A 288,358-nucleotide genomic window follows, 5' to 3' on the forward strand; every position below is an offset into this window, starting at 1 on the left:
AAACTGACTGGTCACCTTTAAGTCACGATTGCTATTAAGCAGTGTACCTCTTCAAGTTTTAAAGGTAGAACTAACGATGACTTAACGTATTTTATGCTTTGTACACTGTATTAAGCTTGCTAAAGAGCTCAGGTAAAATGTCAAATTAAGTAGTGTAAACTCTGTGACATCCAGATTCCACCCAATAGAAGGCAGCACTATGCCACTGCCCAAACACCTTCTCCTCCTGCTTCTCCACTCACAACAGATCACTATGCTATATTCGATCGTTTGTTATTTTCTTTTCTAAACAGAAAAGGTTGATAGCCAAATGAACAATGACTCATGTTCAGAAGAAAATATTCATCAAACAATCGTAAATAACATTCCTCATCCCAGAATGCTGGGCAACTACCAAAGAGGAACCCAATCAAAACCTGAAATCTTCTTGAAATCATTAAAAATTTCATATTCCCAAAGGCTTGACCGTCACTATGGCTAGGATATTTTTATTGCAATTTCCCCCTCCCTGTCACAGTGTACTATTTTCATGGAGAAGTCTGTAGGGAACTGATGTTATAAATAAGTATTACAAAAACTTACATAGTACTCCAGCGCTGCAAAGTTGAAGGGTCTTTACCTGTATTGTATATTATGTGTCTTCCAGTTGGTGTTCCTGAAAGCAGATGGCATTCAGCACCTGTTAGAACTGCAGCCACCAGTGATGGGTTGGGATGTTGTTCACAGACCCAGCCAGCCCTCAAAGGGATCCAAGTCTTCTGGTCTTCTTCCCAAATGAACTTCTGGAAGCAGATGTGAGAAACATGCATGAGCAGGCGCCCTCTGTCTCAGAGTACAGAGAGATTTAGCAGCATGAGCTGTGCTTATTTTCTCTCTGATGTCTTCTGGGTGTTTTACGTACACAGATGTTTGTACTTTGACCTCGCTGCTGGTTGTTATTCTGGTGAAATTCAGGAACTGGCTTCAGTGAAAATAAACCTGAAGAACTTGATGCCTAGTTTTTGGTTTTGTTTTGTGTTTTGTTTTTTGTTTTTGTTTTTTTTTTTTTTTTCAGTTGTGTGTGTGGGGTTTTGGGTTTGGTGCACCCCTGTTGCTGTTGACATGCATTAGTTTAAAAACTTTCACAGAACCCTAAAGGGAACGTAGCTGTAACAGTATGAAAGGGGGTTATTCCAGCATAGCTTATTCTTATGTTTAGAAGAAGGAAAAAAGCACACTGTATGCATGTGAGCCCAAGACTCGTTCCTTCTTCCTGTGAACTGTGAAATTTTTTCCAAGTTGTATGGCAGAGCCACTGGATCAAGGAATCTAAGTTATTTCAAAGAGCATATTGTAAAAGACACTTCTTTAGTCATATTCTTCCTGAAGAGCAAGAATTTGTGTGTTTCCCCTAGCAGTTCTCCTCATTGCCAATTCCCTAGTTCAGAGTATTTGGTTGGATAGCTTTGAGGAAGACAGGGGAATGGAAACATTCAATTTTGGCTCTGGATGTGTGTTTGTCTCAGCTATATGCTGTACTCTCGCCTCCCAGTGGAGCCTCATAAGGAGAAGAGGGCTGATGCACCCTGCTTTTTTGTTTATATTGAAATAGAAATTATAAGAACAACTTGTGAGGAAGCACATAAAATATTCCTTGCTATTCTAGACAATATTGTAGAATATTAAAACTTAGGTACTTGCAGACTGTTAATCTCAGGTATCCAGATTTTACGGGTTTGCATCCCTAGCTGTAACCAAGACCCAAGCCGCAAAAAAGTCTAGTCGCAAAGGTTAAAGAATAGCGAGAGGCTCGTCTGATAAACAGGGGCTGAGGGTACATTTGGTCAATAAGTTGCGCTTTGGTGTTGCTTGCCCATAATCATTCAGTCCCCAGAAAAACTGAACTGAACAGATGCTGAGTCCTTGACTTAAATTAATTCTGCTCAGCTGAATGTACTGTACTCTACTTAAATATGTGTCATTAAGCACCTTTGACAGCTTTTTAGCAGGTGTTTAGCACGAAAAATAGATCAGTTGAGAGAAAGGGACAGATAAAGAGTAAATCCACTGTGGTGTGTTTAATGTCTATCCAGTATTACTGTGTTCAAGCCCAAAATGGCTTCATTTAGGAGTGCTGCAGATCTCTGCGACACTCCAGCGTGCTTCCAAATGCTCTGATTCACAACCTCCCTTACATCAAAGATAACAAAGGTATATAATGATATCCTATTAGTCTTACCGGCGTCAACCACAAAACTCACACTGACTTTAACAGAAGCAAGATGCGAACCTAAGTCTTCCCTAAAACTGCCAAACAGAACGGGGTACAAAACTGAATCCTAGAGCTGTAGGCTTTTTCGCCCTTCGGATGTGAACTGCAAAATAAATTGGTAGCTGTAACAAAATCTCTAGATGGGCAAGTTTTCTTTTGTGGGTTTGTTTGGTTTTTTTTGTTTGTTTGTTTGTTTTTAAATCTCATTAGAAAATACGATCTTTACTCATTACTGAGGTTATTTTCAAAAACTGAGAGTTATGCCTGTGGAGTGAAAGAAATGCATTTCTTGCACATCTACTCTTTAGTAGCAGATTAATAATAAACCCTACTTTACCATCCCTCCCTCTTTCTCCCCATCAAACCTGTAGTATTATTTCCATTTGCAACAGAATGGGTTTCGTTAAAGCAAATCCAGCCAGAACAAGAAGACAGGTATATGCAGATCTGATTTATTTTGTACAAAAAAAGACCTTAATTCAATTGTATGATTTAGGGAAAAGGAAATTATGTATGGTGTCAAAGTAGTGCCATATGGTAAGCTATAGCATCTGTTTATATATTAGTATGATACTTATTGAAAAACCATTACCAAATATCTCTCTTTCACTGCCCGGTCAAATAATAACTTGTTGCCAGCCATAAGCACCATTTTTCTCTTCACATTGATTTAGTGGCATTTTTACAACTTTAAGGTTTAGCTTGAACATCTACATCTGCAGACTACTGATAATTCAGCAATTAACTTTAAGCTATTGTTTAAATCAAATTTTATGAAAATTGTGACATATTTAGCTAAGAGTCTCTTGAGAGATCTGACTCAGAGAGTCAATAAAAAAGCCAATGCTATTTCTGATGCCAAGAGAAGATGATTTTCTCTCATAAGAGGGTTGGGATTTTTTTCAGGTTTATAAAGAGGTTGATATGGAAGCATCTATTGCAGATTGCACCTAGCTTCTGTTTCAGTAAAGGCAGCTAAAATTTTCTATTGCTTATGATAATAAACATTGAATTTCATATTCCTGTAAATGAAGTAAAAAAAAAAAAATTCACGCTGTCTGTTACAAAATGGAATTTATCTAAAGTTTTTATAAATATAATCATGAGTATTGACATGGAAAAGTTTTTCTTTGATAATTAATTGACAGCAATATGAGTTCTGTTTCTGCTACAAAATCATTAATGAGGTTTTGCGAGCTATGCTGTGTCTTTGCGCTACTGTTAAAAAAAAAAAAAAAAAAAAATGCCTGTACTTTTAGCTGCCTGCGAGCCAGTCCGATCGATGTGCAGCTGTATTAGCAGGCATGTTTGTTCCCAGTAGATGAAAGTGACTTTGTACAGACTACGTATTATTTTTGAGATGCGGGACAAGTCCGTGAACTACGAAAGTTATCTGTGGCGGCAAATTACTCTCAGTATAAGCAGGAGTTTAGGCTGATAAGAAATGGTCATTTGTAGGATCCTTTGGGTTTTTTTTAACTCTTTGCGTGGGTTACGTGCATGCAACCTGCTTATTTGTTGTAGCAAAGTTTTACTACCAAGGGAGCCACGTTCCCTTGGTGTAAACTCATAAACTTGAACTGCTGAATTTTTCCTGTGCTTCCAGATCACCCATGCTAAATAGAAACTCTGGGCTCAGCCACTTTGATTTAGACAGGTCCTGTAAGTATGGCCCAAGGATGGGAAAGTCTAAATGCCTTTTTACTTTCTGTTTCATTGGCATGAGAGTGAGTCTCCGTGAAAGCTCTACAAGGAGCTGAGCACCTTTTACTAAGGTTCAAGCAACGCTCTTCTCCAATGCTTTTGTTGATTTCAATATGATGTTTCTACCTGGAAGATCTCAAAGTATTCCATTCTTAAACACACTTCTATCAATATAGACCTCTGAACTTTAATTAGTTTAATCCTTAAGCAGGTAATTTACGAAGACTTGTCTTAGGTACCGGTGTCTTTTGTGAGCAAGTTTGTGGGGGTGGTTTGGTGTTGTGGTTTTTTTTTTTTTGTTAAATTCAGGCTTCTATTTCCTGGAGATGATGCTGGGCTGGAACCTTTGAAATTAAGTTCTCTGGACACAAACCAGGAGGTTGCACGACAGCTGCAAGGGAGGTTCCCTTATTCTGCCGCTTTCTGGAGTGATAAGCTTGTCAGAGCTTTTTGAAACTTTCATCTTGGCTCTGCAATAGTGGGAAAAGAGCACTGATGGTGAGGAGTTTTCGTATCTGATGCAAGAATCCTTGAGGATTTGTCCTAAAACCTCTGAACTAATGTGAACAGCCAGAGTTCTGCCATTGGCTGAATGAAACATTTGGTCTCTGAAAAGCTATAGGGAGTTAAAAACTAAAATTCAGGAATAAAATTCTCTGATAGCGCATTCCCATCCCCTTTGTCCAACCAATTCCACACATGGGAAAGAAGCCTTAAATTGCCTATGAAGAAAAAATGAAACATTTTATTATTCCTAATGGGGAAAAAAGGTATTTTGTTGTTGCATTTTTTTAAAATACAGTAAGAAAATTGTATAGCTCCAGTCAGCTTGATGGGTATTTAATATACACGATTTAGATGCATCTGATGATGACAAAGTGAAAAAGCCAATAAAGAGGGTGTGGCCTGGACCAGTCAATAGGTGCCGTATTGGTAATACCATAAAAGGTCCTCGGGCCGCCCTGCTCTCGGTGCCTCATCTCCAACTCCTCCAGTACTGCTGATCTACATCACTGTGGGGGCAGCGGGTGAGCCTGGACCAGGGAACTGGCCTATGTTTTGAAATGATCATTTGCCCTCTATTCTTTTCTTCTTGGCTATTTTTTTGGAGGAGTATGAGCAGGAAGGATGAGCTGCTTAGGATGGCACAACAAAAGAAGTTGTGAAATTAAGTTCTCAGGTAATCTGTGTCTCTAAGAGGAATAATCTATTTTGCAACTTTGATTTAAGTTGCCATAGAAATATTTTCTTTCGAAAAACACAAGGAATCTCAATCTGCAGCTGAATACAGTTCATTTACCAGGTTAAGACAAAACTCTTACCTGATTTTTTTTTCTCAACAATGTTGTGGTTGAAACAACAGTTTTCCATTATATTTAACCCAGAACAATGAAGATGTTTACATAACTTTAATTTTTCCCATTCCGTGCACTGAGATAGCACAAAAAATAAACTGTATCCAGGCTTTTGTATACATTACACCAAAGCAAAATGTAGTGCCAGTCCTGCAACTTGGTACCCGACCACAGCTAGTTGTGCCTGCTACCTCCCTCAGCTTGCAGCAGTGACTTTAAACTATGCAAATACAGCAACGTGACACTGTACAATATCAGGCTGTGCTGTCTGTGCCTATACAAACCATGTCAGTGTGGATAATAAGGCCCAGTGATTCAGTACTAAGGTATATGAACATCATTCTTTATGCATCTGAACTGTGATGCATGCCTTAGTCGGGCAATTAAATAAAGGGTGGGATTTTTTTCACCATTTTCAGGCTGTCAACCTAAAAGGGCAGGCTGGGACCATGGGCTTTCCTGGGCTGCTCTCTTTCGTGTTTTTGAGAGGCAAATTCGCTATCTTCAGGAGCTGTGTTCCTTTTCCATAGGCCATGCCTTCCGATGAGGGAAGCGAGGGTCTGTTTCTATCCAAATCCTCTCCTTGCTGGATGAGGGTACATTGTAAGCTGCAAAGTGTGGGAAATGCCTCTAATGTCGCAGTGCAGACTTACGCTGAGGAAAAGACCTTGGAGGCATTTTGTTTAATTGATAATGACTGCGACAAGCCAACTATTTGAATTAACTGTTCTCTTGCCTTGAAAGTTTCATTTACCAAGCAGTAAACCACAAGGGTAAAAATAACACACCATTTAACTTCTAGCTATTTGAATTTAGGTCTCTGCTAAGATGGTGCTATTGTGCCTCTAGAAATAACCAGCTGGAGAGAGCTGCTACTTCCCAAGGAGTATCTGCAGACTTTCCTTTCAGCTCCCACAGATGTTCTTGTCGGGAGACAAAATAAGAGGAAGATTTCTTATTTTTTCCTTTCTTTGCATGAATGTGTTGCTCTTTATTAAAGGCAACTAAATCACTGAGACTATCATATGCCAGCTTCACATATTTCAGGAATTTGGTACTCAGTTGCCTGTCTGATACAGTCACTTTGGAAATTAAAAGCGCCCTAAAAGTGGAAGAAATCTTAACTCTTAGAGTCACTGAAAGGGGGAAAGGGAAGAGGGCATAGGACCATTTGAAACACCAGGGAAGCTCATCCTCCTTCTTTCTAATCAACATGTTTCCTGCAGCTCAGGATGAAGTGAAATGTTAGTTTGGTAGCCCTCGAGCTACATGCATGAAAATCCAGGACATGAAACAAGTAATACATCATCATCATCATCTTCCTTGCAAGAAAATGATAAAAAGCATTTCTCTCCCAAGGAGGCATTCCGCAGCAGGATCAATTTGTTTGTAAAGTGTGTAGATTGTTTGCGATGCTGTGAACTTTGTATAAACAGGGGGAAACGGCTTCGTGTTACATCAATAATGATGTTTTGGAAGCGTCCCTCTCACCAGCCGACTTGTAAGCATCTTCTGCGACGCTTCCTGGCTCCCAGACGAGCTGCTGGGTGCATCCTTATCCTGTGGTAGTTGCTTGCCGCTGCCCGTTGCCAGCAAGGGGGCTTCTCCGGGGGGCGGGCGGCTCGGAGACCCTCCGGCCTGGAACCCCCCCCCCCCACCACCCCGTTGCCGGAGGCGGGCTGGGCTCCCCCTCCCCGGCTGCGTCCCGCTCCGAGGGCCCGCCAAGGAGCCGCTAAAGCGATCGGTCGCCAACAGGTGCAGACGTGCGAGGAAACTTTCTCTGGGTTATTACTAGGAGTTTCGGGGGGGGGGGAGAAGAGAGAGCCCTCGGCTGCAGGGCACAAAGCGACGCCGGGGTGTAGAGAGGACAACCCCCCGAAAAAAACCCCAAACCCCAGAGGGGAGATGGAAGAAGCAGCCGCCCGCTTACTTCCAGGCAGCGCCGGGCTCCCGAGTTTTGGGACAAAGCGGCGGGGGCCCGCAGAACGTGGCGGGCGTTGGGGCAGGGCGGGCGGCCCTCGCTCTGCGCCCGCCGGGCCGGAGGGGGAGGGGGGGGGGGGGGCCGCGCACCCGCCCCCCCGGCAAACGCCCGGCCCCACCTGCGGCCGGGCCCCCTGCCTCCGATCCGCCCCGGGGCCGGTGCGCGGGGGGAGAAGGAGGGGGGGAGGGAGGGAAGCGGTGGGGGCGGTTTTTTAACCCTTTGCCCGCCGGGCGGCTCCGGAAACGGCCGAGGCGGTGGCGGCGGCGACCCCGTGAGGCGCGGCGCTGTGTCCTGTGCCCGGGCGGGGAGGGGTGGCGCAGGGTGGGGGCGAGCGTGGGGCGGGGGGGCCGCGGGGGCCGCTCCCTCCTTGCCCAGCCCGGCCCGGCGGAGGCGGCGGCGGGAGGAGGAGGAGGGCGCAGAGCGCAGACATGGCGGCCAACATGTACCGAGTGGGAGGTATGTGGGGATGGGGCAGCGCCCGCCCGGCTCTGGGGGCCATGCGCCCGGCAGCAGGGACGGGGCCGGGCCTGGCCGGCGGGGAGAAGGAGGGGGGACGCCGAGCCGCGGGCTGCGCGCACCGCGCCGGGGTGAAGAGAGGTGCACCGGCCGCCTTCGCCTGCTGCGGCCAGCGCCATGTCTCCGAGCGGGGCGGCCGGGCCGGGGTGGACGGCGGGAGGCTGCAGCAGACCCCGGCAAAGAGGCCGCCGGGCCCTCCGCGGGGCGGAGGACGCAGGTTCCTCCCCCGCCGGCCCTGTGCGCCGGGTGGGAGGCCGGCCCCCACCGCCGAGGAGGAGAAGGGCAGCGCCGCCCTCCGCGGGGAAGGAGGCGGGGGGGGGAAGGGGGGGGGTAGCAGCAGCAGCGGCGGCGGCGGCGCCGCCGGCTGCCTGTCCCCTCACCGCGGCGCGGCCTCCCCTCGCGCCTCATCTCCTCGCCCGGTGAGCGGTGAAGGGGCCGCCCGGCGGTACCCTCCCCTCACCGGGCCGCGCCATGCAGTGGGCTAGCCCGCCTGTGAGGCGAGCGAGGGGCGGCCTACCGGGGCCGTGCGCCCCCGGGCCGGGGGCCTGCCTCGGCACAACGCAGCCGCCGCTGCGGCCTGGCGGGCCCGGTCGACGGCGGCGGCGGCGCGGGCAGCCGGCGCCCGCTCGCCCGCCCCGAGGGGCGGCCGGCGGCGCTTGCCTCCGCGCCGTTCCCCTGCCCCCGCTCCCTCCTTTTAACGGCGGAGTTTCTCCGTGCCGTTCTTCATCTCCCGGGGATAAATCATAAATCCGGCTGTGTAACCGGGGGGGGATTTCTGTCAGCTTTCCTGCTTACCGACGTGACCCCTGATGAGTGCACCGAGACGTGACTGCTTGGCACTGGGCGAAGGGCGGCCGGGGGGGGGCACTTAAGCGGTGAAAAACACGGCAAGCGTTTCTCTCGCCGCCCCCAGCCTGTCCAAATAGACACGGGTGACTTTCCGCCGCCCTCCCTGACGGAGGAGGCTGTGTTCCTGGCGCTGTGGCTCAGGTGCACCGCTCAAGTTCGGTTTTTCAGTACTTGGTGCTCAAAAACGGCTTGTCTCCCCCTCCTCCTCCTCTCTCCTCAGCAGCCTGAGGTGAGAGGGAAGATGGAAGTAAATGAGGAATCATATTAGCTGGTTTCAGCCTCTTTCTGCCTCTTTTGAGGTACGCTGATGCATCCACAAATCGTCCATCTGCATCCTCCTTCATTAGGGCATTTAGATTGTAATCCCATCAGCCTTTACTCATGAAAGTAATCCTTCTCTGAGCAGCGCTGTTGAAATCTGGGCAGGGTTTGCTTCTTAAGTCATCAGTTCTGATTTTTTTCGTTGAAATCTTAATAAGCAGTTGTGAACAATATCCAGAGATCACATTCTTTCTTTAGAGCTAGATGAACTACCTGAGGTTCTATTTCACTGTAATCTAGTGTGAAAGCATTGCAGAAGAGTTTTATACGTCATTATGGTCCCCCCACCCAAGTTTTTTAAAGAAAGTTTGCAAGTTGCGTAGTGCAGAAGTCAAATCTCAAATGCAAAGTGTGGTTAGCATTTGATGGGTACATTTTCATTTGATGCAAACAAGTTTTGAGAAAACTATTGAAGGAAATGAGCTGCATGTCAATTCTTTGTAAGTTGCATGGGAGCAGCTTTGAGGATATGAGTAAACTTCCATATAGTCTATGAAAATATTTTTGTATTAATAATGCTATAAGAAACCTTTCCCTGGAAGAACCTCACTAACCTCATGACTATTACTGCTTGATATGGTTTGCATGTTACTGAACAGAGATGACAACAAAAGCAAGTATCGTAAAATCTACATTACTGTACATGTGGCTGTACTGTTACAGCACCTGATAATAAATGGGAGGTAGAATATTTTACAGAAATATTTATCTCCATAATATAGAAACTCACTTAAAGCACTGTATTCTTAAATCTTTGCTAATCGATTGTGAGAAACAGACGCTTTTATATCAAGATTTATGAAGTGTGTGGATTAGTGAATTACAACGCAAGCTCCAACACAAGGCATTTAACTTTATTTCAGCATGATTTTTAAAGCATGTGTAGTGCAGTTATAACCAGAATTTATGAACAAATGATGTTAAATCTCAGTATAGAAATACTTCACTGCCTTAACATTTGCTGAGAAATCTCAGCTTTTTAACAGCTTCTAGGTTTAGAAGAAAATTTTTGCACTAATAATGATATGCTTTTAAGTATTATTTTTTGGTACTTCAGTATCTTTCATTTTTTTCATTGCAGATTATGTTTATTTTGAAAATTCTTCCAGCAATCCGTATCTCATTAGGAGAATTGAAGAACTTAACAAGGTACACAAGTATCTAAGATTCTTGCTTAAACTCTGCAAAAGTCAGTGCACTTTTGAAAAAAATAAGAATTATTTCCATCCCATAAGTTTTCTATTGTGGTAGAATTTTCTTGTTGTTTTTGTTTGTGGTTTGGTTTTTTTTTTTGTTACTTTCTTGAGATTTGCTATGTATTTTATGTATGTTTCAGTTACTGAAATCATGTTGTGTGATATCCTGTAATTCTTCCCTGTTACCTAAGGAAACACCCAGTTGATCATTCCTGGTGAACAGGAGTATTCTGCTTTAAAAATTTCCACGAGTCCTTTGAATGCTTGAGGAAATGAATGAATTTAGTTCTCTGTATGGTGATGACACTGTGAATCCATCTGGAATGCTAGCAATCATGCTTTTGGATATACGTGTAAAGAGCTAGTAGCTATCAGTGAGACTTTGCAGTGATCAAATAACATAATATGTGACTTCTGTCGCTGTTTATTGCTCTGCTTATTGGCAGCTGTGAATGAAGGACGGGCTTTTGAATAGAAATAGATGGGCTTTTGAATAGAAATAGAGACTGTATTCTCTGTCTTCATCCTGAGTGTATTTTTATAAAGAGTGGAGGCTTTTCAGAGTGTCATTTTGGGGAAAGCATGATTGTTTTTCTTTGTTCTTTTACTACTAAGCATACTTTTACCATTCCATCAAGCAGTATTAAACCTGATTATGTCAAAAGTTAATGATCAAAATGCCGATCGTGATCATGATGTAAATAATGATGAAAATATTTTTTTTTCCTGTGGTTAGAAAGTAAATTAAAAAATTGATGACCTGCAAACATTTTTTTTCTTGTTAGTGGAACATAACACTACTCCATAGCAAGCATCAACCATATTACCTGTTAGTGCTGTCCAGCACAACATCCACTCAACTTGTGCATGGCAAATCCTTTTGGACACTTATTGGAGAAGAATATTTTTTATTTACAGTAATTTAAGTGATTCCAATCATGTTCTGGATGTAATGTTTATTATCTTTAAACTGTATTGCTGTAATTTAATCTCAGTCATGGATGGTAGAGCAGACTCATGTATTGATTTTTATTTATTTATTTATTTTAATTTTCATTTTTTAAAGAGAGTTTCAAGGATATAGTCCAGATATCTTAATTGTGAATTATGTGCTTTCATGTGTTAAAGGCATTGAGCAAACATGGAGATGTTATGGAAATATGTAATGAAATGCTTTGGTTATCATTTTACTGGAGATAAGATGCTTTTTTTTTCTTTTTGGTAAGAAACTTAATTAAAATATGATACTTTTCAGTGCCACATCTTGAGTTTTAAATAAGTAACTCAAGGTAATGAACTAATGTACTTTTCATAACAGGAAAAAGAGTACAATTCTTCGAATATTAGTAGATTCCTTACATTGTCAGGCTAAAGAGCATGATCCCTGTAGTGAGTCATGAAAACAACTGTGAACTAAATGGCTCTTTTATCTTGCATGCTGCAGTGAATTTTCAAATTAACTGTGTTATATTAAATATATCCATAAATACTAAACTAAATATCCAGGGAAAAAAAAAACAGAGAATAAAAAAAAATAATAAAAAATAATTAAAAATAAATTAAAAAAAAAAAACAGAGAATACACATTTCTGTCTAAAGCTGGGTTGCAAAGAAGTGTTCAGAAGCTTCTAATACCTTTTAAGGATTCTTCTGTTTACATGGAACTGGCATTACATCTCTAAACAGCTGCATAATATATAAATTCTTAGCACTAAATATTTATAATCAGTACTGTTACCTGAAATGAAGTTGATACTGGCCTGCATCACAAAGTTTTTACTTACTTGAGTAATTCTGTTAGTCTGCCTGACTGATCATGTGAGAACTACTAATAGGAGGGAAAATTGCAGGCAGGGGGCATGTAATTTGTATTACTCAGCTGAGGAAAGATACATTCTGACTTGATTTATCTTTCTTTTGTAGACTGCTAATGGAAACGTGGAAGCAAAAGTGGTGTGTTTTTACAGGCGAAGAGATATTTCCAACAGCCTTATAATGCTTGCAGATAAGCATGCTAGTAAGTAGATTGTATAGGACGTTTTTTCTTTCTATCACAGCCTGTTCAGTTTCTGCAGCTACTTAAAACTGCATTTCTTTGGCATGTGAATATATATTTATATTAGGCATTAATTAATTTCCAGTTAGATGCTTAGCATTATCTGATACTGGCCCTGTTCCTCATAGTTGCTCTGGGATTAAAGTTAAGCTGTATTAAAGTGATTGAAAGTCTCTGCTTGAAAAAAAAAAAAAACAACCAACAACAAAAAAATTTTTTCATCTGGAAGATACAGCTTTTTTTTTTTATGTCAAAAGTAAATATCGGGTGTAAGTCGACTTAAGCTTAAGAGCGTTTGTGAGAATGTGATTTGACTTTTTTGAGTTAGACATTAACGTGTATTGCTTAATGTAAAGACTGAAATGTGTCACTGGAGGCTGAAAATCACTGGAGATTGTAAAGTAGCTGTTACGTGCATTTATGCTAAATGTAGATATTAATCAGTAAAATAGTAGTAGGCATCATCTCATTGTGTTTCAGAAAAGCAACTATTTGAATAGGGAAAAAAGTCCCATTTTCATCACAAACTACTTTTTTTTGATAGCTGCTATTTGGTCTACAACTGAAATACAGTATTTTTCCATAAATTTATAATTAAAAATATAATCCTGAAGACAAAACCAGAACCTAAAACCTGAGATGTTTGAGAAAGTATTTATTTGCAAAATACTGTGCTTGTGTTTGTAAATAACTGAAGTGTAAAATATGCCAACATTTGGTAAACTTCTTGCCATATACTGTTAAATAACATTTTGATTATAAATGACACTTGAGTTTTCAAACTTAATATGTAACTAAGTGATGTAGGGTTTATAAATCTATAATTTCTCTAATTTATCAGGATGAATCTCTTTAAAGACATTACCAAATGCCGTATTTTCTGTGCAGATATATGATGGAGTAATTAGACGCTTAAAAATACCTTAGAATTTGTTTAAGGTCAAATTCTGATAATTTTACTCATACAAGTACCATCAGTGAAGAGAAACATCCAGCTTTTGGCTTTTGTTTTATTCTTTCATTGGTCCTAGAAAAGTGGAGGTGACGAGTACATAGTGTGAAGTACTAGCTTGTTTTTTAAAGAAAGAAGATACATCTTGCTTATGTTCTAAGGGAATGATTTCTTTAAATGTTTTTCTAGTAGAGTTGGGTACACATTATAATTATTGGTGACCTAATTTATGGCAGTCTGCCCCCACAATCATTATAGTCTTTTGAGTTCTTCCATATGAAATGTATAGAAACATTTTTTGTTTTTCTTTTGTGATGGAAGAGGCAGGTAAGGGTGAAAAGAATAACAATTTTAGTGGAAATATTTTTTTTTAATTTGATTTTTAACACATGAATGTTGTAAATTTTTTTTTTTTTGTTGGCTTATTTTTTAGGAAAGAGTGTGTTAGTTCTGTGGGCATCATTCGATCTGGGAAAGTGAATAAGATTTTTCTATTTCCTTTGTGAGTTTTAGATTGCCATTTTGTCAGCACTTTGATATAAAGGACTTGTTGATGTTCTGTTGCTTTTCCACTATAGCATGCTAGGGGGTTTACTGTTGTCAGTAGAAGTACCATGGAATCTTCCATCCCATTTTCTCTGTTGGGATTCCCTTGTTGTTTTCTACAAAGAAAATAGAAATGTAATTTCTAGCTGATTCAACAAGCACCTTTAGAATGCCTCTGTCTCACAGGTCGTAAGTCTTCTAACCCTTCTTATAGATTAGGTTTCTCTGTGGACATTTTCTCTGTACGTAATGTTTTCTTTCTGACTAATCTGTGGAATCTGTACAGCTAAGCTATTTTAGGAGATACGTGTTACAGTTACAGGGGACAGCACATAGTGAAGGATTGCTCGCCTGGATCTTCATGCAGCTAATACAGCAGATGTAGTTAAATGTCAAATCAATTTAAATGTTTTGATTCTGGAATACCACAGTGTTCTGTTTAAAAATATGATGTATGTAAACAAAATATTTGTATATTTATGAATTGAATGTTTTGGGAATGTTTTACATAGCTAAACATGTTGATGCTTCAACACTTCTACCTGCTTTGTTATTAAATAAATGCTAAAAGATATGAGTTTCTTACGGAATGGAAATTCCAGTTCAGTCAATGGTTACTCCAGTATATGCGTCTAGAGAAGTCCTTTTAAGATCTGCTTGATCTTTTCTAATGACATTTCATATTGCTAGCAATTTCTTTTTTCTTTCTGATAGAGAAAACTGTCTTGAGTAATGCACTTCAGAAGATTTTGGCAGGTGGGGATTGGGTTTCCTTGGGTCACACTTCAATTTCTGAAGGTTGCATTTTGTGGTGTAGGTATGGTCCCATTTAAAAAGAAAAGAAAATAGTTTTGTAAGAGAATATTTTAGAACTTTAAGAACAAATTTTCAATAACTTGAAAAAGTGTCAAAACAATTTAAAGAATGTTTGGGGAAAAAGAGAATGTAGATCTGTGACACGATCACTGGTAAAGAGTCAATATACTGGGTTTTTGATTTTTTTTTTTTTGTTTGTGTTTTAAGTCTACGAAAAAGTTTCTTTTCTTCTTCTGATGGAAGTTAATTAACAAGCATTTTCATTGGTCAACCAGCATCATGTATGATGCCAGTCTAGATCTGGGATTAGTTCTATGACTGTAGCCACTGAAATCCAGGGGTTTGGAATGTTTTATGGCCACGTTTTTCCCCCTTTGATTTCTGTTACTATGAAATAGAGTCTATGATAAGACCAACTTGAAAGCCAAACCAAAATACTAGCCAAGGTCAGCTTGTTGATCCTACGTAGCCTCCTTAACGGAGTAGGGAAGTTCTGTTGGAGTGTGTCACCCACCAGCTCTTATGTTGTAGCCACTACCATAGGGTCACTGTGAGGGGGGTCATTCCTTTCTTCATGCAGTAGAGTAAAGCTTACTTTATGGGGAAAAGAAGGAAAAGAGGTGAATAAAGACAGCAGGCAGTCCAAGAGCTATTTTGCAACAGATGACTGAAGTACATAAGCAAATGAACTTGGAGAGGAGGGACAAAAACACTCAGCTCGTTAAAATGGGTGAAGCAAACATAAAGGGGCAGCATAGAGATGTTTTGTAGCCAAGTGGTGGGATTGAAAGAGAAACTGTGAACTGTAGCTGGATCTATAAAATTTAGATGATTCTTTATGTAGAGTGTGATTGATGTAAATATTTTAGGGCAAGGTTTTAATAGCTGGTGATGGGGGACTGTACTCGCTTTGTACCAGCACTGGGTTTAGGTTACAGTGAAGGGCTCAACATCTGTATTTCTTTCTTTTGTAATAGATTTATGCACTATTACTTTCTTGAAGCTGAGAAGGGTAGCCTCAGTGCATGATGCCATTTTTTACAGTTCTTTACATTTTACATCATGTGCTATCATGTAATACTATGTCTGAAGTCATTCTCTTACTGCAATTCCTCAAACAGCTTTTGCCTAGTAAATCACCTGGGGACGATATGAAAAAAAAAATAATTCCTGTTGTCAGAGGCCTTTGTCTTCTGATTTACTAAGAGAGTTTGCTTTGACTTTGGTGTGTGTGGTGCTCCTGACTAAATGCCCAGAATTTTTCTGGGCCTATGATAAAGCCCATCCACTGTGTATTTTTTCTCATTAACAAAATTGTGAATAAGACAGGAGTCAATTTAAAAAAATAAATCTGAGGTGTATTGGTTTCGGTGACTGAGAGATCAAAGGTAAAATGGAGATTTTTCTCAGTTACAGAGTCTGTAGTCAAAATCTCCTTTTTTCAATCTCAATTGCTCTGTAGAGATCACTTACTGGCTTTACTTCTCATAGTTGCACTTTTTTTAGGACTTTTAGCCTTCAGCTCTTGAACAGTCATGTTTCATATTGTATTGCTTTGCAAAATAGTGTTTGTGCTACGTAATTTTTATACACAATAGATTTCTAGGAAGAAAGAGTTGTGTTAGCAATCTAGTGATTTCTGTTGAACAGTTGGAGTCTGTACTCACCTCTGACCTTGGTATGACACTGGTGTATTGTAATCAGAAACAAATCAAGTATTCTCTCTGTACTTTACTTTATCTGTAAAGTAATGCTTTTACGGGCAGTTCTTATTAAGGTTGATGAAAAATATTTAATATTCCAATACATCTTTATAGGTCCCACTAAAAGATCTCAAAGCTCCTTACAAATAATTAGCCTAAAAAATAAGACTTTATTTTGTATGTTAATATCAAGAATGTTCCAACAGTCCTGGAAATTGTTTGATCTTACACAGCAGTTTTGCTGTTGTCGAGCTTACTTTTATCTGAAGATGCTTTGTATTTGAGGAAAAAAAACCCCACAATTATTTTGTATATTGTCTGTCTATGTTAGCATCTGAATAATTGCCAAACATTCCAGATGCATTCAAGAGAATAAAGCTGTTAATATTCCATCTGATTTTGGGGAAGCATTTTATTTCAGTAGAGCAGCAGGCTAGAAGGTGGCATAGAAGATGGCAAGAAAATGAGCTTAACTTGAGAAATGCTGTTTCATATATTTAATAGTAATGCAGATTACTCGTTAATATTCCCAAAGATACACAAAACTGAAATGTGAATTGCTCTCATGTGTCATCAGTTTGTTTTAATATATGGTTGCTGTTACACAGTGGTATTCTTAATTCCGGGAAAAACACATGAGAGTTTTTTCTGCCCTCTTCAAAAACCAAAGAAATACAACTTAGAAAGTTTCATTTTCCAGTACTTTTCTCAAGTGTACATAGAACTCAAACAGGAATAGGGCAATTCAAGCATTCAGTATATAAGAAAAAAAATGTGTTTGTGTGTAGACCCTGGTGGTTCAGTAAAGGGCTCCAAAGTAAAATGCCTAAAATGCGTTGTGTTGTTCAGTGTTCTCTTCTCTGAGTTACATACTTGACTTGGTATAATTCAGAACATTTATAATCTAGTATTACTGGGTTATTTTTGTCCAATCAGATGATAAAAACGACTGAAAACTTGGAGGTTTTTTTTTGTTGTTGTGGATCTTTTTTTATCATAGTAGTTCTTGTGCATCAAACTAGAAGCTGTTATTAAGAAAGAGTATAACATTTCCTTAATCACTGTCCCTTTTCTGAAAAATCATTTTAAAATGAGACACTTCATGTTACTTAATTCAAATCATATGTCTTAGAATAAAACGCATCTTTTGACTGCAGATTTTATTTGAAACCTTAAATTGACTTTTTTTGGGTCCCATTAGTTCCCTTGAATACCTGTTGTCTCCACAGCCTATGTTTCGTTAGAAGCAGCTCTGGTCAAGTGAGCGTGAGAGACAAATGTTAATTCTTCCATTGCATATGATCCATTTTCTCCACCTTCATAATTTTAAATGTTCAAATAATTTGTAGGGTTTTTTTTGTTTTGTTTTTGACATGGTGAAGGCTTATATTGTTGTATCCTCCATGGAACTCCCAGTGAATGAATTAAGACAGTTTATTCGCTTTACTGGTAGTGCTAGTAGAGATTGACATCCATCCTACAGGAGAGGATGCTCAGAGGCATAGAGAGTTCTTAGTTACTCTTTCAAGAGAATTGAAGTTTAAAGAGCTGCCTGTTTAGCAGGTGGTCCTTTGGATGAAAAGATCATTGTATTGCATTGGTCTTAATACAGATAAAACAAACAAAACCTTTTGGGTCTCGTTTATGGTCATATGGGTGCAAAAAAAAAAAGTGTTTAGAGCTTGAATTCAATTTATTTGTCTCTTTTACAGTAGCATATAAGTGGCTCTTCCATGGAATTTAGTCTGTTGTGGTTTAATCCCAGCCGGCAGCTAGAATCACACAACTGCTCATTCACTTCCCCCAGCTTGGATTGGGGAGAGAATCGGGAGAGTAAAAGGGGGGGGAGGAAAACCCTCATGGGTTGAGATAAAGACAGTTTAATAGGTAAAGCAAAAGCCGTGTGCACAAGCAAAGCAAAACAAGGAATTCATTCCCTGCTTCCCATGGGCAGGCAGGTGTTCAGCCATCTCCAGGAAAGCAGGGCTCCATTGCACGTGATGGTGACTTGGTAAGACAAGCGCCATCACTCTAAATGTCCCCCCCTTCCTCCTCCTTCCCTAAGCTTTATATACTGAGCATGACATCATATGGCATGGAATATCCCTTTGGTCAGTTGGGGTCAGCTGTCCTGGCTGTTTCCCCCTCCAGCTTCTTGTGCCCCCTGAGCCTGCTCACTGGCAGGGCAGTGTGAGGAGCAGAAAAGGCCTTGAGAGCTTAGCAACAACTAAAAACACTGATGCGCTGTCAAAAGTATTTCTTATCCCAAATCCAAAACACAGCAGTGTACCAGCTGCTAATAAAAAAGTTAACTCTATCCCAGCTGAGACCGTGACACTTTCGGAAGGTTTTCTGTTAGGTTACAGTTTGTGTTTTAATTGCACTTGGTGAGAAGGCCTCTTTCCTGCTTGCTGTTAAGAAAACGGCTCTGTTGATACTACCCTGTGATGAAGGACACAATTTTTCTGGATGTTAGATAGGAGGGGAAGGAACTAAGGAGTAGAAAGGCAGAGTTGGGAATCAAAGATAGGAGAATCTCTTGGAGCATTTATAAGGAAGAAGGAGGCTTGGCTGCTAGATATGCCTGAGGAGTAGGTGAGCAGACTTGTGTAACTGGTTCAGTGAGATACATTACCACCTCAATCTCAAGGCTTTTGTAAATACAAACTGGTGTTTGTTTGCAGCTTAGTGTCCCTGGCCTTGTCATCTCTGTCCACCCACATCTCCCACACCCCTCCCTCCAGTGAGTACTGAAGAATTAATGGAAAATTATTTTTGACCTCACATATCTGCCATCTTTTCAGAAGACTCTAGGGTTTGCTTTGAAGATGGGGTGGTGAACAGAGACAAAAACAAATACAGTAAACCAGGAAAGTTTAGGAGAATGAGTTCCAATAGCTTTTTTGCTCAAGACTGGAATTTTACATGTTATACTTATTTACAGTCAACTAATAGAGACATGTAAACTAAGCACTAGCAAATTCAAGTATGTTATGTTGCTCCTGGGGATCCTGAAGTCTGTGATGTGGGTGAGACGCACCCTAGGAGGACCATTTAAGGATGATACAGATAACAGATTCTTTAATCAGTCACAGAGTAGCTTTTATGCTAAGGTATTTTTATATTACTGTAACTATCACTTTCACTGAAAATGAGCTTGAGGAATAGGGTTGGTTTTTTTGTGAGGAAGACATGACCTTTTTTATCTCCTGAGACAAGGGAACATGAATTTTCCTTCACTTACCCAAGAGAATGTCTTCAGTTGTAATTTATTTGGGGGGGGGGGGGGGAAATTCAGAAATTGCTGAAATAAAGCAAGCCTTGTCCAAAATTACATCCTTGTCGCCAAGGAGAAACTTGTCTCAAGGCTCCCAATTATCCTTTTCAAGGGTGCTTTGAGTAGTCTCATAAATTATTTGTTTTGTTCATTTGATTTTTGTGCAAGAACTGCATACTTGTAAATTGTTTTCCCTCAACGGTAAAAGCTATAAAGAAGCAGTAATGAGGAACTTTTTGCTTCTGACCATATCTGAGTGTTCTTTCTGTGAATGACATTTTAGAATTGGGAGTTAACTGAAGTGTATATTGTCTCATTAACAAGTTTATTGTCAGCTTTAAGTATCTTGTGGAATTATTAACTGCTGTGGCCATTCAGACTCTTTCTTTGGTGCAGAATGTCTTGTTAGATTGTGAATGTTAATGATCTTCTTTCAAATGAGTGAATAGATTTCCACCTAAGTTTTTTTAGGAGTTCTTAGCTCTGATGGAAAACTTGCACAAATACACTTTTTTCACCTAAGTACATGTGATCTGGTTTGGGTATGTAGGATTTTGCACGTACATTGTCCACTATGCAGTTAGTTTGTATAACTGCATCTGAATTTTTACATGAACCAGCATACTAGCTAGTAACTACTAGCTTCATCTTTTGACCTCTTAAGAATAGATTTATAATTCTGGGCAGCCATATGTAGATATTTTTTTTTAATTCAAAAATCTTATTTTCTGAACACATAATTTAAAGGGCTTGAATACATTGCTGCCAATCTCTGAATGTGAAAACAAACTAAAACCAGAATCTGGATTAAATCCATGAGTTTGCTGTGGAGAGTGGAAATCTGTAAAATACCAGTTCGTATTTATGCTTAAAACTGTTTAATAGATACCTGAAATTCAGCTTTTCATTTTTATTGCTTAATTACTGAAATTATTTATTTAGTATGTTTCCTTAGGTAGTCAGTGGGTACAAAAGGTGGCCCTTTTTCGAGCTGTACTCACCAAATAAATTCTTCACACTTTGAGCTGTTGGAAGGAGACAGCATTCACAGAAAACTGCCAAAACATTGTGTGTTTTGTTTCCCTGTGTTCCTTAGGGTTTATTTCTCCGTGATGAAGTTTAAATACATGCATCAATATTACAGTACTTCTTGGTTTGGGTTTGTTTTGATTTGTGGAAAACATGTAACTGTCATCTCTCAGCTGCTAACTTTCTTGCCTCATTAATGTTTGTTAATTGTGCAGGCCAATGATCCTGCGTTGTTTTCTTGATGACCTCCAAAATATTAGTAACATTATCATTGGTACTATTGATCATAATTTTTTGTGTTGTGAAGATAAATAGGATGTTTCACACCTCCTAGATTTCCATAATCTCAGATGGTTCTACTTTTCTTTTTTTCTTGTCTCGTAATTTTAAGTGAATCTTCCCACTTTCTCCCCAGTGCACCCACACTGTACCAAAGCACCTGAGGCATAAATTTTAGACTACAAAAACATTGCTAGGTTATCTCTATCTGTAAAGCTCCAATTAGGGATGCATTTTACATCTTCAAAGAGTTCTCTGATAGTCTAATTGAATCAGTGGTTTGTATCACTTACAAATCTGGATGATGTGAACTCACTATTAATATAAAAAGATTTTTTTCCCATCATGCAGTGGCAGTTAAATGTATGAATCGGGGATCAGGCCTGATTGTTTAAAGGCTTACTAGCAATAATTCTTGAAGGTCTGTATCATGCAGTGGAATGAAACCTGCAATAGTTGTCCTCAGTGATACTCATGCATGCCTGTAGCTTGACATATGATGACAGAGATGGAGCTTATGAGCTTGGGCAAAGCTCTATGGGAGAATGAATGTAGTGCTTCCTACCCAAGCTGATTAATGCAGTGCTGAGTATATATGGCGTGAGGTATTATGGAAAAGGTAGAAGTACCAGGTAAGATTCATAACTAAACTACTTCTGTGGTTTGTCTGTAAACTCTTTTTCTGTTAAATGTAGCCTACACAAATAACAGGATATGGGCTCAAAGTTACCATGTATATTGAGTTTGACATGCCCCAAACCACGAGGAGTGTCAGGGTGGGTGGCTGGAATGGCTGTGCTATTTGGTGATGTGATTTGTCTGTTTGACCAATACTTTGTTTTTCACCTCAGCTACTGTTCGTAACCCTGTCTGAGCAAGGGAAGGTTCGTAGTATGAATTTGATGTGCTACACAAGTGCTTCTGCAAGGATCCTTGCAGATAGATGTTTTGTACTAACGTAGAATACGTCACTCCCATAAGCAAAACAAGTTTGAGTGGTAAAAAGTGCAGGTTTTTTTTTTTTTTCAGTAAAAGCCTGTTCTACATTATCAACTTCCTAAAAGACTTTGGGGAGCTAAGTAGTTCGTTTTGCCTGTCACCCACTGTCTGAGTCCAAAACTTGTTTGCAGATTTATCACAGTACGTAAGATCTCTTTTCTGTGCAGATTGTGTAGTTGCTGGGCTGTGCATAGAGCACTATATATGCATACCTCCAGAGGTTATGTAAGTATGTGTGCGTTTTCTACTTGTACAACAGGTTAAGCATCTATCAAAAAGCATCACAACTAAATTAGCAATCTTCCCATTTTTGATATGCTGACTGATAGACTTAAATTTTCATTTGTCTGTTCTTGTTTCTGTGAAGGATTGTAAGCGTGATACCCAATGCTGAAGAGAGTCATGTTTCATTTTTCTGTATTAAAAGTGCAGCCTTGTTTCGGCTTAAACCAGTGCAGAAATTGTTAGTGTTGGCAGGGTCAGTGACCTGTAACCTAGTCCTACAGGGTACTGTGGCCCTTTACTGTGTGACAGTTCCTTTAGGCCAGATCCTTTGACTGATGCTGCTGTCAGGAGTGAAATCCTGATGCTGTCTTTCTCAGTATGGCCTCAATGGGCCAAGGACTCAGTTGCCAAGTATCGTACAAGAAAAAGAGCTTTGATATATGGACAGCTTTTATATTTATTTTTGCCTTCAAAGGGTGACTAGCTTCATATACCTTCATAATACTCTTCCCTCTTTTTCCCTGTTTTTAGTTTTTTTCTTGGTAAGAGGGAAAAAAAGCCAGGATCAGAATACTGAACATTCAACATGTATGAAGTGAACAAATGGTGATTTTTGATATTTTACTTCATACTATAACAAACATGGTGTTTGAATATGTTGTCTACAAAAGAAAGTACTGAGAGTTCTTGGTTTACTTGACTTTTATTTCCATTTATTTGAAGAAAAATGACAAAAATGGCATACATATTAAAGATTTCACTAGCTAATACAATGCAATGTTTATTCTTACGCTCTCATTTGTTTGTTTTTTTCCCACCAGCATCAGAATTAATAAATTAAAATGTTTTAATAATTTAAAGTGACGCATATATTCCTATCTCTTTATACTTTCTCAGTTCATATGTATAGTTCCCGTTAATTAGAATCTTAAGATCTCTCTACATGCATCAAAGAGATGATATACCCTGGAAGATAAATCTAGCATAGCTGAAGATGGAAAAAAAAAAGAACTTTTAAGTCTTACACAGACCATCAGAGTGAATGAACTCCTCTTCCTGCTTGTCTCGTCAGGTCTATAAACAGAAAAGCTTTCTTATCTTACACGTATTGAGCAGACGTTATCTTGGATAAAATTCTTCTCATTTTAAAATCCTGCACATGGAGTTTTAATGTCTCTTGGTTAAGTTTATTCAAGAACAGGATATACAAATACTTTTCTTTCTCTTTTTTTCTACTACTTCTTTCCTCCCTGCAAAAAATCAAGCAAAATTCAGCCCTTCTGGGAGGAGATACTGTAGAAGATAAATAATTTGTATTTTAAAAGCAGAATCATATGACATTCTGAGTAGGGCTAGGAAAGTACTTGTACAATCTGTGCCTTTTTGTCTCTGCCAACACATTTTTAAAAGCTGTTCCACTATTGAGGATGTGAATTGTATGTTAGAAAAGCAGTTTAGATCTCTGAAGCTCTGTGGTTATCATTGTTACACAGTGAAAGAAAATGCCAGTGTAGATCTTAAATGTGAACTCTGAGTTCTTACAGAAAACTTAAAAAGATTTTTGGTGTTCTTACTTGTCTACATTTTTTTTTTTTTTTTTTAATATTTATACTGTACTTTATTAAGGAGAGGCAACTATACAACTTGTTAACTAACTAGATCAAGCACACCTGTTACCTCTTCTAAAGGAAAGACCATCTTGTTCTAACAAGATACTACGAGTAGGAGGTCTGTATGGAAATAGTAAAAATCTGAATGATGGGAAAAGTTAAGAGCATCAGGCTCATGAAAATGGAAGATACAGATCTCCCTTTTCTCAAAATTAGGTCTAATAATTATTCATGCAGGTTACATGGCATTGGTGCAGGTAGCCTTTGTATTTCTTGAGCTAGACGATAGATCTAAAAGATTTATTTTTTTTGAGCAGTGTCAGATTCCCCAGGTGTACTTTTGCTCTGTAGGATGGTCTGCTAGCTGGGATTTGAGGGTTTTCCCCTCAAAGTAAGTTTCCGCTTTCTTTCCCACCACAGCTCTAAATGCATTTACACTTTGGAAAAGTTACTAATTGGCTTCTGATCCAGCTGATGAGCTGTATGCCAGTAGTTGGACATTGCATCATATTGCAAATAGCTGTGTTGGTGGCACAATTTTGAGTCTGATGCTTGCTGCTACTAATGAGCTGCTTAAAGAAACACTGGGCAGGACTGTTGCTCCACACACGCTGCAACAGATTGGTACAGTTTATACAGGTGTACACATGACCAAACATATTTTGAGCTATTTAACAGGATATTTTCTCATTGGAAGAGTTTGCATTTAAATAGGTGAGACAGAAACCAGGTAAGAGGGAGAGAGGGGAACAATCTAGTTTAGATTTATGATACAGAGTTGCCAGCTCTTTCATCATTGCTTGCACGTCATTGTTATCATGCTTGTATGGGACTTTTCTGTTCTAGAGTGTTGTCATAAATTAGTTTGCAGTGCTGAATGATAGGGTTGAAAAACTAGTGTGCTTACTGTTGTATTTATTCGTGTCGCATTTAATTTATTAGGATATATTTATTAATGTAGCACATCATAATTCACACTACTTATGAAGGTACTCCTTCTCTGCCTTCCACCCATGAGTTCCTTGCTCTCAAAAATCTTCAAAACCAGTTAGCCAAAAACCCCACCCATCAAGTTTTGGAAGGTAGAGTTTTCTGGTAATGAAAACTGGGATAGTTTCCATTAAATATTTTTGCTACAGGCCTGTGATAAACATGATAGTTACCCAGTTGCCTATAACTGATTGTTGTCCTGGGAATTGTTAGTATTGTAACATGCTACTTGGAATTACTCAAAGAAGCCCTTTTGCATTGTTTTAGAAATAATTTTTATTATTGGAGAGTAGGTGTGGCATATTGGTTGTACAGGATAATTATTTTTGGTTTGTGACCTCTTTTAGAAGAATAATGATGAGGTAGCGTGGGAGGGAGGATCACCTGGAAAATTGTGTAATAAAACTGGATAACTCCTTAGAGGCTGTGTGTATATCTGTGCTATCCAATAAGAATTAAAAGTACACCTGTTCCCTGTAAACACAAGCCATCAGTCTTTTTTTTCCTACCTGCAGAATTGCTCAGGTTCACATTTTAGATAGTAATATGCTAGCTAAATGACTCATAATCCATTCAAATTGTGTTTTAGATTTCTAATCCTGTCTGACAGTAACAGCAAATATCAAATTGATGTTAAATATTCTAACAGCCATCTGAACATTGTACTAACAGATGTGGTGTAAGTAAAGCTAATTAATTCAGCTTTGGTAAACACTTTTGCAGTCGAAATAACAGTATAACCGTGCATAGTCTAGCTCACAAAGTTGATCAGACTGCTTTAGTACAGCACTAGGGGCTTAAATAACACAACTAAGTCAGTACAAGGCAACATGTGGCGAGAAGCCTCAGGCAGATGAGCAAATTGGCCAACTGCTCACCTAAGAGAGCTCTTCGTTCACAGTCTGAATAGAGTTGTTCAGATGGTTAGGCCTAATGTTTACCTTTTGTACTCATTTTGGCACTAAATAGATTTACTCCCTCTCCCTCAAGAACCTGTATTTGCAATTCTTACTGCTGTAGCATTGAACAAATGCACGCTTGATGCTTTCACCACAACCAGCTAAGCTTAAAAGAGACTTAGCACAGCCATCTTTCCTTTGATGTTTGGTAAACTTGCTGCTGTTCAGCATTCTCAGCTTTTTATCTGTAGGTTTTAAAATATGTTGGCGATACCTATGATGTATACAGTTTTTGGACTGAGTATAGAAGAAAAATGTATACAGGAAAGGAAAAAAGTTTAGAAACTACTCTGACAGTAAGGCTTAGTGGCATTCTTTGAACTTAAATTTACAGTCATCTAATAGACTTTTAAAGGTATTTTAACAAACTTAGTGATATTGCTGTAACTCCACAAATTGTGGTAGTGATTTAAATCTCTCCATCTATGTTTGCATAAGCCGGATGCAGCTAAACTGAGATTGGTTTCAAAATTGGAAGCAATTAAGTTTAAGAGGTAGGAAGTGAATGCACCTCAGTTTTTGGTTACACTGCTGATTTAATTCAGCATCTGTCTGTGCTGCTGTTGAAAGGTCTTGGTTTTTCCCATCATGTCTTCCCAGTTTAAATCTCGTATTCCCGCTTTTTTCTTTTGTGCTGGCACTACCATTTTTGTTAGGCACACCAGAGCAAGGAATTTGAATTGATCTGGATTAAGGGACAACAATAAAAAAACCTAATTGCATGGTCTGAGTCAGAGGCTGATGTTTAAGGGTTCATACTGTGTGTGGAGTCCCACAGGAAACTCGACGGGGACCTGTCTTTATCAGTGACCCAGAGCAGGCGATGTGGTGCACTGTCGTCGTGTTTGCAGGTGACAAGATACTGGGGGGATGACCAGGTGATACGCTTGAGGGAAGGGCTGGTAGTCAGGGATTACTAGAAAGCAGGAGAAACGAGGTGTCAAGAACCTGAAGATCTTCAGCAGGGACAAATGCCAAGTCTTGCACCTGGGAAGGAAGAGCCCCTGGCAGGGTTGCAGGCTGAGAACAAGAGGGGCTTGGCAGAGCAGCTCTGCAGGAAAGGCCCTGGGGATGCTGGCAGACAGTGGAGCCCTGGCAACAAAGTTGGCCAGCATCATTCTGGACTGTATCACTGGGCGCATAGCCAGTAGATTAAGGCAAGTAATTACCCCCCTGATGAGTCAGTACTCATTGCATCACATCTAGGTACTGCGTCCAGTTTTAGCCCCCTGATACAGGAAGGTTGCTGCTAAATTGGAGCAAGTTCAGCAGAGGCCACAATGTGGACACTTGTCCTGCTAGGAGAGGCTGTGGGAATTGAGCCTGTTCAGCTTGGAGAAGAGGTGGACTCCCAGTGCCTATGGGAAGGTTATAGAGAGATGGTGTTGGGCTCTTTGCAGTGACTAAATTGAAACAGGAGTGATTCAGATTAAAGAAAAGCTTTTTCACCGTGATTGGGTTGCAGGAGAGGTTATGTGGTCTCTCCTCAGAGGTTTTCAGGACCCGGCTGAATAAAATGCTGAGTGACCTGGGCTGACCTCACAGCTGAGTCTACTTTGAGGAGGAGTTAGTATTAGAGACCTCCTGAGAGCCCCTCTTCCAGCCTGAACTACTCTGTGGTTCTGTGGATCTGTGTTCCAGCCAACCTCTATCTGAAAATAACAGTCAGCAGTTTGGTGGCAGTAGAGGGAGAACTTTCTTCTTCCTTTTAAAACTGAAGATTTACTCCCTCTCCATGAAGATAGCCTTTAGTGTTTAAAGTAATCTCTCTCACTTTCTGTTGCAGTTGATGAGACGAGTGCACGGTGGGTTATTTTGACTTAGTTAAGGAAGAGCGATGTGTTAGAGTAAGTTGTTTGCTAGCTGATGTTCAACCATAAAGTGGTTTGAGTCGCATTTAAACCCTTGAGTGCCTTTCAGGATTTATTTTAACTATTTTTAAACCACTTTATATTAAATGGGTGTATTGTGTTCCTAGAGACTTGCCCTCAGTTTATTTTGATTTTAGTTGTAAAAACAAGCAGTTCTTGCTAGTGGCAAGCTTGAGTCATCACATTACTTAACTATAAACAAAGCCACTGTATATGAAGTTTAGGTGGCATGGACAGTTGTCTCTTATTCTCACGCTCACTAAGAACAACACTGTTTTCTACCAGTGAATCCCACAAATTAAATCGAAGTAGAAAAAAATGAGTTTATCACATTTTTAAAAGTAGTAATGCGTATGTAAAATGAGCGAGGATTACAGTTTTTTCCCAGTATCCATTGCTTGCTTGTCAGTTAAGTCTTATTTACATCAGAGGGAATAAGGGAAAGGGTAAGTCTGCAGCGCTACCACTGAAAGTATCACCAAATCACTCTGGTTTTCACGATCAAAGTAAGTATTTACAATTGCTGATTAGAAAGCCCATGTATAATAAATAGACTTAAAGCTCTAAAAGCTCACTGGAGATGCCTGCTTTTGCTCTCCAGGATTTTTCCTTTAAATAATGAAATATTTCTTGTAAGCCAGGAAAAGTACTAGAAATCAGCATTATCTTAAACTTCGCCTAAAGGGAATTGCGTCATTTTCAAAACCTGATTGTATTCATCTTTGTAGTCATACCTAAGACTTTCAACTTATTTTTTAACCTGAAAAATTTTCAATTTAATTATGTTTTCTCTCTAATCTTGGAGGGATAAGGCCTTTGCATGTCATCACCATATTGCTCCATTAAAATACTTGCTCGCTCTGAGCCATTGCTTCATTTCTCTTTCTGAGTGTTGAAAATGTGCTTAGCTTAGTGCTACTTTATGATTTCCTGTAGGTACCTTCGATTTTACTCCTTTTGACAGGAATAACCTCTCCTTGGATGGCAAATTAAATTTCACATACGTTGCTAATCTGAGTCAAAGAGGTGAAGAGACCTCTAAAAGTACTGTAAGTTCTCCACCACTTTTCTTCTAATAGGTGTTAAGGCCTGATCTGTGCAAAAACCTGGTGCGAAGAACCCATGTAAAAGTTTGTTGAGATGCAGAATTCTTTGTATTGCCATCAAACGAACTGGTTTTCTGTTTGCATTTGCCATCAAGCAAGTTTAGTTTTCTCACTTCTTTATGTTATCCAGTGTTTCCATCCTAGGTACAGGTTTGTGTTACTGCTGGGGCAAGCTGTTACTTGTATTTATAAATGCTAATACTACTGTTAGCATTGTTTTTATATTATAACTCTGAAGAAGAAAATTATAAAATTATCCTGGTGATAAATTATATTGTGCTAAGAGTGCAACTGTTCTGTGTCTGGCCATGATTTGTTCCACTTGCTGAGCTTGTGGGATCATCATGAGCAAAACATGTATATTTCATTTCTAAAAATACCACAGAAAAAGCTACATTGCTTCATGTCTAGGTTTGGAGTGTTTTAGGAGATGTGTGTAAGAGTTAATTTTGACTTCAGGCTCTTGGATCAGCACTTTCTTGGCTTATGTAAGATTAGTACAATAAATATATGAGTAAAATTTTGGTAGTTTTAAAATTTTTTTTTTAATTTAAATTCTTACTCTGAAGGAGCTATTAAGACACTTGAGCACAGGTGCCTAAAGCCATATCATCTCTGGTGCTCCCTGCAACCTCTTTAAAATGGCACATACTCTCCTGTGTTTTGTACCATATCGGCAGTCAGATGATTTGGATATGTCAATCTAAAATGGCCCCAGACACCTGTATTTGAATGCCTGAATTGCTTTCTAATGGATTACTTTTTGTTAGCTGTTTTCAGATGGTTATAACACAAGATTACCTTGCTTCAGGAAAGAGAGAGGAAATAAATAGCCAAGTGAGAGCCCTGGACCTGTAGAATAGTAAAAGCAGTACATTTATTTAAAAACAAATAAACAAAACCAAAGCACCCAGAACCAAAAGAAAACACCCCCCCAAAAACCAAAACTAATAAAGCAACCACTGGCATGTCTTGGTATTTTAAGAAGAAATATTAATGCTTGAACTTTGAAATACAAATGTAGCTTGTAATGGTCACTTACTGTAATAAACAGTTGTAGCTATTAATTGCTTGAAACACAAACCTTTTAACATTAATTTATATTTTTTCTTTAATTACGTGGTTAATTAAAAAAGTGCTTTGCCTTTGCACATTTTTTTTTTTAAGCTTTATTTATTGTTAGTATTAAAGATTCCAGAATAATTCTGAACTGAGTTGTGGTCTGACTTGAACTTGTACATGTGTCAGGTGAGACTGAGGGGAGTCTTGTTTTCATTTTTGTTTTTCTTATTCTGCCTCCCCACAAAACATGCCAAAACAAGGAAGGTGACTGGGGGGGTCTACAGCAAGATATATTTAAAGTGGATGGAATTGGGTTTGAAGAAGTTGGTTATATCAGAGCGTATTGTTTTATCACTTCTGTGGAAAGAACTATTAGAAGTGGAATGAGCTACACACAGGCATGATTAAAAAAAAAAATCAAACAATAAAGTGTTGCATTTGGAGAGGACTGGTTGCCACGAGGATGCAGGCAAGCTTCATTTTGAGATAGTGTCCGTAGGTTGTTTGTAAAAAGGGTTATTGTTGGAATAGATGAGATGATCCATTGTAGGTAGTTACGTGAAGTACTACCTAATGCTGAGGTTTTGTCATTTAATTTCTGAGACATTTTATAAAGTAGACTTGGTTTTGCAGCTGGTGGATAATTTAGCAGGTAGAAAATTGACAAATCTTAGAGAATTTATTGAAGTGTTTATATTTTTACATACAATATTCATGAAGACTTTTTGTCCTTTCTGGGAAGCTAGAGGAAATATGGATTCAAGTTCCGCATGTCCCAGGAATCCACTAGGAAGTCAGATTTCAACCATGGAGATCCCAGGATAGCCATTTTGGAGAGCTGGTCATTGTATGACAAGTTAGCAAACACTGTGAACATTGCTCTTTAACTCTGTATGTGATGCTTTTCTACTATCGGCTTTTATTTCTTCCTTTATGTTTCCAGTTTAAAGTTGGTTTAAATTTTTTAAAGGGTATGATTTCATTGGTTTTATCATATACGAGGTAATATTAGAGAATTTCAGGTTATACGAACTATAAAAGATAGCTTTCAGCTGAAAATATCTAAAATATCCTTCAACAAGAACTATGGAATTTATGATTTGCTGTTACAGATGCTGTCTTCTAGATTAAGTAGTGCTTTCTTGCTTAAAATATAAGTAATTTTAAATGTTATTTAAATATAAAAATAAACTATTTGTTGGCAGTATCTAATAAGGAAGTATCTAATGGAAGGCAGTAGGCTTTTTCAGTTTTCTTAGACTGCAGTTTGGCAATTGTGTTTAGTAAATTTCTGTTCATAGAAAGTATGCTTTTACCCAGGACTTCTGTAAAAGTTTTAGTAATACCAATACTAGCAACATAATTCTAAACCAGAACTGGTCAGCAAGCAAGAGGCACCCCCAGAGGAAAAAAAAAAAAAGATGAAAGAAGTTGAAAAAAGAATGAGTAATGTTGTGAGGATTGTTCTTACAGCTGTGAAAGACATCAATGTGTAGTACAATATGAGAAGAGGATAATTTTTTTAAGAGTTTAAGTAGAAGGTATAGAATTCAAAATACTTAATATTCTGTCAAGTTACATAAACTGTAGTCTTTTTAAACTCATGTTTTCTTTTAAATACTCAGGGAGGTTGCTAAGGGGTGGGGGGGTATGTCAAGTGAAATGGCTGCTGCAATGGTGTTATGCAACAGAGTTAATTTCGACCTACGCTCTGCTCCTCTGCAGAAGAAGTTGAAGAAGAGTCTGAAACTACAATTGAGGTTGATTTGACTGATAAACAGAAACATCAGCTGAAGCACAGAGAGCTCTTCCTTTCTCGCCAGTATGAGTCCCTTCCGGCAACACATATCAGGTAAGAAAAAGCAAATATAATTTATCTGTGTGTTCTGTTGAGGTGGATTGCCTGCCACTAGCCCACCTGCTTGAACACTTCAGCCTTTATCTTGCAAAAGGATGGGATTGATCACAGCTGAGTTGTGCCAGGTTGTCCCATGAACTGCTTTGGAAATGACTTTGGTCTTTCTGTTACTTCATGTTTGAGCAAGGGACAAGAGTCTCAGAGCTTTGCCTCGACAATTAGACCATCAGTTCATAATGTGATATAAAGTCAGTCTGTCCCTACTTTGCAAGAGGGTTTTTTTTAATTGTTCTTTTACTGGCCGGAGGATATTCGGCTGTTCTGTCTGCCCAGGGAAACCGCAGATGGGTTTAGAAAGGAGACAGTGACTCAGTGGTCAGATCTGCAGTTTAGGGCTGCACGCATTTAAAAATAAAATTACCCCAGCTTACTTAAGTAAATGTGAAGAATTCATGATTGAGTTGGGCTAAATGTTGCAAAAACATTTCAAGAATTGTTTTAAATTGCCGTAATGCTAATGTAGGAAGAGGCTTGCTAAAGCTCAAAAAAAGGTTTGTTGATTTCTTTCTGTAAATAATGTAAGTGCTCGTGTCATCTCCTACTTAGCAGTCAAGCAAATTCTTTTTGTGTTGGGTGGGGTGGGGAATGATGTACCTAGAAATGGAAAAGAAAAAACACAGTGACAAGGGGGAGTGTAGCGAGTGTAAAACAAGGGCTCTTGTGTTGCATTCTGAAGGAATTTTCGTTCTCTCTTTACATCTAGCTCCCCTCAGCCATTTCAGACCATAAATGACAAGAAGCTACCAAAAAAAGTGTATATGCTCCAACAGGAGAAACACTTTGTATGTGCATATATGTTTTCTTCCTCATTGGCCCATGTGTGGCTTATCTTTCTCACTGCCAGCACAAACCTGGAAGTTGGAATTTTTTGTATTAATTTCCTGTGCTTGATTCAGCTATTTGTTCTCTGACTTTGAGAAAGTCATTTACCTGTCAAATCTCTTGATTCTCCAACTACAGCATAGAGATAATAACCCTGCACAGTTTCTCTTACTTACTTTGACATTTAGATACCGAAATAAGGTATTCTCTTTGTCGAGAGAAGATTACATAGAAGTACTGTAAATGTCTTCTCACCTCACAACTCAGGGAGCAAATACAATAGAGGTTCTCCAGTATGTACTTCACAAAGAAGCCAGAAAAACACGTGAATTCGTAGTACATGCAGCACTGCAGAGCAGGCAAAGGCAGAGTGATGACTTGCATCTGCTTTTCAGAACAGATGAATGCTGTAGGGCTGTGCTGTCATGTGTTACTAAGACCTTTACCGGACAAATTCTGGACCGAGCTTTATGTAGTCTAATGACATTTTAACAATCTTGACTATTTTTAAAAAGAAACGAGAAGGAAAATACACTGCAAAATATTCCTTATTTAGCTTTTTAACTTACTAGTATTCAGATTCTGTGATTCTGAGTAGTTTTCATAACTTTTATTAATTAGCTTGTCCTGTAAAAGAGGATAGAAATGTTGCGAATGTGTTACTCCTCGAACTTCTTCCCATCAGTGCTCCAGAATATCCAAGGATGGAGATTCCACAGCCTCTCTGGGTGTCTGTTTCAGCGTTTGACCACTGTCACTATGAAATTGTTTTTCCTGTTGTCTAATTGGGATTTCTCTTGTTGAAACTTCCTGTCCACTGCCTTTTGTCCCATCAGTCTGAAAGGAACCTGCCTCTGTCTTATTTGTATATCTTTTCATTAGGTAACTGAAGACAGCAGTAGGATTTTCTCCCTTTAGTTGTCATACCTTAAGAGTGAACGCATCCAATTAGTATCATCTGCAGACTTGCTGAAAGTGTATTCAGTTAACTTGTTCAGATTGTTAATAAAGATGTTAAACTGTTGGCCCCAGTATCAGCACTTGGGGGATGCCTGCAGTAACCAGCTGCCAGCTGGACTTTGTACCACTCACTACAACCTTTTCAGCTTGGAAGTCTGGCTAGGCTTTTTTCCAACCTTATTGTCTACTTACCTAGCTCCATATGTTACCAATGTGGTTAAAGGACACTATAGAACACACTGCAGGCCCTGCTAAAGTTGGCATAGAAGACATTCACTGCTGTCACTGGTCTACCAAGCCAGTCATCTTCATATGGAAAGCTAGCAGATACTCATGCAATAAAAGTCTGAGTAGCTCCCTTCTTTGGGCCTCTGCTCTTACCACCTGCAGTTTTAGCCCCTAGGTAGGAACAATTGGATTTACAGGAGAAAATAAACGGTACAGTGGAATAGAGGGGAGAATGGAGATCAGTTCTATCAAGAGCAAGAATACAAAAGCTCAGTCACTTTGGAAGGAAGAGGAGAAAGCTAAAAGTGATTTTGAGAGAATATGGGAGGCTGAACCATTTATAGTTGCTATTGGCAGCTACAGATCTTGAACTCTTACTGACATCTTCACCCAAGAAAAGAAACTTTTCGTTGCCTTTCTGCTTGTAATTTAAGGGAATAAAATAATTTTACCCAGTGTGGTATGTTTCTGTTTAGTTTTTACTAATATACTTTTACTGCTTTTGTTTTGTCCGTTGTCTTAATGTTTACTTTTTGCATTTTTTTAAACTGAATGGCAGAGAAAATTATACCCCTGCCCCCCAACCCTGTGACTGAGATTACTTTAATTCGCAATTACAAATACAGTATTCTCTCATTTATACACCTGGTACCACTATTTTATTGTCGAGATGCTTTGCAGTTATTCTGAAGCTCTTTGGTCTGTAATGTTAAGATTCAAATAATTCTCATGTAGTTGGTTTGCTTTTGAATTACTGAAATACAGTTTCATTCCTTATTCTCATACGTTTTATGTTGTTATATACATTATATATAACTCTTGAGATCCAATTTGTTTTGTTATAAGTATTGGTATTTTTTAGACTTCCTCTGGCTTCCCCTTTGCATTAGGTGTCACTATGCCATTTTAGTAGCTTTAGGAAGTGGTATAAGTTTTGGCACCAAAGAAAAAAAAAGTCAGATTTAGAAAAGAATTAGAAGCGGGTGGTATAGTGGTAATTAAACATGACAGTGCTGCCTTGTGGACACAATGTTCTTGCAGTGGAATGTATTTAAGAAGATATAATTGCCTAGCTCAGTGCAGCACCATTCTGGAGCAATGGCATGTGGTATGGTACAAGCTGATGTACTAGTTTGGGTCTCAAAAACAAGGCTTGTTACCTTACTGCCTACTTGTCAAGTTACAAGTGAAACTATTCCCTTCCCTGTCTGCTCAAATGTGTAAGGGTGGTAGCACCCCTCCAGTGAAGTTTCTCCTTCCTTCCTAATCCCTGCATGTTACAGATGCAGTTTTACCAGGCACTGTAATCCCCAGATGTCCTTGTAACAAAGTGAGTGCTCTCTTTTGTTAACATCACACAGTAAATGCACCCAGAATTCATGCAAACAGCTCCTGTAAGGAATGCCAGTCCAAGGGGGGTTGAGTTGAGCTGAGCTGAAGTGTTATGTACTTTAAGTTGGGTTTTCAGAGGTTTGAGCGTTACCAAATACAGTGTTTTGGAAAGGCATGAGAAGGCATGGAGGGGGGGAAATGTTGAAAGTTGTCATAAAGGTGAAATTGTTTGCCAGTGTTGTAAAATTCACCATCTGCAAATGGTTATCTTGTTGGGGAGATGCACTGGTTTATCTGACTTGGGATTTAAATTTATTTTTCGTTCTTAAGGTCTCAAAAGTTAATAGGTGATAAACACATTTAGATTGCTGTAAAAGATTGCACTAGCTTCTAGGATCACTTGTAATTGCTTTTACATTTAATACTCCGTATGAGTTGTGTAGAAGAATTTATTCATCAGGGTTCATCTTGCCATCGCATTATCTTTGCTTGGTTCACGTTTGCTAATGACTGTGTTTCAGTCCTGGGGTTGTAGGTTTTTGTGTATTATTATTTTGTTTTAAGTGTTTGGAAAGCATACATAAGCCAAGCATTCTCAGGTGTCATAATAAGTGAATAAATGTGAATCTTTTGGGCTCCTCTATACTGTAATAACACCCCCCCACCCTGTAGAAAACAAACAAAAAACCAAACCACAACTCATTTATGCAAAGTAAAAAGAGGCTGGTATGCAGACTTTCACTAAAGTCAAAGCAGTTTGAGAATGGAGAAGAGTTGCAAAGAGTGGTGGCCATTTGTGAAGGGGAAGGAGGATTTCAAATACATAATTATATCTGGTTGCTATCATGTCGGTGATTTAATTGGTTGATACAGTTGTGTGGGTTTTTGTTAGGGTGAAAGAATAAACTACTTTGTCAAAATTCTTTCTTAGTTACAGCAGGGTGAAAAATACTCATCTTGAGTAAATAAAAATGAAATTTGCTAAGTTACTTCTGTTCAACAAACCTTCTAGTAAGTTAAAGTTTGAATACAAGTTTGAGAGTTCTTCCCTGGGACCAAAGAGCGGTATGGGATTCTCATAACCTCTTCAGTTGCTCTTTTACCTGATTCAGGCCACACAGTTTTCTGCAGTGACTGTTGATGTGATCCCAACTGTTTGTGCTTGAATTGAATTGTATATTTCAGTGAGACATCCATGCTTGGTTGAGAAATTTCCAAGTGATGGATAATTTACCATCTTCTTTATAGTTTTGTCAGTTGCTAATGATGTGTGTTTGTACCACTCTACTTTTTTTATAAGTGCCGGGATTCTGATCACATAGGGCTTTTTTTTCTTTGTTTGTTTGGTTTTGTTTGTCTTCTGGACACTGTGTTTTCACTGAGTACTTTTTGCTTTTCTCGGGCACAATTTCAAGATGCTGCAATTCTTGCTGAGTTTGATTTCTGGACTTAACATGGCTGTGTATGATACCTGTGCATTATGTGCATGTTTGTCATTATGGAAATTATTCAAAGAGCTGTAATAAATCTAGACCCTAATCTTTAATGAGGAGTATTTAATCTATCAGTGGATGAACTACGTGTTTCTTGTATTTTTTTAGAGGATTATATTTGTTGCCTCGCATAAGCAGCAAATTCAAGCTTTGTATATATACCTATGGGCTTAATTCAGAAAAACTTTCCAAAACCTGATTCTGAAATCTTCAGTTCTAACCTATGAGTCCTTCTCATACATACCCTTTATTTAAAAAACAAACCAACCAACCCCAAACTATTTTAAGATGCTCTTGGTTTGGTTTATTACTTCCGTTCCCACACAGAAAGGACTTCATGAGCCTTTAAGATTGTGATCAGCTTTTCATAAAATGATCTTATGCAACCAATATGCTTGGGGAGAAGGTGAACGATTTTGCAGAATGCCTGTTCATGTGTGACATTAAAGAACTTCCAAATAGCCTGATCATGAGAAGAATTCTTTAATTTTTTTTAAGAAATTTGGACCCTCTGCATTTTTTTTTACATGTAAGCATACAAAAAAGTGTACTTAAACTTCTAAAGTATCAAGCTATAACAATCTTGGTTTCCCTCAGTTCTGAAATTGTTCCCTGTAGTAGTTTAATACATTTTTACTGTTCTTTTTCCTGTATCTTTTGACATCATTCTGATCAATAATGCAGTCCAGAACACATTGTCTTATTTTTTTTAGTTTGGTGGTTTTTTGTTTTCTTTGTTTGGTGGTTATCTTTTATTTTTGGGGTGTTTTTTTTTTGTTGTTGTTAAATTATCCCCTAGCTGCTGGGCAGATAAAAGTAACTGGTAGCACTTTGTAGACATATTAGAAAAAGTAACATAAGTATGTACAGTTCATAAAAACATGTAGTGCTTACAAACTGCCTGTAAGAGTGTGATGCTTTTTAGATGCATAATAAACGACTCAGTTTTATTACACAGATTCCTTTGTGCTGTGCTTTCTTCTTCATGATCTTGTCAGGACTCACTAATATTGCTACTTCAGACAACTAAGGTGTAGAGAAATGCTTTTTTCTGAATGTGGGATTCCTTCATTTAAAATAGACCAAATGGCCTGAAGCTCAAGACAGATAGGGCAGGTAATTTTATAGAAGAAATGTTGTGACTTTTTAAGGCATGGCATCTTAGGATTTTGTGATATTACCTCAGGATTTGTAGTTTTGGCATTCTTAGCAAACTAGAAGTATCTGGCACATGGGAAGGGTGTGTGTATTCATTTATATACCTCGTATATGTGTGTGTGGGGGGGATACAAATTTTACCTAGTTTTTGAAAGCTTACTTTGAACCTTATAAGCCTGATTTATTTTCTGGCATAAATCAGACTGGGTAAGGAGTGAATCTGCTTTGCATAGGCATGTGCTTACCTGACGATTTGGATTGTTAAGAAAGGAATTCTTCCTTTCTGGATTGAGTTTATTTACAACAAAGGGACTTTAGAAGCATGTCTGATTTTTTTTTTTTTTTTCTTTCTTCTTTTCCAATAGAATTTGGAGAATTCTTACATGAATTAAGACGAAAATTCAATCTAGGCCAGCATCTTGTTTTCACATGTGGTCGATAGCCAGCACTGGTAACACTATATGAAAAAGCGTGTTTATCAGTGGAAGGTTGTCACTTAAATACCTGAAAAACAGTACATATTTCCCTGTAGTGACATAATTACAAAGGAGGAGTCTTTCATATGGTGCAAAACTTTAAGTTCAGTTGCATGAAGTGATGTGCATTGCTTCTGAGCTGGGTGACCTTGTAATGTCATGCTGAAAAATCATTCCTAACCAGCCTCCTGTGTTTATATTCAATATATGTGCATTGCTGCTGCTGTGCTAAAAGGTAACAATTTTTTTACTTTTCAGCATGAATTAATCCCTAGAGGAAAACCAGCAGTGACTTGAGTTTCCTATAGTAGTTTATAGAAAGTATATATACGGTTATGCTTATTTTGAGATACCAAAACATGTAGTTTTACTGTGCCCAGACCAAGAAAAGTTTTACTCTCTCCGTGGCACTTGGTGAATTGTTCTTTCTACTCAGTGTTTTATTGCAGACCCTTCTCAGCTACACAATACAAGATTCGGTCAGTAATGTAGACTGGAACAATATAAGTGCAAATCCAGTTTTAAGTGATAATGTGTTAAAGCTTGTTTCAAATGTGTGTACGTTCATAGATCCATACGTTTACCTCTTAACATTTTCTACAACTATTAAGGTAAGATCTTCTGGCAAAGTTGGGTGCTTTGGCTCTTCAGCTAACAACATGGTAGTTTAAACATCTAAACTGTGTAAGTTGTTACTGAGTGTAAAGTCTCATATAATTTTGTCTTTTGTAAATTTGTTTCACATTGGGAGTGCTTTTTCCTGTTTAGATTGTGACTAGATAACAGTAGTGAGAACTATATAAAAGTTGGAACCTTAAGAATGTGCCAAAAAACTTTGAACGTTATCTACAAAGTGCTTTTAAATCCATGTCAGTTATGCATGATTGCTCCAAGAGACTGCATTTAAATCTTACTAAATTAGAGTGCTCAAAATCAGCATTCTAGCTCTAATTAAGATTAAAATTCTGAATTTTTTGACTAAAAGCCACACGCAGCATAAAAAGCCTGGGCCATCCATATGATCTGTGCATATGTTTAGATGCCAGACATTTACTGGTTCATTTAGATGTACATAAATCAATTTGCTGTGCATTCTGTTTTTAATTTTATTTGATCAAGAGTGCATTAATAAGGTAATACCAAGTTTATTGATTTGACCACAGATACACCATCTTGTACTGTTTGGGAGATTAGTATTTTGTTCAGGACACAGATCCCAGTAGTATTCACCTATCAAAGGTGTTTTATTGATTTTTTTGTTTGTTGGTTTTCTTGGGTTTGGGACAGCTCTGTAAATGAGCAGAGCCAAACTCAGGCCAATTAAATATGAATCAATACAATGCAGATCTTTCTTCTGTCAATTCTAGATATTGATTGGATATTTTAAAAGTCAAACTCCAGTTAGAGGTCTGTTGCAGATTTAAATCACTATGATGATGCTTTTGTCTTCTTGTTTTTAGTGTTGTGTGATAGCTTGCTCTCAAGCTGTAAATATCTTTGCAATCTCAAGAACTTGAAATTTGCTGTAAAGACTTTGGTACACGTCTGTCGGCATCATTTTGTGCCCCTTAAACCACACTTAAAAGTAAAATACACAAGTACTGTATTGCCTTCCTGTAACTGGGGAATCAATTTCATATAATTAGCAGAAGCTCTTTGGACTCCACAGTTCCTAGTCTGTGGTTTGGTCATAATCATTGCAATTTAGACTGCTTGTAAGGGATCAAGACTTGGCTCAAAGTGGTTGTTTGATTGGAAATCTTCAAAACACTTTCCCCTTTAAGACAGTTCAGGAAAAAACTTGTTATTTAAGGTAGCCCTCTCCTCCTCAACTCAATATCTGTACCCTTTTTTCCCCTTCTTTCCCTTTATGCCAAATATGGAAAGATTACTCCCGAGTTCTACTCATGCACAGAACCCTTCTACCTCTCTTCATTATGCACCTTCTTTTTAGTTTAATCTCTGCTTGTCATTGAAGTAACAGCATATGATAAAATGAAATCAGAAGCATAATATTTCCTAATATTCTTTCCTGTTATTTTATTGTCAGACTGTCTAGTTAGTGACTCACACTTCTGTGATCCAAATCTCTACTGAGAGACCAACATTTCTTGATGAAGATCAGCAAAAGACAATTGGTAGATCTGTACAGAATTGCCCCACATCATTCTGTCATATTCAGGAGGGCAGTTAATAATCCTTAATAGCAGAATTTCAGTCTGTGTAGTCATGCCTGCATACATTTTTTTTTTCTCTTGAACTTGTATCTGAATGACCAGTGCACATCAAGTTTCATTGACTTGGTAGGAACCCAAAGCAATATGTTGTGAGAGTTCTTAGACTGCATCAATCTCGCCCAAACTGCATCTACTTTACAACAGGAAACTTAGTCCATGAGATTGCCTTTTCCACTCCTGTGGTTTGTTCTGGTTAACAGGCACAAAGTGTTCTGTTTCTTTTGTCATTTCTTTCTGTAATTTTTTTTTTCATACTTCCTGTCCCAAGAAATCCTTAGTAAAATAAGACTTGTATCTCATGTGCTGTATTATTCATCTGGTGAAAACATGAAGAAATAGTCTGCAAGAATAGCAGAACAGGAATTGCAGAGCTTTCCACTGGTTTAAAAGGAGAGGCTGTGCTGAAACAAACAAGATTTTAAAACATCAAAACAGTTGCTGTTGATTTTGATTTGTTTTGGTAGTTTTAAAAGATAGTGTTTGCATCAGTTCTTTAAATTTTGGTAAAGATCTGAAACTATCCTCTTGATTACTTTAAGAAAAAAAACTAATTAAAGCACAATTAGCCAGGCTGTGCAAACAAGAAGTCTGATTATTTTTTTCCGTGATATGCATATCCATATTCTTCTGGAGAATTTGGTGTTTTGGTCTAGGTTGTTTAATCAGGTTATATTGAAATCTTTTCATAACATTGTCTTCTATAATAGCCTTGGTCTGACTTTTTTTGTACAGCTTAAATTCTTGAGCTGGTTATTGTCTTGTTGTCTTCATTGGAACAGGTTAGTAAGGGCAGTCTTACTGTACTTCTCTGTTTTAAATATTGATTGTTGTCATGGTCTTGTGTGAACCCTGTTCCCACATGTTTTTCGTTCCTCCATTGGGTCTCACTCAAACATGGTGGGTTTTGTCTTTACTTTTCAAGGCCTACTATGTCCTGTCTCTGGTTACCATCTTTGAAATCTCTGATTCAGGACTCGAATACTAACTGACATCTCATGTAGAGTGTTAATTTTCATTAGCTCCTTATTGAATTGTCCAAGACAGTCTTATCTGTGAATATCTCACAAAGCTGCCATTTATTTTCTGGTTCTTTCTTTTTAGTCTCCTTTTCTTTGTTCCACATTTAAAAAAAAAAAAAAAAGTGACTCAACCCACCCCCTGCCCTCTGAAAAATATCTCCCCAAAACAGGGAGGGGAAAAAGAAATCCTGCTGTTCACTGCACTGAGAATTCTACCTACCATGATGATTAGTATTGCTTGCCGTTTCCTTATAACCTTCATTAGTGTTTCTGTGCTTTACTCTTTCAGTTGTAGATGGCTAGGGTTTTGGCTGTGGGACTATATGGTCCTGGATTTCTGCTAGGGCTGTTAAAGAAATCCTTTTCTACAAAATCATTAAGGTGTTTTTTTCCGAAGTAGTATTTTAGTCTGGAAAAACGACGGTTGAGGGGGGACCTGATCAATGCTTATAAATACTTAAAGGGTGGATTCCAGGAGGATGGGGCCAGGCTCTTTTCGGTGGTGCCCAGTGACAGGACAAGAGGTAACGGGCACAAACTTGAGTATAGGAAGTTCCACCTAAACATGAGGAGGAACTTCTTTACCTTGAGGGTGGCAGAGCACTGGAACAGGCTGCCCAGGGAGGTGGTGGAGTCTCCATCTCTGGAGACATTCAAAACCCACCTGGACGCGTTCCTGTGCAACCTGCTCTAAGGTGTCCCTGCTCTGGCAGGGGGGGTTGGACTAGATGATCTCCAGAGGTCCCTTCCAACCCTATGATTCTATGATTTTAGACTATTTTTCTGGAAAGCGTCTGAGTCTAATTTCTATATTGTAACAGAAGGACTTCACTGACGGATGGAAGTTGGCTGTTGGTATGGAGAAATAGGTTGTTAGGGATCCCTTATCTGATGGGTGTAAACGGTCAGGAATTATCAACTTACTGGTGGAGCCAACCTGAAAGATATAAAAAAAATTACAAGCAGAAAAGAGCTTCTAATGAATGGGAGCGAAGGAAGGTGCAACATGTGAAAACAGCTTTTACATGGTTAATGCTTTAAAGAAAGAAAAAAGGTAGGAGTAGTAGCTGTGGTTCCTAGGACAGAGGAAGCAATTGAATCCTGAGCGGTTTATATGATAGAGGCTGGTAATACCAAGAGGACAATTTAGTCTCATCAGAATTAAATTGTAAGTGAAGACGTAAAATTTTTGGGTTGGTTTATTTGTTTGTTTTTGGGGGGGAAAGTTGTTTGTTTGTTTTGCTTGCTTGCAGTTATTGCAGTTAGTCGTATATTGCTGAGGTATCTGAAACTTTCCCTCGACATTCATACAAGATAAATTTTGCCTAATTCTGTAGGAAGTGAAAATAATTTTTCTCTATATTTTTAATTAGAGAAAAAGATCAAGACCAGATATGTAATCTTAACATCACTGAGCCCTTCTAAGGTGCACAAGTCCATGGGACCAGATGAGATACATCCACGGGTCCTGAGGGAACTGGCAGATGAAGTTGCTAAGCCACTAGCCATCATATTTGAGAAGTTGTGGCGGTCTGGTGAGGTTCCTGCCGACTGGAAAAGGGGAAACATAACCCCTATTTTCAAAAAGGGAAATAAGGAAGACCCGGGAAACTACAGGCCAGTCAGTCTCACCTCTGTGCCTGACAAGATCATGGAGGAGATCCTCCTGGAAACTCTGCTGAGGCACACAGAAAACAAGGAGGTGATTGGTGACAGCCAGCATGGCTTCTTCACCAAGGGCAAGTCATGCCTGACAAATTTGGTGGCCTTCTACGAAGGGGTTACAGCAGCAGTGGACAAGGGAAGAGCAACTGATATAATCTACCTGGACTTGTGCAAAGTGTTTGACACCATCCCACGTGATATCCTGGTCCCTAAATTGGAGAGACATGGATTTGACAAAAGGACCACTCGGTTGATAAAGAAGTGGCTGGATGGTCGCACTCAAAAAGTTGCGGTCAACAGCTTGATGTCCAAGTGGAGACCAGTGACGAGTAGTGTTCCTCAGGGGTCGGTACTGGCGACCTGTACTGTTCAACGTATTTGTTGGCGACATGGACAATGGGGTTGAGTGCACCCTCAGCAAGTTTGCCGATGATACCAAACTGTTTAGTGAGGTAGACATGCTGGAGGAGAGGGATGCCATCCAGAGGGACCTGGGCCCAAGCCAACCTCATGCAGTTCAACAAGGCCAAGTGCAAGGTCTTACATCTGGGTCGGGGCAATCCCAAGCACAAATAGAGGCTCGGCAGTGAATGGCTGGAGAATAGCCCGGAGGAGAAGGACCTGGGGATGCTGATTGACGAGAAGCTCGACATGAGCCAGCAATATGGGATCGCAGCCCAGAAGGCCAACTGTATCCTGGGCTGCATCAGAAGTAGTGTGGCCAGCAGGTCAAAGGAGGTGATTTTGCCCCTCTACTCCACTCTCATGAGACCCCACCTGGAGTACTGCATCCAGCTCTGGAGTCCCCAACATAAGAAGGACATGGACCTGCTGGAGCGTGTCCAGAGGAGAGCCACAAGGATGATCCGAGGGGTGGAGCGTCTCTCCTATGAGGAGAGGCTGAAAGAGTTGGGGCTATTCAGCCTGGAGAAGAGAAGGCTCCAGGGAGATCTTATTGTGGCCTTCCAGTACCTAAAGGGGGCCTACAGGAGAGCTGGGGAAGGGCTTTTTACTAGGGCACGTAGTGATAAGATGAGGGGGAATGGCTTTAAACTGGAAGAGGGCAGGTTTAGATTAAACATTAGGAAGAAATTTTTCACTTTGAGGGTGGTAAGGCACTGGAACAGGTTGCCCAGAGAGGTTGTTGAGGCCCCATCCCTGGAGGTGTTCAAGGCCAGTCTGGACGTGGTCTAATAGGAAGTGTCCCTGCCTATGGCAGGGGGGTTGGAACTCGATGATCTTCAAGGTCCTTTACAACCTAAACCATTCTATGATTCTGTGATGCTATTTACTAGTAATTCACACTGTTGATACCAGTTAAGTCAAGAATGCTAGTTGGTGGAGGAATATAGCTTGAATCAGAGTTGGATAAGAGGAAGAAGGTTTCATATCTGAATAAATATTAGGCAACTCTTCATTTTTTAATTTTTTTTTCAAGAAAGTTGGGTAATTCTTTGTAATTTTTACCTTAGTTCTGTTAGTTTTTGTAACACATTTCAGGCAGGAGACTCCACCAATAAAACAGTGAAACTATGGTATTATACTGTAGCAGTCTAAATAATACTCAAAACTCAGAAATCCTAGTGTCTTTGCAAAGAGAGCATAATTTTATTTTGGTGTGTAACTGATCTTAGAATCTGGTAAATGCAGTATGTATTCTTTTTCACTTTACTTGTCTCTGTAGGTAGCTAGCTGCCCCTTTTTTTTTCCTCTGTCCAGGTTAGAATACTCAGATTTTACCCTGTTATATCGATTCTTTATTTGATATAGATCCATCCATCCCAGTTATCTGAAATAGTTTAAAAACTTTAATGAATAAGTTCCAGAATACTGGGAGGAGGAGAATATTATATTAAAATCTGGAGAAGCTCTGGGTTTTTAGATACATGCTTCAACAAAAGACCTCCGGGTCTTGTAATGTGGTTTAAATGGCATTTATTTTCTCTCCTGGGCTTTTTGATTATTAGTATTCGAAGAAAGGGTGCAGAGAGCAATGGTGGGTGGAGAAAATTTAGGGACGTATCACTGCAAATCTGTGTTCACTTAAGTTATTTCCTAGGCATATGTGATTGAGAGATGCTAGAGAGAATATAATGAGCTAGATGCTTGACTAAACCCAGTAGACCATTTACAATAGGCTGAGAGGGATTTCCTCTGATGGGGGGGGAAAAAAGAAACAGTAGACTTTCGTGTGTTTGGTAAAGATTTTAAATCATTTGTAATAAGAATTTCAGGTTTCTAGATTATAGAATCTGGTAACTGTAATACAGATTTTTTTTTTCTAATTTTGACTCAGTGTAGTTTACCAATTTTCAAATGCTTTTTTCATTTTAGTGTTGTATCTACTACTGTATGTCTAGTATTGTCATTTTTGGGGACTCTAGTCCGTACATGTGAGCTATCACATATGTATATGAAGCGTTACCTGTGTGTGTGACACCATCCATTAGATGGTTAAAATGCTGTACAATGAAATGTAACATCAAATAGAAATTCTGTCACTTAGAAAACATACCTCTTAATGAAATAAAATGAAATTTTTCAATTTACCTGCAATAAGGTACAAGGTCAGTCAATAAAATACTCTTGCAGTCGCAGTGACAGTGAGGGAATGCCTCTGCAATAATTGGAGGTAAACAGGAGTAGGCTGTAGTGGAGAAAGAAGAGCGTGATAGAGGTATATGGAATAGAAGCAAACTGGAAAGGTAAACTCCTGTTTAGCCCTTAACACACACACACACACACAAAAATCCGTTAAAATATTGACAAACTGACTTCATGGTACAACATATAATTAATTTCTAGAAATGAATGGTCTGGAATTACCAAGGCCAGAAGCTTCAAAAGCCATTCAAAGATATGGTTGAGTACAGAGGTGGTTTCCTACTTCTCTACTGCAGGAGTCTTTTTCTCTCTTTCTTCTTTTCTGTTGCGTATCGTGCTCAGATTTTTCACACTCATCTTCCCACCATTTCTCTTTGGTGCGGTTCTCCTGACAAATACTGAGATGAAGAAAAATTCAGGAGGTTGTATATACTGTAGACTTAATGCGTGGTTTAACCCCATTTCCTATGATGTGCAATGGTAGTGAGTAGGACATTAGCTGAGTATGGTCGCTTAATGATCAGCTGTTAACAATTGGCACCTAATACTTATGGTTGAGCTTAACAGCCAACATTCACTGAAATGAATGATGCTTTTTACAGTAACTTCTTTGGTGTTATCTTAAAATCAAGGAGGTCTCTGAAAACAATTACGTTTCCTATATTTGTGTGCTGATCTATTCCAAGGGAGAAGGGTGTTCTGGGCAGGGGTCCTATAGCCATATATATTAAGGCCACTGGAACCTCCTGGTAAATACCGACTAAACCCATAGAAATTGAATTAAATTTAGCTGTATGAAAAACAAGGTGATGTATTTAAGGGGTGATAAATATACATTGTTATAAAGTGGTAGTTCAGTTGAAAATGATAGCAGAAAAATGCCAGTTGCTAGCAAGATGATTCAGCACACTTAACATTTTTCATCCATATCTATGTGCGTTTCTTTAAAATACCATTTGTTAAAAATAATTCTACAGAGTATTTGCAGAGCAGTCAGAAGGGGAGGAATTTGAGGCCAAAGGAATGTTGGGGGAGAAGGAGCCGAGAGTGAGGGGAGAGAGAAGGGGTGTGGGGTAGTGGGGTTGAACTTCATTGCATTATCTACATGTGTTATATACCTGGGCAGATCTGTACCACTAACGAATAATGGGAAGCTTTCTACTGGCAGCCTGCACAAAAATGTGGTGGTTAGCATTTTAATGTGGCCATAGAAGAAATGAATAGAATCCAGTGATTCGTTATTAGGAATCATTCCATACTTTACATTTACAGCCCGTTGGTAAAACCTGGTGTTGTTTCTAGTTTGGGTTATTTGTTTTCAAGTTAGGCACTGAACTTACTGGAGGTGAGTCACTTGGACATGGTGTTTCATTCATCCAGGCCTTTTTATTAATTGTATGTATATTTATTGTTTGCCATAGTACCTCTTGTTCCTTCATTGCTTCTCTGTTTCTGAAACTGTTTCCCAGTTCTGCAGAATTCTTAGGCGTTTGAGCGCTTGGGTCAGTACAGCCACTCATTTTATTGTGTTGATATTAATTTTAATGTCTTAAAAGTATGGCAAAGTGCATTTTACTGTATTTTTAATGTAGAAGTTTATAAAGTATGTCTAGATAGTTTTCTTGAAAATAACTTTTTGACTTACTTTGTAAAAGTTCAAATTTTTATTAACAATTCTCCCTTATGTTTGTGTAGGGGAAAATGCAGTGTTGCACTTCTGAATGAGACAGAGTCTGTCCTGTCATATCTGGAGAAAGAGGTAATATGTGACTTCTATTTGGGTGAATATTGGCATGGGTTTATGGTTTTTTATGGCTGTATTTTTAATAAATGGGCAAGTAATACTTTCAAAATCTTTAATGATGTTAGAAAAATTATGTTGTTGAAAACACTGATTTTAAAAGTGTTACTGGTTAAATACTTAATTGACATTCCTAAATGATGGTTTTATTATGCATTTAGAATTTAGAAACAAATTAATTTGAAGTAATTAATATGGTATCTTGCACAAGAGAAATATACAGACTCTTTCCTGTAGTGGATACTTAAGAGGGAATTCACATGGTGCTTTTTTTAATCTTTTTTTCCTTTTTTTTTTTTTTTTGTTTTCTAGAGGTGTTCTAGAAAGAAGAATTTTCTGTACTCAATGGACAGAGAGAGCAAGAGAGGCTCCTCTAGAGGGCCACTCAGCATAGGAGTTTAATTTTAAGGGCCCTGAATTATTGTATGGAAAGTGTCTCCTCACCTTTCATTTTCTGTGGAAGGAACTTAGGGTGCTTAGCCTTACCAAAGGGGAAGAAAATTCCCTGAGATAATTGTATTGCAAAATACCTTTCAAAATAACCATGTTTTTATTTGCAGTGTCTTAATATAACATCAGGCAGACAGTGTTTTTTAGCTGAAATTAACATGTCTTTATTTTTAAATTTCTACACTAAACCCACTGATAATCGGTAAAAATGTTTCTGCCAACAGTACTTGCCCTGTACTTCAGCTGGCTGCACCAGATATGCCAATACAATTTTTGTGTAAGCCCTTTGCAGACACTGACAGTGTTTTATGCTTTTTGAGACTAATTTGTAATGCAAAGTCAGTGTGGTAGAAATATTTAGGAGAGGAAACATGTTAAATTCCAAAAGCAGTTAAAATTAATTCTTTTCAAATCCACTGATATATTTTTGTGTATGTTCTGTTCTGAAATAACTCCTAGCAATGAGAGAAGCTTCAATTAGCCATTTGAAAGTACTCATGAAACACCTGCATTATTTAAAATAAGGATTAATGTACCAAACCTGTGCTCTGTAAAAGTGTGCGAGGGGGTTTACTTTAATAATTTCCAAACGGAAGATGATACAGATTTACAAATGTAATTTAAAAAATTATTATGCTGTTACAAATGTGTGTTCTTTTTTAGGATACTTTTTTTTATTCATTGGTATATGATCCATCACTGAAAACGCTTTTAGCAGACAAGGGAGAAATCAGAGTGGGGCCTAGATATCAAGCAGATGTGCCAGACATGCTTGCAGAAGGTAAATACGTGATCTTTGATTAGTAAAAAAAAAAAAAAATAAATTCTCATCTTTCATTACTATTTATTCTGACTTCGTGAACTAAACTAATCAGCATAGAGGCAGAGAAAGTAAAATAATAAGTCTTAGAAAATTGATGAATACCAGTAGATACTCTGAAGAAAGAAAGAAAGGATACTTGAATAGCTGCTGAAAAGACAATGTTTGTTTCCAGTTTGTGCATAACACAATTTAGGCATTCAATGTTTGTTTATTTAATTGCACAGTCCAGTTAGTTCTTTGATATAGGTCTCATGGAAAGAAGATGTTGAGGACCAACCCATTTTGTAGATTAATAACAACAAAACAGTGGAAAATGTATTTGTTCTCTCCCTTTTAAAACAGGCTCTGCATAAAGAATGTGTGTCTTTGTGTCGTCTTATTTTAAAATACTGGCTTCCATCAAAGCATCTTGTCTGTTTTGTAGCAGGAATGAAACAAATGTTTAAAGCCTTGGCGTATCTTGAAAATTACTAGTATTTTTAAAATTTTATTTTCTTTACTTATAATCTAACACAACTACCCGTGCCTTAGTCTTTTGCTACGTAGCTTTTGCTACATAGGAACTTTATTCGTTTAACCAAAATTTTAAGTACAATAATTATTTAGTGTTTGGATGTTATTTAAGAAGCATAAGCAGCTGTGTTCTGTTATGTTTGCAGTTACAATGTGCATTCTACAGTGAGTGCTAACAAAAAAGTTTCCTGAGAAGTATCTAGGCATAGATACTATTTTCAAGAATCTTGGTATTTATTGCTTAGGAAGAAAAGATTACGTTACAGAAATATCACTAGCAGTAAGTTAAAGGATTTCTAAATGCCCCAAATATGTTTATTTGTAACCTTAGTTGGTGTGTTTCCAATTCATCTTGGGCTGTTTTTTTTTTTCTGCTATACTTTTTCTTTCATGCAAAACAAGCATTATTTTTACAAAGCTTATTTAATAAACTGTATAAAGCAAGAATGATTTCATTTCTTTTCAAGTTGCAGGTTATTTTACAATGGCTGCCATTTAGTAGATCACCTGCATTATTATTCTGACTTTTCTTTTAATAACCAGAAAAAACAATAGGAATCCTAGTCTTTTCCAGATTTGTTTATAAAACGTGCAGACTTGTGTCAGAATAAGTTTATGACTAGAATATGATACACTGCCATTCTTGCTGTAAAATGTTCCTGTCAGAGGGAAACAAATAACTAGGTAAACATTCCTATGCTCAAGAGGAAAGCTTCCCAGAGGACTAAGCGAAAATGACTGTCTCAAAGTGTGTATCAAGTAGCCAGGAAGCATTAATGTGCTTCCGAAGTAGCTGGTTTGAGTTGTTGAGTTTTCAGGATGAGCTGAGGTTGTTTGCCAGGCAGGAAGTCTTTTCTTACTGAATTCTGCTACTTAGATTACTAAAGACAGGGCCTAAATATGGAACGGTGAATACTACATAAAAAGTAAATGTTTTTCCGGAAATTTTACTTTTTTTTTTTTTTTTTCTAAAATTAAATTCCGTATTTATTAAAAGTTGTTACTAAGTATTTCTGGAGCTTAACTTTGTGAGGTAAATCCTTGATTCATTAAACGAATAGCAGATCTTTCTAGTGCATCATGAAGACAGGATTTCTCTGTGTGTTACTGTCCTGTTTTCTCATACCCCATTAATCCCCAGAGTGCAATAAGTGATGCGGTCTTCTTGCTGCCTTTAGTAGGCAATAATAGTCCATCAGTTATTTAAGTTCAAAAACCCTAAGTTGCCCACAAGCCAAAAATCTGGTAGTACGCAGAGCACTTCTTTGGCAGTTCAGTTGGGTTAATCTGCACTTACTTCCAGTGGCTGGTGGAAAAAAGAGCTTAGTTTTAGGAAGATAAAAATAGCTGAATTATTGTAATTTTGACTGATTGTTATCTCAGTGTTTCTGTAGCCTTCTGACCTCCGAGGAAAAGGAAAAGATGATTCAGCTGTTACTGTGTGTTTATGTAAGCTGCCAGCGTGAAAGTTAATCCATTTACTATCAAGCCTTTTCATTCATGGAAAAAAAAATCTAAACAATGTTTAAAATTACTAGAATAAAATAGATATGTTTGGAAAATACGGGATTCTGTGAAGATTTCTAAATCTCAAAATAAATTTTTCAGCCTGTATTTTTAAAAGTGGCAAATGATCTCTATGTCCAAATTATACATTAAGGCCTAATGACTCTTTAAAAGTAAAAGCCTAGAGCAGTCACATTAAATTAAAAGAAAGAATTTAGACAACTTTAAGTCAGTTATGGATCACTTGAGAAAAATTAGGGTTTATGTCATCTAATAGTAGTATTATATAATAAAATAGAAAGCTTTGCTAACTTTATTCACACATAAAATTTGTCATGCCAATTTTAATGTAAAGGAAGTATCCCTTTTTGAAGGTTGTTGGTAGGTGTATTTTGTTATGTGAAAATCCCCAAAGCCATTTTTTTAAAAAGACACAGAAAAATCAAAGATTCACACCCCATCAATTATTTTATTTTAAAAGTTACTGGTGTGTAAACCCAATTCAAATGACTGAAGGCATGCCAGTTCAGATTAGCTTTCGGAAGACCAGTCACAAAGTGGCTGAAAAATGAAGAAACTTCTTTGAACTGTGAAAGCCCTTCCATGTCTTCTATAAACATTACATTATTTTCATGTAAACGCACTGATGTATTCTAGTAGATTAAAAATTAAAATATCTTGCATTTTCTCTATGCTGTAATAATTTATATTCTGTCTGAGTGGACTACTACCATTTTTTCTTGTTAGCATTTATTGGAGAACTATATGCATTTTTTTTTTTTGTGGGACTAGATTTATTTTTTTCTTTCTTGCATTGGTGTTACCATTTTTCTGTCCTTGAATAAAACATACTCCAAAACCTGGTGTTTAGGCTGAACTTTGGATAATGCAGCATACTTCCCCAGCCCCCGCCCTGTCCCATGGGTGAATTGGTAACTTCATATTTCTCTTTAATTTTTTAAATGAAAAGAGTGTTTATTTTTTAAAAGACTGAAAGGTTTATTAATATCAAGATATATAATAAAGCATTACCGATCCAACTGTTTTTCCACTATGAGATACATTGAATGGTAAATCCTTTACATAGTTACAGTAAACAAATATAAACAAAGTTTAAATTTGGTTGAAAATGCCTAAGCCTTGTTTTTCTATACTGCTTTTGTTTAGCGTGGTTTATCTAAATCGCTTGGATTATATGTTTAGTGAAGACTACAACTTTGGACAAAGACAAGACCAGATTTCTTTCAGCAGTCTCTTATGATTTCTGTTAAGAGCATCTTTGGGAGAAAAACTATGATCAGTTGTTGGATTCAAATGGTATTATGGTTGTGTGAAACCCTTTGTTCTCTCCCCAGTCTTTCTAGACTTGAGGATTTTGAGGGTCTTTTCAGTTGCTCGTATGACACAGAGAGAGAACAGGAGACTATATTCTACAGCATTGACTTAACTTCTGGCTAGTGTGATAGTAAAGGTGGTCTTTTCTCTGCTTTTAACAATGCATTCTCCAGTGACTTAATCTGTGAATCTAGCAGGTTTTTATTTTCAAATCTGTTTCCAGTGTTGGGTAACAGTCTGCTCTTCGTACAAAGCAATAATAAAAAGGTTTATCTCAGAGAACCAAAGCACACATCTAGCTAAGGAGTATCTTGTTTCAAGCATCCCTACTCTATAGTCCAGGAACAAGGTACCTGGTTCTCTGTGTGTGGTGGCCAGAAGCTGCTGTCTGGTGCATCCACCTGCTGTATTTGATCAGCAGCTTACAAAATACGTGACTAGTAAATTCAAAAAACAAAACCAAAAACCCTAAACAAAACCAAAAACCCTAAACAAACAACAAAAAACCCTGTACGGTTTTGCTTAGAGCAAGTCATTATCATTCTTATTTGGTTAAAAGGCATACTTTTATAAATTGTTCTGTATATGACCAAATTGCTCTCACCTTTAAATAACAGATTTTATTTATTCCAGTTTTGTGTACAGGGAATTACAAGTATGAGGAAGGTCATGGAAATCGCTCCAAGGCAAATCAGTTTAGATACTTGGTGGACTTTTATGGAACAGTGATCCTTCCCTGTCTCACAACTTGATCTATTTAAAACCAGATGTTTCTAAATTCTGACTTTTCACCCAGTGTTTCTCAGCAGTGGAGCAACTGATGCAGTGATAAGTTGTGTTACGTGGTTGACTAGAAAGCAGAGAATGGGAGAGAGAGAGAACTACTAGTATAGCAAGAGGGATATAGTTCATGAAGTAGGATAATGCTTAAGAATGGGAGTTACTGGGGAAAAGAAGATTATTTTGCTCCACAGGATTTCTTTTAATGCATTAAAAAAAATTGTTTTTCTCATATGCCTGCACTAGCCTTTCTGCCTCATGCATACTATCGTACGTCTAATTGTACTTGTCACACAGTAAAATGCATGACAGCTTAGCTAAACAAATTCAGTCAAAGTGTTATTATAGATGATAGGGAAGCCAAGTGTTTAAAATAACCTCATTGGTCAAATCAGTAATTTCTTAAGTAATGGCTTACTTTTATTTATTCATAGGGTTGTGAGTTGGGTAGAAAGACTGGGACAACACCAGCAAAGGTCAATAATTGTTCCCCTGTCTGTCAAAACTTGATTAAAACTTCTGAAGCAAAGGATATTTTCTAAATAAATCTAACAAAGAACTTCATCGTGAATGTATTCTGGTCGTGATATGTAAGTCTAGTGAAACTAATAGGACTAATTCTCTGACTAAAAAAAAGCTCCAACCAAATAAAAAATACTAAATTGTATTTTCAATAAAACAAATAAAACTTGAAATAATTATCTCCTATGATTTTAAAGAAAATTAAAGAATAAGTGTAATTTGTTGAAATAAGTTTTCTGGTGTTGAATGAACCTTTTGTGTACCAGGATTTGGTAGAACATTGCTTTGTTAGGCAACGTAAAATGTTTAAACGTTGAAATCGGCATCTTCAGGAAAACTTAGCTAACCATTGTAAGAACAACCATGCTGAATCAGAACATCAGCTGTTTATCCATGCAGACAATCACATCTCTTGTGGCTTCGTAGTTTTCTTAGAACTTGTTTAAACCCTATTAGGAATCCAGGAGGCTGTCACCTTGAGCTTCCTTACGTATTTCTATGATCTCTTTGCAGAACTTCAGTAAGTATGTGAGGTGTGATACTTTTTTTTTTTTTTCTTTATAAAAGGCATGCTGACCTATCTCCAGTATATCTTTGTTACAGTTTCTACTAATTTGGCTAGTATAGCTGTGAGTCTTGATGGTGCTTAGTTGCCCACATTCTTGCTTTAGCCCATGCAACCTCCTTCACACCCTAGGTAACACAAATGGATTTGAGTTCACATGTCACTTTTAGTGGCTATTGTATCCTGGAGTTCCTGTAGAAATCTTGAAGGTGCTTGTTCAAACTCAATAACTTGTTAATGTTCATATTCTATAATTGTTCTGTAACCTCGCCTTTAGATGCTTCATTTTGAGTTAGTTCTTACTTTAGGTCTCTCATGAAGCATATGAACCTCTTGAGTTTTGTCCAGTCATCACAGATGCAGAGAATAAATTTGATTTCTCTGCTAACAGTTAACTTGAATTTCTCTTGTTTGCTTGCTTTTTAAACATCACGTTGCCAAGGTCTTAGACCCTTAGGTAGTTTAGAGACCTTTTGACTCTATTGATTATCTGAGAAAACTTTAGTCATTTGAATGCCCTCTGAAATTTGGACAATGTTGTACCAATTAGGAGGATGAAAGAAGAGTGACAAGACTAAAAAAATAATAATTAACCTTATATCTGGTAGTGTCTCAATCACAAAGTTTTCTTCCTTTGTGGCTTGGTGTTTGACTTTAATTTCGTTCTAGCTGAAGGGAGAATTACAGCATATGAAGGTACTCTTATTCATATATTTCATAAATGTATGAGATTTATTGGGGGATGAAGGGACTGGGGGGAGCAGCTCTGTGGGAAAGGCCCTGGGGTGCTGGCAGACAGCAAGAGGATGTAAGCCAGCAGTGTGCCCTGGCAGTGAAGGAGGCCAACAGCATTCTGTCTGGGCTGTGTCACCTGGCACATTGCCGGTAAATCGAGGAAAGTGATCATCCCCCTTTACTGAGCACTCATCAGATCACATTTAGGTACTGCATCCAGGTTTGGGTCCCCCAGTGTGGGAAAGTTGTTAATTAAACTGAAGTAAGTTTGGTGGAGACCATCGTGCTTTTGGGGGCTAGAACCCTTGCCCTGCAAGGACAGGCTGTGAGGGAAATGAGCTTGTTCTACCTGGAGAAGAGGTGGCTTCCAGGGGGTGACTGACAGCAGCCCCTCAGTAACTGAGGGGAGGTTGTATAGAAGACAGACAGGTTCTTGACAGTGGTGTGTAGTGGGAGGATGAGCTAAAACAGACATAACTTGAAATGAGAGGTTTGGAACAGCTGTGAACAGATTAGCTTTTTTTTCCCCACGAGGATGGTCAGGTGGTGTAGCAAGTACCTAGGGAGGTTGTGTCATCTCTGTTCTTAGAGGTTTTCAAGACCCAGGTGGATAGAGCTCTAGTGTGACCTCACAGCTGAACCTTCTTTGAAGAGGAGGTTGGGCTAGAGACCTCCCTTCCAATTTGAACCGATGCTACTATGGTACTCCAGTGTAACAACCTGCTGACAACATTCAGCCCACAGTCTACTGCTATTTATCATGTGAATGTTCAGTTGTTTAATTATTCAATACGCCTTTGCTTCAAAGATGATCTTGGGCCAGATCTTCTGTGCTTACCTACAGTCATTTGTCATTAAAAGAAACTGCAAGAGAGCTGCTTAGTCACCTTCCCTCCAGCGATGATGCTGGGTAGTAGGTAACTTTTTTGTATGTGTTCAGTCATTGCTATTAGGATGCTCAGTTTCAGCTGACTTTTCCATAAAGGCTTGAGACAATATGTTGAGCTTTTAGCAAATCTCAGTCTAAAAATAAAAAGAACACCCAAAGATTAGGAAGTGCAAACTTAAGTGTTAAGCCAACAGCATTAATACCTACCAAAAAGTCTTCAGTTTAATTAGATTATAATACTGCAATGTAAGAAAAAGTATAACACGCGCATAATATGATTCTGTTAACAGAACAACTACTGACCTTTAAAAATTGTGTTTCTCCCTTGTAAAAAACATGGGGTAATCTCTGAAATTTAGCACAAAACCACCAGCTAGAAAGTAGACTGTAGAGGGAGTTAAACTCCGAGCTTTCTCAACCTGCCTTAAGTTGTTCGGGTATCTTTGGGCACTCAAAGATTCCCAACCTGTGTTATCCTGGGCAGCACCACAGTGGTAGCTGTTTGCAGCTATCAGTGTGCACGTGCTTATCTGAACAGCGGAAAGCATCTGGTAACAATGATCTACAGCTAATTAATTGCGTGTGTATAGCAGCAGCTTGTGTCAGCTCATCCGGCTCTGCTCATAGTGCCTGCTGTACGGATGCTGAGTGCTGAGCAAGTCATGTGGAGCTAGAGATCAGTGGGCAAAACAGGGGCATGTCAGAGTGGGAAACATGATGATGGATGCATGAAGGGTTAGGGCTGATTCGCAGTTGGTGGGAAATGAGATTTTAGTCTTCATGCAGAGATATACGGAAGGAGACAGGTTGACAGGTGTGGTGGGGAATGATTGGGTTTAAAGGTTTAGCTAGAGAACTGGCTGCTAGTATTGAGTACTGCTAGTCCTAATTGAGCGCTGCCACCAGTAGTGGCAAACTGCTTGCAAATCCCTGTTTTAATTAGCCCGGAGGGTTGATCTTAGACTCACTGTCACAGGGATGTCTGTGTACTGCTGCACGGAATTTTTCTCATGCAAATGTCCCTTCCCAGCTGCAGTCCTGCTCCTAGCCCAGTGCTGCTTCTCTGTTGTGTATATGTTTAAAAGGAGACCACTGTGTTCTGGGAATTTCTTTATGGAGCAGGAATCTGACATAATTAGGTACTCTCTGGCCATTTAAAGCAGTACAGAGTTTGGAGTTGTCAGGGAAGAGGACTACTCCCTTACTAAGATGTAGAGGGGAAGAAGAATTGGAGTCTCTGAAATGGAAGAAGAATTAGCCTGTAAGAAAGACATTCTGTTCAAAACTTCTTTTTTTTTTCTTTTTAATAAATAAAATTATAAGATATATTCAAGGTACCTTTATAAAACCCCAGAGTCCCTATTGCATATCTGAAAATATCCAGAGAAATAGCACCTGCTGTGCAGTCGATTCCATTTCTTGAAGCCAAGGCATTTTAGAATTAATGGAGTTCAAATAGCTGAGTGCTTAATAGGAAGAAGGGGAGCAGTTGGACAAATTTAAGCTGTAATTTTTGGGTGATGTTCAGAGAAATTGTATCCAAGACCTCTAAAACTTTTCTCTGTTTTGAAAAAGAACAAAATAATTCCTTTAGAAGTATTTCGTAATGCCTTCTCTGTTTTGTTTGTTTGTTTTTTTTAACTTCTTACTGCAACTTGGATGGAAGAGCATGTTGTTTTTAATAGACCAGACATTTTGGATAGGAACTGTTAAACTCAGAGTTTAAGCCTATTAATGTTTGGGAATACTGGGATTCCAGGATTTTAAGTTCAAAAATTGTTGCAACTAAAGAGACAAGTAAGAAACTCATCTACATACTGTTCGGATTCTTACCATTATGAAATAACAGGATGCTTGGACTCAGTGTATTGTATTTTCTGGTTCTTTAATTGCTTCCCATATACACTAAAATTTTATTTTCATGTAATAAATTAAAAATATGTTTTAGGATAGTGGAACTTGTCTGTAATCTCATGAGGAGGGATGTGTTCTGTTACTTCATGGTACATAATACTCACATTTATTGGAAGAGCCACCGCTGAATTTGAAAATCACTCATACTAGCCAGAGACCTGCAGGAGTTGTTTGAATGGTGCAACTGATTCTCTTGTCAAAAGTCTGTCTGCTGGATTATATCTAGTAGTGTTGATGTAGTTGCAATGATTTCATTCTGTTGTGAGAAAATAAAAATCAGGCAATATGAATTATTTTTAGAATATTCTGTATTCTAATATTTAAGTATGAAAAATTGGAGAGTCATGCAATTGTTAGCTTTCACATTAGCTGTCTTCAGAGGCTATGAGAAATGTCTGACAGGGTAAACAAATATCGTGTCTGCGTCCCATCAGTTTTCAGAAAATACGGTCTGTAATTTGTGCTAAATGATCAGTCTTATGACAACTGCTGTATATGAGAACTGGACACATTAATACAATAGGCAGTTCTTAGAAAATAAAATTCAGAAAATATTGCCTCTTTTTTCCTGAGTTTAGTATTTCACAAATGGTGTATGTCTAGCCTTCTGTTTTTAACTGGCTTTAAGAAATTGTGAGGGCTGATTATTTTGAGGCCATGTGGTCCTGAAGTCGTTAATATTTCCTTTGTGAATGAACAGAGTTTCAATTACAAGAATAAATCAGTGGATTTAGTTTAAAACCAGTTGCTTAGGTCCAGTCATCAAAGAAAGAATCGCTTTTCCTGTGCACCCAGAAGGTGACAACAGCAGCAGCTTTAGGCTCTTCTCTAAGCAGTATGTTGGCATGCGAGGAAAAGATTTTCATGGAAAAAACTGTCAACTATAAAGTACTTCTGTGGATGGGGTGGAGGAACTCATTTGTGTAGTAGCTTGATCACCTCTCTTGTTTCACATACAGCAATTTGTGTGTCCATAGTCACGGAATCACGGAATTTTCAGAGTTGGAAGGGACCTCTAGAGATCATCTAGTCCAACTCCCCTGCTAAAGCAGCATTGCCTAGAGCACATTACTCAGGACTGCATCCAGACGGGTCTTGAAAATCTCCAGGGAAGGGGACTCCACAACCTCCCTGGGCAGCCTGTGCCAGTGCTCTGTCACCCTCACCGTAAAGAAGTGTTTCCGTGTATTTGAACGGAACTTCTGTGTTCTAACTTGTGCCCATTGCCCCTCGTCCTGTCACTGGGAACCATTGAAAAGAGCCTGGGTTTAAAAGAGCCTGGGTTGAACCATTTAAAAGACCCTGGGTGGAAAAGAGCCTGGTTTTAAACAACAGCCTAGTCTGTTGTTTAAAACCGTATTTCCTGTCAGTTCAAGATGACCTTACTGGGATCTAAACAGCAGAAAGCAAAGCTCAAATTCTGGTACCAGAACTATCTTCAGGAGCAAGTATAAAAGAAAACTTTTATGCCTAACTAGCATTTGCTACAAGAAGATGCCTAGGAACCTTGTAGAAGTCTATTCCACCAAGTTCAGTGTGAAATACATTGAACCTTCAAATTTGTCAGAAAATGTAATAAGTTAGCAGCAAAATAAATGATCATTTCAAAATATCAGTCAGAATATGCCAGAAGCAGAGATATCTTTGAGGGTGATTGGTTCAACTAAAAGATGATGGCTTTTTATTTTAATGGTGTTTTCAGAAGGAATGTGTGGAACAAAAGATACGACAAGCAGATTCAGGAATTCCTACTTGTTGAAATTGGAATAGAATGTGAGACAGAAAAGATGTGATTGTGCTAACCCAGTAAGACTTACCTTTATGGTCAGAGCAGAAGAATGTTGCCTAGACTTGATTTCTCTCACCTGAAGATGGATATCTAAAATAGATCAGAGGATGTTTAAGGTTAGATGAGATGAATCTCAACAAAGGTAATACAACATAATAAAACTCCTGTTTACGTGTACGCAAATATATTTGTTCTCAAAAGGAGTTTCTGTTTGTTGCACTTTTTGACTTTGAGTTAACATGAAAAGTTTTACTATAATACTTCTAAAAGAAGGAACTGTTTCTTGAGAGTTAGCAAATTTAAATATGGTAGTCACTTGTCCGATTTGCAGATTTTTTTTTCTTGTTAATAAGCTCAGTGGAGTAAATTTTTTATAATTAACTGTCAAATGCATGATCATCACAAATAGTAAAATACTCTTTACAATCTTGTTCATGTCAAGTTTTAGTACGATTATAATTGCTTTTACATCATTCTTGCCAATTTCTCTACTAGGGAGCTGAGTTTGTGATTTATGTGCTGGGCAATTAAATGCATGTTTATAGACTGTTACCAGTTTTACTGTCAATTAAACAAACAAAGCACATGTAAATGGCCTCTGTGCCTGTTTTCGGTAAACACTTCGTTTACTTCTGCTTAACCCTGCAAATGCAAGGGAAATCTGTAGTTTAGGGTTGTAGCCACATATACTGCAGAAACTCAACTAGGCATTTGGAAGCTTTGCATAGTGTTTCATGAAGTCTTTAATGTTATTTAAAAATATTTTGTTGCCTTTTCAGTACTATTCGTTGAGGTTGTAAGTGCATGTATAATTTTGATCAAACAAGCATTACATGGATTAAGGTGGTTCTTGTCTTGTAAATGTATAATACAGTATTCTTATATAATGTGGTAATGGAAATTCCTGAGCTTCAGTTCTCAGATCATTCACATCTATATTAACAGTCAAATAATAAATTAGAAGAGTTTACAATTGTGCTGTTTAGCAATTACATCTTATAAAAACTGTTCAACAGTTGAGGTGAGTTATTCGTGTTGTTCTGCTTGGGGATTGCTGGAGTGTTTTGGTTTGGGTCCGTCCCGTCCCCGTCCCATCCGTCCGTCCTCCCCCCCGCCCTGAATTCTACAAGCAGGTCTATTTTACTTTAGTTTGCTTTATACTTGAACAGAAGTCAGTTGGAGTTTCAGTCTTCATAACAAGAGAGCCAAGATCTCCTGCTGTCTTTAACTTCTTGACGAGACTTAGGCATGGTCTGTGCTGCGTTGTTGCAGTAGAATGTTGCACATGATTGCTGTCGGAAAGATTTCTTTATTAATAATAGCTGTAGAGCCTTGGCTGAGGTTGTTCAAGTACTAAATGAGTTCTGTTGCGTAGACAGCCTTATGAAGGGTACAGTTATTTATTGTGTGGTGTGTATGTGCTTATTATCCCAAATAATGTATCGCAGCGAGCGCTCAAATTGCCTTTCAGGCAGAAACATCTTGGGGTTTAATTGACTCTGCTGGTTTTTTACTACCTCAGGAACTTTGCCTAAATGGACTTATTGTAAGTTCACATTTTGGTTTCCTTTGCTGTGTTTTACTGTAAGTCTGATTTTCTTTTTAAGTTTATTCTGTAGAAGATGAAAAACAAATACCAAATGCAGACGAAATGTGTTTTTTACACTTGAATAAGTCAAAATACATTTCATCTAAAAGAAGAAGTTCTTCTCTAAATTGTTTTGTTTAAATTTATGCAAATGAATAGCCCTATTTATCTTTAGAATACTATAGGCAAAGGGAACTTGCACGTTCATAACATTAAGTTTATGTAAAAAAAAAAATAATTGCAGGACTAGAGATTTCATTTTAATGTAGTGTTTTTTTTTTTTTTTTTTTAAGAACTCAATGTCTGTGCATTGTGGTATCCCTCTTTCCAAAACAAGAATTATCAATATTGTTAATATTCCTATGTAGTATGGTACTGTTATTATTTATACACAGAATAATTTTCACTGTGCTTTCCTGAAAACTCTATTAGCTCATGTGTTGTTATTTCAGGAATTCAGAAAAATTGTTGCAGTCTTTCTGTATTGAGATTGAAATAAATGCTAGACCACTGCACGGTGTCTACCAACCAAAAAAATACTGTAAAATGGGGGTGAGGGGTGGGGAATCTTGGTGCAAGTCAAGGTTTATTCACAGATAACCAAAGGAGTACAAGAAGCCAATTCCAAAATAAAGGTTAATTTTGGGTATCTTTTCATTAGTTGAGTACTTGTCCTTGCCTTTGAACTGAAGGTGACCTTGTAGTTTTATGCAATATATTAATTTAGGTCATTGCCTTTAGAATTGCCATAAAAAGCTAAAATGGAAGGACTTCTTATTATTTTATTTCTGTAGCAGCGGGGATTGTACCTAAATGTGATTTAATATAAAGACTATAAAGTGAGTAATGGTATAAGTTTAGGACATTACAATTCCATGTTCTCCGGTCTGTGGAAGATCCTTTTTGCATACTGTTCTGCAGGGTTTTGGGAAAGAAGCAGCCTCATTTGTTCCTTTCTTCCAGTACTGGACATTCGCATAAGCCAGTCATTCTTGGTGCAGCATTATAGAAAAGTTGTCATTACTGCGTAGTTACAGTTTAGTTTATTCTGAGCCCATTTGTAATTCTTTCTGTTTATTTCTAGGAATTTAGAACACGATGAATTAAAGCTCTTTTGAGTGCTTTGTGAGGTCTTGTCTTTTGATCATCAGTGGTTGGTTTCTAAGCACTGCAAGGTTGAGCACTGAGAGAGCTCTAAGGTCATTGGAGTTGGAGGCAGTTTTCATTCAAAAAGGATTTTTCGAGTGAAGAATGACTGAATTTTTCTAATAGACTAGAGCTTTGGAGGGTAGGAGGCGATTGAACTATGCATATTTTATTGGCTAGGAAAATGCTCAGTAACAGTTTAAATTGCTGTAGACAAATAATAGGCTCGTATCACCCAACATCTTTCATTTGTAGTCTCTCTATATGTAGTCATTATGTAGTCTATGTTTTTAATTTCTTGTCTTTATAAAGCATTAGGTTCGTAAATGAAGTTTTACTGTAAGATTTGTGTAAATATACAACGCGTTATCTGAATGACTAATTGAAATCTTGACTATACATGTCAGGCAAGCTAAGGGGGAGGAATTGTTCTGCCAGTGAAAGGTAAACAGATAATTTTCCTCTTGCCTCACTTTTAAAATAATCTAAGCTTTCTTGTGTTACTTTAATAAGGAGTTATTTGCACATAATTCAGTTTTATTTTTTGCAGAGTTGAGTGTAAGTTTTTGAACTGTTTTGTCTGGTTGATTTTTGATAGTACTGGTGAGAATCACAAATCATTAAAAAAAAGAATTCTATGTCTGCAGCGCTTTTATAGTGAGAAGGTTTGTGATATCTGTTAGTTAAGACCAACAGTCAGCTAGGTGTTCACCGTGAATTCAGTTTATGCAGAGCTGAACTCATTAAGCGTCAGTAGATAGAGTTGGTACATCCATCTGAAAGATGTCTTTCCTCCTATACTTCGTGTAAAACTGCTTTTCCCAGTGGCAGTTAGTTTGACATTTTGTAACTTGCTTTCTCAGTTAAACTGTGCATGCCCCCCATCAGTTGTTTGCTAAAGGCTGTGTGATGTGTTGTGATAATTAACCTCTGTGTATGAATGTATAATTCATTTTATACAGAATGAGTATGCTGAGTGTTTTAGAGGGGAGCTAATGAACTTTTCATTTAAGGACAAGGCTCACATTTTACTTTAGACAGACAGTCTTAATGTCTGGAACTTTTTTCATAGCTAGACAGTATGAGGAAATCCAATGTGATGCTATTTTTCTCATCTATAAATGAGAGAAGACCTTCGCAGGTAAGCAGTCTAAATAGCAGCATGAGAAGGTGGTTCATGAATTGAAGCCTCATTTTTCAGTGGTTAGTTCCCTATTTTTACAACGTTCTATAGCACGTGAAGCAGTGTTCAAAAAGTCATTAAGGATTACCTTAGTAATTAGTTAGTATGCAGCCCAACAGTTCTGACAAAAATCCGATCCCGTATTTCAATAGCAAGTTTCATTGTGTTGCACGCTGAACTGGACTAAGGGAGGCCAAGAACTGACAAGTATCTCTCTTCTGCATCCTTGCAATGTACCTAAGCAATTCCGGTTTCACAGGTATAAAGCTGAAGCACAAAGACGGCGATGGTGAATTTACTTCTTACACCTGTGCTAAGCTATAAGAATATAAGCATCTACAAATGCCTTCATGTTTATGTGCTTAAGTATCTAGTGAGTCTGGGTGATTAATGCATGAGTCAAAACTCCTGGCTGATTTCAAGGGATTGTATCAAGCCCTGAATGAATTTCCATAATAGAAGGAACTCTGTGGCACAAACTACTGGCCTGGTGTCCAACTGCTGTCTGTGGATATATGTCTGCCTTCTTACTATGACCAAAAAATTGCAACTACACGTTTTCTGTCCCATGTGATTAAGATGACATAGTATCTCTGTGTTGCATATCATGAAAGATGGATTCACTCAAAGCTGAGTACTGCAGGTGTTTAGTTTGTATGTTTGGTTTGAAGTGACTGCTAAATTACTTTTTGAAAAGGAGAATTAAAAGGTATTTTGAAAAATAATGCAAATTATGCAAAATATAAAAATAAGACATTGTACCTGAAAAGTGGTGTCTCTAAAAACTGTCCTCCTGGCTATTTTTCAGTCAGATGCCTCATCAACTGTTTATCAGTGAAAGTGGAATTGGCATTGTTTCCCTGAAAGCCATTTTTAAAAAATCCAACTTTTATAGATTTTGTATTTCAGTTTCTTAAAAGGATATAGTATTGCAGCATTGTTATGTATCTGTAAAATTAAGAGAATTGCACTCAAAGAAATTTTCATATTGCAGTTTATTTTCTTGTAGTTGGATGTGTTATGAGAACAAGATAGAATCATGCTTAAGCTAATGTACTAATTACCTTGGGGCTATTTATTTGCGGAAAATGAAGTCTAAAAGAAAAGTAGATCTTTAATTTCTTGTAGTTCATCTTTATTGCATTCAGTTAAAAGTTGCATTTGGTTTACTTTTGTTTTGTAAAATTTTTCTTACAGTTGTTTTCTGAGGGGCTGATCGTGCTTTCCTTTGTTTAAAATGATTAACTGAAATGCAGGACCTTTTTTTTAAGGAAAAAAAAATAGCATTTTGCTTTTTATTAAAAGAGAACTATGAGAAGTAAAGCATTGAATGATTGATAAGGAGAAAACCAGGCATATTTCTGGGCATCTACTAATGTTTTTCAGTAAAATTAATGTTCAGGGTTAGATTGGCTATAATAAAATTACAAGCAGCACTCCAAATAAATTGGATACATTGGTATGTCATACATTGGATACATTGGTATGTCATCCAAAAAAATAGCCTAGCATTTCTCAGAAGCTGTAATTGGTATGTTGGTGGTGGTGAGGGAAAGTAACACTTGTAAAGCAGAACCTGAGAACCTTCTCAGATGCAACACTGAAAGTGTTAAAAGTTAAACGCCCCCATTCTGTTTGTGTCCTGGAATTTGCTGTATAAGGAATGAATATTATGGCTACTTTGATACCTGTTCAGTTTGAATGTCTTACATATCTGTCTCGAATTTAACACTGTAAAACATTAATGTAGAGGTGTTAACAGAAATTGTGTTGTAGTTTTAAAGGTGTCTGCAATGTTAAAAATCCTATAGTATAAGGTACAGGCATGAATAACTGAGGACAGACAGCTCAAGGAAAACAGGGGGTTTTTTTGTAATTACTAGTTTGAAAGAAGACCTCTGGAAAGAAGATCTGTTTATTTTATGTGGTCCTCCTATACCGATTTGCTCAGCACATTCAAAGGAAGTAAACAAAATTTTTATTCCTGAAATCAACTTTTCAAAGATTTCTACAGCACTGCTTGACTGCCTTCATGATTTGATCTGTTTAGGTTACTTTTCTTCCTGTTTAAGTGATAGTATCCTGCACTTACATGGAAAAAGAGGAATGAAGCATTTTTTGTAAGTGCAGTTTGGCAGAGATCACTTATCTTCTGGAAACCTCTCGATCTGCTATTGTTGCAGTAATATTTAATATTGCAAATATTACATTGTATGCGCTTGGAATCTTTTGGTATATATATTACTGTGATCGTATCCTATCTATGTATACTGCCATTACAAAATACTGCTTGGCAATATTTCAGATTTACCTTTATCAACAGTTATGACAACATTTTGTAGTTGTCATTGTTTGTTTACCTTTAATTCATGTAAGAGGTGTAGTATTGCAATTTTTTTAATCTTTTTGCAAACTTGATTGAGGACAGTGACATGTTTCGGTTGAATACTTGTTCTGTGCTTGTTTGTAAGAAGTATGCCCTGCCCGAGTATTGGGTTTTGCCATACTCTACAATTCTAATCTCCAGGATGTGATGTCCTGAAACAGTTAACTAACATTAAAGATATTTAAAAACTATATATTAACAGATTGAAGTGCTCAGAGATTATTTATAAAATGTAGAACCTCACCCACAATGTGTCTGTCACAGATGGAAAAAATGAATGTATTGACAAGTGTGTAGTCCATTGAATAATTTTATAGACCTAAAAATCCTAACCAAGATTGCCAGAAATTAACAGTTTGTTTCCAGTACTGGATGTGGATTATCTTAAACAGAAGCATAAGTCCCATTAGGTAGACAATTCTTTTTTGCCTGTGTATCAGGAGAAAGTAATTTACTTTGTTTTTCTGAGAATGTGAGTGTGAAATTTGTTCCTGAAACATTAGGCAGACAACATGGGGCAGTTTTAACTTGTGTATTTGGTAGGGATAAATATATACCACATTCTCATTTCCTTCTAGAATGAATATGCCAGAAAAACTTGCCATATATGATCAGATTTCAGAAAAGCCAGTGCTTGGCTTGCAGTCTGCTTCCAGACTCTTAAGTCTACAGGTTATTTCATGTCTTGATGGTACTATGCATGTTTAGACTGGCTGTTTTCATTAAGTCATAAGAAATAACACAGACTAAAGTGATCCGTGCGCTCAGAAAGGTACCTATGCGGCCTAGATTTTCAAAGGAAAAGGAACAGCTGTATTTGAGAACAGGTTTTTATTCTTGTAGTAGCTCATGAAAGTACTGGCATCTGACTAAACATTGGAGTTTTTCTCATGTTCACTGAAGGAAGAATGTACTCTTACTCTAAAATGCCAAGGAAGAATCATGATTGTAACTTTGCCGTCATCATATAGAATCATAGAATCATAGAATCAGTGAGGTTGGAAGGGACCTTTAAGATCATCAAGTCCAACCATTAACCTACCCTGATAAAAACACCACCACTCCTAAACCATGTCCCTAAGCACCTCATCTACCCTTTTCTTAAACACCTCCAGGGATGGTGAATCCACCACCTCTCTGGGCAGCTTATTCCAATGTTTAATAACCCTTTCAGTGAAAATATGTTGTGTCCCCAAATGTGTTGGCCACATCCCATGTTAAATCTTCTTATGCTGGTAGAATACGTGTTGCCTGCCTAACCAGCCTCTCTAGTTTCTTATTTTGATGTAGAATTTATTGGTGTAGTAGTCAAGCCAAGGTTTAGGCTTCCCTGTGAACGTGAATCATTGTAGTGTCTTCACATTTTATTGTTCTTCCAAGCGTACAAACGCCATACTCTTTTGGTAATGAATACAGGGCAAATTATACAGGGAATTACCAAAATACAGGGTATTATCAAAAGAACCCACCGCCATTTTTTCAACCATGTGCGTGTACACAAAGTGCTCTGTTCACACAAATGGAGTTGGGAAATCATGATGTAGTATACAGTAACTTTCTTGTGCTGTAGCCTTATACGTTATTTTATAAGAGGATATAACTAGTCAACATACACAGCAATTTTAGTACTATGATTCGTGTTAACAATGCAGATAATGTAGTGGCTGAGAGTAAGAGGTGAAAAAAATGATTAAATGTAGTAGACAGCACTTTTTCATAATGATTTTTGTTTTGGGGGCATAGAATACAAATTGGATAGAATTTAATTGCTGAATCTGGTTAAGTGTAAAATTAATTTTAATATGGCTTACGTGAAACAGTAACTTTGATATAGTTGAGAAGCAATTTAAAGAAACCACTGGTTACTTAGGTTATGGTTTCAGGTTTATAATCACATTTTCTTAAAGTTCTTTGATATTGCACCTCCTAAGAATGCCTCCTTAAATTGAAATGCTGATGTTAAGGGAAGATATTTATTTTAATGATGCTGCATTATGGAATTTAAGTGGATAACTGCTGATTGTTAAGTACTGTGTGTGTGTTTAAAAATGTACAATGTCTCTTTTAAACATAGTACAAGAAATACACAGAGAAAAACATTGTGAGTAATAAGTGTTTTGTCCCATCTACCTTTTGACAGGAGAATTAGATGACAGAGAACAGGCAAAGCTGGAAGTAAAAGTATGGGATCCAGATAGCCCCCTTACTGACCGTCAGATTGACCAGTTTTTAGTTGTAGCACGGTAAGATTAAAATCCTCTAATAAAAAAAATTCCTTTTCCTTTTCCTACTGACTATTTATTCCCCTATATCGTGTTACTCAACTTGTTTGCCATTTTGTGAGCCCTTCTCTTTCCCACAGTTAGCTAAAAGAGAAAATCAGACCATAGTCTTCTGCATATTTATTGAAGCTACCAATACAGAAGAGAGCAAAAGAGAGCAAGTTTTGGAATAATGCTACGCTGCCTGTATTTCAGGTTATAGTAGAATTTGATACTTTAAATGTAGACATCAGTCTGTTTTCCCCGCAGAGTAAATGAAACAAGATTTCAGTGTTAATATTTCAGTCTTGTATTATAGTACTTGGAATTTTTGTAGTGTAATATAAAGTTAAGAGTAGAAATAAAGAAAATGTTAACAAATGAAATGGATGCAGAACTTGCCCAATTTCCATATAAGCTGAAAAATATGCAGTGCAATTATTTTGTATGAAGGTTGAAGTAAAAGTTTTGAAGTGATGCATTTCATTAGCGAAAAAAATCTGGTTAGTTCATTTTAGAAATTAACATATGATTATGCAGATGTATGAGAGGAACATCAAAGCCCTTGGAATTCAGAAATACCTTTAAAAATAATTTCTCTTAAAAAAAAAACAACCAACTTTCAAAACTATAGACTTCTTACTGAAGGACGTCTCTACACTCATAAGATACAGCATGTTTTGCCTGCCCTGTAACTCATACTTAAAAATATAGTACAAAGGTACTGTTCTAATGATGACAGAGAACTTTTAATCACAGATAATGTAGAGATTTAATCCTGAATTGCCCCATCTCCTGTATTTTCTGTAACCTGGTTGCAGAGAACTTCTTAGGCAAATAATCCTTTTACGTTGTTTCCAGTTTCTGTTCTTTATTCTTTCTTCCTTTTGAACAAAACATTTCAGGAAGGAAATAAAGAGAAGTTGCTTTATATTTTCCAGCTTCTGTGTATAGTGAAATGGGTTGCCAATTTATTGTTTTACAGTTCAGTGCTGATCCACCTGGGTTTCTTCTTTCTACCCCACTTTGTAGCACTGTATCCTTTCTAGAGTAGTAAAAATTGCCTGCCCCTGTAGAATTTCCAAGCAAGCCAGAGGGATATAGGTGTGAACGTGCATCTGTTCAGAAGATCACAATGCCTTGTGGATGCTCCACAGGTAGAACAGAACTATTTCTGTCACCAGCAATATAATACCTTGCGTATGTACGGGCACGCTGTTGTGGGGACCCTTAAAAATACCATGTGTGTGAAGATTACATTGAAGAGTTCATTCATTGCTTTCACATCCCTCTACTGCCCATTTTGCAGCCACTCTGGGGAGCTGAAGTAGTATACCGTGAAGCTGAAAACAGTCCCAGAGGAGCGTAAGCAGTCTACTGGGAAGTGACAGAGAATAAATGTCAGAGAATAAATGAAATTTTTAGAGAAAATTTTCTTTGCCCCCGTATTTAGAATGTAATGCTGTGCCCTGGCCAAGATTGCGTTTGCTTACAAGTTGATAAATTTCTGTTAAAAAGGTTTCTGTTACAGAGGGAGTAGGTCTTGGTCATAGCTGACTAATTGTAGCTATCCAAGGTCTTGTGGTAGGCAATCGTTAAGAGCCATCTGTAATCAGGTGTTAGTCAGGTACCGCTTATTGATGTTCTTCCACAAAACTCCATTCATCTTTGTAAGCTGCTTTTGAACTGACACAGACTGTTTCCAAGTTCGTATATACCCGTATTCACAGGCTGCAAGATCACATTTCTGTTGCATTAAGTGCTGCTGAGACAGATTTTCACCAATTTCTGGAGAAGCAGTTCTCCTGTGATGATTGTGGCAGCTTTAAATTCAATATGTTGCGTGCTTGCACGTAAAGACTTTCATTATACTGGACTGTTAAAAGCTGCTTGAGTAACAGTGGAGTTGGTACTATGTTCTGTTAAACCGTGCTTACAGACTCGGAAAATACTTCTGCTGTGGCCGAACTGCAGTTCACTGTGCTTTGGCTGTGCCTGCTGGGTTTCCAGTGAGAAGGATATTTCTCTGGTTTCTGGAAGTTATGTTTAGTTTTGCAAATTTGAGATTCTGACAATAAGAATTTTTCCCTAAATGTTTTCCTATATGTGATTTTTGGTTACATGTGTGTATGCTGTCTGTATTTGAAATTTGAAAAGCATTCTCACGTGATCCTTTTTACATGGTGCATCAAAGGCATCGAGTATTTCTTCTCATTTTTTTCAGTCTGCTCTGGCTGAAGGGAGAGTTGCTTTTTGTCCTTGTAGGCTTCAGCTTTTTCAGTCACACAGGCGTGCTTTGTTGGTTCTTTAGAAGGTGTTTAAATACTCTCTTTTTTCTATTTGTATTGCCCATATGCAAGAACCTTTATATGGGACGTAGGACACGTAGCTTTTCCAGTCTTAGAAGGTTTGTTTACTGTCTCGGGAACGAGAGGCCTTTTTTCTAGGTTTTTATACTTGGTCAGTCTGGGCCTGTCACTAAGCCCTAATATGCAATAATCTGCTGGATGTCAAAGTAGTAGAATATGCCTATGCTGTCCACAAGTCAGAGGTAGCTGTGTCAGAAAAATCTATGGAGATTTTGAAAAAAGCGTAAGAGTGCTTAAGAGTGGAAAGATCCTTAACCTTGAGCTCCCAAAGTAGTCTTGCTTGACTGTGGATTTACAAATCTTGAAAGTACCTTATTGCTACCACTGAAGCATCACTTGGGCAAGGGCCTCTTGCTTGAACTAGCAAAAGCATCTGTTAGGAGAAGCTTGAGGCATCAGAGTAACATATTCTGGTTTTGAGTTATTTTTTGGGTCATTTGTAATCTGGCAATGAGAATTGCAACACCATTTTCCTCTCCACTCAAAATAAGATACAGCTTCATTAAACTTTTTTTTTTCTGTCATATATATTATTAGCAACAGTTCTACTGTGTCTACTAGCTTCACCTAACTCTTGAGAAGCTGCAACAGCAGTTTATATCTGTTCACGTTGGCAAATAGTACCATACAGTAGTAGTGGATTTGTAGAATGGAAATGCTTGGTGCCGAGGAGCTACTAGCATCCACACTGTATGCTTTTTGAGCAGTTTTATTTTTAGGCTAACTCTAATCTGGTCCTGTGGACTAAATATTTACGAGTATGTGGAACTACTGTTTAACTTAACAGAAATCCAGTTTGTATGCTACAAGATACCTTTTAATGTTGGTTGAAGTGCAGTGGATAAAGACGCCGAGGACAGTCGCTTTGAAACTTGATTCCTAATTTGAACTAAAACACCGATATAGACACAGACTGTTTTCTCCAGTCATCAGTCTCTGTCGTTCCTGATATACAAGGAATACTCAATTTCCTTGTGAGATCTCATGTTCTCTTTCTAACTCTATTCCAAGTTGCATGGTATTAGCAAATAGAAACTTTCCTATTGTGTGTATAACATAATCGTCCTGTTTGGTTTTTTAATTTGTCGAGTCAAAAACGGTCCTGACCAGACTCAAATGTGGTTGGAGTTGGGGGCTCCAGTCTGGACGGATGCTGAGAGTCGTAGACCTGACCCGTTATTTTTCATTTTCTTTCTGTCTGCTAATTTGGTCTATAATTCATTACATGATAAATTTTCGGTACATTCTAGTTCCAAGTATGTACTTTAAGATGCAGTGAAGCAGTTAACTTAGTTCATTTATTCTTCTTCATCTAACTAGATTATCAACATGGTCTTCTGGAGGGAATATATCTCTAAATCAAGCTATTTTCCAGACATTTGTGGTTACAGCTTATTTCCAACTGAAACAGAGTTTAGAAGACTAATTAAAATAACCTTAAAGCATTGCATCTCTACCTTAAAATTTTGTTTTTTAATTGCTTTGAAATTAAAATGGCATTGCATACCTCTGGCTAACATAACATATTTCTATTTATTTGAATGCCTGCTTATTTTTTTGATGTAAAATCACAGAAGAATGAAAAATTACATGTCAGTCATTTTGAATTAGAGCTTGATCCTTTCTGTGTTGTTTCCACTTTTCTGTTTTCTCTAAGACCGTGATTATATTCATTTTCTGTTGGTTACTATTGATTTCATTATAAATGCTCATGGTACGTGGAGGTTTTTTTGTTACAGGAATTTATCTTACAGTGAGGAAGGGAACACAATGCAACTTCAACCAGTAATGTGTCTTTGATCATACTGAGGAAAAGAATACACTCGTCAACTGAGAACAATAAGTAAAAACATTTAAAAGTGTGCTCAAATAGTAATACTCTGTTCTTGCAAGATAATTCGGTGTAGTCACTGGCAGTAGATAAGACTCCCAAAGCTCATCAATGAAAATAAATACATAAAGTCACTGGTTTGGAAGCTTCAATATTAGTGCACCGCTGAATTCTCTTTAGGTGGTGAGAAGTAAGAGGAATTGGAGTTCATTAAAGAGGTAATGAAATTTAATGGCAGAATAACAACATAAAATTATGCGGTAAAGGTGGTGAAAATCTTTATGCCAGTGCTGCACTCTCAGAGCTAGATGTTTGCTAGCAAGGTGAATTACGGCATCTAATTGTAGGCAGATGGTTTGGCAATAGAAAGGAAAAATATGTTCACGTCAAGTTTACTAGGAGTATCAAAAATACTGTTTCTGCCTCTCTGTCATGCTTGGACAATACATGTTTATTCCTTTGTACATTTTGTGTTACTATATTTCTTCTTGACCAAATTAATTTGAAAACAACTAATTCAGACTTGGAGCTGAATTTCTTTTTGCATCTTTTTTTACGAATTTTGATCTATTGTACTATAAAAAAAATTCTGCAGCAGCGTTTTCCTGGACCTGCTTTTTGGGGGCTGTAAAACTCCTCCTCTGTGACTGAAATTGCAGGACGAAGTACAGATGATCACTTAAATCGTATCCTGTGAATTAAACTACTTGTATGTGTCAGGTTCTATTTCTGTTGGATAATAACATTTTCAGATATGTTCCATTTCTATTAGTTTAGTAGTGAAACTGAAGGCCCGTAGTGGTGTGTGGGGACATTCTATGTAATGCCAACCCCTACCCTAACTTGGAGAGTCTTTCAGAGAAAGAACAGTGGCAGGTGACTTTCATGTTTATCATGTCATCTCCCTTTGCACTTTAAATATCTGAAGTGATAATAATGAAGCATAGCACTGTACAGACAGTTGCTTAGAAATGCAAGGAAAATGTGTCTTCAGGAACAGCATCATATTACTACGAATATGTTCATGTCCTATTGTGCATTATCTAGTAAAAATCTCGGGTATTTTTCAGCTTTAATTAATACTGTGCCGATGACGACATATGTCCACTGAAGAAGTGTGTTTTTTCTTCTTTCCAATATTTTAAGTATCACAAGACTCTTAAGGAGCAGTCAGATAGTAATTGGCTGTTTGTAAAATGCTCTTATTGATAGCAGTCTAAGAGGTCATATTTTAGGACCATTTCCAACTCTCATAGTGAAGGGAAACATCGATGTAATAATAAGGAAAACAAAAAGCTTTCCTAATATGTAGGAAACCACCAAAGATCCACTTAATTACTTTCCTCAAAAACGTTAACTCTTGAGGTGAGGCGTAGGTCGCATTCATTAGTCTGCAAATACGTGAGGAAAATTGTGAATTTGCAGATTCGTGTATGCACAGAGGCGGTTTGCTTTGAACAGATTTGTTCAGAGTGTACCTACTACTCATCTGGTATCACTGAAACAGAGAAACAATGTATAAAAGTGAACAATTTTAAAATAAACATCCTCAGATTAAAAAGGATCTCTCAGCTGGGTTTTCAAGAATACAAGGTACAAGAAAATAGAGAGTTACTGGCCTGGATCCAGGACTTTCTGGATCTGATTTGATGCCAGACTGCTGTTGTGATTGCGGAGACTCGTGACTATTTTTATTTCGATGTATAATCACAGTGGTTCCAGATTTTCTTTGGTAAGTAACGTCCCTTGTCAGAACTAGTTACTGATGAGCAATTGAATCTTTAGAAATGTGTTATGACAGCCTCTTGCATTTGCTGCTTCATAATTTCATTGGCCACCACTAATACTAATCTTATGCAAAAATTTGAACAATTACTTTCTTTAATGCCTTAGACTTGAGTTACAAGAAATTCGGAGCAATGTATTTTCTGTGTTCAATACCTAAATTGAATTTTTGCCTGAATATAGGGCACACAGGCACAACAAAATGACGATGAGCTACTTGATCCCTAGAGAGTTCAGTGTCAGGTTTTTTTGGACGTAGATATTGTTGAGTTTTGCTGAATTTGTGGATTTATTCCATAGCCTTAGATCCTGGCACCGGAGTATCTTGATTTGGTTTATGTTTGTATGGTTATCAGCTGCAATCTCTGTTATAAGTCCTTGAGAGAACATTTGTGGTTCTGGCCTTTAAGGTAATTAAAACAAGGAAAACCTAATCAAGGAAACACAGGATCATTTGGTCTAGCCCTTGAAGCTCTTATACCTGCTTACTGATACAGCCTGTGCGAAGAGTGATCTCTCTGCTGATAGCACCAGTTGTTTATCGTTCTTGTCCATCTCTCTGCCACCTGTGTAATGCACTGTCTCTATGCCTTTTGGCCTTAGCTTATTTTGGGAGGTGTTGGGAGTGTTGGTTTCTGTTTGAAGTCACAGTACTTTAATTAATCGTTGAATAACTATTTGACTAGCTTGCTGAGCACATTTTTTTGGTTACATGAGTTTATTATTGTTATTAATGACTTAAGTATACTTTCAATTAAGTGTTTACAGTTGTTCTTTGGATTTTACCAACTTAATGGAACATTTACATTCAAAAGTCTGATTAAAAGAAAAAATTAGTAGTTAGGTTCTGACTGTTCAGCCTGCATTGGCTTAATACTGAGTTTTATTTTGGTAGCAGGTAGGTGAAGACATTAGCGTGTCTTCTGGAAGTAGGCATTGGTTAGTTGGGGTATTGTTTTTCCTTTTATCATTTTAAAAATAATTCTTTGGTGGTATTACTAGGAAAAAAAATCATGCAAGGAAAAATGACAAAGGAACTGTTTGACCTTTGTATGAGTGTGTTCCTCATGTCTGTATTTTAAATGGAAAAACATAAAAAATAATGTATTTTACTGATTTCTAAAATTAATATTGGGTTTGGATTGCATGGCTAGATTATACAGAGCACTGTATATCACTGTGAAGTTTTGAGACTAGTTACTATTTCACAGCCAAATGCTCTAGAATTCCTACACTTATTCAGATTGTCTGAAAAACTGTCTTTCAGAAGTTTCCAGGAAGAGGTGAAGTGGAAGTTAAGTTGATTTCAACATATAGCCACAGACACACACACCCGTCTCGTCTCCCCCCCCCCCCAGTGGTGGTTCCGTGTTCTATGGTGGTTCTTACTTGCTTTGCACTCACTTACCCTACACTCCCCCACAGCATTCCTCTGACGGTTTCGATCCTCTCCTACTCCGTACAGCACTGGAAACAATGTCAACTAGTGCATCAATTCTTATCTCTTTGTCACTTATTCAAAATAAATCTGGCTTTATATTGTGTCTTAATTTTGACTTTGCATACTGGGCAACATAATTCACATATGCTTGGGCTCTGAAGTCAGCCTAAAAAGTTTGATACAGTAGAGAGTGACTTGTGAGGACATACTCTTTGTAATTTTCATAGCATACTCTGATTTTATTTTAGAAATATGGTCAAAAGAAAATAGTGTTAATTATGCAAAAGAAAGATAAGAAGCTAGTAGGTAGCAGCAGAAGGGAAATACAGTCATGCCGCATGCTGCTTTAGTGGTTTGAACAGTAGCGACAGAAGGATCACAGGAAAGACTGTTTAGCTACAACCCTTATCAATGCCAACATGTTTAAAGGGGTTGACTGACTATCAGGAAATGTGTTCACAATAGAGCCTTATTCTTGGGACTGATTTGTGGACAAATAGTGTTTTATGTACTGCCAAACTTTTTAAAAAAGAAAATAGAATGTGTGTGTGTTCTTGTCACATATTTGCCATCGCTGCAAAGAGGGAGCAAAGGTTGTTGAACAACTTCTGAATATAACTTATTTATTCCACAGCCTTTAGAAATTTAAGCAGTTAATATCTGGAGTGTGTGAATCACTGCTGTTGAATCTTAACTAGTTGTGTTTTATAAGTTTTTGGCAGCAAGTACTGAAACACGTATTCAGTATTAAATGTTTTCAGATTCAAGATAAAATTACAATCACACGTTATTACCAGTTTCTCTACAATCAATAATACACCTTAATGATTTAAAATCTTGGTGCACATTACATTATTTTATTGTTGAATATTGGGTTTATAGTACACAGCAATGGGACACTTGTAGTGTGTTGATCTCTGTCAATGACATTCCTCATTAATATAATTCTACGCTTACAACTTGTGTGAAATGTAACTGCTGAATAAGGCTCCAGTCCTTTAGTCCAGAGGCTTACAGTGTATTAAAAATGTTTGGTGATTAATTGGATCTTTGCATTTAGAAGGACTTATGTCATAACTGCAACAAATCATTTTTTCTAGTATCATAGTGACACAGTGCTCCTCAAGAGTCATTATGCAACTCGGGGTGCTGGAGCAGCTTCTGTTCTATTAATTAATGATCTTTCTCAGGTGTTGTTGCATCTTTGCTCATTTCCTCTATGGTATGCTGAGCCCAGTCAAATTCTCTTGCGCATCTTTCCCTTCACCATGTACGCTATATCATAGATGTGCTTCCAAGAAAAGTTTACCATTTAGAACAGTCACTGTCATGCTAATTCTCCATCTCTATTCCTTATCTTTTGTTGCTCTGGTAAGTCTATTAAACGCCATGTACAATGCATCAACAAAGGTGCAACAAAAAGGTAAAAGTTTCAAGAAAAATGCGTCCAGTTTAATATGCTGAAATGGTTTTAATAAGTAGGCTGAGAGGTCCGTGTATTTCATTATTGCATAAAACCTGTGACAAAAATATGTTTTTGGAGGTACCTAATATTATGCTAATATGCTTTTTTACCTTACTAATGGAAAGAGTGCACATGTATTAGCGAAGTGAATAAAATGTTATTACTTTCCTCGGGGACACAGGGAAACCCCTTTTTTAATTGCATTGTAATTTTTTAAAGTGTTTTGGCTTTTTAATTTTAAAAAATAATAGTCATGGTTGTAAAGCCTAAACTGAGTAAAGTCTCTGACTTCATAATTAATAAAAAAATTGGTACCTTAGAATTCTCTTGAGTATCTTTTGTTTCTGTGCTGTTCTTATTTGTGGGTTGTTACTTTGGGGAGAAAAGGTCAGGATTTTCACTGCAGTGCTTGGAAATTTGTCTTTGTCAAATTGTCCTTTGTTGTTAGCAAAAGTCTGAAATCGTAAGAGTAACAGTATGTGACTTTTCTTTTTAAAAGAATGCTTTTATAGATATGACAGAGTCTAATAAAAAAGGAAGTTAAGTCTTTCTGTGCATTTACTGTCTACTGTTTCTCTATTGTAGTGCGGTTGGCACATTTGCTCGAGCACTGGACTGCAGTAGTTCTGTCCGGCAGCCTAGTTTACACATGAGTGCAGCTGCTGCTTCCCGAGACATCACGCTGGTAGGTTGCTTGTTAAAAACCCTACAACTTTTTTCACATCTGTGAATTCAACAATATTACTCCAGAGTCCCTGTCCTCTGGTTATCTGTTTTCCTTTAGATACCCGCATGCCAGGTGCCTGTGTGTATTGTAGATAATCCTGTGTGTTTTCTGTAAGCGTGTTGGTGCTGCCCTTGTAATCGTACTGTAAATCACGTGACTTGAGCTGAAATCTAAATATAATATATGTGATAATTTCCACAGCAGGGTCAATAATACACATTGTATAGGGATTCACGTGGTACAATTGATCAATAGTGTGATTTAAAGCATGCAGTAATAAAGATGGTTGAAAATGGTTTAGATAATATTTTATACTTACTATACCTGTGTGTTAGTAAATTTTCTAAAGTATAAGCAATCAGACTGTGTAAGCAACTTTTTGAAGAACATTTTACTTAGAATATCCTTAGAATGTTTCCTTAGTTTGTTAAAGTATTCGCTGTAATATAAGCCACTGGCATCTTTTAGAGGAAGTTAAAAATATATCAAATACAGACCAAAGTTTTGTCTCTGTATATTCACATTAGCTGAGATGACAAGATGTGCTACGGTAATAAAACCCTACCAGGAAGACTGTGCGAGAGAAAAAAAAGCTTACTGCTTCATAGAATCAAGTTTGACTTAGATTTCCAAAGACATCAGTGGCAGTTGTTTGTTATTCTAAGTATTTCTGTATAGAATCATGAAGATGATGGTTAAGGCTAAAGTAGATTTCTTATTCGTCAGATACTCGAGTCTTTGAACTAGAGGGCACTTAATGAAACTAACAGATCAGTTTGAAGTAGTTAAGGTACTGCCTTATATAGTGGCTAGAGAGCCCCTGGAATTTAGTGCCACAAATTTTTGTAGGAACAGACAATATCAGCAGGTTAAAAAAGGGGTTAGAAAATTTATGGACCATGGGTCCATAAATGGGTACTGAGGGAGAATAATTCCAAAGGTTTGTAGATGCTGGTGAATGAAATGGGAATTGACCTCAGACTGTGATTAAACTTACTTATTTTCTCTTAAGTAACATCCCTTGGTACTGCTGTCAGAGACAGAATGTTTGGCTAGATAGATGACTGGTCTGATTCAGTAAGGCAGTTCTTATATTCCAGATAAACCGTGTTTATTAGTATGAGGAGAAAAATATTTAATTTCTTATATTTTTCAGTGTACTCACAGGCTATTAAACATGAAACTGATTTAGTCTGCACTACAGACTAGTGTAGTAAAGGCAGTGGCAAAATGTAATGTTTCAGTAATGCTCAAAATGAGTTTTCTGTTTCACACTTGCTGATATGACCTCACCAGCATTAATTCTGTTCACATTAAATGCTTTATTTTTTCCATCAAAATAGTTTTTTAGTTTAACTTTTTTCATTTTATTGAGATTGCATTGGATGAAGAATTTCTGATAAACCCCACTCATTGTGCAGCCTTCTTACTGTATTCAATGATTAATAGGATAGGTTCATCCTTGTAGCACTTTCTTTTTCTTTGAAACTACATGTGCGGTGTTGCTAATAAAGGGATACATTTAGTGTTTGAGTGCCATATAAATGTTTCTGCATTGCAAATGATCCATTAAGTTCCATTACACTTAATGAAAGGCATATCTTATAATGAGGCACCAGAGGAGTCACCCCAGGTTTAATTATTGTGTCTGTCTGTTCTCATTTTCCTACCCCCTCAGCTTTTAAAAACCCTCCTCTTTTGCTCTTTGGCAATGTACTTCCTTCTAAGTTAAGAAAAGACATATTTGTCATTATAGTAGTTATTCTTTCAGACATTCCCATGTTAATTGGGAGCATATTTTGAGCAGGAGTTAAAGTTAGTACAGACGTTTGCAGAACTCGTGGTGTATCTTATGCTTTGAAAGGGATGTAGGTGCATAACCCTGAGAAAATTATACTGTCTGTATTCTTCATGCAAAGCAGGTAGCTCTTGCACCTGAAGTGCTATTAATGGGATTTCTGTTCACCACACCTCTGGCTTCCCAGTATTCCTAACTAGTTGTTTCAATTAGAGATGACTGTAAACAGACTGCTTAATAAAAATGTAATAAACGTATAGGTTATAAACATGAGTAAATTCAGGGTGGATGTACACATTAGGGGGGTTGCAGCTTAACAGCAAGTGAGATGCTACTTTCAGGCTTCCTTATTTTGAAAACACGGGGAAGGTGATGAGACAGAGGAGGAAACAACCAATGCTTTTAGAAAACCCTACTGAAAGACATGAAATTATGTCTGTTTACCTTCTTAGATGATAGTAAATGTTCTTTTCTTGCAGTGATAAAGACTTGTGAGGCAAACAACTTGCATTTCTGGCCTTCTCAGAGGCAGTGTTTTATTTTATAATCAAAATTGATCTCTGAGAAGGAAACTGGGAAGACTTCCTGTTCCAGATTCCTAAACATTGCGTAGTGTATATACCGACTGATGAGAGCTGTTAAAGAAAAGCAGGTTGATGGGATCACTTGCTCCTTGTGGTGGGCTTGTTTGGAAGAGCCCGTGCCACTTTACTGTGAGGAAGTAAATCTGGTTTGGGGCGTCTCTTCAAAATGAAAAGCATGAACAGTTTTTTCCTGTGCATTTTGAACAATAACTTTTTAATTAATTTTATTAGACTTCCATATATGTGGCTCCTAAGATGAACAGATAAAAATTTTATTGAATTATGGAATGATTCCAGTTTGAGTGCTTTGTTGGAGGCAGTTCAGTCTAGTTGATTTAACTGACTACTGACATTGCAGCTGTTTTGGGAAGTGTGTTGCAGCGTGTTTGCAGCATGCCCTCTCATTCCTTTTCTTCCCAGCTCCATGCTGCCCTTCCTTGGCTTTTGGTGGATAGTTTCTACCTTCAGCTGCTTAAAGTTGGACTCTAGTTAGTTCTGTCTATCTAGTCTAGATAGTTCCCTCTATCTGTGTAGCTAATACCTTTCCTGTGGTGGGACTCCTTGTCTGTGGTGGACGCTATGCTCTGGATAAGAGTTCTTAGAAAAGGGTGGTTCTTCGTCTGTTCTTCAAGCTCCTATTTGGGAGAGGCAACGCCAAATCTTCCCAGCCTCCTGCTCCCTAAGTATCGAGTACCCAGTAGTTATTTCTTGCAGTCCTGTCATCCTTCGGTAAAGGGGATAAAAAGGAGATATTGCAGGACTTTTTGTCTTGGGCTCTAGTAGTGTCTTCTGCTCTTGCTAGCACAGTTTACTTGCTGCCATGTGGGAATTTGATTGCAGGTGAGGGCTGACAAACCTGCAGAAGGCAGAGTGTGTTATCCTGGGAACTTCTCAGGGGTCTTCTGCCACAGAACAGCTCAGTGAAGACAGTACTTTCCCACAGAGTTCATTATGAATCCTTTCTTCTAGTAATATCAAAAAAAGCTTTATGGAGTCAGATGTTTGTTATAGATGGAAAAGTGAACATAAGGCAAGAGCAAGATCCTGATTTATTCACTTCTATTGTCATTTTTAAGGAAGTTGGTATCAGTGAATAGATCCGGATTTAGCAGCTGCTTGGAAAATGCCCGGTATGTACTGCTTTTCCACAAGGGCTGCAACCAAAACAAGATTTAAACGTTGGTAATGCATATACTGTAAGCGTTCAGTCTTAAAGCCTGGTTTACTCATTGCCTGAATAATAGCCAATAAACCAGTAGTTTTATTTTAGTCTCTAGTCTGAAGATGATGGATTTTAGACATTCTAATATGGAAATATGTAACATAATACTTAATTTTAACAATGCCTTTTTTTCAAGGCTGGTGAATTCGACTTGAACCATAAGTAAAATGACATGTTGTAGGATAATAGTGACATTAATTCTTGCAGACGAAACAGTTCAAGAATCTCGTGCTTGATAGCTTTCAAAGAGGTATATTGAAAGCTGGAGAAAGACTCTAGGCACTCACAGGAGATGGCAAAAGATAAGAAGAATCATTATTTGCAGTACATTTGTATGCGGAAGCTCAACTGGAATTGCTCTATAAGAGCTGTACTGACACATAATGCAAGAGTGTTCCTTCTTTGAAAGGCTTTGGGTGCCCCCTCTCATAAGATGAGTTTACAGCTCTGTGAGATCACACGCTACAGTTACAGCTCATCGCTGTGGTGGGACAAATAGGTGGGAGACTGTTAGAGTCACATGTTATTGCACTTTATACCTCCTTCAGCACAACAATTTAAGACTGGGGTGATGGGATCTTTTGGGACTCTGAGTCAGAAAGGCTTCTTGTGCGTTGCTTGTTTTCCCTGCGGGTGGATTTGTGATGTAGTTGCTTACGTTTCATATACTCCATCATTGGTTCGTGATGTGAGCATTCAGTGTAACTTGTTCATTTCCTATTTTCCTCTTTTATAAAGGAAAGTGAAGTAAGCAAAGAAACTTCATTTACCTGTCTGTGACACCAAAGTTCAGCAAGGGACAAAAATTTTGCTTGTTTTTCCTTATGATGATAATGAAAACAATAAATGACTTCCTTCCCCAGCAATGAGAATATTGAGTACATAGATGTCTCAACATCTATTTAGCTACTATTTAGAACTTCTGTTAATTGAAAATGGCCCCTCAGTCAATATATGGTACTGTCTCTATTGGGTTACTTGGAACCAATTTCTACCAACTAAAGATTCTCTAGAAATGTTTGCTAGTAATTTGCAGGAACTAATAAACTAATGTCATTTTTAGTAAATGTTTTCTTAAGGCATTTCCTTTCCCAAATTAAGTAATAAACAATTTATTTACCTTATGTTCCACAGCAGAAAACCTACGATATCAAGATAGATTCTAAACTTTGCAGTAGTTGAGGCTTCTTGCACGGCTTATAGAAAATAATACATTGAATTTGCATTAACTGAAATGAACTGCTGTCTATTAAAATCAGGTTTTTATTTCCTTTTCCTTGCTAGTTTCATGCAATGGATACACTGCATAAACACAACTATGATTTGAGCAGTGCCATCAGTGTTCTAGTGCCGCTTGGAGGACCTGTCTTGTGTAGAGATGAAATGGAAGAGTGGTCAGCATCAGAAGCTAGTTTATTTGAGGAGGCATTGGAAAAGTATGGCAAGGACTTCAATGACATTCGACAAGACTTTGTAAGTACGAAAGTAGTATGCTTTTCTGTTACTGTCTTTTCACATAGGTGAGCATAGCTGCTTTCTGTAGGATTGGAAGATTAGCTAGAGGAGAAATCTACGTAGCTGATACGTAATTAACATGCATATACATTTTATTGGGATGCAAGTCAATATGCTATCTTATTTGGTGCTGTTCTTCAGAAGGATGTTGACAGAAGATAATCTGTTTAATGGTTTAATATCAGGTAGGATGTCTCATGCTGATGTGTTTTGATAAAGATTTTTACAAGGATTTTATAAGCATCTGAAAAAGTCATAGCAGCTTTTCAGAGCTTTTCCACAATTTCCAATGAAATTCATTAGCAGCTACATGTCTGATTCCCCTGGGTGTTTTTCTGGGGTTTCCCTCTATGGTTAGCAGAGAGAAATTCATACTCGGGTAGCTTTTAAAGTGCACTACAGGGAGTTATTTTGACATATTAGGTATTTTGGCACTTGTGAAAAGTAAAGGAAATATTTTCCAATATAGTCTAACTACACTGGGTTTGGTACTGAAGTATCAGAGTGTAGGGCAGCAAAGCTTTAATTTGCTGAATTCTAATGCAGAGTAATTAAAAGAAATTGGTTCTGACACAGATTGCTGGAATTGCTAGTAATCTGTCTGCAATTTTTTTTTTACATGTTTCTTGGAGAGCCTCTTTTTTTCAAGGAAAAAGATTTCCTCTCTACTAAGTTCAAGTTGGGCTGTGTGAAAAAGTTAGGATTTGATCCAAAGGAATTCCATTATTTAAGATGAAGTCATAGAATCATAGAATGTTTTAGGTTGGAAAGGACCTTGAAGATCATCAAGTTCCAACCCCCCTGCCATAGGTAGGGACATCCCACTAGACCAGGTTGCCCAAGGCCACGTCCGGCCTGGCCTTGAACACCTCCAGGGATGGGGCCTCAACAACCTCTATGGACAACCTGTGCCAGTGCCTTACCACCCTCACAGTGAAAAACTTCTTCCTAATGTTTAATCTGAACCTGCCCTCTTCCAGTTTAAAGCCATTCCCCCTCATCCTATCACTACGTGCCCTAGTAAAAAGTCCTTCCCCAGCTCTCCTGTAGGCCCCCTTTAGGTACTGGAAGGCCACAATAAGTTGATTAAAACAGTTTAACAACTCATTCTGCTTGACTCTGAGATCTTGGAGTTTTTTATCTTTGCAGATATTATTAATAAGGGCGGGGCGAGGGGGGAACAGTACTGTATGGTAAATGTAGAAGTCCTTCCAAGATAGAGCGTGAGACAGCGGGAGGAGGCTGGGCACTGAGCAAAGCTGTCTTTTCATCACTTCCACAGTTCTGAAATGAAACAGATAATTGAATAAAGGTGGGAAGGGAAGGCTATTGTTTTTCTGAAGAACTGATATTTTAACAGGTGTATTATATCTGCATGCTTAATTTTGAGATTCCTAAGGAAGAAAATGTTCACTGCATTCATCACATAAGGTTGAAAATTGGATCATGGATGAAATAGGTCTCTTAAGTTCAAGAAAATATGAGTGAAAAAGAATATTTCATAGAGTTTTAGAACTGAAATCATAATGTAAACTACAATTCCTTAATATTTCTCATACAGACAAATGGTCCTCAGCTGTAGTTGAACAAAAGTTCAGTAGCTATGTCTTCTAACTAAATATTTCCTGCTATATAGTGTTTGGCTTTTCAGAATGCCTAAAGTGTATATTATAGATTTTGTTGGCTGTTTACAAGTTGAGTCCCAACACAGTTTGTGACTAAGTATATCTAAGCCTTATCTCTGGTATTTATGTAGTATTTTTATTTTCTGTATCATTTCTGTGTTATATGTAATTTTGTTGATATACATACATTAAAGTGATACAGTAGAGTAACGCGTTGCAGGAGTCATGTATGCGTTTGTAATGTTCAAATGCTAGATATTTGAGTGAGTCTACTAGAAGTTCTTTAAAGTGTTCCATTTTTATCTCGGGTAGACTCCTGATACCCTCCCTCTTTCACTGAACCTTCCTTCCCAAAACGCAGATACTTTATCTTACTCTTCTCCCAAAGTGAGACACATGCACAGATCTACAGACAGGGTTGCGTAGCCTCCTGAGGGCATATTAATGATGAGCCAAAGTGCAGCAGAAATAGATATGGGGGCACTAATTAATTATAGTCTCATTTAGTTAGAGCAGGGATGTTGTCTATCCTTAAATCAGTTGGTTTTAACCTTTGGAAAAGTGGCATGTCATCTTTAAAACATGATTAGAAGAACATGTATTTTACATACCAATTTATATGGTATTGATAACAGTACACACAATTTTGATCTAATATATGTAATTTTGAAGCTTTCAGTTACATTAATCATTGTGTAATCTTGGGATATCCTAATTTCTCTAGAGTAAAATTTACGTGCTGTCACTTGCAAGGTAGCATTCTAAAGGTATAGGGATTTAAAACCCCAAAATTTGGTTTTAAGTAGTCATCTAAAATAATCCTTCGAGATTTAGGTCATGGATATATGAAAAGTTCCTGCAGGGTGTGGTAGGTGTAAATTTGTAGCACTTAAGCAGTGGTTATGCATAAGAATACCTTCATCTATTGTCATCCCTCTCTTCAGTGGCTAGTCTTCGAAAATTAAGTACTCTTAGATGTGGTGTAAAAGCATGGACAAAGAAGCTAATGCACTGGTATGTGCTGACCTGTTTTGAGTGTCCACATAAGATCTAATGATAAAATTACATCCTAGGGTGCCTAAGATTAAACTTGAACCTAAGCCGTCATGCAGTGGTGCCACGGCACAGTCAAGACTGTCGTGTCACATGGCAGAAAGTGGTTGGTAGCAGTTTCCCAAAGCAGAAGGGTCATGTAGTACCTGCTTGAGTTGCCACGTGCCAAAGGAGGTGCCTTTTCTGAATTGTCCTGAATTTGCAAAGCACAGCAGCTGCAATTGCAGCCCTTATGTGATAGTTCTCTAAAGGGCAGGCTCATTTACTTTTCTAGCAATTAGCAAGAACTGGCACTATTTGATATTCGGTGTGCAGCTCAAGCATTAAGCTATAAACATTAAATATTAGGACGCAAGACAATTATTTTAAATTAAATGGTGTAAAGGAGTTTACCTTTTTTTAATAGACAGAAGCTCATTTGTTATCAAATTACCAGTGTAGCCTTTGAATAATCATTTTCATCAGCTGTTGACTCATCAACTGTTATAGGAGCTCATTTGTTAAGGTTCTGCTGTCTTTAAGAACCGATGTGAATCCTAATCAACCTAAAGTTTTTAAGTTAATTGAATTTATTTGATTTACTTGAATTACTTCACATCCCAGGGCATAGAATGGGAGAAGACTGAATATTTAATGTTCTCCAAATATAACTGTTTTCATAATGGTAAGAGACAGCTGTTACACTTGTTAATTCTTAGTTTTTCATAATCACCGATTTTCACAAATTTATAACTGTTATGTCTCAAATATGGCAGGAAAAGCCTTGGGAATCAGACGTGAACCGTTTATAGAAAACAAGAGCAACTGTTTTCCAACTTCAGAAAATGGTGGAGACATGCCTTAAAGTTAACGTGTTCATCTTAAGATACTTTATAAGCATACGTTTTTCACGCTGGTCTGATTTGAGTGGTCCATTTTTACTCTGCAAAAACTATAAAGAAACTGAAAATTCCCTTTCCCTGTTTTTGTACTGCTGACACCTCTTTGCTAATTTTCTCTTACAAAAACGTCACACGGATGGTCATTTTGCTTCTTTCAATTAGTGTTTAGTAAAATTCGGTCATGAGAGTATGTTATTCTATGGCTGCTCACAGCTTCTCTGGCAGTTGAGAGCAACCTCTGGAAAATCCACGTGCGCCTGCAGTGCTTTGTCCTTTGGGCGCATAGGTAAACAGAATACAGGATAGTCATACTCAGTCTGTCAAACAGGTTTTCTGAGTTGTGAATCAAAGCGTAGAAGGATTATGGTTATCCAGTCCAAGCACCTTAATTATCTTTAATTGTAGATGCCTGCTGAGTGCATGAAGATACGTGTGTCACAACCATAGTTAAAACAGGTTAAAGTATTTTCTAGGCAAATGTCAAACATAATCTGTAGCGCGAATGTGTTAATAAGTGTTCAGGAAGGAAAATAAATATGGAGACGCTAAAATGTACTCTTTGACAATGGCAGGTAGTTGAGGTGACAGTGTTTCATCTTGATGCCAGGGAGAATATGGACCTGGAGTCTGAGGAGCAGCTTAACCTGTCACCTCACAACAAACATGTTCCTGTCACTGGCCTTTTCGTGGGCAGATTTCTCTTAAGGCATAATTTGCCTGAGAAAGTAAAAGGATTTTAGTAAACTGAATTATGTTGCTACTTACTGGAACATCAGCTAATGCATTTGTTACGCTGCTACTTTTTAATTAAATGCAAATGGACAGGGATTTACACACTGTGGTACACTGCCTGAGGAATAACTCACAGCTGAGACCTGAATCCCAGCTCCTGAAAGGCAGAGGTGGGAGCCGGACTCAGTTCCTCTAAGCCTCTGCAAGCAAGCAGCATGAAAAACTGGCTGTGAGCTCCAGCGTGCAGGGAGAGGCAGCTTGATAGGGTGTTCCTCTGTTAATTAAAGGTTCAGGAACCTATTCTTTGGCTTAAGATATGCAGAAAGCCCCAAAGTGGAGCGAGTAAGGTTGGAAAGATAAGTTTCCACACCTGTATTTTCTGGGACTTGCTAAAAATGGTCCTCATTTCTGGGAAGCAGAGAATATTAGCGTTAATGCATGCTTCTAGAAAATACCAAGCACAAAATAGTAGCGTGTTTCCAGGTTATGAAGAAAAAGTGCATGAATTTCTTAAAAGAATTATTAAATCACAGAGAGATTTATGGAGCTAAATGGATTATTTGGTAGTAATTAAAAATGGCTGCTGTATGCTTAATTTTCTCCCCTAAACTTAGGCTAATATGTTTTCGTACCGATGAACATGTGCACCCAAAGTAATCATCATCATTATCAATTGCCCTGAGTTTGCACGGAGATTTTTATGAAGTATTGTCAGGATCACTCTTGTTGCTCAAGGTCGCGTTTGTCCCAAGCATCCTTTTGTTTCTTGTTTAATGGCTGAGACTATGTGGAGCTTTATGCAAAACTAGTGGTATCGTATGAGCAGCTGAGTTGTTATGGGGCTTGAAAAACCTGTGAATTATGTACAGAAACCAAGTAAAATTCTCATGAGACTCGAACGCAGTCTTGTCAAGATGATTTATTTTAGTCCTGATACACTTTATAGTAGAGATATTACCGTCTGTGTTTCCTGATGGAAATCTGGATTCTGTTTTGATCATTTTGTTTAACCGTATGGCTTAAACAGAACAAATTACACTTGGATTTGGATGTATAATATCGTTGTCATTCTGCATCCTTGTTAAACGTATTATTAATAGTAATATGTATTCATTTGCATATGGATTTTAATGTAGTTATTTAATACATTCACATTTTAGAATTTATGTATCAACTGTACTTGCTTTTAACGTGTTTTAGTAAGATGTGGATATTGCAGTTTCCCGGAACTGCTTTAATTTGTAACAAATGTTTTTCAGCTCCCTTGGAAGTCGCTGACTAGCATCATTGAGTACTATTACATGTGGAAAACCACTGACAGATATGTGCAGCAGGTAATTTAATGACTATTTCAGCATGAACCAATCTGCCACATTTTTAAAAAATCTGAACTTGTTAAAGGATAAAAATCTGTTTATGTTCTTAAAAAGAAATACAGTGGGAGGCCTATGGTAATATTTTCGGCTATAGGTCAGTGGTTTTGTGCTGTTCACGGGGTGCATTGTCAAATCCTCTGATGCCTGCTGTACATCACATAGCTGTGAAGAGCTTTTTAAGCCGTTTGTATTGTATGGTGGTTCGTAGCAATGTGATTCCTGGTTCTTACTGCAGTATGTGATAAGGAGGAGATGGATTGCAGAGCAAATGCTTTAGGCTGTGAAGCTGTGCATGGGACTGAAGGAAAAGGAAAACTACACTGTGTTAAAGCGGCTGCTAATGTTCCGAACCTTTTATCGGTACTCCACTATAAAACATTATTTTGGCGTTAGCAGGATTTAAAAACAAAGTGGAGAACATTCCACACACAGTGGATGTGTTCATCTTTCTGATTGAATGTTCAATTGTTTGGGCTGCTCTGGAGCAGAAATATGATAAGATTAGATTGGTACCAACACTGGGATACTTTAAGCAGTTTTAGGCAAAATTTCAGTGTTGGTGGTTTTTATATATTGCACTCTTTATATGTTTACTCCTTGGTTTAGATACACAAAATATTTTAAAATACTCCATTTTAATTCATGATTTAACATTTAAGTTTGTACCTTCTTTGCTTGCTGCATAATTACTGGCGTTATTATGTACAGCACATTGAAAGTAAGTTTTATGTTGCAATAATTGCAGCTGTATTGTTAGATGGATCTTTGGAATTGTTCCAGATTTGGTTACAGTGTGTCAGAAGGATGATTGCTTCAGGTTTATTTGAAAGCGTTTCTACATGGTCTTTTTAGGGTATAGAAAGTAAGAGAAATGTCTTCTACCATATACTATTACTAGGACCTTTTAGTTCTATGGATAATACAAATAGAAAATAATACGCTGTGTATAAAGGCGTGTTTTTCTGAGTTTGTCATCAGTCATTTAACTTCTAACACTGTTCTTGCACTGTTAAGCTTTATCCTAGAAGGGTATTGCCGGTAGAGACTTGCTGTGCTGTTTGTCAGCTCTTAAGGATGGGGCAACGGATGACCTCGAAGAATCAGATAAAAAGATTTTATTGATACTGAAAGCCATGGAGTAAGGATAAATTGAAGTGCAAATTGACTCTTGTCAACACTCTTGGGTTGCTTGGAGACTGAGCTTGTTTCCTGTGAAATTTTTCTGAAATACTTGCTCTGGAGTGGTTGGTGAACGACTGAGACTCCCCTCTCTGAAGTTCCCTAGGGCTTCACTGTGATTCTGTTGCTACAGTGATCAAGGTGTGTGGTGGTGTGTTGAGTTTGTGTATGCTTTTGCAGGATTAGGTTTTAACCTCATGTGCAAGAAAAACACATAGGCTTTATGGTTATCTACAACTTGAATACTCTTATAAATGCCTGTGTTTTACTTGTAACTAAGTAAACTTAGAACATCCTAACTCCGAACATAGCAATACACCACAGGATTTAACGCTGTAGACGTTCTTTCAGGGTCATGTGTGATCATGAATAACAAAACCAGTGTAGGCCAAATAGTTAATTTCTATCCTGGTTAACATTTCTGTCATCCTTCCTAACGAGAGATCAGAACTTCATCCTGCCCTTGTTTAGTTTGTTCTGGAATGGCACAAATAATACAGTTCAGTAAAAACGATATGTGTAGGGTTTTTTTTCCCCACCAGAACAAGCTGTGATAATTGAATGCATTTCAGGGAGGAAATCTGTTCGGTGAGAAAGTGGCAATTTCAGAGTCATTCTTCTCTAAATATCATGCTTGAGGGTTAGGGCAGCTTGGGGGAATGCGAAAACAAAAAAGGTCGATGTACATTCTTGAATCTTATGCATAAAGTACGGTCTCTGAGTTCCAGATCAGCGTGATTTAATATGAAAATTTGCTCTTTAATTATCTTTATTTCTTTGTGTAAATTGGCTACATTGTGTCAGGCGTAAGAAAGGTTTCCTTCTCATAATTGCTACTAAATGTTATTCTTGCTTGGTAGCTAAAGGTGGTGATTTAATGGCAGTGGAGATACTGCTGCCACTTTGCCTTCAGGGCATGTTCCCTTCAAATCAAGGTGAAGGGAAATAGATATGTTAAAGTTCTCAGTCTGTGCTCAGCCCGTCTAGCAAAACTAATTCAAGCCTTGGGTAATCATTTTTGGTGATATGGCACTTTTCATGATCACTACATTATATAGTGTTTTGAGGAAGGCCAGACGGCTGTTCCACTGAATGAAACATGTTCTTGTTATTGGTGGTGTTCCCCTTAAAACTCTGATTCAGTGCAAAAAGACTTTTACTGAGACGTTCCAACAGAAAAAGGGAGAATATATGTAAGGATAACTAAATTACTGTACTACAACGATATATTAGATTTCTTCTCATTTATTTGTTTCCACTATAGAAAACAGCACTGACAGAGGAAAATGGCCATTTCTTGGGATGTTTGTCAGTTGATGTTTGTAACAAAAGTTCTTAAAAAGAAATAATGTTCCGTTTCAAGGGTGGTTGATTAGAAGTAGTAGAGCCCAGGAGAAAAGCTGGGTTAGCGTAGCTTGACCTCCCCTACAGGGCAGTCTGTAAGACTTGTTTGAAATAGTTACTGTTTAAGATCAGATATAATTTTTTTTTTTTTTTTTTCAGGAAAAAGCATCAGCTCCCATTGTTATATTGCTCCAGTGATTTATTATCCCTATTGTTACAAACCGGTGCTTTGTTTCTTGTCTAAATTTTTTTCAATTTCAGCTTCCAACCTTTACAGTTTACCAGTTTTCATCCTCTAAATTTCAACAGGCAGAGGTTTCATCTCAGTATTTGCAACTGTTTGTTGATAGTTTTGTTTCTGCATCCTTTCTTCTCTCTTGGTACTTAAAAGTTGATAGGTCAGTGTGAATGCAAGCTGTGACATTTTCTGTTGCTTTTACAGAGCAATGGTAACCATAGTTTTAGTGCATAAAAATATAGCTTATTCTGAAATGGCATTGTGTCATCATTTTGTAGAAGGCAGTGTATCATTCACTTTAGTAAATAAAGGGGAAAGCAACTGCTAAAATTGCATTCCTTACAACCCCCCTGCCAGTACTAAAAGTATGCTAAGATTTTATTAATGTGTATAGTCAGTTCTCACTGACACTGCCATCAAGGCTGCTTAATACAGCTTCCTACAAATCCCTTTACATTTTGACAGTGCTTCGAGGCTACTTTCCTTGTTTCTTTCCCTTTATTTTGTTTTCCTCTTTTGCTTTGATGATCTTGCTAGGTGTGCAGTGAGATTTATTCATTCTTTTTGTAGAATGGGACCAGTTTGTTATAAACCCATGTGAAACGCACATTACCTGCTGACCTGCAGTCTCGCATGCTTTTTCAGTTTGAAAACAAATTCTGTATTGTTGGGTATAATACGAAAGGGAAAAAGAGACAGCTGTGGAAAGCCTGTGGCCTGAAGCTGTTAAGCGGAAAGAGTTCACCGTGGAGAGCTCTTCTGCTGGGGCTGCGAAATGTTCTCAGATTAAAAACTATCAGTTTGTGAGACTTGGAGTGTGCTGCTGCTGTTCGTTCTTTTTGCTTGTGTAAAAACTGACTTTAGGAGGCAGGGCATACTGTGCTTGCATTTCTGCTGGGAGCCTGTTGAAGGTGGTGCGGTGTTGCCAAGCCTGGTGCTGGGGAAAGTCAGCAACTGCGCCAGATGTGTTAATGGCAGTCACTTCTGTAGCTTTGAACACAGCTAGGCACCTGTGAACAGCAGAAAAGTGTTGTATTGTTTTGGGTGGTTTTTTTTTTTAAAAAAATCTTGGAAATAAATGGAAAAGGGCTCTCATATTCCATGGGAATTAATTTGTGGTGGCATGGACTGCTTAGAACTCTATTGGTCATAGATTGCTCCTCAAAAATGCGGTTTTTATAGATGAGAGTTATGGCGACGGATGGTACAGAGGCAACTTTCTGAAATGGAAAAGAGCAGTGGCTTAGGTGAGGAGGCTTACTCAGGCTGCTCCACCAATGCCCTGCTTTGAGGTACCACGACAACCAGTAAAGCTGATTAACCCTGTAACTCGCCTCATGGCACAGGCAAGAGACTCTCAGGGCAGAGGCTTTTGATGATACTTTTCTAAAGGTGGGAAATATCTTCCTGGTTTGTGAACCTTGCAAAGACTGGGTATCAGAAAATAGGAGTATAGCAGAGAAGAGAATTGGCTGTTGTAGGAGAAATGGATGACTGAGTTTTAAACACCTGATAAAGAAAGGGGGAATCTTGAGAGGCAGGGAGGTAGTGTTGGTCTATTATTGCTGGATATCAATGTCCCCCCTTTTTTTTTCCTCCTCTGCGATAAAATTGACCTTGTTTCCACTCCTTTTCTCCTTTTTTTTTTTTTTTTTTTTTTAAAGTGAACAGAGGTAATGTCTTGAGTACAGGAAGAACAGGGAAATAATCTTTTTACCTTCATCTTTTGCATACAGACAAACGTTTCAGATAACAATCGACATCTAAACTCTGTATTTCTTGTGCCATTGCTGAAAAAATTGTCTTAGTTACTTGTATAATATATGGCAATAACTAAAACTTCTCAGCATTTTAGAAGTTAGTATTACTACCTTGAGTGCAACACGTTTTGAGTTTGTTGCAAGTATGAAGAAATAATTTCGTAAATTCACAGACTATCTGATAGTAGCGTAGCTGTGTGCTACTGCTGTGTTCCTGAACTACAGTTTAAACAGCACTTAACGGAAGTAGATGTTTAGTTACTTCCAACAGTCAGTGGACTTTACGGTTCCCCTTCCTTATACTGCATATAAAATACAAACCTCAGGCTTGACAGAGCGCACGAGAAGTATTGGGTGACATGACTGATGAGGAACTCATCACGTGCAATTTCATTCAGTAATTTTCTACATACTCTGCAAAGAGGGTTAGCCACAATGTCGTACATGTTTATATAGGTGCAATTTATGTAAATTGTAATTGTTGTTTTTACAGTTTTGTTGTCGTATGTGAGGCCTGTGAGTTTTACTGGGGAGGACAGTATACTATCATTTCAAACTAATAATACAAATAGAGAACTCATTTTTCCTGGTTTTCATCTTGTAGATTTCTGCACTTGTTTTGGAGGCTCTTGTGAAATCACAAAATAGAAATAATTTAAAGATGGATTGTGTGCAGTTTTATGAAATCTCATACTTGAATATAATAAAATATTTTAATGTGTTAATTTTTCAACTAGAAACGTCTGAAAGCGGCTGAAGCAGAAAGTAAATTGAAACAAGTATACATCCCCACCTAGTGAGTATAACAATAAAGTCATTTTTTTGAATAATGTGCAGGTAAAATTGAAACAGTAACATGCAGTTACATGCGGTAATGTGCGTGTTATTTTCTTAGTTATCTTTTGACTAGTTACTTTCTAAATATTTGTTATATACAAACAGAATATACAGAGTTGTAATCAGAAAATGCCACACACTCTTGTCATAAGTGAAACCTTTGTACTTAACTGAGCCCTTTGTCTTTGAGCTGCAAACTGCCTGTTCTGGAGCGGTGAGAGGTTTTACAAAAAGTAATCAAGTGCTATGTGGACTGCTCATACGCAAGAAGGGCCTTGTCATTTAAAAAGCAGTTATTCCAGAATAATTCATTCTGAATCCCTGTAGCACAACACTTCATATTTGTGTAAATGGAATATTTCAAAATAGAATCAGTTGTTAATGTAGTTACATAAAATAAAGTCAGATACTTTCCCATTACAGTTTTATCTTGCTGATACAGTCTGTTCTTCAGCTAGAGACAAGAGATGTTCTGCCTGTAAATTAAAGGTAGCACACAGCCCAAAATCTGAACAAGTCTTATTAATGAAATCCATTTTCTTCTGAGGAGTTCTTAATCTGTTTTTTTTAGATTTAAACTCCATGCTATATATGCTTTTGTTAACATGTGGTTTAGAGAAACAAGATATAATCTCTCTGATTTATACTCATCATTTCCTAAAGATTATGAGAAGAGAAAGGATTACAGATGACATTCTTTTAAGCTTTCTGTGAGTGTATTCAGTTTACATATATGTGAATTTCCCATTGTTATGAGTGTTTGTATAACAGAAGATTAGAATACCAAACGAAATACTTTGAAAATCCACTGTTGTCTTTTTGATGACTTGCATAAATTGCATACAATAGAGCTTCATTTCCATATTTCATACAGACTTTTCTCTCTTAAACAGGTTTAATAATACAAACAGCAGACTGTTAAATTCAGTCTTTTAATCTTATCTCTTAAGAAATGTTGTGGGTTTTGAAGGTCAAGTCTCTAATCATAGAATGGTTAGAGTTGGAAGGGACCTTAAAGATCATCTAGTTCCATCCCCCCTGCCATGGGCAGGGACATCTCCCACTAGACCAGGCTGCTCAAAGCCCCATCCAGCCTGGCCTTGAACACCTCCAGGGATGGGGCATCCACAACTTCCCTGGGCAACCTGTTCCAGCGCCTCACCACCCTCACAGTAAAGAATTTCTTCCTAATATCTAATCTAAATCTACCCTCTTTCAGTTTAAAACAGTAACCCCTTGTCCTATCACTTCATACCCTGATAAAGAGTCCCTCCCCGTCTTTGCTGTACGCCCCCTTTAGGTACTGGAAAGCTGCTATAAGGTCTCCCCGGAGCCTTCTCTTCTCCAGGCTGAACAGCCCCAACTCCTTCAGCTGGTCTTCATAGGAGAGGTGCCCCAGCCCTCTGATCATCTTCGTGGCCCTCCTCTGGAGTCACTCCAACAGGTCCACATCCTTCTTATGTTGGTGGCTCCAGACTTGGGTGCAGTACTCCAGGTGGGGTCTCACTGGAGAGGAGCAGAGGGGCAGAATCACCTCCCTTGACCTGCTGGGCATGCTTCTTTTGACGCAGCCAAGGATGCGGTTGGCTTTCTGAAATGAGGGTGCACATTGCCAGATCATATTCAGCTTAATGAGGTAATAAGCTAATTAATGAGCTAATAAATGATATCGTTTAAAAAAGCTGAAAACTCTAGTATGAGTGTTCCCTAACCCTCTCAGGGAAGTGCCTGCTTTAGGAAAACTCTAGGATGCTCAGTCTTTACATAATGCTTTTAAAATTTAATTTCCTTGGTCCATATGGACAATTCAGGACTTTAGCCAATACATTCACAGTAAGGACTAGTTGTATTGGATCACAAAACCTGGTTTGAAATGTAGGATTTTTGTGTTTTTTGTCTTTCTTACTGTCTGTCTTTTGCCTCCATGTCAAGACAAACTCCATGGTACTGGGGTGGTGGGACCTCTCAAGTCTCATGGGCAAACAGATTGCTAACGCTCTGTTTCAAGACTGATATATTGTATTTGAAATCTGAGTAGAATTGATTCTAAGAACTGAATACCTTTTTGAACTTGATCATAAGGTATTTCCTGTAAAAGGCAAGGTTCTGCCCTCAATACCAGAGTCCCCTTCAATGCATGGCTTCTCTGGAAGGTAACTAAGCAACAGATCATAACGTGGGAGACGTAATCATCCCTTGATCCCTTCTCTTGTACCTTGAGCCTTTGAGCCCAAGGTACTTGATAAAGAGTATCTGGAAATTATAAAAGTGTCTCCCACTGGATATAGTGAAAAAGAGAAGGCAGGAGACAGACTCGCTGGCATTTGGAGTAGAGACTTGACACAGCAAAGGTTTCTTCAATTAGTAATTTTAACTGATCTTGGATGTATTTTTACGCTACCTAAAGTAATGAATAATCATCTTAGGAATGAGTGTATCCAGCCTTGCATTGTATTGAGAGTATCTAATCAAAGGGGTAATTAACACCCACAGAGTTGGAGCTTTGGAGATACTGTACTTAACGTAGTGAGGAGAATATTAATTCTCTCTGAATTAACTGACCTTAAAGTCCCTCTTCACTGAAGTATTAGTAGGTAAAGTAATCATCATAATAATATAATAATAATAAAAAAAAAAGTTCTTTATCCTTCTTGGAGTGAAAGGAGTTTAGGACACAACCCAGGCAGAACAGCCTCATAGATGGGTGAGCTTTGCCAGGGTTATAGGACATTTACTGCAGTTGCTGGGAAGGTATGTGCTTCTGCTTGAGATACAAGACAGCAGCCCCTCTTCTAGGGTAGACAGCCTTGTAGTATTATAGTCAATGTTACTACTGTTATTTGTTATACTTCACCCAAAGGCCAGCTTCACCTTGTGAAGCTTCATCTGTTGACTGGAATCCCTCTCTTAAATTCTGTGCTGTGTCAGGCTTATGTTAATGCTTGACCCTGAGACTTGGTCTTTTGCTAGCTTGCCAAGTAGCTTAGACCACGTGAGAGCTTTTTACAAAGATCTGTAAATTTGAGTATCAAAGCAGCTCTTCATATAGCAGGTATCTTACAGTGCTGAAAATACTAGAGGAGTATAAAAATTAGTCGTCTTCTTTACAGCACTTTTTACAGATGTTGTCACCACACATCAGAATTCCAGAATTAGATGGTTTGTTTTCTTATTGACTAACTGGTTAGTAAAAGTTGGTTTGTGTTTTGTTTTTTTTGTTTTTTTTTTTATTTAAAGCAATAAACCAAATCCCAATCAAATATCCAGCAGCAATGGGAAACCTGCTGCAGTCAACGGAGCGATGGGAGCCTCATATCAGGCACAGGCTTCAATAGTAGGTCGGGCTTGTGAAAGTTGCTATAGTAAGTAAATTTTAAAAAATAAATATTATTATTTTTAATGTTTATATGCATTTTTTAAAAACAAATGTATGTACTTTCGTTTGCATGCTCTAAGTAGAGGATAATTTTCGATTAATTGTGTGGCAGAAATAAGTTAGAGCTGGCTTCAACATGTTGATTGAATGTCAGTATTCAAATCCACTTTATGATTTTTTTTTAACAATTCAGAAAGTACAGAAAGATAAAGTAGTATGATATGATGGCACTGATACGCTTTTCCTTTACCTTCAGAATAATAGATTCAAATTTACTTTTGATTCTCCTGTAAGGTTGCAGGGGTTTTTGAGGTCACCCTGCCGTTGTTGGGGATGGGGTGGCATCTTTTTCTTTTTTTCCTTGTATTTTGTGTGTTTCTGATGGTCTCTGGTGAACTTCTTGAAATAGCAGCTTTTGACATAGGTTGTATGAGAGATGTTATAAAATCCAGAACTGGAAAGAATTGAAAAGGGCTATCATATGAGAATTTGTTACTTATCATTGCTATAGCTCCCTGTGTCTTAAACACCAATTGAATTAAAATCATATTTTGTATATAGAAAGTTGCAGTTATATAGTTTGTTGGTTTTCAAATCATATTTTTTAAAGAACAGTTTTCTTGTGAAAGGTTAAAAAAAAAAAAAAAAAAGGTTAAACTAGTGTTCCCTGCTGAGTTCCCACATGCACAAAATAAAGGTACACACACATCTCCAAGGTCAGTAGGAGAAGCGCTTGTCCTTTTCTTATATGGATCATAACTTGCACATACTCACTTTGCATGACTTGGGAAAAAAATCCCAGACCTTTAGCAATTCTAGTAAGTAGCAAGTTACTTAATAAGCCTGTCTTCCAGGATAAGATTAGAAATAGTGGAGGGCTTATAGGGTTTGGGGTTGGTTTGGGTTGTTTTTTTCTGTTTGGAGGTTTTTTTGGTTGGTTGATTGTTTTGGGGTGTTTTTTTATTAGAGTCCCCTGGAAGAAAGACTCTTCTTGGCAAGACTAAGTCACTCATTTGAAATTAAGTAGGGGAGTAGTTTGAAATTTCCATTTGGAGTTGTCTTTTGGGGTGTGGTGGTTTGTTGTTTTTTTTTGTTTTGTTTTTTAAAAAAAAAAACACTAAAAATTCAAGTCCTTGTTTTCTCCATATGAAATGTATTAAATACTTATCCATATAGTGCTCTTAGGGAATGCCATCTATTGCAGCATTTGGCTGTACTTGCTGTTTTTTCTTCCTTAGCTCCACAGTCTCACCAGTGGTATTCTTGGGGTCCACCTAATATGCAATGTAGATTGTGTGCATCTTGCTGGATTTATTGGAAGAAATACGGTGGCCTGAAAATGCCCACACAGACAGATGAAGATAAACTGTCTTCCAGCCAACCTACAGAGGTAGGATTGCATAGATAAAATTTCCTAAAATGAAATGTGGTGCTTTCACAAGACTGCTGGGATTTGATTATTTAATGGAATGTTTTTGTGTGTTTGTGTGTGTGTGTGCGCGCGCGTGTGTGTGTGTGTTCAAACTTCAGTGTTGCAAAGCATAATTTATTAATCCTTTTCCCATCTTAAGTAGAACCGAACAGTGTGCAGGTCCTGCCATGGCTTTATATGACCAAGTCGTAGATAAACATCCACTTCGTGCATTTTTTTGTGGACAAATGTCATCTTGTCGATCAAATGGTGTGTTATCTATAAAATGTTAATATGACTATACTGTATCTCATACAGAATGGCATTATATATCCACTCACAGTAGAGCTTCCTACTGCGTTACACAGCTTCTTGCCTAAGCCCCATTTTTTTAATATGGATAATGCTTATCCATATTACTTGATTAACCTTGTGGATTTACCCAAATTGTGGATTTTTTTAATGCTGTAATTTACATGTATGTGTTATGATTTGGTTTTGTTTTGTTTTATTTTTGTAGGAGTCCCATGTTAGAACTCATATGTCCCGGCAGGCCACACAGGGAACTCCAGTTCGTAACACTGGAAGTCCAAAGTCGGCAGTGAAAACACGTCAAGCTTTCTTTCTTCACACAACGTGTTGGACAAAACTGGCCCGTCAGGTCTGCAAAAATACCCTCCGGCTGCGGCAGGCAGCAAGACGTCCCTTTGTCCCTATTAACTGTGCTGCCATTAAGGCAGAATGTAAGATGTTTTTTTAATTCTTAGTTCTGTGTGCTGTGCTTCCCACCCATTTTTGTCTTTTAATTTTATTTTCTTTTTCAATAAACATTTCTTGTCTATACGCTTTTGCTTTTCATTTTTTCATTTGTCCAGCATATCACCAACACATTGGATAAAGTCTGGCTGCCTTGAACAGATTTCAGGCTGGGGGAACATTTCAGTGAATTAAAAGGGAAGAGCTATTACCTCATTCACTTTAAAAAAAAAAAAAAATTGGGGGCAGGGAGGGGAAATCAATGCTGTGACATAAAAAACATGCTTCCTGCTAGGCAGTATGAAAGAAGTTTGCTTTTATATTGTTCATTTATTCTTTTGCTGAGCAGAAAGTATAGATCTGTGCATGTTTTACTTTTTCTCAGTGGGGTTGGTCAAGGAATAAGGAGCTGAGGATGCATAAGAATTATAAATCTGGCCTGTAACACAGCCCTTTATTACTGTGGTGATCAGATGGTGGTGATAGCCATGTTTATTACTTCATCATAGTTGCATCATTTTTTTTTTTTGTCTGTTCCAATTTTAAATTTTAGTTTTAAATAAAATTCTGTGTTATGCTTGTTCTTTCTATAGCCAAAATATAAAGAACTGATAAATTCACCGGTAGTATGACAAAAGGCTATGAGTTGTTGTAGACAGCAACAGTAAGACTTTTTGTGTGCATGTGCGCGTAAGTTCTGCTGCAAAGTCACAGGACAGTTCAGCAGGTTTTGCATCTGCGCTGAGTGCACTATCCTGCTCATGCTGTTCGGTTATGTTTCCCAGTCTTCCACAGAGGCAGTTCTCGGAGCAGACACTTGGTGTTCCAAAATGTGCCGTGGCTGTCAGTTGTGTTAGAATTGAAGACACCTCTTTAGAATATTAGATGTTAGGTTTATAACCATGTTTACTACATTAACGCTGAGTGTTTTCCCGGCATTTTAACTGGGATGCTGATGAGGTCAGTGTTATTTCTAAGAAAGTTACTCCACAGAGGCTTAAAATCTGGTTTAGAGTAATTCTTTTCCCCTTACGTACTTTAATGCCAGCTATTCTTCACATACAAACTCTTCACCTACTTCTACAGTCATCCAAAACTTGGTAAATATTTCTGTTCGTTGTCCTTGTCTTATTTATTTAGTTGTCCTGTTGGCCATTTTCTTTCTTCTTTCAAAGCTATGCAGGTCAGGAGCAACTTTCATATTTAAGGAAACCGTATGTCCACTGTGTGAATAAAATGAATTAGACTTTCATGGAAGAAGGGTGTCTGAGGCTGGACTAGGATTATATTTTTAATCTTTAATACAAAATAACAGTTATTTTCTGAGAGGAAAGCATTGTACCTTTTAATTTATGTAATTGGCACTGGTATTTGCTGAATCATGGAGGAAAATTAATTTTAGAAATTCATTTGAATCTTTTTATCCATATCCCTATTTCTTCTCACTCACTGCAGTAACTCAATTCGAAAGAAGATGAAGCTTTTGTTTAAGGAAGAAAATAAAAATAGAAGGAAAAAAAAGTTTAATCCAACTGTTAATCATCATACTAGCAAAGTGTTATATACGCAGTTCAACTTCAAAACAAAAGAGTGAAAAGCTGAGCTTTTCAGCTGGAAATAGTAATTCTTGTATCAGACTGGCAGTGCTATGAGTGCTTCCTCTTTGTTCCTTTGAATGAAAAAGCGCCACATCAGATTAACATCAAGAGCAGAAAGATCTTTTTTACCCCCCCTGTAGTCTCTGTCTTTCATTATTCTTTTTACTTAAAGCAAAATTTGGACCTTGCAATTTCATCTTTTTGAATGCACGTGCTTCCTGATTAGACCTCACATAGATTGGGGGGAAAAAAAGAAGTCAGAGTTGTCAGTGCTTTTTGAACACAACATTCAAATTATTTTATAATAGTGGAAACCAGATTATACCTCACTTAATTTACCTATATGCGCACACGCACACATACTCTGTTTCTGGCAATCTCTCTCTCTCTGGAATCATACAAACCTGCGTTGTCATTGTCATATTCTTACTCTAGTAAAGCCTAGTAAGCAAGTAAGTAAATAAAGAAATTGTTTTCTAATTTTGTTCCTGTACTTATATCTGGTGACCTGTGTTCACTGCACTCTGTTGATTTTAGTGTTATAACTATATAGGCTCTCTCTTCCTGAATGCCTTGAATCCTTTTCTAAGGATAGCTTGGTGCAAGTAATTCTTAAATTATTTTAGTTTTTAAATGAGATACTTCATTAACAGTAATGTTTTGATATGTTGAATACCACTGAGTAATTACAAGATTAAATGAATGTCTGTGTTGCTGTTAACAAAAGTTACAGTCGTGCTTAGGTAATAACCTGGCCACAGTAGCAGGTTGCCCATGATGTGATACGGCATGAGGTGATGAGGACATCCAAGAACTGTTTTGGAATTTGTTCTCCGTGTTGGTGTGCTTGAAGCGTTGAATCTAATGACTGCTTAGACGCTTTGTCAGACTCACCTGAGTCTTTCTGCGTGCCAAACCGCTGCTTGAAAACATAACTGTATTTCACAACTATATTGCAGTAAGCACCACACCAACACTCAGAAACCATAAAATCTAAAGACAGAAGGCTGGTAGGGCACTTACTCCAGCAGCGTACCAGGTTTTATGCTGTCTTAGTTTTATGCAGTTTGTTGAAGTGCCAGGTTGTAAAGGAAAGTAATTCCCAGTTCTGAGAAAGTAAGTCTGAACAAGGCAGGCAGAGCTTGCTCATAAAGTAAATTGATTTCTGCATTCCACCTGAACTCATCTGCAGATAGTTCTTTTGTCTTGGAGGGGCATGGAAGAAGCCTCTGAGAACGCTAATCTCAGGCCCAGCACTCTTCTAGGTGGAAGCAGATCTCAGGCGGAGCGTTTCTTATTATTGTAATTCCACCCACATAATCTCCCTCGGCCCATTACAGCCACTGGCAGAAAATGAAGTCCTATTCTGTGTTCTTTATTCCTTCAGTTAGTGCAGAGAATTCGATTTTTCTCATTACTGAACCATATAGCACGACCCCTGCTCAGAAGCCAGCAGGAGGTAGTGGAGATGATGCGTTTACGTCCCAGTTTAGGCTAGGGATGGTCACCAGGAGTCTGAGGAGGCATGGCATCTCCTGCTAGGAGCACGACCCGTCATGGAAATCTCAAACTTTGTTCTGCCTGAAGATAATAGACTCACTGTAGTTGTTGACAATAAACTCGTCTGATGGATTTTCAGGAATAATTAGAATTGGTGAACTGTTTCAGTAAGAGGAAATTCCCATGCTCTGAATTAGGCAAAATAACCTTTTTAGTTTGAATGTACTGCATGTTTTTTAGAAAGTCAAGCAAAACTGTCCCATCTATGGAAGGTCTCTTAATTAAAGGAAACCAAAGTGGGTATTCTGCTCCAGACAGTCACTGAGGAGATTGGATGTGTTTCCAGCGTGCAAGCCTGTTGATGTATGCATGGCAGTGAGCCATGCGTCTCTGAACCTTATTACTTCAGCACAGGGAGATTTTTGCAGGGATTTTATTTTTTTCCTGTGCGGGTATAGTTTTATCAATATAACTAAACTTATTAATTACAGTAATTTAAATTTGTGTAGCTACACTCCGTCTATGTAGACATGATTGTCAAAATGTTTTCAGTGGATGGTAATACATTATCTGTATAATATATATAGTTATCTGGAAATGGGTATACCGTTCATGATCAAAACTTAACATACCTTCAAATCTGCAGATTTAATAACAAGTTTGCTACACAGTACTTGCTTGTTATGTTCTGTTTTGATAAAAGACAAGCGAAAACGAAGTAGAATATGCAAAATGTTACAGATGTGCCTTTGTAAGCATGCAGTCTATGTTGAACTGATATAAAACTACCCATTCATCTGAAGTTGAGTAATATTTATGGGTATTGGTTGACAAACAATGTTTTACGTCCTTGATTTTGATAGCTACAGAAGGTATTTTGGCTGCATTTAGGATGAAGATATTTTCTCTACTGTTATCTTTGAATACAATTTGTGCCAAATATTAGTAGCCAGTAAAATAATTGAAAGAACACACAATCTTTTTCCCAAAGCTTCTAAGAAGAATACAATTCAGGGAATACATAGAGCACAGTACATTTATTAGATAATCTGAATTTTGATAGAGATATGATGGGATGTCAAAGAGAAATAACTCCCCAATGAGGGTCTCTCTGAGCTTGAGACCTACAAATCTAGTTTGAAAAAAGGAAATAATTAAAAAAAAAAGCTTTCGAATCTAAAAGAAGCAGCCTCATTCGCTATCGTCTTCTCCGTAACATTCCTGATTTTGTTGACTTCTGTAATACAACAGTCATCGCTTTTCTGGGTTAAGAACTTGGTCTGTTTAAAACCTTGTAAAGAATCCATTTCACACTGTGGTTCGTAATGTTGTTCCCTGGAGTTTTCCTAATTGTGCTGTATCCTCTTTAGGGTTATGGTGCCCTAAATTACATGCACTTCAAGAAACAAGTTTCCCATCATTTTAGAGTGTGTCACGTGTTTTCTATATTCCTAATAATATTTCTAATATTCTGATTTTAATTTTTTTCTAAGTGACTGCTCTTCAGTATTGTCTAGATATTTTTAGAAAGCTGTTGCACTGACTTCATGGATTCTGTTCTGCATGGCAGTGGTGTAGAACCCGTACAACTATAAATTTGTATGTTACAGTCATTTTGCCCCTTAAGAATTAATCTTAGATTTATTGCTTGATGCTGCTAATATCATTTACAATCAGTTTTAGCTTTGATTATGCTCAGTAATTTCTTATTGTGAAACTTTGACTCTCTAATCACCTCTTTTTTTTCTGATCTTTTATGTGTTGAACAGCACAGATCCTTTGGGGATTGCATAGACAATTTTAACCAGGTGCTGATCCCTGAAAAAAAAAAAAAAAAAAAACTCTTTTACTCTGTAACAGCTGGACAGACAACAGTCTTTGGTGACACAGTTTGTTCAAAGCTATTTGAAATGCCATGTTGGATGCCAGATCTGCTGCGTGTGTACATGTCATGATTCTTTCAGAGGACCCCGGCAGACCTGTGGCACTTGCAATGACTGATGTACAGCATATGTAGGTAGGAGGGGACCTCTGGATGTCTCTAATCCCACCCCTGCACAAAGCTCAAGTGCTCGGGGCCTTTTGTCCAGATGAGATTTGTGTATCTCCAAGGATGGAGACTCCATGGCTTCTGTGGGCACTTGTTCCAGTGTTTGATCAACCTCGCAGTAAATAATCTTTTCTGGACGTCTGACGAGAATTTCCTGTCTCCTGGCTTCTGTCTGTTGCCGTAGACAGCAATAGTATGTTGTCCTATCCCCGTGTACCTCCAAGAAGGGTCTGGCTTGGTCTTCTCTATGTTCTGCCACTAGGTAGTTACAGGTGGCAATCAGATCTCCCCTTGGCCTTCTCATCTCAAGGCTGACCAGACCCAGTTCCCTCAGAGTCTCCATGTACATCCTATACCCCAACCCCAAACCAGGCTCTCCAATAGCTGGACTTTCTACAGTACGTCCATATCTTACTTACCGTGGGGATGCCACAAGTTGCCACAGGGTCTGGACATGGTTTCACAAGGGCCGAGTAGAGGGAAGGGTTACCTCCCTCACCCTGCTGGCTGCAGTCAGGCTAGCAGGGCCCAGTGGGCGGCCGTCTTTCTTGCAAGGACATGCCACTGAACAATGTGACCACATTAAACGTGTTTTCCATTTACAAGGTTTTTGCTGGCTCCTTTGGTGTTTCTCTGTTTAACTGTATGCCTCTATTCATAGTTCAACCCCTTTGCCAGTCTGCAGAGCTACTTACTGAAGAATGTTATCACGTTGGCCATGGTTTTGTTCTCTTGAGCCAAGACCAGTCTAGGCATTAGCTAAACACCAGTAGTGTACGTGCTCAGCGGTTTCTGTTTGCATGAGTTCCACCTGGTCCTGGTAACTTTTTTTTATTCATTAACCAGTTTGTTTTGAAGTATTTCCTATGGACTCTGTGATGTGACTTAGTTATCACACTTTCCTCGTAAAAGCGTTTTAGAAGTGAGCTTGTTTAAGTTCTGCATTGAACGTGGCTGCAAAGAATTCATTCCGCTTTTCTGCCATGCCTTTATCTTTCTTCTATATTTTCCTCACACCTTGATCATCTCCTATTGCTAGAGGCGCTGCCACACTTTCTGCTTTTGATATGTTCGAAAAAAATATACTATCAAATGTAATACTCCGGTTCTTTCTTGTTTGTTTTTTTTTTTAATAGATTTTTATTTCTCATACCTTCCACTATTTCACTGATCTTTCTAAGATTTTTAGTGTTCATGCGGAAGCCCATATTTGATTTTAGAACTTTTTTTAAAACTCTGTGGTTGACAGCTCCTACCTAAATTTTATTCTATGGTTTTACACTTGCAAGTGATGCACAATCTAACTTTGTGTTTTTCTGTATGTAGTGCATAAAGATCATAAACTTTATTATATTTTTCATGGGAGTATCATATTGTGGATTAAAGTTTGCTGCTGTTAAACATATTTAACTGTTTTAAAAGATTGGCGTGCTTTGGAATACCCACCCGGTACCTTTGGTGAACACGCTTTGCCTCGAGCATGGAGTTCGTGCTTTCTTTGCAGTCTGTATTCTCAGTCAGCATATTAATATCTCCCCATGATTCAACGCCTTTTTTTACAGTGAAGACACGTAGATGGAAAATTTTCTTGCTAATTACTTCTTAGGCGATGCTTTGCTGTTCCCAAAGCAACTATAAAATACTCACTGTATAGTCTGTGCTTATTTTACTAAGGGAGACGGTGGAGACACATCGTTCTGCTCTGTCACTTAAAATATTTCAAGTGTTGTGGAATACTAAAAGTATTCCAGGCACGGGGTTCAGTGCATTTTTTTCACTAAGAACAGGATATTTTGTTATTAAGGTAAAATAATAAAGTACTTTGTGTACTCAGCGTTAGAGCTCTGGAACCTTTGGGCTTCCCAGATACCAGCTACCGTTTACGCTTGGCACGTGTAAGAATTTCAAGTAGTTTCCTCAATAATATGCAACTAAGTTGTGCATTGTCTGCTGCATTGAAAAAACATCTGTGAACATACTGAAATATTTCAGTCATTGCTGTGGTTTCATGACCTACGAGTTTTTTGCACGTAGCTAGATAGAATGCATAAAGAGGGTGTAAATTTGGGTTTTTTTCCCAAGTGTGAATTGTTCTATGTAGCATCTTATCCTCTTCATGTGCCTGTGTACTCCATATCTTGCGCCGGAATGAAACGAACAGGAACATTTTGGTAAAAGAAGGTGGGGACAAGGTGGAATTACAGTTATAATAATCTCTTTATAGCATCTAGCTCTTGTCAAGCTTGTTAGAAAATGCAGATCTGCATGTGCACATATGAAACCTATACGAAGAAAGGTGTGCACGTAGGTATGTGTATGTGGGAAGTAATTCCCTGTGAGGGAATTCGAGATCTACACAATCAACAGAGAAGCACAGTTTTGTACACAACAGAATACCTGTGTTCTAGGGATGCTGGATGCCCTATATGGGCATTACTTACGTGCTTTTGGAAGACATAATGCAATCATTCTGAGTAGTTTAAAAAAAAAAAAGATAGTATAGTTCAGTAGTCTTGGAACTATTTACAGAAACCTGATGTCTTGTGGATTTTTGCCTTAGGTTGATTGAGTCCGCTGTTTGAGCGTGAACCTCTTCATAGTAACACTTCTGTGTTCGGGGCATTTAGACGGATTCTCTGCTTGTGTATTCGCAGTGCCTTTTAAGTTGTGAGTTCATAGTTTTAGCATCAAATTCAGGTAGCTGCTGAATTGCTTATTTTCATTAACTTTGCAGGAAGTTCCTATCTTTGAAACCTTTGAGCTCTGTCATCTGTGGTTACAATTGACTACTTTGTTCAGAAGTTTACAGTAAAGGGTTTTGGGGAGTTTGGTGTTTTGGATTTTTTAAGCTTCATCTCGCTGTGATCGCCCCTGTGTCCTGTTCTACTTATTAAGAATGATACGAATCACTGTACCACTTGAGCAGTGCATGGCCAAAATCAGTAGTCCCAACTTTAATTCCTTCTTGCCTCTGTCTGACCCCGTTTAGGGCCAGACAAGCTTGTAGAAAACAACGAAGAATTCCATGTAAATTCTTTTTAATAGCCAGAGCTGCTTTTATTTTACTACTCGTGTTTTCATCTGTTTCATTTGCCTAGCTGACACTCTCCAAAAAGACTTTGTAGGCAAAAAGTGCAGAGTTGTGTTAGAACTTATATTAACTTAAAAAAAAAATAATCATAACACTGCCTGCAGGAACAAGGGCATGGCCTGCATTTACATATCTAATTTTTAGCATTGATGGAAAAGCAGAATACATGCTAAAAAGAAATTTGTGGTAAAAATGTAAGTCAGAAACTGGTTGGTGCATCCTAATTAGATTTGTAATGGTGGAATATTTAAACTGAGTTTCCTTCTTTAAAATTCTCAGATGCAGATCGACATTGTGAAGTTGCTGGAAGTCCTCTGAAGATCAAAAGCACCAGAAAACCACTGTCATGTATCATTGGGTATTTAGGTGGGTATCTGCCTCCAGAGGAAAAAATGCATCAAATGAACATTCAGTATTTACTGATACTTAAAAATCCTGTATGCATTAAATGAGAGATTTATGCTTGTAGTAAAAAGAAAATGATCGAGGTAATAAATTAATAAAAATTCTGGTTTGCAATCAGTTGCAAAACTGGATGACTGAACTTGCAGGATGTAGGCAGAAAGCCTTCTGGTACTGGTTCAAAATGGCAGAGTGAAACCTGATGTAATTTAGAATGTGAAAAATATTCTGGTAGTCCAAATAAATAAGCACTGAAAGGGGAGATGAGATACTCAGTATGCTCAGTGCTGCTCTACTGTGTCCCTTGAATTCACTTGTAATGCTCCCAAGTACTTGAAAGGAGCAGACTTCAGCCGCGATGAGACACTGATCTCTTAATTTGATGACATAACTTTAAAAGATGCAATGAAATCTGTCCTGAGATCATCGCCAGGAGGTCAAGGTAATCACATAAGATAATAGGGAGAGGGGAAATTTTAGTAATTGTGATTCCTTATTTAAAAAATGAAATTAGTCCTCTTTGCAAGGAACCACAACTGACTGTTAAATATTTACGTAATCATATGAGTGATGGGGTACCCCAGAGGCTTTGTATTAATCCTCAAATGAATATAGAAATCAATCCATTGGTCAGAGAAGCAGTGAATAATTCTGCAGTGTGTTAATCCCATTTTAAAGAAGCAAAGCTGAGAGTAGAACTCAGTCTAAATGTTTTTCTCAAAATTTCGATCAACGGGAGGCTTTTTGTACTAGGATAAAGTAAACAGTAACAGTCCTTTGACTTGAAATAGAAACCAACTATTAATGTAGTTATAACTGTTCCTCCGGAACATCGAATTTAACAAAATCCGACCTTCAGAAAACCAAGTTACTGAAGAATTAATGCCCACTCTCACTGAATTTTGATTCCTCCTGCCCTGGAGTTTAAGAAAAAAGCCAGTGATAGTTTTCTACAGACATCCCAGCTGTGCGCGTTACCGATGGTGTCCTTGGACTGAATGAGGAAAGGACTGATTGGATGGACTTGGTGGAGCTGTGGCTGTGAGAGGGGGGAATGCGGCTGGAGATGGATGGGTCCTCCAGCAGGAGATGGATGGTTCCTCCAGCTGACTGCATTTGGGTTGTCAACAGAAGAAACGGTAGTGTGGGTAACCTTAGAAGGTGCTGCATGTTTTTACTGCCGCGTTACTTAGTTGGTGAGGGGTTGTCTTGATACCTCTGTGAGCACAAGTCTGTAGGTTTAATGGGAGTGAATGAATGAACGATGTCAGACAGCGTCATGCATACTTAGGTGGAGGTTTTGTAGATCAACAGTGCTAAAATATACCAGGTATCTGTAGAATCGGCTTAGTATTTGACTATGGGAAGTGAAGGTATCTCACAACAGCTGAAGGTAAATAGTATGTGTTGCAGGGATGTGAGGTGTACCCAGTTATGGACATGCACCTGAATTAGCTGTGTACGGATGACTAGAAAATGGGTTTTTGTTTGCCAGTTAGCTTGGGTTTTGTTGTGTGGTGGTTTTTTTTTTTTTTTTTTTTACTTTGGTTTGTGATTTTTTTTTGTTTGTTTGTTTGGGATGTTTGTTTGCACATTCCAGTGAATAAGTAAGGCTTGCATCATTTTCCTCATAGAATTTAGCATTAACTATCATACCATAGCTTATACGTGAGGTATTTTATTTTCTTTTTAAAATTCCTTCTATGCCATTCCCACAGACGTTTATTGGAATACAGTTAACTGTGTCTCTCAGGGCACTACTGTTTTGAGCCCTCCTCGTAAGGCAGAGAGGATTTTGGTGCCCTGCTCACCCAGGGTCATGTCTTCCCTTTATCCCTGTTCTGCTTCTTGGCTGCCAGTGCCTCAGGTGAGGTAGGTTAAGCATTAAAAGTAGGCCCCGTCCTCTAGAGAGCTGGGGCTAATCCCCTCTAATCTCTTCAGTCATCACTGTGCTTACTAAACAAACCCCCCAAGGGGAGCCCTTGGCTAATTAAATGTCCTCTCTTACCTCCTAGTTATGAGGAAACCAGACTAACGTTTCCAGCTGGGATGCGTGTGGAGGAGATGAGATGATGAGAGAGGTGCAGCTGCTTAAGCGCCTCCGGAATCCAGGATCCTTATTTAAGTAATTCCGTAGGAGACTGACTTTTCTTTGTTTGCTTTGGAATTTGTAGGTTTTTTTCACCCTAATGACATTAGTGGAAATAGACGTTTTTAGAGTCGTCATTGCTAATTACTTGTTTGAGGCTGCAGCCTGGTCTCACAATAACGGTTCCTAATAGATTGTTCAAGTATTGTTTCTTATTCCTGTTCTATTTTTATTTCAGAAATGATCACATAATCTGAATCTGGCCAACTGATCATTTGTTGTGTGGCAAAAGGGATAATTTGGATTATTTGGAAGTTACAGTTAGTTCTCTGAGTTAGCAGAAGGTGCAGGTGGGTAGAGGGTTCTCAGTGAAGTACTAGGCAATAGAACAGGGGTAATAGCACCGGGAATGAAAAGATCCCTAATTACGATGATTCCATAGTGCAACAATATGATGGGATAATATAATTCAGGCAAAACCCACGAAATGCCTCATTACCTCTCTCAGGGGTGATGAACCGGCTGGTTAGAAAGTGCTGATCTAAAGCATGCAAATACTTGAAGCATGTGTAAAGGATGAGCGAGTGTACGGGGTAAAGACCCCACAGGAAGCGCTCAATCCATTGGGAAGCGGTCCTGGCTGTTTAATGAAGTTCCTTTCTAGAAATTAAGAGGAGAGCTTGGTCTTGCTGCCTTCCTCTACTGCAGAAAGAGAAAGGACAGCCTTTGTGGTAACCTAACAGAGGGTTAGTGACTGAAGAGAAGTCGAAGGAAGGAGAAGCGTCCTTCTTCAACTCTTTGCTCATCCTGAAGATACAAAATTCTATCTCCTATACGCTGTAGACAGAAGCAGGTTACAAGTTCTCATATGTTGATCCAGCTGCTGGGACTATTGTGGATGCTGCTGGAGCTCATAGGCAAATAAGGTCATATTTTTAGTGGCGTTAGGCCTGAAAATGAATAATGTCCTTCAGAAAATTGGAAGATATTGCCAAATGAGTATTTTGGAATCCTGATTCCAGTCATCTTCAGCAAACAGTGCAAACCTTTCTCTTTCAGTTGAAAGTTTTGCTTTAGCAATCAGTAGTGTTCACAACATTAAGCACACCTCTGTGCCCGTTTTGGTAAAATAAGCAAAATAGGTGCTCGTTCTCTACAGCATGAACAATGGGCCGTGCCATGAAATCTGCTGGGAGCTTGGTGTTCCTAAACTCTCGTCTTCCTAAACTCTCTTCCTAAACTGGTGTTGCTGAACTGCAGCCCGCACAGGCTGGCCATGGCAGCGTGAGGCCGGGCAGGCCAGCGCTTGGATATCGGATTTCCTTGGCATTTGTGAAAGAGGGAAAAACCTGCTATCATAGTGGACTTTGATCTGGTGCAACGGTTTCTGTTTCTCCTGCGTGATAGCTGGGAATAGCAGGGGCTGGAGGGCCGCCTCCTTGGATACCTGGCCTCACTTTAGAATTTGCGTATTCCAAGCTTCTACACTTTATTTTATTAAAAAACAAAAAAACTCAAAACCCACAAACAAAGAAACAAACAAGCAAAAAAACCCCAACAACAACAACAAAAAAAAACAAACCAGAAAGGAGCATTTTCACTTCAGGGGGTGCAAGATGAATTTTTTTTCATCTTTTCTTACTCCCCTTGGCTAGCTGACTCCCGATCCATCTCCCAGCCCCTCTGCCCTCACATTCTCAGCCCAGAGGTCTCTCCTGCTCCGTGGGGCAGTCGGGTGCCCAGCCGTAATCGGGCTGCAAGCACCTCGCCACCCGTGCGGTGCCGGCAGCTGGTGCCAGAGGGTTGGGGACAGGGTCCTGCCCTTGGGCGGTATGACTTCTCTCACAAATTTGGGTCTGCCCGAGGACATACGCAGTGGTGGGTTTTTGAACTCAAATGTGTGATGAGAATAAGGTTAATGGGTTCAGCCAATTCCTGGGTGAAGGACAAGTGGACTCTACTGAGGCTTCCTTTTGCCACTTCTCTCTGGCAGATAACTGAGAAATTTCTTAGAATTGTAGCATGGTTTAGGTTGGAAAGGACCTTAAATATCCTCTAGAGCCAACACCCTGCCTTGGGCGGGGGCACCTCCCATTAGACTTGGTTGCTCAAAGTCCCATCCAACCTGGCCTTGAACGCTTCCAGGGAACATTTCCATACAACTGTATCAGCTTTTGGCAAACCCGGCAGCTGCCACCCTGAAGTGTGCTGGCCAGATGGGTGTCACTGCCTCCTACCCACCTTTCCTCCTCGACCTAATCCTGTTCCGTGAGCCGCATTATATACTCTGAGATGTTTTAAGATCCCCAGTGATGACTCTGCGTAGGAATCCGGCGGTACCTGGGGAACACAATGCAGTCTTAATGATTTTTGTGTTCCTGCCGCAGTTTTGGGGTAGTTTTAGCTTCAGAGCCCTGCTGTGGCTGACTCCCTGACTTCTCACACCTGGTGACTTTGTGTTTGGGAAGATTCCTCAAAACTTGTTCATGTTACAGAAAATACTGAGTAGCTTGAGGTATTGAGGTGACTTCAATGAAGTAAAATGCTTTCATTTGCTTGCTTAAAAACCTGTAGGTGTGTAGCTCCGATACAAACCTCAAAATGGTAGGAAAATGTAACCGCAGACCTGTTTCAGATTGATTTGTATTATCTCTTCAATCTCTGAAATCGTTACACAGCTGCACCATAGTATCGAACTCTGGCAACCTAAAGTGAAATAGATTTTTCTTACTTGGAAGAACTGTAGGTATGAAGATTCGTGTTTGAATTGTTATTCAAGGTCTTGCAAACACACTCATGCTGAAGAAGGTTCCTTTCCTTTGTTGAGAAATGTAAATGTAAATTTATGTTGAACAGGCTATTTTTATTCGGTTATTTTTGAAACCAAGTATGTATGATCTCTCTCTCTCTCTCTCTCTCTCTCTCATCTCAAACAGAGATTCATCCTGCAGTGAAACCCAATGTCATCAGGTCAACACCAAGCCTTCAAAGTCCGAGTGCAAAACGGCTGCTTGCACCTTCCACTCACTCTTCACTAAGTATTTTGGGAAAAAGAAACTACAGCCACCATAATGGTCTTGATGGTATGTGAAGGAATAGAAAAGAAATATTCTTTAAGTCTCTGAATTGCAAAACTTTCAGTGGACCTGAGATGACATTAAAAAAGTGGGGGTACAGACTGAGAGAAATGTAAGATATGGATAGCGTATTTATGGCATTGATTCTTAATGCAGTGAATGGTGGTGCTTATTCATTGAACATGGATGTATTAATGCCATCTCTTCCAAAAACTACTTTTACCATTTTTCTTACTGATCTTGATATAAAAGGACAAGAAAAGAATAAAACAAATTTGGTGAAGGCAGAGATGCAGCAAATGCTTTATTTCAGTTTATGCCATTGCCTTTTTATTTGAAGAAATATTTTGCAGTGATGCGCAAGGCCTTTTGAATTGCTCTGTGTCAAATTACTTGACAGGTAGCTAAACTGCTAAATCCCGGACCTGCTAGTTTACAGCCAATCGCTTCGCTGGTAGGTGAATTCTAAACGCAGCTTAGCCTGGATTCTCAACACCGTGATGGGTAACAGAGGGGAAATACCATTTGGCATCTTGCATCCCAAGACCGGTGTCACAGAGTCAGTTAAAACAAGAAGTAGTCCTGGCAGCAAGGACTGGTGGAAGGCAGGAGCTCCTTAGAAAGAGGCTGTCCCTGCATTTATACCACTTGCAGGGGAGGAAGCAAAAGGAGGGTCACAGTTGTACAGGAGAGGCTTTTCCTGTACACTGTGCAGGGCCCGAGGTCATCTTTTAAGCCTGGTGTATCCAAACGCTTCATTACAGCGCGGTGCAAATGGAGAGCAGCTATGAAGCTGATAAAAAAAAAATATGGAAATTTGTGGGTAAGGCTAACTTTTCTCAAATAATCTTTTTTTTTTTTTTATTCCGAAAAGTGATTGTTTATTACTCTCTTTTTAATTAGTATTACCAAAAAGAAAGAGTTTTCAGCTGGAACTGTGAACAGTTTCACCTCATGTCCCAAGAAGAGGAGAATCCAGCAGGGTATTTGTTTGCACTGAGAAGAAATGCATGCATTCCCTGAACTCTCTCGTTGTGAGATGTAACTTCTGTAAGCCATTATCTTATTTGTTCTGTAGTTGAATATGGTTGTTGAGATCAGAAATCTGAACGAGGTTAGGCTTTGAAATAGACCGTTTGGGACATGATCCGCACAAAAGAGGTGACAGTCTGTTTTTGTGCTTTACAGAACAGGTCGAGGTAGAAATGAGAGGGGCTCTTTTTACACAAGCTAATAGGAATAATATTCCAAATACAGGAAGGAAAACTTGATCTATTATCCATCATCTTCCCATAATGATCATGCTTTTCTGTCATTGCCAGTGCTCTTTGTATCTTGCGGTGAAGATATCTACTGGACGTTTAACAATACCTAGATGGAAATCACTACGTACTTTGACAAAAAGTGGTTATTTAGTGTATAGAGAAGAGAGGATCACTTGGAGGTCTGCTCAGTGTGCAAACAGCCATTACACAGTAGGCAGATGACGTGTGGCAACACAAGCTATTTGGTGGACCAAGATGGCAACCATGTGACTTGTACTTGGATCAAAAGACGATGCCATCAATAGGCATAGCCATAAATGCTGAATTTTCGCTGCGAACTTTGAGTGTGAAGTTCTGCAGTGATGCTCTGGTAGCTCCTGCACGGAACGCGAAAGCTGCTGTCCCCATCCCCTGATGCTGGCCATTATGCTGGGCTCGCCATATGAGCTTTAAGCAGGGAATGCCATTCACCTGGAAATAAAGATGATGTTATATTTCTGCTGCAGAGAAGGCTGTAGTAATAAATCCGAAGTAAACTTTATTTTGATGATGTCCCTATAAGGAGGTGTGCTTGGAAGTCTTTAAATTTTTTTCTTCTGCTTAGTACGGATGTTCTCTTCAAAGTAAAGAGGTTATAAAACCACTCATTAGCCACACTGATTAGTTTGTATCAAACAGGCAGCTAACTGTGTTAAGGCAATTAGCACAAAATAACATCTAATTTGAAAAATTGGTATTGAGAACTGTTTTGCTGTATTGCAACTATAGTGCTTTAGGAGATAATTATTTCTGCTTATCTATTTTCTGTGAAAACATAACTTACTGGAAAGCATATATCATAAATAACTGAAATCTCTATTTTGTTAGTGTAAAAATGGCTATTTTAGTATTTTAAAATGATGATTTCTGTTCTTATCCTGGCCCCTCTCTTTAATTAAAAGCCTGCAAAGCGTAAATGACATGCGAAGGAAAACCAAACTCTCTAGAACAGTCAAACCAGTAGTAATGATTCTCAACAGCACAGATCACAGAATCGCAGAATGGTCAGGGTTGGGAGGGACCTCTGGAGGTCATCTAGTCCAACCCCCCCGCCAGAGCAGGGTCACCTACAGCAGGTTGCACAGGACGGCGTCCAGGTGGGTTTTGAATGTCTCCAGAGTGGGAGACTCCACCACCTCTCTGGGCAGCCTGTGCCAGGTCCTCTGTTCCTTTTCACTTAAAAGCCCTTACCTTTCATTTTTGCCATTTAACCCCTTCTCTGGTTATTGGTAAATAACAAATATGTTTCGGGGGCTGCAATGTATCCAGCTTCTCTTCAGTACACGGCAAAAACTCAGTGACCAGATCAACTTGGAAACGGTGGTTTCTGTGTAATCGCACTGACGACGGTGTACTCTCTGTGTGATGAAAGGTTTTGCCAACCTCCAGAGTTTTTGCATTACTATAAATATACTAAAAAGCTTTTGTGGTTCCAAAATACTATGAATTGTTATTGGGTTTATTGCATCGCATCAATTAACAGTATCCAGAAAGCCAACTGTGGAGACAACGATATGTTCTGTCTTTCAGTGCCCGCTTTGATGAAACGAGCAAACAAAAATGAGCGCAGTGGGCTTATATTAAGTCTTATCTCTTGCTGTTTTCATAATCTTAACCTTATTGATGTAGAAATGTCTGCATGGTTAGGTTTGCTTTTTTTTAACAGTATTAGAAATTTGTTGTAAAGCAGCCATATAAATATGTTTACTTAAGATATACAATAATTTACAGCATTCAAGGAAATGTCACTTACACTTGTGTAAATATGTATTTAGATTGGCATATTTAAAGTCAGCCTTACCGCCTAGATTGAGTTGAGTGCCGTATTGGGACAGAATTTGTTATTAACAAAATAATAATTATTGGCTCAGAAATAAAGCAGTGTAATATGGAAATGGCACTTCTTTATGCCTGTATTGGGGGAGATGATGAGAAACACCATTAGTGTTGGGTTACATGCTTTTAAGAGTAATAAATAAGCACGATTAGCATTTCTTAGCGAAGTCTCATATTGATTTGAGTCTTGGTTGTGGCCAATGCAGCACATTTCCGTTTAATTTTTCCACAGCTGCACCTCCAGCAAGAGTCCGGTGCCACTGATAGGGATGAGGGAGTCTGTAATTTCTGACTACTATTGCTCAGTCTTTGTCAAGAATGCTGAGGGAGCACATTTATCTCTTCATAAGTGGTGGGGTTTGTGCCCTGATATCTTGCTATGAAGTGCTCTGGGTGTCAGTCAGTGTAGTTGTATGCAGGAACCCATGTATAAGGCGTAGACCTAAATAAAACTGGACTGCTTAAGCATTGCCTTTTGTAACTAGATAGAAGGAAATTTGTTTGCGTCCATTCTTGTAGAAGAAAGACTCTTTCTGGACGGTCTTAGAAAAGGGTTTTTCCTTTTATTTTCAAACAACAGTAAACCTCGCGTTCTGTAAGATGGAACGAAAAATGCCAGAAAGCTTTTTTCCATCCTGGAAAAAAGCACGGTACTTTGGGGAGTTTTCGTGCAATATGCGTGCTGGTGCTTTCTACTATGCCGAGATGCAGAATTTCCACTGCTGCTAAAAATAGTCAACGCAAGGTATTTAAATGCTTCTCAGCAGTGAGGACAGTGTTCAGAAGATGTTGCAGAACATTTACGTGTATCCAGTTTTATGACCGGAGTTGACGATGGGAAGATTTAGGTGTGACTGTAAAGTGCTTTGTAGGTATTTTGAATCTGATCTTTAAATTACAGTGTCTGAAATGATTTCAAGCAATTACTTTCACCCACAAGCTGCTTAACTGCGAGCGGCAGTAGTCGTTTCACGTCAGGCTATTGTTTTGGCAGGGTGAGTAATGGTAATTTTCCATATAATATTTGGAAAGATCAGGCGAAGGTATTTTACATAAGTATAATCTCTGTCAACTGGCAGGCACTTCCTTACTTTTATATGCATCAGAACCAGAACATCCACAGGATGCCCAAGATGTGAACGTCACTAATGAGGTACAGAAATCAGTCTGTGCCTGTTGATACCGTTTTCATGGGCAGAAATAGGAGAAGCGGTTGTTCGTAGCTGGAGAGACTTTAATCAACAGCCCTGATCCTCCCTCTCTCTTTCCCTTCCCAAACTTTTAATGCTGTATTTCAGGCTGAGTTGTCCCGATGCCGTCAAGAGGATTCTTTCAACAGTCGAGTTTCCGTTCCTGAATATACCCAAGCATGCAGCTGTGTCTAAGAATGAGACGGCAATTTTGGGGTCCGTTTTCCTAGGAACCCGCGCGTCTCTGGCACAGCAAGATGAGAAAGTGACATGAGCAATCGGCAAAGGGAGAAAGACCTCACAAAAACGTACCTTCTCTCTCAGATGCTGTTTTGGTCAATCCTTCTCTCTCTGCTTGCGACTGATAGTATTGGCGATGGAGGAGATGAGCAAGGAAGAAAGGCTTAGATTTCACTCCCGGTTTTCTGCGGGGAATTTGAGACTCTCCTTTGAGAAACACATGAAAATATGAGCCGCCTAACTGACAGGCAGGGAGTTTGCAGGTCTCCTGAAAGAGAGAAAACGATTCTAGTATGTGCTTCATCGTAATTAATTTACATAACCCTATGTGAAAGTATGTTAAAAGCAAGGAGTTTTCACTGTAGGATGGGATTTCTCAGCAGAGGCTCGTTTTTTTGTTGGGTTGTTTTGTTTTTTTTTTTCTCTTCTCACAGGTGTCTGATAGTGTTACACTGCTTTTTGGTGGAGATAGAGATGTTCTGCTGCGGTGGCAGCCTGTCGGCATGGAACGCATACCAAAAAACAGCTGGCGATCCACTACTTCAAAAAATAAAACTTTAAATTTCCTCTTGCATGTTAATAAATTATGTACCTACCTGCACTGTTACAAATGTCATTTTACATACCAGTGTTTTCCAACTGAAGGAGAAGAAATAGGACGTGATAAACAAGCCACTATGTGAATCCACTTTTGCCATTTATTCCGTGCTGAAACACAAAGGGGGATTAAAGTTGAGTTGCGTATACGCGCTTTTCCCAAAAGTGAGAAACGAAAGTTACGTATTGTTCCAAGGCCGGTTTTTCCTCTGATATTTGCTTTGGGCCTGTGCAGTCTAGCTTTAGTCCTCGGCGTAGCCAGCAAATGTTTTGAAATATTTGGCTACAGATGTCTTACTGAAACGCATGCACTCATATTAATGGAAATGTGAGCATGGAAAGTGGATCTCTCTGGAAAACTGGATGTTGTGTTTATGTCATTTACTGGAGAAGCACAGGACTATGAAAAGGGTGTTTATGAATCTTTATTATTTACCAACATATATTACTCAGAGCATCTATTTATGTCACGATATGGAATGCTTTATGGCAAGAACCTTGTCATGCGTAGTTCTATACAAAGTCATTAAAACCATCTCTGACCCTCAAGAGATTAACCCGACAGCCTTTTTACCTTTGGTTTTTGCAACTTGCACAAGAGCCGCTTTCGGTCTATTTTCACTGTCCAATTGAAAGCAATCATTTTAAATTTTTAGTAGAAAACTGAAATGCTCTACAGCTTGCATTTCTGTGGTCAGTATTATTCACTTGGTTTTGCAAAAGTGCAAATGATGATAACTGGAGATGATGAACTAATGACAACTTCTGGAGCCCAAATGATGTACCTGGAAATTGATGCAGACCTTAATTACCCCAGGGTGTTACTGCTGACATTGTCGATCATTTGTGGAAATAAGCTACTGCATCTCATGTTTGCACATCTCAAACCTTTTTTTTTTTTTCCTATTTAAATTTTTGAATTATAAAACAATGTTTTTCCTTCAATTTATTTACAATGAGTTGATGATTCCCCCTTCCCCACTTGGTCTTCATTCCTTCAACCCCAGTGATGCAAATGACATTGTGATTTAACATAAAAAATCATCAGCAAGGAGGAAAGTATTTAAATCTGTGTCATTTTTTGTCCAAAAAAAGAAAAAGAGAAATACCATTTTTTCCCCTGAATTTCTTAAAGTTGAGAAAATTATTTATTATCTTGCAGTGATAAATGTGCGGTCATCATTTGCCTACATTCAATTCACATTACAGTTATCTCCTGAGTATTTCAGGTTCTCTGATTACAGGTAAAAGAACAGTCTTCCATTCTGTGTCCAAAGACTGTTCAAACTGCGGAGTATTTTTCAGTGGGTGAAAGTAAACAGTGTGACTTTTCTAAGATGAATTTGGTTACCGGAGGACTTGGGAGGAGCCAAACCATTTCTGCAAACCCATGTTTCCTTGAATTTCTTCTGAGAAGGAACTGTTCCTAAGTATTAGCATAGCATAGCACTGTGTTACGGGTTTTTTAAATATAGACAGCGATTGCTTTTGTTTTGCAAAATCAAAATGCAATATCCATTCAACTGTAGTTCTCAGGCCTATTGTATCTTCTGAAATGTGAGTTATTTCCAAGGGTGAAAGTACACTAGAAATTGAATAGGGGATTTGTAGTGTTTTTTGTTTGTTTTTCTGTTTTTTTTTCTTTTATTTCCTTTCCTTCAAAAATGTATCTTTGGACTTACAAGGTTGCTTTGCATACTTTTGGTTCAGAAAAAAAAAAAACTAGAAGCGCAGTCATGTTTTGCTGTACCACTTTGAGTGTGCCAGACATCACTTTCATTTTGTTGTACTACGGAAACGAATACTTCTGAAAAGATTGTAGCATTTTATCTCTGTGTCCACCAGTGTAATACGTGCCTCAAACCAGGGTGCTCTAATAACAGCAGGGGTTAGAAAGAGCAAGGTACGTGGGATTGCAGATGAAGGAAAGGGTGCTTCATGGTGAACTGCCCCATTTTTGCTGTTGAATCGGTGTTTCTTTTTCTTTTTTATACACAGGTAATGGGTAGCCATGAAATTGCAGTAACACTGCCGTTTCTAATTAGCAGAATAAATCAGCTCTTAAACCAGCCAGCAGCAAGAACAACTCTATAATGAAGTTAGCATTCAAAACACAATGCGGATAACCAGAACCCCATTCCTGGAATCGCTACTTTCCACTAGTATTACTTTAAAGAATTAAAGTTGCAGAAGGAGAGTGCTGGCTGTTGGGTAACAGGATTAGCAGCGTATTACCTCGCGAATTACGTGTTCTGGATGCGAGATCTGGAGTTCATACTTAAAGTGCTTCTGTATATGATTACTGTCAAGTAGGTGGATTATTTTTTTGTAAGCTGTGATTGCAGAACAATAGCTCTTAACAATTTTATTACATAATGCAATAGGGAAGGCACCTTCAGAAAGTGCTTAGGCAGTGTAAGTGGAAAGATCCTGTGTCTGGGGAAAATGCTTTGTGATAATTTTGTCCAGTTTTGTGCTTTTGCTTTTCGTGTCTGTATATTGTTTCTCCGGTGTTTCATATTTATTCTCTTGCGAGACTAAGGGTCTTCCTCAAATTAAGTCAAATTCATTCTTCGTATGATTATAAGATATATATGTATATTACTATTTTTTTATTGAAGAAACACTTTTTAGAACTGAATAATTTCTATTTGAATTCAAATAAATGTGTTGTAGAAAGAGCATACGAGTATCTCGGGCAATTTCTGCTGTTGGTGCATCAGTTTCTCCACAAAAATAAACTTCTAAACATCTTGTCAATACCGACATTGCATTTACTGTAATTTACTTGCATCACATCACCAAAGCCCCTTGTTAGTGATGTTGTCGGACCATTTATGTTTAAAGTAGAGTAATCCCCTTCACTAGCACTTCATCAGCCATACGGAGGGAATCGTTCTGTATCTTGGAGTTTTCTGGTACTGAAGACATGCGCGTACAGATTATTGCCTTGCACAAAGTCATTTGCTATAACTCATTTATAAGCCAAGTGTTGACTGCAATTCCGAGCCCGGTTATTTAAATTCCCTAAGGCCTTCAAAAACTTGGCAGGTAAAACCCAAAATCCAAACTTTTGTCTTCCGTTCTGTTGAACGGCGAGATATTTGTGGTTTTTAAATAAGCTCTGTTGCCCTCAAGCTGCACTGGAGGTTGCACGGGTGCGCAGAGCTTTTGTAAACCGCACCTTTTGGAGTGCTGCACGACTGCCTTTTGAGTTGGAAGCAAAGGCTTTCTGCCTTAGTTGCCTTCCTGAAAAGCAGAGTTTTCCACAGAATTGGCTGGTGTGTGTTCGTGCGTAAACGTTGGTCAAAATCCTGCCAAATCAGGGCGTAATTATTTTCTGGAAGAAATCAGTGTGTCCTCAGTTCTAAAATCTGAATATTTGGGTATTGGAGTATGCAAGAGTTTAAATTGTGTGACAACGGCACCTCAATTGGTAGTCTTTGCTAAATCCTAGAATCTTTTGGCTACGTCTATCATTAAATAGTCCTTTCCATAGCTTTTTATTTATTCATATACTCAGGTCTTTCTAAAAGACGTTTGGCAAACTAGATGATATTTCACTAACTGCAGCAATTAAAGCTAAGAATAAGATATGCAAAAAAAAGAGAGAATGTTTATAATGTATAATGTAACACAGAGATTACTTTACAAATATAACAGATCTTTTTACACTTCCTCGCTTGGTTTTATTAATAGGTAATCAATATGGTAATATCCTGCAGTTAACAGCTGTTGGCATGGTATTAAGAGTGTCTGTGAAGTATTTTTCAAAAATACACTGTTTAACAGCCTCCAGGTACATTCAGCTGTTCCTCAGTTCCCTTTAGGGAGACATTCTCTCTTTCCCTCAGTTGTCTGGGGAACCGAGAGGGTGACCGAGTATTTTGGGACAATCATGGCTAAGCATAGTTTTTATAGATTGGGCATATAAAGCGATGCCAAAAGCATAACACCTCTGAGTAAGAGGGAAAGTTGTATTGCTGTCGTATCTGAGTATAAAAAGTGGGGATTTTTGTTTGTCCGCTTTGATCTTTTTGGGGGTGACGGGAAGTGCTGTCTCATGTATCTTCTCCATATTTCAAGAGAGAAGCAGCCCCATCCTTTTTGTTTACCCTGATAATTCTGCTTAAGTTGAGGATTCCTCAGGAAATGCAGTTGTCCTCTTGGAGATAGGTTGGTTGGTTTTTTGTCTGGGTAGTTGGGCTTATAAACGGAATGAGTCCTTCTCTCAAGAGTTATTCAGGTGGTTATACCCCCGTGAATGCGGTCGCTGGGTTTTCTCAGGAGCATTCAGGTCCTGAAATGTTATTTCACTTCAATCTCAAAAATATAAATAAACTTGTAGTAATCAAAATAAGTTTACTGTGAAGATAAAAATGGAACAGATTATAGAGTTCGTCACTCTACTGTGATCTTCTCTTACTTTATAACAGTGCCAAATATATTCAGGTATCAGGAAACGGTAGGCTGTCACAGTAATTAATTTTTATACTAATAGTTTAAAACTTACCTGGAGGACTGGTGACCGAAATGTATTTTTATATATGATAATTTTTATGAGGAAAAGGGGGCTGGGAGAGGAGGTCACAACTAAAATATCGGTTGCTTGAGGTAGGTTTTCACATTGCGGAACCTTTAGCAATGGGAAGTTATTGATACGTGTATTGATTTTATTGATTTATTTTAACAAGATTTGATTAAGGATGAAGACTTGTGAAAGCCTAAATGTAAACTAGGTACAGGAATTACTGCTGAATATCGGACTGAAGTTTCTAAATAGTTTGAGATGTTTAAAATGGCTTGTCTTTGTTTCTATCAGTGGTTGAACTATACCTTCAGACTGGTTAAGGTGACTCCTAAAATTGAAAGAGAAATACCAATTGGAGAGTGTAGTTACCATTTTTTCAGAAAGAGTATGCAGCTGTTCTTTCTCATGTCCTTTTAATCTCTTTAATGCTATTTTTAATGGTAACAAAACCCCTGGAGAATTCTTTGTGTAAGTGATGCCAGTTGGGACCCCATAGGAATCACAATTTGGAACTGGGGCAAGAATAACTAACCCATCGTAATTATCGTACGTTTATCTCACTTGCAGAATTGAGACTCTGCTGATCGAATTCATGCAGAATTGTGTACATTTTAGCCGGAACTGCGTGTAGTGTTGCTACATGTCTCTTCCTTGAGAACTCTGTGTACTATAGCTGATATGATGTCTTACCCAAATTTTTGAGCAAGCCTATAAGATTGCTAGTGGCATCACCTTGCATCTTACAGATCAGCAGCAAATTTTCTTGCAGTTTTTCTAACTGGTTTGGAGGATGTTTAGTTACTTAAGTTATACTGCTTCAAAAAAGAACATGGCTGTAATATGACAACTGTAGCATTTTAAAGCCAAAGAGGATGAGATTTCTGTCCTTGGGGTAAAAAGAAAAAGCAACCGTAATTTAATTTAAACAGCAGGATGAGGTCTGTGTTAGCTGTTGGCTGGTTGTGATTCCTCAGCGGTTTTATATAAATATAACAGTGAGTTCAGTTGACTGACTCTTGATTTAACATATAGGAGAGAATAATCAAGATTTCTGGGTGTTATACTTCTCAATATAGTTTGTCGATTTCAAACTGAGAACCCATGTTAAAATTCTCAGAAAATGTATCGTCTGGTTTTACGAAGCTTTTTTCAACTAGGAATAGTAATGGAATGATGCTGATACTATTTGTATTTTTTTCTGCAGAACTAATCATCCATGTTAAATGCCATATGTTAAAAGCAAAATGAAAAAAAAAAAAAACCAAACCCACTTCTTGAAACATGAATTATGAATTAGTTCCATTTTTATATTTTCTTGCAGAAGAGGATAATTAAGCAAAGAGAATGAGTGCGGTTAACAACATACTATAGTCTGTCCTATATTTTCAGGACCAGTGATGATTCTTATGCTCGTTTCATGAGAAATCTCTCCAGTCTCTGCATTTCTGATATGTTTGCCATTGTAGCTGAACAGTAGCATCTTAGCCTTCAGGGTGAGCATCAGAAAATGGGGCTTTTATGGATAAGGACAATACTGTTAATATGCTGTGGTTCTTTTGTTTTCCAGAATCATCCAGCCATACAACAAGAACAATAATGGTAAGTATAGAGAAGATTAAAGGTATCGATCTGTCTATAGATATGATTTTTTTCCTTTGAAAACAAAGTGGATACAGTAGTATCCTAAGCCATTGGCATGCTTTCTTCAAAAGTCCGGTAACACTGTAGAGATAAAACGAGTCAGACTGCCACTGCATTTCATGGGAAATCTTGGGGAACAGCTTAAGAAGTACGAGTGCTGTCAGTTTGAATACGTGAAAAATCCAGTTGCAGTTCTGTGTGTTATGTGTTTAAGGTTTGGGATTTTTTTTTTTTTGTTATGTCAAATTAATGTTTATAAAATCTCTTTGCATTCCGTGTGTATGACGTGTGTCCGAGCGCATTTAAAGTTTAAAACAATAGCTATTTCTTGCATCACGTTCCTGTGAGGCCGGTTTCTGACTTTACCTTGAGTTTGATAGTTTGGGTGCAGAAACAGAGAACTGTTCAAATGCACACATACATCTTCAAAAAAGAGATTAAAAACTTTTATGCATAAAAATGTCATGGATTTAGTTTCTGTCTTGGGTTTTATAGGGTGAGAAGTTTTAATAGTCTCTTTCTGTTTCAAGCTCTGAATAAAAGTCAGATAAAGACTGAACAAAAATTCACGGAAAGAAAACCTTTCTCTGTCTGGGAATGATTATGTCTATCCTATAGAAATGCCGAGGGAAGGCTATCCACTTTTGGAAAAAGACCAATTTTTGAGGCGAGTTTTGAAATTTTAGAATGAAACCCAACAAAAACCAATGTGAGCTTGTTTGTTTTCATTCCTACAGTTTTCAGGGTGTCACCAAGTTTATTACCTCTTCTGTATGTACAGCATTTGTGGGACATGTAAATTCCCACACAGAAACTTCATTCAACAGGGGACAAAGGGTAAATTGAGTTCATTGCCTTTGTCATCAATAGTCATTAATAATCCAGTGCAAATGGATAATAAATAGGTAAGGACTACAGATCACAAAATTTCAAAATAGTAGAGAGATGTCTGGAAGAAGCAATGTTTTCTACCAGATGTGTTATAATCCTTGTTTGTCGTGAATTCGGTTTAAATAGACACATTTCAAAATAAGATGCTCAGTTATTTAACTGTATTCCTCTGCTGTAAAATTTTGGAAGGGATTGAAAATTCTCTCAGTATTTCTTTCCAATTCTGCATTGGTGTCTGGAAAAGAGCTAAAGGTTAATGCTGAAGATGATGAAAACGTCACTCTTCATTTCCCTTTATTTTTTTTCTTAGTAATTTGGCGCTGAAGAGAACATATTTTGTCAGTCTCTTTTTCATTAATGTATCAATACAGCTCTAAAATCTGACCCAAAGAAATAGGGGGGGGGGGGGGGGGGGTTGCCTGTATAAATGTGAGCACACCAAAACATGCCCAAACTTTAAAGAGATGAGAGAAAGGTTTTTAAATAACTTGTGTTCTCGAGGTTCCTGTGTTGTGAACCTCTCCAGACCTCTCTGCTGACAACTCAGACCGCTCAGCCTAATGTTCTGCAGTCAGTGTGCAGTAATTGTCCATTGCACTTAAATAAATAAAAGTACAATTAGAAATAAGTATTCTGTTTAGTGTGAAAAGGTTATAACAATATGTCCACTCTTCTCTGCAATTAAAGCGTAACTGAATGTGTAATGGAAAATATCTTACTCTCCAATGAGTAGGTAGAATATGTCAGTAAAACCAGAAAATGTGCTATTCCTTGCATTAGAGGCAAGGTGAGATTATCTATTCAATAACAGACATAGTAAAGCAGTGCTACTGAGATCTGTTTTTTAGTGACTACTGCAATAAATAATTGCTCTGAAATAAAGTCCCCTTTTTCTGACTGATTATGGTTAATATTGTAACAGATAAGAAGTTAAAGCGTGATTTCTAGTCAATCAGAATGTGAGAGGTATAGCAGCAAATCTGTGTACTGCCTCAGATGGTTTGACGTAAAAAAGCTTTTGTCTTACCAAGGCGAAGTATTCGAACTCCTTTTAAATGGCATTTATAGGTAATGGAATAATGTAAGTAAGGCATTAAATCTGATCTTGTCTCTGAAAATTCAGATTTCTGTTAAAATCAAAGCCAATGAGAAATAGAGTGTACTTTGATAAAGAAAAAGTGCAGGTTTTCGGAGAACATTACAAGAATTCTGTATTTAAATACAGTGATGGCTCCCTATTTTTTGTTTCAGATTCGTTTGTAAAAATAAAAAACTAGAAAAAACTTTAACAGTCTGGGGAGGGAGGAGGGTATCTTCTGTGTTTAACTGTTTTCCTCTTATTCTGTGGATAGACACCTAGGTTAGTCTTTCATGACCAATTTACTGATTTCGATAAATAAATGTTTAATTAAAAATGATGCTTTCAAATACATGTTTTATTTAGCTTTTATGTAACTTCCATGAAATACAGAGGCTATAAACATTGTAGTATTTTATTTCCAAAGCATATGCTTTGGAAAGTCAACTGCTTTTGTTATTATTTTTTTTTATCCCCTCCCCCCCGACCCCCGCACAGAAAAGTCATTGTCTTGGATTTTCTGCATTACATCTATTTTAGGTGTTTTGTGAAAAGTCTGGTAGAAAATCAGGAGGTTCAAAAGTAATACTTCTGTTGACTATTTGCTAATTTCTTGTATATGATCTGTTGTTTGGAAATCTTTTTTTTTTTTTTTTTAATAGCCTTTGGGCTTCTTAAATGAAATTCTGCACCCAAAATGAATGTGTGCCTGCATGCTAGTATCAGTGTTTGCGACTCCACGCTGTGTGGAGACTGTGTTTTGTAATTTTTGCATTCATCTCAAATCTCTATGAATAAGTAAACTAAACTAGCACCAAAGCTTGATGCTTATTAGAAGAATAAAGTTAATGCTTTTGCAAGTGAGAACACTTCAGTTGTGGCAAAACAGAATGAATACCCGATTTAAACTAATTTAACATAACTCATTAAACATAATTCTACACTTGTTTTACACTATATCCTGTATAATTAGGTCAATGCAAAAGATACTGAACTAATTAATATGGATTATTATCATTCATCTGAGCATGCGTGATTTCTTCTAGTGATTTCTTTTCTCTGTATAGTGAGCTGCTTTTGCTATGTTTTATTTGATTTGATTTTTTGTTTAAAGATGCGACAAAAATTTTAAAAATTCTGATTTAAGGCAATGGGAATTTTTTTCCTTTTTGAAAGGATGGGGAAGAACATGAGAGATCATAAATTCAAGTCCGCTTAAACATTCTTTCAGCCACAGCATAAACATTCACCATTAGTTTTTACACTTACAATGTCTGTTGGTGCTATGTATTTATTTCACAACGGGATGGCTTTTCAGACGCTTTAGTGGTTCTCAATGAATAAATGCTCGGCCATTAATATCCCAGTACAAGTTGAGGAGCTTATAGACAGGAACCTTGACTGCAGTTTGGGATCTGAGTCCCGTTTCTGAATCTGTACAGGATTCCTCCCTTGACTGTCCAACGTGCATCTTAATACCCTTCTGCTTGAAATTCCTGTGGGAGCTAGTGAGGACAGGAGATTTACTCTCCATAATAAAGATGCTGTCTTAACTTGCCACCTTAATATAAGGTGTCTGTGGAGCCTTAGGAATAGTATCCAAACTTTGTTGGACTGGTAGGTGCCCCTACAGCACGCATCACGTGTATAGTGATGCCGTACAGCTAATTCCTGTTCCTCAGGCACAGCAAAGCCTTATGCCTGGTGCACCTGGTATTGAAAGATCTGTATTTACAGTTAAGCAACTGATTGGGTTAGTAACTGACTGAACGAGTGCTGCTGCTGCCAGAAGATTAAGCAGAGAGAAACACATTCTTATGTAGCTCCGTCATGAAAGGGACTGTTGCGTTCGTTGATCGTTGGAGGTGTCTCACTTGCTCACTGGGAAGTGAACATTTGTGTGTGCAAATGGGAAATTCACACCCCTGCAGCTCTCAAAAATTGAACCTGCGAGTGAAATACCTGAGAATGGTCCCCACAGAGAAATCTTTTAGCAGGGAACAGGTGAGGCTGTGAAGACGTTGTAGCAAGTGGTCTTCTCATAAACTCCTCCTTGTTGAAGACCTTGAAAAGTTTGGCTTTGGTCTCGGAGATCTCTGAGGACGAGTTCAGTCTGCAGCACGTAGGCCTCCTGTTTGGTGGGTGAAATTCTTCCCAGGTAGCTTTGTGATGCAAGAGATCTCAATGAACATAGCCAGATCGAGATGAGGAAAAGCTTGGGAGAAAGGTGTCACTCGGGAGGGAGGAGGATTTGTCCAAGATGAGGTTAGCAAACGTTGGGTAAAGCTCCTGCTGGTCAGGTGCTGCTGTGTGATCTGCCGCTGGTATGCGGACTCTTAATACCAGTGGCTCGGTTGCAAAATCACAGCACAGCTCATTAGTGATGTGCACAGCCAGAATCAAAATGCCAGATGCTAATTGCACACGGCAGTGTTATGATGAAATTACTGGAGCTCTCTGCATGCAGGGGCTTTGAAAGAACAGGGCTTCTGTGGTAGGACAGGTAGTGTTCTTGAGGCTTTCATAACCTTTCTAGCATAACTGTGTGCCAGAGGGGGAACATTTAAAATAATCATAGTTTTTTAAAAAAGCATTTAACAATTACTGTGTGTGAAAGTTCATTTTGCTCTTGGCGTTGATATGACAGTGACATTGAATGCTCATTTTTATACACAGTGATAAATATATTTTTTGAGAGGAACTAATGAACTGATTTTCTACTCAAGAACTTCAATTGTTTTGTTTAACTAGAAATTAAAGATAATATAGTACCTAGCACATACTCGAGCACAATGATCTTCTTTTCTCTTGTCCTTAAGTGAAATGTGATTAATTTTTTCAAATAGCTTGAAAGGACTGGGGGAGAAGGGAAATAAAAAAGAAAATTCTAACCAGTATGGTGCAGCAGAAATTAGATTATATTGTAACCCTTGTGCCATTTTCTCTAATGTTATCTCTTGCCTGGAATAAGAGTTAGGGTCTAATAAAAGCAGAAGTTCAGAATTAGTTACGACATCTGTCTCTGCCAGGGGAAAAAGTATTATGAAAAAGCACATACTTTTTCCATCACGCTTAACTGTTCTTCAGAGTTTATGCCATAGGAAACGCACTTTTTGTACCTTCTACATTTCCTGGATGTTTATTGCCTGCGTGTGTTTGTCTTGAGTAAAGGAAACATTCGGTGGTGTGTTAGAAAGGAGCCTGGGAAAGGATATAAACCGTTATATTTGATAACTTAAACCCATTTCTGACTGGGGAAGCACAGCAAAAAATTGCTGTTTGAGCCCTTGAATGTTCCTCTGGAACATATGGCACTGCCCATTGCCAGATAAAAATAATTAGTCTGAAATCTGATGTATGGCAGTGTTTTCCATGCATGAATTCTTATTCACTTTTTGAGCACTATCCACTTTGTACACTAAGAGATCAGCAGTTAAATACCTTCATGAATTTCTAATCTCATCCAAACTATGTATTGTATTCTGAATTTACTGTAAATAACAGCTGAATTACTTCTAGTAGCGTGTCCTTTAGTTCTTCCTCCCCACCAAAGCCAATACAAAATATGTGAAAACCAAACCACAGTCTAGACACTGAATTGAAAAGTAGAAAAAGATTAGGCAAATATTTAGAGGAACTACAAAGATAGAGTTACAGCCCTATGTGCAGCAACGACTAAATTCACCATAAACCTGGTTTGTCTCTAATACAAAGGCAAATAGTTCAGCTCGAAGAAAGAGTTACATGTGACTCACTCAGATTTGATGTCTTGTTGCTCTTCTTGTTGTTTGGGTTTTTTTTTACATCAGATCTAAGGAATCATAGAGGAGTTTGTTCAGGTATTTGCACTAAAATAACGAACACTGCAATTTTTAATCGAATGCATGAAATTTGTCCTACTGAAGGGAACAAATGGTGTGGATTGGGGTGTGTTGAAAGTTGTGGCATAATGTGACTCTAACGCATTGAATACGAGTGTAAGGATTGTGCAGAAGCAATGAGGTCCTTGTTTATTATTTTTGGCTGTTACGTTTTTATGACATGATGTAAGAGATCAGTTTTGCGTTCTGTTCTGCTAGTCTTTGTGGATGCTGACAGCCCCTTCCGTGCTCAGTGCCTGGGAAATTGGTCCCCTAATTAGAGGCCACCCCCACGAATGTGCAGCACTGTGCACATTTTAGCAATATTACAAAAATGCTATCAGTCAGCAATGTGGAATACTGGTATTATTTCACCATGAAAACAGTACTTCTTCCTAGGAAAACACGATATTGAATCCATGTGAGAGAAATTAAGCAAACTTTCATCTTTGTGTAATGTCTTCTAGCATATCTTTTTTAATCAAATAGTATTTTTAGTTAGTCCTGCTGATAATCAATGTGGGAAACAAGATTCAAGTTTCCAAAATTAATATATTTGTGGGATATTCTTCCAAAATGTTACCTATGGATGATATACTGAACATTATTTTCAGTCTCTGCTTTTCATATATCAGAAGGCAGCTTCTCTCAATACATCTGAGTACTTGCTCTTTTGTTGCACAATTATTCCAGGTAAAGATTTAGTGGAAAATTAACGCATTGTTTTATGTTTAGTGTTATCTATATTAAAAGGAATGCAGACGTATTGCAGTCAGCTTTATATTTAATGACTGTTGAGTAAACCTAAGAATCCCAGCACCAGCAAGGCGATATAAACCTTTGTTAGCCTGCTTCTGTTTAGGTTAGCAGAAGGACCAAACCACTTGTCTTATTCAGTGACTTTTATTTAAAAGGAAAGACAAACAGAGTGAGGACCTGTGAAGTGCAAAGCATGGATCTTTAAAAATCAGGTTAATGCCATAATTGCACGAAAAAAAAAAGTCTCTCATCTCATTGGTTGGGATGCTGGGTTTTTGCTTAGAAAATGTGAATTCTCTCCTAAAATCAATGGGTTTCTATTGCAGAACTGCTTACTTCATGGCATTGATTCATGCCGTAATTTCTCTCTGTATAAAATGGCATTGGCAATAGTTAATTTAGTTTTTAAAGAGCTTCAAGACCTGTGGATGAAACGCATCAATGCTCACAGGGTGTTATCTGACCCCCAGGTACCGGTGGAGGAAGACCAGCTGGTTTTTGAGGAGGGTGCTGTGTGTAGGCTGCCCTTTACAGCAGAATTAGTTAACAGAATTATGCTTATTCTCAGGCAAATACCTTTCCCTTTTATTATGATTTCAGCATGCTGCTCCTCATGTTCATATGACTAATGGTAAGGCCTTGCAAGCCAGTGCAAGTGCCATTAAGACAAGCACCATTCCAGTGATCAAGAGGCAGAGGCAAAATTGGCTCGATGCTTCAGATGATGGTTTCTTTATAGCTACAGAAGAGACCAGGTAAGAGAAATGAAATCTAAGCAGGGACCAAGGCTTCACTGCATACGTGTTACTTATCTATTATTGGAATAACAGTTTTTGACATTATTATTTGAGGTTGCATTACGGTGAAGAGCAATGTTACATCAAAACATGCACCCACCTTAGCATCTCGTGGATACTAATATTATCAGCATTTCACTAATAAGACTTATTCAGTAAGGGCTACTTCTCTGTGACAAAGGTTAGAACTTTTTAATTGTTACTAACTGTAATCCATATACAATGAAGTTTAAGGCACCTCTGATCATTCAGCAAAATGTAAATGCATCCCCAATGTAGGTTATACTTCAAAATTTTCGGAACTTGAAACATACGTAGAAACACACGTTGAGAATGTTGTTGAAACACAATAGAGAAATGTACAGCAGGTAGCATCTTTTCCAGGCTAGAAATTGATTTCCTTTAAAAGCAGCTAAGGCGATCAACTTTTTCAGCCTTTCGTTTACAGATTAATTGATAAAACTTAATGACCTTTTGCTTTTCCCAGTAGAGCTTGGTATCGCAGAAGAGTCACTAGTTTTCTGGAGGCGGCTCTGTTCTTTTCTTCCCCTGTTAAGATCTGGCCATTCCCTGATTTAATTCAGACTAAGACAAGAAGTTACACTCTGTTTGTATAAGCTGTGGTTGCTGGGCCTGTTATTTAAAAAACTTTCAAATCTTGCTTAAGCAAGGGGATTATTACGGCAAGTAACATCAGACTGCTCCTTACTCCTGTGATTATTTCACAAGCCTAGAAAAGCTGGTAGTTGAACAAAAACGTAAATAATAAAATGAGGGATGAGGAAGTACATGCGTAAATACAGTACTAACCAAGGAAATGGGCGTATTTAGTCCTGTTTGTGATTGATTCAGCCAGGGAATTCAAAATACTAGTACGTGACAATTTTGTGGTTATTTCAAGATCAATTAAATATGGCACTTCATTTTTCTTTTCTATGAGGAACGCAACAATTCAGAGAGAGCGGTAGGAGGATGATGAGCTCTTAGGCTTTTGATACCTAGCCGAGATTGATAACAGTCACTATTTTGAGAGTTGTTTGATGCAAAGAGCTTAGTAGTATCGGTCTAATCCCTAGTGATTATACCTTCAAAGTGAGACTGGTAACCTTTTGAAGTTTTGGAACTTTCAATATTTTTTTCAATTATTATAGAGAAGTGCCTGTCAAAGAATGAAGTAAGTCTTACACTGACAGTGTTTGTCTCTCCCCACTGGTCTCAGAGGTAGACTAGATGTTTAAATTCTAGGTGATCAAAGCAGGGTGAGATGAGTCCTGCCTTTGCAAATCACTCATCCGTGATAGCCCTGCCTGTTCCCATCCTAGGAAGTCCCCCTCCCCACTCCCATGGCTGCAGACACCATACCCAGGCCAGGCAGCAAGGCAGAACTTGCACTGTCTCCCCCTCTGCACCCACGGTGGTGGATGAACAAGGGGCTTAGGCCTCAGGACTCTGCATCTGCTACTCTTCTCCAAACCATTAAAAGTTTAAAGAGTAACATTTGAAATCCCCTTGTATGGGGAGCATAGGGCAATTAGACCTCATTGATACTCCCCCAAACAAGGAGGTGCCTGAAAACGTGGCGCTGCATCACACTGGCCAGTGCTGAAGAAGCACAACAGGGAATGCTCGAGGACTGGTGTGGGTCGAGTCCCCAGTACAGCTAATCCCAGTCTGACCAGAGCTAACGCCGTGGGTCCAGTGCCAGTACATACACGTGCACCTTCCTTCTGTGCTAGCAGCACACAAGGAGTAATAGTGCCTCGCTCACGTTAATCTTCGAAACTAAAACGAATGGAAGACAGCAACTTTTTATCCTTTGAAGCTCTATTTCACATGAGATCTGTTCCTTCTCTCTCATGGGGCTTTTTTTTTTTTTTTTTCCCCTGTACCCATCCCATCCCCATTGATTCCCTCCCTACCTCAGGCATTCTTTCTCTTTTCTAACATTTTCCTTTGATCCTTTGATTCCCTCCACTTTTACTCTGAGATTATTTAGAAGAGACTGTGTAGCTTGTTCTCCTCTCAGCTCTCACTTGCCTCCAGCCTTTGCAGCTCGAAGTGGAAAGCACTGCCTGGTTCTGCTGCTAGGAATGTGCTGGTGGCCAAGACAACAATTAAATTCTCTGCTTTTTGGGGAAGGAAGGGGAAGAGGGAATGGACACCAGTCCCAGCCAGCCAGCCTGTCCTGTGATACGAGTTCATGTGGCTGAGCATGGCTGTGACTCAGTTGGATGCAATATAATTGCAGTGGGAAGAGATATCTAGGGAGGAGACATTTGTGAAAAAGCAGCAATTGAATATTTATCTAGTCCTGCCATAGAATGAGAAAAAAATAAACCAGTTGCCAGTTTGCAGCCATTAGGTGTTTAAATATGTTCTGAACACTCAGCTCAGAAATAATCATCCCATTTGAGTCAAGGTAACAACTTATTCTTTAGAGCACTTTGTGCTGCATCAGGTTCCGGTCTGTTTTGTCATGTGCGTTTGTTCGTTAAAAATAAATGTAGGACAGACACATAGAATCATAGAATAGTTTGGGTTGGAAGGGCCCTTTAAAGGTCATCTAGTCCAGTCCCCCTGCAGTGAGCAGGGACATCAACTAGATCAGGTTGCTCAGAGACCCTGTCCAACCTGGCCTTGAATGTTTCCAGGGACTGAGGCATCCACAGCTTCTCTGGGCAACCTGTGCCAGTGTTTCACGACCCTCAGAGTAAAGAATTTCTTCCTTATATCTGTCTAAATCTACCCTCTTTCAGTTTAAAACCACGACCCCTTGTCATATCACAACAGGCCCTGCTAAAAATTTGTCCCCATCTTTCTTATAAGTCCCCTTTAAGTACTGAAAGGCCTCATTAAGGCCTCCCCTTCTCTTCTTCAGGCTGAGCAACCTCAACTCTCTCAGCCTGTGTTCACAGGAGAGGTGCTTCAGCCCTCTGATCATCTTTGTGTCCCTCCTCTGGACTTGCTCCAACAGGTCCATGTCTTTCTTGTGCTGAGGACTCCAGAGCTGGACGCACTCCTCCAGGTGGGGTCTCATGAGAGTGGAGTAGGGGGGCAGAATCACCTCCTTCGACGTGCTGGCCACACTTCTTTTGATGCAGCCCAGGATGCGGTTGGCCTTCTGGGCTGTGAGCGCACATTGCGGGGTCATGTGCAGCTTTTCATCCACCAGTACCCCCAGGTCCTTTCAGCGGGGCTGCTCTCAATCCCTTCATCCCCCAGCCTGTGTTGATACCAGGGTTTGCCCCGACACATGCTAATTACAGCAAAAGGAAAAATATTTTTCAGCATAATGTTTCATTTGCAACAGTCCATAAAAATTTTCATTTCTCCATCCTAAACCATTTTTGTTTGTGCAATTAATTAAGGTTCAAGGGGCATATTCCTATCAAAATATCAAGTAGGGAGTCTAAAGGGTAAATTTGCTTAGACGTTTAGCTAAAAAAATTACACTAAAATAGTTGGTTGAGGAAAATAAAAATGTAATATTGCTGCTAAACTAAATAAGGTGCCAGTGTATTTCATGCTAACCAAGCCAAAGATGCAAAACATGAGCCTTCAAAATTTTATTATCTATCGATAGATAAGATGAATATATGTATTTATGGCTATAGCCCCATTTTAGAATATATTTTAAAAGATATTATTATCATCCTTACCCCTCTGAATTTAAATGCAAATCATATTTCTGTAAAGCTAATTATTGTATATCTAATTGCTCACAGATTCCAGATATTTGTAGTGATGAATGAGTAGGGAGCTAAATATTCAGAGCAGTGAAAATAACTGTAGAAATTCTATACCATCTAAGCTTTCCAAATTACCCTAGAATTTTAGGGCAGTGCCCCTCACTCTTCACTCAGACCACAGTTCAACAGGGTGTGCAGGTACGCTTAAAATTTAGTCTGAGCATATGTATAATTGAACAAAAAGACTGGAGTTTACATCTGAATTTCAACATATTATAGGTGCTGATCTGCTCTTCAGAGTAGAACAGGAATGTACTTTGTATCAGCTGTAATGTGCATCCTCATACGTTTCAGCTTTTTTTTTTTTTAAAGTTTAAGGAAGCTATTTGAGTGCAGTTTCCTCCCCTCTTGTGTATCAGTGTCTGCACACCTGGGGAAAAATGCCAGTGTAATTCCCATTTGTATTCCCCTCTCTCCAAGCCCCGAGGCCTCTGCAAAGCTGGGTGGCATATTAGCGCGGTGCTGAGCCCCAGTCGCTACGGCCCCTGGCCAGTTTGGGGAAGGGACAGAGTGAATTTGCATCTGCCTACATAGTAGTGCCATGAATGAATCACCCGTATGAATTTCTTGATTGATCTATATCTATATCTACATAGATCCCCTTCCTGAATACCTGTCAGCATGCTCGGTGAATTTCGCCAATAAATACGGAGGTCCCCAGTTTGGCTATTTCACCTGTAGTGACGAGCTGCTCTCTCCATTCAGAACCCTTCCTCATGCCCGTGGGAGTCCGGCTCACTTGGGATTTCCACCCCTCTGTTCAGTCACAGGCTCACAGCAGGGATTAATCCAGGCAGTTAATTAATCCAGGATTAATCCAGGTGGCAGTTCAAGAACACTTACCTTGACATTACATCATAATTCTATGTTGATCTTGCTGGATTTTTTTTTTTTTGTATTTTTCTTTATTCTTACTCTTTTTGAATGAAAAAGGAATTCTCATTCCCTACTGTGAAATAACTTGCTCAAGATTTTATTTTGAAGTGGAAATTCATTGAAAAATCACTCTTTAAAGAGCCTTACATTTAGCAGTGTTCACCAAGGGAGTCTCCTTATTTCTTTTTAATACATTTAGATATTAGCCGCTAGGATTCTCCTAGCGCTATGTGCATGCTTTCGGATCAAGCAAAAGTCTCATAACTATAAAAGAATTTTATTCAGGACGTTGTACTAGATCACCTTCACCATAAGGAAGCTTTTTGGCTTTTATTCCCCTTTTGTTGACTAGCTGTGATGTGGGTTCTATTGTACGCCCCGTTACAGGTTAATGCAGAAAATGACTACATTGTGTGAAATTGAATTCTTTATACTGAATCACAATTCTGGGAACGAAAGAATAATTGAAAAAACGGGACAGTTCATATTACGGTCTCCAGAAGTTTAATAAAAATGTAATGTATCAGCTTAATATCTGTTGAGTTATGTGAGACTTAATGATAATCTGTGAATAAAATTAGCAATATAGTTGTTGGATGACAAGGGAAATGTATCTGTTGATTAAAACTTTTCTTACCAGTGCTAGGTATGCAGTGTGCATACAGTTCCTATACACATGCTCTGTCCGTAACAGAATGCACGTGCATGCTAATGATCATACTTGTATAGGGACAGAGACAACACTGTGTGGAGAATGGAAAATTTTTTTCAGCATTTGCATTATAAGAAATGTGTGGAAATGTTTGGCTGTATGGGTTAAAGCAGCAGATTCCATATGCTTTCCCTTCGTGGGCCAAAAAGCATATTTGCATATAGAACTGCAGTTGAATGACTCGATGCTTGTTTCCTTTCAGTGCTGAAGCAGTTAGAAACCTTCTCACGGTAAGTGCAACTCCATTGGGAATGAGTTAACTGCAAGTGCTAAAATTAGAACGTGATCTTTAGCTGTTCCCAGCAGACGTTGCTTCCTTTTTGCTGATAAAATGATTTGAGGGGCATCCCTGTGGCAGCATTATATAGGCAATTTTCATAGTCTTCACTTTACGTTCTTTCTCCAAAAGGAAAAGCTTCCCTTGATTTGAGGTACTACTTTGGGATTATCACCGTTGCTGTGATAATTACCTGATACCGCTCATTTTTATTTATGCATGTCTCATAGCACACACACAAAGAGCTTGAAATCAAAGTTGCATGTTGAGACGGAGGAGAATGTGAGGCTGACGAGCAGCTTCAGCGAAATGCTGAGTCTTGCCATGCCGTCAGTGGTCTGGTTCTCTTGCAGAAGTGGGGGAGAGTAACACTGGCGCTCACAACCCTTCCAGCTCCCGCGTACGCCGCTACTGCTCTCTGCATTGTCAGCGTTAATCAGCGTAAACCCTAACCTGTGCTTTCAAAAGTGAACTTGAAAACTCGGGCGAACCAAACCCTTCACCAATATTAAGAGTTGTGAATGACCTGCCCTTGGCCCTTCTCCCTCCCACGGGCGTTTTCATCAAGGCTTAGACAAGGTCAGGCACAGCGTTTGAGTTACCATTGTAGCACGTTGCTGGGAGAAAAGGGAGAAGTGGAGGAGTAAGTCCCCGGTGCCCGGGGTGTGATTTACAGCGCATAGGTGCTGGGCTAGATCAAAGTCAGAGTTCCAGTGCTAACTGCTCTGCCCCTTCTTCCTCTTCACACGTGCAATTCATATCACAGAACTGTTCATAGGTATGTTTATTCTTTTTTTTTTTTTTTCCAGTTGTCCCCAACTGTACAAAAAAAAAAATTTGTGCACCAAAAAAAGTATTTTTAATATGCGCCCAGGGGTGACCTCTGCTTTTAATAGAGACACGGCAGTTGGATTTGGAGTGGGATCCTGGTTTTGAACTTCACCATCCTGGGATCCCCAGTGTAGTGCATTTTCATTTCTTACCTGCATGGCACTGCGGCCATCAGACCCCGACCCTGCAACTGGCTGCACGAAGACGCCTGGCTGCACCCGTGGAGCATCAGCCGCAAGCCTGAGAACGTGATGCACCAGCCACTACCCTCTAACCAAAAAATCAGCCCCTAAGGATGTAATTTTCTGGTTCCTTTACTTCTTCCGTGTTACGTAGTTCTCATACATCTTGAAAAGCAGAGATTACAGATTATATCCCTTAGAATTGTGTCTCATCCTCGTCGATAGGATTGCAAATATCTTATTGATTGAGTATAGGTGAGCTGACAACAGTTTCCAGTCACTGTGATAGTACTGCACGTGGGGAATTTGGGAACTGTCCTTGCTACAATTCAGGAGCAATTCTACTTGGTTGGCTGCTGCTGTAAGTTGTTATATACTCATGAGAGTGAAAATCAAGGGTCTAGTAGTTTCTGTGAGCTGTCATTTTGACATCAGTTAATGTGGACTGTTGATGAATGCTACATGTTGTTCACACCTTATAAATCACACTTCCTTGAGCTGTAGCTAAGGTACTGCGATACAGAATCTCAACCAGCGGGATTTAAACTAGATCATAATCTCTTGCTATTTGTTTCTCATTGGGCAGCTTTCATGGACCTACAGATATTTTCTTTCACTCTTTATCTACATGAGTTTTTCCTCTGGCTCCTTTTACAGCACCTAAGTCAAATTAACACTACCGTGGTAATGCAAAAGTTTGATTTTTAAAAGCAGGATCATTTTATGAAGCTAGAATCAACTCATCTGAAGAATGTGAATTTTTTTTAACTTACATAAGGCATAATAGATATATACATGGAAAACACGTATGTAACGAAACCCAAAGTTCAGTATAAGTTGTGCCAATAGTTCGAGCTGGTAGGTTTGAAGAGCATATGGTATTAAGAGTTTTGCTTTATCAGTCTTCAGAACAAATGAAATGCAACTGTTCTGGTTTGGAGCTATGTATTAATCTTCTCACAGTTTAAGATGAAGTTTCAGTGACGTTTTAGTAAGCTACTCACCCTGTGTAAAGCTACGTGGTAAGGGAAGGATGTTGCAGTGATTGGAGTGCTTACCTAGGACTTGGGAAAACCTGATTCAGTTCCCTGCCCCCTCACAGACTTCCCTTGAGACCTCAAGCGGGTCCTTTAAGTCCGTATCTCCAAGCATTTTGATGTCTAACTCCTGCTATCAAAATTAACAAGGTGCTTAAATACTTCCTTTGTTGAAGACTTGGAGGCAGTCGTCTGTGTACCCTCTCTTCATTGCCTGAGGAATCAGATGAAGAGCACGTTCTTCCTTCACAGGGCTGTTGTGCACGGAGCAGGTCAGAAGCCTTACAGGGCATCTTCTTTCAGAGTTAACCTTTGTCGGCAATAAAATCTCACGGAAACGTCGTCCGCAGGAGTCCAGAAGCTGCTGACTGAAACTGGGTGATGTGTTAGTTTCAGAGGTGTCTCCACTGATTAGCGGGTGAAAATTAATTAGCGCACAGCTCCCGTGATGACCGCAGGGAGACTGAGGCTCAGAACAGATGGCTGTAAATGACCTAGTTACTGCTGCCTGAAAAGTCACACCGCTGGATCTTGTCAAATGATCTTTTCTGAGCCTACCCTGCTGTGAGCAGAAATTCAAATATGCTGCCTCTCTGTGGTGGCTTAGATACCAAAGTATATTTTGCAATTGCTTCTTACGTAGGAGCTTGAATGTGGTTAATTGACATGACTCAGCTAAAGAGCGGTGACACGTTTAGAGGTGTTACTCAGCCACTTGCAATCTTCTCTGCTCCCTATGACGAAAGTCATTTCGCATTCAGACAGGCACTGCAGAAGTAGCCATTTTATATTTGGGAAGAGAAATATAATTTCTGAAATGAGACTTTTTGCCAAATCTTATTGTCTTGGGAAACTTGGGGGGGGAAGAACTTAAACGAAACAGGGGGAAGATAAGAAGTGCATTAAGGATTGTCTGAAAACACAGTTGTTAGTGGAGAAGCTCCTGTATAAGTACTTAACTTTTCCATAAACGTCACTCACTTTCTTGGACCTTTCAGACCCAGTTCAGCAAAGCTCTTAAATGCAAGCCTGACTCCCACTGAGTGCAGTCTGTCAGCTAGAGTACATCACAGTCAGTAACACACCTTATATGTCAGATGTTCAATTGGGACGTCATGCAATTCTTTTAACCTGTTTTCTTACAGTTCTTGACAAATTTTGAATTTCCTGCGATATGGTTGGCCATTTCAAAAGGTTTTCCTTCCGAAGATGTCTTTTGTGTTTGTGCAGAGGATTTGATGTAGCTGAACCAAATCGTCTTTACCGGATGTTTTAACTGAAGGTCTTAGGGCTTAGCTTTTTGTTAGCTTGCTGCTCAGCTTTTTCCTAAATCCACATTCCCAGTGGGAATATGTCATCTTGTAATATTTGGCCGTCCTCAATTGTGGGAGTTAAAATCAATTTGGTTTTGAACAAGAAGAAATTTTTCTGTAAAGAAGCATCTTTGTATGGGAAAACAATTTGTCTTTCAAATTCTTGGGAAGCATACAAAATAACAATAAAAATGCTCACTTGTCAGACAAACACAGTCTTCTGCATATTTAAGTATTAAGGAAAAGATAAAGACAAGATTAGTTATACAATTGTTACCTGTAGCAAGGCTAGAGTAATGTCTACTCTCACCATTCCTATGCCTAAACCACAGAGGTTTATCGCATTAAATCTCAGCTATCGACGATTGTTATCCTCAAACACTGCACAATATCAATCTTAAGAGATCTTTTTCCTTTTTTACAATTTCTGTGCCATGTGAGCAACAGTAATTAGTAGAGGCTGGGCACGGGGTTAAGAATCATTTCATCTGAAGGCAGAGAAATACACAGCAATAATGTGCATGTAGCTAGAGAAACTTGGTAAGTCTTGTGGTGAAGTTAAAGAGCAAAGAAGATGATAAAACAGTACTGTGTTGAACATGTTCAAAAATATAGTGTCGGCAATCCTCACAGTCTTAAAATTCACACAGAGCTGCCCGCTAACTTTAATTTATAAGTTGTCCCATATTGGATTCTTCATTTCAAATTACAGATAGAGGACTTAATCCTGAGCTAGTCTGTATTTCGGTGCCTGTATTCAATCATTTACTCATTATTTTCCTCTGACAGATTTTTTTTTTTCTTTTAACTCATTAAGATCTTTTAAATGCAGGACCCTCTGGCATTAATGTAAGCAAGGCTGTGGAAAAACAAATGGTAGTTGGTCTCTTCTTGTGAAAAAGCTTGCATAAGTAACTACATAGGCATTTTAAATGTAAAATACTGAAGAGAACATAATAAGTGTGGCTGTGAACGCCAGTCACGGAGATAACTTGTCAAACATCTAAGGAGACTTGGCTGGCTGTTTTCCTTACTTCTGCTATGGATAGAGGCTAAAACATTTACCTGACAAAATACAATAGAAGTGTTGTTCTGGTGGAAAAAGCACAGATCCCCACGTTAAAATTCCTACGTTTCCTCTGTTGCTTGTTGTGAGACACCAGACAAGTAATTTAACCTCCGAGTAGCTCCACCTTTTTGTCTGTAAACTCGAATGAAATTGATGGGTACCCACTCTTGAGCTTGCTGTGCAGTTTTTAATTAAGCAGTCCAGCAAGCACTGTGAGATACTGACATGCAAAGCGGAGAGCGGGATGACTGGCGGAAAATGAACTCGAATAGACCTTTGGTAACACCAGAGTATTATAAATAAATAAATAAATAAAAAAAAATCTAACCTTTGACATGAAGCAGAGCTTGGAAATTAGCATCAAATCATTCTGTGGCAAAGGTTTCTTCTGTGGATGCCACAGTACAGATTTCTAATCCGTATTCTGCATTGGAGCCTCTGTGTGTAGAGTGAGGGCTGACGGTGCGAGAGATTGATGGTGTGGAGCTGAGCCCCAGGGGGTGGTTTTGTGAGGGAGCTTCTGCTCTCCAGCTGTTTCTGGTAAGGCTGATTAGTTTTGATTTTCAGTCCTTGCTTAATAGCAAGTAGCCAGAATGCCAAGAAGCTCCTCCAAATCTACTCTGTTGGTACATATATTATTCCAGGAAAAGTATATGCATAATTGATAGAGAGGAAAAGTGTTGTCAATTCTTTTAAGCCTCAGGTAATATTATAAGCTGTAATACTGTAAACACAGTGTCCAGGCCAAAAACCTCAGATGAACCCTACCCTGAAGTAATCAAACAAGGTAAGGAAAGAAGGACACAAAAATGCTAATAAAAAGCCATACCAAATGTTTTGTGTTAAAACAATTTTCCTAATAAATGAAATACTCAGCTAGTTAAGATGGGGAGTGTAAAGCATGTCAAAGTTGGAATCAGTAACAAAAGTAAATGTTCCTCCCCGCGTGGAGCATATACTAGAAAGGTTTCTATTATCTTGGGCTTAAATAAGCATATTTAGTTAACACAATATTTTTGAAAATTTTCAACACAGTATTTAATGTTGCTGGGGGAATGACACTTAATGCTTGTAGCCCAAGGCCAGAAACAAAAGTTGTATATTATGAAGATTTTTGTCATCTTAAATTCTGGGATAACGTTGGAATTATGAATGAGTATGCAAGATGTTCAGGGAGTAGTTGAAAGCAACATTGTGTTCCACTCTTAGCCAGCTCTGATGCTGCTTCTCTCCAATTTCTTGCCTGTCTTGGGAAAAAATATGTGCTGCCATGTGTTTAATGTTTTCATCTAATAGCAGGTGATGTTTAATCAATACACAGAGTGGCCATCCTTCTGCAGAGTAACTAGATGGTAATCAAAATTCCTACTGGTAGAGTGTAAAGTTATGTAGTGTAGGAATTCCCCCGCACCCTGCTGATGCAGTTAGGAGGAATAAAGGAGTTGCTTTGAGATCTTCTGGCATTTGTGCCTGTGAGCTGTAGAAGGCTTTCTGCCTCCTTGGATTCCCGGGGTGCCTACGTATTGACAAATCTGCAGTGATCTTGTGTGTGCATTCATGGGGAGGAAAGGTTAAGCAACTCTTTCTTTAACAGACCGGGCTTCGTGCCTTACAACCTCTGAAGACCATGGTAACCGAGGAGAGGATAATGAATTTCAGATAAGGTGCAGAGCAGCTGTCCCAAAGCTCAGGTTACAAGTCTGTTGAAGCCTGACCTGTTGTTTTGTTTTGAGGAGTATGGATAATTTACTTTTTACCCATTCCATCAAGCTACATTTGCTATGACTTACCGCTTCTAATCCACTCTACAAAGCTGGATGCTGTGGTGAAACGCCATGAATCCAAAGATGGGCCTTTCTCCCTTCTTCGAGGGGAAAACTGTCTGAGGAACGTGGTTCAGTGTATGCCTCTGCGTAGTCACCGCTGTGTGGTGTGTAATGGGAGATACCACCCCTCCTGAGTTAACCAAGCTCTACTCAAGACACCAGGCAAGTCATAGAATCACAGAATAATTTGGGTTGGAAGGGCCCTTTAATGTTCATCTAGTCCGATCCCCGTGCAGTGAGCAGGGACATCAACTAGGTCAGGTTGCTCAGTCCTGAACTACTTAATCCACGTTGAGCTCTGTGGTGTCCATCATTCCTACCAACTAGATCAAGGATTTTTTTTAAACTGTGCCTACCGCAAATCAGTCTGGTAGGGCCTCCGTGCTGATGGCTTCTGCCAGAAGTCAGCGTTGCACCAGAATTGATGTGTAATCATTCTTGTCCTAGCCATCTGCAGTAGGTATCTTCAGTGGTAAGTATCAAGCTCACAGATGAACCGGAAGGATAATTTCATTGTTGATTATTAAGATTTAGGCATCATGTGATGACTGCCGTACGACAGCATCTATTTATGTTTCTAGGGATTAAAAGTTTTTCTCAGCTCCAGCATTCAACTGAAAAATGAATAGTAATGCTGAGAATAAGCACTTTACACTTCTTTAATTGCTTCTTTTCTAGCATCCTGAACCACTTTAAAATATTAATGAAATACGTCATTTTCAGGGGAAATGAAAGCATGGAAAAATTTGTCAAAGGAGGCGATTTTTCCAAAAGCCATGCCAGTTGTTTGCAGTAAAACTGGATATAAATCATTTCAGTAATGGGTGAGGTTCCTGTTGTTCTAGGCACTCTAAAAACACACAAAGAGATGGTTTCTGCTCCAAGGTAATCTTGATCTGAGTAGATTTTAAATCAGCAGCAGGTAGAAAGAGACAGAGAGGTGGCTTGTGCCATGCAACAGGTCATATAAGTCTGTGCTTTGAACACTTGACCCGGATTTTTCCTCCCAGTAAAGAAAATGCTGAAAAAACATTATTTATCGCTTTATAGATTATGTGCACAGTAGCTGTAAGCTGTTGCTCTGGAACACAAAACATCAGAGAAGCCCTCAAGGTGGTGCAGTGCTTCAAAATGCTATATTAAGCTGCTCAGGAAGATCTGACACCATAATTTGTAACTGGTGTGTCTATAAATTATTGTTCATAAAGAACAGTTTTGCTCCGTAAATATTGATACCAAATTGGAAGGTAGACACCAGCAAAAGAAAACATTTCCTTGCTAGGAGGAGAAAAATAAGACAAGCTCTTAAAACATTTAAATGATGTTGGTATGTCTACAGCAGCACCTCTTTAATCTTATAAAGGTTGCACCACTCTATCTGCCATCTGTATGAGTTTTATAATGCGGCTAAGTGGCTCATGGCAACTGCTTTCTGATAGCCCAGTGCTTATTAAAATACTTCCAATTTGTTTTATAAATGAACATTTCACAAAGGAGCTTATTTTTAAAAGGCATATCAGTGTCAACTCACTGCTGCCTTCCAGATGTATTTCTACTAGTTTCTGTCATTTTGAGGTTAGATTAAAACTTAAACCAGCAAGCCAAATAGACAGCTAAATAAAATACTTCTCATTTCCACACAGGTAGAAATGTAGGAAGGGCTGTGAGTCATTCAGTCTCTCTGTAACCTGTCGGGTGTCTAAGGATCTGTGCCTACAGCTTCATCCCAGTTAAATTCTCTTTGAGCAGACTCAGCATTGCACACATTTTGGCCTTTCTTTTTTTTTTTTTTTTAAAAAGCCCGTTGAAATTAATAGAAAGCCTATCAGCCCCCTAACACAGTGCCCCCTCTTGTAATTTAATCCACTGAATACTTATAGTGTACCTCGGGATATGAGAAGCCCTCGGAGAAATGAGTGATAATTAGGTCTAATAACCCCTGAGGACTCATGGTTATTTTTAAAATAGTTGGTTTTGCTAACTGGCCTTGGGCTTGCACTGAAAATGTACATTGCACAAAATTTAAATTGCCCTGGAGAAGCAGCAACTTCACGAACCTTTGTCTAGAAGACTTTGTTTTTTTAGTTTAGTTTTTCTCTCTGAAAGTCTCAATGGTTAGACAAGCTTCACATAACACTTGTGCCAGAATGCAGAATCCTGCCTTGCTGCAGTTAATGTCTAAAATTCCACCTTCTTCCAGGTTTGGCCGTATTTTGTGCACCTGGCACATTTAAGGTGCTGTTTACAATTGGCAAATCATACCGGAATACTTCACCCCAATCTAGAGATTAGATGGAATTTCAGCTGTGATTGTCCAGGGAATCGGTTCTCTTACGCCTGCTGCCGACCTGTGCATATTCCTTGTGCTACCAGCAGCAGCGGGGTCATAATACATTGCCACAGCACTAGGTCTTTGTGTATAAGGAGGTTGCTCAAACGGCATCAGTCTAAGAAAGACTCGGGCAAAAATGTCAAACTGATTTAGGTAGGGCAGGAAACATAGTACTGTGCCCTTCAGCTTAAAACTCTGTAGTCAGGTGTGGATTAGGTCCTTAATACATTGTTAGTGGAAACAGAGTATCAAAAGCACTTCTGGACCTTGGTATTTAAGAGGAATTATGGACATCTCAAAAGCGTGTGTGTGTTGGTGGTGGTTCCCCTTCACAGGAAAATGTTTTTCTTTCCATTCACTTTCGGAACCAGGTTTGTCATCTGCTAAAATTTCAGCGGGCCTTTCCATGCAATGCATTTCCTTCCCAGTAGAAACTTCTGCCGTAATTTGAATTTGTTTAGTATTGCTTCTTAAGTACTGTTGGTATAGCTGAATAGGCCAAAGTCACCCTAGTCATCACAACTCCGAGTAATGCAGAGGAGGCAAGGCTGATGCTCAACAGTTTATACATAGAAGCAGCAACAGACAGATATACCCGACATTAACAGACCTAAAGCAAGTAATGCCTTTAACACTTATCAGAAAAGGCTTGAGAAACACATTATTGACTCACATCGACTGAAGGTCAACTTTCTTTATTTTATTCGGGTTTAAAAATCACTGCTGTTTTAATGCCTGGCATAATTAGAGCAGGGAACTTTGAGCCAGCTTTTACAAATGAGGAATTTTGTTACCAGCTATCCCATTTCTGAGAAACCTGGACATAACAGATTATATAGGATTGTTCTTAGCTTCACCAGATGGTTAGTTACATGGAATTCACTTAGATCCTGAGAAAGGGTTGGTTCATTGAAGTGGTTTGCCTGATTAAATTTAAGCATGGCATAAAAGCACTAGAGAGCCTAACTATTATTTCTACCCAGTAGGTACCAGTCTGTGTCTGAAACTTGAAAAGACAAGATAGGTCTTAATAGTATGTGGTACTTGTGTACGTTTCCGTATTTCTCTGAATAGGTGCAGGGGTCTTACGTACCTTTATCTGCAGTTAGTAATTGAAGTGTCATGCAGACATAAAGAATTTGTCTTCTTCCTATGTTAGCAGCAGCACATCGCATTTGACATAAAACTGAGCAAAGTGGGCTTTATGTAACAATCGCCTATTAAAAGTTTGATTCATTCTCATATCTTTGGTCTCAGGAGGACCAGAAATACAATGCAAAGGCTTTAAAATACATTTTAATTCACGTTTCAAATGAAGTCTGTAACGCATCATACTTCAAGCAGCTAGTACAAAAGTCCAAGGAAAAAAAAGCAGGGGAAAATGGCAATTACTCTTTCATAACAACTGCAAAGGCCGTTATCACCGCTACCAATATTAAAGCCATTTACTTGCCATCACCAAATAAAAGCTCTATGTAATTAAAACATATGGCTGGTATTAACTGAAAAAGGGACAGGAAATTGAACATTAAAGGTGCCTCTGCCCTTAATTCACTGTGTGTTGGGGGAGGGAGGAGAGCGTGTTGAAGTGCTTGGAGTGAAAGAGCGAGCCACAACCTTATCTTTGAATTTCCTGCCTTTCATCAGCTGCTATTACAACCTGCATGTCTAAGCGTTAAAAACACCCTGAAGCATTATAAGACCTGATCAGTGCCTCTCAAAAAGCTTGACTGCATTTAGATGCTAAATTCTCAGTTCCCTCCGTCCTCTATATTTATTTTTTTTTTGCGGTAAAAAAGAATAGCTTTGGCGTTTAGTGAAATGGTTGTTTAAATATCACGTTTAATGAAGTCAGTGGAAATTTCCATCCTTCCAATTTTATATCTGTAAGGCTATATCCCAGGAAGCTAACTTCTGGAAGCATTTTCACAGTCCTGTTTAAATAGAAGTGCTGGTTTGTCTTTTTAGAGTGCATAACAGATTAGTTCTTCTGACAGTCTATGTAGAGCTACTTGCGTTTATACAAAGTGAAGAGCTGACTCTTTGTGGCTTGCTTGATGTCACGCTGATGGCTCCTTTTTCGTTCTGCCTTTTTTCATGCTAGTTTTGAAACTATTTAATAACTACATCTTTTGACTTTACTGTCTTCACACAATAATCACAAATTGTAATCACAGATAACTTTACTGTCCTTACATGTAGTGTCAGCTGCAAATTGCTTTCATTAGTAGGAACTTCTTGGCAGTTTATGAAGTTGCCATATTAAAAATTCAAAAGGACAAACCATCATCTAACTTTTTTGTACACCATGGGCTTCTCAAATGATTAATGACTACATTCGTTTTCTAAAATAAAAACAAAGTTTTGCAAACAAATGTATCAAAAGGGATTAATTTCTATAAGCTTTTGCTGGAATGATCCCCATTGATAATCAGTGTGGGTAACAGCTATTGTCTATTCACATGAATTTACAAAGCCTAGCCGCCTTATTATTTTAGAAATAAGTGTTTCTACCAGTCTCGGGTTACATTTTTATGATTTTACCATCCTGGAGGGAATATAATATCTTGTCAATCATTTGAATATCTTTTTAGGCCTAATTTAAGATGACCGTGTAAAGTAAGTACTCAAACAGTAAGTCTGTGTCTCTGTGGGATTATGTGAAAAGCCTAAACTTAGCTTTCTGGCGATTCATTTCCTTTAGTTTTGCTGTGCTTATTACTGAACGATGCTAAATCCTAATTTGATGTTCCGGGTCATGAGCTGCTGCTGATATCCTGCTTTCATGCAGCTAAAATGAATACTCCCCACCTTTTAAATACGTTAACCAAAATAGGTCTGTTTTTCAGGCTCCCTTTAACCTCTAGGAGCGCAGTATATTCTCCTGATTTTTAGCTTTTGGCTTTGTCTTTGATTATGTTCTCTTCTGTGGCCCACTTACATTACTGAGAGAACTCAACCAGTAACTCAATACGTATTTGAAAATTAGTATGCAAATTATCGTATTAGTATTCAATAAAATTTATTTGAAGCTGATCCTATATTTTCAATGTCACGTGCCACCATTTTTCAGTTTCAGAGTTAACAGCCCATTAAGATGAAAGGGCCAAATCCCTTCTTGAGTTACCATCTCAAAGCCTTGATGCAGGTAGGCACATCGTCACCCTGTAGTTTGTATTCAGGTCACATTTTCAACTTGAAAAGTTTGAATTAGAAAGCCTGGTCTCATTTAGTGTTAGAAGCCCCAGTTTGCTTTAATTCATTTCCATAAGCTTAAAATCTCTGTAATTTTTAAAGCTACCTAAACGAAAACTGGGATTCTGGACTTGAGTGAATTCAGAAAATAGGTAATTTTCCAGTACCAGCTAATATTCAGGACTCTGCCAATGAAGGTGATTCTTGACGTACTCTGTATGTGTCACTTCTGTGTGTTCTGATACTCTACCAGCACTGTGATTACTGATTTATACTTGCAGAGAGACAGAGCAGTTGGAACATAAGAGGGCTTTTTTGTTTCAGAATTAACTATCCTTGGATGTGTAAGATTACAATACAAACAACTTGGCTGCCTGTAGTTAATATGCTTGATTTATCATCTAAAACTCTAAAATTAAAGTGAATTTACTGCACCTGAAAGGCACTAGTACAAAAAGCCCAGAGACTCATCCTTTATCTGCAGAATTGATAAAGTGCAAGTAATAATTGCTCCCGGTCCATCACTTTTGCAGAAGTAACACATTCACTGGGGCGCTAATGAGGTTCCTTCTCTTGTGGTCCTTCATTCGTATATTGATATCCCAGGTGAGGATTCACCGTTTGAGCATTCTGGCCAAAGATTTCATATAATTAAATGTTACTGTCCAAATATTGTCTAACACCAACTCACTCTTCACTGAACAATTATCAGTTGCTAGTTGGAGACAACTGTGAATCATCAGTTGATGGACAGGGCTCACTCTTGTTGACTGCAAGTCTCTTTTCCATGAACTAGCCTTCCTGCTCTGGTAAGAGTATTTGTTATGTTTGTTATTGGCTCTTGAGCAGTCTTCTGTTAAAGACTGAGATTTATCTCTTCTGTTGTCTCTCTCTTCTTTCCCTCCTTTCCTCCTTCCCTCCTTACAGAAAAATCCGTAAGAAGTTCACCAGATCACAGCTGAAAAGAGCTTCCAGAACACCTTGTTCTCCAATCATTGCAAAGACAAAGTCTCTCGTGAACAATAGGCAGGCACGAACGGAGCCAGGAACCATCATGCACTGAAGATATAACAGCATCAGCACCGTAATCATGTCAGAATCATGTTTAATTGTGAATGCAGATACAACAGGACCTTACACATCTTCAAGACAGAAGCACCGTACGGACAGATTGTGGCTAGGTTCTGTGTTCTGGGCAGGATCCAACAGCAGCCCTTGCTTTCCCTCACCTCTGCACGGGCTACTTCTGGTTCACTGTGCAGGCCTATCCCGGATTGTCCTGCTGTGTTCCCTCCATTCCCAGTCATCAGTGTTGGCTGGTCAGGGAGGGACTGTTTGCACTGGCCACACTGAAGGAGTCTGGATGCAGAGTCCACCCGCCACATTCGTCTATGCCTTCTAGTGGCTTGATACAAAAATATGCAGCTTTCAAAACTGTTGCAGTGTCCTTAAAGCGGGGTTCAGCTTTGAGGGGCTTGCGTTTTCAAAAATAGCTGCAAACTTTGGGTGTTCGTATTTTTCAGTATTGGCTTGAGTCACTTTGGATTTGATTTTCTGAACTGCTGAGCATCCAGACCCGGAAATGAGGACAAGGAGTGGTTTAGCAGTTCTGAAAATTAGACTAATTAGGAAGTTCCCATAATTAGTGGCCAGTTTTCAAAATGCTGACCATATTAGCTTTGTTTAAAATCCTGGAAAGTATTATGTGTGGCAGTGACCATCCAGGTGGACTAGTTGCATGTGTGGGAACTGGTCCAATTGTCTATATATTTGCAAGCATCCATCTATTTCTTTGGGTATATTTTTTGCATTTCTTGAAGCCTATTCTGAATAGTGCAAACCAGCAGAACGCCATTCCCAGGAAAACATGAAGAAAATACAGTATTTCCTATTAGAAATGTCTCTCCACAAAATAATTTCTACGTTTTGATACGTCTGGATGAAAAGATGTCTTGCAGAATGCTTTGAAGTTCATAATTGTAAGGCTACAGGTGGATACTTACCATGGAGAGATGATGTGCCTTTTGAAACTACTTGTAGGAAACTGTCAGTCCCCTTGAAAGTGGGAATGGCAACAGAGGCAGGTCTTTTTTCTACTCAGGTACTTACAGGTGAACAATCTCTGCCCTACTTTGAAATCAAGAGGCAACCAGTGTGTAGCACTGCTGTGTAAGCCTAGATGGAATATGTTGTGTCCTTCAATAGGTTTGTTTTCCGTATGGCTTTTTAAGAGGTAGTCAGACAGCGAATATGTTATAGTAAGCTGAGATGAGCTTCAAGACTTTTTTTCCTATCTCTTTACTAGGTAGCTCTAACAGTATAGTATAGATTTGAGGTTTTCATCTGGTTGTGGACATGCACTCAGCTCTGTGGTTAGAAAGACAAAAGATGTAAGTGGTGTCTCATACCTCTGGGTGATTCCCCAAAATTATTTCCCCTCCATGCGATTTATGCTTTCGGCCTGAAGGAGCATTTGTGGTCTCAGCCTATAACTAGCCATACTCTCTGTGAAGGATTTTGAGCTCTCGAGACAGTGACCCAGAAGCTTCTTCAAAAAAGAAAGCACTTTGACCTCCTGAAGGGACTTGCTGATGATTTTCTGGGGTGACTGCTCCAGGTCTTGTCCACTGTCCTTCACCAGCAAGAAAAGGGTGAATATGAAGAAGAGATTATGACGTGAAGTGCTCCTAGTACCCTGAGCACCCGAGTGAATGTCACTGATTTGGACTCAATTGGAGAAGACCTGGGATTCATCTCCTTACAGTTCTTCCCAGTAGCCGCTGAAGCGTGCAGCCCTAGGAGTTTCTTCTAGCTATATGATCTGCTTTTTCCTCACAACAGGAGGGCTTTTCATCAGTTAACTGAATGGAGACAACCTATTCTTATTAGTAAGGATTGCCTTTATTAACTACGACATATGGAAACACCTTCCGTATAATAGCTTCCTCACCCATTAAAATAAAGAAAACGTGATTATTCAGCAATCTGTTTGACTGAAAGTATGAAAAACACGAACAGAAAGAGCTTTGTCTCCCGCAGGCGTCAGTGAAATCACACACAGCAGACTCATTTTCCAAGTGTCATTCGCTGTAAGGTGGTGGATTTTTCACTCTGCCTTATTAAGCTTGTGCTCAAATTATTTCTTTTAGTCAGTGTGCTACGGTGTCTCGCCAGTGTTTTGTAAAATCTCTGTGCGTTTCTGCTTTTGACAAAAGTATTAGTACCCGTAATAGTCTGATGTGAAATCATTTTTTCTTCTTTCCCTCTGAGGAGAGAGAGATCGGTAACACGGCTCCCTGTTGCGCAGCCAGCTGCCTGGTACCGGTCGGTTTTTGCATCAAATAGCCAAGGTAAGGAAGAATCCTTTGCCGCTTCGAGCTGAGGCGCTTCATCAGGATATGCTGGAAACAGAGCTGTGCCCCTGCCTGGCAGAATCATTTCACGGGTTGCAAGAGCTGACCCTTGGGGTGGGTAAGGCACGGAGGAGACTGTTTGCTGGAAGAACTTCGGCTCCATCTTTAAACCGTTTCGCATGCAGCTGCGCAGAGACTTTCCCTCCCCTAAAATGCAAACGGTGCACAGAGAAGCTGCACGCCATGCATCCCACCTTTGTCTTTATGTGCTCTCTCTCCGTCTTACCTTTCCTGCAAGAGGTTCTCCAGAGATGGGTACAGGATTTACCTGTGAATTTCAACCAAAAGCGTTGATGGAAGATTAGCTGAAGACATGTTCCTGCTGGGTTTGGGCAGAAAGATTTAAATTTTTCTAGAAACTGTGACACTCCTCACCGCAATGTCATGCAGTTCCGTGCTTTTTGTTGAGTTAAAGATTTTTCCACTGACTGTGAGCAAAGATGACACATTCCTGTGTGAACTCTAACAGTATATCCGCAGCAAATCAGAGCTCGGTACTGTTTTTATCAAGCTTTCCAAGACAGTTATTTTAAAACTAGCTAACATTTATCAGTCATCAACAATGACATCGAGTATAAACACAAACCTCAGAAGCAAGGACAAGAAGTTTGGTACTTACCATGGATGCGAGCAAGAGAATCTAGGCAGCATCAGCACTGCATTTGCAATATGATTTATTTTCCTGTTAGCTAAACAAGAGAGCTGTCTGAAAATCTGCCTCTCCTCTTACAAATATGGGGCTAGAAAACCATGCAAAATGCATGATCTTTTTTTTTGTCTGGAGGTCTCATATAAAAAGTAGGAAGATCGTTTTAATGTTTAAAATGTCTATGTTGCTGATTTCAACTATATAGCTATTCTGCTCTCTTGAAATATTTTGTATATTGTTTTCAGATTATTTTTAAAGGCCACTATTTAGTGATAGAAGCTTTGGTTCTGTAGGATGGGAAAATGAAGTTTTGAAATGCTTGGGACTGCTTGAAATGTGTTGGTGATATGAAAAAAACCCCATCTTTTAACCAGTGTTTTGATTAAGGGCAAATATAGCCTTAATTTCCGCAGTCCAAACCTTGCAGCATGTTATGAAAAACTGGATATTGAAACTGAAATGAAGAACAAACAAGTAGTAGAAACGGTGAAACGGAATCTGCACTTACAGAATGTACACTTTTTATTAATCTAAAGTGAGATATATTTTTTTTAATAAATATAATTTCAACACAGGTACTTTCCTAATTATGAAGGCTTAAAGAAAATGGAATGGCTGCGCAGTAGTTTCTGCTATAGTCACAGCATAACATGCCACAGCCTTGCGCAGAGAACAGTTATAGTCCTTCAGAAATATTATATTGCAAAGTACGATATAGTGGACACGATGTCTTTATTTATGTGTACTGCTATGGTAATGGAAGTGTTAGAATCCTCTAGAAATTTCAGCAAGATAATATTCATTTTTCATTTTCTCTTGAAGGTCCTTTATATAAACCTGTGTCTTCATAAGCCAGAGTGGGTGTCAAGAGATCTGAGTTTATATAACTGCACAGTGGAATTTTTTGGAGTAAGTCAGGACTTTTTTATTCAAATGTTGCATGTTGAGGGAGGAAACCTAATTTTGGAATACATGGGTTTTGGATAAGAGTTTTGAGGTTGTACTATATAGTGATCAACAAATTTGCAGAATATGCTCCTGTTGCTCATAAAGATTTAACAGTCGGTATTGAAATACAGTATTGATTGAATAAAAAAAAGAGAACCATTAAAGAGCTGTCTTTTTTAAATTCTGTTGTTTAGACTAAAAGTGAATTTCTCAAGGGAATGGTAAAACTGGGAAGTTCAATGTTGAGTGTTTGAGGATGTGGAGCACCTTAGAATGAAACATAGTACTATTTGATTTGCATTAAAGTGTCTTTGTGTACAAACTTTGTGACTCTTGGCCCTTTTTGCAGGAAACTAAATTTCTGCATTGACGTTGTCATCCTATTTTACAGTAGGCTATTGAATAATCAAGAGACTGAAAATTAACGAGCTGTTTAAACTGCACTAAAGACACAAGTAGTTGAAGTGGGGATGAGGAAAAGAGACTCGGAAGTCAGGGAGGGAGAGACATGAGTTATTGGCCATTGCAATAGAACACCAGAAAACTTCTTAGGATTGAATAGAAATCTAGGCAAAAGGACTCACAGTCCAAAAAAAAAAAAAAAAAAAGAGGTTACAGGGCACTGCAGTCTCCAGTGCATTCACCCGTCTAAACTTTGCAGGTCGGTATTAGTGTCAAACACTTTGCATGTTGTTAATTTGGTAGGACCTAGAACTGGTGGCTTCTATGTGGATATGGAACATAATCTGAATCGTCTTCCTTACTAACATCCGAAGTAATTTCCCTCAATAAATTGGATGTTTTTTGCAGAGAAGGAGAATTATACAAAAGGCTTCTGAACAGAAGTAGTGGCTGCTACTTCACAGGTGTGTTTGAGGCAACTCTTTCCATCTCCTAATTCCCTTACCTGTCTTGGGGAAGGCAGGGTTTACATGGATCCATGCTGCTTGGTCCACACACTAACTTTTGTTTCAAGTGTGTGCATTAGAATGGATTAGCTTTTTCTTTCCCCAACCCCTTCCCCTAAAGAGACCTGTGCAGGTTCCAAGTAGCAAAACTCAAGTTCTTCTGGGGTGTTTGGATTTATTTGGCAAGATGAGTTACATTTACTAGTCCTTCTGGGTGAGTTGCATTGGTATCAAGGAGGGGATGATCTCTGGAAGCAGTCCTCTGCTGGGGAACTGAAAAAACGGGCATCTCTTTAACCAGGAATCTCAGTCAAAAAGGAGGAGGTCCAAGATACTCATCAATTCCAAAGTATGACTGTAAAGCCTTTCCCTTGTCTAGTTGAAATAAGTACTTGAGGGACCACTTTAGTATCTTAATTATTTAGTTCACTGTAAAGGTATTGATCATACACACAAAGGCTTAGCAATGAAAGGGCACGTACTTAAAGTTTTTTTCTTTCCCTTGCACTAGCAGTCAGAAAAAAAGAAAAAGATTAAAAACAAAAAGGCTGTGTTGTTTACTCGAAAGCAGAAATGATTGGAGAGGGCATTTTACTAGGAGCTGAGTTCTGTTTTCGTCCTTGGTGTATGCAGAACTCTCATATGTTCCTTATAAGTGAAGCACAGGGATCTTTATGGAAATTAAAAATCTTTATTACTCATTTAAATGATGATAAAACCTAGATGCCAGGCCAAAGCACTGTCTGTGCCCAATAATTTTTGAGATACACACTCAAATCAAAGTCCACTTTGTGTAGCTGGGATATTCCTTAAACACATCAATTGGCACTGATATTATGTGATGAGAACATTTGTTTTTAAGTGGCTTAATAGAGTCTTGTAAGAAACAAAATCTCCTGCAGGAAATAAATCTTAGTCTGTACTGTTTTGGGCAATAGAATGGGAGGAAAAGGATTAGAGCTAGATTTCGATGCTGATTCTCTTCCTACCAAGGTAGCAATTCATGGCTGAAGAATTTCCTCCCAAAAGCTAAGCCCCAGTGAGCCTGGAGGAGTACGATGATTTCCTAATTTGTTTGTAGAGGTTTTTCCCCTGCTTGCTAGCTATGTTATTACTTTGGAGATTTGCTCCTCAGTAATCTGAATCAATAGTTTCATTAATGTGGAGGAAGCAGTTCATATCACCTTTGGGCTAAAACTGGCTCTTTCTTTAGTTTCTTCTGCTTAGGCACATAAAAGAATATTCTGTATAATAATAGCAGAAAAGGAACTTCACAAAGATTTCTGTGAAGCTAAGAAGTAAGTAAAGCTAAAGTGAAGCTAAAGTAAGTAAGTAAAGAATTTAAGTAAACATTAAACTAGAACGACAGCAGAACAGGACACTGAACTTGATTTTCTTTTGTCACACGGTCACAACTGTCCACGACTGAAGGATCATTCTTTCAAGTAGTCTCTTCTGTTTCAGTTCTCTGGACACTGCACTTGCTATTGCTGTATTCATCAAACTCCTCCATTTGTGCCATTTGCTGTGCCCATTAGTCACATATTGGAAAAAGGAACTACTCGTACTTTAACTTTGCAATAAGGTAAGTTATTGGGGCACATGCAATGGAAATTTACAGACTATAATATTGATGAATGGCCCCATATTTATTTTCTTCCTTTCATTTAGATGGGCACTTAAAGTCTATCGTTTATTTCTGAGAGTCTTAATTTTTCTGCAGTCAATGAAAAAAAAAAAAAAAAGAAACAAAACCCAGAAGCAAAGTAGACTATTTCCCAAAAAAAGTTTCCAGAGTTTTGAGCTTTTTGCCGTGCAGAGAAATGAATTGATTTGGCAGGAGAGCAGTCTGGATTTCCATTAGGATTTTAATCTCTTTCCAGACAGTGAATCTAAGAAGAATTATACTGAATGCCTTTGATCCTTAGGTTATGCATTTAATCCATAATCTATAAGGTAGTTGTGTTGCACAGTTTACTTGCAGGAGCCTGACTCTATCCTAGCTGTTTTTTAACCCTGCCTCATTGTTTATTTTCCCTATTAGTAACAGTAAGCGCCGTATTGATTGGCCTTTTCAAGAAGACTAGACCCCATCCTGCAATTTATAAGGCATGGCATGGCGCTTTTTTTTTTTTTTTTTTTTTTTTTATGGTCTCTGCTTGCTCTCCTGTTTCTTGTACATGTTAAGAAGAAAGGGGAGCTCGGTGCTGCTCCCCTGCCCGGTGCGTGCGGGTTTGGCTCAGTTGCTGCCGAATGCCTGGGAGAAGGAAAGGTGGGATCACTGCTGACTGTCCCTTTGTGCAGAATGTGTACTGGGCACTACAGGCCGCTCTGATACTTATTCTAAAACTGTAAGTGTGGCGACAGCCTGTCTGGCTGGTGCTGCTGTCACCCCTAGCACAAGAGTGTCTTCTTCCGTGGCTAAAGCAGGCTTCGTGGCACTGCTGCAGTTTGGAGTGTAATAAACGGTTTGGAGTGCCTGATCCCTCTGGAGATGCTCCCATTCCACTGCTGCATAACTGGAATATGCTGCCAACCCTCTCATTTAATGGCATATTTGGATCCACTCCCCTTCTAAGTTGCTTCACCGATGCTCAGGCACTCTAATCCTGCCGTGTTATGTTTACTTGGCTTCCTTGAACCCTAATCTCTATGAATTTTCACTCATTTTTCAGAACGATGTCAAGGAAGATTATAAAGATGCTGTAAGTATCTAGAAGTTTTTGCTCCCTCACCCCTTCTTCATTTTCTAGTTTAAGGCTATTTTTATTCCATTACTCTTTCCTTTTCACCTTCCTTTGCATTGGTCTCTACTGATAAAGATTCATCCAATATGCTCAGATCTTACTTGAAATATGACATGGTCTTAAAAATCACAAATTTATACCTATCGGGGTGAGGGCAGCAAACATTTGACATGAGCTTATAGCTCTATAAGCTTAGATAGCGTATTGGCCAAATCGTCAGAATCCAAGTCCAGATTAATATTTTAAATACCTGCCCGGTTTCTCAGGTATTTAGAGCCAGTGGTTTCGTACCGTCCCTTCCAAAGACTGGGACTTGCTGCAGACTCGCAATCTCAACGTTTGGCTTTTTTACCCTTCCTTAAAGCTTAGAGGAGTTCTGCTCTAGGGTTTGGCTCAACTATACCTTTTACGCATGCATTGCTAGCCTGTAATTAGACCTGCTACTTGAATGCTGAGTAGCTTTCTTCTGTTTTCTGCTTGTGAGGATTAAATTTGAAAGATTTCAGTAGAAGAATATAAATGAAGTGGCTGCCTAGCTCTGGATTTTCTCCATCTTCTCTTGATGCACTAATGAGAATCAATTGCAGTTGCTTATTATTTTTAAGTAGCAGTTAATTTGAGAAAATCTGATTCACTACCTCTTTTATTTTGCTGATTTGATTTCAGCCTTCTGCCCATCTGGGCCAGCCTACGTATACCGTTCTAAAACCAGTGTGTAAACTCGTTGGTGCACATCACGAAAGCCAAAGACATTCAGCCTAACAATCCAGCCAAGTGGTGTCTGCAACAGTGTACTCTAACCCTCTGTTTTTTTATGGGTAAAATCCTCAATGAAAGAGGGGGCTTTACTCTGCAATTAATTCTGTCTTGTGCCTGGGAAAGAATCAGACTATCCAAAAACCTCCCATTTAACCATTCAGTTCTCTGGATGTTCAAATCTGGTTACAGTATATAAGACTGTGGAGTGGCATAGACAGAGAAATTACTTCCTCAGCAGATCAGTTTATCCTGTCTGGGGATGTTCTGAAAGAATCCCACACTTGCCTTAAGAACTGTAGAGTTAATCTCTGTAAAGTCGCATGACGCTTCTAGAAATGGCCTTCTGGTCAAACTCCTGCATCTCTGCAAATCCTCTTGAAGGCAACAAAGAATCCTGAAGTGGGATTGTAGGCTAAGCTGTAAGATCTTTAGGTTAGGGCTAATATCCTCCTATAATTATTAAAAAATGCTTTTTAGAGGTATAGCTTTGCGGCAATGTTTGTGATATTAAAAAAAAAAAAAAGAAAGATTTAAGAACTGCTATTAGATTTAGGGTCGTCTTTAGCGATGGACGCAGGAGAGGATGTCACTAGTTTCTACAGAAGGGGTGTGCTGTTATCTGATGTGAGGAAGAAAAAGATGTATTCTTGTTCTCTGAATACATTTGGAGGGTTACTGGCTCCTGATGGTCCCCCCACGTTTAAATCCATGGTGATTTCTGTTCACAGCTTTTTAAATGCTTTTCACTTCATGGCAAAAAAAAGATAGGATAACACACTGAAAGGTACAGGATGGTTGCACGGGATGAAACATTGCCATTTTCATTATACACACACAGGGAAGTTAAAATGTTATTTGTAGAGGATAAAGGTGAACTTTGCTCATGATTTTATGAACTTCTTTATGGCACAGTTCTCTTTGTGCAAACAGCACTTGACACTCTGTTGCCTTTTGTTATTTCCAGCAGATTGGAGTCATTTGTTTTTTAATGCTGAACTGTGACAGAGCAGCAGGTGTTGGATAAAAGGAATCAAGATCACTTTCAGGTTTTGTGCAAATATTTAGGGGGATTTGTGAAGTACTGTAAAATTCAATTAGATTTGCTTCCTACCTCCTTTTCCCCAGACCATTGATTTGCAATTCTGGAACAATTTGTCATCATTTTTCCAAAACTGGAGCTGGTAGCTGGACTGGGCTAAGGTAGGTGTTCACTTTGCAAACAGCCATGCTGACTGAAGATGTCACCCTGGAACACCTACTTGCTACTAATCCTCTGCCTGGGGGGTTCTGAGCAGAGAGAATTGCACGGACTCTGCTGTTTTTTGCTTCAACGTTAGCCTGAAAACTAAGCTTAACTGTGTGGTGCTTTTTGAAATGAAAGAAAGAATGTGAATCCTCTAAGAAAGAGGGAGGGAGTAGAGAGGAACCCCTGATGGCTATGGAAGACAAATAGCTCAAGTCAGCAGCATCTTCAGCTGCACAGCTGGATTTGGCAGAGGACATCTGTCCGCAGCCCCAGTTAGCTTCGCGTTTTACCTAAGGAATTATTAACCTTGTAGAAATAAATAACTTTTCATGAGGAGCTATTAAGGTATTGAAAAAGTATAAAAGATCTCAAATTAATCAATGTAATGTCATCAGCCAGATTCAAGCATCTATTTATTTCTGACTAATTTGATATCTGCATGTATCTCTGCCTGTGACCAATCCAGCATTGCTGTCAGTGTCTGCTCCACCAGTTCTGTGTTCTCATCTGTCACTGATTGTGACCACTTGTGTTCAATCACTGAGGATTCAGGAGGGTCTATCAGTCTTCAGCCAGGACCGCATACCTATTAAACCCCGTCAGACTCTGAACTGCTTACTCCTTTCTCTTTGTGCTGCTTGAAAAGAGTCTGATTTGCGCAAAACTCAGACTGTAGCTAGGATAAAGGTCAGTGACATACTTGGTACAGTTTATCTGTTTGAAATGTCAAGTAATATGATAACTTTTCCATAAACTAATAGGTTAATCCAATGTGATCACTGAGAAAGAAATAATTCTATTTTCAAATGTTTCCACAAGCCAGTGTTGTCGTGAACACAGATATTGAATTTCTGATGGCTGGTGAAATGTATTTCCATGTTGTTGGTAGCTGTGTATTTACATTCACATAATTCATTCAGCTCTCAATAATGCATGATGCTATAAGCGACTGCAAAAATTTCATAAATATGCAACTAAAAATCAGTAGTGATTACGAACTAAGCCAGTGAAACACATTTTTAGTAAAATGTGTGATGATCATCAGTCAGGAAGAGACTCAGGTAAATAGGCAGTTTTTCCTAAATTCTTGTTAAAAGTACTGCAAAGGAAGAACGTGTATTTTGCTAATATGAAAAGTTTATCTAAGTTGCCATTGATCTTTAACTTGAGCACCATCTAGTGTGCATGGTAAAAACAATTTAAAAAATAAATAGAAGGCCAGTTCATTATGGCACTTAGCAGTGGAAGTGCTGACATGTTTTCAATGTCAAAAGGAAACAAGCACATCAGAGCTGAAGTCCTGCTAACCTTCAGTAAAACAAGCTTCAAGTGACATACATTCATGGAATCAAAGAAGCGTTTTGGTTGGAAGAGACCCTTAAGATCATCAGGTCCAACTGCTAACCTAGCACTGCCAGGTTACCACTAAACTATGTGCCCTCAGCACTACATCTACACATCTTTTAATTACCTCCAGGGATGGTTACTCAACCAGTTCCCTGGGCAGCCTTGCTTGAAACTTGGGCTTCCAGTGCTTGATGACCCTTTCTGTGAAGAAAATGTTCCTAATATCCAATCTAAACCTCCCCAGGCGTAACTTGAGGCCATTTCCTCTTGTCCAGTCACTTGTTGCTTGGGAGAAGAGACCGACCCCCACCTCGCTACAACCTCCTTTCAGGTAGCTGTAGAGTTGTAGATTCTTGTGAGCCCCCTCCCCCTTTTAATTTGTGCTTCACTTAAAAACTTGCTTGCTTTTAAAATAAATGCAAGAAATGAAATGCACAAAACCTAAATGCATCTATTTACAAGCAGGTTAAAAATACAGAAATCAAAAATCAACAGCTCTTTGTTGTCTTTTTTTTTTCTGAATGCAAATGCATATTTGTATATTCATGCAAATAAATATAGAGTCCTGCGCATTGTTGGGAGTTGATACTGTCTGCTCCACCAAACCCCTAACTTTCAGCTGAATGTGTCATGGCAGATGTTCTCTAGATCTTGCCCAGACTTGGAATACAGTCAGAGATGAATTTCTTTCCTGGAGTGCTGTTACTTTTCCTGTTAGCGTTGCTTCATGTGCTCCGTGGCATACTATGGGGGAGGCCTATCCATTATCACCGTTGCTAATGAACTTCATACTGCTGTTTGCAATACATTTTGTTTGTACCTGTGTTGCAGAGTCGCTCTGGCAGTAACTGCCGCTGTCTTTTTAGTCACCTCACATTCCTCAGTATAACAAGATTTAGAGCTGCTGCTGGGGAGTCTTACTCATTCTCATGCATCCATCACCAGTCGGGGTTCTGCCTCTTGCTACAAGAATTCCTGTGATGAGGGAAAAATCTCCTGCTCCCATGCGTATTTCTGGCTTCTGAGTAGTTTTAAAAACAGAGGAGATCAAAACCTACCATTAGATTTTTTTTTAAAAAAAGCTTATGATTTGTTCATCAAGCGAATGATTCTTTTGGGATGTGGAAGGCAAAGGAAGGAGATTTTACCAAGATTTTTTTAACCTTTGGGCTTGAGAGCCTATTGATTTCTTGCTGCTATTATTTTATAACACAGGGGCTGCTTAGGTAGACAAGACAGTATTATTTTAAGCCCTGAAATGAAAGCCAAAGCTGGTAAAACTACGCCCAGGGAATCAAGAAAAAAAGCTTATTAGGGGCGTTTCTCTTTCTCGGTTCAAACAAGGTAGGGAGGGTTCTGGGAATGGACATCACTGGTCTCAACAGGCACATGTGCTCCGGCAAACTGAAGAGCTCCTTGCTCTGATATCGTGTTTCTATGTAACTGCAATTTTTAACGCTTAATAGCTGTATTTGGATAAAGCTTTTAAACTTGACCTATCGTTAGCTGACTTGCTACCGAGAGATCTTGTCTCTAGTGCAGCGCAAACTGCAAACTTTTCACCAAAGCCACACATCAAATGAATTTTCAGACTACATTGTCCAGATAAGAAGTGATAAAAACTACATTATGATGAGTGGCCCCGTCACCCACTGGGGTTTGAAAACTGTTCATCGGCTTGCCTGTGTGAGAGTTGTACACCGTGTGATCTAGGGAACAGGTTTAGTAAACACTTGTTTCAGGGGGATCCTCTGGTGAGAATGACTTTCTCCGTCCAAAACACTTTTCTCTTTCTTTGGACTATGCTAAGTAAAAACTATGCGGTGTGAGGTAACTTGTTTAGGCAGAGAAAGTTATCCCTTTCTAGCCATTTGATACACTCTAGGAGTGAGATACTAAATGGAAAATAGACTAGGCTAGAAAGAAAGGATGGCTCAGTGTAAATTCAGGTGAGATGGCAGAAAACTGAGAATGCGTGAAAAGAATTTAAAAAAAAATTGTTAAAGTTAGATCCCTTACTCTTATTAGTGTTGTGTTTACTGTCTGGTAGATTTATGACATTTAGTTCATCTCAGATTGTAATATCAATACTGTTAAATGATTCATAATAGACTAATTCAGTTTTTCTTTTGGAAAGGAAAATCTTGCTGCAAACCAGATGTTGTGTCTGATCTGAACTTTCATGGGTAAATTGATTACAAAAGCACACACAAATGTGTCAGAGGCTTGAAAGCGGACAGGAACTGCTTATTTTCCCTTAAGTGGAAATATGTTGAAGAGAGCAACAATGAAGCGGTTTGTAAGGACTGTAAAATTATCAGTCTTCAACCTTACTCCCCACTACACACGTATATCAAAAGACTCGCAGCCGCCTACATCACTAAGGTATGATTTCAATTGCAATCTATCTTACCAAAGTTCAGGTGGAGTTGTTGCATTCTGGTATGCAGCGTAGGAAATGCCACCCACCTAAGGGTTAAGCACGTTGCCTCTACCACTACTGGAATTGTTTCGCTTACCGGAGGCACACAGAGCCAAGAGAATTTGGTGGTGCAGTCTCTTGGAAAGCTCTGCTTCAGTGGTTCTCCATTTCTTTGTGTAATTTCTAAAAAGTTCAGCATTTATTTCCTAGGTGTTTTAATACTCCTTGCACAGTCAGCTATTAAAGTTATCTGCATGGAAAAGAACCGTTTCCCATTAGCGCTTTATTGGCAATACAGGATTTCAGTATCTCACAGGGGATTTGGCTTTATCATTTGGAATATAGTTTGAGAGCTTTGCCGTTCTGCCTTTTCTTCCTGGAATAAGCAAAGTTGTAATTTTTGATGGGATTGTTAAATGGAGTTTCTATTTTGCAAGAAGCGTATTTATTTCTTTCAAGGGCGTGGTTTTAAAAGCACTGAGATTTGGCTTACCTCCTTTCTTCTTCAACAGTAGTTTTATAATACTTGAAGACTGTTAAGTGTACTGCACACATTCCTTAGTCCTCACCCCCTCCAAGAGTTTCTTTAAAGGACAAAATCTAACGGATAGGTGAAACAGCATGGGCCATCATATCACATGGGATGAGGAGGGGACATCTGACATTCCGGCATGAATTGTGGTCTGAAGCCAGGCAGAGTTAACACCACAGATCTCACAGTCCACGTCACCAGTTTCAGTGCTGGGGCAAGGGTCTGTGCTTGAGCACTCGTGACAGTCCCATACAAAATGTTAAAGTGGGAACAATTAAATTCTTAAAGGCAGTGAATGAAGAGGAGAGCTGCTCGTCTGACGACAGTGAATGGGGAAGTCTGAGCACCAGCACTCCAAGCTTCCCACCAGAACAACTGGAATGGCTTTGAGAGAGGTATCCTGAGAGGCACAGTATAATTCTGTCAAAATGTTGCCATTTTTCTGTCATTCTGTGGAAAAAGTAGCAACTCGTCCTGTTCCCTGACCTTGTCATCTGTCTATGTGCTACTGGTAGACCACCTCTGAAGTTAAGGAATAGGTTGAGCTCAGTGACTACCCGTCTTACCAGATGTTCGTTATTTGTTGATATGTCATGAAAGAAGACAGACTACCTGACTGAACAAATGGGTTACCTGCATTTCTGGTTTTCATATATATATATATATATATATATATGTGAAATATATACCTCACCCTATATATTATAATATATAGCCATATATACCTCACCCTATAATTAACTCCTGAGAATAGCTCCCAAGAATACTTAAAATCTTGTTGATCTTATAAAAATGAAACAGCCAGCCTTAGAAGGGTGGGTTAGATTAACAGTTTGGGTTTATATAACGACTCTGAACAGGGAAATGAAGACCAAATGAGAATCAGACTAACATTTGGCTGTGGTTACATTGAAGAGCATTCTTTATGGAAAATTCTAACTTATTTTATCATATAGGTCTATTGCATGTTGTGCTTTCAGGAATAACTGGATTATGTTAATCCCTTCCCTGTTTGTGTCTGGTCGTTAATGCCACCGATAATTTTTTTAGTCTGTATGTGTTAGTCCTGAAAGTAATCACCTTAGCTATCAGTGAGATAACAGAAAATAGATATAGACAACAAAACCTGTTCAAATATATGTGTTGCTCATTGTTCTGTTTAGAATCTTTACCATCAGCAATTCTGTAACCCAACAGTGGAATTGTGCCTTATAGCATCTCCCCTGCCGGCAAGTCTAGCAGGGGATTTCAGACTGATACAATCTCATCTAGAGATCTTCAGTGCATGCTTTAAGATTGTTCTTCATTTGCAGGCGCAAGTGTAGCCTGAGATGGCCTAAATAGTTTGTTTTAGAGAGTGTATTTACTATTCTGAATACTTGCTGCTGAACCGTCACAATTTAAAACCCAGCATATGAAAGTAATCTGACCTTAGTGCTTTTTCTTCTAAATATTTTCGACTAATAGCTATGAATCAGTATGTGCTGCACATACAGTTGAGTTGTTCTTGCAGCATGAGCCACCCTTCAGCAGAGGTGATAGAGCGGTGACTGTTTTGCTTGGACTTTACATTTCTGCAATTGGCAGCAGGGCAACTAGAAACCGTCCTTATGCAAGGTCTCATTTTCATCATGTGGTCATTTTTCTATTAATTCAATGAAACCCTAAAGTACTGTGTCACAGGCATTAAGGATGGTTTCTGGTCTGGACATGAAAAACATGAGAGATGTTGGAAAGAATCACCTGACAGAGAAAGATGTGTAAGGACAGCCCAAAGAGTCATCTGCTTTGGCCTGCTCGTATTTGGAGTTTGAGCGGTCATTTAATGCATATATAAGAGTCTCCCCCGAGTTGTCCCCAACCAACACAGCTCATAGGAAGGGTGTAGGCTTTGATCAAGGCAAAACTCCCAGTGATTACAGTGGGGATCAAGGATGTGTGCTTCCTCGTATCCATAAGGCACTTGTCAATGACAAGGTAGACTAAAAAGAGTCTGGGCTGTCACCTGGGAATGGGGCTTCTCTAGAACCCACAGTAATGTATCCATACTCAAGGTATTCTACTAAGAATACTTCCCCTTAAAAGACTACTGTTTCTAAGCCAAAAAACTAGTTAAGAAAAGGTCAGAATAAATGTCTACCAGGTTTCAGTAAATAATGCCCTAGCCCAATTTTAAATGATGGAAGCCCTAGAGCCTTTGTAAGAAACTAGGTACAATCAATCTGGATTTTGCTGCTTAAAACAACTCCTGTCTCTGCAGATTTATCAGCACAGAGCTCTGACTCCATTTTATACCATCAAATTTATCTGTCATGTCAGATCTAAGCTGACACTCAACAGCTGTAAGTCAATGCATCTTTTTTAATTTCAATGTTAATACGTTTCCTGTTCATCAGCTGAAGATCAGACCAAGAATTTCCTTAGTTTCTTTTTCATCTGGGTTGTATTCTGCATTTCTACTTAGATACGTATAGCAACTGTAGTTTTTCTTCTGGCTTTAACTTTTGCTCTGGGTTTACTTGCTAGATTAAAGCTGTATTTTAATGCATTCCTCCTATTCTAACAAGTTACCTTGAAGTAGGTTGCTGAATCAGAAAGCAAAGTAGTATTTTTTAATGATAAAAAGAATATGTGGAATCGCCATCATAAAATCTCCTGTCTTCAGAATTATTGCCCATAAGTAATTGGCACCTTCCTGGCCTGTCCTTTACTCCAAACTTTATTTTTATTTTTTATCCAGTATTTCCAGCCTGTAGCAGACAGTGATGAAAGACTGGTACGTGAGGCTGTGTAACTTTGTGTCTTAGGTTCCTTTTGACAGCTGTAGCTAAAAACCTGCAACGTGTCCTAATATTTCCATAAAAGTAAACAATTGCAATGTATTAAATTCAAGTTCTCTGGTTGATCGTTTCCTGTCGAAAAAATTTGGAGCGAGGTGTCTTTTCTCTGGGATCTCACATTCCTTGTATTTGAATCATATTCAGATTTGTATTTTCTCGTATTTTGTATTACAAAAGTAGTATCTCAGTAAGTGTTTGCATACGCAGCTACCATTCTAAGTGTGCTACTGAGGGTCAATGTTCTCTTTGTGCTCTTACCTTTTAGCAGTTGTGCATGTGGTCCTCCTTATGAAGAGACAGCTTTTCTGAAGAGCCTCATCTCATTTTTCACCTCACCTAGAAATCAGAGTGTCTCAAAGTGCTTTCTTCTGTTCAGAGCTTTCAGAGATGGGGATGCCAGTTGGAAAGGGCTTTGTCTTCTCTTCCCAAGTGCTTACTCAAGATATGCTCTCGCTGCTAAGAAATGGCAAGTGCTGCTTAAAATAACTAGGGTAGCTGCAGGTAGCGATCTTTGTTCCCTTCAAAACTGGATTATAGGTACTCCTACAGCCACTTAGGAATGTTCTAGTAAAGGGTAAGAGAGGTTTTTGAGAAAGACAGGTTTTTGAGAAAGACAGGTGAAAACCGCATCTTCTCGGGATCTCTTTCATCATGAATAGTTGTGATGCTGTGCAAACATGGTCAGGAAGGGAACATTAGGATCTCTCTGTATCCCTTTTATTGTTTTGTCTTTAAGACAAACTCCTTCCAAAAAGCATAACAGGGAAGTCTCACTTACTAACAGTAAACTCTCAACTTCTGAAGGAGGCAGGTGGCCACTGGCAGTATCTGAGTCACAATGCAATGCTCACTGTGCAATGCAGTGTGCAGTGTCGTGGGTTGACTGTCATGCTCATGGAAGAAGAAACAAGGGAACTCTGTTTTCAGTGAACAGGAAAGGGAATGAACCTCCAGCTCCATGGAATAATTCTTTTTAGCAATCCATTTCAATTTAAAATGAAGTAAGTTGATTTACTGTTGTGAAAATCATGCTTCCTGAAATGATATACATCCTTGGATGAGCAGAAAGAAACCAGGCGTTCGCAATGCCAGTCATCTTGAAGAATGCACAAGCATGCTGTTAAAAATGTCATCTTCACAGCATAGACTGCATGGCAGAAACATACTCAAGGACTAAAAAACATCTGGATATGAGAGCCCGTTGTAATGCAATCTCATGACAGTTTGTGGATAATTTGCAATGGTTGGAATAGAACCTCATTCTCAATAGGCTCTTGCTAAGTTTCAATGTAGAATTTTGATGGGGTTCAAATATGACTGATATTTTCATCTCCGTGAAACCAGTGACCTTCCTGGATAAGGTGGGGAATATATGGCAATGATTGGTTACGTCTTGCTTGAAAATATAGCTTTGGGCATTATGTCTGCCCCTTCATAGGAAAGGGGTGCCAGCTTCTTGTAAAGGCTTCTCTGTAGATCTAAGTGTGCTTATTAATGACTTATTTTTTGTCTCTTTCTGACAGCATAAGGGTTAGTAGGAATGCCTGTTGCGGTTGATTCTGTTTTACCTCTTTTTGATGCTCGAATATGGCACAGGACAGTGGTATGAGAAATAAGGAACTCTTAGATCTGGGAAGTGCTTCCAGCTCCAGTGTTAACACAGATTGACTGTGGTTGGAGTTTCTAACTGGAGAGTGGATGGGGTGTTCTGGTGTAATTCCAAGGCACAGCTTGGATGAACTGCTCCTTTCCCTAGAGGGGACAGATCCTCAGGATTCCCCATATTAGGGAAGAGAGGGCAATATGTGTACTATACTGAAGACATCAAGTGCCATATCTGCTGAGACTGCATGAGTAATCTAATATCTGAACATGACAGAAATATCAATTTGGACAAACAAATAGTAGTTGAACTGACATGAAGTTTTAGTATCCCAATCAGTAAAATAGCTATGGTTTGTATTAGTACTTTATATTAGCATTTTATATTAGCATTTATCACAGGATCACAGAAGGGTTGAGGTTGGTAGGGACCTCTGGAGTTCATCTTGACCAATCTTCTACTCAAGTAGGGCCACCTAGAGCCGGCTGCCCAGGACCATGCCCAGACAGCTTTTGAGTATCTCCAAGGAGGGAGACTCCACAACCTCTCCAGGCAAACTGTGCCAGTGCTCAGTCACTCTCACAGTAAAAAAGTATTTCCTAATGTTCATAGGGAACCTCCTGTGTTTCAGTTTGTGCCCATCGCCTCTTGTCCTGTAACTGGGCACCACTGAAAAGAGCCTGGCTCCAACTTCTTTTTACCCTCTCTTCAGGTATTTATATATACATAGAAAAGATCTGCCCTGAGCCTTCTCTTCTATTGGCTAAACAGTCCCAGTGCAGCTGTTTATTCTGCTTCACCCTTTAGGAACCTTGTTAGCTTTTAGACAGTTTCTACATGCTCAGTCAGTAGCTGTGATCAAGAAGAATGAAAAGTCTTTTTCCACGTCTTGGCTTAGCTCTAATTGCAGCGTTTGCTCTAATGCTATAATGCCATCATGATAATGATGGCATTCCATCTTTCAGTTCTGATTTCTGCAACACACTGCTCTGTGCTTTGCGGGGCAATATGTAAAAAAAAGCATATCACAATTAGATCAAATACTAAATTTTGGCTATCGGCTTCCTTGCTGTGGGATGTGCCACAGTACTTTGCTTTTCTGTAACCTGCACTGGCTGCCCGTGCTAGCTGACTGATGTTTGCATCCATGGACAATCAGTCCTTTGATGAGTTCTAGAGGAGGTCCGTAGTTGACCGTTGTTGATATGGCAAATTTGAATTGACAGGGCAGGTAGGGTATGGGACATTTCTTAGCAAATGGAAAGCAGTCACCTGAAATGACTTTGGTGTGTAATGACAAAATGATTAGGGATTTTACCAAGACAAAGAGAGACTGAGAACAGATCGTGCTGTTTCCCCTGCTCTATTAGGAAGAGCTTAATGGAGACATGCTGTGGAGAGACAAGCTTGATGTGATAATCACCAAAGATTGGTTATAGATCATATTTTAGTACTTGAGTATGTGGGAAATTTAAATACATTTCTCATTTTTTACAGATGTCGTCTTATTTTTCAGGACCGATAGTGTTGGAGTAGTGATGTTTTTTTTGTGTGTTTAACCTGTGTTGCTTGTTAGGCCAGAATAATCGGTTCCCAGTGGCTGGGGTCCCTATGCTTCTTTGGACCTTCACAGGACTAGAAAAGAGAGGAGCCACACTCCTGCCAATGCCATTATATCTTGTAGAGAGCAACTCTTCTGCCTCAGCTGTCAGAAGGAAGTCCAGTCAGGAAATTTCATACTGCCCATTCATGGGGGATGGAGCAGCTGCTCATCCCATAGCCCATCTGCCGGTGACACATCTGTGCAGTCCTAGAGAGCTGCCTCTGGGAAAGAGCTGCTCTGCCTTCCAGCTAAAGCTGACTTTGGCAGCCACTCAAGAGTTCTGCATGAATTTTGACTGTGCCTTTACATCAGAATATTCTGAATGCCAGTGGAATTGTGCACTGGAGGACAGCATTTGCTTCCTGCTTGCTTTCAAATGGGCTTTCAAATGAAGATGCCGGGTTGTGTATATCGCGGACTATTCCATGAAGGTATAACAATCCTGATGTTTAAATACCATTGCATACAATGAATTAAAGTGAAAGAATTTCATGAGCTACCTTCAGTATTTTCCAGGAACTAACTTTTAGGTCACATGGATCCCAAACTATTTAAGAAATTGTGTAGTAAAAGCCATTGGACAAATTGATACCTAGTTTTTTCAGTGTATTCCTACTTTACTGTTGTTTAAAACTGGAGGATGTAAATGAAATAAAATTAAAAACCAGTAATTAATCCATTATACGATATATTAAATGAAATGTCTAAAGGGACATTTTTCAATGACATCTCAGTAGCAACAAAACCCGACATTAGGGTAAATATGCAAAGTTGGATAAATTTACTGAAGACTGCATGCTACATTTGTCACTGCCACTGAATTTTCTGCAATTCATTTGGATTGCTATTTTTTAACTGCATTTGGAGTTTCTTTCATCTTTTAGAAAACATTACAGCAAAAGTCCAAGAAGAAAGCAACAAAGATGCACATAGGCTGTGTACAACCCACATCAGGAAAAAAAGAATATCTTTCCTTGTCAAGGTCTGAGATTGTACAGGAAGGAATTAATTAATAGGTACTGTGGAAATCACCTTTAGCAGGAGACTGTCCTTTGTCCATAGACGTGTAAGGTCAAACTGTGTGCCACACGCAGTGATGGTCAAGCTGCTTGGCATCTCCTTCTCCACTTCCTACACTTTCCATGGAAAAATTGGAGGGGAGGGGAACGGATCAGGCTAAGTTCTACTAGAGGTATTCAGCCATTTTCCTAGCTATGTGAAACCAACCCCATTTATTTATTGATTTCAGAAGGCTTTTGTATCACAAGTATGAAAGAATGGGCTTACAAAAGCAAACCAAACTGGGGGGCGAGGGGAAAAAAGGGAATTTAATTCCCTGTCTGAAACTTAGGAAGATGGTAAAAATCTGGTTTTGAAATTCAAAGAAAAAATGTCTTTAATAAGACTAACTTGCACCCAGCACTAAGATTCTGGTGGTAAAAGTATAACTTTAGATATTTTTATGTTACATAAAATTCTTTTTCCAGGACATGGTATTAGCCAGGAGTTTACAATCTTGAGATTAAGCATGTCCTTAGAAATATAGTTGTCATAACATGCAAGATCTCATTATCTCTTATCGCTAATCCTCCTCAAAAGATAAAAGTAGACAAAAAGCTGAGATAAAAATATTAAATGAAACAATCCCATCAAATTTTCTACTTTTCTAAATTTGTAATCCAGAGATTTTATGTAGTCCTAAACTTAGTCCATGGAAATACCAAAGGCCTGCAAGTGGATGGAACCACTTAATTTCATACGGTTTGATTCTGATATTTGAATATCTTATCCCCATCTTTAGATATAAAAGGAATATCATTAAGTTGGTTGATCAAGACTATAAAGTCCTTGGGGCAAAGGCTTTTGCAAAAATTGCTTTTTTAGCATTCTGTAAAGACCCATAGTAGTATTAAATACATAAGAAGAACAAATCCACACATTAGGTTGCAGAATTTTTATTAAGTAATGATTACTTTGCATGAATATCTTTGTATTAGTGTAATGAACTCCTTATTTCCTTTATCATTGTCTACATTAAAATGGTTAAAGACTTTTAAGGAACAGTTTAAATCTCTGAAAATCAATACTCAAGAAATACTTTGGAAGTAAAGTATTTGAATCGAAACTGACAATGCTTGTTATTGGTAAGTATCAGTAAATGTTTCTATTCAACCCCTGGGAACAATCTTCTACCAGAAAGGTAGGAGCATGGATAACTGCTGTTACTCTATGGCAAAGACTACTTCTTTTCTGTGCTGATCTTCTCTCCCCACACCGCATCTTAGTATTGTGTCCAAATCAATTATTTCACATAATGACAGTGAAGGCGTGGTAACGGTTCTATCACAGTAGGAGTATTTACCCCTTTGAAAATGAATGTCATGTCTTTGCCGTGTTTGTTGACAATGTGAAGGAGACCGTTTATTATTGAATAACAAGGCATTATCTCTTCACTAAATTACAGTTAAAGACAGCTTTTGTTCAGCAGAGTTTGGCAAGCAAGGAATGGCTTGCCCTAGCAAAGTGCTGAGGTGCACATGCACGCTACACTCCCAACATTTTGCATTATTTTGGTAAGCTTCTATATTTCCCTCTCCTATCTTATTGGAAGAAAATGAGAATTTTAAAGACATGGACTAGGAAAAATAAAGCTTTTCTTTTTACTATTAATTGCAGCTGCAAACCAAAATTCATATCCTCAAGCAGTTAATTGTATTTTTGACTGAGGTGCCTTCCAACCTGAATTATCCCACAATATCTTTTAATTTTATTTTTAAAGTCACTTTTAATTGAAAGTAAAATAAAGTATCCACTTGAAGCTCAAAGCATTCCACTCAAAGCTTACTTTATTTTGAGAAATAGCTATAGCTGCCTTATTGCTGAAATGCTGATGATTTTCAAAAGTATATGCTGTATTTGCAGGCTCCTATGCAAATAGGCTCCTATACCCTGAAATAACCAGATGATAGTTACAGGTGTGTAATCTAAAGGTATTGATCATGGAAAAACTGAAGGCATTCTGCTGCTGCAAGAAATACCAACCTTGTAAGAGCTGTGCGTAGCTGGACTCTTCATCTGATGAGGAGCCTAGGAGCACTCAGAGCCGATTACCTGCTGCAGGCCACCATGCCATGTGGCACGTGTTGTGGGGCACGTCACTACATCAAAATGGAAAGGGAAGGCAGCAGGAAACCTGACCTCTCACCACCCTGTCAGCCCACGGCTTCCAGCTTGGGAGCAGCTCTGATGGCAGGGGGCCCTGAAATGGCTGCCTGGGCATGGCCGCCCTGAAATGGCTGCCCTCCAGGTGAGCTGCTGTGGAGGCTAGTGGCTGAGCGTGCCTCAGGTGGGACACTAGGTCAGCCGGACTGGGCCTTGTTGGCTGCTGTTTATAACACTGGGCTCAGGGAGAAGCACACACATCAGTACTGCGGTAAAATCTCCAGAGCTGGTGACAGACATTTTCTGGGTATGCTGCAGGTATACATGATTTATAATGGGGTTTTCAGTAACACTGGTAGCCCTTCCTGCCCCGGCCCCTGCTCTAGGGAGAAAGCTTCTAAAAATCTGATGCACTTTCAGCCACTTTACGAGTTTTTGCCTGGCTGTTCCTGCTGCAAGGTATTCCTCGTAGACCCCGTGGGCTGCTAATGGAAGTGGGCAGCACTTTATGCCTGCCTTATGTCCGGGCCCATAACGAACCACTCTCCAAAGTCCATTACAAACCAGTCAAGAAGGGGCTGTCGCTTTAGCAAAATGTTCTGTAACGCAGACAATTTCATTCCTCTCTCTAGAATGGAAAAGTGGCCTTTCCAGTGCGAGAGCTTGGGCTCTTCATCGCATTTGAGACCCAGCCCGTAGCTTATTAAATAGCTGGCTTCTTTTGCACGAACAACAGCTAATCAAACTCACGTAAGAAAACAATTGTCAGGATGGACTTACATATCTAAAAAAACCCTCTGGGCTCAGTAAAAATCATTACTTTTTTTTCAAGAAGCATTCAGCTCTCTGAAACACAAGGAAATGCATGAGGCATAGTCTCAAGCCTCTCCACTCTCTCCATTCACTTCAAAAAGTTTGTTAATTTTTTCATATGATCCACGAACTTTGGGAACTTGGGCATCAAAAAATTACGCACTGTAGTAATCAAGATATGAGAATTGACGATCATTTTCTTCCTGCGTTGTAGTTCTGGATCAACTACGGAAATTATAGTTAAGAGAAAAGAGGTGGACAAGTTAGGCACAAGAAGCGATGAAAAGCCTTCTTTCTAGTTACCCTTTTTTTTCTTTTTTTACTAAGCCTCTGCAAAATGCATAATTATAGAATGTGCTATTTTTTTGTGGCTGACTTATGACAAAGCTTTGAATTAATAATTTGGTAATCCATTATAAGAACCATTTTAGAACTAGTAAGAACAATGTTGTTCAAACACATTTCAAATGCAGTAAACATTTAGAAGGAAACAATAATAATCATGGTAGATGGCAAGCAGGGAGACAACTGGCTTTGAATGCAAAACTACACTTTACACAGCCTTTTTTTTTTTTTGATCAAAAGTCGACAGTTTCTTGCAACCCAGATGCATGCAATTAATCTCACAGAAATCAATGAAATTGTATGTGGGAGTATGAGAGAAAAAGATCCTTTTCAAGTAGGTAACTACTACATTTAATAAAGTTTCCTGCTTATGTTTATCTTGCTTCTACATTTCAAAAGCTTCTAAATAATATTTACATAAACAGTTGGTCTGTGTGTCACTCACTGTGCATGCACAGTGTCAGAGGAACCTGTGGTACAGCTTCTTTCTACTGCTGGGACAATATATTGCCATGAAATCCAGCCTTGCCAACAGCAATAGAAATACTGTAGCACCCTGAATGCCAAGTTAAATAAGTAAATAATTTTCCTAACCAATGTAGCTATTTGTATTTACATCCATTTGCTATAAATAATCGGGCTGATTTTATTTTCTTTTTTTATAGTCAATATTGCTATTTTGTAGAAAAAGTGTTTTCTGACAAAACAAGTGTTTTCACAAGTATCTCATTTGGGTGTATTATTTTCCTTTAAAAATGTATGTGGTTGAATATGCCAATATTTGGCTGATAATAAGACATTTCATTCAAAAATTCTGCTACAGTGCTTCATGGGAATCATGGTTGTCTTTTCTGAGCTCATGACACTGGGTTCTCAAGCTCCATTAAATTGTTCTTGATGTGCTCTGACCACAGACTTCCATACTATATCTGGCTTCTCTCATGACATGAAACATTATGTTGAACCATTGAAAATGTAGTGCAACCTAGAATATAAATCTGTGAGGGAGACTGGTAATATGAAATATTAGAACTACAGTTCTTCTGGATCTCCCAGTTGGCAATGTTTCTGAAGTGAAATATTTTGTTTTCTTCTGAAATAATTTTTGCTGTTAAGTTTCCTTTTGGGGGGTGGAGGGATGGGAGTAGGTATGGTGGTGAGGAACAGAAATAGTTCCTTATAAAAATGCTGATGGCATTTTTTTTCTTTTTTTTTTTTTCATTTTTGTTAGCATTTTTCTGGGAAAAGTCCCCTTTTTTCTACCAGCTTGTTTAGTCAGGTACTTAGTATTCATGATTAATAATGAAGCTGTGTGACAGGTTATATTACGAAAGTACATTGCTGTTTTAGTTCTTTGACTCAACAAATGAAGCTTTAAAAGTGCCTTACACTTGAAACAAAAAATTTAATCTCCTTATGTATCTCAGCCATGGACCCAGAATTCATTTCTGTGAATATTCCTACGAACAAAATGTCAAACATATGGATGTTTTAAAAAGGAAACAAAAAAGGGTGGTAAAAACATTAAATCACATTTCTAATTAGAAGCCAATTGAATGTCTTTGGTGATGTTAATGCTACTCACACAGTTGCACTGGCAACTCTTGGCAAATACTTATTTTTAAAATGGTGACTAGTCTGTGGTTGTTGCAGGGAACTGACTTGGAAGTTGTATTTAATGCTGGTGAAAAGGATACGACTCTAAGTTTGAGCTAGGAACACGAACTCCAGGTTCAGATGTGTATGCTGGACTTTTGCCTTGCTGTTTTCTTCCATGTGGGAAGGAAACTTGCTAATGAGAGGTGGAAAGGAGCTGTGGTTCAGGCCACCGAGCTGAATATCCCTTGGAGGCGGTTTGGGTTTTGCGAAGACGTGTAAATTAGGTAACATGTTGGCTGTGTAGCTGTAATAAGCTTGAATGGTGAATACCTAGCAAAATGATATGGCAAGCGTTTCTCAGGGAATCTATGGTCTGATTTATATTCCTAGAAGCAACTTTTTTAAGTATCTCAAGAAATCAACAAATTACTAATTAATTGAAAATCTGCACGTAGATCAATTGCAAGAAGGGGAGATTGTTAAGAAGTATGTCAGTCAATGTAACGTCTCGCTGGTATTTCATGAGGAAGGCCAGCAGTCAGCTGAAAGGTAATCTACTGAACTGAAATCCGTAAGCACTGGTTTCTTACCCCCCCAGGATGACCAGCTCTGAATTGGTGGTCTTTTTAGGTTGTGCTGTTTTTATCCTGGCTAGTCTTTGGGCAAAGGGCTTTTTCTTACTCTCTGGTATCATGTGAGCTGTAGATAATAACAAATGTGTGAACTGTACACTGTAAGTAGCTCATCTGGCTCTACCCACATTCCCCTGTAAAGGAAATATCACAATGGCACCTGGAAGGAGAAAGCTGGAAATATGTGCCAGTGGAAAAGAAAAAAACCCAAAATCTAAGGCTGAGCAATAAAGATGGCCTGTAGCATAGCAATAGCATGATTTAGTAACACATGCAACAGCCATCATTTCCAGATTAAAGAGGAAAAGTTATTTGTTGGGTGTCAGGATGATCAATGGATTGTTTTTACATTACATCAACACAGCTTTTTTTCGATATGTTGCAGCATTGAATCAACATGTTACAGTTCCTGAATGCAACCCTAAAGAGAAAAAGGGTTGTTAGGCCAGTAGCAAGAACCAATATTTTTCTTATCTACGATACCTTCAATTTTACAATGGATAGGTGCCCTGAAAACACATTCTTCAAAAGCTGGTTTCTAGCTTGTACTTTGAGAGGCATGTTGAAAAACTCTCCTGATGCCTGTTTCAGCTGAGGATTTCTCCGTCTTCTTGGTGCGTGCAAATTGCCTAGGGGTTGCCTCAGGGTTTTCTTATTGAAAGGACGTAAGCGGTAAAGTCAACAGCAAACCGCTTGTGTTGAAGGAAGATCATGAAAAACAGTTTGGAAAGGACCTTGTAGATGGAAAGGACCTCTGGAGGGCTTCTGGACCAATCCCCACTCAAAGCAGGGCCAAATTAGAAAAGCTTTCTCAGGGCATTGGCTGCTTGGGTTCACATAGGAACTTGCTTTTGGAATAGGTGGATCATCTGCCATTTGATTGTTTTGCACAGGCACTCTGAGTAAACTCCGAATGTTTAAGGTATATCTAGACAAGAGGAATTGAGCTCTGTCCAGAGCATGTTGCAGGAACATCTTTGTTGAGATTTTCTGGTTTGCTTCTATGAATGATTCCTCCATGAGGAGGAGGGACTGTCAGAGGGAAGATCAAGAGGAAAAAAGGGGCCAGGTTTGTTGTCAGAAACAAGGACTGAGTATATTGAGCCTTGGCACGGGCCATGGATCAACATATTATACAAGCGCATTATTTGCAACTGCTGGAAAGACAGACAGTGATATTGCCGGGTACTGATTTGATTGGCAGCCTGTGCCAAGTCCTGGCTGTAAAACCATCCAGTAATTGAGATCAAGGGGAACATTGCTGTGCAGACACGTTGCTTGTTGGTGCTGAGCCACTGAACAGAGCCTGACAGGGGATCTGGGTGCAGCGGGTGTCACGCTTCCTCCAGGGAAGACTTACCTAAGCCGCTCAAGTGGTAACGGGGGTGGGTCTTGGGGAGGGCAGTGCGTGTGAGTGTAAAGCTTTTCCAGCCAAAGCTCATCCTTCGCTTGGTCCACTTAATAAGTTGAGCTTGGCAGTGTCACATTGTCTGGTGTTCCTTTTCCCTGTGACACTGGTGTACATCTGAATCTCAGGATGACAAGAAGCCCAGATGTCGCTGGCTCACATGCTGTCAGGCTCAGGAACTGGAAAATGCTATTTGGCCCTAAATCTAGCGTCTCATATGCTGAGACTGTTTCTCTGTGGAGGCTTGCCTTTGCTGCAACTAGTGGTCCTTTTCTCCATCCTTATTCAGTGGATCAGTAGCTCTCAGTGCAGCTTTTTGGCTGCTGTAAAACACGGTGAGGCTGGTTCAGGGTGTTCACAGATGAGCAGATGTGGATTAGCTGAAAACGACTTTTGCATGCAACACAAGCACACATCTGCACCCCCTGGTCGTAGAAGCAGACTGCTTGCAAAGATGTAATTTTAACAGTAGTTGAACTTGCATCCCAGAAATCTTTCTTCCTTTCTCAGTTAAGTTAAAAGCTTATAATTAATTCAAAACTCTGAGGATTGTGTTGCAGATAAAAGCCTTCATTCTTTCTGCCTTTGAGTCTTGTATTCATAGCATTAGGTCAAAAGAAGGCAAAGCAAGTGTTAAGACACTTCCAAAACAGAATCCTAGCTAGACAGAAATATTTTCCATTAATATTTTAAATTAACAAATGTTGCAAAAAAACAGGTATGCAAATTTCCTCATTTCTTCACCAGGACCAACGAATGTAGCTTCCCTTTGCAGGGCAAAAAATGCATATAGGCATATCCTTAAGTATAACGAAGCACCTGTCATTGACTGTTGTGACAGTGATTCAGAATGTATGGTAGTAATCCGTAGGCACAGGAAAACTACTTCGTGCCAAATAGGTTGAGTGAGTTTTAATTTTGCATAGTTATGCCCGACTACAGAGAAGAAACATTCATAGCACACTAAGAATAATAACCCATTCAGTGAAGAAAACCTATTTGGACAGGTGTTTGGCAGAGAACTCTCATAGCATACAAGAATTGCAATAAACGCAATCAATGGTTACCAAACTTTTTGGAACAATGCCCGCTGCATCTTATTCTGTACCAGGCAACAGCAAAAAAATACAGGGATGTCATTCTGGAGGAGTTCTTAACAGTTTAAAATACTTCTTGAAATTTATATCAGAAGATTCCATAACGTCAGTTTTACTTTGGTTAACTTGATGCCACTGTGCAGTGTACAAGATAACAGCAAATGAAAACCGTGCTTGGTTCTCTCTGCTCAGTATCTGGCTACCAAAAATATCATGAGATGAAATTAAATATTATGGCACTATTGCTTTAGCCCAAAAGGAAGGGGCTAATTCCACATACAAATGAAGGGCTTAAGGAACTCAGCTGTGGCTCTGAACATGTGCAGGGCATGAAATTAAGCATAAAAACCCAATGTGTTTTAATCAGGATTTTTAAACAGCTTCTCCCTTTAAAGCATTGGGCCTGACTCTAATCTCATGATATCAGCATAAGGTAGATTTCGTTCAGTTGGAAGAAGATCAGATCAGCCTTTTGTAGCAATATGGCATAGCCTTTCCTTCTGGAATTTTTAAATGAAAATTGAAGCTGGATGGTAATTCTGCATATATCCACAATAAGCCTCTCTGATAAGAATTACTGGTGATGTCCTACCACTGTCCATCTAGCAGCCTATCAAGGAACTAATTTTACAACAATCCCTTACGGCAGCAATGATAATTTAAAAAAAAAAAAAAAAAAAAAGGCAGATTTAAATTATTTTTCCATGACCATTTGAAGAAGGACACTTAGAATTCTTAGAATTTTGAAGTTCGTCTTACCATCCGTAGCCATTAAGTTCACTTATTTAGAGCTGGAATAAGCAGATGAAGTTAACTATATTGCTCCTAACGCTGGCGTTTTTTGTGGTAATGCTTTCAGCTGTGTGACTGTTGCCTGCTCTGTGATAGCTTAGAAATTTTAAATTAACTTTGAACCTTGGCCAGCTTCATAACTGATACAATTTGACATTGCTCCATTGACTTTGGAATGTCGACTATCACTAAAAGAGGAGATGACACATGATTTCTAATGTTTATGAAGGCAAGAAGAGTTCAGCCATATAAAAATTTAAACACTGTGATCTTTAAATGAAGTGTATGAGACTTCTGATTTAATACCAGGTTAATACTGAGTTAATACCAGGTTAATGAATGCTAACAGAACTGAACTGCTGCTTTAGGAAAATAATGTGAAACCATAGCTGGATCAGCTAGTGATGCCAATAAAAATATAATCATGGGTGATTTTCTGCATGATTCAAAGAAGAAAACTCCTAACGTGATATATGCTTCCTAAGAGAAACTGGTCTTGCTATTTAGCTGTTTTCTAGAGATTAGGTAATAACGTAAGCAACAGACTCGGGCCTGAATTCTCACAATCTGCTGTTCGTTACTTTGTTCGTGCATTGTTCATTCCGCACTGGATACAAAGAGAAGCAAATTTGGATTAAGAAATTTGGCTTGTTTCTAGATTGTTGGCTTGATTCTAGATTGCCATGGAAAATTGATTTTCTTTTCTTTTCTGGTAGCCAAGGCAGAATTTACACTATGAGAAGCCAGATTCAGATCTTAGTATTTGAGTGTCAGTCTGGAGTGGTCCCATGACTTCAGAGCCCTGCTCCTCTTTTTTCTGCCAGTGCTCCATCTGTTCACCTCTGGTCTCACTTTATTATTCTGTCTTCGGCTTCATACCTCAGTGCCCTTTTTGATGTATGTCCTGTGCTTGGACCAGCCTTTCATTTTGTTTGTCAAGCATGTAAACAACATTACTGAAAGTGCTTCTCAGAACCTGCTTCTTATACCTTGGTTTTCATCTCATACTTCTCTTTCATAAATGAAATTCTGACTTCATTGAAGATAATTGCAAAACTCCCATTGGCTTCCTGAGAGACAGATTTGATTTTCTGCGTCTGGATTTGTCAGAGAAAGATTGAAAAGTATTTGGGGCAGAGACAATTGGATAGATTTCCAGTACCTACGGTGGAACACTGGCCAGATTTTTAATTTTTTAGAGTGCTTAGCTCTTCTAAAAAGATTTTTCCGCTCCCGTTAAATGAAAGCTGAGTCCCTCTGAGATTGGGACTTTAGAGGCAATAACATTTTCACTCTTATTCACCCTGCGCAATATCAGCAATTTAGCTAAGGTCTCTATCAAGAATTGAGTCATACTAGATTTCCTCTATAATCAGCAGGTGGAGCGAAGCAGTCTAAGGAGACAGGTCTACTTCTCTACAATATGTATCACTCTCTGGATGTGCTACTGTCTCTCTCTAGTGACTACAGCGGTGTTTGTGCTCACTAGACTCCAAGTCTGGGCAACTTAGATTTCATCTGAAACCTTAATGTCCCAGAAAATCACACAAAGCATTAGCTGAATACATACAGAATTAAGTGAAGCCAATTCAAAACTCTGAGGCCACTTGACTTGCCCAAAGTTCTACCTGCTGGAAAAAGGCTCTAAATTTTAACCAAGGATTCCCTCATGCTCCTCTGTCTTGAAACGCTGGGCCATGATGCCTTGTTGTATCCAAATGACATATGTATTCATGATGCCATAATGTATTCAAAACCCAAAAGCACCCTTTTAATTTAGTACATAAAAATCACGAGTAACAGAAGGATGCAAACACAATTCTGAAGTAGTTCTACTCTCATCACTTTAATGCTTTGAGAGACTGCAGTCGACGTTCTACATTCCTTGCTGAACTCTCGTTTTCATCTCTTACAGAAGTCTCTCTAAATAGGTGTAGCTTTTTATTCTTGTTTGCATCTGTTTACGAACCCTGGAATTTAAAAGCAATATGTACCTGTTCGGGCACATTGTTTAGGCATGTAAAGGCAATTGAAGCCTGGAAAAAGATGAATACAATACCGACAGTTTTTGTAATGCTTTCCACAGTGCCAAACAGAACAAACAGAAGAGCAGGAAAGAAGCAGGCAATATATATAACAACGAATAAAGAACAATGCCTATTAGCACTTTATAGCTCTTTGGACTGTGTTCCTTTCAGCCAACTGCTTCAGTTTGAAGACAGTGCAGAAAATACTGAAGAAAATGCTTAAAAAGCAGAAAAGAAATCAAGAACAAATAGAAGTTTTGTGCCATACAACTGCTGCTTGTATTTTACTGGTCAGGTATGTAATTTTGACAAGAATTGCCATAACGAAAAGCTTTCATGGCAATGACATGGAGGTTCAGCAGCTCAGCAGTAATCCAGACCATAACTGCCATTTTTATAGCACAGAGTATTGATATTTTATACAACTGGTGGTTCAGATAAACCCCTTTAAATAACCGATCTAATGTGATGACAGCGAGAAATACAATACTGCCTGTCCTGTTCAGAGGCAACATGAATAGATTAAAACTGCAGAGAAGTTCTTTGGAAATCCAATATTCTCTTTTCACGTTGTACTGCATACAAAATGACAGTAAGAAATCGGCAACAATTATGCTGAATAGATATATGTTGCTTGGTCTCCAGCTATTCCTATAAAAGCTCAAAAGATGCTCAAAACAATTCCACTGCCAAGCAGAGAGTCAAGAATTATCAAAAGTGTATGATGTCCACTCATCACTTTAACCACTGCTGCAGTTCTGGAGCTTTTCCTGGCTTCATCATCATTGTTATTGTTGTTGTTGCTCAAAGCCTACTGCCCACAGTCAGTTGGTAAATGGAGCTGTTTTCTAGCCAAGAGTCTGTGAAGTGAGCTGCAGAGGAATTACAGTGAAGTTTCAAGATGTGGTATATTTACATGCAAATTATGAGTCATAGTGAGTATGATGGACTATTTCAAACTGTAGAGAGCAGTGACTAGTGAAATATTTGCTCAGATAAAGCATTGCCATAGCATGCAAAACCTGGCTGCACTGTTTTTAGGTCTTCAGCAAAACCACACGTACACTAAACCCATTAATTTTGTTCTTGCTTTCGTTCCGTCTCATTCAGTGAGAACTGGTCCAACACAAGTGGTTGCCTTTATTTGGGATACTAAATCTGCAGATCAGTGTTCATTAGTCAACAAGCACAGCGTAATTGCCGAAGTCACATTTGCCAAAGTGTTTAGGCAACTGACTTCTTTCTGAAGTACATTAATATCCATCAGTATTTGTATGTGTCTGTTCAGTACTTTCTTTCTACAAGTGCTGTCAACAGCTGTATCACAAGGAAGGAACTCGGTAGCTAAGAAACCAGGTAAGAGAAAGATTCCTCATCAGATGTTCCCTGAAACAGTGTTTAATGTTGTAACATCTTCTTCAATTTTAAATTGTCACCAATTAAACCTTTTTTTTTTTCCTTTTTGTCCATTAAAATATTAGATTCCCAGGGAATCTTTCTAAGCCATTCAATTTATTCTTTTTGTTGTATTGGGTAGCAGACACCGTTTGCCTGGATATGGTCTTATCTCCAAACAGTTCAATTTAAGTATGAACTGGGGCATGGACTTAGGGTTTATAGGAAGTCTAGACATAGCTGAATCTATTCAGTAGAAATGAGTTTTACAGGCATGTCTGTACCTTGTAAAATAATGTGGTCTTATGCATTAATTTCAGGTATGTTGTCTTCTGGAATATCCCCTTTTTCTTGAGTTGTCAAAGGAAATAAATAAGAAAAGGATTCTTTATTTTCAAAGCATTTATCACAGTACTTCTTATTCATGTCATCGGTGATGTGAAGAATTATGTTTTTTATGATTACGTCACAGCTGTCAGAAAAACAAGGAATTCTTAAATAGAAACAAATAATTTTGAAACAGACATGTTGATTTTTGTCATATAATGTGAATTAAGACCTCTGTTTTGAAGAAGAGGATCAGAAAATTATGTTTTCACCTTGACAAAACTTTTTTTTGAAGTTCTCTAGGATGTTCAGAACCCCCAAAGCCTGGTGGTTTGGTAGTTTAACAGCTGTGAAAAGCCAGGGACAGAGGTTCTTAGGCTGCTTCATCATGGGGAGTATCCCACGCTTTATCCTCCCTGCTGCCCGTTCTGGGAGTCTAGAGGGCCCGTATTGGCACAGACCCATAAAGCAACATTCAGGCCAGCGACCAGATGTGAACAGCGCTACACCCATGTCACTTGGCTCTTGACCTCCAGACCACACTTCATGTGGGAAAGCAGCGTTTAGAAGGCAACAATTTGCCTGCCTTTTCTTCCTAGAGCTACATTTTTATATATGCTCTAGTCCATTTCATTTGGCATCTTTCACTAGCCAACTAATTAAGGATCGTGACACAGTTTTATGAGGATCCTTCATTGGAACCTTTCTAAATGACAGTCTTTTTCCAGTGTCTTGCCTGCGATGCTTTGAAGGTGGGAATTTGCTCTCTGTTATCTTTATTACGCGATGTTATTCATGCAGGGTCCATGCTGTGCCCTTAAGGTAGTTGGAGCTCAGTGCTTCGGTATAGATTTAATTCTTGAGATATTTTTGAGATTCAGCAGAAGGAAATTGCTCAGTAAATTTGCGCTAGCCGTAGTATATTTCAAATAACCGCAAAAGAAAGATTAGACTGAATGGTTTCGTAGTGTAACCCATGCCGAAAATATGCAGCAGCATTTTTCTTTCATGGCACATTTCAGAACTGTTACAGAAGTTGTTTGCTAATAGGAAAGTTTGCATCATCCTGCAAAGGTTTATCAAGTTTAACAGGATGGCTTCACTTGCAGTGTTTCCGACTTTCTTGAACTGTTGATGGCTCATTATATTTTAGATATCAAGTGCTATGGTAATTCTCGATGCAACTTCCACACGTGCAAGAAAGTTACAGCTTACACAAGATTTCTTAAACATGCAAAAGAACCCTTTTTCCATTTACTCACAGCTGTCTTTGGATAACATCAGGCCAAATGAAGCACGTTTACAATTCAACTGAAATGTGTGATTGGCAAAGCAAGATCCTGGATCTAAAAATGCAACAATCACTTCAGAACTAGGCTCAGCATATATTTATATTTCCTGTGCGGCTATTTAAAATTAATCTTCGGAAAAGTTAGATGCAAAATGCCATTCTTATTGGTTTTGGTCAGTCATTGCAGAAGCATGCACATGTGTGTTTACAGAATATATTAAAACAAATCTATCGGATGGCACCCAGAGCGTTTTGTAACATTGGTGCCCTGCTATATTCCTAATACTCTCCTTTCTTCTTCCAATATTGCTGACTTAGGAGTAGTTGTGAAGAAATACAGTACCCTGGAATGTTAGGAAGAGCAAGTGTTAAGACATGTAAAAGATAGCTGATTTTGTCATATTTCTATTCCCCTTCTTCCAGAATTGACAATAAAAGGGTGACCCTAATTAACACAGGAAGTTACAGAAGAGCCTGCATGGTACAAATCAATAAGATTAATTTTGTGCACATAAATCCCAATGAAAGTTTTTGAATGTCAGATTGTCCTCTTAATTGAAATGTGTTTGGTTGTGAGAGAGAGATGGGATGACAGTGACCCAAGTGATTTCTGTTGGTTTAAGTTTCATCACATGAATTGCATAGTTGCAATGCATAAGGAAATTAAATTATAAGTGTATAAATATCATAGAAAGCACATAATAATCTGCTGGGTTTGGGCTCTTTCTTAGGTTTTTTTGTATTCTTCTTAGTATGTGCCTGGATGTGGGGGAAGACAGAGGCACAATCTTTCCTTTCCTGCCCTGGGAAACAGTAAGCACCATTTTTGGGCTGCAGTAAGGCTGCCTCCCACAGGCCCTAAATAAGCTGTCTTGTCTTCATGGGCTCTAGAAAGGGTGCCAGGGCTAAGCAGTATGAAATTTACCCTGATATTCTGGAGACTTTGCCTCATAAGCCTGTTTGGCCTCTAAATTAGCAAAACTAATTTAAGCTCCATTTTGATTTATGTAGTTATTAATCTTATGAGAGATCCTCTAACTCTCTTTTTTAAGTTAAAGAAGCTAGTGAACAGGGGCAGAAGCCATAGTGAGAAGTAAAAATAATATTCATGTCTTGCACTTTTATGGCATGGCTGATTTCTTGCCATGTTTTCTATGGAATACTTTATTTTGGGCAACACAGAAACTGAGCAATGCTGTTCCCAGTCATGTGAGCTTTATGATTTGATATACTCTTTTAATGGCAAGATTGCTTTTTTCCCTTCAACCATACCAACATAAGCCCATGTAAACTTAACTCCAAACCACGTTGAAGGCTGTGAACACAAAAAACTTTGCCTCTGTTTTGTTTTATTTTTGCATTTTAATTGCTTCTCTGCCTTGAATTAGTTTGTTTAGATGATGAATTGGAAAGATAAAGGCATCTTTTTTTAGACAGCTATGCTTTGCCACCAACAGATAATATTTCTATGAAAACAATAATTATGGATAGCTTGAAATCTTCACAGATTTTACTTCTAGAGACCTCTTGCACTGTTCTGATCACCTTCTACTGCTGGACCGTGCAATATGACAGAAGTCTGACATGTCTAGTTGGTTAGTTGGGTTGTGTCTGGTACATTCCTCCTCCTGTGCTAATGCCCAGAGGGAAATTGGCTTAGGTTTCAATTGATTTGTTTGCATGAATTTTGTGAAGAGAGGGCAAAGAGGAGCTTATGTTTTCCTTGGAGCTTTAGAGAGCGCGGGAATTTTTTAGGGAGTTCTTTAGTCTTGTGACATAGTTTCCTCTGTGACGTTTATGCCTGCCCTGACGTCCTATTTCAGAGCTCAATCTGCAAGAGGCCACAAAAGAAGAGGTCATTGCAGGAAGATGTCTCAGCTGAAAGAAGGAGAAGGAGAGAAGCTCAGGAATGTGAATGCACGTAGAGAGGCAATACCTGCCTCTCCTCTTCAGGGCCTGCCAGAAGAGGTTGGGCGCTTGCTGCAGTCTAAGACATCTGTACCAACCTGCTGCCAAAATACCCTGAGTACTTGTGGCAGGTAGATACTGTGAGAGAATAGGACACACAACTGCGTTCTGCTGCATTCCAAATGCAATTGCCTCAGAGTGAAAGTGGGGGTTTGTTCATACGTGTGTTTTTGGATGGCGGGTTTAGAGCCTGTGCTCTCCAAATGCAGCGACCGTCTTGTCTCGCTCTGCTACGCCCTGAGCCCTTCCTGTCCAAGCAGATGCTATGAGTACTTTACTGGTTTTGTTATAATGGCTTTTGCTTGAGAAAGGAAACAGGGTTATTGGACTGTGGCTTGGCTGTACATAACCACTGTTTAGTTTTTGTTCCATTATTACAACTGTTTACATTACTTGAGTTTTTAATAAAAGCCCAAGTAATTCACACAGCAGGTGTTCCTCTGAGGCTAGTCACAGTCTGAGGTCACCACGGCTTTCCCAGGCAATTTTGCATCTTTTGTATTTGTTCCCTGCTGGTTTGTTTTGCTTTGTTTTCTATAGGGGCCCAAGAGAGAAATAATGGTGTGTTTTCTTCCTCATTTACTGTGTTTGTGGAGGGAATGTACACCCTTCTGATCATTCCCGTACTTCCTTGGTGAGTCCCTCCTCAGATCATTGTGGTGAAAGTGGTATAATATTCTTTTCTAACTGCTGGCTTGCCGATCGCTTGTTGTAGTCTATTTTGTTTTCTGCTATTCATTCCACCCGTAATTCCATTGATTTTTCTAACTCCCCTTTCTAAATTAGACTTTGGCTAATTCAGACTTCTCAAGCCTCTCTTCTTCTGCCCTTTGAGGTTCTGAGCACTAATCATTGTAAGAGACTTGACAGGTTCTTATTTTTTTTTAACTGCTGCTTCCCGCAAGAGCATCATACAAAAGCCATTAGATAAAATGCCATATTCCCTTTCCCCCCCCTTTTTGGGGGAGGGAGAAATAAGAGTGAGGCATGGGCAAGTAGCTGGAATTCCCAGAATGTCCCTAAGGCACAAGACCCTTGCCAGCATTTGGCTCTGTGGGTTCGCACCCTACTGAGCCCTGTGCACATCTCAGGGCTGTGTCTCATGCTCTCCCACCTTTGTTTCTCTGCACAGAAACTCCTACAGGATCTCCGGAAGTTCACCTTGATTTTTCCAAGGCCTTCAGCTTGTCTGTGAGCTTCCTGACCCTGTATATCACAGCAAACTAAAGGGTGCGCCAGAGTTTGCTTTCCCGTTATTTATTAGCTGGTTAGTTTTTAGATACCCCTACCTCAGTTTCATAAAGCTGAGTCTTACCACTTCAGTTTCCCAAAATATTTATATATTTAGCTGTGTTATGTTGTCTCTCTAGATACCAGCAGACTCCAAATCACGTGCTTCAGCATTTAAGCTGCCAAATACTGATAGATGGTAGGCAGGAAGATATTAAAGCGCAATCTTGTAACCGTCCTTCTGATACTGCAGTATATAACCACTTACTGAAAATCATTATCTTCCTGTAATAGTATCTTCACGTATCAGTGAGACATGAAGATGGCTTTCTTAATGATCAGGGTGACTTTTAGGACCAAGATCTTCATGCAGCTGCATTTACTTCAACTTATTTTTCTAAACAGAAAGTTAAATAACCACCGATGACACTTCATAAGTACCATATACTGAAGGTTTGATCTGCACACAATTTTTCTCGGGGCACAGAAGTTTTTCCTGGGTATGACTTTTTTAATCTCTTCCACCTCAGTTATTCCTGGTGAAGCATTATGTGAATGAAATTGCACTGGTATAATTTAATTTGCTTCTCATATTGTAATTATTCTACAATAGTGCTGTGATTGCATCAATACTAATGGAAGTGAATAAAGCAATTTTTCTATGCACAGGCAAGCCCTAAAATATATATTTCCCCTAACATTGAATATCATTGGCAATCCTGCTAGTGTTTGGAGAACATTAAAGGAAGCTAGATTAACTATTTCATCTTAAAAATATTCATACTGTCTTTCCTTGTGCGCCATGAAAAAGGCCAGCTGATGTTAAAAAAAATCCTTCTATCTCAGCTTTTGAAATGACTTTTTTTTCAGCTTGTCCTGAATATATGAAAAACTTTTAGCCCTCCAAACCCATATTCCAGTTAATTCCACTCGAAAAGAGCTGAGCTTCTTCAGTACTATAAAATAAAAAAGAATATTATAGGGGTAGAAGTGAGCGAAATAATCTGAATTTTACAAATATACTCCAAACTCCCTATTTCTGATTATAAAAATATTGGGTTCTAGTCATGTCTTTATTTAGTGGGCTGTATGCAGACGGAAGGACTCATTGGAAATGCATTTTCTGCACATCAAGGTTAAGCCTGAACTACTTTTTCCACATTCAGGGAGAATTTAAAAGCTGAGATTGCCTGAATTGTGTAATACTTTGACAATAGCAGTTTTTTAACAGAACTGACCATGGACTTCATTTATTGCTTTTTAAGGAATAATTGAGAACTTGACTCTTTTTGAGCAAGCTTATTTGCATTCCTATCTCTTCTCTCAGGATTTATGCCTCACGGAGCTCTTGCTTAATAGATACCCAATATTGTCTTCGCAGCGTAAGTGTGAAAGCGTACTCTTTAGCAGCGGACAAGACTGGGTAACGTTTAGCTGGTCACAAGATGTCTGTACTGAAGACAGGAGAGGAAGTGGGTTCTTCTGATCTCTCCAAACATCATATTCTTGCTCATAAGAACCTTCTTTCCAAGGGACACTGGCATCTGTGATATGGTTTAGCAAGTTCGGATATTCAATACAGGACATTTGAATATCAGTATTACGTATAACCATTCTGACAGCAAATCAGTGCAGAGTATTGAAATAAAAGAAATATATTCTAATATATGAGAGTAAGCAACCAGATAAGTCTGGTGGAAGGTCCTCATAGTTTCATGCAGATTATTCCAAATGTTTTCTTATGATGTTTTACAATGTTATGGGGCCTGTGTTTTCTTTGCTTCTAATGTATGACTGATAGCGGTATGGTTTCAGCTGCTGGTTGCGGCAGCGTATAGCTCTGTAGGTCTTGGAACCCTAGCTGCGGCTTTGCTTTCCATTTCTGTTGAATCAAGCAGCTTAGGGGGCCTACAGTCCAGAAAAACAGTGCGCAGCCAAAAAAGAACTATGTTGTAGGCTGGTCTTTTTTTTGTTTCATGACTTTGTTTTTTTCTTTTTCAAATTCGGCTTTCGGTCATGTGCCTAATTTGTGTCCTCATGTTGCACCTTGTGAGCTGATAACTCACCCCTGCACCCTTTCCCCTCCCACACACCTTTGCACTCTAGATCCTCCATTGCTCCGTCTGGCAATATTCCCTGTAATAAAAGTTTATAACTATCTAACACAAACGAGAAGGTAAAAAATATATTTCAGTGGAGATGGGCTATTGAATGTATAATGGTGTCATGAACTTTCAGCCTCTGATGTTGGGTTTTTGTGCCATATGCATATGCACAGCAACACAACTGCTACTCCTAATTATATAATATAAATGTCAAGCTTGTTCAAAATTCAAGGATTACACACTGCCAGAAGAAAGTCTTTCTTCTGTAGACTGAAGCTTTTTGGCAACGGGGTCTGAAGGAAGAAGCACTTACTGTCTGTGATCTCATCAGCCTGTTTCTTAAACAGCAGGGAGATGGACAGAAAAAGGCATTTTTACAATGTCTCTGCCAAGGAACAAGACAATTTCTTGATTTCAGCTCTGAAAAACTTCCAAGATACAAAAAAATTCAAGTATACACAAATCTTCATATGAAGATTGGAAAAGTTAACAAATATTGACTGAATGTTTAAGCATTAACAATGTTACAAAGTACATTCACGGAAAAGTCGTAGATTGGTATAACCAGCTGACATTTTGGTTGCAGAAATGTAAAAAAATACTTAGGAATTATTAGCTGAGCATTTCACAAATTATCATAAATGGTTGCTGAGAAGATCTAATAGGTATTATTTTTATAATTTTACTGTCATGCCTACTGGAAGTAATAAGAAATACTATACGATGCCTATTGTAAAAGGCTATCAGCATTCGAGGATCTTGTGAGCTTAAAAGCACACAAAACGGCGTGTTAGGAAGGAAACAGTTTTCTCTCTGTTGCACAGCAGAGAACTGAAAGTGAGTTTTATGCCAATCTTATGAGGAAAACGCTTGGCAAAGCTGATCACCTGTTAAGTGGGGTCTTGGTGAAGTTCAGAACTGCTTCCTGTAGAACAGATCATACATGAAAAGCCAGGTAGGCGTTTGCCTTGATTCGTATTGATTCTGAACAGCTTTTAAGTTATTCATAATCAACTTAATAGCTTCCAAAGTGACTGTTTCATAAATAGTGACAAATCATCTGGATGCGTGAAGAAGCCTTTGTTTTTCTTTAATGAAACTGCAGTTCAAAGCAGTATGAGATATTTTAAAAGGCTATTTCATACAGTTATGCATAATAAAATCACCTGCAAAAACACTTTACAGAAAAAAGTGACTTACGTGACATTTTTTCTTTATAGATAAATGGCTAGGGAAATTCCTACAGGACCTTTTTATTTATTACCTACTATGGCTTGATTTAAAGCCAGAAAAGCATATAAGTCAAATTTCTGATTTGACCAAGTGGCAGAGAGCACACATATGATGTATTTAGAATTGGCAAAGACTCATCTTGGTGAAGAGTGCTGTAAATTAGTTTTGATTAAAAAAATCAGCAGAGGAAGTGAAAAATCATTACTACCAGACCAAGAACAATAAAACATTAATGTGCTGTGTAAAGATTGATGGGTAGTTGAGAAGTTGATTTGTAAAAGTCACCAGTACCACAGGGCATGAGTTTATTAAGACTATGAAAGAGGCAGAGTAAAAAATGTGCTCGTGCTTTAATCAACAGAAATGGAAAATAAACAGCTCAATATTTGTAGGCTTCTTTCAATGGAATTTTAGTTTGAGGATAATTGGCTCATAAAAACCCGCAAAGATTTTGACCACTTGAAAACCAATCTCCCCTAACTCTGATTTGTCTGAGGAGCTGAAGACATAATGGGTGGAGAGGCAGATGGGGAAGGTTGACACCTCCTCTTCTTTCCGATAATTAAAATATATAAGGAAATGCATGGAAAATCTGTGCTTTTTCTTCTTCTCCTTCTTTTCCTGTGTGAGTCGTTGTATTCATATCGTTACCTGTATTATAGGTAGTACCTTACACAAATAAATCACCAGCTCTGGACTGGGATGAGCTATGAGTCATGCAAACATAGACAGGAGAATTAGGGCTCTAGATTTGGAAGCTGTTGGTGGCTGGGATCATGCCTTCACATCTATTTCTACACAGGCACCCTATAAATGATGCTACCTTACTGGGGGTCCTGACCACTCCTGTGTTAGGCAAACTGCTACCAGCTTTCTCTGCTTAGGAAAGAAGTAAAAGGCCCAACAACTTCAGTGAAAACAATTGGCTGAAAGTTAGCGATCAGTTGACCAGTCCTTCACGGTCTCAGAAACAGACATCATATGTTTGACACTAATTGTACTTGGCATCCTAGCTTAAAATTCAGAGCAGAAAGTCCGAGGATCTCACAGGCATAAAATATCTTCTATTTTGAGAGGTGAGTCACACAGATAAGGAAGTACAGAGATGCTGGTGACTACATGTATTTCTGTGTACGGTTTCCACTGTTGATCTAGAATAGGAAACTTTATCGATAAAAGTCCATGTACAAAATTATACTCTTGGAGGCTGCCAAATTGACAGTCTTCATACCACTGGCAGAGGTAACATGCGTTTCTTATTCTATCTAGCCAGTATGCCTATATTTAACTCTGATCTAAAAGCACTGAAATACAGTGTAAGGAAGATATTTTATCCTCTTGCTCATTTATGGCTTACTGCAAGATGCTGAGCTTTTCTGGGAGCTGGTGGGAGTCTTTAACTCCCACTAGTTTTGCTGAAAATTTGGCGTAAATATTTCACAAGAATGCCTGCCATTTTGTGGAGATAAACTCTGAGCCCTTCACCTCTCCTGTGATGTTTTATGAAACACTTCACTTCAAGATGATCAAATACATTGATATAACTATCAAACAGAGGCTTCCAGGGGTCTAATTATTTAGTTAACTTCCCTCACAGTAAGCTTATTACTGGGCCTTTGTGTTTGTGTGACTGGATCTCACCTAGAAGTAGGGCTAAATCTAAAAAAGACTTTCAGTGCCTGATAGGGACAAAAAAATCACTTGGCCTTGGAAAAGCCTCAGACTCAGAAGCTAGTTCCCTCTTTGGCCTGAGAAGAAGTAAAATGGTTACTCTTTTCTAAGAACGCGTGACATGACTGCCTCTGCCTGTCATATGTACAATAGTTATATATGACTACTTCAGTTCATAGTTCAATACCATTCACAGTTCTTATTAGTGGGGTTTTATGTGTTTATGATGAGGGGTATTCGTTATTGTAATTTATCTCCCAAGAATCTTTATATTCAGTACACATCAAGCTTTTACAGCTTGTGGATTATATGCTGCTTTTTCTAAAAAGCTAAGTATTTTAAAAATGTAAATGTGTGGTGAATGTATCAACTTGAAGAATGATGTAATAATAATGTTTATTAGACAGTAACCCAAATAAAATGAGACCTGGGGAGAAGAAGTACAGTGTTCTCCTAGATTAGGGGTGCTCTTAGGGGCTCTAGACAGTAGCAACATAAGGAGCAAATTAGTGGTAGCAAGGAACAAATTACTGGTGTTAGCTCTCCAGAAATTAACTTTCTCTGTGTGTAGTGAATGAAACTTTGGTACCATGGAGAAAACAACTACCACGAGTATAAAGTTTTCAGACCCCTTTTAACAGTAGGGAAAATGTATAAGGAGTTAATCTAGCTCAATACAGTGTTCTCATGCAATAAAAATATTAACACACAACCCTTTTTTTTTGTTGCTTATAACAGCAGTTGTAAAATAGAGATAGCTGCATTGCTGTTGTAAACATGATTGTCTGAAGATCCAGGAGATACAAAGCTTGTAGGGAAGGTGATACCTCTTCTTGGAACTGTACACCAGATGGACAGGCAACAAATATACATACGGACCCAGCCTTGTGGTTATACACTGGTATATTGCCAGACTAAATAAAACAATGTGAATTGCATGTGGGATTAATAATTTCTTCTTCACAGCCTTGCTGACCAGACTTCCAGTTGCAATACAATGGGGACTCATGTAACTTGCTTGGTGGTTCCTCATTCTTCAGCTCCCACCACGCTTGGATCCAACCACAATTTTTACTAGGATTTTGCTTCCAATTTACAGTATTTATAACATTCAACTGACAGATTTTAAATGTTCTTCTCATGGAAGGAGCTAAGTCAAACTGGTTTTTGTCTACTTTTAACTTTTTTTCCCTAAGAACCCCCACATCTGTAATGCCTTGATGCTCCTTTGCTGCAGTATTGCTTGTGCCTTCGTATCCCATCCATAGCAATCAGAGATCTGATTAAAATTTTATGTCTCTTTTATTGATGTAGGAGGGGTAGGTAAAAAAGAAAATTAGAGAGATTGCAGTACATCGTTTGTTCTTTTAAACAAATGGTGTTACCTCCGTGTTACCAACAGCTGTAAGTTGCTGTTTCCTTACAGGACCAGTGGATATGATTGCAGAAAGAGATGAGGAAGGGCATACTTATGCTGTCATATAACGCAGCTTTCTGACCTGGTTCCTGGTTCCCTGATTATACACGCTTGTGGATATGTTAGTTCACTCCCCAGCTTTCTTCTGGAGGGAACTAATTAGTTCCCTTGTGCTCTGTCTACATCTGTAATTCAGCATGCAGTAGTGGAACAGCAGATTAAAATGGATGGCGCTGAGGATCCTCATCTCATATTTGTGTGCTATCAGCATTGTGAAGGATGTCACCGGCTGCTGCCCTCCTGTGATCAGCTCGCTGGGATTCTTGCTGACAGGAAAGTTTGCCTATCTCTCATCTTGCACGGTTTTATGTTATGGTGTGCTCTGCCTCCTATGTGCCATTAGAGGCAACAGCATGCCAGCGTGACCTCCACTGTTGCCCCCAATAAAATCATGTTCTAGGGTCACAGGCATACGACACGGACCCCAGACATGAGGTGTGCCTGTCACACCTGGTAGTTTATGAATGCGACTAGTCAGATATAGAAGGAGAGGAATGTGGACAGAAGGAACTGAGAGAAGGACCCTACATTTAGTTTGAGGACAGGAAGTCACTACTTTGAGTGTGGGACTTTGAAGAGTAAGTAGAGTTTGTGTTGCTCTAATAAAAGACGTGCTCTCTTCCTATAAACTTCACTTCTCATTGAAAGGAAGGACATCTTTTGTGGGATACTGTAAAACTGTCATGTATTGTAGGTAAGTCTGAAGATTTATTTTTAAAGTCCTATTCTCAAGGTCCCTGTTTTTTTTCTGCAATCCGGCTATTTAAGCAGTCAGTCTTTTGCAACTTTGGCAATCTTATCTTTGGTGTATTCTTATCTCCTCTCAGCTGTTTTTTCTCGTTTAGGAGGGAAGTCTCTGCCCACTGAGGAAGCACAGAGTGTCTTCACAGGACATGCAGCATGTTGTAGGGCTAGTTAAAATCCATTGGTAGTAATTCTGCCTGAAGGGACAGCTACTGTGTGCTTGGTATCCAACACCAACAAAATATGCCCCACACACTGAGACAATTTATAGTCTGTGATGCTGGGGCGGAAGGAGTTTGGTGGTAAAATTATTAGTATTTAAGATTGAGAGGTCTGAATAAGAAGCAGCTTTTACTTAAAGAACATCCCTTTCAACTAAAAGCTAGCAATCTGTGATTGTTTCCAACTCTCTGCTTCTGAGCTAGGCTAATACTGGGTCTGCCACTCCTATAGGCTCCACCAAGAGACATCTCTCCATATTGTCGTGCTATTTACATGATTTATTTGCTTCCTTAGAAATGTGGCAGTTAGCAAGCAACTTAAGGGGTTCATCCCCCCCCAGAAATGGACACCTGGCTTTGTCAACATTGAAACTATTGTTTTTCCTCACCTCTTTCATTTTTTCCTGAAACAGTATATAGGTTGCGTCTGTGCAAACACTTGGCAGAGAAGCAGGGAGCAGAGGGAGAGATGCTGTCCCAGTGCTCATAGTTAATAAAGCTTCTGTCTGACCTGTCCTAAATTGTACCTGCGTTATTATGCACTTGGAGTTCCCAGATGCTCCAACAAGAGTTAACTGCCAGCTTCTGAGATGGCAAAATTTGAGTCAGATACGTTGACTAAGATAAAAGGTAGGGACTATACACACGTACACATTTATGCAGGCAGACTCTAATGAGTGCTGCAAACGTACAGTGCTTTCAGGAAGAAGCGTTTTCAGCAATGATGTGGCCAGACATGGAAAACATTAATTTAATTTCTTTTCAGACATCAGCAGGAAGAAAAATGTTGGAAGGATCTCAGGAAAGGAACTGGTAGAACAGACAGGGATTCTCTCAGGAGCGTGCTATTTTCCAGGGAGACACTTGGACACTACAGAAGTCCGGGCATACCTACTGTTCTCTGGACATTAGCAATAATGAATGTCTTGCCATGAAAGCCAAAGAAAGTGGTGTCAGGTAGGACAACAGTACAAAATGTGAGCCCATGTGTCTGTGTGATTAATGAAACGAGCCCCTTCCAGAAAACAAACGGAGTTAAGGAGACCTTTCCAGAACTTGTGGAATGCGCCTGGTTTAGCATTACACAGAGGTGCAGAAAGGCTAAGAATTCATGTGGCTGTTGATGTTACCTGGGAAATATCAATAGAAAGTGCTGGGTGATTGAACAGGAGATCTGATTGATTCGTGGACATTTGTCATGAACTGAACTAAAAGCCAAAGGATCCACAAGTCCAGCCTTGTCAAATTTTTTGTAGAGGAATGGGAAGGAAGAAAAATTAGTGGCAAACTGTGTGATAAAATTTTCTATGTAAAGTGTGAATCACTCAGTTTCCAGTTAATTGATTTAATTACACAGAGTAAAATAAATAACTTGCCTGGTCATCCGTGACGAAGCAGATGAGTGATTTTGCAAATAGACCATGTCTTAAATGATATTTATAAATTAACTGTACTCTGAAGCTAGAGGCCCTGCCCCACAAAACTGATCATCTACCATGACCATTCAACAACAGGTTACCCTAAAAGCTGTTCCCACTTAAAAACACGGGAAAATTTTTGATCTGTTTTAGTCTGAGCTTTGTTCAGTGATACTGAGATTCTTTCCCCAAAGACCTCCATGCGAATGAAGTACCTAGCTTTTTTTTGGCCCTTTTCAAAAACTGTTTTGTTTTGTTACGATGATAGAGACCACTACCAAGATGAAATCCGTGAGTTGTGCCCAATGACAATATTGATAGACCTCGTATCCGAAGCTCTCTTTCAGCATGTAACGTGTATATTTTGGGGGCAAAGCACACCCATCCCAGTCTCCTCCAGGCTGAACCACAAGTTCTCTTGCTTAACCATTCCTTGCATAACAAAACGTTATCAAAATCAAAGTCCTTCGTTACTCAAATTTGTGATCCTAAGCCACACGTGAAATGCTGGATTTATTAGTAAGTTTTTCTGGCACATGGTGTTGAACGACTCTTTCTAAGGTTTTAAGGAGACTCTGTAGTCTTAGACTATTTTAAAATAGCAGATATATTTGGCTGCATTTTGGTATCATGTTGTAATCTCAGTTTCTGAAACCTCCCTAGAACACTGTAGGGGAAATGTGTTCTCTATGATGCTGTTAATTTGGGTACACGCTGAAAGTGGCTTCCGAAATAGCACTGTCGCTTACCTGCTAGGATGCCACTAGGGCATCCCACGCTAGTGCCTAGGGCTTGGGAACTTACATCTCTCTCATTTAGCTGCACTTTTCAAGTTGCTAGAAAGGGAACGTCTATTCATAGATATGGCAGTATGATATTCTTCCTTATTTATCAGTAATAATTGTTCTCTTCAGCGTGATGCCTTTCAACCCTGTAGGTACCAGTAGAAAAGCCTCTTCTGAGAGCCATTGTTACAGGGATGAAATTCTTTTCAGTGGGTTTTTTTTTGTCCTTCCTTCTTCATCATTGTTACCTTATTTTATTCCCTTCTTCACACATTATTTTCCATTTGTGCTTGTTCTTTTTCTTCTGTTCAACCTTGAATATCATGAACTATTCCCACTGAAAATGTTTCTGGTTACCTTTCACAAACGGGTAACAAGTGTGAACACAGGGATATTGGGTATACTTCAGTGTCTTCAGTAGTCCTGTGAAAGGCAAGACCTGCCTCAAACTGACCTCAGTGATCTCTTGTACTCTTCTGCCCGAGACTGAAGAGCATTTGTGTGACTTGAAGAAGCCAGAGTTACCGTATTGTATTGAGCAGGGGGGGAAGAGTTTTGCCTTTAACCTAAACTTAGAGTTCTTTTCAACTTCTTGCCTGGTTACAAATTTCCTGTTTCCTTCCTTCCAGGGACTGCAGTCTTTTCCTGTCTGAAAAGAAAAGCTCATTTGTGAAAGACAGGAGTACAGTTGGAAACCCTAACTCATCAGTGACAGTAAAAACGCTTTAAGATCTGGACAGCAGTGCTGCGTATCTATTGTTTCTGTGATAGTTCATCGTGACAGTACAGGAATTTTAGTCCAGCCTTGAAGGATGCCTAGCCACAATTATGCTGGCTTTTATCAATAGAGACTGTGGTAACATAAATATTATACAGTTCTGACTTTTTTTTGAATGCGAAAGGAAAAAATTATCCCTCTAGAAATCCCGCAGGAGGCCAATGTCATTTCGGTGTCTCTTAAGCTTTGGTTTGAAAACTTCTGGCCCTCTACACAGTAATTACTTCCATTGAGGAAGTGCACACATTCTGCTACGCATGCTAATTACTGATAAGAAAAAGGCAGGAGAGCTCAACGATGAAACATGTTTCACGCACTTGTCTTTCTTTTACTAAGCCAAGTTTTGCAAAGCTGGCAGCAGTTACAAAGAGTGCCTTCTGTAATCATCCTCTCTCACCGCAATTTGAAAATTCTTTCTCTTCTTTCCATCAAAAATAACAAGGTAGCGGCTCATGTCTTGTCAAAATGAGCTTCACATGCTACACGTACTGAGTGGCAGGCAGGTAGTTAGGCAAAAGACCATGCAGATGAGTAAAAGAAGGGAAAATTGCCTCATTTCTTCAACTTTGCTACTTACTATGAAGATTGAAGGAACAGGTGCTGTTAGAAATACGAGAAAGGGAAGGAGCAACAGCTTGGCTGGATTACAGTCTTGAACCCTAGACACCCAGTTTGTCATTTTAATTCTGATAACCAGGATTGCCAGCTCTTCCTCAGTCACGTAACACTTGGCAGTGAGACGGAGAGGGAGGCAGTGATAAATTCCAGCATATTTCCTGCTTCCTAGATGTCTCTAGCTCTTCAGATAATGCTGTGAAGTTTGTAAAGGAGATGGGTTAAACCTTAAAGTAGATGGGTAAAAATGGAAATCTTAAATACTTTTTTATTTTTTAAAAATATGATTTTTAAATCACTTTTGTGATTAGGATTTTTAGTATCTGAAAGTCGCAATATTGACTGTTAAAGTTAAACTCAAATTTTGGCAGAAGGCAACTGGTTCCATCTGAAATAATAAACATTGTACCAGATACAACAAAACTTTTATAAATGTGTCCTTTGTTTAGGAAATGTATTCTGATACAACTTCCTGCTATTGAAATCAGTACCAATATGAAGAGTCTTGTCTGGAGTTTGCAAGGTTTTAGAATTCCCTTAAAAAGAAGGCTGAATTGCCCTCTGGGGAATGAAACTGCAATTTATCCTCTCGAGCTGCAGTTCCAGAAGTAGAAAACTGTTACTGAGATTTTATTATAATTCAGTGTTAACACCGGCTGCCTTTGGCCACTTTGAGGTCATTTTCTTTTAAGATTCTTGACTTTTGCTTGGTAACATTAGGTAGAAACAGCTCTCTTCTTGTCTATTATGACTTCCTTGTATCAGGGGACGAATAGGTCAAGTCTTTCTAATTTGAAGTTTCTATTTGAAGAATGACAAAAAGAATAAGCACCTGATACAGAGACAGTGCTTTACTAATCTCAGCCTTTCAGATTTTATCGGCCGTACTTAAAATCAACATTCATATGGAGAATTAGCCTGTGTTTGTTTAATTCCCCCCCCCTCCCCCTCCACTGTAGTTTAACCAGGACACCACAAAACTGACATAGAAAAGTTTTTAAAATCTAAAGATAAAAAGCATAAGATATTGGGAATCTTTGGAAGGTGCTTTGCTTTGAGAAGTGTAACACAAACTTTATATGAAGGCTCATGAACGAGTATCTCTTCCATCTTAGTGGAGAAAGTATTCAGATGTTCCACGTTAATCAAAAAACCTAGACTGACTTTTTTGCAGGGTGGTTGTTGGAGGGGGTGTGGGCATAACTATGTATTGCTTACCTCCCTCCTGAGATGTGGCACTCACAACCCGTAGCAAGACTTTACCTGCAGCCTTGTGATCCACAATAACCTCCAAAGGTTTTCCAGTAGAACATTTGCATAGAAAGTTGTTGCCCATGTCTTTATGCAGTTGATTTGTTTGTGTTTATGTGCATTCATTGTTGTTCTGTTGTCCCCGCTGAATGTAACTCTATTGCTTTTAGAACTTTCTACAAATGTATTAAGAAAGTTTTGGATTCCAAGCCTTACCTCTACAATACTGGAACTCTACCTTGTTTGGGATTCTATGTGTTTTAAATTCATATGCTGTCTATTGCATCATCCAGATTATTGTGATTTACACGGCATTGAATACAAGACCACTCTGCCAGTCAACAGCTAACAATTCTCTGCAGTACTTTATTCCAGCTTTAAGTATTGCTTAAAGTTCAACTGAGAGTATTTTCACCTAGACAATAATTTCTTGATTTGCTTCTCTCCTACGTGAACCAGTGTCTAATGGGGTCAAAATATGACAGTCACTATTTCTCCTTTATTTGCCTTGTTTCTAGACGGAAATTAGATTGGCTCGACCCAATGTTAGTTGTTAACCCATTCAAGCAATTGCAGACTTATACGCTATATGTATTTTTGTAGAAAAATTACTGGTTTGGTACACTGTTCTATGATGGGTAACGAGAAGACTAATAAGATATAAAAGGATTCTTTAAGAAAAACAGATTCCATATACCATACATAGCATCAATAAGACCCAAAGATCAAACAAGGTGGACCGTGTCTGATCAAACTAGAGGGAAGTCAAAGATATTTATTAAAAATATAAAACACCTGGATCATTTTCTTTGATTCTATTGAAATATTCTTTAGAATAGTTAATGAGATCTAGCAAGAATTGGAAAGAAGGTACTTTCAAGAAGTTCAGTGGAGGTTTTTCAAAATCACATAATATATGGAAGTTGCAAATATAAATTGTGGTGAAACAATCCCATATTTATGTAAGTGGATTCAGTAGCCAAGATTGCACTGTAGAAGTGTTTTGACATAGCATGATGTGAAAGGGGGAGAGCCCTAGATGCGTATGTTCTGATTCTTATGTTTATATGGTTTATTAATTCTAGAATAAAATAATATAAAGTACAGCGGAACAAATGCACAGAAAAAAGCAGGACAGCCAGTCAATCCTGGCGAACACAGCAAGTTAAGATGGCGTGATAGTACAACTGCAGTACCTTACCACAGAAAAGCTTAAGCATCAACAGGTTTTAAAAAAGACTTTAAAGTAGAACCATTTCTGTCAGATCACAAACCAGGTAGTGTTTTTCTGCATTCCAGCGGAAATGAACTGCTTAAAGAAAAAAAAAGCTTTTATTAAAGGGGTGGGGGGTGGGGGGAAGGAAGTACTCTAGGTCTTGTCATTGTTGAGAAAAATGAAATGTAACCTTACTTCAAAGTAAGGCCTGAGAAATCAGGATTACAAAATGAAACTCCAAGAAATTGGCATAAAAATCAAGATGGTGCTCAACCTACTAGTCTTTGAATGTATAGGGAGTTATAATACTGAAATGTACTACTTAACCTAAATATATTGTGTTAGGTTAGAGGTGCAAAGACAGACCAGAGCACAGAGAGCCATATAGCAAACAGATGATATGTACAGAATAACTAAAGACAAGGTAATGTAGTATTGATCACTAAAAAGGTTGTCCAATAAATCTAACTCAATCTTTCTTAAAGTAAAAGCACAAATATTAAGGGGAATAAAAATCAAGTGTATAAGGGTAACAGACCAAGAAGCAATAAGCAGCATGAGCTGATGATGGAGGAAAAATCATGTCAGATAAACTTGATTAATATTTCGGAGATTGAATTACAGATGGCTGCAATGGAACAGATGTAATTTTTATGGCTGTCAGAGCCTGCTCCTATTTATACAGATGAAAATCCTGACTGACTCTCTTGACATCTATTGAGTTTTTGCGAATTGAACTCAGAGGACAGGGAACACATCCCTAGCGTTCACTGAAACAACATTTTCATTGTAAATATTCATTCAAACGTGGCTATGCATATTAGCATAGTCAGGTAAATTTATGCATTATGATAATGAGGATAAATTTATAGATCTGTGATTGCGGGGGAAGTAGGAAATAAGCTGTGGATAACAATAACGTAAGCTTGTTTTGACTTGAAAACAACATGGTCTAAATGAGAAGTTCCTAAAAGTGTGTTTACTGAGAGGATATGGTGAGCTTGAGAAGCTTGTGCCACATGTTTTATGGTCTGGGATGTGGTATGAGGGTATGCCAGGAGTGATGGAGAATGAAAACCATGGTGGGGTAATGCCAGAGGATTGCAAAGGCTGGAAGGAGACAAACCTGTAACCTCATTCATCCTGCAGGGAGTGGTCCTTAGGAGTGCTCTTCCTTCAAAGTACTCCCAAATTTTGAAGGGCACTAGCTGGAACGCCCCAGAACAGAGCCGTGGGATGAGACTGGGAACAGCTCTCAGTCTTGCTTCCAGCACTTGCCTGTTCAGCAACAGAGATGCATCCTGAATCACAGGGTAATCCAAGACGATTTACTGAATGAACCTGTGCTGTTCTCACAGTTCCAAAATGTGTTTCCTTTTTGCAGTGGGAATTAAGATCCCCTAGGCAATGTCTAAACTGCTGATAAAGTACGTACTCAGATTATGAAGGATATTAAGGTGTGAGGTAGTGACAGGACAGTAATATTGCAGAAACTGATCTGATTGAAGTTGAACTATGGGTAAAAAAAAATAAAATTACTTTATATTAAAGTTATTTTTTTAATGTTAAGGAAGATTAGGATTATTTTGAAACCGGTTTTGATAATGCTGGATTTCAAATTCCCTGTAGCAGATTCCAGTGGAATGTGTGAGGGAACCATCAGTGTATAAACACAGGTCTTGAAGTAACATTATGGCTCACTGACTCCCATGTTACTGCTGCCAGCCATGGCATACAGTTCTCTCTATAAAATGGAAACACAAGTGCTGATAAACTTCAAAGTTATGAAGTTAGTACAAAGGGATGGAATAATTGGAATTTAATAGTGTCTACAGCATAGGGATATTTTTAAGTATACTCAAAGCACAGTGCGCCAAATACTGAGGAACAGACATTAGGACAGGAGAGCACATAGTTGTTGCTATATAGCCGGAAGGAATTATTTGATTGCTATATTACTGCTCACCCTGAGAATATAGCTAATTTGATGTTTGCGCATCAAGAGGTAATATTTTGGTACAAAAGCAATTAAAGTGGCAGGAAACTTTTTCTTAGTCATCTCAGTTCTACTCTAGGTGTCTTTTTCTCAGTCGGGCACCCGAATTTTCACAACATAGAGTGATTAGTGAAGCAAAGTTGCAACACAGGAACTCTTTAACTCGGAGGACTATGCAGTCTTTGTTCCTGGCTGCTGGATACTTAGGATAAGTACTGAGCATACAGACCTTCGGAAACGCCAGCTCTGAGAAGAAACAAACCTATGCTGTGGGTGAAGCAAATGGAGGGCTAATGAGGCTTTTGTCAGATGCCTTTCTCTGCTTGTTGTGTAGCTCCCTTTCTCTAGCTTGCTATTTAGCCTACAAGCCTCAGGGAAACAGATTGCCTCGATCTAAGTTTTTAGAGCGCCTTGCTGAGCATGGGAGCCTTACATCGTAGAGTATTTGCTTTATTGATCACTCAAATATAGCAGGGGTTGCCTTCTGTGCAGCTTTGCTTTTCCTTCCTGGTCTCCAGCACTAGCACAAGCCTAAGCAGAGAAAGGGTGAGGTTTTTTTCCTAGAGGACAGGGAATCCTAAAGAAAAACTCCCCTGGGCACGCAGCGATAGCAATGTCTCTCTAAGCCACACGGGACCACACCATGTCTCATCCACGTGCTTTCTAGCTGCATGGGGCAGTGAATGCAGTAAAAAAACCTACACATAGCACGTGCAGGAGCTCAAAATTTTCATCCCTGGTGAAGAAAAGCACTTAATGAACTCAGTGGGAGCAAACAAAGACGAGGAGGGTACGGCGTTCTCCAGTGGCCAGGCTGAGAGGCAGCGAGAATAAATGCCGCCTCCGCACTGGGCTCTGGCAATGGAATTGTTTCTGTGCCCGGCCCCTGCTTTCAGGACACTAGCTGATGAGCAGGTATAGGACTTCGTGCATTTACTCCTCCTTTGTTCTTCTCTAGCTCAGCTCCTCCTTTCCTTTGTCCCATATGAAGGGCACCCGTAACAAAGGCTCTGCTGCCTATCACTGCAATCCCGGGGCAAGTACCTTTAAACCTTGCCATCTTCCTTTTCCCCCCGAGAGTAAAAGTTAAAGTATTTTTCAGTGCTAAAAATAGGCAGAGTAGAATTGTTCAGGGAGTTCACGTGTAGCCTGGATGTACACGGCTTCCTCCAGCTGACGTGGCTGCTGACAGTCTGACTCAGTGCTATTCCTTGATAGGTTTCTCCACCGCTATTATGTCTTTCATGAGTGAGTCCTTAAATGTCCTTTAAAATGAACGATATGGTTTTGTCATTGTTTGACCAGTCAGAAGATAAGAAGACGAGATGGTTTATCACAGCGAACATTTATTTCCAGGGACTTTTACTGTAAGAAACTGCCTCTGTGACTGTAGCTCTGACAAGTGCTTACAGGAAAAAAAGGACATCTGTTCAGGGCTTCCATGAAGTGACAGTAATACCAGCTTAACGGACAAAACTTCCAACAGGAGACTATTAAGCTTTCCTGAATAAATTAATGTTATGCAGTTTTAATGGAGGTCAGAAATAAATGTGAGAATTACATAGAATATAAAAAATAGGTATTCTGTGGAGCTTTACTTGATACAAAATTCTTTCTTTCAGATGATTGCATACAAGTAAACTGTATTTTTCAAGTTAGCTTTAATGATCTATATCAACTGCACTATATTGCAGAAGGAGAGCTTTTAAAGTATGACTTTAGCTGATGCGTAAGGGTATCGGCCATTGGCTCTGTGAGATGAATACATTCAGCTGGGTCAAGCAATCACCATGAAAACCAGGGCTGAGAAGAGTTAGTTGGGGCCAAATGGTTTAAGGACTTGTTCCCTATCATCCCATTCTAAATTAACCTTGGATTGCACCTGTACTGGCTGGTTGTGCTCACTAAAGCATCTGCAGGTCGGGATTGGCAGAGTGTGTTTAATTCCTGCCCCGAACTCATGCCGGGTAAAATCAAGACTGCACCTGGAGGGAATGGCAACGGGTATAAAGGATCTGGCTGCTCTAGTCTTGTGTTTGTTGAGGCAGGTATCGGGTTGTTTTTTTCTTCTTCTTCACTCTGGAGCAATGCTTATTAATTTAAGTTCCCCTTTTTACTGCTGTATCATGCCAGAACTTCAATTTGTTGTGGCAGCTTCAATGTACTGGTGAGTACTTATTTTTTAAATATTTTAATGACCATTGAGCACTTGTCATCTCTTTGGAATCTCACTGCAGGTGAATTTCAATAGGCTTGGAAATGTTCCACAAAATCTGGGCTTGTGCCTCTTTGACTTGACCCTGTTGTAATCTTCTTCATGTAGACACTCTGTAGGCTACCTGATGTATTGTATACCAGGTAATTTAAGGAACACATTATTTTAGCTATATGCATATGTGTAAATGCGTTATTGTTTCTTGTAAAAAAAAATTGCTAGAAAACATAAGGTTTTTCTTAACTTAGTGAATGATTCTGAAGTCAGTTCCCATAGAGGCAAAGGAAAGTTAGTCTACTTGGCCCTGAACAAAAGATCTCTGTTTAGGTGGTTTATGTGGTATTATTACTGTAGCTAATCATATCCCTGGGCTCTCAATTTCAAAAATTAACGCTTATGTCACTTTAAGTAGTTGCCATGGTAATCCTCACAGCATGAGCCTCTTCAGTGAAGACCTTATGGCAGATAACTTAAATTATGTCTATTATTTCCCCGAACACATCGGGCACTAGAGTGAAAGGGGTTTTGTGTGCCTTTAAAACACTTGCACAAGAATTACTACTTGCTTGTTCTAGCATGTTTCCTAACCTTACTTCTTCAAATCAGATAAATGAATGGAGATTCTAATAGTGTGCGTTTATTTGAGAAAAACAATACAATGAATTGGAGAAATCTCTTGGCTCTTAGTACCCTTAAATATTTTCAGATGAACCTCTTTTTTTTAAAAAATCTCCTGTATGCTGAGCTTTTAGGAATACGAATGTGGCAGACGTTACTGGCATTTGAATGCTTTCGATTGTTCTGCTGTAGGGTCTGCTCTGAGCAGGTGTAAGCTTTGCTAGGGCAGGGTCAAATCTAAAAAAAATAGAAAATATGGATGGTCTTTCAGTTTCAAATTATAACCCTCTTTTGTTTAGTTTATTAACAAGCTAATTTTACAGATTGCTTTGGACTAGATTTAATTCTTAGTTGAATTCCAAAATAATGAGAAAGAATATTAGTGAACTGAGATAGGGGGTTTCTTTTGAGATATTCTTATTGATCTCCAGTGCTGTCTTCTCCATGTATCTAGATGTTAACGCTGACATCTGGAATCTGTTCCTTTTCAACAGAATGCAGCTAATAACATCTGTTTTTTTAGCATTTCTGTGAAGACTAACTGAGCTGTAATAAGGGTGTTAAAGCACCAAATGTTTTTTCTTTTATCTTGAATAAGATGCACTGTTAGAGTGAAGTTGTAACCTGCAGATTAGAAGTGTCATGTTGGAGTGTACCTTGTGTTAGGCAGCCTTCATGTGCTGATGCAGTTCCATCGTTGTGTCAGGCTTTAGCTATAATGCCTCTGTAGACAGAGAGCTAAATTGTCCTCTGTTGCAGCGCTGTGAGATCAGGGTACTTCCATTAGCTACATATTTACACAAATACAGCTGAGAATAGCATTTCTCCCAGTATAGATACATGAAGAAATTAATAAAATGTGTTCAATACAAAATATTAAGAAATAATTATGGAAAATAACAGTTTAATGAAAAAATACACAGGCTGTATAAAATAATCAGTAACACAGGTTTCCAAAATACTTTCTACAATTTCTACGTGTCTTATTTTTAAGCAAGGCAAATATTAGTACCTTTCACAAAGAGTATTTTGATTAGTCCTGCAGGGAAAGGGACTTGAGGATGACTGTTCACGTGATCATACAAACTGTATTTATCTCTGTCCAGCTCCCACTGCAGTGATGCTGATGTCATGGAAATAGCATCTGGGACTAACTTGGTGCCAGCTGTAGCAAAGGCCGGTCTCAAATAGGAGTGGAGGTAGCACTAATGGTGGGTTAAAGCACACAGATCGGCAAGAATAGAAAAGTTTGCTTTGCCATTTAACAGCTCCCCCCCAGTAGATAAAAGGAGTACTTCATTCTCCTGAGCTTTCAGTCTGTCTCTCCATTCACTATACTCCTTTTAAAATTGAGTCTGTTTAGCTTCCCCTGCCAGACGCTCTGGCACAGTTCCTCAGGCACTTAAATATCATTGTGGATTTGGGCTTCCGAGCCTACATCTTATTTCCCTCTGAGGGGGAGGAAGTTTTGCAAGTAGACTTAATTTTGCTATAGAGGAAATAAATGCCATGAAACCTTTCTATTAGATTAAAACCCATAATAAAAAAACACCTTTGGCCCTCCATGAGGAGTGTGTGTGAGCTGCACAGCCCCACTGCCTGGGATGCTGTGGGAAAGCTGGGTTAGGTGGAGCATTTAGTGTAGTCAGCTTCCAGTGATAGCGCTTCCCTCTTGTACGATCTGCTTTTTCTGTCCTCCAGCAGCAGTAAGTATGGAGTGGATCCAACCTTCGGAGAGCACAGATGTAGCCGCTCCATAAAAGCGTCTGAAACATCCTGTGTCTGACATAAATAAAAATGACCTTTAGTATCAATCTCTGTCTCTGTGACGGCCAATAATGGGCTAGTTGTGTTACAAAACGCCAAGCACACACGGTATGCTTGGCACAAATTGCACCAGTATGGGCAAGATACAACTAATTACTGCATAAAAATACTCATAAGGCATATCTAGGTGTGTTGGTGTACCTATGTGTGTGTGTATATATATAAAATAAAAAAACCTCCATGCAATGGTATTTTGGGGGATGCAGAATACAGCAAAGCAACATTTGCATTATTGTAGTGTACCAGCCTGATTCTCCTAACGTGCTGGCATAAATCAGGGCAGCTAGATCTAAAATGGCAAAGATGTAAGTGGCGGCAAATTGCTTGCAGTGAAGAATTGGGTGTAAATTGCCTACCTTATGTCCAAAAGATGGAAGAAATAGCTTTAGACAACTGAACATTATCATCCATATTGGAAACAGAAGCCAGAGTTGGTTAATTTTCATTTTAAACTCTAAGTCTAATGAGATAAGGCAATCTGATTCCTGATTCCAGTGCTGTCATACAGTTTCCTCTCTTGGTTTAAAAGTAAAGCTAATCTAGTAGTTTTTGGTGGCTAAAAAAAATTTAATAAATTCTTGTCTTTCTGCGAAGTTTTTACTCGGTTTCTTTCGGTGTTTACCATTTTCCTCCTGAAGAGAATAACAAGATATTGCCTAATGAGAGGACCTGCACATTGCATGTTTATTTGCCACGCAGTAATAAAGCATATAGGGTTTGAACCATGTGGGTTGTTAATCGCCAATATCAGGAAGCAATCAGTAACTGTTAACATTTTTCTCAGGTTGTCATAAACAAAGCTGATCTATTTGTGGTTCGACAATCTGCTGATGATTTTTTTTTCCCAAGTCAAAATGTGTTGTTCACCTTCATTTTGTAATGTATGCCAAGATGCTATAGACAGCTCAGATCACAAATGTGTTCAGGCAAATAATTGCCACCGCAACAATGGTTTTGTAACGATATGTGCTTTCTGTCAGTACTTGCTTTCATTTTATAGAGTAATATTTTTCTGTAACTGCATTTGGGGAGTAGGAATTATCCTCTAGCTCACTAGCAATACTGTGGTGCTTTGTGCATGGTTCAGTTGACCTCGCTGCGATAGCACAGAGCTGTGCCAAGAGGGGGTGGAAACGCCCCTGACGGCAGAGCCTGCGACTGGGATGTTCCTGCAGGACAGCAGAGGTTTGGGTTTGACTTCCCGCTCCTATGCGGAGATGGGAGCTGCCCCTGTGGCTTCTGCTTCTTGTGAGACCGCTCTTTTCCTGGGACTGTCGGGTAAAATGAGGTGTTAGATCTCTGGCTGTGATTTGCAAGAAGAGAATGAGCTTTGCTCAGCTCTTGCAAGAAGTAAAGCACAGGGCCCTGTGGCTCCTCAGTGGAGGCGGCTCTCTGCGGTACCCCGAGAGCGGAGCGTGGCATTGAAATAGCCCTCCAGGCATTTCCTTGTGGTTCAGCCCTGGACAGCTGTGTGGTGTGTGTGTGTGTGTGTGCAATTCTCTGCTCAGCACAGCAGTTATTATGGAGCCCATTTGGAGATGCCCAAATCTGCCTTCTACATGGAGTCCAGATGCTGCCCTGGGGTTTTTGGAGGAAGAGAGAGATACTAAAAAGCAAGGTAAGGTGCAATGACTGTATTTCAGCACCAAACCCCAGTCGTGTTTGGAAATTGTATTCCGAAGCTTTCAAGCGTCAGTTCTACGCATTGGCACGTGTTTAGTTGCTGTACTCAATTGGATTGTCTAAGTTATTTTCCAACCATAAAGCATACGGTTTGAACTTATGGGCAACTTAGCATATAGGAGAGTTTGTCTGCTATGAGTGAAGTACAAGCTTCATCGCCTACGTGCTTCAGTATTGCTGTCTAAGCAAATTAGTTTCCTTCAAGGGGAAAAACATTAAAACATCTTTAAATAATATTTTTGCTATAGCTGCACAGCACTGCAGAAGTCCTATTTTTCTCTGACATAATAAAGATGTACCCAAATTCCTCACTGAAGTTCCCAATGTGCTTATGCTTACTTTACTTTGTCATATCCACGACATCTTTCATAGTGGCTTGTGAGGTTATATAATGTAGTGGTTTTAGAACCCAAATAATTTTGCTCCAATTTCAGTGTAATTTATCTCCCAAACCCGGGACGTAATCTTTTATTTAGCTATGTAATGGCTGTGTACACGCACCCATTTAGCAATTCTGAAAATGCAAAGCAGTGTTCAAATCTTTCGGCACGTTGTTCTGGTGCAACTTAGAATAAATTAATAGGCCAAAGAACTTGGAGGTGTATTCAACCTAGAGTAACAGCAATTGAGAAAGAATTGTTGTATGATTTGTAGACCGCAAATGGGAGAAGGGAAGGGAATCTGATGGATGCATTGGGATTGATTTGCCTAATGACTTTGCTATTTCAGGGCTTGTTTCTGGAAAGGTGCTGAATACAAAATGACTCTGTGTGTGTGTGTGTATCCCTAGCTTTCAAGCTCCAATCAAAATTCCAGTAGCATTAAAAGGGAGAGTTTTTATGCCCTTCCACACTTTCTGGACAATCACTGAAAATACTGCTGACTGGATCCAGCATAAGGTCTTTCTGTACCGGATAGTGCTAGGACCTGTAGGTCAGATATTTACTCTGAGCTGCAGGGCAGAGACTAACTTTGCCTTCTTCATTATTATTTTAAAATCAACAATTATTCTGCATACTTTGATGTTGGAGAGTCGCTCTACAAGTACTTGTGTACTCAATCAGAAGCAGACCAGGAGGTGATGACCTTCATTAGCCTGAAACATTCATTCGAGTGCACTCTGGATTATTAACTGAAAACAAAATAAATAAAAAGAAACCCCAAAGCCCTGACAAATCTGCATTATGAGCACAAGCTGTTTTTGTAGGAATTTGTTGAATAGTTTAAGTAATTTTTCTGCCTTTCGTTATATGCAATGATGGTGGGAGGGTTGCTTTCTGTACATCTGTTCTATAAAACAAATGTGACTGGAGAGCTGAAATCGGAGTACAACGAATGTTTTTAACAACGGAATGAAAGCATTTATTATCTGCATGCAACAAGATAAGATTGGTATACAGGTGTGAATAAATGCTCCGTGGGTTTGAGGAAAGAGTTTACTATAACACACCTGACTTTACCAGTTCACTGATCCACCTAGTCTAGTATTCTGCCCCTGGTAGTGTTTGTTACTTCAAAGGAACAAGCAAGATCTAAAAATAAAGCAAGCATGGAGGAAGAAGAGTTCCTCTCTTGACTTTTACAAGCTGTCAGTTTATGCATTGCAAGATGAAATGTAGCTAGTGTTAGATCATTATATTGCCTTAACTGTTCTGTGTTGTTTTAAAAAAATAATTGGACAATCTTGAGTTCGGCTGTTGATCTGTGATATGTTTACTACATGATCTCTGAGGGTCATCATTTTCCTCTTGTAGTTCTCATGGAACTACAAATGTGTTTTGCATAAAGTTGCTTTTTATAGGTCTTATTTCTATATTATAGAAACAGCTGCTGAAGACTTAAGCTTTATTTACTGTACCAGGATTATTTCTTTTAAGTATTATTTTTTTTTTAAGTATTACGATTACTTCAGTCAATATTAGTTGTTTTGAACTGGTGCTAATGTATAATGTAACCTTGCTAATCAACATATTCTTGTTACTGTCTCAAATTTTAACCCTTAAAAAGGAGGAATATAGTGAGATACTATCAATTTGTTTCCATAATTCAAGTAAGTCAGCATAGCTCAAAATAAGAAGTTAAGTACCCTATCAGGTCAGAACTAGCCTAGTGGCAATAGGAACACTAAATAATTTAAATACTTTTGATCTATATTGCTAATTTACATGAACTGAAAGACTGACTGTAAGATGTAAGTTCCTTGCTCAATTTGAAGTACTATAATAATGCCTATATCACTCATTATACCATTTAAATGCCATAATAATAGAAGTCAAAATATATCAATAGCTAAAAAGGAGTGTTTTATCTTTCTGTTCACAAAACTTACCAGTTTTCTCATTGGGATTAAACATTTTAAAGGCATTGAACAATGAAAGCCTCTCTTGATGCTTTATTCAACAGCTAGCAGGATTGGGCTGCATCATCTTTTCCCATTTGAAGTGAAGGGGAAAGCTCCTGCTGACTTCCAGGATAGATGAGGTTCAGGCTTGGAATAACACTCTGGATGCTTGTAGGTAGACTCAAATTCCTTTGTGGGTATTTCTAATCTTTCAAGTCAGCTCTGGCTTGTGATTCCAAACAATCCTGCATGTATTTAAGGTAATAATTCATTTATGAAGCATGGTGCAAGTATGGCTTCTAGCCTGCGTAGGCTTTATTGCAATACTGTTTAGAATATATTTTTATAAAGGCTTTGCTTTTGACTCTTGGAGAAACAGCGAGCAACAGATGGACTGTCTGTGCAGGACTCTAATAAAGAGGTTAGCACAGTCCTGCCAAAATGTAATAAGTTTATTAAGTTAGAGGTGACACGATATTGGTATGATTCAGATGGAAAACGGGTGCCCAAATCAGGGTGCAGGTGCACCTCGTACAGAAAGAACTGTAACGAAAAAGTCTTGTATGTGCTTAGGACATGGTTTTGTGCTGGTGCGCTGTCACGGACATGCACGAACAAGCACATTGTCAACAGGAGCGCATTAGGCTACTTCGCAGGCTACATGCCGAACTAAGCCTCTGCCACTGACCTGAGTCTGACATCCTTTATGAGGCAAGATTAGCACTGGAGTCCCCAGGCTCCCCCAACAGCTCTAGTGCCAAAGTATCTACTGAGCTGACCACACATACACTGACACGGTGCCTAACAGCTAAAAGGACTCCAGGAACCAAACTTGCATCTGGCCAACTTCCTCATAGGCAGAGGAGCATGGGTGCATCTAATTGTAAAAGTACCTTTGTTGGGACAGTTTACTCTCTCTATATATATATAATATGGAGGAAGAATAAAGCACCTGAAAAATATTCACTGACTGGTAAGAGCCCCCTGGAACTATTTGAAGACTTGGAAAAAGAGAAGTTGCTGGTTTCTATATCACAGTGGTTAAACACCTTGGAAGGAGTAAATGACAAGTTCTCTCTGTGCTTTCATTTGTCCTCTGGCTATCAAATAATTATTGAATTGGGGGCAGGGCAGCAGGGGGAGAAACAGAACAACTGAAATAATTCTCAAGAGATACTAAATGCAAAATTCTCTTCTCCCTGTACTTGGTATGTAGGCCTTTTTATAAGCCTTCGCATGCTGGTTTGATCCTAATTCTTAAGGCATACTTATGGGACCTAATCTTTAGATCACAGCAGCTCCTCAAAATAAGTTAACTGACCACCTCTTCAGCCCTGGTTTCTGAGCATAGGCAGTGGCAGAACCACAGGTGACAGAGCTATGGCTTAATGCTCCTGGTCTGGTTCTTGCTCTGATTTGAGGTAGTTGGCATGGGACTTGTGCTTGAATACCTGAATTCTACCCAATTTGTCATAAAAGAACTTCAGCACAAATATAGTTTGAGTGGAGCCTTTATTTTAAATCCTTAAGTCTAAAGCTGGGACATATCTAATACAGAGGTGCCTTAATTTTTTTGCTGAAATTTCCATGGCTCACAGTGCCTCTGGATGGGTAAAGAGCTGTTGGTTATTCTGGATGTTGTTCTATGCGTTGCTGTGTTTTATCCACTTATCACTCAGAGTGAAATACAGAAACACTTCTGTGATATGAAGTAAATCCACGGGTAGCACTGCAGTGGTTACCCTCTAAATGGTGGACTAAAAATATAACACTTTGGTACCCTAGATCACTCAATGGTAGATGTTCACTCAAAGACAATTCAAAGACACTCAAAGGCAATTCTGTAGACGTGGAGATACACCAATACCAATGGTATTCGAATAAATTACTCCCTTGTTCAAAGGCAATGCTATAGCTCCTTTTCATGTGTGATGGCTCACCCAAAATAGCCTCAAGGAATGGGCTCAGTTTCTCAAATTAGGTCCCCTGTTATTAGGAGGATGTAGAAAAATTCTGCTGCATGCTTTACTAGAAAGCTAGTGAACTTGTATTTAAGTTATAGATTAAAGCCAAGCCATCTGAGTCCTTCTCAACTGAAGAATAAACACTTGAGAAAACCCACATATGACATCTCAGTTTAATGAGCTTTGTAGGTGAGAGACATGTTAAAGAAATATCTTCTGAACTTAATTAGATTAAAAAAAAATCAAGAAATGGTAACTTTTTGGTTCCTCAAACATGTAATTGATAATACCTGCAGACATTTAAGCAACTCGTTTTCTGATGTTAATAATGATAAGGACAATTAAAAACAAACAAAAAAACCCAAAACAATCAAACACCACCCCCCCCCCCCCCCCCCCCCCCCCCAAGAGTTGCTGGAATAAAAAGCAGGAAAAGATAATTTGACACTTGTTATTACTGCAAGAAACCTCATTGTTAAAAAAGAAGTAGCACTTAGTAGAAACTGATTATAATAATTTTTTTTGCACCCTCATACCCCAACACACTTAAGCTACTTTAACTTGAGATTTCTGCTGCACAGGAACATCCGTGACCTGGATGCTCCTGTGTTAGTCACACTGCTGTGCTTTGTTCTTGATAGTGTAGCGTACAAACAGCATCCGGCACGGTATGTGTGGCATGTTACTGTTAACTGTGATTGATACTCTACTGTTGGATTTGGTGAACTGGCAAGAAGTTACTTGAAGCAAGTACAGTGGTGATCTACATAATGCTTGATGTTGTTGCAGGTAGTGCTTCCCGCTTTACTAATGCACCTTCCTCTCTTGCACAAAGCTCTTGAGGTCCTTGAGCAGTGCAGCAGATTGTTTTGGTTTTTAAAGGCCCTTTTAGCCAAAGGTCTTACAAGATCTGTGAGGTATTGCCCATAGAGCCCCTTACTGTGGGCTGGGTAACTAACATTATGCCCAATTTATTATAAATGACAAAACTGAGACAAAGAAATTAAGACTGCTACCTAAGTAGGCATAGCAGCATCTGTCCTGTCGTCTTTTCTACGCCTCGTGGCAGAGACTTGCATTTGAAAAGCATTTAACTTATTCTAGGTAGTATCATATATAATATATATGTAACCCTGCTACTTGAATCCATTTTAATTTTCTCTCAGATAAGAACTATTGCTCTGTTTGTTTTGTAAAATATACTGATTGTAGATTTTGCTGAAACTACTTGGGGGGGTGGGGTGGTGTGTTTAATTGGGCACAGCCCTTTACTCTGCTTAATTTAGTGTAATCATTGTGTTAGACTCTTCAAATTTCCAGGCATTCTGACTAAAAGATCATTAAGATAAGACAAGTAGGTTAAAACTTAGTTATCATCAAAGTCAACTGGCACAGGAGCTAGGTATAAGGCTGCTTGCGTTTTGGATCCTGAGCAATGCAGAGTGCAACACATTCTTCTGCTCTCTTCCAGCAGTACCTGGAAAAATAGAAAGAGAGATGATCTGATGTGTACCCCACTCAAACCAACAACTAAAAAGACTGATGCTATTGCAACATAAGGGAAAACATACAGGTTCTGTTCTGATTACACTCGTTCTTTTTCCATATTGGTATATCTTGTGGTATGTCAGGGAATTACTCTTTGCCATCACTAATATAAGCCAAACATCATGACATGGTGTGGAAGAATATATATCTACTTATGGATGAACCAAGGGCGAAGGCATCTATTCTGATCTCAGTGACATGAGGACTGAAACAGAATCGCCTCAGTATGGATATTATTTTAATGAAATAAGTATCTATGAATTCAATAGTATTTTTTCTTGTCATCATCACTTTTGTATTAGCTGTTTCTGTGCCAGTTAGAGATGGCCAGAGATCAATTAGTGTGCAATAGTGACATGTACAACAAAAGGTGCCTGCTGTACAGATCTGATAAATGTCTTAATCCAATATGGACTGTGCTGGCAGGTCTCGGCACATGCATCATGCCCTGACTTTGAAAACAGACACTCATTGATTGGACTGCAGGACTTGGAATTAAAGTGATTTCACGTAAGTGGTGGAAGTAATAGTGAAGGGAGGAGGTGGCTACATGTTGGAATCACAGGTGCAGAGAACAGTTCTGTGCACAGCTGGATGGTTTCAGCTCTTTCGGCAAATGTTTTCAGTGCTGTACAAAAGTGCTGTCAGCACTACTATTTATTAGATTTTTTCCTGTAGGAAAGAAGGCCATTTTAAACATCTGCCTATAATCTGTTGTGTTGCATTGCCAGTGAATATACATTGTCCTTCATCTTCTTCATGGTGGGTACTTTATCAGCGTATGCCACTCTTCACAAGATGTGGAAAATACTTTGCCTTTCCATTCTCTCTATTTTCACCTTTTTTTTTTTTTTCCTTTATATATATCACGTGTGTCAGGATTGTGAAACAGCCATATGCATCCTACTCCAGGAAGAGAGCTGTGTTCTTACTCTGAACCCCAAATAATTCTGCACTGATTTTGATTAAGCCTGGTCTGAAGCTTAGAGGATCTGCTGTGATTGCCAATTGGTGTATTCGTGCTGCCTACCTTTATGCATGGTCTTTTGCATGCTGCTTTTTCTTGGTATTGCTTATCTTTAGAAGCTTTAATAGTAAGAGTTGAACTAGCGTGAATGTCTGGCTTTGTTTCTTCCTGAAGACACTTCTGCCCTGAGGAATAACGGAGGCTATTGCAAATCCTGCATTCACAGACACTGTGTTTCTGCACCAGCTGATGCCTAAACCGGTGTGGACCAAATAAACAGAATTTATCTTGTTGGAAGCCGGGAAAATAACCATTGAACTCACGTAGACTGGGCACGGACAAGCAGGCTGTCACCAGTGGAGAGAGTCAGGGTTTTACCATCCATAGTAACAGTTGACGTGCCCTCCTGAAGGGAAAGAACAGATAACCAGTTTTTAATTTTCCATATCCTGTCACTACCAGGAAGAAAACGGTGCAGGTAAGCACGGAAATCTTTCCTACTGCAAGAGCACTTCAAACCTGCTCTGTTTCATGAGGCCTAGCTAAATATTCAGCTGATCTTCCCTGTTTGACACTATTAGCATCGATTAAAAAAAACTATGCTTCACGGTTCATTGTTCCCCATCATAAAGCTGCAACCCATTGCCTGATTCTTGGGGGTACGCTGCTACCAATTTAACCTCGCACCCCACAAGTTGGTGCAGCTCTGGAAATTAGAGAGAACTTCTGGGTGTACTTCAAGCTCCTCTTCTACTTTTCTGATTCCTAATATCTTTTTAAGTCTTGAAAAGCAGTTCACAACCTATCAGGGAGCTGACAGAGATTTTTAATAGGTGTCCATCCACACTGGAGTGGTCTCATTATCCTGTCAAGCAGAGGAGCCAGGTTCTTGCCAGCAACAAGGTCTTGATTGCATAGGCTGCTGTAAGCTGCAGTGTAAACAAATGTCTTTCAAGATTATTATGGCTTTAATTAGTATTTGATAGGCCCTGTGAATTTCAACAGAACAGGAACTGATAGAAATATCTGCTTCCCAAGATAGCCTGACTTGAGTAAATGAAAAACTAGCTTTTCTCTGTTTTTTCCCTTAGGCTGCAAATGTTTCCTAGAAGCCAGTTGAATCAAGGGCATCTGGATTACCTACCACTGTGCTTTAGTATAAAAAAAGTACTCGGTTAGACATTTATTTTTTTTTTTTAGCTTATTCTACCTGATTCCAGTTTGACTTCTGTAGGAGGACCCATGCTTCAAGGCAGAAGTAATAGGTGGTGTTTTTTTTATCACTTGGAGGCATTCTGATGTATTTACAGGATATACCCTAGGCTATATTAAAATCCCCTCCGAGACCTGATGGAGGATGCCAGTATCTCTGTCATCAACATACAAGATGAGGAAAGAGAGACTATTTTTATGGTGGCAGTAGCTTACAGTTATTTTATAATGGTTTAGAGCTGAAGGGTGGTGCCTGATGATGATGAGAAGGAAGGAAATAATTTTAATTTCTGTTGCTGGTACTAGAAGGCTTTACTACTGTTCAGTCTAAACTGAAACATGAACTCATCAGTTAACAAGTGTGAATTGCCACGTACCAGCTGCCATATCCAGATATCTGAATTCTTTTTACTTTTCTCAGTTGTTCCTGGTCCATAAGCTATAACCTTAAAAAAAAAAAAAAAAAAAAAAAAAAAAAAAAAAAAAACCCAGAGAAAAGTTAACGGACTCATCCCAGTGACCAAAGTGTACATATTCATCATCCCACAGCATTAAAAACATTCTATTTTTACAAGGAAAATATTCATAGAAGATGACGTTATTTTTACAGACATTAAAATTCACATTACGTTTGGTATTCTCATATTGATTCCTACTGATAAAACGGGAACTGATCACACCTGCCACTCCTTATGCTCCTCTGCATCCTCACTTATCTATTCCTTCTGCCTCCTCCCACTCTCAGCTTTGCATCTATATCCTTCCTGCTTCTGTTCTTGGAACAGGCACTTCCTCCTCATGAACTCTGGGCCCTGTCAAGAGCCTGTTGAAGTAGAAAAGATTCTTCCATTAACATTAAAAAAGCTACAGAACGGACCTTATTTTTCTCATTATCTGCCCTTTCTGTGTTCTTTCTGACAGTCCCACACCCTGTCACTTTGCTGTCAAATGTATTGGATTCTTCAGAGTGTGAATCCAAGTAACCCAGGGAAAGAATATGTTTTGTAAACTATCATGCAAACAGCATAGATATCAAATGGTGACAGCTTCGTTTACACCCGAACTAGACTGTTTGACTAAAATGAGAAGTGCAATGCTTTAGCACAGTCCAGGCTCTCTGGTACTGTCCACTTTCCCTTGTTCCCACTTTATGTAGATTGAGGGGGAGGGAAAAAAGTGTATTTACACACCCAGATTAGACTTGGCACCAAGAATGCTGTTCAAACATATAGGGAAGCCAAACCACTTGTGAGTAGTACTTGCATCATGCTGGTGTTTCTGATTTGGGAAATACAGGGGGTTGGAGAGTGGAGAGAATGAGCTGTTTTAATCCTAAAGGGAGTGAATGGAAATAAGGTTCAGGTTGATTTGGCAAACAGAAGTATCTGAGCCAGGAAGCCCCTGTCAAATTCAGTGGATGAAGACGGGTGCTTCCGAAGGGCAGGCTAAGACTGAGTTGTTCTGTAGGGGTGCGTAATTTTCTCAGCTGACTACGCATTGTTCCCAGGCCTGGGTTCACTCAGCCTCAACAGCAGGCATCTACTACCTGTACCTTTTAAAAATATCCCTCTCTGAAAGAGAAATTAGGCCCCTCCTACCTCTGTTTCAAAGTTATCTCCAAACATACTCAAGGATTTCTTCTGTTTTATTTCACCACGATGATCACTTAACCAGCCTTGGAAGGAAAACGGCGCCATAACAGAAGTGGAATTTAGCGGGAAAGGTGTTTCTTTCAGGAGTTCATCTGTAGGGAAGGCAGAGGGCTATCAGTGACACTTGATCGTTGCAAACATTTCACTGTTTACAGATTGAAGGGTTCAATTTACAGATATTATCAAGTTAAAAGTCAGTTGTAACAGTAAACAGCTCTATGGTCATTATCAGGATCTCTTACTTGAGGTTGTAAGATGCATGTATTATTTGTGAATCTTTATGGAGTTGCTTCGTCGAAGCTGTTGTCAGTTACCTGGGGAGGAGTAACCCCATGCATCAGTACAGGTTGGGGGCTGACCTCCTGGAGAGCAGCTCTGTGGAAAGGGACCTGGGAGTCCTGGTGGACAACAGGATGACCAGGAGCCAGCAATGTGCCCTGGTGGCCAAGAAGGTGAATGGCATCCTGGGGTGCATCAAGAAGAGTGTGGCCCAGATCGAGGGCGGTCATCTTTCCCCTCTGCTCTGCCCTGGTGAGGCCACATCTGGAGTATTGTGTCCAGTTCTGGGCTCCCCAGTTCAAGAAGGACAGGGAACTGCTGGAGAGGGTCCAGCAAAGGGCTACAAAGATGCGTAGGGGATTAGAACATCTCTCTTATGAGGAAAGGCTGAGGGACTTGGGTCTTTTTAGTCTAGAGAAAAGAAGACTGAGGGAGGGTCTTAATGCTTATAAATGCTTAAAGGGAGGGTGCCAGGGGGATGGGAACAGTCTTTTTTCAGTGGTGCCCAGTGATAGGACAAGAGGTAACGGGCACAAACTTGAATATAGGAAGTTCCATCTGAACATGAGGAGAAACTTCTTTACTGTGAGGGTGGCAGAGCACTGGCACAGGCTGCCCGGAGAGGTGGTGGAGTCTCCCACTCTGGAGACATTCAAAACCCACCTGGATACCGTCCTGGGGAACCTGCTGTAGGTGACCCTGCTCGGGTGGGGGGGTTGGGCTAGATGATCTCCAGAGGTCCCTTCCAACCCTGACCATTCTGGGATTCTGTGAACTGTTGGGCATCCACGCTTGTTAAAAATGCATTCAAACAGTATGTAATAGACTACATTCTTCTTGCTGGCATATTTTTCATTCTCTTTCAGACCAGCTCTTGCACTGGTAAAATCTGATATACCATCTCTGAGCCTTTGCTGAGTCACGCCTTACATATCCCCATATAAGTGCAATTAGGCCCATAGAACCAGTTTTCACTTTCTCGTAGTTAGTACTGGCGCTTTTGTTTCTTCTCCCTTATTTGTTTTTTAAATACACTGACCACAGTGAAGCAACCAGGTTACCATAACCTCAAATTTGACAAATGCCTTTTTTTTTTTTTTTTTTTTTTTTTTTTTTTTTGTGGTGTTCCTGGAGTTGTAGCTGGATTTAATTTCCAGTAATTCTTTTTCATAACTGATTTGATTTACAATAGCTGGAGGATCAAATGCAGTTTTAGTGTAGCTGGTGAAATTCAAGACCTGTGCTGCGTGTCGCTGGTATGTGAAATTAGCTTTAGTTATTTACCAGCTCACAGTGAAGTGCAGAGACAGCGCAATTGCCTTGGTGATCCTAAGTAGTGTTTTCTGAGATGCCATGGGGAAACACCCATAAAGTAATTCTAGTAATAACGCCAACTAGATGTCAGAAAAACTCACTAGAAGGCTGTCTCCCAAATGCATTGAGGCAATTGCAGCCAAATCTTCGTCTCGGTACTAGTAAGAGAGTAGGTCTTTTTAAAGTATTAGTGTATTCATTACACAGTGTTCTTCTGTTTCTTTTCTAAAGCTGTGTTTCACTGCTCTGTGGTGTTTTGAATGTATCATTTCATTTTTTCACGGAAGTCCATTTTGTATGCAGTCTTTGAACAATATTTGAGAAGGTCGGTGCATCTAAAGGATAGCAGTGCACTGAATAAGCTACTGCTGCTTAAAGGGTCATAATAAGCACCGAGTATCCATCCATCTCCAGACAATCTGGCCGGGATGCTAACCCTTTTATCGTAGAAACAGGTTTGCCATTCAAATCTCTTGTCCGTTATATTAAATTAATGGAAGAAGTCAACATGTTTCTGCAAATTATTTGTCTCGGCGATGCCTCTTTCAGGAAATACTGAAAGCAATCTGAAGAAGTCTGCAGCAAAAGAAGGAATTTTTTGTTTGAAAGCTTTTTGCCTTCAAGCTTTTTTTTTTTTTTTTTTTTTAAAAAGCATCCTACATTTACATTAATTAACTCAAATACTTAACACGCTTTTATTGAAAAGCAAAATCCTCTGGAGAAATTAAGAAGCACCAGAAGGAAAAAGAAAATCTTTACATGAGATTTATTCTAATCTGGACCTGGAAACATTAACAAGATCTATTCTGAACAGTCCATATTTTATTGTTTGATAACACTAAAAAGCAGTGTTAAGGTCATTGATGATTTATTTTCACTTTGCAATATGTCTGATTTTTTCTTCTTTTTTCCTTAATTTTCACAGGTTTATCAAACTTACTTTGGAAGTAATTAGGATCACTTGTACACTTTGTCTTTCAATTATGGATATGCTCAACTATGCCTGTATTGGAAAGTTGTTTTTTGGCTAGGCTGAGATACAAAATAAAGTTCTAAAATATTATCATTTATATTCACACACAGCAGAGAAAAAGAAAAAATTAAGACATTTTATCAGAAGGTACTCTGCAATTAGTATTCCAATAGATTTTTAAATATTTTGTTTCATTAATAGTAATATGAAGATGATTGAGATTTTTCTCTGATCAGAATAAAACAGGTCACTCAAATTTTGAAAAGCCTTTTGGAATACAAGAAAGTTACCCATTTGTAGTAATTTCTACTAAAATGCATGTCCTCATTGAGGTAGTTTAAAAAAAAAAAAAAAAACACAACACAAAATAAACACCAAACCACAACAAAACAAACACACACCCCCTCACCCCCAAAATGATATATAGCACCCGATATATAGCAAAAAGCTGAGTCTCTGGGGTGGGCACTGTGATGTTTTAGGCAAGCAGAACTATGAATGCTCCCTGTGAGCTGTGGAAAATTTGGGGTAGTTCTTTGTGTTTTGACCAAGAAGCAACGCAAATCTAACCATGAAAAATAACTATAAACTTCTACGTTTGTAGCTTAACTTCTGTGACTTAGTCCCTGTAAACATAATTTTGCTAGTTTTCCTCTTTCTAGTGATTTCTGACTCCAGCTGTCCTGATCAACAGGGACAATGTGCATCGGACAACAGTAAACAGTGACCTATGCATACTTGGGGCCAGCGTAAGGCATCATATGTCCTACGCTTACTATGGAGCACTGTCCTCTCTTGCATGTGATGTACAGGCACTTTCTAACAGTTTCATTTACCTCCAAGTAAAGATGGACTTTTATTTAGACGTTAAGTTCTTCAGGACAAGAGCTGTCTTCTGACGCTTGTCCTGTCAGCGGGCCCTCATCTGTGATGGGGTTTTAGCTCATTACGAATTCTGATGTTAATGACACTTGCCCAGTGATAGCGTAACAACCTGTGAAAACTGAGTCTGGACAAAAAGAACCTTTAGTGTGATCCAGTGCGATGACTGATATCCCTGCTCATTGCAGGGGGGCTTGGACTTTTAAAGGTCCCTTTAAAGGTCCCTTCCAACACAAACTATTCTATGATTTGATTACCTGTTACTGCAGAACAAGTAAGAGAGCACTGTGATGATGAAGCACATGACACGTGTCTGACATTATTAATAACCCACTTGACGGAGTCCTCACTTAACCCTGATAGTTATCCCTTGCGTGATGCTGAAAGCTGCAGGTGCCCTAGCACTTGTGAACTTGAGCTAAGGAGCTACAACGAGTGGGATCCGATATTTTGTGATGCCAGGTGTATCAGAGTTGAAGCCTGGTGCTTCCAAAGGAACTGATCGTTCCTTATCAGGCTAACGGTTTATATTTGGACGTTGTTGCATATATTTCTGCTTAGCCTGTACATTAGCTTTCAACAATATCTCAGGAACTGTGAGTCGGTGTGCTTCTGGTGTTCTTATTATGCTCTAGTAATACTGTGAGACAAGGAGACAACGTTTAATGATTAAAGTGTACAAACATGCCAGCAAAATGCAAGAAGATGGCAATTCTAAGCTAGTCAGCTAAAAGTCTTGTGTATTTATCTCCAAGTGATGTATTACTAAGTGGAACTTCAAATCTAATATTTTCTTACATGTTCAGGAGAGCCATTTAAATAGTTCAACAGTAAAGTCCATTTTTGTAGATCATTACTATTAAATATTCATATCAAAGTAATGTGTTCTTTATGGGTTTTATAGCTCTTTTCGGCTTTAAATTAGAATGTGATGATATTACGTTAAGCTGAAAAATACGTCATGTTTACCGAATGAGCTTGTAAATATTTTAAAAAGGAAATTACAGGTTTTAGAGGAAGTTGATTGAAGCTAAATAATAGAGACCGTACCGCGACTGAGAATACGAAGCTGTGCAAAAAATGGAGAGAACAGCTTGCAAGAGAACAGCCAGTGAACATACTAGTAGTTACAGCCTCAACAGAGACCATCTAAGGAAGAGTTTGAACTTGCTGGGAGCACCGTGCTTCTGGTAGCAATAAAGAGGACAGGTAAAAGAGGACTGCCACTGGCCTACCAGGTATATGGGTGTGTACTTGCTTACCCCAAACTCGCACGTTACATGGAAGCTCCCCCTTCCCTACCACAGTGATATGCCTAAGCTATCTCATCAAGAAATCAGACCATCTCGTTCTCCCAGTGTTTCTTGAGCCCTACTACCCCCAAGCTCTTCCCGTAGCTCTCTTGCAAACTTTGTTTCTTTGAGATTTGTTGCAAAGGAAAAGAGCAATAAAGCACACAAAATACAATATATTGAAACTGCGTCAACTGTGAAACTGATTACATGTTTGCTTTATGAAAAACTGTATTTTTTCAGTGACATACCATCTTTCACTTCTAGGCAGCACACTCTAGATGGAACAATCTTTGAATCTTTAAATCACTTTATATGTTCCTACTAATTATGAAAGCCCCTCCATCTTGAGTCACTGTTCTGCCTCAGAATCAGTCCGTCTCTGCGTGCTGTGGCCCCATCTCCACAGAAGGATGTGAGAAAGTCCCTTACAAAGGGTGTCTCCCTCTAAAAGCCGAAGACATCCTTATCCAAAGGTGGAGCAGTTAGATCCTCTTTGTTTTATAATCCTTTAACTGAGCATAAAATGGTCTAGACTAGGCATAAGGAGCTCATAAGGTTGTTTTTTTTTTTTTTTTAGAACTATGTGTTCATTTATTTCTGTCTACTAATTACCCTTTCCATCTCTTAAAGAATACTATATCATAATAAATAGTTCTGATGAGACAGTTTTGCAGCATTTCATGTTTATTTGTCAATGCTAGCAATAATGTGTACTCTAAGATGTTTTTCCCATATGCGCTTACCTAATTCCTGTGAAAACTCTGCTTTATTCTCAATGTTAACAGAAGTGTCAATGAGACTAGTAGGAGTTTAACACCTCTGCAAATAAAACCTGTGGATTGAGGGACGTATTTTCAGGCATCTGGGTATGAAAAAACAAGTAGTTAGCTTAATCTGGATAAAAATCCAGAGTGAAAGCACTGACAACAACTGATTACTTTGGAGGTAGTTTGTTCATTTCACTGTTGTTGAGTACAGATGCAGAACCATTTAGCTGAAAATGCAGCACTCGGTGCAATCATACTTTTCCCTGTGTAACTGTATTTGTTTTTTGTAGCATGCCCTGAGAATTGGCATGACTGCAAATTTATGACTTGTGCTTGTAATTATTTTTAGGCACATTTTTCTTTATGTCATTAAACCTATGCTGGAAACTAAACAACAATTTATTTTTTTTTCCTAACTGAAATAAAGAAGTTTGAAAGCTTTGAAAAATATTTTTGTAATAAGGAAATACAGCCTCTTCAAAAGGAGATATCACCAGCCAGAAGGAAGGGAATAAATTAGAACAACAAAATTGCAAGGTTTAGGCCATAATTCTGTTTAAAGTGTTTTTTTTTTCAGGATATAGCTAGGTCATTAAGAATGACCTAACAATTGCAGTTAAGAATGATAAATTGTACTGGGAAATACTGACCACTGGTCCAATCCTAAAATCAGGAATCTTATTTTTTGTTTCCGAATCTGCCTTTTATACGATGGGACATTTCATTAATCATCTTTGTTGCATTATTTCTGCTTCTGTAGAAGAGAATAGGATATTTCATTATAACAAGTGTTGTGACACCTCACTACATTTGTGAGATAAGGATTTGTACAGCATGTGTGAGCAATTACGACTAAATAGCCTTAGAAACACTAGTGAAAATGTCAGACTGACTCCATTAGTGAGTTTTCCATTTCAGATGTTGCTGTCTAGGGAGCATTTAAGAGCATAAGGAAGAATGAACTTACCTTATTAGAGAAGATGTACCTGCTGTGAAACTGCTCTGAGCTCTAGAGCTCTTAAAAATATTATATTTTCTTCCATTAAAGTCTGAATAGGAAGGAAAACAACTTTATAGGACATTTCTTCCAATTTCCCTGATAGGTTTATTATACACACTATGTACTAAAGGTCAGTAGTGGCTTCTTTACTATATTGAAGCATTAGGAGACCTCTTGGTGATTACAATTTACGTTCTGCCTGTCTTTGAGGAGGCTCAGCTGAGAATATTGTGGGAGAAGCACACTTATTCCTGGAGACTCTTTTGGATTTTGTTTGGTGAATGTTGTCATTAGCAGTTGTGGGGTCTGGGAGCCTACTGAACTTCTTGGGGCATTCCTGGCTCCAGAAAACATGCAGCCTGCAGTCCTGGCTTTTGGGTGATATGTTGTAGTTTGGGATTAAATAGTTTAGTAGAAGTTTTCATATGGCGAATTATAGCAGCCCTACTGCAGACACTGTACTTCTACTTTATTCGTGTATTAAATGTTGCTGACTTAGGTTGGTTTGCCTGAGCTCTTCATCTCCCATACCAGCTACGTACTCATTGGGGACCGGTGTGGTGTGGAAAGTTGTGAAATATGAAGGGAGGGGAAATGGATGAAGCAAGTGAGAGGTTGCATTGGTTACACAGCATTGGAGATGTATATTAGATGATTCTATTCCCTTCTTCCACCTGTGAACTCTTTGCAATTCAGGTGGGCTTCAAAAGAGAAATGAACATGACTTGGAAGTTACTTAAAGCATTTAGGTAGGATGCTATAAAGATGAACAGTGTATTTATGAGGGCGTCTTTGCCAGAATAGAGACAATGAGGATGATATGAAAAAGGAGTAGATTCAAGTTGTTGATAAAAGTTACAGAGACAGTGTCTCAGAGAATTTTACAGTTATGGTGGGTCTAGACAGTTTAAAATGATTGAGACTCTGTGTTGGTTTGCATACTGTTATGTCCCGGATACCTCCTGGTGGCTGTTCACAAAATAAATTCCCTAGACGAACACTCCTTAATAACTAAATGCTCGTATGCTGTTTCTTTTAATAGAAGTACTCCAAGTAGAAAGAAGTAACATATTATAGAAGGAGCAATCTATCTAGATATGTTGGAACTCCTTAAAAGATGAGAGAAAAGAGAATCAAATATTCAGTTTTCTAAACATCGCAAATAAAACTTAATTCCAAAATCATCATTCTTACTTAAAAAAAAAAACCCACAGTGATAGTATCTTTAGAATTATTTCAATGTACCTACAACAGAAAGGCACAAATATTTATACAGTTATTTTAAGTTCAAAAGAATGGCTCTATATTTGCTCTAGTATAAATGAAGACAGAATTTCTCCCTCTCCCTTTTTTTAATTTTTTGGAGGTAGTTTTAATTGAATTAATATTGCCCAGTAGCCAGTTATCTTTATTCTTTAGCTTTTTCTTATTGTCAGTTATTAACACTTCTCTTTTGATCTGCTTGTTTTTATACACCAGTGAAACAAGACTGAACAGCAAATACTATCTACAGAGGTTGCACTGGATTAGCTCCGTGGGGTGACAGTACAGAAGCTGATTTTTATAGCACTGATCTCACCCTTATAACTTGTTTAATAGCACTACTGAAACCAGAAAACATTGGTTTATAGACCATGCGCAAGGCTGGATGGTATTCCTACTCCAACTGACTGAAGAAAGCACCCGATTTTCTCATATTCATTCAGAACCTTAGGTTTTGTCTGCTCCAAATCACAAGCATAGAACTGTGCTGTATTCTAACTGTACGAACCAGATTTAAAGCCCAGACTGTAAATTACCCTAGATACCCCTAGAATCGATGAAAGTTTTGCTAGTGAAGTCACTACAGGACTGGTATTTGTATTATATATCTGTATGTCCACTGACAGTAAAGCTTTTATGGGAATTGAAATTTTATTGATAATTAGAAGTAGATTGATTTGGATAAACAAAAACCTGACGTTCTATCTACACCATTAATGTTCTTAAAGGTAATTTTTTAAACAAGCCTAATGTAGAAAAAGTCTTTTCTTTCACTTTTTTTTGCATCAAATTTCACATAAAAGAAGCCTGGTTTATTTCAGTGAGTGTGGCAGGATGAACTTTTGGATACTTTTGTGGACAATATTCAGTCATTGTGGTTTATTAGAGCTGCTGTTTGTCTGTCCGAACTGTCTCTTGTTGTCTTGACTATAAAATCGGGATGAAATAGAAACCTTGCTGCCAGTCTGATTCAACTTAAAGTAGTAAGAGTTGTTTCGATAACTGTGATTTCTTTTGTCAAAAATTGTGTAAAGTAAACCAAATTAATTTATCTTCAGCATTCCATGTTTAGACTATATCCTAAACGTGTTCACCTTTGTTGATAAAAGGAGGGGAGACTTTTCTCAGGCTTTATTTCTACACATGGTAACAAAAGAAGCTAGTAATTCAGTACAAAACAGTTCCAGGGATGATGCCTCAAGTGAGGATTGCATACAATAGATGTTTCTGATTGTACTTCACCTAATGATATTTGAGTCCCTCTTCTAAAAATACATCTTTTTAATAGCTACTACTGCCTCTTTATATATTCTGAGTACCCTGCTTTCAGAGGGACTTGCCCTAGTGTTGGCTGAGCCAGAAACCATAAATAAGTTAAGAAAAAGTCTGGACTTATGGGTTTTTTTGTGTGTGTGTGGTGTGTGTTTTTTTTTTTTTTTTTTAAAGCAATTCTAGCTTGATTGATTCCATTTATAGCTTTCCTCTATGAGAGAGCTGCAATCAAAGGTTTCTTTCAAGATGTTTGTCTTCAATTTTATTCCATTTGTCTCTAAAAAGGGGAGGCACTAGTTCAGGCTTAGGTGGAGTTGAACCTGAGAGTGCTTCAGATGGCATTTTTAAACTGAGGGGATTCTGCATTTTCAGAAGAGAAACTGAAAGAGGCTGAAACCCAGCCCCCGGCATAGGTCAGCTCAAATCTTGTTAAAATGTGCCTTGACTGAAACATCATGAAAACCCGGTGGTAGCTTGATATGTTACAAGTGTCATTGTTGGTTGTTGAATTGTACTTAAGAAAAAAAAAAAAAAGTTGTTGAGAGAATCCAAAGCATTATTTCCTCTATCAGTTGGGTATGCCTCCAGAAGGAATATATTACCAGCTTACTAATATCTAAGTCAAACTTTGGTGTGTTTTTATTTTGTTTGTTTGTAGGTTTTTTGGTTGTTTTGTTGGTGTGTTTTTTTTTTTTTTTTAAACATAAGCCTCACTGACAGTTACAGGAGCTGCTAGCTAAAACTTCTGTAACTAAAAATCTGGGGTATTTTCCTCATGTATGAGGCATCACTGAGACTTTGAGCTTCTTGTTGTCCACGAGAACTGAAAATTGGAAAAATGGAGCTGAACCCCAGGCTGAAAGCTTGCCATGTAACTTTTGTCGACTGTTTTTTGCTTATAGCAAGAGTTAAGCCAAGGGCATTTCAAATATTTGTTGTCTTGACTTAGCAGCTAATCCAAGAGGAGAATTCATTCAGGGGGAAAAAAAATGTATTGAGCTCTGAGCAAACAAAATACACTTATTTGCTTTATTATTTTTTTGTCTTGAAAAAAACTTTTTTCAGCTTTAATGGAAGTCTCTGATGCTTTTTGGCCTTTTTACAGCTTTTGAATAAATTACAAGGAAAGAGCTTCTGTACTGGACTTATCAATAACAATTTCTGAGTACTGTGTTTAAAAAAAGTTTCAAGATGCATCATAGCTTCTGATTGACTGTCAGGTTTGTTCTTTAGCTCTAATCTTCTGCAAAAATATTAAAAATATAAATCTTTAATGTTCTTTTATAATGCACTGATATAATTATTTTGTTACTGACATATAAGCTCTTAGCTTAGGCTGGTGAGGGATGCTTATTGGAAATCACTGTATTCAGTAAGGATAGTATGTGTAAGATTATATTTTTTTTATTACAGCAGCATCTAGAGGCCTCATCTGAAATTATATTTCCTCTGCTAGATACTGTATGAACACACAGTAAGAGACAGTACCTGCTGTACCTCCCTTCCCCCCAAAAAAACCCCAAACAAACCATCAACACCCAAACATGTCACACAGGTGACGTGCTCCAATTAAAATAAGCTTAAATTAAAATAAACACATTTTGATGGTGCATATAAAGAAAAGTAAGATCTTGGAGATGACAACATTTTGTTTGTATGAAACACAGAGCCTTTTTCTGAGAAGTACATTTCCTAGTCAGTCAAAGAGCCAATGCCAAAACCTGGTTCAGCTGCAAAGTCTTTCAGGCAGGGTTTCTGACTGGCTTACAAGGGCTTGAAAGGTTGCTATCCCATACGTAGGACTCTCCTGTGAAATTTTCACTTTGGTGACAATGATTTAGTCAACTACTTTTAAGAAAGGTGATGTTCGTGCAAAAAACGTCTTTCCCTGATTTTAGGATTTGTTCAATTATTGATTGAGACGGCAGGCAGTAACAGTTTTATGGTGACTATCAAGCTGAGAAAGGGGATAGATGTAGAAATAATGTTTCACTAGAACTTTTGCCTCTATTAGGGTAATTCATAAAAATTGTCTTTCTTAAGACATTCGGGAATGAACAGGGAGATAAAGGACAACAGGTTCCAAAAACTTCTTAGAGAGGGGAACTAAAATTTATCTTTAACTTGTGGCAAGAACTACGGAATTTAAGTTATGGGTGTGACTGAAGGATGACATTGAAGTTTGTCACATAGTTGTAAGAGAAGCGTAGCTGGGTATTATGGCTGTGCATGTGTGCACACGCAGTGTACCTAAGCCATAAATTTCCTGGTTGGTGCAGGATGTCCTCTGGTCAGTCATCTGCATAGATGAGACAATAGACTGATTTGAAACAATAAACCTAGTTGAGCAATGGGATTGACTGAACTGGTGGCAACATCATTTGGCTAACTGGTGCAGGAAGTCTCCAGGTGGGAATCTCACCCTGCCCTGGAGATCCCACAGGCAGCTCCTGCTGTGCTTATGCTAGATTGTATTTTTCCATGTGTCAATTAAGAACCTGGCAATGTCATGGAGGCTCTCCAGGTAGTTCCTGTGGTTGGGGTAATGAAAGGAATTACTTGCCAAAGTAACTTTAATTTACATAATCAGAAAGAAAAACAGAAACATAGCCATTTTATGTGGACAGAATCATTGCTGTTCAGATACAATAACTGTTTTAATTCAGAAATTAATTTTCATTACCTGGATTTGGTTTTCCAGTTTGATATTGCCTTGAATTGAAAAACCTGGAATAATAAACATTTAAACACCAGTAAAAAGTCATGTTCATGTTCTGTAGGTTAACGAAGACTAGTCAGTAATACCGGCCGCTAAGCTTTGTGCTGAGAACGGATGTGCCAGATCCTCAGCTACTATCACATGAATTCAACAGGGCTATTCCTATTTTATTGACAGGGTTTGTCTGAAAGTCCTCCAAAATTCATGTCACTAAACAATTTCCTTGTTCACCTTTAGCAACCATTTAACAAATTGGTTAGTTAATTGATGACATTCACGCGGTTCCGCAAAAGAAGCTCTCTACCAAATTTGCCACAGCCTTGATTATTCATGAATAATATTGATTAAAAGTACTTAGATTAAAGCAAGAGTGAAAGAAGCCCTAAGGCAATTTAGTGTTTTGCCTGTTAACCTAGCATCAGTTCAGTGTTAATTTTTCATTCAATTCTGCACTTAGCAGCAATGTGCTTTTACTTGTTCAAAAATAATGTTCCAGATAGATGTGAGGAACACTTGATTATTTTTTTTTTTTAATTTTTTAAAAAATCCGATTTAATGAGTTTGGCGTATTCAAGACATGATTAAAAATTTGTAGGCCAGCAATTAACTTTGAACAAGTCTATGTAAAATGCAACCTAAACAGAAAATTAACTATGTAAGTCACAGACAGTTGAAGATCTACTAGATATTTTAACTGTTCTTTTGAAATTTACACAGGAAAAAAAAAAAAAAACTTACTCCTGAATTATTGGTATAAGTTGAGTGCCAAGATCTTCACAGTGAAACCATTTTTCAAAGAGGACATCAGTTGATTCTCCAACATAGTATCTGACAAAGTAAAAACACTAGTCAATCCATTTATTAACTAACTCATCAGACAGTTTCAATCTTTTCAAGAAAATAGCTATGAGATGTGTGTAAGAGTGTGCTATTCTCAAGCCTGCTGTACTTAATTCTCAAAAATGGTTATTTAGGGAAGCTTTCTGTTTCCCTGATTAGCTGACTGGTGGGTGGGGTGCTCAAACTTCTATCAAAAGCCTTGTAGTTTTGTTGATCAACCATAATAAGCCACTAAATTCCTTTAACAAACTTTCCAGATTTAATTCTAGAAATTGATTGGTGCTGTAGTCCCTTGGAACTGATATCTCTCACTTTGGATGTAGTTACTGCAGAAATAACTGGCCCCAAATACCATTTCCAGTAACTGCTTCCATGCAGCTACAAGATAAATGCTCATATTTAAGACAGTTGGCTTGCATGTTGCCCATGCATGGATTTAGAAGAATACAAGGTGGTCTGTGGATTTGTTTGCAAAAAAAATTGGTTTTCAGCTGTGTAAATTTGGAAAGCGTTGTATAGCTCACCTCTCTGAAGAGGAACTTAGTGCTTCCTTTGCATTATTTTATGTCGTAAATAAATTGTGCTGAGATCAACAGGTTAAGTTTGCTGTAATCTGTGGAATGGTAAACATGGAATTTACCTACAGATTTAAAGAAAAATGCATGGTATGGCCAGTACAATCACTCATATTGTGACTGATTGTAAATAGGTCCTATGTGTCCTTTGGGTTAAAGTCACTGGAATGTGTGTTTGAAGAGGGAAACAAGGCTTATATGATTACATTATGCATGTATGTGTATTTGTATATTCGTGTTTGTCTTATGTATCTATACAAGTATTTTCCAGAAACATTCTAAGAGCTCCCCGGTTCCTCAAGTTTTGTGAAAACGGGGTACATGGAAGAGAGTAAGGTTATTAATGCCTCCAATATGGAAAAAGCTGTGCTACAAGCACAAGTTTTGAACACAGAGAATCTACAGAGAAGAGAGATGTTACAAATGTCTCAGTTGGGAAAAGGCTTTGCACCTGGGAAGGTCTTTGCACCTTACCTGAAGAATCTGACCACACAACTAACATCAAACTTAGTTGTTTCTGTACTTGTTTGCCATAGGATTAAGATTAGCTAGTGCATTTTTGTTATGGTACAAAACATGTAATCATTACTTAGGTTGAAACACTGGGGCAGGCTACTTATTCTTCACTTGTAAAATAATCAGCATGCTGGGGGCTCTGATTTATGACTGAGGCTTGTAGGCATGATAAATAATGGAACAGTAATATAATATTAGACCTTGAGTCAGCATACTTCAAAGTTTATTATGACTTCCTCTGGTACAGTCTTTGCTGCAGGTGGCTGGGAATGAAAAAAGTTTGAGAAGATTAGAGGTTCTGGTTGTAAATCCCCATCTCTCCCAGGGGCACGCAGAGAGACAATGTAGGTTCAAAGTATGACATGATTGTTCACTTCCAAAACTTCATGTGTCTTTGCTCATCATGTCATTGTGAAAACAAGGGCACTAAAAACCTTTAAGTGATTTATTTTCAGGCACCTGATTAGATATTTTCAATTAAGAGTGTGCTTTGTTAATTCAATTATTTTTTTCCACCTGCAAACCATATGGTAGCTTTTAGTTTCATTTCTTCACAAGAGCATGACTATATTGGAGTGCAAATCCCTAGATCTACCTGGGATCCCTAAAAAGGCATTCAGCATCTCTCTAACATGCCATTTACAGACTTCATGTATAAGATGGGTTATTTTACTTAAAGTTACCTGAAGCTATTTATGTTCATTTATTACAAATAAACATTGTTATCTGAATCACTGGCCAATCGTTTCTAGCTCAAAATATCTTCTTAATTATGTAAATGCTCACGATCCACAGAACTGCTGTGAAAGGAATAAAAAGGGAAAAGTGCAGAGTTGAAAAATGTTTAAAAAAGAACTGGATTTGTCTTTAGCTTGGAATCCAATTGGGTGTTTTTTTGAATGGTCCCTTTCTTAGTTTCTTATTTCTTTAGCCTTTTTTGTTTGAATGAAGAAGTACATCTTTCTAGCTCTGCGTAGTCACAATCCTCCTGCTGTGACACCACCTGTGCAACAATCTAAAGTGTAGGCAAAAGGACGAACCCAGCACATTACAGATATTACTGCAGTTCTAAATCTTTATAAATTACATGAATAGCTGTAAACTCTCTTCGGTCAGTCATATCTGGGTAACATCAAACCAGCTTTTCTAACTTGGCTGTTACTGCTGTGACTTGCCCTCTTAGACTTATGAATCCTGTATGACCACAGGACAAGGCTTAGTCCTGCTTCCGCTAGAATACAAAGTAAACCTCTCATTTCTTCGAAGATGTTCTCATAAGTCAATAAAAGCTAGGCAGAGGTGTGTAAAATGTAGAGGGGTTAGCGTTAAGACAATTGACTTTCGTTTCCAGCTTCCCACACACTTGCCAAGAAAGCTATTCTTCATCTTTTTCCTTTCAGTGCTTACAAAGGAATTAACGTTATGCTTGCCAGAATTGATAAAAATAATCTTTTTTGATTTGTGTTTTTAGAGCTTTGAGATTTTTAAAATGTAAGGTGATAGTAGTAGACAATACACAAGTAGATAGCTATATCCACAACATACATTTAAGGCATTTCAACATCTTCCTTGTTTAAATAGATCAAATGCTAAATGAGATCTGTGTTTATGTGTGTATATATAAATAGATGTGTGGATAAAATTAGTACAGAATTGCCAGGGTGAATCTGATAAATTATCAGGAAAGTAAAATACAGTATTGTAGGGACATGCGAAATTAGTTTATATTGCGAATCCTAACAGATGAGCCAACAGTTTATACTTCACCTGAGCCCATCAATTTCTGTCTTTAATCTTTCCCTCTCGATCACAAGACCCACAGTGTTTGCGTATCTCTGGGGAGAATGAGGTATCCTAGCAGGTAGAAGGAACATCTGTTCAAAGAAACGGGAAAGCATCAGTGTCAGGCAGTCTTTATTCTTTGTGTTGCCCTTCCCCTGCCCCCCAACCTCCAAAACCCTCTGGTCCTTGCCCCACTTTCCCCCTAATCTTTGTTAATCCTGTGTTGCTCCTTTGCAGGTGCACCCACTTTGCTACCAACACTCCACTAAATGCTGTTTCTTGCTTTCTCGGTGAATGATGACCATTGACTCTGCAATCAGCACTGTCTTTATGACAGTCAGGTGCTCTCCTCCCAGTTTGATCATCATAGCTAGATACAACTGAAATGGAAATCGAACCAGTTACTCATCTGGAGTAAATTATATTTATTATTAAATTATAAATTTACTGCAATTTCTGAGTAGCAGAAACGGAAACAAAAAGCAAGATTGTTGTCAGCTCAAGAAAATGTCGAAACTAATCAACTACATGTATCCCTCCAACACAGTGAGCACCTGTGATTGCATGATGAGGAGTTTTATTCTTTCGAGAAATAATTAACAAATGCAAAGAGTTACTTACTCATGCAAGTAACAAAGCGAATAGGCAATGTTTGGTTGGGAGAAGTCTATTACTGAAGTTTGAGAATTAACATTTTCCTAGCAGTTATCTGACTATGTAGGAAGGTGGTAAGCCTGTACTGTTCTTCAGCGCTGCAGATTTCTCAGCCAAGTTTGGACAAGTCATTACAACTTCCCTGTCTGCAAAGCAGAGCTAATGATAGTGCCTCACCAGGACTAGTGTCAGGTTCTCCACTAAGGATATTGTGTGCTCCTTTTCATCAATACTTCTGGCACATGCCAAGATCTCGGCTGGATGTGCTTCTCCAGTGTGAAGCGTATTACCAGAATCTCACCATCTATAGGTTTGAAAATGTAGATCTGTTTCTTCATTGAAAATGTTGCAATACTTTTAATGACGTCAAGGAATTGGGTCTAATACACGTCTTCCATCTTAAAGGCTGGCCCCACTGGATCTAATAATCTTGTCAAAGACTGAGTGCAGTTCAAGCTTGTGACAATAACGAGCGGCAGTTGTAGCACATCTAACAACTTGTAGTAACACCAAGTAAAACATACAGTCACGTTCTCATTAAGAGCACTGCAATCTATGTTTTTGCAAGTCCACTACTGTAAGGAAAAACAACTGAGTGTAGCTGGATACACTGTATCCATCAATTCCTTTTTTAGAACTGTTCTCCTGATGGTTGCAAAGGCTAGCTGTGAGGACTAACGAAGCAGGCTGAAAATAGCTGAATCTCTTAACTTTAACTTCTACGCAGTTTGCTTAACGGTGTGTTTGGGTGGGTGGCCAGTATGTACCTGATGGTGTGTAAATAAAATACTGATCCACTTGAATGCACATGGCAGATTCCATGCCATGCAGGGGAACGCAAACTCCTCTAAGTATATTCCGGACTGTCTGAACAGGTATCCCAAATGCCCAGAGATATTTTTATCTGTTACTGAAATCGTGAAATATTGAACACAGTGTATCGTAGTTTGCTGTTAATTTGCTGGAAGTTCCTATACTGCATTCAAGATTATTTTTTTCCTGATGCCATCTCTTGCACAGTAGGGATAAACTGATTTTTTAAATACTTCATAAAATATTCATTTAACATACCTACGTGCAACAATAACAGAAAAGCAACTCTGCTTTACCTCCCCTTCTCGGATGACGATGTCTTTTTGTTTCCCATTTTCAATTATCTTCAAACACATATCTCCTTGAACCTGGTAAAAAAGCTGAAGGAATAGGAAAATAACATTAAGGCAACTACTCCAAAACATTCGGTACTTCATATTCTGTATATAAAGTAAACATATACAAATACATTCAATCTGTAATTGCAAATATTTACAGTTTTTTTTTCTAAAAATAAGACTGCCAACCTTTGTTGCTTTTGAAAACGTTACTAAATATGTATTATTTCCGTTATCTTACATACATTTGACAATCTATCTAAGCGGTCTGTAACTGCTTACAGAGCTATTCTGTGAACCCAGTGAAATTCCATTGCACTGTCTTCACTCCTGGGAATTACTCTCTGTAGGTCTAGAATGTTATTGTTCAGACATCCGTTAATTATGCTATACATAAAGCTTCATTTCAGATGTAGCAGGATCTTCACTATTACGTTTAGTCAAATTAAATGTCACTTTTCCAAATAACCTCCGAATATGCATGCACAGGGGTGTTTTTTGGGTGTGTTTCTTCATTTTTTAATGGAGACTTCTCATATGGGAATAATTGCCCATTTGGAAGCTGTTCTGCTTTATTTCTGTGCATACCCTCGAAGCCCAGCAACAGCTGCTCCTCTTCCTACTGTGTATGTAAAAGGATTACATTTGAAGCGTGTATAAGGACAGAACCACTGAGCCCATAATTCTGTCTTCTGTGACCTTTCTGCAGCTCTGTTTCCAGAGTAGCTTTGCGGCGGCTCTGAGGTGCTCAGACCTAGCCTCAAGTTTCGTGGCAGAACTGTGCTATGATCTGTAAGCAGGTCTCTCTTTGACCTGGAATAATGGGCACGCTTTTCCTCGTTTTATATAATACTGAGCAGTAACGCTTCAAAAAAGTCAACTTTTAATTTTCTGCCGCTCTCTGCCAAGCTTCTACATGCTTTCCATGTTCTGTTTGCCATACCTAGAAACCAGACAGATTAATTCATACAATGGCTAGTGCGGCTGAAATTGTCTGAAACCTGATAAAAAGTTAGAATGATGATGAAAATAATTTTATGTATAGTAATTCACTACACTTTTAGAAAAATGGAAAATAAATAGGGGAAAGAAGAAACCACCGAAGTATACTAAAACCCCAAACTAAATCTTTTCCAATATTAGAAAAACTTAATCAATTTTTTGAATCGGGATTATTCCCAATACAGTTTTGAAATACGAATACGTGCCCCTGAGAATTCAAGAAGTACCTGTATGAACACAAGAAAAAATAAATATGCTGCCAAGGGAACGAAACATTAGAGAGAACTGAAGATGCACCAGAAGCTGAGATGCACTCTCAAGCTGAGAGCTCTTACGCGAGTGAAAAGCTCACCTTGTGCCAGGGACATCACCGCGGATAAGCTATAACTCGTGTCCAGATGGCCACAGTGTCAGGCTACTTATCCTCCTTGCACTCCATTTTCCCCGTGTTCTCTTCCTGTCATTTTCGTTGGTGTTACTGACTGACCATATAAAATGCAATAGTAACCCTCGTTACAGAGCACATCGGGCAAGGCTAACTGCGCATTAGAAAACATGAAGTGATTTGAGTGGGGAAATGGTCTCTCCTTCGCTCCCAAAAAAGACTCATCAAAGACCATAAGACTCTGATGGATTATCACACAAGCCATTGGTAATATGGCAGTGGTAATGCTGAAATTGAAAGATCCTGTTTAAAACATTGATCTTTGGAGTGTTATCTTCCCTATAACTACTGAGGGAGCTATTACTGAACACATGTACGGAACATGTAGACGAGGAAAAGGCCAACAAGAGGCAGAGGCTCATTCTGCCTGTGGCCATGAATCGTATGGCTAAGAAACTTTCCGGTAATGAGAGACTGGGGAGAAGAAGGGGCATTCAGTTCAACAGCTTAGCATCACAGCCGGAAGGAAAGATTCTGAACACTGGATTTTGAATTAAAAGAATTGTTTTGCAGTGGGAAAGGAGGAATGAGGTGGGCTACACGTTGTCAATAAAAGTGGTTTTCTGACTGAATTTAAATAGTACCTTTCACTATAAATTATGGTCTATTCTTCAAAACTCTTTTTTGAAAAATGTCTGAGTGCTTCAGTCATCCATAAATCATGTGATGTAACTGTGATTAATACAAGCGGTGGTAATTATTGATTCTACTGCTGTGCTTATATTATACCCTGAACCTTTCTCAAGAAAACTGTCAACTGTTTTCTAAGTGAGTTACAGTCCATGCCCATTTCACAGGACAGTTTGGCAATACAGTATTGTACTGTCTTTTTTCTGGAATGTTTTATTTTTTTCCTAAATGCTGACTGGGCTTTGCATTCTGGGTAAATCTAACCTCTTTCTGAGTATCTCCAGGAGAAATCAAGGCCTGAGTAAGAAAGTACTCTGTGGGGGAGGGGTGTGTGTGTGTGTGTGCACATGCATACGTATATACACAAATACATATGCATATATAGATAGAGAGTGAGTCAGTAGAGTTCATGCCACCTGAAAATACAAGCTTTCCTAGTTGGTCCATTTTTACTGGGATAATCTGATATCCCTTCTCCACATTACTACTGAAAACTGGGGAAATGTGTAACATTTTCACTCTATTAGCATCTTGTTAATGAGAAGGTCTCTTGTTACACATAAAATACATATATATCTATCTTTGCAAAAAAGCCTAGATTTGTATATTGCTACTGCATAATGGGTCAAAATTGAATATGGATTTGTCCTTCTGGATGAAGAATGTGGCTCAAGGAAGAGTCAAAGGTTGTTCACCATTCTTTTTATAACTTTTATTACTAAATGTGCTTATTTGATTTTTTTTCATTATTATTTTTATCCTTCCTTCTTTTCTTTCTTTCATTTTTCCAGACTTTTGCCTTTCATTTAGCTTTCCTGCTTACCCTGTGGCATCATCTTGTTACAATTACACTAAAAACACCTCCTCTTATTAATTCTCACTTTGCATCTAGAAGTTGAGCCACCTAGAAGTCATTCTTTACCCTACACATTTTTTTCATAACATTGCTCAATATGATCATTAAAACTGCAGTTATACCTATGAAAACAAAACTGAACCCCCCTTAGTATTGAGAGTTCATTTCTTGATTCATTTAGTTTTCCTTAAATTCTCTTTACTGTAGGAAAATTACATCCTCCTCCTTTAGTCTGCTTCACCCTTCTTGATCTGCTCCAAACCTGATAGTATTGTGTTAAGCCTCAGCGAGAGGCAGCCTGACCAATGCTAAATCGTTTTCAAGTCTGTAGAAGGGTATTTCACTCAATTATGCAGGCTCTTAAAACGAATTACGCAGGCATTTCTGGAGAAAACGGGTTGAGATGCAGAGAGGTGGGAGTTCACTGCCCTTTTCAGTGGAAGCACCACTGAAGCTACTTGTCTTGGTAGGAATTTATTTCAAGAGGGTAGTAGAAAGTGTGGATGGTACCTTAAAAAGAGCACTATCATCCCCACCATATTAATGGGGTGAGAATTGTATTTCTTCTTCCTCTAGGTATGCGTATCCTAGCAGAGTAAAGAAGTAAACAGGTAGGAGGGGAATAACACAGTATTTCTACTTGGTTTGCATAGGCCAATTAAAAATCAAGTCCATTTTATTTTATGTACAGCAATGTATGTAATTTAATTTAGATCCACCTTTGTTAACAAACTCTGCCTAGATGTAGAAGCCCAGAGCTCTGTGAGGGCTTTTGTAGCTGAGAGCTTCTTCACAGACTTCTAAAGATACTTGCAATTTGCAGTGTACTTTGAGTACGGACTGCTTCTGAAAGTGGAATTTGGGATTGCTCAGACACTTCTGGGATTAGGCCCTGATTTGGCATATCCTGGTTTGTGTTGCTTATCAGATTGCTAAGTATTAAGTTAATTTACAGACCAAATCAAATTCTGATGTGGGAGCAGAGCCTGGGTGCTCTCCAGACTTCAGTGATGAATGATCTATGAGCACAGAAAAACAACTTTCACCCTCTCTCATCACAAGGGTTTTCAGCCATCGGAAGTCTGGGAGGCAAACAGATAAGAAAGGTAGAGAAAACTATGTTGTAGATTTTGGTTTTGTTGTTTTGTTTTTCTCTTTCCCTCTACTCATTTACATGTCCTCTGTGAAACCTGAATGCTAGCCAAGACTCAGCCCAATGATTTTATGCAGCAAACTTATTTCTGAAGACATAATCTCTTTCTGATGCAAAAGGATCATCACTCTTATTACTTTGTAATAGGAGCGTGGTTTCTTATCAAAATATTCAAATAGTTTTCACCAGATAAATGTAGGGTTGGTTAAACGTAAAGAAGCAAAAATGTTTTTCTTGCTTTGCTACAACTCATGTTATCAGTTTTATTTGGGAGATAAGCACTGCAAAAGTACATACTGGAATGCTCACCTAGCCCCTCTTTCCCCTCCTTCTCAGGTATCCAGTATCCCCATACAATGCAAAGGGAGAATTGAGCTACTAGGGAAGAGTTTCTCCAAAGCGTGCTGCCTAGAGAGCAGCACACACTAGAGGGAAGGGGTCAGGCTTCATTTAAGCAGGTAATTTAGTCAGAAACCGGAGCGAAGTCTTACTTGCGGGGTGTGTGTGAGGGGGGAGAAAAAGAGAAATAGAAACTCAGGTTAGAAGACTCGGATGAGCTGTGGCAGATGTGACCTCGAATCTCTATCGTGTTTCAGAGCAAGACGTTACTATATCTCAATAAGACTGTGTAAATACGCAAGAAGAATCTGAAGAGATTGGCCAAGATGATCAAAGGAGAGGGAATTACTGTTCTGAGAGTCCTCTTTAGGACTGCAGTGTAAGGGCTCTGATCTGTGGGGCTGCATCAGTACTTAGGTGGCAGTATCCATAGGAAACAATCTAGATGTTGAGTGCAGAAACTTTGGGTAAAATACACACGGCACAGTGAGAAGCAGGGCTTTTAAACCGAGCAGAATATTGTGCAAATGTGTTGCAGGTGGTAGATGAAAGGCTGATCTGAATTTCTCTGCATGGCACTGCACTGTTTTATGTAGACTCAACATCGGGATATAAACCGTTAAGAAATCAAAGTCAGCTAGTTGAGATTCATTGTGTTTAAGTGGTGGACTGAAGTGGGTAAAGAGACAGAAGCCCAACTACTTTTGTGATCCTAGGCTTAGCTGTTAGCATATCTCACTTTCCCCCAAAGCAGCCCACACGATGCAGTAAATAAAATCCGAACATTGGTTTTACTATAGCTAGGCTTTATTATGATCATGTTTTTTATCTGTCATTAACTTCCTACAAAACATACAGTCCCCTTCAGTTTTCGCTTGCCTTATTTCTTGGAAGTTATTTGGTGAATTTATAAGATAAGACTAGAGGTTTCCCACACACACGCACCTCAGGCTTTGCAATGCTGAAACTCAGATATGCTACTGTATGATGAAAAATTCAAGAGGCAAAGGTACATCCATGAGGGGTTGTGCATCATGTCAGGGCCACCACAGAAGCTTTCAGTGGTCTCCTCAAGTTGGCTATGCAAGAATTATAGTCGCTAGTCTGTGATGTAATCCAAAACTCTCTTGACAAGTGAGGTATATTGGAATAATGATTCCGATGAAAACTCACAAAACTAGCTATATAGTACAAACACCTTCTTTTTAGTGCTTATTAATAAATTTTTGTCTAAATAGCTACATAGGTGCATTCTCACAGCAGGTTTTTTGCCATGTTTCAACAGAAGATACATTTCCCAAAGCAATTTAGTTTCGTTTTGAGAATGGGTCTGATCTGGAGGCAGAGAACATCTGAGTAGATGTTTGTTGACTCTGTTCTGAATGGAGAGGGAGCAAGGGGGAACTTAACATTTACAAATAGGAAAAAGAACGAACGTGACATAGTGGTAAAGTCAAGCCAAAGAACGTGAATGGTTTATCTCTTGTAAGGTGCAGCTTCATTTGGCTCCTTATAAAACCTCTCCAATGGAAACGGAAGTCTCAGGTATGAGGCAGTACTTCTGTGCAGAAAGATGGCAAACAAGTAGTGTGCAGAAAATTAAGAAGGGAAGTGAAGCAGTACAGAGAAAATTAAAAAGGAGGAAAATGTTGAGTTACATATTCAGGAAACTGCTGCTTGTTGAGAGAAGGAAAAAAATTGTGCGAGACTAGCTGTTGTTTTAGCCTAAATGACTGTTCAGGAGACAATCCTAAAAGGCTTTGAAGAGAGTCCAAATCAAGCCTCTGTTTTTTCTCATAATTAACCAGTCAGAGCTGATCTTCCTGATACACCTGCATGTTAATGGCGCCAGCAGAGAACAGCTTGGGAGCGGGAGGATGCTCCTAAGCCCTCATCTCTGCATGTGAACCCCTTGCTGCTGTGAACTGCCCGCTGACATGTGCAAGTTGTGCCACAGGACACACTATACACTGTGTGATAACAGGCATAAAATAATGAATGAACAGATATAAACAATCCTAAACTTAACTTCCTTTTCTAAACCAACGCTTCTTTGCTACCAGAATAATACTGACAGAAGAGCATCAGCTAAACTTGCGTACAGGATTTGTGGGTTTTCACGTTCATGATTTGGCTTGTTAACAGTATGCCTATATAGTTTGTCTTTCCAATTATCATTTAGAACTATAAATGACTTTTGCCTGCCAAAATAATGGGCTGAACGTGGTTTTGAATGTTGTTTTTTTTTTTAATCCCAAGTCTAATTCAGAAATATGCCCTTTTACTAGGATACTCTCTGCCTCACATTCTCTAATGAAAAACATGGATCTAAATTAGATCACAGGCATGTACAAATGTGCCTGATAAAAAGCTATGGTAAAATTCAATGTATGACTTCATTGTATCTCCATAAAAGTGGACAAAATTGGCCCATATGTTAAACTGATATGTAACTGATAACCCTTCTGATGTGTATATTGACAATTTTTCTATCTGATAGGAGTTTTATGTTTCCATTTTTGGCTGCTGAGTAACTGTAGGAAATTTGCTATGTAAATGAGGATGTATTGATACCTAAAAATCTTCTATCCAGTTGAATTAGCAATAATTTACTATACTGTTGCATACTGATATAAATTAAACCTTTATAGATATGGCTAACTTTTCATACTGTTGGAAAGTCATATAATGGGTTTAGGCTTATTAAAGGTAGGCCAAATTCTTTTCAAACACAGGAAATCATGGAAAATAATAAAAAAAAGAGGTAAATTATATCAATCTAACTTTCATTTTAAGGGAAGGGGAGGAGGAGGAGGTAAATTTTTAAAAAATTAATGGAACGGGTTGGCGACCAAGGATAATCCAGCATGAACTGGGAGACGCAGGATAGACAAGATCATAAAGAAAAGAAAAAAATTTACAATATATTTAATATTGTGGTGCAAACTATTGTACCAGTTAAACCTCAGCTCATTTTTGTGTTCCTCTCTTAGTCTATAGCTCTAATGTATTCTTCAGAGCAAGAACATAAATTTATTGTATAAAACCAAAAAGATTAAGTTACAGAAAAAATTATTTGGAATCGTTAACTTCCATATGTACCTTCACGTACCTTCATTTTATGCTTTGCCAAACCTTGATGACATTGACCTTGATAACAAAGTTCACTTACTCTTCTTCAATCTAACGTATAATACTAAACAATACACCATAACAGCAGCGTAAAGATTAGATATTCTTCTCGGTGCTTTCAAAGCAGTCATGCTACAGATGTGATTGCTCCTTTCCCAGGGGCATAATCGTGTTGACAAAACCACATTTTGTTTTCCCCAGCTAAGTTATCTCTGGAATTTCCTTGTAAATATATTGATGGATGCTAAATTCTTCTGGTTAGCAACAATCACTGCACATGCACTGCCCTGAGACCTGGTTTGTCTCCTTCCCAGCCCAAGCAACCTGCCAGCATGGTCTGGATGTTGCCAGAGCTCCCCCTGCACAGCCGCTGAGAAGGGACATCATGGAGCGTGTTGGGTAACCTGGTACGTGACCGGAGGTGCCTGTGCCCACAGCCGCGGGTGGGCTGCGGGACCGTGGTGGCAATGCAAAATCTGCAGGAGTCTGACAGTGATGAGGTAGCATCTGCTCTTTCAGATAAGTATGTTCAGAATGACTACAAAACACCTGCACGGCACAATTATAACAGAAAATTAATGAAGGCTGTTGTGAAATGGTTGGGTTGGTTTTGTGAGAAATGATTCAGTTATAAGTAAGCACAAATTTTTGTTTCTTTTTAAAAAGATTCATTGAACTTGACTCGCTTCTGCCTTGAACTATGTAGATCCTTAGGCTTGGGTTTCCAACGTTACTTAAAATTAGGTGGCCAAATGTTATTGGAATTTCATGAAATTAAATTGCTCTGCTGGGAAGCAAGGCAAATTCTCTCCCGTCCCGAAATCCTTACTGCCAGGCCTCTAGTGTCCCCTTTCCCTTAGGCTTCCTTCAGAGCCAGTTGTGACGCCTCTGACTCAGAGGAGTCCTCGGGCCAAGCAGACAATTCCATGAAAAAGGCAATAAACAAAGTAGCTGTAAATTGTTACAATTTCCTATATTCTTCATTTGGCACAATGGCTACTCACAACTAAAAGCAGTGAGGAGGCTTTCTTTTGATACAGAAGATGTGCAGCAAAGGGGACTGATTTGAAAAATATTTAGAGACTCTATTCTTCAACCTTCCAAACCTGAATGAAAGCTGAAAATGCTGATATTTTTCACAAAGTCCAGAAAAATATAATTTCAAGCCAATCAAAATATTTGTTTGATTTTTGAATTTCAAAGTAACTTTTGAAAGATAGATTGATCTTCTGCAACAAAATATCACTTTTAAAATATCATTACCTTTCCAAAGTTTTGTTCCACAGTGTTGAAATGAGACATTTTGATGTGTCAGAACACTTTCTCTAGTTTCCTGTTGGAAATGAATTATAGCAAAATAGATCTGATCTCATGTGCTTATTTCAAAGCAAATGCACAGATGGTGTATGGTTCTGGTGAATGATTCTGTTTAAGTCTTTGAATAGATTTAATAAATACAACATCACTGAGCCCGGCATTGCTAATCTGTACCGGTAGCTTCAAAAGTAGCTGCATTTTAATCATTATAGATCAATTAAAATAGCTAAATATCAAAAGCCTATAGATTACCTCTTCTCCTTCTTCAATATGATAATCCCTCCTTTCATTTGGCCCTCCAACAAACATCACATTTAATTGATAGCGATGCCTAGAAAAGAAAGTGACATTTTAAAGCTATCTCCACTCATTATGTTCTTTATTTCATATAAGTTTGTTTTGCTTTGTTTTGTTTTTTAAAATTCTTTGAGGACAGCAAGTCAATAAACAATGCTGAGTGACATGCAACATCCAGAATGAGAACTCAAAAGACCTCGGATGCACCTCTCCACTCTGCCACTGTCCTGCCGGGCAACCCGAGGCCAGTTACCTCCCTCCTGGTGTGTCAGTGCCTCCAGCTATGAAAAGGGGACAACGATACCAACTGTGAAAAGAGCTTTGAACTGTAAAGATAAAGAATGCTACACAAGTGACAGGAAAATGTCTTTTCAACCTGAGCTGATTAGATCAGGATTCTGTAAAGGTAAAATGCTTTTAAAGGTTAATAAAGATAAAAACATACATTTCCCCCCCCCTCCCCCCCCTTGATAGAATTACCAGAGATACTGATGGTTAAAATTATCAGCTAATTTATCTTCTATTTATACTGGTTTTGCTAATGTGGAACGACATTACAGTGGTTTCATTGGGGTTGTGGCTAATTCAGAAAAGGAGATTCAGACTCTTTATCTTAATTCTGCCCCTTCTAAGAGCCCAAATGAGCACTTGTTTCAGCTCTCACAAAGAACAGATATCACCCCAATTATCAATCAGTCCACTTACACTAATAAAGAGGTAAGGTAGCAGGTTTTCATTTGCTAAAAAAAAAAAACTATAAATCAGGCCTGTTAGCTGTGACTCAAAATTTGTCCTTAAGCTCTTTTTGACATGCGAACTGAGGTGTGTTGACCTCTGCTTTTCAGTGAGGAGATTCTGTGCAAGACTTGGGCTAACGGGAGTTCCCAGTAACACAGAACCATCAGAGCCACGCTCCCCTGCAATGTGGGAGAGAACGATGTGCCTCTGTGTCAGCACCTCATAAGCCTTAATTGAGAGAAGCTATTCTGAATGGCTGAACGTACATATTTGATCTGCTACCATTATCATGTTTACTTCGAAGAGTATTTAAATGATAATGAACAACACAGGGACTAGTAAAACTGAAATAACAAGTAACAGTGACAAATTAGTTGGCCAAATAAAAGTCTAAAGAATTAAATTAGATTACAGTTCTTAAATTGACTATTTTCACCATAAGAAGCTGTATACATTATAGCATTTGGCTTCATGCCCACACCCTAAAATAAGGAACTGAAATCAGAACTGTTTGTACCATGCAGATTTAATATTCATTTTCAAGAACACACTGTAATACTTCTGCATTAATGAACACTTCTACTAAAGAAGGGCAGGAAGACCAAAACAGTAACAACATAGCTAATAATTAATGAAATACATTAAAATCAACCCTGGAGAATAAAATAAGAGAAAGGCAATCAATGGGTATCTTGTAGCCTGCTGTTAAGATTAGTGATTTTTTTTTATAGAATCGCATACAGTTTTGTTATTAGTTCAATAACTAAAAGTGAAAATATTGTTCCAAAAATCATTGTTGCTTAACTTTGTGTTTGACAATTAATTCTACCATTAACTCTGTTACCCTATGGATTTAGCTGGGTTTTACATAATAAACAGGCAACTATGGGTTAATCATTCCTATCATTAACAATTATATAATGACACTATCATAAAATTCCAGCTCTGAAATACGAGCAGGAACTCCAATAGGCTTGTTTGTCCATATTGCTAAATAAAGTTGCCTGCTTAATATAGTTGTGTTAAGGAGAAAAATCATAAGGAAGGAAAGCAGTTTCAATTAAGACTGCCAAAATGCAGTTAAGAGTATCATAACGGTTTCAGGGGTGTGAAAATTACTTGATTGCACTATTTTTAGAATGAGGTTCTCATCAATGGTCTAATAAGTTTTATATACTGTTATATTTCTCTTCTTAACCACATAAAGGAAATGGTACCAGCAGGTAACCTTTTAAAAACCTCTCAAGACCATGAAGAATCAGATAGCCCACGACCACAGTTAGGTCTCCTTATGGTGAGTATCACATTCTGAAGTCAAATAAGAGCTTTAAAAGTGCCATAGCTACTCTGTAAAAATCAGCTATGTCAAGGGTTCTGATTTTGCACTAATTGCTTGTTGTTCAGGTTAAAAAGCATTTAAACTTGCAAGATAGTGTCATTAAAATACATCTAATTAAATTGCAGCTATTGCATTGTATCTTTTTCCTTGAGTCGTAAAACTTTAAACAGGTGGTGATTCAGGAATTGAGGTTTTGTTTTGAAATCCCAAACAGGTATTTAAAACTTTCGATCCTCTCAATTGTATGGAACACAACTGAATAAAAGCTTGAAAGCCATAATAAATTTATACACGAAAAGTCCCACTGATTTGCTGTAAGACCTAGATTTTAACCATTAATTCTCTCTTGAAACACAGGATCATAAGTTACTTAAATGTTTTGGGGTGGTTGCCTTCCAGTGATGTAGAAGACAGTGAAAAAATTGCCTTATACATCTCTACTCAGTACAGAAAGGATCAAAGCCTTTGGAATAATGTTGGAAATCTATTAGTCACTTCTTGGAAAATCGCCTAAAACCTCTTTGGAAAATCCTGAAAACATTTAGATAGCACAGGAGCTGGTGGTGAGAGACTCAGAATCCACACAATAGATGGCTTTCCTCTCCTTCATAAGATGGAACTACACTGGAAAATGGATTATTTTTTGTAATCTATGCAATTGTTATCACAAAATATGTTCCTCGTTTCACTGTGGCTTCTTGCAATGTTTATGGGGAAGACCTGTCAACACCAAGTACTTAGGGATCTGCTGTCTGACCTCTGGATGTCACATTCCAGAGTTACTTCAGGATTACACAGAACTGGTGGTAGGGGATGCAGAACAGTGCACCAGTGACAAAAAGGTTCATCTTACTGGTAGAGAAAGAATGCACACACTGTGAAATACTAAAATTTTACCACCATCATTGGTAAGCTTTAGAAATGGCTACACTTTGCAAAATGTTTCCTAAATCCATTTTGAAAATGAAAGAAATGAAAGCACTCATAAGGAGAAGATACTTTCCTCATTCTTTCCCACGGTGAAACTACTGCAATGATTCAAGTTTCATAATTTCTCAGTTAAACATACATCTGTAGTTTCAACACAGTCATCTCAGTACGGATGTGCCCTTTACCTTATTTTTGTCTTGTAACCATTACTTTGAAAAGTAACCCTTGAACCTGTGAATGGAAATTAATATCACTGCTACAGTACTGCCCATTCAGCTTTTGATTAGAGAAAGCGCTTCAGGGTAGGGCAAGAGCCACGTTCTTTGGTGCTTTTTTAATGATTAAAGTTGCAAAGCAAGATTTAAAAAAAAAGAAAATACAAGCAAGAAAAATGCTTTTTGTTTTCTTTGTAAAACTTGGGTTTATATCACTCTTTACAGAGAATCCTTTCTTACGAAAGCCTTCTGCATATAGAGTTTTGGACAAAATATATTGTCCTCAATTTCACTGACAAAATAAATATTTACTAACATTGTGACTAGAAGGTGCCACACATTGGACCATCTACTCTGGAATTTGCTCATAAGTTTTGACACTGAGAATATGCATGCTATACAACTGTATAATGCCCACACTTTTTTCTGATATCAGCTGTCTCATTCAGAAAATGGTTTGTAGCTCTAAGGTGCCAGTCAGTGCTCTGAAACACTGCCCCTTCAGCCTCCCACTGAGCAGAGAGTCCTATCCTGCCTTGACAGTCCTGGAAGTGCTCTGGAAACCTGCTCCACCAGTGCCCCTGCCCTTCCTTTCTCCTTATCTTTCAGTGATATGTCCCACTGGTTTTGACTGCTCCTGCAGCTTTGGCTCCTCTGCAATGTTGGAACGACTCTCAGCAGCTCTAGCAGCTGTTTTAGGTTGTAATTTGGTAGCACTAATCTGTTAGTTAAATCTTATCATTTATGGATATGATGCCATCTCCTCTGATTTCTCTGAGTTTATTGTCACAGGGCCTGACACAAATTCCCTTAACTCTGTCTATCTGCCACAAGAGACTTTGAGTTGAGGCATCTATCTTCTGTTCAGGTTGATCTTTACAGCTTCTGCAGTTACTACAAAATAGATTTCAGTCACTTTCTGTTCTTCAAAACAGCGCTCTGACTGACTGCAGTCTGAGAGGAACTATAGTTCCTCACTAATCTTTACCATGTATGCATTTTAGCAGCTTCCTCTTATAACTAAGACTATTTATATATCTGAGAATTGAGTTGAAAAAAAAAATATCTCCATTTACTTACATAAGCTTATTGCACACAGGTGGTAAAAAGACAGCTTTGTTGTCTTCTATCCATTTTCTTACATTTACAAGAAGCTCCATGGTCCACCAGCTACGAAACTTTTTGATGGAGTTTGCAGAGGGCTCTCTGTAAGCAAACTGCATGTGAGTCTATCCCCAGAGCTCAGGGGATTGGCTGGTAGAAGAGGTGTCTTCAGGCTTGAGTGTCAAAGGGGACAGGTCCATCAGCCAAAGGTTACTTCATAAAGGGTACTAATGCTCCAGTAGCTTAGCTAATAATTGACTAGTGCTTTTACAATATATATTTTCAACAGATACTCATTCTGCCCAAAGGAGGTTTCTTAGTTCTTTTTACTGCATCAACTGGAGCGTGTATGTTACCTCTGTACAGAAATTGCCTTGTTACATAGACAAACTGAGAGTTAGGAAAACGGGCAAGACTCGGGCATGCACACCCTTCGAGTCTAATATAGAAACAGGTTTCAAAGCTAAATGCAAGTTGAGGGTAGTTGCTCAAATCTTAGTTACGTATAATATATATAATTTTTTTTTAATACATGCGTAGCTATAGATAGGTGTTTCAGGCTTAAGAACAGAGACCCATTTCCTTTTCACACCTCCCCTCAACCTTGTTTAGCTGAATGGTTGGGGGTGTGTGTGTTTGAAAATATTGCGATCGTCTTCTGCTAGGTAACAAAAATAAAGATGTTTTTTGCATTTGTAAGACCAAAAGCAATTGTCCATAAATGCTCATTTTAATTTGATCTACTCTTTGCCAATGTTACAGTAGGAGTTGTTGGAGAGCTAAACGTGGTTCTGTGATGCCCTTTGGGAAAGTGTAGCACACTGTCATCAAATTATCAGTCAAACAAGAAACTGAGAACTACCAGGTATTCCAGATCTGTATTAGTCTATTCCCTCACTAGTTTCTGTTTGACATCTGCATAGTTCATACAGGATTGTTCACTCTGTTCCCTGCCACCCCCGTTTTTTACTAAGAAAATGTATAAACGTGTTATTTTCAGACTTGAAATACATGAAAAGGGTGGTAAACAAAAACCCCTAAGACATTAAAAAAACTGAGCATTTTTCAGTTGCTCTTGACACAGCTTAGTCTTCCGATTAAATCTACACTGTGCTTAGTGGCTGAATGTGTACGGGTATAAGGTTATAATATTGGTTAAAAGTGAGTGGTATATCCTCATGGCTTGCATGTATGAGCAGTGCAGCTGCTGGACTGAAGACTCAGTATGCTGGGACAGTATAAATTTGGGAGTTCTTTAGTTTATACCATTATAATTTTGCAATGGAGTGCGAGTTTGAACTAATCCCATGCTCTTATTCGAGTATGTATAAGGGTGACTCTGTTTTACCTTCATCTCTATCACTTCTTTGCAGTTTAGTTTAAACTAATTACAAAAATTGATCACAAAACCCCCATTTATTATTTTGGGATAAAATGATCCACATGTAGATTACAGTTGCACTATATTAGTACAATCACAATGGGACTGGCAAAAATTTCCTCCGAAATACGCCCAAAGTAATTCTTATTTCAGTCAAATAATGTGTGGGACGGTTTATAATTATTTAGCATGCCAAATTTCTACCATCAGAATGGCTGTGGTGAGACACCAGTGCATAGCAGTCGTTAGGCCTTTTTGGACCTACAGACAGGAACATTTCAGTGCTTTTTGTACTGCAGGCTGCTGACACACTACTTAGCTGCAAAGGAAAGAGATCTTCTACTTAAAATAGACTTTCACTTAGGGGATTGTGACCCAGCTTGGTGGGATCAGAACTGAAGACGCTCTATTTCAATGACCGTGGTTTTGTAAAGCTCTACCTCATCATTACTTACGTGTGTTGCGGAGCAGGACTCCATTCGTCAGGCATGAAAACCAAGAGATTGTACAAAGCCACAGTAGGAAAAAACACAGATCCTGGAACTGATAGAGCCAAGCCTTGTTCACCACAATATTAATGTGCCAGTTTTAACTGCAGGGCTATTGTCTGCAGCCCCAACTCTAATCCCCGGTCTCCTACAAGGTACTATTAGCTGCAGAGAAAACTATCTCAGTTGCAGGCTGATAATTCCATTTTGTGGCTAGAGTGAGGTATGAGAACGTGACAGCTAGACCTACTCAGGGAGGAAACAAATGAAGTTCGCTTATAAAATTCACCATAAGTATGAAGCTGATTATAATAATTATAATAACCTATTATCATAGGGTAGCATTTTCAGCAACCTTCTGAAATCAATAGGTTTTGAAAAATGTGATTAATGGCCTCTCCATGCGTATAACAGGTATAAGGGAACATTGGCTTGTTTGTTGGGTTTTTTTTTTGGAGGAGGGCATGGCCCGGATGTACTGGGGCATAAAACCCTATTTCTGTGAAATGTCTTGGAGAGGCAAAGAAAAGAGCCAGCGTTGCAGTCTCTGTGAGACTCAAGTAAATTCGTATGCCTCATGACCTGATTGGGGCCTGGATTTTTCTCACCAGTCTACTTCGCAATGACTCTTCACATCCATCAAAGGCTGTTCCAGCAGCTGGGGTTTCTGCTTTTACTTTCAGCTCTATGCAAAGGTAAGGACTCGATTTGTCAGCTTTTGCTGCCACAGAGGCGCAAGACTACTGAAGCACAAAACTGCTACCAAAAAATAATCCTTCTTTTGCACGGAGGGTGCAGGAAAAAAGTGGTAGTGGAAAAAAACTGAGTTTAGGACAGCACTTACTCTATTTTTCTACTTTCCTCAACCGTCAAATCTATTAGAGACTTAAATTTACTAGCTGGCATCCAGCAAGCAGCGTATGTTAACAAAAAGCACATAAGCTAAATATTGTGTTTCTAGTTAGAAGAGGTATTTAGGTTCATTGGCCAGGATTTTTAGCTGTATTAAAGTGATATTTGGTCATTTTTCCATTACTCCCTATATTAATTTTTTTCACCTAAAGAACTGATGATAAAGGGTCTAGAGCCCCCCTCGGAGAGGGAGAGAGACACAGACCATAAAGCCAGCAAGCAGGGATGCTGCCTGCTCCGCTCTGCCCATTCTAGTCTTGAAAGCAAGCAGCACTGTGAAAATTGGCTCTTAAGACTTGTTTTTTTCATACTTAGTGCTAGGAAGTATTCTGAAAAACCTTCACCAGGAGAGGTTTGCATTGACCAGCAATTTGAGGACAAAATCCTTTTAGTATCATTTCAACTTTGCCTTTTCTGTCCATATGCAATACAGATACTGATTTATCTACATTGGTGTTAAAATAATGGAGCTACACTGAAGTGATAATCTGGAGATTCTGCAAACAGCAGGAAGCAAGTAAGTTTCTGCAGCATTAGGACAGCTTTAACTTCTGCGTTTTATCTTTTTCTTTTTTTTTTTTTTAATATTGTGAAGAAATGGAAAAAGGAAGACACAGATATGACCAAATAATCCATTATGCCCTGTTGAACATGCTTCCTATTTTGGGTCAATTCTGTGCTACTTCTGTTTGTTCTTTGAGAACAAATACAAAGTACTTTTTTAAAAAATGAAAAATTATTTATATTAAAAAATCCTATATAGTTGCTGAAAACAAAAATTCAAATCGGTAACAAACCTACTGAACCCAAGTATAGTTACGTTCCCACAAACTAGTTCATGTGGCCACATTTCCCTGCTATGTTCATAAACATACTATCAAGGGCCTCAGTCTCTGTGGGGACAAATAGAAATGAATCACATAGCACAATAGAAGAGTTAAAGATCCCAGAAAAAGTACTAGAATCTTCACTGTTATCACTGTTACTTTTATGGGAAGGCTGATTAAAATACAACAAGCTGTGATTATCATCTACATAAACACCAAAATTAGACTCAGTGAGTCCTCCCTCGTGCTGGAGTCTAAGGTTAAATCTGCAATAGCTTGTCTGTATGTTCACAGCTTCAGCTTTGACTCTTCCCAACATTCTTGTATTTGCCAAAAAAGCACTTGTTTGAATGAAATTATGTTCACAGCAATCTTTGCATGGTATAGGATATTTTATTTTCTAGTGTAATAACACACTACTAAGGGTAATGAAGGCAGCTGCCATTTTCTGGTATGCCAGCTAAACCTATATGATGATGGAAAACTTCTCTAAGAAATGAACTGTCGGTTTTCTCTTTTTCTCCATGCCAGTCACCTTCATCAATGATCAGATACAGCAATTGCATGTTACTTCACCTGTCAGTGGTGTACACCACTGAAATGTATTCTAAGTAATGCCCGCAGTAATAGTACCAACAGCAGAACAACTTTCTTGGCAAGTGAGAAGCACCTCGCCTCCATTAAAAACAGTCTCAAAAGGTTTCAGCTCATTTATGGATCAGAGGTGGGAGCAAGAGGTGGTGAAGACACACACAACTGCCACCCAGTCTGCCAAAAGTGGTTGGCAGATCAGTGCTAATTACTTAAAACTGGCTGAGGGCCTGTCACGGCTTTACAGGCCGTGAAAATCCCAGCGCTGTGTAGCACTCTACAACCATCCACCCTGTCATGAAATGCCCGGAGCTTGTTGCTTTGCCCACAGTAAACTAGCTGTAGAAAGGTAATGTACTCTCTAGTACTTATGTCAGTAACCCCACAGAGCCATCTAGGAAAGTAAATATGGTGACAATGCCTAACTGTGGGTGGGAAAAAAAGAAAGGGTATGTCTCTGTCTCAACTGTGTAACAGTGTTGGAGCGTTGCTTGGGTTTAAGTATCTGATGATGCCAATTATCGTTATGTGGCAGAAAGATGGTAAACATAAGACAGATCTGACTGCAAAATGAATGCATGTTAGTGGTATACTTTAACAATAAACGTGCATAAGGCTGTGTGTTTTCTTCGAGTAACTGTTTCTAAGCATGTAATACATCATATATACACTGTGTTGTTTCTATGTATAAGTAATGTTAGCCTTTTAGATGTATTCAGCATTTTCAGACCAGAACACCTGATTCCATCCTTGAATTTTAGGAAACAGCAAGACAAAACCTTTAGGTATTGGAATAAGCAGTTCAGACCCTGTATACGTGATGTCTTTATATTATGGACGGTCTGTAAAGTACTTGTACTACAGTAAAGTAAGATGAAGTCAGTCCAGAGGTAAAGTAAGCCCTCTATGAATTATCCATAGGGGATAAACCCCAATATTTCTCATTATTTCTATTAAGCATAATTCAAAAATAGTTTTGTATAATTCCCCTTAACCTGTACTACTTGTTTTGAAAGTGCCAGGGCGCCCCTCCTGTTGCACGCAACGGCGGTGGAGTAGCAAGCAGACTGCAAAGCCCGAGGCTGTGGAGCTAGTGATACTACAGGGCTAATAATTTAATTTTCCGGCCATACGTAGTTGCATTTCTCTCTGGCTTGGACCCCGGCACCACAGGCGGCGGCGTTATTTCCCCACCGATACGAATCTGCGTGAGGACGCACTCTGCGGCCCCAGCGACTAACACCTCCCGCCACAGGCCGGCAGGAGCCTTGGCTCCGCGCCACCCGCGGCCGGGGCCTGTCTGCCTCGCCTCCGGAGCAGGGAACGGCGGGGGCCGCCACAGCCGCCAGCGATGTCTGAGGGCGGAAAGGCCCGGGGAGGCGGGGGGGAGCCCCAGCCGCTCCCGCTGTCCCCCCCCACCGCCCGCCCCGGCCCGGCAGTCCCCGCCCCCGCGGCGGAGGGGGCCGGGCTCTCCCCGCGGCCGCGGCCCGACGCGCCGCCCGCCATCCCTGCGGCCGCCCGCCCGGTGGGGAGGCAGGGAGCGGGAGGCCTTTGTCCCGGCCGCCGCAGCCGCTTTCCTTTCTCCCGCGCTTGGGGTGGCCGTCCTCCCCCAGGGGCGCAGCGTCCACTAACTCCCTTTTACCGTCCCCGCGCCGCTCTTAACGGTCACTAACGAGGAGAGCGCGGCCCAGAGAACCGCGGCGGCCCGGGGCCGCTGCCCAGCGTGGGGCGCAGACGGGCGGGTGTTGCCCTTCCCCCGCCGGGGCCGGGCGAGCCCCTGATAAAGCGTTCGGGAGGAGTTGGTGTCAGGGCTCCAGTGGCGCAATCGGTTAGCGCGCGGTACTTATACAGCAGTACAAAGCCGAGCAATGCCGAGGTTGTGAGTTCGAGCCTCACCTGGAGCACAGAGCTTTTTTTTTTTGGCGGGAAGGGAAAACGGGCTTTTTTGGGGATTTGGCCGCCCTCCCGAGGAAGGCAGAAACAAAAGTTAACGGAAAAATTACGCAGCCGTGGCGGCAGCGCCGGCTCACACGCGCGGAACCCACTGTGCCTGCCGGGCCGCGGCGCTGTAGCTTTTATGGTGCGCTGATGGGGGGGGGGGAGGGGGGAGGTGGTCAGTGGGTGGCGGCCACAGAAGTGCCCAAAGGGGCACACGCGTGGGGCTGCTCGTGTTAAAATTTGTGTGTAGGTGGGGATACAGACAGGGACCGGCGTATCAGCTGAAGGGTGGTGTGTTCGGAGGGGTTCCTCAGCGTGGACTAATGAGGCCTTCCCTGGCAAGAGCCGCTTGTGTGAACTTGCAAGAAATAACGGTTATTTTACCCTGTGCGATTTAATGCAGAGCACAAGTAAATATTGGGTGGTGCTGTCTACAACTGAAGGCTAACAATATCTTCCCCCCCCCGTTACTTTGCCTGCTGTGACAGTGACAGCCTTCGTAACTGCTCATTACCTCGGTACCGCTTTACAAATGCGTGGGCCGTAGCGGGAAGGAAAATAATTCAAACGATTTCAGATTTATTTTCACAAGTTGAGAGGCAGCGGGGCTGCGGGGAAAAGGGGCGGCTTCCTGGAAAAGAAAGGTGGGGGGCACCGCCTGAGCGTGTGGGCCCAGATCTTGTGAACACGCGTGCTAACACCTAATCTGCTATTGCAGCAGTGCACTTTACGCTAAAAAGTTCAGCGAGACCCCCAAGGTCATGCAGCCAGAGGCACCTTCGTGGCCCAAATCAGCCCCTTAATGGCTGTACTGCAGGCCTTAACTCCCCAAAATGCCACTTCAAGGTTTTTAATCACTCCTTCTTCCCTATTCTAGTTACCGCTTTGTCCCCCCTGAATTTTGCATGGACTTCATTGATTTCGGTGGTGGTGTGGTCATGCCTGAAGCGTGCGCCCTATCAGTATAAGGAAGCCGAAATCAACAAGAGAGATCCGTAATATATCCGAGGGCAAATAAAATTCGCCCTTCGCTTGCAGCGCGTTTGTGCAGGAGCGCCGCGTCCCAGTGCTGAGGAGGGTGGAGGCATGTTCGCAGAGCGACTGGAAATACTAAAAAATGAAAATGCTGCTTTTGTGTAGCTGGAAAACAAAACCTCGCAGCGGGAGCGGGACTCCGTTCCCTGGCCGGAGACCGCTTTTTGCAGACACGGAATGGGGAGGGTGCTGCTCCCTGCTGCCGCTCCCCCTTCCCCTGCCTGCCTCTGGGCAGTGATGGTTCCAGCGCTCCCTCCCCAAGGAGGAACCACTGGTTTGTCCATTGGGGTGTTGCTCTGGTGTGCCCAGAGGGGGGTGTGATTGTGCAATTTGTGCCAAATCTGAGGTGCACCACCAAGCAGGTAGTGTTTGTCGCATTCACGGCTTTTTTGTGACTCGGCTTGTGGGTGCCCTAGAGCGGGCGGGACGAGCAGCGAGAGCCGCGCAGTGCCGTGGCCTTCTTCACAAGACCTCCTTCTCCTTCATCCCCTCGGTCCTACCTTGGCTTTTACTCGCACTCCAAGGTGATTTTTGCCTTACCTCTGGAGGGAGGGGAATTAAAAAAAAAAAAAAAAAAAAAAAAAAAAAGACCAAAATCACCATGTGAGGTGACACTTGTTTGCATTCCTGCTGCAGAGGCGTTACCTCCTGATTGACTCCTGTGTCTGACACCTGAGGGAAACGTGTTCTGAGATGGTGATTCCACACTGAAAATCATGCTAAATCAGGACAATTTGTGGGAATTTACTAGAAATCCCTGTACAACAAAAGGATGTTATCTGTCTAATGGGTATTTACAAAATAAAGTGAACCCCTGCTAAAGCATGAGGGTTTCCTGAGGGAAGCAGGGCTGTGAAAGAAGAAGAAATGAACCCCCACAGAGTGAGCAGATGGTTGCGGCGTGGCTGTGGGCACCTGGGCAGGGTCCTCCTCCCGCCCGGGCCCTGTGTCTAGGTTGGAAGGGACCTTTAATATCATCAACCAACGCTGCCAAGACCACCACTAAACCATGTCCCTAAGCACTGTGTCTACCGGTCTTTTGAATACCTCCAGGGATGGTGATTCAGCCACTTCCCTGGGCAGCCTGTTCCAATGTTTGATAACCCTTTCTGTGAAGAAACTTTTCCTAATATCCATCCTAAACCTCCCCTGGCACAACATGAGGCCATTTCCTCTTGTCCTATCGCTTGTTACTTGGGAGAAGAGACGGACCCCCACCTCGCTACAACCTCCTTTCATGTAGTTGTAGAGAGTGATAAGTTCTCTCTCAGCCTCATTTTCTCCAGCTGAACAACCCCAGTTCCCTCAGCTGCTCCTCATAAGACTTATCCTCCAGACCTCTCACCAGCTTCGTTGTCCTTCTCTGGTCACGCTCCAGCACCTCAATGTCTTTCTTGTAGTGAGGGGCTCAAAACTGAACACCAGTGCTGAGTACAGTGGGACGATCACTTCCGTGGTCCTGCTGGCCACACTATTCCTGATACAGGCCAGGATGCCGTTGGCCTTTTTGGCCACCTGGGCATACTGCTGGCTCATATTCAGCTGGCTGTTGACCGATACTCCCGGGTCCTTTTCCACCAGGGAGCTGAGGTCAATGATTCTGATTTGTTTCCTTCCCCAGGGATCAGCCGTGTCCGGGGAGGGGGGACGGGGGATGAGGTTTGGGCCTGGGAGCGGTTTCTCCAGGGTGTGCAAGGAGCCTTGTCCTGGTGCGGTGCTGAGCTGGGGCTGCCATGGTGCTGCTGTTGTGGCCTCGACAGCTCTGACGGGGTGAAGTGTGGAGTGCCCTGGGCTGTTGCTTGCATTTGCAACTTTTTGCTGAAAATTAGGTGTCTTACAGGCATATGAAAAGGAAGTATGTGTTTTTGTTTACACTGAGGTGTTTTGTTGTTGGGTTTTTTGGTCCCGAGTTGTTGATTAATGCTTTAATGCTGGCTGGCAATGGCTTATATATAATGTGTCTTTCTTTATATATGTATGTATATGGATATATACATGTGTAAAGATACCTTTACACCGTTATGGGAGAGCTCCCAATATCTGTGTGTGAGTGCTGTCTTATTTTCTAATTCTTTAATGTACTCAGATGACCTATTTAGAAAACACCTGCGTGTGAGCGATGCAGAGTGCCAGCTGTGCTAACGTGATCTAGAGAGAGGTAACCCCTCCTTCCCCCTCCTGCCTCTTCCCCAAATAGTAACGTGGTTCACCTGTGCCTCATTTTCCTTTATGAAAACCAGGTGCCAGACCTCCTTTTTCTCCTTCTGAGCCACTACCTAGCATTTGTCACTGTCCTCCAGGAGGTGGCTAAGGGAGCCCTGGCCTCAGCTGGTGAGGGGCTTGGACAGGCTGTAGGTGCTCCTGGAAGCCCCCTCAGAGAAGAAAGGTTTTCTCAAGGTGAGTCTTCTGTGCTGCCCAGTTTATCTTAGGGGTCTGCCTCTTCTAGTCTATGCCACGTTCTTTATTTCTGTATTAATTTGCCTGGTGTGGCTGGCGTGCCTGCAGGCCTGTAGCTCCCTAACGCCTCTGAAATCCTTCTAGAGTCCATTTTAAAAAGGTCCCTCCTCTTAAAGTTTGTGTTGCTTCTCATTTAATGTTAAGTATGGAATGTGTGTACTCTACGGGCTTATTCTGGCTGCTCTGAGTTCCCACTGGCCGTGGAAAGAAAGAGGGCTTGCTTCTAGATACATAGAAACTTGACTTGTGTGTTGCTTATTGCTGGAAGACTTTAGAAAAAATCTAGCTATTGCCTGATCTTGGAGAATTAATAGTAATCGAGTTAGGGAGCAAGCTTTGTGTTTCTGCTTATACGATTTTGCTCAAATGGGGAGTCCCATAGGGAACGGCAGATGCAGGATCTAGAAGGAAAGGCAGACTTACACAGGATAGCCCTTCCTGATGCTCGGCAACTTTTGTGTCATGCATTTGGTGTTTGTGGGGCTCTTAAGTGTTTGCTTGAGTTTCTTTGAATGTATCAGTCTGGAACTTCCCATAATATTGGGGCTTGCGTATCCGAACAAATGCTTATAAAAGCCTATGCTAAAGACTTGGCCCACCTCATTGTTTTTAAACTGGAGTAATAAATATTTTTAGTCTTACTTTTACAAATAGTAAATAGCTGATAAGAGTCTGCTCTTCATAACTTTTTCCAATAGATGGCACTGTGGTCCCACAAAGTGAAAAAGAAAAACCAAAGCAAAGCATTCCCAGACATCCTAAAAATAGAAATCACTTGCCAAATGCTCCGTTGTACGCAGCAGAGAACAATAGGCAAAAATTCCACGGGTTACTTAGAAAACAAAATCCACTGGAGGTATAGATGCGTTTGTTTTTTTCTTTCGGGTCCTCCCCACCCCCTTTTCGATATAACATCTTGAGGACCTTTCTGAAATTAAAATCTATTGATTAGTTGTGTTTGGAGTAACACAAGTGGGGGTGGGGTGTATCATGTTTTTTAAGTCTGTATGAATTCAGTACCTTGTCCAAGTGCCAGCATAGCAGGCCCAGCTTAGATTCTTTTGCACAAAATTTTTAAAGAATAGCTGGTGTTAGAGGCTTTCATGCAGTGTTGCCTAAAGTCTAGGCGGCTGCTTCCCACCCAGGGTGCCCATACTTTGGAGGTATTAAGCTTGGAAGTAGCAGCTAGGAGAAGAAAAAAATGCAGGTGCTTGAAAACGGTGGGGAAGCATTCTTTTAAACCAAATATGCTGCTTTTGTGAGGGGAAAGATAATGGAAGGGGGTGTGTGTGTGTGTCAGATGGTGACATAGAAGCTTCCTTGGTGAAGAGAAGGGCTGAAAGATGAAAGGAATAGTTGGGCTCATACAGGCTGATGGAGGAGAAGTGAGAAGAACTTGTAAGGTTGGTAGAAAAGCAAGCTCAGAAAGAGAAAGACTTCATTCATTGATCTCTGAAACTGGGAAAGTGGATGTTCCAAGGAGATAACAAGAAAAAAAGAGAAAGGGAAGGACAAGGGAACAGAAGAAAGAACATAAATAAGGAAGCTTAAAAAAAAAAAAAAATTGGGTTGCCTGGCTGTAGGTATATGAATGTGTGGCCTTGGTCAGTGAAAAACAAATGAATAAGTGTTAGCCAGTCAAGCCAACCTAAAATGGAGTTGCCGTAGAGAGTGAATTGGCCTGTACGTTTTGCTTGAGCAAAGAGTGATCTCAAGAGGCAGGTTTTTCTTCTCTGTGTGTTTTGAGTGGTTACTTTAGTGTGGCAATATAAGAGACCCCTTGGTCTCTCTAGGGATTGAAGCTGGTGTTGGGAGGGCTAAAGAGCTCAGCTTTCTGGTTTGGAAAAGGAAGGAAATGGACAATCAGTACTGGATTCTGTGCCCATTTAATTTTCTTGCTTATGCTGAGTTTGCTGTGTTAGGCTCTGCTTTTAAGGTGGAAAAAGGCTCTTGGTTTCTTCAAATAGTTTTGGTGAAGCCTAAATATTTGAAGCCTTGGAAAAGTCTCAAAATAGAGCAAAACAAACTAAATCAGACCCAGAGAAAGAACAAGCTGGGGAAGTGGCTGAAATGGCAGGGGATAGTCAGAGAGTCTGTAACTAAAAATTTTGGAGGATGGATGCTCCTGTGAAGGAGGCAATTGAGCCTGAACTGCCTGCTGTAGTTGAGAGATCTTTATACCCCTTTGTACAGATTTATGATAGTGCTAAGAATACTTCTAGAAATTTTACTATGGAGTTATACACGAAGATTGTGGAGGAGAATAAAGCAACAATTTTTAAACATTTGTCTTTTGAAAAGAATGTATAAAATTCTTAAGAGGCAATTGTGCTGCAGGTCTTGTGGCTATACGGTGTAACTTGGAGGCTTAGATGGTTTTCTGGTTTTGTGAAGAGAGGCTGTCAAATTAATCATAAATACAAACATCCAAAACTATTTGCAAAGTCTCAGAGTCAGTTGACTTCACTGCTTGCATTTATCTTCCATGTATCCTACCCGTTGAAATGGGGATGAGAGTTGGTTAACTATACATCTTAATTTTAATCACTATTTACATGGTGTTTAAAGGAAGAATTTGTAGAAGGATATATGTTCTTTAAGAAAACCTTTAAGGATTCATCTTTAGGGAAAGTCACATCAGACTTGTGCCAGCTTTTAATATTAAAAAGCTGTTAATAATGCAAATTTATGAAGCCTCGTCAGCGAGCTGCATCCTGGAAAATGGCTCTGTCACTTTTGCAGAAACTCATACATTGTTGCAGCAGGCTGAAAATGTCTTAACAATGGAAATAGGAAACTGATGCTGGATTTGAGGGTGCTTTCAGCCAAAGTGAGTTGGAGGTGTCTCTGTATTAAGATCCAAGATCCAGGCTTGGGGAGTTACTTTTTTTTGCGTGCTCTGGGCTCTGCCTCTCTCTCCACTGCCCTTGCTTCCGCCCCACTTTCCCCCTCATGGAAGAGCTCAGTCTCAACGTATAGCACTTGGCTCAACTGCTCTAAGGGTTTCGCACTGCGATGTGAGGGCTGTGCCAGTCACCTTGTCTCAATGCAGCTGCGAATGCGTTCCTGTGGAGCGGCAGGAGGTGTTTCGCTTCCCGGGGTGGCTCAGGAAGGGCTGCATGGACATGGGTGGCTGTAGGGAGCTAGCGGTTTGGGCTGACTACAGTGGCCAAGTCCTTTGTTACATAAAGCCCTAACACCTCAGGAGTACTTGTTCCTTCTTGAGGACTTGCAAAGTCAATTAAGCTTGGTGGCTGTGTCCCACTGAAATCAATGCCAGTTAAAAATCCCTACATTCAGATCTGTTGAGATTTATAGGTGCTCGCATATGTGTTTAAGTCCCTAACAGCTTTGAAAATTTGACTGCTAATACTGAACTTTTTGCAAGGCCTGTAGTAGCCTACATCTGTTTAAAATACTGCTGTGACTGATGGGTGTCTCTGATTGTGTCTGTCACTGTCATTTAGCTATTCTGTGCCTGCAGTGTAACCTAGCCAAAAAAATACTTGCTGCTATTTATTCTGGTAAAAGAAACGTTTGGTGTGGCTGTGTTGTTATTTCTTAAGTTTTTAACATAAAGTATCTTTGGCAACCCATTTTTTTTCTGGAGTTGGAGACTTGTGTATCACTGGGGGTACAAGGAGTGCTATGTGTGTCTTTGTGTTTGAAGGCAAATTTGTTAATAGAGAACTAGGGTACTCACCTCATTGTTTTTAGGTTCCTAATAACCACAGCCCTTTGACAGCATTCTTACAACACTTGGCCAAATTTTCAGTGCTGTTTAGGGGTGTGTGCCTGATGTTGATGTTTGTCTACCTGCTTCGAAGTATCTGGATGTTGCAAAGGGTGTCTAGCAAACAGACCTCTTATTGCAAAAGTAATGGACTCGAAGTATTCTTGCAGGAGTAGCCTGTCATCTAAATACCTCTGAAAGTAAAAGCCAAACTGTCAAGGAATCAATATTGAGGTGACTCGTTTTGAAATGTAGGATTAATGTATAATACAAATGGGTGTGTTTTCATTGGTGTCAGTGAACTTGCTTCGTGTTCCATAAGAGGATAAAGATTGGCCCAAAGTAATGGGAAGCTTATGTCTGGCTGTGAGGAAACCAGGAAATTCATGGGCCTTTAAAGTATGACCCACTGCAATATTCAGTATGTGTGATTTTTGGCATGATTCAGCAGTAAATACTAGTTGAAAACAGAAGCACATATTATAGGGTAAATAATTCAGGCCAGAGAGAGGCCTCCTGCTTATGCATTACATAGTAAAGGAAATTGAAGTAGGACCACAAAATACAATTGCTGGGAAGAACAGCAGCAGTTTGGAACATTCACAGCTAAAACTGTGGAAACGATCCTCCTGGATGACACCTGAAATCAGAAGGGCATAATCATCTCCTTTGTATGTATGTGTGTGCACTGACCAGTGAATCGTGTGAAGACTGCTGCGCTTGGCAGGCATCATTTTGGAGGGGACTTTCTGTTCTGTGGCTGCTGGGTTGGAGGATATAATCAGCGTAATGCTGCTTTGGTAGATGATCTAATAAACGTCTGACTTGACTGTTAAAAGCCACTTTTTCTTTTTTTTTTTTTTTTTTTGTGGTCACTGGGCTAGATGCATCATGCACTAGAAGGAGAGAACTTTTTACTAAATTGTTTTTATCTTTTACTTTGCATTTTGTTTAGTATTTAAATAGTTTTGGCTGCTGGCATAACATAGCTCATGTCTCCTACTCTGTATGTAGAGAGCCACCTAAGCAATGTTGTTGCATGTCATTGATAATGTTTTTCTGTTCCGGCAAAAAACAGAGCCAAGGTAGTCCCAACAGATGAGTTTGGCTAGTGCTGTGGCTGAGTGATCTGGCTTCTGTTTGCTTCATTTGGAATGAGGTGGACCTTCAGAAATCAACAGGTCCCTTCCACAAGTGAGGTGCAAATTAAGGCAAATAGCAGAATGCACCATTAGCACAGTAACTTCTCTAGCTTGGACATCTTTTAGTTGCTTTTGGAGGTTAGAATGCCTTGGCTTAATGTGTACCCAGGTTTTCACAATAAGGAGGGACATTACTAGTGTGTGATTTCTGTAGAGCATGGAGTTGAGGAGGGTGGCTAGCAGGGTTGATCAGGTGTGACTCGTGGTGAGCTGTCGCTTCAAGATCGCTTCCTTGTGCAGCGTGATAATTGGAAAACTACAATTCCTTGATATCTCCAGTGGATGCTGGTTTGAAATACAAATTAGACTGTATTTAATTTTTATATGGAATATTTCTACTTATTAAGTTGCTTGTTTTCTCTGGAAGCTAATCCATGGGATAATGGGGTGAAAAATTCTGTAGCTTACTCCATTAAATGACTGCTGGACAATATAAGAAAGTGGGTTTTAAGGGTCAATTTAGAAAGTAACTTAGGCCAGAAGTTTCCAGTAACAATTGTGGTTTGGATACAGTTGAAAAAAGAACAACACATCTAAATTCAATTGTACTTGCATTGGCTAAGCAATAATCTTAGAGTAGATGTGAACAACACACATTGGTGACTGACAAGCCATATCCTGATAGAAAGTTATAACTGATACAGACAAACTGGGGGAAAAAAAACTGGTAGTGATTGCAATCTATGAAAGTACTGGTCCTGACTGTCCCACACAATAAATAATCCTGAGGGAATACTAGCAGCATTCATAGTAGCAGCATTTAGCCATCTGGCTTGGGTTCTGTGGGAAGCTTTTAAAAAAAAAAAAAAAAAAAAAACCAAAAAAAAAAAAACCCCCCAAAAATACGCAAACCCACTGTTAGTGGAACTGCATCCACTGAAATCATAGGAGAACTTCGCCCTGCATTTTAATGTTGCAGTTCCTTGTATGTACATCCTACACTTGGATTTCATGTGATCATTTGCTTTGATAGAGCAGATGTTTCCTTGATGTTCATGGATTACCGGTGGTCCATGAAGTCCTAGTTAGTGGTCAGCTCAAGTTACCACGCATCAGTCTAACAAGACTGGTCTGCAAGAAACTTGAGGTGGCTTCAGACCTAAGAACCTTTGTCCTGTAGCACTGGTGGCTCCAACTTCAAGCTTGTGTTGCCCATTGTACTGTGGACAAAAAAAATAAGCTGTTTCTGCCTCTTGTGTAATCAAATCTACTGTCTTTACTGTTTTCTTGGCTTGGAATTGTAAACATGAGTGGTGATCTGACAAAAATGCTTCTTGCTCATTCTTTACTGAGGGGGTATTTATGAGCTACTTATTTACTCTGAGTAAATAAGTCTTTGCTGTAGCTTAGTGTTGCTGTGACTGTGTTTCCCAAGCATTCTGTTTGTGTCTTGTTTTCCTGACAAACTCTCTTCATCCTGTGTCTGTGTTAACCAACGTAACGTTCAAAAATTATCAACATAAGTGTAAAATTTCAGCTTACTATATCTAATTTTTTTGGCATTTTTTCTCCTAAACTTTGACCTTCTTCATCCTGTAAGAAAATGAATCTAAAGATGAATGTTTTAATCTCTGAGCATATGCTTTTTGCCTTTTCTTTGTGATGCTGCTAGAACTAAACCTGCCTTGAAATACATAGTTCATAGTATTGTTATGTATCACATACCAAGAAATCAACTGAGAGACATCAGTGGAGCACTTTGGACTTGATTCCAAGCATAAATTCCTGTAAAACACTTCTGGAATCTCCTGGTAATTTCATAGAATAGTAGAATGGTTAGAGTTGGAAGGGACCTTAAAGATCATCTAGTTCCAACCACCCTGCTATCGGCAGGGACACCTCCCTCTAGACCAGGTTGCTCAAAGCCCCATTCAACCTGGCCTTGAACACTTCCAGAGATGGGACCTCCACAACTTCCCTGGGCAACCTGCACCAGCGCCTCACCATAAAGAATTTCTTTTCTAATCTAATTTCTAATCTAAATCTAACCTCTTTCAGTTTAAAACCATTATTCCTTGTCCTATCACTATGCTCCCTGATAAAGAGTCCCTCCCCGTCTTTCCTGTAGGCCCCACTTAAGTACTGGAAGGCTGCTGTAAAGTCTCCCCGTAGTCTTGTCTTCTCTTCTCTAGACTGAACAACCCCACCTCTTTCAGTCTGTTTTTATAGGAGAGGTGCTCCAACCCTCTGATCATCTTCATAGCTTGTCATATGTTGGGGATTCCAGAGCTGGATGCAGTACTCCATGTGGGGTCTCATCAGTGTGGACTAGAGGGGCAGAATTGCTTCCCTTGGCCTCCTGGCCATGCTTCTTTTGATGCAGTCCAGGATGTGGTTTGCTTTCTGGGCTGCAAGTGCATATCGCTGGCTCATGTTGAGTTTCTCATCAACCAACACCCTCAAGTCGTTCTCCTCAGGGCTGCTCTCAATCTATTCTCTGCCCGGCCTGTATTTTTGCTTGGGATTGCCCTGACCCACATGTAGGACCTTGCACTTGGCCTTGTTGAACTACATGAGGTTTGCACAGGCCCACCTCTCAAGCCTGTCCAGGTTCCTCTGGATAGCATCCTTTCCCTCCAGCGTGTCAACTGTACCACACAGCTTGGTGTCATCAGCAGACTTGTTGAGGGTGCTCTCAATCCTACTGTCCATGTTGCCAACAAAGATGATAAACAGCACTGGTCCCAGTACTCACCCCTGAGGAATGCCACTCTTTCACTTGGACATCGAGCTGTTGACCTCAACTCTTTGAGTGCAGCCATCCAGCCAATTCCTTATCCACTGAGTGGTCCATCCATCAAATCCATGTCTTTCTAGTTTAGAGACGAGGATGTTGTGTGAGGCAGTGTCAAATGCTTTGCACAAGTCTAGGTAGTTGTCATCAATTTCCTTTTATCAAAGTAAGTGATACATCCATCATAATTACTGAGCTGTACCAAATTAGATCATATGATTGAGGCTGAATTTTTCCAATGGATTTTATTGAAGAAATGTGATATGGTAAAGAAGAGGCAGGCTTTGTAACATTCATCATTTGATGAATTTGTCCTCCTGTATATAGAAGAGAGCCATTTCTTCTTTTCAGTGTTACCCATTTGATTGCTTACAATCTGTTCAAAGTGATTATCAACTACTATTCTAACACAGTAGTGGTATTCTGTTCTTGTTTACTTCAGTGCAAAGCATAGACATATCAGGCTTGTACTGCTAAGCATCTGTATCTGGTAAAGCCACGCATGACTAAACTTGGTGCAGTGGCTCACATCCTTGATTTGTTTACACTGACAGAAAGTGAGGTCCGTGTTCGCTCGGCTAAGCAGAGTTATTTCAGATTTATACTGGTGAAATGGAAACAAAGATATCTGGTGTGTGCTTTGTTGTTGTACTTTTAAATGAGACTAAGGAGTTGGATAAACTCTTTACACTTATCTGAGAAGTGCCAATCAAACAGTAGAGGACAGGGCACGAGTGTCAGACTGCTTCATGGGTAATGGTTGTGCTTGCAGACACGGTGTTACAGACCATGCTACGTGAGAGCTCTTTATGCGTACCTAAATTTAGTTACCACAGCTAATCTAGGTCACAGTGAAAATGACACTGGTACTTTCACATGAGTTCCTTTTCTTCTTTAGTGGCTTTTGCTAGGTGAATAACTTTGGTTTGGCCCACAGATGAAAAATGTTGTCTCTTGGCAAATTGGATATGAACTTTGGCAATTACAGCAGGCCATATCCATCACTTAGAAGAGAGAACAACTCATTATGACTATATGTGGCGAAGTAGAAAACAATTAAAAAATATGATCTCCTAAGTTTTGCAACACGTCTACCACTCTTGGGTGCAGCCCTGGCAACGAACACCAGCCCAAGCTGCTTGAGGGGATGGTGTCCACCCTGATGTGGAGCTTTCCTTCATACATAGCCAGAGGAACCTGCAGACTTGGATGTCCTTCCAGAGTTGTCACTATGCATGAAACATTACTTTTGGGGCCTGCTGCTGACAGGGGGAACCTTCTGCAAGGCTGTAGTGCTGCATTGTACGCAACACATGGAAGCGTGGGTTATTACCAAGTGTTGGGTGGCTATCCCGTTAGAGGCAAGTAGAGCTACTGTACTTGACTACAGTTGACCTTGTATCTGGACACGCAAATGCTTGATCCAAAACTATTTTTTACTCCTCCTCAAATCGATTGAATATTCAAAAGCCTATAACGGAATCTCTGGAAATAGTAATTAGACCATTAAGACAACCAATTTCCAGCAGATGGCAGCATTGTACTCTGTAACTTCATTTTTCCAGCGGTGATTTTGCAACTCTTTACTACTCAGGCTGGTAGGAGGCTGCCAGCTAAGAAGTAATCCAAAACCACTTCTAAAATGTTTTGAAATACAGGTCTTAGTAGATTATGATAATTGGGTATTGTTTCAGACTCGGGGCTTCCATATGGAAAATACCACTGTGCTGCATAAGAAAACATACTAAAAAAACAGTGTGAGTACACCTAAATCGTTCATGTTAACTCCTTAAGTAATTGCTCTGGGACAGAGGAAAGCTGTTTGATAAAGGTGTTCTTATTTGTAAAAATACTAGGAAATCACTTAAAGATGCAAGAGTTCAAACTGGAACCATATGTGTAGAGCTGTAAGTGACTTCCTGCATAGTATGTCTTTGATACTACAACACTCCCCCATTCCTTCTTTAGAAAAAGGCATGCTGACTTTCCTAGTCCTTTTTGTACTATACCTCTTAAACAACATGCAGCCTGATCATCAGAGTCCATAACCGGTCAGATGTACAAGTGGACATTAAAAGCTATCAACTGTTTGACAGTGTTCAGAGGTTGGGATGCAATAGTTAATTTTTGTCTGTGAGAACTCAGTTAAGAATGCAGCATTGTTTGCAAAGCACATGCTTGATTGAATATTCAATCTGGTAAATTTATAGCAACTATGGCAAAATTGGAGAGGTTCTTCCCTCTGCCCCACCTCCCCTGTTGATTCATGGGAGTTCCAGTCAAACAGTGGAGGAAATGAAAGCTGTTTCTGCTACTAAAGGAAAGGGCTGACTTCAGAGACCTCTTCAGAAAAAAACCTTCTAGTTCCAGATAGACATCTGCCTGTGATGTACTACTATATACATAATCCTAAACTGTATAAGAGACTTCATTTTTTGTGTATTCTTTTAGGGAGTGTATAAGGCTATTCTTAGGTTTGGCACAAGATGCACTTTGAGAGTACTGCATTACGACCAGCTAGCACTGATGTAAATGGCAACACAAAACACAGGGCAGTAACAAATGGAAACTAGGTTAACCATTGCAGCCATTCAGAAAGAGGTTAAAAAATATATTTCTCTTGCAGATTATGCCCCTGCAACTGTTGAGTAGAAGCGAGTGTCTGGATATCAATTAAATTAGTGCTATCTTTAGGAAGCTTTATGCACCTATTTCAGAGTTTGTCTTCAGAGTGCATAAAGAAACCTTCACCCTTTCCCTCTCTTTCTTTTTTTTTTTTTTTTTTTTTTTTTTTTGTCCTGCAGGGAAAAAAAAAAACAAACAGTAAGTAAAACCAATGTTTGGACTGAATTACACTCCAGTACAATTCTGCCTTTTGTCTTGCAAGTGCACCACAATGAAAAATTTTAATTATTGTGTTTTTTGCAGCCAAAGTAGAATATTGCAGGTGTCAGACTGTTTTGCCGAGATGACAGCTGTATGTTGTCAGAATGTGACTGTCTCAGTATTCTGGAACAAATTCAGCATATGCAAATTTCATTTGAATGGGAGAATTTCAGGAATATCAGCAGCATGGGAATTGGTATTTTGAATTGAGAGGGCTCCTTGTACTAGATACATCCTCAGAACATGGTCTGGTGGTCAGAGCAGTCTAATGCACATCTTTTTGCTCAAACTGCATACAGGTATTGGTGAACAGAAGTTGTGTGTTATATAGTAGAAATCTGTGTGGCAAAGGACACCGGCCTACCTGGACTTCTGTTGCAACGTGAACAGAGCGATAAGAATTAGAATTAATTTCCTGTCTTCATCAATGGTTAAATGGAGCTTGCATAAGCCTGCTTAAAACAGACAAACAAAAAGCTTGGTTAATGTTGCAGGAGGAAGTACTTTGAAAAGATTAGCAAACTTAATATTTTATCCTTTAAAGGTGCATTGAGAGACTAAGATTCACTGCCCTGTGTGCATATACTGTGAAAGGGTATTATTAATTATCTTTTATCTTGGTCACACTTTGTCTTGAAGCTTTGTCTTGAAGACTTTGGATACTTTCAGTAGAGTCATCCTTTACTTTCTGCTGTCTGCAGTTAAAAACATAGTATTGTTGTATGCTTAAGGCAAGGGAAAAAATGGGTGCTTTGTAAAAAGCAGTCAGTATTGTTTCTCTTGTGTAGTAACATCCTCCTCCTTCAAAGTTGGAGGGAGGGAAGCTCTTCACTGTACCTGCCCTTCCAAAGATTTTGCGGAAAGCCAAATGTGTCAGGAGAGTTTTGGTTTTTTTTTTTTTTGGTCTTGGAATTAAATCAGACAATCTGTCTTCCATGTCTCTTTGGGTATTATTTGTGAGATAAGTCTCTCTTTTTAAAAGAGCATTCACAGATCATTTCAGTGTTGCACAAAACATTTTTTTTTTTAAAAATAACACACAAACTCTTAAACAAAAAAAAAAATATACACCTCCCCCCCCCGACAATTGGAAAAAAAAAAAAGAAAAGACAACCAACCAAAAAAAAAACCCCAACCAACTGCAGAAGTCAGGTCTTACTTTGAGACTTGTCCTTCTAGCTATGTGGGCTCTCTTCCTTTGCTGTGTTGGAGTGAGCAGTAATGGGAAGGGCAGCTACTGTGGGTGGCTTCTGCCGCTGGAAGTTTGGAAGAATGTCTTGCACTGTATATTGCTCTGGTTTTGCAACAGCATTTTATATCAAGAAAAGTTGCAGCACAGCATTGATAGGCTTAACGGTGCATTAATTCCTGATGTCACTTCAGTAACACTATAGAGTGTATGCTGAATTTGAGGTAAAATCCTAAAGATGAAAATAATCTTCCTCATCTGTAATATGCACATATCTATGCTTTTTCAGGCTTAAACGACACGCTTGCTTCTGATCTGCTTGAGTGACCATGTTTTCATATTTTAATGAAATACTAGATTTTGTGACTCTGGCCTTCCAGGGGCTATTATCAACTGCTTAAATAATCTGGTTTATCTTTGAGATATTGAGCAACGCTTACTGTGAAAATGAGTTTCATGTGTGACTCCATCAGTTCGCCAAGTCCCCATTGCAGTTGACATGGTTGATGTAGTAATTAAGGACTGATCCAGATGCCTTCAGATAATACTTATACCGCAGAGGACTTCTGAGTGTGTAACTGAATGTGGAACATGAGTAGCTCAGCATTTAGGGGTTATGTGCTCTCAGTATGATGGGAGATGCCATCAGTTTCCTCTTTAATACTCCTAATGAATCAGTTTGTAGGGTTTTTTTTGTAGCAAATAAGCCTCCAATTTTGAAGGCAGTGAGTTTGATGTGTGTTTGATGAATATCTTCTTTTTTAATCAATTATATATTATTGTTGCCTACTGTTTCCTGAATACAAAGTAATTGTTCTTCATTTACATGTTCAAGAAAACAGAATGGAAGATTATTTTTTTTCATGTGTTACAGCTCTGTAGTAGTTATTTGCATATTGTACACGTTTTAGAAGGGACCTATTCAAATAGCTATGTAAACCGTTCAGAAAGACTCCCTTGGGCTCTGTTGTTTGCTTTTATAGGGCGGATAATTCAAGAATTGTTTCTTTTTAAAGGATTAACAGCTTTAAGAAAGTGATTTCTAAAGAGTTGCTTTTGTTTTCAAAGTGGGACGAAGTCAGCTGGCAGAAGGGCTTTCAAAGCATCTCAGTCCTGGTGTACTTTGAATTTGCCTAAAGAAACTACTTCCTGAGCTGTATAGCCAACATTTCTTCTTCAGAATAAGACTTTTAAAAGCCTGCTAGGAAGTGCATGGAAAAAGGAGAGATCCTTATAGCTGCTAAAACCATGAACTGGGTGGGCTGGTAATTCTACATGTGTTTAACATGCTGAAATTGGACAAATGTGTTGACAAAACTCAATCTGTTTTATCTTTCCAGAGAGAGTAAATGCTGGTGTTCTGGGATTTTCTGTTGTTGTGCGGTGTGTTGTCTCTTTGGCAAAAACACGAGGACGGAAGACAAGATTTGTAGACAGACATTGTGTGTCAGTAGTTGGACTGGCACAGCTGGTAAAAGCAGGTACCCAAGGCCAGGCACCTGCGTGTGTGGGGGAAACGTTAGGCTTAAAAGCTGAATACAAGGTGGAACGTGACAGATTGCTGTGAGAGGGGCCATCTCATACCTCTGGAGCAGAGATGACACTTGGGACAGAGGGGTGGTAATGAGGAGGTAGCTGTTTTGGTGTGGGAAAGTGTTCCGTACAATTTCTGTTTGGGAATGGGGGAGAGGCTGTATGTGGGAAAGCTGAGGAGACAACGTGACACATTTATCGAGGGGAATGTGTAGTATCCAGTACAACTGTGACTCTCGCTGTCCAAGATTACTGTTCAGTGAAACAGCGTGAAGTCATAATGTAATATAATATATGAATTGACGTTATTTATATATTAGAGAATGGGGAAATCTAGAGGATTTTTAAAACATCTATATTCCACTCTGAAGTTGGGTGGAATCAAGGAAATTACTTATCCTGTTTCATCTGCAGCAAGAAAATGATAATAATCATCACCAATGGAAGGGTCTGGTTGGGACTCTGGTGCTGTGTGCAGAAATGGTCTCTGTTTCACTCTTAATGAGATATGAAGTATAGGAGTCTTTTATGTTTCAAATGGGAAAAGAGAGAACCACATGGAGTGGATCAACTTTTAAGTGTTAGCTTTCAGTTAAGGCAGTAGGTCAGGCTTGTTTCTGTGGTCCTCTTGTCTTATCTGCAGACGTTTTCTTTGTGTTGGCTCTGTTCGCTCCCTGCTGTAACATCCCACAAATATTTAACAGATCTAACTTATAGCATCCCTTCAAAATAAAGACATAATATTCCCTTCTTGCTCATAGGCAGAAGTTGTCTCTTTGAAGTAAAATATTTAGCATATTAAACTTTTCTGGGCAAGAACAGAACAAGCATTATAAAACATGTTATTTGCTTCAATGCAGGATTTTTTTCTTATTACACTTTAAAAAAATCTTTTGGTTTTGTTATGCTGCAGTCTACAGTGTACGTAGAAGTTGCAGTGGGAATAAGAATAACAAAAGTAATATCTATCACTCTAGAAACATAGATTTTTAAAGTTGTACTTGGATGACTGCTTGTATCTTTTGAAACATACTAGTTAACAGCAGGAAAGCATCTTTATGGTGAAGATTCAGCTTCTAAATGAGAAAATGGAGCACTCTATCTCAGTTGTGTAGTATGAAAGCAGGGAGCATGCATTTAAAGTGAATTGCTCTGGAACTTGTTTAGCCCTGCATTTTAATGTGGTGGTTTTAATATCTAGACTATTTGTTTTAAAGTCTTAATAACACCACATGTCTCATATCTAAATTCAGACAATCTGAAACTCTTATCATTAAGACTGTAGAAATATGAGGCTATGCCTACACTGTTATTCTTGCAGGATATGGGAACTTAAAAGCTTATCTTGACAGTGAAATTGTAAATTGGGATGGTGAATCTGTGGCCAATTTTTCTTTTTTCTCTACCACCCCCTGCCCCCTCCTGCAGTTGCATCAAAGTAAATCATAGTATAGAGAACCTTGTTATAGTTGTACTGCTTTCAACCCTCATTGCAATTCATACCCGTATTCCTTTTTCATGTACATAAAATTTCAAGCCATTGCCATCTGACAGCTGCTTGGGATAACAACCATTTCACCCTTCCCTTTAACTGAGAACAACAACAACAAAACCCCTCCGTAAACTTTAAGGAATATGATCCCTGACAAACGAAAGAGCATTATGCCACCCCCATGGTAGTTTTGATGTTTAGTTCTGACATTTAATTTGGAAATGGACAAGGGGAAGTGCTCCTATGGAAAGATACCCAGATCTGAAGCCCCAACAAATCTGTTGGCTGCACACATCTACAGAGCCAAGGCTTTCTCAGAAATAGGAGTAGGGACTCTCTTCTGCTTAGTGAAGCAGGCAGATTCAGCTGCCCTTTGGAAAAGCTGTGGAGTTTTTCTGTGCCAAGTACCACTCTTCTGCGTCAAAGCGGATGCAACAGAGGTTGCTGTGTAATTCATGCATTTGCCACCTGCCTCTGCTGCAGATAAAGAAACATATATGGGGGCTAACCTGCATTTATTTTTTTTTTTTAACCATATGACTTTCAGAAGAAAACTTGTTCTTATTTAACTGGGATTATTTTATGTGCTTTCGCCCCCGGTAGAATTAAAGCGACTTCCCCAAATCCAGTCATTCTGTTGTTTCTTAGTCACATTTTCCCCTCCTTCTGGTAGAGAACCTTAAACGATGCACAGCCATTTTTATACTCTCAGTGCATGCTACTGGATTTGTCGATGCATGTACTCTGCAACCTGGTGCATGGGGGTCTTAAGCTATGTCTTTTCTATGTGTTTGTTTTGTGATTCTTTTTCTCAGCCAGTTCAGGTATACTGGTACATAGTTTGAAAATTCAGAAAAGGAAACGGAGCTGATGATTCAAATTCTATCGTGCGGCTTAATTTTAGTCTAAATAAGTAGGGGTGCAATATATATTTGAATCCATATAGAGTGTGTGTGTGCCTGTCATCTCACCTTAGCAAATAGAAGAATCTAGCTGAAAAGTGGAGCCCGCTATTCTACAAGTTTATTATTCTAGGTAACCCATAATACAACTTTGATAAACCTAATGCTTGCTCATCTATTCTGTGAACAGTGGTACTCATTGCAAGACTTACTACTCTAAACCATTTAGCTTTATGTTGGGATTTTATCAATGTAAAAAGCTCTTAAAAAAAGCTAATAAATCGTGATTTGAGGTAATGGTCTGTCCAAAAGACTAGAAATGAAGTTTGTACATTTCCAGTCTCTTCGAGAATTGATAATCACTTACTTGACACTATCTTGTGCACACTAGAAGAAAATCTTTAAAAGGTCAGTTATCCTCTGGCAGAGGAATTGGTAAGATATTAAAATAGGCTAATACAAGACAGAGCTGGCAGTGATTTAGACTTGTGGTAGGTAATATTTATGAGAGTTCACAAATGTCTAAGCAACCCTGCCAACTTATTACTTATCCTTTCAGTCCTTACAAAATTAAAGTTGTTTCTTCAATGTTCTGGCATTTATGGCCTATACAGAAATGTTAATTTCTGTTTATTTTTACAGAAAACAATTTCTCCAGCTTCTATGAGAGAATGATCACGATGGGATTAGAGTTTCTTTTCCGAATTATTTTCTTTCCAAAATCCTCCAGTTAGAATTACAGAATGTTCTGGTTTTTAGTTTTTGTTTTGTTGTTTGTTTTTTTTTTTTCCCCCCCTTCCCTCATATGACTCTAAGCAAAACTTATTTTCACATTTCTTTTTTTTTACGGTAATGCCAATACTGTACAGTCTTTCTGGCTAGTATCTTTTCAGTAATGAGCCTAGTGATGTCTAAAAACCCAAATTCATGGAAAAGTCTGCTGGAAGACCTGAGAGGTCGTGTTTCTGGCTTCTGCATCCACTGGAGGTATTCTGTGGAAAGCCCAGAAGGGCATCTAACCAACTGCTTTACTCAGATGAAATAGAGTTAACAGGATGTTGGCCTTGCTAATAACACTTTTACTTTATTTTCCTAAGCTATTAATTTGGATATATTTTATTAACTTTGCAAGCTACTTAATGGTCCTGTGTTGAAGGCCTGAGGATTGGCAAGGAACTGCCACATGGCTATTCACACTGGCTTTGGGCCTCAATCCTTGGTCTTTCTACAGAACTGGTTTCCGTAATACAGCCTCTCTCAACAGGAGAGCGAGTGTAATAAGCTGATGCTGTGCTGGTGGGTCAGTGAGCTACCAGTCAGATATCCTTGAGAGACCGACCCAACAGCGTGGGTGACTGTATATGGCTAATATTCCCGGCATCATCTGGCTGCAAATGCTGCTGCTTCATTCTGTGGTCTCCCGAGGTGCCCATGTGTGTGCTACAGTCACACACAGTGGCACTGATGCAAATCACCTCCCCAGACATAAGATGGTAGTTCTTGTAATTGCAAGTGAATGCACAACTCAAATACAAGATCTCTGAAGTCTCAGAGTTTGTAAAAGTTGAGGGTGTTCTGAGCAGTTGACAGCACCGATGTTTTAATTTTTAGAGCAACCGGATGCTCTGGCACTTGTATACTAGTTGTCAATACCTGTCTCTAAGGCTTCTGGACATAGATAGGTGGCTTAAGAAGGAAAACACAAATGAAGAAAAAAAAAAGTGAAACTGTCTCTTAGAGAATGGTCTGATACTGTGTTTTCATGCAATAAAGTAGTGAGTAACATCTCTTTATTTAGTAAATATAGATGTGTGTGTATAAAAATGAAATCTGTAGTGGTATGGACAAGAAAGAGCTTTCTGACTTGAAGTGTTTCTAGTCATGTCAGCTGTGCTTTGGGTTGAGTTTCCAGTACTGCTGTACTGTATCTTTTTTAGGGCTGAGAAGAAATGCTCTTTACAGACAACTTGGTTTAACCACAGAAGAGCAAGCTGGTTTAGGTTTAGATTTTACTTCCTTATCTTCTTTCAGAGCATCATGTTCTGAAATACGCTTTATATTTGTGGAAAACTGGTGCTTCTCTTTCTCTGGCACAACCCCGTTGACCATAATGCAGTTATCCCAGAGAAATTATGGACAATGCAGACTCTTTAACTCAGTCAGTCTTGCTGCTAATCTTGATGGAAAACAGAGGGACAGACAATAAGCCCTTTATTAGTCTCTAATATTAATTTTCTTATGCATTTCAACATAAAAAAAGCTCTTCGTTGGAGTAATCAGCTTTGCTATGAGTGTCAGACAAAGTTGCAGTTATATCTCTGTTTTACTTTAAAAGGTGAATACAGCTTTGCATTAATTTATGCCACAAGCACCATACTAATTTCTTTTGTAGTATTTCTCTATATTGGATGCATACTGCAAAAGAGGATAAAATATTTGGATTTCGTTTTGCTTCAACTTAGATGTAAGACTGATGCAAGGTGGAGACTGCCTTAAGGTAGCTGGGGGAATTAAAAGAAATAAAGTGACATCTAGTTAAAACTTGATGCTCAGGTAAACTCCAGTGTCTGTTCTAATGAAGCCAAAGAGAGATGAAATTATACAGATATTTCTCAATATCTTAGGCCAAGGGAGAAAAAACAGAACGTGTTATTAGATTCTTCAGTTTCTGTGTGTACAAGCTTAAATGTCTCCTTAACTTTATTTTTGTTCTGCAGGAGAGTCATGAGTGGCACTTGAGCTGGATAGGAAACAATTTTCCCATTTCATGAAATTTTGAATCTGTAAATATTTAAATGTCTTGGTCTACTTCACTTGCTCCCAAGTCCTTCTGTTTTGGTTAGTGATTTTTGTTCTTATCACTTACTACAGTGTTTAAACTTGGAACTTGTGTACATAAGGATTCGTTTGAAAATGACAAATCAATTATCACAACTTTTTTTTCAATTAGATGAATCAAACTTTCCACATGCAGGAGCTTTTGATGAAAATTATTTTATCCTGGTTTGTGATAAATCAGCAGTTTGGGGAAGCAGAGAAAGAACCTTGTATTCACCTTAAACTGTTAAATCTAGTTTGGATAGCAGAGAACAGTATTTAACAGATCTATGAATTACAGGTTTAATTCAGTTCCTTTTTTTTTTTCTTTCTTCCTCCTTGGCTGTAAAGTCATAATGACAAACAGTGTTATTTCCCTTCTCGGCATATGCTGCATGCTGCTGGAAAATATGCAGCAAAATGTAACATTAACATTTCCCTGACACTTCTAAAATTAAACAAAACCTTCAGGGGAAGGAAGCTTCATGTTAATTTATGTATTCCTCAGCTTTCAGGCTCGGGAGTGAGGGTGGACACCACCCATGGCAACTACCTAAGCCAAAGTTATTTCTAGTTTAATACAAGTACAAAGTCAAACCTGATGAGCAGCAGGCTTGAACAGTGATTTAAAAAACATGGTAAATATGCATTTGTCTCCATGTATTGGCTGTATTCTCCAGTATTCTGTATTTCTAATACGATGAGCCTCTTGAATGACTATTTTAAACACTGGTGGTCTATGGATTATGAAACACAAATCTCATTTATTTCTTAATGGGAGTAACTTCCAGTGACTCTCTGGATATTCCTCAAATAGCTAGGCAACTCAAAGCCTGTAATTTTCCTTATTCGATTGGGGTCACTGGTTTCTATTTCCTCAGCCTGGCACGATGGACTGTCAGGTTTGCTGACTGTAGAGCAAGACATGTGACAAGTGGGTCACCTTGAAAGGGAGGCAGCTAGGAGAAATTCTCAGAGCAGATTCATTCGTTGTTGGTTTGGGTTTTTTTGTGGTGGTTGTTTTTTTGTTTTTTTTTTTTTTTTTTTGGGGGGGGGTGGGGGGTGAGGGAGGGTGGGTGGGTGTCTTTTATTAGTTCTCATGTCTGCTGAAGTAGGTCTGTCCAGAAAGCGGTCTGCAATTCATCTTGTATTTGGACCTTATTACATGTTTGGACTGAAGACACCACAGAGCTGAAGCTCCATTTTTAAGATACTAGGTAGTTGGAAAAAGTAGTCATTCTACATAATCAATTTGTGATTTGGCTAACATGGTAAACCCTAGACTATCATGTTCCACTCTGAGAAATATGCTCCTTTGTACCAACCTCTATTGGCATGCATTCATTTCATTCAGAATTTCATGTTTTAGTGTATCTTTTACATTTGTTGAGGACAGACCTGTGCGTGAGTGAAGAAGGTACCTGGCTATGTCAGAATTCTGTCAATGAAAGTTACTTCGTGATCTCTTCCGTTGTTGCCCACCCCTTCTTGTGGTCTCAAACACTGACTTAATGGAGGCTGCAAGGTTTTCTGAAGAAGTCATACTTCTCACTAGAACAGAACAAATATATTTTCCTACCACCCCTCTTAGTAGCACGTAGCAGCAAGAAACTAGGCTGTCTTGAAGGTGGAGGGGATATTCCCTGGAAATACAAGCTGGTCACCATGGCAGAGTAAGAGAAGTTATACTTCGAGCAGCTCAGTTACTTGAAGTATATCCAGATCTTGCTCCTGTAAAATCTCCTGTTAACCTAAATTTTCTGTATAAGAAAGAAACTCCAAGCTGTGAATGTTCTGCTGAGAGCTGGGGACAAAATTCCTCTTTGTGGGTTTTACTGCTATGTGCAGTAACACGACATCTGTGCTCCCTCTCTCTGACTTCCAATCCCCATGATTTTTCTCTTTTGTTTTTTGGGGAAGGGGGTAGGTAGTCTTTAAACGTACACTGAATGAAGGTAAGGTCTAAAATATTTTATCTTGCTCCTCCTGGCCAAACACGTTTATAAGGAAGATATTGAACTTCAAGTTTGCAGAGACATGCAAGGTACTTTGTGTCACAGCTACTATTCACGTTTCATCTTTTCCTCCAGAATAAATTTGGTTTAGGTTTCACATATGTCTAGTGATATTTCCTTTAGGCATTGATTTCTTTTGAAGATATAATCACAAGGTTTTGGGTAGTGATTCTAATCCTTGTGTAGAGATCACACAGTGTTGATTAGACATGAAAATCTTTGCTGTTCTTCACAGTGCATGAAGGGAAGCTTTTGCTTGCGAGGTGTGTAACCTGATGGTGTATTTTGTCCTGCCTTAATTTCAGTTTTTCTGGGAAAATTCTTTCATGAATTAATGAACAAGCTATGAAATAGCCAAGAATCATAAATTACCTCAAAGGAATCGCAGAGCACCATGGTACATCAAACATTTTCAGTCAACTCTCTCTTTGTATAAGCAATAGCGGGTGTTTCCTCTCCAGCATACTGTTGTTCTAAATTTAGGGATATATTCTCTCATTGGTATATGTGGAAATTTTTCATGTAACTTCTGTTAACATTAATGGGTGTCAGGTGGGTTCCAGTAATTCCATGGCACAGCTAAGAAAGAATAGATCCCTTTAGTTTCTTTGCTTGGATGTTGAATTTTAGCAATAGTCATTACACGGTGTGTCAACCAATTTCAGTGCAGATGCCAAAGGCTTTCAGCCACAGAGGTAGCCTTGAAGATGATTTTCCTGAAGTTCAAAGCTTCTGAAATGTTAAAAATAACTTTCCAAGAAAATTATACGGCAGTGGCAGCGTTCCGCTATCTCTCTTGCGTCATTTGCTAGTTGCCCAAATGAAAGAGGAAGAGGGTGGCGTGGAGACAACCACAGTCCCACAGCAGTACACAGTGTGTCTACCCATAGCTTTCCCATTCAGAGTGGTATTGGCGCTCCTGAATTTGCACTTCTGGTCTGGCATGCTTCGTGAAGGGATGTGGCAGACTACCTCAGGGGAAGATGCCTTCTGCTAGAATTACTTGTGCCTTATGGGCTGCCAGAGAAGCAACTTGTGAAAGCAACCCTCTTGCGAATTGGTTGTGAGTCATGTAATGGCAGAATGCTCATGTGCTTCGTGACTCAGGTGTTTCAGGCAGACATGGTGAACGTCTGCTGACATGTTAGTGATGCGTGACAGCCCAGGTACAGAGGTACTCACATGTGGGAAAACTGGGGTTTGTGTTGAAATACATGTTTAATATAGGTAGGCAATTAGCTAACATAAATGTGCTGCTTTAAGCTGCTCCATATCTCAGAAAGAGTGGTAATGTCTGTGAATTTGCTCTGTATCCAGACTAGCAGTGCTGCTAAGGCTGTAAGAGCTCGCTAGGTGCCATCACTGTAGAATACAAACACCAGAACTGAATGTACCCATGGAGAGAGGCTTCCCTTTATGCTGTCAGTGGAAGTCAGGCCCCTCTTCTCCCTGTGCTGTGTAAAAGCGAACTTCTGGAGACAAGAAATGAATTCTAGAGAGGATCAGGGAGACGGTAGTCAATGACTGAATTAATGTGTGCCTCAGGGTTGCAAGAGCATATGGAAAATCTAACCATCAACTTTGTAAGAGCAAGCATAATTAAAAGGAGAGTGTTTGGTACATTGCCTGAGCTTGACAAGTTCACTCTATATGTAGCAATTATTTTTTAACATACAATTCTGGAACTTACAATTGTGGATGTTCAGTGTATTCAATTAAAAGGGGAAGACAACAGTTAGAATCAGCTGAAGGATAAGGGCTGTGAAACAATGTCTGCAAAACATTCAAATAGGTTAAAAAATGAAGCATGCAATCATGCTGAAGCATCTTCAGAATGTAGCCAATGTATTTTTAAGTCCTTTGGCATGCATACAAGATTTGTAACTGTAAATATCCATAAATTGTATCATTCTTTAAGTTTTTACAGACTGTCTGTGGCTCTAATTATTGACCTCGGAGTGAAATTAGTTTGTTTTTAATGCTATATCATGGTCTAGACTGGGTCTCATGTATCAGCACACTGCAAATGCTGTGGAGATCTTGATGATAAAATGAACCATCAAAGTTACTCAGCTATTGTAATATGCATTTATGTCTACAAACGAAAACCAAGTTTGGGTTGTGCAAGACTTGCTGAAGGCTTGCATGTTGGCACTTACTCAGTACATTAACATAAGTACGTTAGCTGCTGTATTTTCAGTTTCAGATCACGGTTGCACAAATTATTTACAGACTTCTCCATACCTATTGAAGGGGATGTCTGTGGAGGGAACCAGCAGTTGGCAGTTCCAGTGTTCTTGCTTGCTAGGCTTCATGTCATCAAGATTATGTTTAATATGGCTTCTGCTGTAGCAATGTAGAATAAGATTAGACACCCACACAAAATGTGCTCAAAATCATTATTTTCACTTGAAAAGATACTTTCCATGAGCATGATCGTACTTGTACACAACGTAATGACAAGGCTTTGGTTTTGTGTCTGTGAACAATGCTTGGACTTCAGGAACTACTTTGGATTTTAAAATGAGTTAAAATCTAAATTATATATAGACAGTGAAGGGAAGAATGATGTTTCTTAATGTAACTTCACTGACTTCAGGTCAACCTCTTGAAGTCTCCTATTCATGCTTAAGTCATTAGAATTTTGTTGGATGAACTTTTGTTTCATATAAACCTGTTAATAAGTCCCTTTGCTTGCTCCAGTTCCTGAAAACAAAACACAACTAAACCTGTAAGGCACACAATGAGCACCTGAAGATTTATTTTCTGAGTTGCATCAGCTGTGCTTTTCAGACTTTTCTGCCGATGTGCATGTGAGACTAGGACTTGACCAAAAAGTCATCCTACAATAGGAGATTTTCAATCTTCAGTGTTTGATTGCTGAAACTTGTGCTGTATTTATAGATGTTGAAGAATAGGGAGGTGAAAAAAAACCCTGAAAAGTGTTATGCCACTGCAAGACAAAAAAAAAACCAAAAAAAAACCAAAAAAAAAACCAAACAAACAAAAAAAAAAAACCAAAACCTGGTGTGATAGAGAAATCCTGGAGATGGTATTTAGCATCTTCAATTGGCAATAAGCACAGTTCACCTACAGTGAAGGAAGGAAACCTAAAGGCTGCTAATACTTACACCCACACCCCCCATCTTAAGCTTTTTTTCAGTTCTGTGGATGAAGATTTCAAATGAGACTACAAAGAATATTTTGCTGTGAAGCATGGTAGGATTAGAGATTTCCATCTTCTAGATCTTTGTGTGGAGCTTTGAATGGGCCTTGCTTTCCCAGTATATTTGATGCTTCTGTCCTACCCTGAAAAGCTTTGTTCAGTTGAGGAGTAGGTCTGGGACAATTATAAAGTAACTTTCTTTTTAAATGCAAGAAGGACTGACTTCTAACCATACAGAGAACAGAAAACAGTGGGAGTTAATTTGGTTTTGGATATGAACAGCACCTGGATTGTAATGGGCATGCACTTAGACTTAAGCATGACAGAAACCTGTATTTACATAAAAGTACTTTGTGTTCATAAGGGCGTACTTATTGCACTAAAATTTTTTCACAGAGAGTGAACCAAGTATGCAGATGGTCAAGTGCTGATACTGAGGGGTGATCTGCAACGCTATCTGCATCTCCCACTTGACAATGAAGAGATGGATGTGAAGCATATAAGGCATACCATGTAGGTTTAAGATTGGACTTGGTGAAAGCTGTGCAAATACAGAAATATATGATAGAATTTTTTATTTTTTTTTTTTTAAAAATCAACTTACTGCTGAGTAATTAAACCAAGGTTCAGTAGGGTTTATAAAGGTACTTAGCACTTTAAAATCAGCAGCCTTTACATTTAGGCTCAGTAAACTTGTTTTATAAGCATCTTAGAATGAAGTTAATTCTTTTAGTTAATCCTCGGTAGCACTAAGCCTTTTCATGCTTGAAGATATCCATCCTCATCTTAGAGGAAAAATGGAAAGAAGTTGTCTTTTGTGAAATGTCCAGCAAGTCACCAAATTTTTGAGCTGGTGGAGAAGGATAAATTTCAGGGTTTGAATTCTGACTGGATTGTGTGCAATCTAAATCCCTGGGCATGGTTAGAGTGGGAACAGACCTCTCGCTTCATACCTCTTCTACTGGAAATGTTTACAGGAGACACATTCTTACGCTGAAAACTCATGACAGTTTAAAAACAAAAAAGCCTACTTATCGTAACAGTCTGAATCATGTAAGATTTGCAGAATATTTGGGTTACACTGAGGACTTTAATTTTTTTTTTTTCCACTTTTTTAAAAATACCCACCACCTTTCTTGGGCATCTTCTGCAAAGATGCAGTACTTCAATTCATGTGTGATGCTATCCTTGTGCACCAGGAACTGTTATAAACCTTCTGCTGATTGCAGACCACTATATCGAAGTTTTACTTTTTTGGTAATAAATTCCTTGTAACTGTCTGTCTCATTTCTATCTGTTTTTGAGAGCAGAAGTATTGTAAGGATTCCTTTAATAGTTGTATTTTGGTTTGGATTTTGTGTTTGCAATATAACAGACCTTCAAATCTAAACATAAGAAAAAATAAAATGGAAACAGACCCCTCTATGTTTATACCTGTTGGAAATGTTTGAGACCCTCCCCTTCTCCCCCACCCCTCTGCTGAAATGAGTCATGATAGTTGTTCCTCACTTTTTCAACTCTTGTAACAAGGGAAATGTAGTACAAAAATTCTATCATAGAGTAGGGAATTGATATAATAAGTTTCAGTTTAAAAAAAAAAAAAAAGGGTTGGAAAAAGTATAGGAAAGCTTATTCTTCCTAATTCGTTCTGTAGAAACTGGTAAACAGAGATGAGATGATTGCTTTTGTTTCCCGTTCTGTCCTGAATAGGTGCACTTTGCAGAGATCTTTGTGTCACACTGACTGGTCTGAAGGAAGTGTTCATTTCTAATTCTATTCCAAAGTGGTTTCTTTCTAATGTGGAAGCAAATTCCAGCTTTCAACTTTGTTTCTTAAACAGAGTCCCATTGATAGAAGCAATAGGGGAAAGGCAAATGTGCAGAGGAAGGAATACTGAATACATGCTGCTAAACTGTTAGCAGGGAGTTACTTTGCTGTACAAGGAGTGTGCCATCTAGACTTGTTGTGCACGCTGGCCATCAGTAAGTGTGCAAACCGAAATCTGCAGTAAGCCTAACCAGAAGGATCATAGAGCAGGCACTCCCTGGCTGGCACCTTGCCTGTGACCTCTGTCTGGATATGTGCTTTATTCTGGGGCAAGTGCTTTTGCTCGCTCTCTCTCTTCTCTTTTACTGTGGCCTTGAATCAGTTAGTGATCTGTCGAAGGAAAACAAATTAAGAGACTGAGATAAGAAAGCGTTCCAAGGAGTATCCTCCAGCAGATACGAAATACCCCTACTTTTGTACTAATTTGCAGAACCATTTCACCATTTCTAGCTTTCTCCCAATGACTTTTTTTTTTTTTTTCTTGATTTAAAGAACTTGTTAGCAAATCAGCCTCCATCAAGAATTTTCTGAAGCTTGTTAAAGAGGGGAAAACGGCTCTGGCTGTCACTTCTTAAGGTGTCAAAGGATGAATCGGAAGTTGTGTTTGGAATCTGAAGACTAATTTAAGATTATACAGAAGGACGGTGGCTTTCGGTTTTACAGTCCAAGTAAAACTTAATACTGTACACTAATAATGCAAATTTATTACTATTTCTTGGAAAAAAGCACATCACCTACTGTGCATGCATTAATAGGTCTTGCCCATGTGTAGAAGCAGGATGTTTTACAGTTGGAGAGTAAGGAGTTATGCCCCGATTTTGAAATTCAGTAATCATAGCAGAGAGAGCTGACTCAGTGGTAGGAAAGGTATTTAAGATGACAGAAGTCTTATAATAGATGAGTGAAATTAATGACTGCCAGGAAAATCCCATGCAAAAAATGAGCAAAACAGGAACAAAAAGATCCTCTTGGCATAATGAAATCTGTATTCTAAACACAGCTGAAACCAAGTAAATAAAAACCGAACTAGGCAAGATAGATCAAGTTGGTCTGGAAAAAGCTGTTACCAGTTTTATTCCAGGCCACAATTCCCTAGTAGATTAAAATAGCCGTAAGTTTTGTGGTGATAGATGAATCTTGTTTTCATTTTCTACAGAAAAATTCAATTATTTCTAATTTATTTTTTTAAGATTTGGAAATTGCTAGTTATCTGGGCTCAATGTAGTGACCCACCCAACTCAACAATATCAAGAGATACCTTGAAAGCGTATCTTTGCTTTTAAATATGTTTTAAACCCCCCTTTATTTAAAAAGGAACAACTTGATAATGTTCCAAACATAACTTTTAACTGTTATACTACTTAAATTAAAAAGTAGACCAGACTTCATATTTTTTTTAAAATTTTGTGTTTCTAGATACATTGAGTTACCACAACTTCTAGAGTAACTTTCCAGATCATGAGCTTCCCCAATTTTTATCTGTAAACTACTGTATTAAGAAAAAGTCAATATTATATTGTTGTGGAAAGGCACCATGCCTTGAATTCATTATGGGAATGGGAGGTTGAACTGTGGAGAAACAAAATCCAATTATTTAATTTGTGGGATGTACGTACGTGATTGCGGGAAAAGGGTTAGAATAAGGAGGAACCCTTTTTCTTGTATGAGCAACACAGAGATTCACTTGGCATGAGAGTGTTATTGTTCAAATAAAACTTACTTTTCTTCTTTTCACTCATATGAGTATCTCCACCTGTTGTACAGCATCTTGATTCAGAATTCATGAGGGATCCAAAATAAAGGGGCTGTATTAGTGGCACTCTCGTAGCATGCCCTAATTTCTTAAGGTATTGCTGATCTGCGGCTTAACTGGGGACTCGTCATTTTGAGTCATTGAAGGCTTTCAGGAAGGGAGCAGTCAGTTCCCTAGGATGAAAATACTAATTTAGCATGAAGTCTCCCTAACCCTCTGATATTTGAAGCATGGACTATACATACAGAATGACCCGTGCCTTGTGGCATGGGTTAAGGACCCTGTAGGTACTTTATTGTTATTCATCTAATGAGGTGATTGAACAGACCAACCTGTGCTGGTCTTTTGCTAAGCATGTTAAAGAATTGAAATAGTTATAACAACTTTCGCTTCTAAATATATTTATGTATCTATGTCTTTGTGTGCTTGCTGCTCGTACAGGTGTAAAGGATATGTGTGGGAATAGAGTTTGGATTGCAGAGCATTGCAGGTATGCATAAAATATATTATTTTGGCGTGAAACCGAAACAGAAGGTCTCTTGTGGACGTACACAGTGGGCATACAGGGATCCAAATCAATGCATGGGATCCATATAAGTGAAGTCTTGCAGCTTATCCTGGACGTGTGCACAGATGCAAAGTTCTTGGGTTACTAATCTGATGTGATGATCCGAGAAGGCTTCTTATGCTGTTAAGGGAGCCAAATGACATGAGCACCTTTGCACTTGCTATCAAATGTCAGTCTTCTAGCAGCAGCTCTGCTTCATGTCTGTAGTTGCACTTTTTTTTATGCCCACCTTTCCTTACCGTTCCCCTTAGAAGTCCTTTTCTGAACCTTTTCTCTCCACAATAGACCAGTTTTTGTTTCCCTTTCTAATTGTCTGCTCAGGTCTTCAACACCCGGGCTTCCTAGAAAATCCACCTAGGGCACTGAGGAAATTGGAGTGCTGCTCACCATCTTGTGCCATGAGAGAGTCTGGAGCTGCTCTGCCAGCAGGATCAGGAGGCTGTGCTAACCTCATTGCTACTGTAGGGTATGAGAAGAGCAGCAATCAGCGTGCATGATGTTCGAGAT

The 288,358-nt window shown here is 39.0% G+C and overlaps 2 protein-coding genes across 2 annotated transcripts; one reads left to right on the top strand and one right to left on the bottom strand.

Moving 5' to 3' along the window:
- Positions 1–7,658: 7,658 nt before the first annotated feature.
- On the top strand, positions 7,659–150,049 carry MTA3 (metastasis associated 1 family member 3; the record flags this gene model as incomplete). Its single annotated transcript, XM_082480794.1, has 19 exons — positions 7,659–7,747; positions 10,059–10,126; positions 12,097–12,190; positions 31,379–31,505; positions 47,261–47,324; positions 48,480–48,597; positions 67,631–67,733; positions 77,228–77,327; positions 82,258–82,446; positions 88,039–88,113; positions 93,414–93,472; positions 96,751–96,875; positions 98,128–98,279; positions 98,821–99,043; positions 107,575–107,661; positions 112,723–112,869; positions 124,129–124,160; positions 131,391–131,545; positions 149,914–150,049. The coding sequence occupies exons 1-19, from the start codon at positions 7,720–7,722 to the stop codon at positions 150,047–150,049; spliced, it is 2,082 nt and encodes a 693-aa protein (XP_082336920.1). The 5' UTR covers positions 7,659–7,719.
- Positions 150,050–215,645: 65,596 nt separating this feature from the next.
- HAAO (3-hydroxyanthranilate 3,4-dioxygenase) lies at positions 215,646–250,461 on the bottom strand (the record flags this gene model as incomplete). The annotated part of the gene is made up of 10 exons (XM_082480571.1): positions 215,646–215,724; positions 217,086–217,168; positions 218,352–218,420; positions 219,573–219,718; positions 231,355–231,398; positions 232,129–232,218; positions 235,089–235,195; positions 236,867–236,950; positions 246,035–246,113; positions 250,382–250,461. The coding sequence occupies 10 exons, from the start codon at positions 250,459–250,461 to the stop codon at positions 215,646–215,648; spliced, it is 861 nt and encodes a 286-aa protein (XP_082336697.1).
- Positions 250,462–288,358: the final 37,897 nt, after the last annotated feature.

The sequence above is a fragment of the Vanellus vanellus genome, assembly GCF_965231255.1.
Source record: "Vanellus vanellus genome assembly, chromosome: 3".
Lineage (NCBI taxonomy): Eukaryota > Metazoa > Chordata > Aves > Charadriiformes > Charadriidae > Vanellus > Vanellus vanellus.